Source organism: Lampetra planeri, chromosome 39 (assembly GCF_965212315.1).
Source record: "Lampetra planeri chromosome 39, kcLamPlan1.2.h2, whole genome shotgun sequence".
Lineage (NCBI taxonomy): Eukaryota > Metazoa > Chordata > Hyperoartia > Petromyzontiformes > Petromyzontidae > Lampetra > Lampetra planeri.
Window position 1 is genome coordinate 8,245,998 of NC_136145.1, and position 246,328 is coordinate 8,492,325.

The 246,328-nt window shown below is 46.9% G+C and overlaps 9 protein-coding genes, 1 long non-coding RNA gene and 4 other non-coding genes across 28 annotated transcripts; 5 read left to right on the forward strand and 9 right to left on the reverse strand.

Moving 5' to 3' along the window:
- Positions 1 to 62,225: 62,225 nt before the first annotated feature.
- Positions 62,226 to 85,862, reverse strand: LOC144731584 (SAFB-like transcription modulator). Of its 6 annotated transcripts, none has more exons than XM_078612743.1 (24): positions 85,595 to 85,862; positions 83,444 to 83,531; positions 83,256 to 83,305; positions 82,580 to 82,777; positions 80,696 to 80,767; positions 80,438 to 80,462; positions 78,887 to 79,400; positions 78,254 to 78,294; positions 77,803 to 77,936; positions 76,031 to 76,180; positions 74,947 to 75,062; positions 74,392 to 74,585; positions 74,050 to 74,147; positions 72,697 to 72,854; positions 72,211 to 72,409; positions 71,221 to 71,345; positions 70,128 to 70,304; positions 69,290 to 69,376; positions 68,673 to 68,963; positions 67,595 to 67,766; positions 65,678 to 65,826; positions 64,494 to 64,570; positions 63,537 to 63,600; positions 62,226 to 62,593 (listed from the first exon to the last, which is right to left on the reverse strand). In XM_078612743.1, the coding sequence occupies exons 1-24, from the start codon at positions 85,736 to 85,738 to the stop codon at positions 62,413 to 62,415; spliced, it is 3,504 nt and encodes a 1,167-aa protein (XP_078468869.1). In that variant the 5' UTR covers positions 85,739 to 85,862; the 3' UTR covers positions 62,226 to 62,412. The 6 variants fall into 6 exon arrangements, with proteins under 6 accessions (XP_078468869.1, XP_078468868.1, XP_078468874.1 ...); XM_078612742.1 differs by having other exon boundaries at positions 62,226 to 62,590; positions 72,697 to 72,857; XM_078612748.1 differs by having other exon boundaries at positions 72,697 to 72,857; positions 85,595 to 85,790.
- On the reverse strand, positions 68,022 to 68,155 carry LOC144731664 (small nucleolar RNA SNORA42/SNORA80 family). The gene has a single exon (XR_013588000.1). It is a non-coding gene; the product is annotated as a small nucleolar RNA SNORA42/SNORA80 family (small nucleolar RNA).
- Positions 70,550 to 70,683, reverse strand: LOC144731663 (small nucleolar RNA SNORA42/SNORA80 family). The gene has a single exon (XR_013587999.1). It is a non-coding gene; the product is annotated as a small nucleolar RNA SNORA42/SNORA80 family (small nucleolar RNA).
- A 2,595-nt stretch (positions 85,863 to 88,457) lies between the features above and the next one.
- TTC24 (tetratricopeptide repeat domain 24) lies at positions 88,458 to 112,650 on the reverse strand. 3 transcript variants are annotated; one of them, XM_078612750.1, is made up of 14 exons: positions 112,535 to 112,650; positions 110,518 to 111,108; positions 108,670 to 108,821; positions 107,515 to 107,752; positions 106,451 to 106,663; positions 101,918 to 102,046; positions 100,893 to 101,014; positions 99,682 to 99,801; positions 97,669 to 97,745; positions 95,877 to 96,011; positions 95,284 to 95,466; positions 94,828 to 94,898; positions 92,098 to 92,224; positions 88,458 to 91,372 (listed from the first exon to the last, which is right to left on the reverse strand). In XM_078612750.1, exons 1-14 carry the CDS (start codon positions 112,536 to 112,538, stop codon positions 91,261 to 91,263), a joined length of 2,274 nt encoding a protein of 757 aa, XP_078468876.1. In that variant the 5' UTR covers positions 112,539 to 112,650; the 3' UTR covers positions 88,458 to 91,260. The 3 variants fall into 3 exon arrangements, with proteins under 3 accessions (XP_078468876.1, XP_078468875.1, XP_078468877.1); XM_078612749.1 differs by having other exon boundaries at positions 92,098 to 92,230; XM_078612751.1 differs by lacking the exon at positions 95,877 to 96,011 and having other exon boundaries at positions 92,098 to 92,230.
- A 5,139-nt stretch (positions 112,651 to 117,789) lies between these two features.
- Positions 117,790 to 122,745, forward strand: LOC144731587 (translocon-associated protein subunit beta-like). The gene is made up of 6 exons (XM_078612754.1): positions 117,790 to 117,910; positions 118,929 to 119,092; positions 119,710 to 119,808; positions 120,822 to 120,930; positions 121,608 to 121,685; positions 122,151 to 122,745. The coding sequence occupies exons 1-6, from the start codon at positions 117,830 to 117,832 to the stop codon at positions 122,259 to 122,261; spliced, it is 642 nt and encodes a 213-aa protein (XP_078468880.1). The 5' UTR covers positions 117,790 to 117,829; the 3' UTR covers positions 122,262 to 122,745.
- Positions 122,746 to 122,952: 207 nt separating this feature from the next.
- Positions 122,953 to 137,520, reverse strand: HAUS6 (HAUS augmin like complex subunit 6). Of its 2 annotated transcripts, none has more exons than XM_078612753.1 (17): positions 137,279 to 137,520; positions 136,027 to 136,122; positions 135,648 to 135,726; positions 135,094 to 135,229; positions 134,604 to 134,778; positions 133,311 to 133,418; positions 132,827 to 132,890; positions 132,536 to 132,709; positions 131,743 to 131,936; positions 131,510 to 131,621; positions 130,922 to 131,021; positions 130,560 to 130,644; positions 130,136 to 130,253; positions 128,576 to 128,692; positions 127,044 to 127,182; positions 125,249 to 126,748; positions 122,953 to 123,242 (listed from the first exon to the last, which is right to left on the reverse strand). In XM_078612753.1, exons 1-17 carry the CDS (start codon positions 137,377 to 137,379, stop codon positions 123,232 to 123,234), a joined length of 3,309 nt encoding a protein of 1,102 aa, XP_078468879.1. In that variant the 5' UTR covers positions 137,380 to 137,520; the 3' UTR covers positions 122,953 to 123,231. The 2 variants fall into 2 exon arrangements, with proteins under 2 accessions (XP_078468879.1, XP_078468878.1); XM_078612752.1 differs by having other exon boundaries at positions 133,296 to 133,418.
- Positions 127,267 to 127,401, reverse strand: LOC144731662 (small Cajal body-specific RNA 8). Its single transcript, XR_013587998.1, has one exon.
- On the reverse strand, positions 129,960 to 130,092 carry LOC144731661 (small Cajal body-specific RNA 8). Its single transcript, XR_013587997.1, has one exon.
- Positions 137,521 to 140,234: 2,714 nt separating the features above from the next.
- POLI (DNA polymerase iota) lies at positions 140,235 to 151,023 on the forward strand. Of its 3 annotated transcripts, XM_078612756.1 has the most exons (10): positions 140,235 to 140,529; positions 140,625 to 140,744; positions 142,156 to 142,284; positions 143,830 to 143,994; positions 144,895 to 145,044; positions 145,805 to 146,041; positions 146,572 to 146,750; positions 147,619 to 147,710; positions 147,790 to 147,938; positions 148,373 to 151,023. In XM_078612756.1, the coding sequence occupies exons 2-10, from the start codon at positions 140,642 to 140,644 to the stop codon at positions 149,407 to 149,409; spliced, it is 2,241 nt and encodes a 746-aa protein (XP_078468882.1). In that variant the 5' UTR covers positions 140,235 to 140,529; positions 140,625 to 140,641; the 3' UTR covers positions 149,410 to 151,023. The 3 variants fall into 3 exon arrangements, with proteins under 3 accessions (XP_078468882.1, XP_078468883.1, XP_078468884.1); XM_078612757.1 differs by having other exon boundaries at positions 140,235 to 140,744; positions 147,802 to 147,938; XM_078612758.1 differs by lacking the exon at positions 140,625 to 140,744.
- A 1,088-nt stretch (positions 151,024 to 152,111) lies between these two features.
- On the reverse strand, positions 152,112 to 193,953 carry C39H18orf54 (chromosome 39 C18orf54 homolog). Of its 4 annotated transcripts, none has more exons than XM_078612759.1 (8): positions 191,461 to 193,953; positions 158,996 to 159,415; positions 157,409 to 158,296; positions 156,815 to 156,950; positions 155,154 to 155,244; positions 154,131 to 154,259; positions 153,528 to 153,601; positions 152,112 to 153,216 (listed from the first exon to the last, which is right to left on the reverse strand). In XM_078612759.1, the coding sequence occupies exons 1-8, from the start codon at positions 191,513 to 191,515 to the stop codon at positions 153,150 to 153,152; spliced, it is 1,860 nt and encodes a 619-aa protein (XP_078468885.1). In that variant the 5' UTR covers positions 191,516 to 193,953; the 3' UTR covers positions 152,112 to 153,149. The 4 variants fall into 4 exon arrangements, with proteins under 4 accessions (XP_078468885.1, XP_078468888.1, XP_078468887.1 ...); XM_078612762.1 differs by lacking the exon at positions 191,461 to 193,953 and adding an exon at positions 161,784 to 161,977 and having other exon boundaries at positions 158,996 to 159,412; XM_078612761.1 differs by lacking the exon at positions 191,461 to 193,953 and adding an exon at positions 161,784 to 161,976.
- On the forward strand, positions 162,114 to 169,025 carry LOC144731387 (anoctamin-5-like). The gene is made up of 5 exons (XM_078612404.1): positions 162,114 to 162,220; positions 165,498 to 165,601; positions 166,703 to 166,795; positions 168,306 to 168,374; positions 168,927 to 169,025. Exons 1-5 carry the CDS (start codon positions 162,199 to 162,201, stop codon positions 169,023 to 169,025), a joined length of 387 nt encoding a protein of 128 aa, XP_078468530.1. The 5' UTR covers positions 162,114 to 162,198.
- LOC144731388 (anoctamin-5-like) lies at positions 169,170 to 187,517 on the forward strand. Its single transcript, XM_078612405.1, has 17 exons — positions 169,170 to 169,175; positions 169,690 to 169,896; positions 170,647 to 170,754; positions 171,382 to 171,497; positions 171,941 to 172,075; positions 173,236 to 173,341; positions 174,100 to 174,160; positions 175,172 to 175,317; positions 175,960 to 176,034; positions 177,489 to 177,714; positions 178,906 to 179,072; positions 180,447 to 180,544; positions 182,265 to 182,395; positions 183,360 to 183,565; positions 184,238 to 184,443; positions 185,660 to 185,765; positions 187,023 to 187,517. The coding sequence occupies exons 1-17, from the start codon at positions 169,170 to 169,172 to the stop codon at positions 187,401 to 187,403; spliced, it is 2,481 nt and encodes an 826-aa protein (XP_078468531.1). The 3' UTR covers positions 187,404 to 187,517.
- A 134-nt stretch (positions 193,954 to 194,087) lies between the features above and the next one.
- Positions 194,088 to 218,976, reverse strand: SQOR (sulfide quinone oxidoreductase). The gene is made up of 10 exons (XM_078612764.1): positions 218,836 to 218,976; positions 215,420 to 215,754; positions 214,201 to 214,371; positions 213,787 to 213,840; positions 204,215 to 204,409; positions 202,194 to 202,403; positions 200,061 to 200,244; positions 198,421 to 198,488; positions 196,146 to 196,324; positions 194,088 to 195,317 (listed from the first exon to the last, which is right to left on the reverse strand). The coding sequence occupies exons 2-10, from the start codon at positions 215,681 to 215,683 to the stop codon at positions 195,260 to 195,262; spliced, it is 1,383 nt and encodes a 460-aa protein (XP_078468890.1). The 5' UTR covers positions 215,684 to 215,754; positions 218,836 to 218,976; the 3' UTR covers positions 194,088 to 195,259.
- LOC144731592 (uncharacterized) lies at positions 218,616 to 225,946 on the forward strand. 2 transcript variants are annotated; one of them, XR_013587969.1, is made up of 3 exons: positions 218,616 to 219,037; positions 221,368 to 221,511; positions 222,378 to 225,946. It is a non-coding gene; the product is annotated as an uncharacterized LOC144731592 (long non-coding RNA). The 2 variants fall into 2 exon arrangements; XR_013587968.1 differs by having other exon boundaries at positions 218,617 to 220,114.
- The last annotated feature ends 20,382 nt before the right edge of the window (positions 225,947 to 246,328 follow it).

Below are 246,328 nucleotides of genomic sequence, written 5' to 3' on the forward strand. Positions count from 1 at the left end.
GGGAGGGGCTGGGTGGGGGGTGGGAGGGATGGGGCTGGGTGGGGAGGGGCTGGTCACCCCGTGGTGCCCTTATAAAACTCAACGTTTAACCTACTCACGCCGGCTTGTGCCCGCCCTCACAGTCGGGCATATTCGCGGAATACACCACGCCGCCGTTGACCCTGGCCATTGACCGAGCAACCCAACGTTCCTACCAGCTCCCACCGCAGGAATGTGTTATCAGAATCTTTATTTCGACTGCAGGAGGATTTTTCGATGAGCTATCAATCTCTTTTTCACAGATGTTCAGCTTGGGTCGATCAGAAAGTTACAACAGCAAAACAACACACAAAAAAAACGATACTTGAAACATTGTGTGTGTGTGTTCACTGCTCTAGAAACGAGTACCTGGTGCGATGTGTGAACATCGCCACTGGGGAGACAAAGGCGGCCGAGCGTGGTGCTGGCGATCCCACCCCTCGTGTGCCGTGATGGCCTTCATAGGTGCTCGCTAACCGACACTTGCCCCAACATGCTGGCAAAGGCTATACGGGGGATCGTTGTCTTTGCCTAGGAAGTAATGTACTACATACATGGGAATGAACTCCAGCCAGCATCTCTCCGTTAAAACCCCAAACCACCCCCTCCAGCGCTGCTGCGAGCTGCAACACGGCGGCAGCGGCGGCAGCACACATCACGATGCATCCATTCAGTTATTGATCTCGATTCTTAAGTTTGCCATGCATCTTAAGCACGGGCCTCACACTCGGTGTTGTCGATGATGTGTCCGTCACGTAGGCAATGGGTTCGCCGTCGTCCTTGTAGCCACTAAAGCCTCTAACATTTACCGCGACGTCAAAGCAAAACGAAGAACAAACACTCATCTTGAAACCAGTCGCGACCGTGACTCGTGACGGGTTCATCAAATAGCCGTCGATTAACCATTCCGGCCCTGACGATGGCCGATACACTACAACGATAGCACAAGAAACCGTGAACAGGAAATATGCCGCTGTTGGTTACACGAGCAGCAGCAGCACGAATCCGGCCATAAAAAAAAAACAACAAAGATCCCACATGATATCCCGTGTCACAAGATAGAGCTTCCCCCGAGGCACTCATTGTCCCCAGATAAATGATGATTCCCAGCTGATCGGCTTGCCGTCCGTACTTAGGGGGACATCTAACCCTTACCCTTGGGAGGAAATCTAATCCTCACCTTTTGGAAGGCATCTAACCCTCACCCCTCACCTTTACTTTAATCCTACCCCATTGTTTTGAATGCCCCACAACTGCCACATACAGTAAGACTTTAAATGTTGTTACCGACACACCCTCTTACAATTCCCCCGTTTAATAAGAATACAAACTATTCAGAAAACGTAGTATTTTACTTTCAAGACAATGCCATCTCAAACCTCTCTGGGATCAGAATGGCAATACATGGGATGACAGCTCTGCGATAAATCTGGTGGGTGGAATTTATACCATGCTGGTGGGATTATCTGTGACGTGGTGATTTATCCGAATGACGAATTACTGTACAGTATGTACTGTGAGTGCCTATTAAGACTGGTAAGCACACAAGAGGGCACATCCCTAACTGCCTTCGTTGTTTCCCCATCGCTGACGACACAGGAGGCTTCACTTGTAGACGTACCCATTGTCACAGACGTAAATGGTTCAGAGTTTGAGACCGAGATCCACGTCTGAGATCGCTCTTGAATCGGGTGCAACCGAAACAAACAAAAAACAAAAACATGAACAAGAAAACATCTTAAAGTGACTATGCGTAAACAAAAAAATCCAGGAAAAAACTGCAAAGTCTTCCAGGAAAAAATCACCGTACACCAACGCTGTGCAAAAATCCCAGTGGGATGCAAGTCAAACAACAGCAACAACCACAAGACAACTTAGATTAAAGCCATCATTCTAACTCCGTACTACAACAAACAAACATGGCCAAACCAAAAAACTTTTCGAAATCACCAAAATAAAGCCATAAGCAATGTAACAGTGAGCACAGGAACTGTGACCGAAATTTCACAATAAACGACATAAACAACATGTACCACCAAACCCTGTAGCCATAGCTGGCTGAATGAGTCACTCCACAATCAGCAGGAGCATCAGTAGGAGTATCTAATTTTTTCAAATGCACCTTTAAAGATCAGCCGGAGCTGTCTTGGGCTGATCTCCCGAGTATAGCCACTCCCCCACAAAGGAAATAACACTCAAGAAAAGGGGGGGGGGCGGTGATCGGGCCACCGAGAAAATGTTTCCGTGAGAAATGAAGCCCCGTAGCTAACAGCGGAAACGTGGCCACCACAATTGTGCAACGGTGGTTGGTCCCAGGCGTGCAACAGCCGGGGGCAACAGGCCGCAGCAGCAAACCACCAACCAACCTGTTACAGTAGTAGGTTTTTACCCTTTAAACTGGTACAAAACTGACACCTTTATACAAGGCATCATGTTTGCAATAACCACAACACAAGCAGTCAAAATGCAAACAAAAAGAAACAACTCTGATAATGGTAATGATATGCACTCTCCTTGAAGTTGATTGGTCCACACCCGAGACAGCTTTCCTTAGAGCCTAGTCTCCATTGGTGTTGGACCAGATGACGCCAAAAGGCGTACAACTCAAATACAGTGCACTATCAGAGTATTGAGAGCTCGGGGTAAGCATTTACACTATGAGACCTCCTTTACCAGTGGCAAAATATAGTAGTAGGTTTTTACCCTTTAAACTGGTACAACACTGACACCTTTATACAAGGCATCATGTTTGCAATAACCACAACACAAGCAGTCAAAATGCAAACAAAAAAAACAACTCTGATAATGGTAACAGTCACAGGAACCACACCCAACAGCCAGCGAGCAAACTAGGAAGGAACATTTAAACATCCTCTGGGTTTGAGCAACACCTCGCTTTGATATTCACCAGCCCAACGCCCAACAGAGGAGGCGACTGACCCAGGAGGACCTGTCACGCGTCCATGAGTAACAAGGGGAGGGCTTCTACGAGAGAGAAATCCAAGATTTGGGCACTGAATCGCCCTCTGACCCCCTTCCACCCCCTTGATGTCGCTCGCAACGTGAACACTTTTTTTTATGAGACCTCTGGTTCGCTACTGCGCTTGTCGCTGCACAATATCGACTCGCACGAATGTCAGCTGCTGCTCTCTGGGCCCGCCGCGTCACACTCTAATCAAGTATAATAATTTACGTATTTATACTGGTAGTAACCTCCTGGTCACACCAGCCCACAGAGGATTATTTTGTCCGTCCGTCCATCCAAAAATGGGAGGGGTGGAGCTGGGTGGAGAGGGGAGGGTGGGGAGGGGCTTGGTGGGGAGGGAGGGGCTGGGTGGGGAGGGGAGGGTGGAGAGGGGCTCGGTGGGGAGGGTGGGGCTGGGAGGGGAGGGTGGGGGGGGCTGGGTGGGGAGGGGAGGGTGGGGAGGGGCTGGGTGGAAAGGGGAAGGTGGGGAGGGGCTGGGTGGGGAGGGTGGGGAGGGGCTAGGTGGGAGGGTGGGGCTGGGTGGGGGGTGGGAGGGGTGGGGCTGGGTGGGGAGTGGCTGGTCACCCCGTGGTGCCCTTATAAAACTCAACGTTTAACCTACTCACGCCGGCTTGTGCCCGCCCTCACAGTCGGGCATATTTGCAGAATACACCACGCCGCCGTTGACCCTGGCCATTGACCGAGCAACCCAACGTTACTACCAGCTCCCTCCACAGGAATGTGTATCAGGCTTGCCATATTGAGTCGTAAGACATTTTTCAGAAGGGTACGGCATTGTGATTTCAATCGAAGATGTGTTTAGCGCATTATTGATTATTGTTTATTATACAAGTGGGAGGAAAGCGGAGCGCTCTGATAAAACCCACGCCTTGCGCGAGGGGGCAACACTCAATCTCTGTACAGATGGAAACAGATGGCGATTAGTCCACTTGCTGTACTACCCTTCTCATGGCGAGCCAGGGCATGACACCTCCTCGACGCCCACGGGAAGGGAGTTTCTCAATATTTGTGTGTGTTATCCACAAACCCTCGCTGCCTCCACAGTGCTGGATTGCAGGCCACGTGCTCCACTAAGACCCAACAGAACATATCCCTGGGTTTGATCTTCCACGAAGCTCGTCGTCCACCCTAAACCGCATCCACTGCACAAACCATTCTAGATTTGAAGCTTTCGTGACTGCAAGGATTCATACTCTTAGGTTTTTTTCGGTAAAGTCACGTAGGTAAAAAATAAAATTTAAATTAATAAAAGTAATAATAGAAAAATAATAATAAATCACGACGTTTCGGAGGCAACACAAGTCTCCGTCATCAGGTAGGACCGTCACAGCTAGATTTACTGTATCAAGTGAGGCATGCAAAAACCATGGCAGTAGATGCGGATACCTGATGCACAAATGAAAAATTAATAAATAAAATTCTTCGGTAGTGTGCAACTGTGGTCATCCAAAACAGACCGTACGAGCGTATAACGACGCAATGCCCGATCCACAAATACGAAGGGGACATCACAGCGATGCACTCTCCGCTGCTCCTAACGCGGTTGTCTGGCTTGACCACCTGAATGTGAAAGTGTAGTTGTTGCTCTCCATCTACATCAGCAGCCGTACCCAAGAAAGAAGACGAGAGGAGAGTGATGAATTCGTAACGAAGCAACGTCCACTTCTTGGAACCGCAGCGCTAGTTAATAATGTTTATGTGACTCACCTATACACACACACATGCAAACACACTCACACGCTGCGTCTGGAATAGCTCCTGTTATTTTATCGGCGGGAACAGTTGGCAGAAGGAAAGCCAGAGTGGCTTAATCCCAACCCCGCAACAACCCTCGCTCACACACTACGAGATGGTACCGTCCTAACCATTTAAATCACAACGCTTGTTTGTCAATATCGAACCCCGAAGCTATTGTCTGCAATTCCATAACTAACCGTACTGTGAAATTGCTTACAAAGACCAATATCTCACGTTATAGCCTTAACAGACTGTTGGGGCAAGCGCTGTTAGCGAGTACCTATGAAGGCTGAAACGGCACTCGAGGGGGTGGGTTGCCAGCACCACACCCGACCGCCTTTGTCTCCCTATTGCTGATGTTTAAACATCACACCAGGTACTCATTTGAGGCTGAGTCGACCTAGGGGAGGCCTAGGACCTGATTCAGATAATCGTCACTGATGTTGGGCGTGAGTGGGAATCGAACTTGGGCCGCCGGGTTCACAGCGCAGCGCGCTAACCGCTACACCACCGCTCCCCAGTCCTGTGTGCATGTGTGTGGTACACACAGCACCACACACACACACAGCAAGTGTATGTGCGAAAACATTATCGGTCTTTAATATTATGAATTATGCATGCTTGTGCAGTATATCTGCAATCATGCTAATGCGGATCATGGGAATGTTTATGTGGGCTAATTGTTTCGTGTGTGCGTCTATGTCAGAGTGTGCGCATGTGTACCAGGGCTTAATGGGAAGTAATAATAATACTACACAAGAATATCAGCAGAGTATGATATAATGAATCATGATTGCTTGTGCGGTGTATATAGAATTATGCTAATGCAGATACATTATGGAGTATTCTGTGTGGGTAAATGTGTGTGCGTGCAGCTCAGTGTGCCAGGGTCCAGTGAAATGTAATCATAACAATACACAAGGGTATCAGCAGAGTATAACAGTGTAATCAACGATGTATGCTGATGGATTCTATGTGTGAATATGACAATACACGTGGGCAGTGTTATGTTATGTGGGGGGTGATTGGAGTGTGTGCGTCTGTGTGAGAGTGTGGGGAGCGGTAGTGTAGCAGTTAGCGCGTAGCGCTACAAACCCTGAAACCTGAGTTCGATTCCCGCTCACGGTCAACACCAATGACAATTATCTGAACCGGTCCTGGGCCTCCCCTAGGTAGACTTAGTCTCAAATGAGTACCTGGTGCAGGCCACCCACCCCCTCGTGTGCCGTGCCGCACGGCCCTTTTCAGTTCTCGCACTTGGCACGACAATCTGTCAAGGCCATACGGGAGTGGGGGGGGGGTCTTTGTATGGTGCCATGAAGCAAGCGAGTGTGTGTCATTGCGTCTGCGCGTGTTGTCCCCCGCGAGCATCCAAAAACACGCGACATCCTCTACGACTCGTTCACACCGCGGGATTGGAGGCAGGGAGGGAGGGCCGGTGACATCGTTCACATGCCGTCAGAGAAAGATCCACACCAACGACAGTCATAATATTCACACTTACTGCGTATATAAGTGCCACGTTACGTAAGAATACATTACCGCTAACAGCCTCACAAAGCCACTCGCTGCAGCGAGCATTAAATAATTGTCCTTTCTCCCGAAGGACAGAACCATGGATGTTAACACGTAGGCTTTCGCGACCAAGATCATCCATAATACAGAGTTTTTTGTGTTAGATGACATAAATATACAAAAGTGTCGTTATACCCGCCACCACCCGACACAGTCAATGAGCAAGGTTTTCCAAATAAACAGAACGTGCCAATTCGTCACTAGTACAGCAACACCGGTGTGTTGGAGAGCCAAGCCACAACATTTACAATCTGAGTACGACGTTTCGCCAGTAATTACAACTAGCTTCATCAGGCGACAGCCAGATTAGATCAGGCAATAGCCACAAATCTGGCTGTCGCCTGATGAAGCTAGTTGCAATTACTGGCGAAACGTCGTACTCAGATTGTAAATGTTATGGCTTTGCTCTCCAACACACCGGTGTGCTGTACTAGTGTAGTGACTCAACTCGGAGACCGTAAGACTTGGAGGCACTTCTTTATTTAACAAGCACCATCGGGATAACACACACAACACCCTACGTGGGTGCACACTATTATTAAGACCGTCTGTGATCGGCGGCACTACTTAGTTAGAACTGTTGGTGGGCTGTCTGACTCGCAGCGCCCCGGGACGGTGAAGACGGAGACGACGACGAGAAGAATGGTGACCACAACGAGATGGTGACGACGATGGACTTGAGCAGCACGACAGGGTTCCCACTTCCAGCAACACAGCGACGAGGTCCCCCACAGGGCCCCCCTCTTATACTCTCAGCGTGGCCTCGCTCTGCCCCGCCCAACGCCCCCTTTCTGGAACCTACTAGCGGGTTCCCGAGGCTTGGCGATGGGCCCCTTCTGTGACCTTTGCCCCCTAGATGTCCCCCTCTCGTGTCTATCGTGGCCTGCTGACTTCAGTACTGCCGTACACCGCAGTTTCCATTTTTCGCCTGTAGCCAACGCTATGCCACTACACTAGTAACGAATTGGCATGTTCTGTTAGCGTGATAAGCCTTACTCATTGGCTGTGTCGGGTAGTGGCGGGTTTAACAACACTTTTATATAGTTACGCGATCTAACCCAAAAATAAACTGTATTATGAAGGACCATGAATGTTGGTTCCACGGATAGATCTGTATACCGTACAGAGCTGTCTAGTTAAGCAGCTAATCTATAAGTTATGTATGCTTGTCCTGAGGACTCTTAATTCCTAGTCAAATCTTTAAATGACGAGAAAGGTCATCGTAACAATGACCCCACCTAGCTGCCCTCCATAGGCACACCGCTACACACGGTCTTAATGTATTCCTTGTACGTCTTGTATGAGCTGTGACTAAATGGCCAAGGGTCACAGTGCGGCCACGTATCATTTACCGCACGGCCACACTCAACGGCCGCTGAGAGGTCAGTGAACAAGACAGCCCCATCTGGACACGTCTGCATTGACATGGCCAAAGTTCCATGGCCGCTGATATTATTGCAACACATGGGAGTGTGTTCGCTCTCTCTTTCTCTCGATGTTACTATTGCCTCTTGTTCTCGGTCTGTCTAATGTGAGTGGTAACTTTACCTGTGTATCGATAGTTCAATGTTTACGTGCCATGTTATTGAGGGACTGCTGCTGCTGTGTGTTGTCTTGGTGTGGTCTGGGACTTTTTTCATATTGTTTATGCTCCCTAGCACAAACTTGATCAATCGGACTCATGTAATAAATTAATTAATCACTTTGTGACCCATTTATATTTAGCTACTTGCTTGTAATTTTCTCTATTTTGCAATCCTATCCCGTGTTTCGTATCGTTTTCTGTTGTAACTTGCTGAACCGCCCATACTGGACATCTGTGAAAAAGAGCTTCATTGCTCATCGGATTCCTCCTCTTGCAGTCTAAATAAAGATTATTATTCTGTCTTATTCAGTCGGCGACCCGGAAAATATATCCACACGGGGTACACCACATCCTGTACTCCCTCTCGCTACGGATGTGGCTACTATGAAGGTGACTCTACTGCAGTCTCTACCGGAATCTCCCAGAAAATACCCCGTGCGCAATGAATACCCCACGGCGTTTCGTTGTTTGTGGACCGCCTTCTACCCACTGCTCGTGCAAAGCGCCGCGCAAAATACCCCGAGGAATTCACCCGCGTTATTGTACAGATCATTAGCGAATTCTGCACATACAGACAGCGAACGGGAGGTTTGTCGTGGAAGTGGAATGCTGCTGGGCAGGTCGGTGGAGCGAGCGTTTGCGTGGCAGTGCAGCGTTTAGTGCCCTGCGCTGCGAACCCAGCGAGCCGAGTTCGATTGCCGCTCACGGCCAACGCCAGTGACGATTACCCGAACCTGTCCTGGGCCTCCTCCCCTAGGTTGACTCAGCGTCAAAGGAGTCCCTGGTGCGGTGTATAAACATCGCCACTGGGGAGACAAAGGGGGCCGGGCGTGGTGCTAGCCACCCACCCCCTCGTGTGCCGTGCCGGCCTTCATAGGTGCCCGCTAACAGCACTTGCCCCAACGGTCTGTTTAGGCTACACAGGGGATTTTTGTCTTTCGTTTGCTCATCCATTTACCAAGCGAGTGGGTGTACTCCTTGGCGGAGTGATACGGGTTCAACCACACGCACAGCACACCAATAACGGAATGCTGCCAAAGTTACGTGATGGGTCAGCACACTGGAGTTGCAATCCAGAGGTCACCGGTTCGATTCGATATCTCGGCAATTGAACCGATGGGGAGAGTTGCTTAAATCCCCTTGCCCCCCTATCCCCTCTGTACACCTAACAGTACAGAGCATACATGGGCTAACCACCATGGGTACGGCGAGGTAAAGTGTGGGTACTCCAACATCTTCCAAGACGTACTAGCCAGAGTGGAAGAGTAGGCCAAATACCCAATTGTGGTGAGGAGGGGCGGGGGCTGCCTAGAGCTCTCTCTAGTGGAGACTCTTCCGCCAGCAGCGACCATGAGCAAGCCATTGCACGACTGTATATTTGCCCTTTCTGGCAATAAAACAGGTGTTAAGATGTTGAAACACCATCAAGATACCTATTGCAAGGCGTCAAGTCTGCATTAACCACACGTACTTGTGGCAAAGCATGCAAACAAACACGCTCTGATAATGTTCGATTTAAAGCTTTCGTGACTGCAGGGATTCATCTGCTTGGTTCTTTCGGTAAAGTCACGTAGAAGGGAAATGATAAAATAATAAAACATAATAAAATACAATTCTCACGACGTTTCGGCCACAACGCAAGCAGCCGTCCTCATGAGACATTTTATTCAGACGCTGTCTTTCCGACAGCCCTGTTCTTCACCTGAGGACGGCTGCTTGCGTTGTGGCCGAAACGTCGTGAGAATTGTATTTTATTATGTTTAATTTTTATTATTTTATTATTTCCCTTCTACGTGACTTTACCGAAAGAACCAAGAAGACACTCTAATAATGTACGCGTTGTCTTTGAAGCGGATTTGCCTACACCAGAGCCAGCAGCCTTCGTTACGACCTTGTCCCCAACCAGTGTTAGAGCAGAGAGCGCCAAAAGGCAAACAGTGCAAAGGCATTGCAAGCATGTGTGGTGAATGCAGACTTGATGCCTTGCAGTAGGTAGATCCATTGGGTGTTTGAACATCTTAACACCTTCTGTTTTTTTTGCCAGAAGGGTAAAGTCTCTTCGTATTATTTCATCATTTCAATACTGGCGAAAATGTCCCAAAGATAAGACTAGTGTGTGTTTCATCCTCCTCCTCATCATTATCCATGATCAATCACCTGCTGGATGAGGGCCTCCCCACGCTCCCCCCACCTCTCATGGTCTGGCATTGTAACAATCCACCTGGCACGGCACGCGAAATGGTGCCATCGCTCCATCTCCGTGGTGGACGCTGCTTTCCATCGGGGTCTGTCTCACCACGTCAATGCAACGTATCGACCTTCTTACCTCAGTGGTTCTCAATCGGGGATACGCGGGGCCCTGGGGGTACGTGGCATTGTCCCAAAGGGTACGTGATGTGATTTATAAATGTGAATAATCATGTATGAATCTGACAAAATAAAAAAATGGACAATCGGTTAAAATATTGATGTTCATTAATTCATACATTCATTTCTCATAACCATGGTTGGGGTACTCGCTTGGAACTAAACTCAACAAGGGGGGTAACAGCAGTAGCCAACAAATGGTTGAGACTCACTGCTCTACTTTGCCAGCTTGTGGAATGCTTCTTGTAAACTCCGCTCCCTGTTTGACTTCTCCGCTGTGTGCTGGGGTCGTACCGCGTCTCGTTCTGCGCGATGTCAGACGTTTCGCTCCACATGCTGGGAGCTTCTTCGGGAACTGAATAACAGCTGCGTGTGCGCCGTGCCGCCGTGCGTTTGAGGTTTATTCCTTGACCGGAGTTTGTTTAAAAGCGGCGAAAAACGTGTAAGGTCAAATGCCGTTGCGCAAGATGTGAAACGCAATGCTGCACAGCGGGTCTCCCTTGTGAACGCGTACAGCAATGAATGGCCCTGAGCTGAAACAGAAGACAGTGTATTCTCCACACATACCAATTATTAGGCGCTGCTACTGCTGCGTTGGCAGTGGTGTACAAGCACAGTCGCACACAAAAACACACACACAGACAAAAAGCCAACATTCCTCAACGAGAACGGCCTTGTAAATAAGAAATAAAAAATGAGTAGCTTGACAGACAATGACCCTTCTGTGCTATGATGAAGGACAATTGTCTGGAACGTCCCCTATTGTTTATATTTTCAAGCGTTTTTAATTAGAGCTCTATATTAATAAATACAACTATTCAATACAATTTTCTGCTCCCCGGATCCACCGCTTCAGAGCAGAGCCGGATGCCAGGTTGCTTGGCATGCAAGACGACTCGATATATTGTTCTTCTGCAAGGTGCACAAACACAAATATCCCCCGCATAGCCTTATTTGCTTTTATTATTAAACTATTATTTTACCAGGTAAGGCCCACTGAGCTCGATAGCTCTTATTCAGAAGCGACCTCGCCACAAATGATAGCTCAACCAAGTGGCTTATCATGTGGGAATGTATAGCAGTCAAATACTCTAAGCGCGTGTTACTAAATTTGGGGCAAGTGCTGTAAGCGAGCACATATGAAGGCCGGCACGGCACTACGAGGAGGTGGGCGACCAGCACCACGCCCGGCCGCCTTTGTGTCTCCCCAATGACGATGTTTATACATCACACCAATATACTCATTAAGTCCGCGTCGATCTTGGGGAGGCCCAGAAGCGATTATCTGAATCGTCACTGGTATTGATTATCTGAATCGTCACTGGTATCGATTATCTCAATCGTCACTGGTATCGATTATCTGAATCGTCACTGGTATCGATTATCTGAATCGTCACTGGTATTGATTATCTGAATCGTCACTGGTATCGATTATCTGAATCGTGACTGGTATTGATTATCTGAATCGTCACTGGTATTGGCCGTGAGCGGGAATCGAACTCGGACTGCCGGGTTCGTAGCAGAGCACGCAAACCGCTACTCTATCAAGGTGCACACACACACACACACTTTTGTAACAAATATAGCATGCACTCCCACGCTGCACAATCACTCTACATGCACGCATTCATTATTGCACCATGTGCGTTGCGAAAGTACTGGGGGGGCTCGCGGGATCATTCTCCTGTGAGTGTCCCATCGCCGCGTGTGCGAGTAATTTGTGCCAACAACGCTTGCCGAACAAATCTAGCGGCACGAAACCGCAGCCCACGGAAGAGCCGCTCTGTGGAAATCAATCCGTTTAATTTAATGCGGCCGAATATTCGTGTCGCCCGTCTGTGGCAGCGGCGTCTTGTTCTTTAACCTACTCGGTAAAACGCGCAAGCCCCCATTGCCAGCGTGTGCCGAGATGCAGCGTGGCAAGAGGGACGACGACACGCAAGCAAAGATTCAAATAAAACGGGAGAACGTAAAAGGCGACAATTCGCCCAGAGGGCTTTTCTGAATCGAGATTTGAGTGGCGTGCGTCGAGAGGTGGCGGGGGAGCGCGGCTGCTTGCACGGGGAGCCAACGCCGCGGGGTGGCTTGCGAGGGATGGAAAATAAAATTCACTCGGCAGCTCTTACCGACGAGAATTTAAGCGCCAGCGTGCGTCCCATGATAAATGGGACGATCAAAGTTAACTGCCAATAAGTCGCGCGTAAATCTGCCGGCGTGAAGGCTGCCGCCGCTGCTGCTGCCAATTTCGTTTGGGTCCACCCAGGCCAAGAGGGGGGCGGTGGGGGGGGCATCACCTCGCGTCTCACAGATGGAGAGCGACGCGCTACGCAATCCCCCCCGGGGCTTTTCGGCAGCGATCGATTGAACCGTCCGCGCAGGTCACGTGAATTAGAATGGGGGCGGTGAGGGCACGAGGAGCGGTTGGGGTGGTGGGGGGGCTTCATGCAGTCAGTGGCGACGTGAGCACAGAGCGAGCGCCGTGGCAGAATTCACAGCCGTGCGTGCGCTTTTAGGAGGGACGTTCCTGCCCGCTACCGCTTAGCCAAGATCCCGAGTCATGGCCGTGTTTATGCCGCATGGGCCGGACACGACATGTTTGTCTCAATCTACTGCTGGATGATGCCCCGCCGCTCCCACCGCGAGCGGATCCTGGAGGTTGTTAACCCACGCTTCATCACGCTGCTCGGTGCGGGTTTGGTGCAAGTGGCGTGGAGCAGAGATTCTTCTTTCGTATGGCTGATGTGGATGCAAAGTAACAACTAGAACTTCACATTCAGGTGGTCAAAGCCAGGAGTAGCAGAGTGTGTGGCTGTGATGTCGTTTTCGTATTTGTGGATCGGGCATTGCATCGTTACTAAATACGTCGTGCCTCAACCCCGGGTGTCCAAGAGTCCTCAACGGTATTACACATGTTGTACGGTCTGTTGTGGGTGACCACAGTCGCGCACTTTTAAATGTTCCGTTTGGGCATCAGGTATCCGCATCTGCCACGGTTTGTGCGGATGCGCTTTGGGGCAGAGATGGTGATTTATGACAGGGTATTCTCGTCGCTTGTAGAGAGTAGTATTGAGGCAGTCGCAAATGCATCCGGAAAGAGGAAGTTGACTATTGCCCTGTCCGATTTGCACGGTTAGCTGCGTACCGTGCGAAAGAAGTTCAACATACATGTGTTGTCGAGTTGTACCGCGTGATGTTTGTTGTTCGACGTGATGTATGTTGAACTTCGTTCGCACCGTCCGTAGCCAACCGTGATAATCGGAGGTGCGGGGGAAGGACAACATGTACAGATGTTTCCAGAACACAATTATAGATCCAAAAAGAGGAAGCTATTGACTTGCGCAGGGGACAGCGAGTCAACAACGCTAACGGCTGGGGGAAGTGAGTTGCAGACCACGTGAGTTGCAGACAAGATAAGAAGCGACCGAGCTGCTGAGAAAAGTTTGACTGGGGGGAGGGGGGATTAATAGAGGCCCTGCTTGCTGGAGCAAAGAGATCGTGGTGGAGAGTCGAGTGGGATGAGAGGAGAGAGGTAGGAGAGAAGCAGCGTGATATGAGAGGGGAGAGGCATGGGCAATGGTCCACGAACACAAACCTCTGCTGCAAGTTGCTGCATCACAACACTCCGCTGTTGCTACTCTGCCACCGCACACGCGGAGGACACACGCGTGCGGTGAGTGGCAGGAGAGTTACCCTGCTGCTGCCACAACGAGGAGCGTTCACGCATCCCGCTGATGTATTTCTGTCGTAAATTTTGAGAACGTTTTTTTTATTTACCCTGCTACTTAGCGCTCTCTTTTTTTCGCCGGTGGCAGACCGATTTCGGCCACCAAAGTCGCAGACGGCAGCGAGGGATTTTAGTCAACACGAAATGAGCACGCGGGACCCGGCCAAGAAATCTGCCGCATGAGCCACCAATGATGACGGCTGGCTCGCTGTTATCCACCACCGTGGGGAGGCGAGGGTTGGCGGATCACACAAACTCGTGAAGCTTCCTCCCTAACCCGTGAGCGTCGAGGTGGTCATCTGCTGGCTGACTTGCCAGGCCGTGCAGCAGGTGGATACATTTCCATCTGTAGCGGGTTGAGTGTTAGAACCCCGTGGGGTATCTACGGCTACTGCACTCCGGTTTCCTTCCACGCGTTACAGACACTCGTTAAGAGTGGAATTGGCCGACAATCAAACATCCCAACACAGGACCAAAGAGCTTGGACAATTGTTGGTATCACCGGTTGCGGCTGCCCTCTGCACGCGTCATGAATTCTACAGCGGTATTGAGATGCAATTTCCATGAATGACGCTGTTAAATAAAACAATATATATGTTTAATCGTGTACGTGCAGGGTCTCGGGACGAGAGGGAAACGCTTCTGAAGGATCCCCTTCTAAATGTTGGAGTACAAAGCCAAAAAATGTTGGTACAAAATATAAACAGAGGCGTGGAGACCTCGAGCAAGAATGCCGGACAGGCAAAAGCAAATCTTAATAAGATGATTACTCATTACGTTCAGCGTACGTAGCCAACCGTCCTAATCGGTTGGCTCACAGCGTGAACTGTGCCCTCCCCCCTCCTATGAGTTTGTTTTCAATGCCCCCCCTTCCCCCCCCCCCCGTCTAAACAAGCCGACGCGCTGCAGGGCAATGTCGTTCAAACTGAAACGGGAATCAATGAGAATAATCCAGACTCTACCGGCGAGTGGCGTGGGGGGGGATGAACGTGGCGTGAACCGAGATGGCGGGAGAGGGGGAGGAGGCGGGAGGGAGAGGGGGGAGCGTCACAACGCTGACCTCAATAATTATAAATTCACCAAAGCCTCAACGTATTCGTCAATAACATTACGCGTTAATTCTAGATTTGAAGCTTTCGTGACTGCAAGGAATCATCTTCTTAGGTTTTTTCGGTAAAGTCACGTAGGTCAAAATTAATGAAAATAAAATAAAATAAAAAACAAAAATCACGACGTTTCGGAGGCAACACAAGTCTCCGTCATCAGGTGGGACCGTCACAGCCAGATTAGCTGCATCAAGTGAGGCAATGATTCAAGATGTAATCCCTTAAAAGCGAGTTGAGGGGGGGAGGAGAGGGAGGGGGGAGCTCATCAGACTATGGTAGCCAATGAATGGAACGTATCGGGAGGGAGGGAGGGGGGGTGAGCGACGGCGTGGAAGCGATTGTGCGCAAGCGGCCAATTACTGCCAATTACTGCACAATGGAGCGGTTGTGCGCAAGCGGCCAACTACAGCACACGTCCATTGTGTTGGCGTGTGCTGTAGTTGGCCGCTTAACCAATCTCTGTTAATACGCCACCGTAGATCGATGTTTCACTGATTTTGTTTCATTGGCATCCATTCCGTTGCATGTAATCAATATGTAATTACATCAACGTTGGTAGCTCCCTGACTGGGTCCATGACCGCTTCTTCAGCCACCCGTGTCACAACCTTTGCCTTTGTCATGTGAAGACGGGAGACAGACCTGTCACGTCTCTGACACAAAGCGAGAGTATCACATAATACATTGCAAAGTGCGCTTCCGAAGCGAGCACTTCGCAGCCACGGCCGCATACATTTTTCAACGAGATCTGTTTTAAAAAATCAATAACATCGCATTAACGCCAGCTGGCATGAAATGCAGTCTGTCCAGGATATATATACAGTATATTTTATGCAGTGGTGAATATAGTGTCTACAGTGATTGCTGGGGTCACATTAACCAATTATATTCCGCATATACTGTATCATCATCATACTACTGTATTAAAATAATCGATGCCTTGAGTGTCCTGGCTGGCTTCTGGCTGGGCACCTCTCCACTCCAACAATCATTCAATTGTTCGTGGCTGCTGTCGTTAACTGGCTAACCGGCATTTTCCGTGTAACAAATAAACATTGAGTTGGATTGAATCGGCGGAAGAAGTTCGGAAAACATTTAATAATAATAGATATATAGATAGCGACACCGCAGAGGTGGGAGTAATGAATACAGATGACTGACATGGTTAATTTAGAATTGCTCGAACGTTTGTATTTGTGCTCCTATATGAATACAGTAATTTGACCACTATATTTTTAGAATCCTGGAGAATATATATTTTAAAAACTTCAATACATATGTGTGGTACCGTACGTGGAATAAAGAAGAGTACCCTCTACACGACGTGTCGTGGAAGTCACTCATTCCATATGTGTAGTGACATCGGGGATGCCACTGTGTGGTGTCGGCCCGGGAGGGTCGTGGCTTGCGATGTCCCTACGTCGCGGACAGCACCGTGTGGGTTGCTGTGTGAGGCCGGCTCTAGCACAACGCGGCGTACAATGCACCGTCATCGCGTACACCCCGTTGGTGGGTGTAGTACCAGTCCTAGCGGGGCTTGGTGAGCGCTGGGATCGCGCGGGCACCACGCATGGCGTGCAGTGCGGGCTCCCACAAGGGGGAGTGGGAGAGTGTCAGCCCAGGGACAGGAGTGCCCCAGGCCATGGCACTCTGGATGACCCCTTAGGCACGTGATCTGGAGTGTCCACAGAGAGGCCCCCAGGTGGGGGGGCTAGGGGGTGATCACGTGTCCGGGGAGAGCTCTCGAGAGGGATCCAGAGGGAGCTAGAACGCTCGCGAAGGTGGGCGGGGCTGAGGGCGGAGCCGGCCCCGACCTGGGAGGATATAAGGTGGGTCCCTGAGAGGGACCGGGGTCGCGTGGCTGGGACCCGAGTGAGGGTCCGGTTCATCGTAGCTGTAACTCCTGTGTGTAGTGTAGTTAGCTGGGTGGTCACCACCCTCAGCTGTATCTGGTAAAGGGGCAGTAACCCATTTTGTATATACGTGATGTGAATAAATGTGTTGCCTCTGAATAACAAGCGACTCAGTTGGACTCACGACAACAAAAAAACGTGGAGTAGCCGGTGGATGCGTGCGATACCATCCTGTAAGCGGCGAGGACTTTAGGGATGTGTAAGTCCCAATCGAGTTGTGACTCACTGACCTGGTGGCTTAACATGGAGGTCAGAGTCCTATGTAGCCGTTCGACCATGCCATCTGTCTGCGGGTGGTATGGTGACGTGCGCACCTTCTTCGTCCCCAACAAATCGCAGACCTCACAACAATTTAGAAGATAAATTATTGCCCTGATCGGTCAACAGGCGTTCAGGAGCACCCTTGTCCATAACATAGCCATTGAGGAATGCCTCAGGAATAGTCACAGCCGATTGATTAGGGAGCGACCAGGTGACAGACCATCGTGAAAAAACTCGACCCCCATAAGCAAATATTTGTTCCCCCGAGCGGTAGTGGGGAATGGACCAAGAATGTCCAGAGCAACAAGTTAATTGATGCGTGATACCTGAATTGATTGCAGTGGGGGGTGGTAGGGGTTCGCAACAACCTCACCTTGCAGGGCAGTGGGGACAACAATGGTATAACAGCGCAGTCCTCGTTCCCAATGCATGAGCAAGCCGCCCTGCAGAATGACCGAGGCGACGCCGCGTCGATCCGCGTCCCCATCAGCTTCCCTAATACGACGCCGCAATTTGAGCAGTGATGCGTCCTCCGCCTGAAGTAATCCAACCCAATGACCGCATCTCGTGTGACCGGACCGGCGGCCGCCCGCCCGTCGCCGCCTCGGCAGACGCCGCGAGAGGAGGGAGCGAGGTCACATCGGCCTGTTTACAGCACCCGGAACCCGAAAAACATGCACACTCTCCAGTCGTTGGCAATCGCGGCAGGGCATCGGCGTTTGTATGGCAAAAACCCTTGTGGTACGTAACATGGAACGAGAAGTCCTGCAGGATCTCCAGCCAGCGTGATAATTGGCCTGACGGCTGGTCTACACGGAGCGCATATTGGAGCACTCCCCAAATCGTCTACCGTACAAGTAGGGGCGAAATTGCTGCACAAAAACCACAATGGCCACCAATTCACGGCACGTAACACAGTACCGCTGTTCGGCTGGAGACAATACCCTACTGCCATACGCAACAACGCTCTCCACCCCGTTGATAACCTGCGACAAGACGGCTCCAATCCCGGTATTGCTAGCATCCGTATCATGGATGAACGGCAATGAAAAATCAGGGTAACACAGGGGGGGGGGGACTTTCACCAATCCATCGTGGATGGCACAAAATGCAGCCTCCTCCTCCTTCCCCCAATGAAGCTTATGACCCTTAGCCGTTAATGCGTGGAGAGGTTTTGCAATTGACGCAAATCCGGCGACGAAACGGTGATAGTAGGAAGAAAAGCCGATGAAACTGCGTACCTCACTCACCGAGGTGGGGGTCGGCCAAGTTCAGACGCACACAGTTTTCTCCAGGTCGGTTGCAATACCCGATTCGTTAACTATGTGGCCAAGATACCGAACCGATTTATGGAGAAGGTGACATTTCTGTGGCTTAAATTTCAGGTTAGCCGCATGCATCTTGAGGAAGACAGCACGCAGTCAGACCAAATGGTCATCGAAAGTGCGGCTGAAGATGATTACATCGTCGAGATATATTAAACACGAGTCCCACTGGAGACCCGCAAGGACTAGTTCCATCAAACGTTGGGATGTGGCTGACAGCAGAATGGAGCCCCATAAGAAGCCGATTAAATTCGAACAACCCCTGCGGCGTACAAAAGGCCGTCTTAGGTTTCGAAGCATCGTCAAGTGGCAACTGCCAGAACCCCGATAGGAGATCGAGGGTGGAAAAGAACCGTGCCCCCGCCAACGTGTCAAGCGAGTCATCCATGCGAGGCAAGGGGTACGTATCCGCAACAGAAACCTTATTAAGCTTGCGAAAGTCAACGCAAAATCGTAAGCTACCATTGTGCTTTTTTGTAAGCACAATCGGAGCTCCCCAGAGACTGGTGGATGGTGAGATGATGTCTGTGGCCAACATCTCATCAACCGCCAGCCGAACATGTTCCTTTTCTGCCGGGCACAGCCTGTAGGGGTTCTGCCGGATAAGGGCCACGTCACCCTTATCAACATGGTGACTCATGAGCGACGTGCGTCCAATATCAAATTTCTCCTTGCTAAAAATATCCGTAAACTCACGCAAGAGCTCCCATAGCTTCCCTAACTGGTCCGCAGACAAAGCGCCACTCTATCCAACCTTCAACCATGTCCCGGGGTTGTCGTGTGCAAGACGCAGCACCCACATTCCCAACGATGCCCCCTTCCGGACGCGCCGGCGACGCATAAGCCAATACAGTACCCTCCTGGATGACCGTCGTGTCCAACCTAGTGTTAAGAACCTGAATAAAAGGTTCCTGGTCGTTGGACACTAATGTCTGAGCCACTACCAAAGTTAGTCCGCGACTGACCTTATTCGAAGGTCCCAAAACAATTCCGTCCTTCGTAGCCTCCAAGTCGAGTGGCTTCCGCAAGCGGAGGGGATCTTACATCTGCGCGCTGGGAGAGATTCCCACCGTCCGGTGCGCAAGCGCTTGCACCGTAGCGTTGGCCATGCACAACCGGGTGGGGGAAGACAAAAATGCCATACGACGGCTGGATGGAAATTCCAAGCAGCCACGGTCAATACAGATTTTTAAGGGCATCCTACCCAGGAAATCGGTTCTAAGCAAACATGGAACAGCCAGGAACGCAGAAACAAGAATATGTCCCGACAATTTAACATCAGCGATGTGCACCTCGGCCGTTATCCGACCAATGATACCCAACGAGCCACCATTAGCGGCGAAACACGGTGCATCAACTGGGTCTAGTGCCCGACACTTAGGGGGCAAAATATTGTAGACTAATTCCGAGATGATGGACGCACCCGTGTCGACTAGCATCCTTCTTTCTACACCCTCGATAAACCCAAGCATGGCAGATGAACCCGCGGTCGCTGCCACCACACGATGGGCCAGGTCCGACCACTGATCCGGTCGGAGCGGACGAACATCACGATCACTTATAGGACCCCCCGTACCGACGCACGACCGGGACGTGAATCAAGCCACCTAGATAGGTGAGGTGAAGCCAGGGGTCAAGTGTAGAGTGCGTCGTGACTCACCTTAGGGTGTAGGGAGGAGTACGATGGTGGTGGTGCAGGGAGGCGCCGTCGTGGTACGCGGCAGCCCGATGACACATGCCCCGGTGGGCCGCAATTGAAGCAGATAACCCGACCGCCGCCGGAACGAGATGACGACCTTGGCCGCCGCTACTCGTCCATCCATCGCGCCACATCGTCACGCCGGTCGCCTCCATCCCAAGTCACCGCGCATGCCGGAACGGGCTCTGCTCCATCAGGTGCCCCCGGCGCCATGCAGGACGCGGCACACGTCACCTGCGTCCTGTCCCATTGTAGAAATTGCTGGGCCTGGATGCACTTAGCGATCTTGTGGGACGAAATGTCATCATCTTCGGCTGGAAGAATGGTGTGGAGGACTTTCGCCAAGGCCAGCAGTCTCAGCCGGCCTTACCCTTCACCTTTGGCCTAGATACCTTCCCCTTTGGAGAGTGGATAATGTCTATAATGGTGCCTGTACCCGTGCTACCTTTTACCAACCAGTCGATGTCACTATCTCATTACACATATTATCTTGGCATTTTATGATTACTTAAAAAGAAGATTACTTTTAGTGCTCCGAGTAACAGACGGATTGTGAGAAGGGTATGAAAATTACAGCTGTCTATTATTTTCCGTTCCAGAGCAACGGATTCTCTACTCGTATGAATTTAAAACAACCTCACGTCACACCCATGCTACGATGCATGCGAAATAAGTTGAGGGTCGAGACTGTAGATCAAGGAAGGGCAACCAAAATAACAAGAGGAGCCATATTTTTAGAAATCGGTAAAAAAAATACTCAATGTTTCAAGACCAGCAAGACGGTGGTCTTGAATAAATAATGTCACGAAGCAGTCCTTAAAGAGCTGCATGCGGCTCCGGAGCCGCAGGTTGCCGACCCCTGTTGTCGACTATATATTATTTATTTCAGCCACCATAATATACAGCCACGGGGAGCTTCAGCTATGGGGAGCTCCAGCCACGACCCTTGATTAATTCCCAAATATCGAATCCACCCATCAACTACCTGTAAACCTGTTGCCCATCGTGTATGTGGGTGCAGACTACCCCCAGCCCCCTCGTTACCCAATTATCATTAACATTACATCTCAACACACGTATCATAAGCGTATAATTGTATTTAAATTATTGCCCCAATGCATTGTTACGTGTCTCGTTCTCTGTCTTGATCGGTATTCAGACCTCCTGTCAAGTTGTTTTGTTAATTTGGTATAACACATTGAATGTATTGTCAACTGAAGAGATCGTTTAGCAGAGAATTCCCAGGTGCCTAGTGTTCTGGCCCATGGCAGATATGGGGGTGTTGATTACACAGGAACTTCCTGATATGGTGTTGAGTTTGGTCACGTGACCAGGAAGTTATGATTTAAGATTCTCTAAGCCATGAGCCAGGGTGTCAGCCATTACAAAGAGTACAAAATGGAGGCACAAATAGCGTCTCAGTGACTTTAAGAAGCATTCTCTGTAAGTTCGTTTATGTTCTTATAATACTGGGAATGCTGTTATAATGTTAGGATTGCCGTTATAATGCTGTAAATGCATTTATAATGCCGTTAAATTGTCATGATAAATATGAGGCCTAGTTAACAACGAAGTCTGCCACTTGCATTGTTGTGAATGTTACTTATAGTTGGATAAGTTGAGCCAGACTTGTGCCCATGTAACTATAATGCGATCTTGAGAGCAAGGATGAAGAAGTATCTCATCCACAGTTCAGTGTTATGTGCAGCGCTGTACATTTAGGCTGCAGTATGGTGATTACACGATGTGACCTTATTTAACACATTAGCTCATTATCTTGTGTAGCTGTGCAGTGCTAATGTAGGTGCCTTGTCCATATGTGATGCCGCCGCCACGAAGCCGTTCGGCAGGCGCCCAAACCCCCGACTTCGCCACCACCAAGCAACGGAGCCAACCCCGCGTCCCCCTCACCTCACCTCACACGAACACACCCGCACGCATTTCCCCCCCCCCATAGAGCTCCGAGGGGAGGTCACCTGGCCGACCGGTTTTTATCCGAGAAACCCCTATCGGGGTTAACTCTCACGGTTTCCGGCGATCAGGGAATTGGACGACCTCCCCCGTGCTACGTTGCGCCGCGGCGCTGCGACCAGCCGTAATATGGTGTGGTCGCGGCATGGGGCATTCGGCCACCGCGGTTGAGGTGCATTTTCCCCCCACACACACCCCCACGGGTCGACGGGGCAAGCAGGGGAGGGACGGGACAGCACGAATAGCGGGACCGCAGGAGCTGTTGCGCATAGTCATGGAGGGTTGGGATAATTACGCTTGAGCGCGCAGGCACCATTGTTAGGGGAGTTAAAGGATAAGGCTATTAGTATAAATAATTGGGAGAGGGGAGGCGCGCGAGGAGCCATGCACAGCTTCCCACGACGGGCCTTTGTGATGGACACCGCCGCATGAACCTCGATGAGGGGGGCCTGCGTGAGAAAAGGATTGATTGGAATTTGCGCCGTGCAGGTCGCTCATTGATTAGCGGAACAAAGGCACCGCGGAGCTGCCTGGCCCGGGCGAGGGGGGCGCGTGCCATTGTTTGGAGTTCACGCCGCGCGGACAAAGGATTAATTAGCATAGCGAAGGCGCACGGTGCGTGGGAAGGGGGTAGGGGTCCGGGAATCAGGATAAATGGGAAGCGCAAAGGGGAAATCGGACGGTTCTCTCCAGGCCAGCGGACCCGCAGCAGCTCCAGCCAGCGACCCGGACGTCCGTGCGACGCATCGAGGTGCGCTGTTAGCACCGGGAGCAGCGAACCACCGCGGGCACCAAACAGTGAGTGGGGAGGTGAAGTAGGGTAGCGTAAGCCGATACATAGGGAATAGGTACAGGTTTGGGTGGAATAGGCCAGCCTCGTCGACTCACTGATTCCACATCAATTCGCAGGTAGCATATAATAAATCATTAATAGCGAAGCGTGGTCTCGCGTGATCTTGTTGAGCAGTGTGTCGCGTGGGGAGCTGCGTGTGTGTGCGTGCGACCACCCCGTGTGCGATACAGGTGCGCGATCATAACGCGAGTTGAGTTGGAGTGCGCGGAGCGGCGTGTGTGTGTGTGGGCGTGCGTACGTTCGCTCCGTGTGGGTTGCAGGCGCGCGATTAGGACAGGGAGGTATCGTAGTAGGGAGGGGCAGAATACTACTCGGTAATTAGCCATGCCGGCTACGCGGACCCGCGGGGGAGGGGAATCCTCGGGCGATGGTTCCCACGCCACGGGTGAGGAACCTAGCAGCGGGGGGGCGATTGATGATGCTAGCCCGGCCGTTAGCATTATCGAGCGAGGGATCTCGGGGGCTAGCGACCCCCACACATCCATGACCTATTGTTGATTTTCATGTTATCTAAGACAATGTTATGATGCTCCTTGTGTTCATTAATTGTATCGATATTGCAAGTATTAACAGATGCTGTATTTTGTGCTGTGTTTTCCATCAGATTTACCTCGTTCTATTAATTAAATACGTTTGGCTCTGAAGGTTTATTGAATGTGAGGTTAACTACTCGGATAGTGGTGCAACGCAGTGCACAGCAAGGCTGAGACACCTAGCCTCTGATCATTGTGGACACAACTGGACATCAGTCTGCCACTTATCGACTTAGTTTAATTATTTTCGCGTGAAGATTGGACTTAGAGGCTCCTGGAGGTCAAGTCCGAATTAAAACTATTAAACTTACCAGGTAAAGACCACTGAGCGACCTGGCCAAAAATGATAGCTCAACAAAGTGGATTACCGTCATGTGTAAATATACAGCAAGCAAATACTGTAAATGCGTGTTTATAAATGTGGAGGGGAAAACCTAAGGGCCTGGATAAAAATCAACGCGACAATGGGGATGTTGTATATATTGTGTCTTGAAAAATAATAAAAATAAAATAGAAAAATGTGTCATTTTATGAATTTATGCTAATGTATGTAATTATGCAAATGTGTGCAATGATGTTAGTTATGTTTGGCTTTGTTGTCCAGGGGTGTATTACCAATCGTAATAATACAATGAAAAATGTGCAACTTTGTGAAGTTATGCAATGTTTGCGATTAGGCTTTAACTTTTACTGATTATGTTTTAGTGTATTTATGTCAGGTCTCAAAATTCAGATCTCACCGCAGGATACAGTTGTTATAATTAAGATTATTATGCATGAACTTGGGAAGGAACCACTCAGACTCTTCTGTGTTAAGCTACTTTAATATCTAAAAATACTCTAATATAATTAAGATTATTATGCATGAACTTGGGAAGGAACCACTCAGACTCTTCTGTGTTAAGCTACTTTAATATCTAAAAACATTCTAATATGTGAATACTTATGCTTGGAATTGTCAACAAAGTACTCCTGGAGATGTCCTACTCATTTATCCGTACAATTAACCCTCAATGGTTACGATTGTTAAAACTGAGCAAGAGAACAATCGGCTAATTTCTCAGAGTAGAGCGACCATACACGGCGATAGGAAAAGTCCTGAAAAAAATAATATGACAATATTCATACGAACAATGATAAAGAAACATGTGACTTAAAAGCTTTTGTGACTGCAGGGATTCATATTCTTTGGGTCTTTCGGTAAAGTCACGTAGATAGGTTCGATTGAACAAAGTAGATAAAATTCGTGACCTGATCCCATCTTTGAAGGATGTGATCCCTGACATGCAATCCCCTGGCGTCTACAAACTAAGCTGTATCTGCGGCAGTCGTTACATTGGGGAAACTAAGCGACATGTTTCGGACTGTGTTCGTGAACATAAGGCAGATCTGAAACACTGTAGGACCAATACCTCGGCCATGGCTGATCATTGTTTTAATGCGGTGGGCTCACACGAAATTTATTTCTTTGAGACGAAGGTACTTTGCAAACCCACTGGCTATCAACAAAGATTAGTTCATGAAGCCATCCATATGTAGTGAGTTCCGGAGACACTTGGAGAGGTGACACCTTTATTATAATGCACAACGTGTAACAGACCGTCGTATACAGACTAGGGACTTAATCTATGTCTAGCGTGCCTGACACCGGCTACGCTCTCAGGTCCTCCGGCTACGAATTACCTAGGGGAGGCTAACCCGACCCGGCCCGGCCAAGGTGCGAGTCTAGACCACTGGCTTCCTCGGACCTGGCCCTTACAAGGGCGTCAGGCTGGGAGTCCCAGGGTCCCACCACTGGCCCGCACATAGCCCCGGCCCTTACAAGGACAGCGGGGCTAGGGGGTCCAGGGTCCTAAGCTGGCTGGTCTTCTGGCTTCTGTCTTCGACTGGACCCCGAACCTCTGGAGAGGTTCGCTTATATACACCCCCCCCCCCCCCGTGGAGAGGGGCAGCGGGGGATCCCAGTACACCCCGCAGTCCCTCCTGCCTTTGGCTGGCAATGCAGCAACTCCCTTGCCGGTACCAGTTACCGCCCTTGATGAGCCCTGTCGACCACTGCAGGTAAGTGTGGCCCATCTCAGGCGCTACACATATATACAGACACAGACACAATTTAAAGCGAGAAATTGGGTACAAACTGAGCAATCATTGGAAGGACGTTATCAACAAGTTTAAGTCATAACTGGCTGTGATGTTCCCATCCTACCACCTTCCGATGTTCGTTATTTTCGGTTCTCCGATTTTACATGAACAGGTTAAATTTCTCACACTTACTCAGCCACTTTCACGCGCCGACCTAGAGGTTGCGGCTCTGCAATCTCCCATTAACATGCTAATTTCTCTCATTAACATAGCCACCTCAGCGCGCTTGCCGTGGAGGCCGCTCACCGATCTTACTTTAACATGCTAATTTTTACCTGGCAGCCCTTCAATTGGTGGGAAACCCACCACCGTCGCCGTCCACCACTCACATTAACATTAGCTGCCCCGCCCATGCTACTGACATTTGGGCTACGCCAATTTCAAACCTTAATAAACAGTTTGCCATTAGAAGCTAACCCCTTTTCCTGATGACGACTGCTTGTGTTGCGATTGAAACATCGTAGTTTTTTGTTATTTTCTTTGAACCTATCTACGTGACTTTACCGAAAGACCCAAAGAATAAAGAAACATGTGCCCAAGGCAAAAGTAGACATCAATGGGTTCATTGGTGAGATTATGTAATTAAGGAATGTCCCGAAACAATATTATACTTACGAGTGTGTATGTTCGGCTAACAGATGCTTATCAATTGGCTAATGGGACATCAATGAATTCGCGGGCAAGATTCGGTGATCAAAGAAAAATCTCAATACAATAGTATTCATGTGAGTGTGTAGATTCGTAACATAGATGCTTATAAATATTTAGTGTGTCATCAATTAATTCATTGCTGAGGTTATGCAATTAACGAAAACGAATGACTAAAATATTTCTAAACGACCGTATTCATGTAACTCAAGGGGCAGAACAATGCTTTTCACGATCAGCTAATAGTTAACGCACCACCTTGGAATGGCAACCCTTTTCGAAACACAAAGATACCTTTTTCGAACAATCTTATTAGTCCCGATATGCGCGTTATGGGTGTGTGTGTTTTCTTGCCACTCGTTGAATTAACAGCTTACACGGTACAGCGTTCCTTGTGAAGTATTGGAAAATGACGGCAGGAAACTCCTTGACGGGAACACACTTCTTTTATTAAATCTTGACTTGTAACGATACAACGCGTGGCCTCTCTTCTTCACAATGCGGTCACCATACAACGGTACAACTCGTGACCTCTTCTCTCCGCCTTACGCTTCTCTCGACTCTCGTAGATTCTGTGCTGCTGGCTCTCTGTGCCTCGTGTAGACTCCGCGCCTCGGCTACACTCTTCTCTCGTCTCGTGTAGACTCTGCGCCTCTGCTACACTCTTCACTCGTCGCGTGTAGACCTTACGCCTCTGCTACACTCTTTACTCGTCTCGTGTAGACTTTACATCTCTCTCTGGCTACACCGTATGCATACTCGGCTCGTGTAGACCTTTCTCTCTCTCTGGCTACACCGTATGCATACTCGGCTCGTGTAGACCTTTCTCTCTCTCTGGCTACACACTATACATCGCTCAGCTCGTGTAGACCTTTCTCTCTCTCTGGCTACACACTATACATTACTCAGCTCGTGTAGACCGTTCTCTCTCTCTGGCTACACACTTATACCTTACTCTCCTCTACTCTCCATTACTCTCCTCTCCTCTCCATTACTCTCCTCTCCGGGCTCTATCTCTGCACCTTCGTCTTCATTCTTAGATGGTTCCACTTCTGCCCTCTACTCCTCTGTGCATCATCTTATATATCTCTTCCTCCCGGGAGACGGAGCGGATGCGGACCTCAACGTCGGCACCGCTCCTCAGTTACCCAATCACCACGCGCTATCTCTACGATCCGTTTCCGCCCAGCGCGTGTTTCCACTCCTCGACCAATCACACCGCGCTGCCACCCGATCACTCCCTCTCAGCGCGTCACCGGCACACAGCCAATCAGCAGCACTACCCCCACCCGCGCACTGACGCCTGCTCCTCCCCGTCAGCGCGCGTCACCACACACACACGTACATACGCGCTGGCACATGACGTACACACCCAGCGCGTATCACCACTACATCACCCCCTCCCACATAGCTCGCAGCCGGCCCGGCTGCTAACAACAACCAACCGCTACGATAAGATGACAGCCAACCAAAAAAAACCCCGTAACCCCCCAGTGTGCCCCGTAACATAACAACAAGAACAACTATGTACAAATTGACAACGAACACGAAAAGTCAACAACAACACAATACAAGCAAATTCCAGAAAACGAACGCGCCCCGCGCCCCTGCGACTACACGCAGTGACGAGGCGCACCAACAGCCCCGACTCCTCACGAGGCGGGTCGCGCAAAGTAGCACGACTTGGCGCGAGTCCGTCTGGCTGGTCCGTCGTATGGGGCGGGACACTGACGACCGTCCGACGGTTCCGGCTGCTCCAGACGGCGCGGAACGGGCCTGAAAGGGCCGGCCCCGCCGCGGAGATCCGGCCGCCGGTGGTCGGCAGCTGTCAGATCCGAGACACCTGGGAGCAGATCAGGCGAAAATACGCGTGGATCAGGCAGAGACATTTCCCCCTGTGGGTCGCCGGTCACGTCACACGCTCGGCCATGACGACACAAGGGGAGGCCATATGGAGGCGAGAACGGTTTCAGTCGGGAGGGGTGAACGTACCAACGGCGATTTCCCCACTTTATCTGAACGCACTGGGGTCGTGCAACGCGCACGACCTCCACGGGTCCCCTCCACGGTCTCAACAATTTAGGCGACGTAGCCAAGGGTGCCTGAGGGCAATGCAGCCAGGCCCTGTCACCTGGTTTCCAATCGTGCCCGGACACCTTCCGTGCCCGCAACCGTTCATTAGCAATTTGGCGAGCCCGCGAATTAAGCCGTGCGGCCTCCCTCGCCTCTGTCAGCTTGTGAATATTAACCTTAATATGTTCTGCCAATTTAGAATTCGTTCGTGGAGCGGACAGGCCAAGTTGCGTTTCCATTGGCGGGTCAGCTTCCCGACCGTACATCAAATAGAATGGGGAAAACCCCGTAGCTGCATGGGGGGCCATTCTATACGCGGCAAGGACTCCCGGGACCTGCAGGTCCCAATCTGCATGTGCCTCGCACACCTGCTGGCACAGCATGGAAGTCAAAGTTTTGTGGAGTCTCTCCACCATCCCGTCTGTCTGCGGGTGGTACGGGGAGGTACGCACCTTCTTGGTACCCAACAGATCGCACACCTCTTGCAACAATTTACTCGAAAATTTTTTACCTTGGTCGGTCAGCAGGCGTTCGGGAGCCCCCTTGTCCAGGACATAGCCCTGGACGAAGGCGTCCATCACAGCCGCTGCCGACTGGTTAGCGAGAGGCCACGCCATAGGCCATCGGGTAAAGTATTCGACCCCCACTAACAAATATTTATTCCCTCTCGGCGTGACTGGGAAGGGCCCCAAAATATCGAGTGCAACGAGCTCGTTAGTACGCGAGACCTGAATAAATTGCAGCGGTGGATTAGCTGCCACGGGCGGTGGTTTACGCCTGGCGCACTCAACGCACCCCTTCAGAATATTTACCACATCACTTCCCATTCCCGGCCAGTAATAGTCACGCTGAAGCAGGGCAAGCGTCTTGTTAACTCCCAAGTGCAAGAGGCGTTCGTGTGCCGCCAAGACAACCCTCCCCCTTACAGCGGAAGGCACCACGAGTGCGTTCCGCCGGGACAAACTGTCCCATCTCAATAACATGCCCTGCTCAAGTACATAGGAGCCGGTACGCTCCTGGTCCCCCTCGGGACCCCCAACCTTGCGGCGCAATGCTAGCAGCGAGCTGTCCGCCATCTGGAGACGGCCCCATTCGCTGAGCGACAACGAGAGCAGCGAGTCCCGACCCTGAGAGGCAGTGGAATCATCCACGATCGGTGCGCCCGCTGTCGCAGCCAGTGCCCCCATCTCCCCCGCAAGCGTCGGTTTACAGCGCGCCGATTCCGACAAACACGCGCATTCATCACAAGGCAACAACCGCGACAAGCAATCGGCATTTGTGTGTCGCAACCCCTTACGGTACGTAGTCGTAAACTGATAGTCCTGGAGGACTTCCAACCAACGCGACAACTGGCCCGAGGGTTGGGCGACCCTCAATGAATACTGTAGCGCCGCGTGGTCCGTTCGGACCGTAAAGTGACGACCATAGAGATATGGCCTAAACTGCTGCACAAAAAAGACAATGGCAAGCAGCTCGCGACGGGTGACGCAGTAGCGCTGCTCCGCCGGAGACAACACCCTACTACCGTAGGCGACAACTCTTTCGACACCCCCAACGACTTGGGATAGCACCCCCCCAATGCCCGTGTTGCTAGCATCCGTGTCCAGCAAAAAGGGACTCGCAAAATCGGGATAACACAAGGGTGGGGCACCCACCAAGGCGTCCCGGAGGGAGCGAAACGCGGCCTCCTCCTCCGGTCCCCATTTGAACTTCACTCCCTTCGCCGTTAGAGCGTGCAAGGGTTTTGCAATAGTGGCGAAGTGCTCAACGAACCGCCGATAATAAGAAGCAAACCCGATGAAACTACGCACGTCGGAAACATACGTAGGTGTCGGCCACGAACCGACACAATCCGTCTTCGTGGGATCGGTGGAGATCCCCGAAGAATCGACAATGTGACCCAAGTATCTAACCGACTTCCGAAGGAGGTGACATTTGGCCGGTTTAAATTTCAGCTTAGCCGATCGCATTCGCAAGAACACCCCTCTCAATCGCTGGAGGTGTTCTTCAAACGTTTTACTGAAAACAATGACATCGTCCATATAAATCAAGCATGTATCCCACTGCAAGCCCGACAAAACCAACTCCATAAGTCGCTGAAACGTCGCTGGAGAGGAGTGAAGTCCCATGGGTAACCGGTTAAACTGGAACAGCCCCCCTGGAGTCTGAAATGCTGTCTTAGGTTTCGACTCTTCGTCGAGCGGCAACTGCCAAAACCCCGATAACAAATCAAGAGTCGAAAAATATCGCGCACCAGACAATGCATCGAGGGACTCATCCATCCTGAGGAGCGGATACGCGTCAGCCACAGAGATCTTATTCAGGCGACGGAAATCAACGCAGAATCGCAGGGACCCGTCCTGCTTCTTAACCAGCACAATAGGCGCTCCCCACGGGCTAGAGGAGGGCGAAATAATATCGGCTTCTAGCATTTCGTTAACAGCCGACTGAACATGTTCCTTCTCCACGGGACTCAGTCGGAAGGGATTTAGCTTGACCGGCGCCGCATCGCCCGTTTCAATATGGTGGTGCAACAAATCCGTGCACCCAATGTCATACTCATGTTTACTGAACACATCAGAGAATTCTATGAGCAACTCGCGCAGCGCACCCAACTGCGCCGCCGACAAATCGTCCGAGGCGGCGCATAGCGAATGGACCCACTCAAGGTCTTCCCTTGGCTCAACGTTCCGCGCGGGGCTCGAGCCCACTTGCGCAACCAACCCATCATCCACAGGGACCCGCGCCGCGTGAGCCAGCACGGTGCCCTGTGGAATGACAGCTGGCCGCGACCCCGCGTTCAAAACCATCACAAACGGATCCCTGTCAGCCCGCACCAAAGTGTGAGCCACCGATAAATCAAGACCCCCGACAGCCTTGTTAGAAGGACCCAAAAGCATACTTTGTTCCGAAGCCTCCCTCACCCATGGTTTCCGCAACCGGAGGGGAATCAACATCTGTGAACCCGGGGGCACATGCACGGTCTGTGTCGCCACCGCTTGTATCGTAGCGCACGCCGTCCGAATGTCAGTAGGGCTCGTCAAAAATGCAATCCGGCGACCCGATGGCAGTTCAATGCATCGTTGATCGATAAGAATTTTAATGGGCATTTTAGCCAAAAAATCAGTGCCCAAAAGACACGGAACCGCCAAAGAAGACGAAACGAAAACGGGTCCCGACAATTTGATATTTCCAATGCAAATGGACGCCCTAATCTGACCGATAATGCCCAACGATCCCCCATTAGCGGCGTAAAATGGCACATCCACTGGAAGCAGCGGACGACATTGGACTGGGAGAATATCATAAATGAGGTCCGATATAATAGTTGCCGATGCCCCCGTGTCCACTAACACCCTAATCTCGACCCCATCAATAGATCCCGTAACAACGGACGAACCCGCCGAAGCAGCCACAATTCTATGCCCCAATTCCGCCCATTCAATGTCTCCCTGGTCCCGGCCGAACCCCCCTCGCCGAACCGAATCCCTTAACCGGCCCTCCTCCGCCGCAACGCGGCGTCCCATGTGTGCCGAATAAACAGGCCGAGCATGTGAGGTGCCGCGACTTGCCGGGGATTGTAGAGATGACTTGGGATCTCGGTCGTCGTCCAGCCAAGCACCCATGGCGCGCTGACGCGGAGCGCGGCACCCGGACGCCACGTGGCCCCGGAGGCCGCAGTTATAGCACGTGACGAGGGTCGGAGTAGATCTTGGTTGCTCCGACTTTCGGCCCGATCGCAGAGGCGACCGAGCCCCCGGCCTCCAGTCCCCTGGTCGTCCCGTGGCGAACGCCTCCTCTCGTGGGCTGACGACTTGGGGTTCGGTGACCACCGAACCCGGAGCTGCGACGACAGCAGTGTTGCAACCAACTCCTTGTTTCCGTTGTAGGGCCTCGTGCGCTTGAATACTCGTGGCGACTCTCAAAGAAGAAATATCAATCTCGTCAGCTGTGTTGATAGGGACCCCCAGGTCCTGCGCCAACTTAAGCAGCTGCTCCAAAACCATCGCGTCTTGGCCCTCCTCGTCCATCCGAGGAAACGCAGCATCAGCAAGAGCCAGCAACGCCGTGCGATAGGCCAGCGCGGTCTCCGTGGCCGCTTTCCGTCTTGCGTAGAAATGATGGCGGCACGCCGAGGGAGGTCCGTAGACCCTGGCCAACAAACCCAGCGCATCCTTCAGCGTGGAGCGGTCCGACTTCCGTGCAGACCTGAAGGCCGCGAGCGCGTCGTCGTCCAGCAGGGCAGACAACGCCCGCAGCGCCGTAGCATCGGACCACGCTGACATCTCTTGATGCGCCAAAAACCTTCGCTGAAATTTGCCCCAGTCTCCGCCTTCCGCCTTGAAGGCTGACAACGTGGGCAGACGCTGCTGAAAAATGAAGTCATCCGCCTCGTGGTTCCTCTCCGCCTCTCCGTCGGTGTGTAAGATGGCGGCTCCAGTGGCAGACGTAAAATGGCGGACCCCCTCGCGCGCTGATGACGTCGATGCGCGCGCTTGGGAACCCACCACCACGTGGCGCTCGCCGTTCCCGCCAAAAGTAGGCCCAGGCGCAATGGCGGGAATCCCCCATTCGTTTTGGCGGGAATCTGCGGGGCGACCTTGTAAAATGTCCCCCACCGTCCCCGCTCCTCCCGACGAGCTGATCTCCGCCAAGATGGACGCGGCGGCGAGCAGCAGCTCCGCCAGTCGGGAGTGCGCCTCACGAAGCACGGCCTCGGTCCCCGGTCGCTCGGCCGGCGCCGTCGACGGATCCTGTAGCGTGGGCAAGTCTTCCTCCTCGCCCCCCGCCACCAGCGGCCCCGAGTCGTCCAGGTTTTCCTCGCGGTCAATCCCTTGGGTCCTACGGGTCTTCCTTGTCTCCATGCTTGGAAGCCCGTTTCACTTCTGACGCCAGATGAAGTATTGGAAAATGACGGCAGGAAACTCCTTGACGGGAACACACTTCTTTTATTAAATCTTGACTTGTAACGATACAACGCGTGGCCTCTCTTCTTCACAATGCGGTCACCATACAACGGTACAACTCGTGACCTCTTCTCTCCACCTTACGCTTCTCTCGACTCTCGTAGATTCTGTGCTGCTGGCTCTCTGTGCCTCGTGTAGACTCCGCGCCTCGGCTACACTCTTCTCTCGTCTCGTGTAGACTCTGCGCCTCTGCTACACTCTTCACTCGTCGCGTGTAGACCTTACGCCTCTGCTACACTCTTTACTCGTCTCGTGTAGACTTTACATCTCTCTCTGGCTACACCGTATGCATACTCGGCTCGTGTAGACCTTTCTCTCTCTCTGGCTACACCGTATGCATACTCGGCTCGTGTAGACCTTTCTCTCTCTCTGGCTACACACTATACATCGCTCAGCTCGTGTAGACCTTTCTCTCTCTCTGGCTACACACTATACATTACTCAGCTCGTGTAGACCGTTCTCTCTCTCTGGCTACACACTTATACCTTACTCTCCTCTACTCTCCATTACTCTCCTCTCCTCTCCATTACTCTCCTCTCCGGGCTCTATCTCTGCACCTTCGTCTTCATTCTTAGATGGTTCCACTTCTGCCCTCTACTCCTCTGTGCATCATCTTATATATCTCTTCCTCCCGGGAGACGGAGCGGATGCGGACCTCAACGTCGGCACCGCTCCTCAGTTACCCAATCACCACGCGCTATCTCTACGATCCGTTTCCGCCCAGCGCGTGTTTCCACTCCTCGACCAATCACACCGCGCTGCCACCCGATCACTCCCTCTCAGCGCGTCACCGGCACACAGCCAATCAGCAGCACTACCCCCACCCGCGCACTGACGCCTGCTCCTCCCCGTCAGCGCGCGTCACCACACACACACGTACATACGCGCTGGCACATGACGTACACACCCAGCGCGTATCACCACTACACTTGTACCGAAAAAACTTCAAGTTCCCAGCAGGGCCGCTGGGACGGCGTGTGTGTGTGTTGAACACACGGTGCTCTCGCCGTCGCCGACATTCTTTCTCTTGGCTGCGCCTGCTCTCTCCACTGCTGGGTGATTGTTGAGTCGGCACAATGCTCGCCGTCGGCGGTGCCCATGCGCGATGATGCCGTCGTCAGATTGCGCTCGCAGCTCGTCCGCTGGTTGCCGCTCCTCACACTTGTCTCAGTTCCGTCTGCGTCGATGTGTGTGTGTCGAACACCCGGCGCTCTCGCCAGCGCCGACACTCTTTCTCTTGGCTGCGCTGGTCATGCTCTCTCCACTGCTTTGTGCTCTCTCCCTTGGCTGCAGCTGCCAGCTTCGTGCGGGCACCCTGGTGTGCGTCTCCCGCAATTCCTCCAGGAGGGCTCCTGCTTGAGCTGCTGCTGGGAGCTGACACTCAATGTAGAATAACTTTCAGCGATACTTCGTCTGTCAGCGCCGAACTCACACTCGTCAACACATCGCTCCTCGCCTGGGTGCTCTCACTATCCATGGTTGATCTTCTTGGTTCTTTCGGTAAAGTCACGTAGAAGGGAAATAATAAAATAATACAAATAAAACATTATCAAATAATTCTCACGACGTTTCGGCCACAACGCAAGCAGCCGTCCTCAGGTGAAGAACAGGTCTGTCGGAAAGACAGCGTCTGAATGAACACCACCAGGCTTGGAAGCGTATATTTATGTAGTGGTGATACGCGCTGGGGTAGCGATCAGGTGCCAGCGCGTTGTGATTGGATATGTGTGTGGTGACGCGCGCTGACGGTGAGGGATCAGGGGTCAGCGCGGGATCGTGGGTTGTGTGATGTTGATTGGCTGGGTGCCGGTGACGTGCTGGTGTGGGAATGATCGAGTGGCAGCGCGGCGTGATTGGTTGGTGAGTGAAAACACGCGTTGGGGAAAAAGGATCGTAGAGATAGCGCGTTGTGATTGGTTCACTAACAAGCGATGCTCGCATCGAGGTCCGCATCCGCTCCGTCTCCCGGGTGGAACGACTATATAAGGGGATGCGCACAGGCGCACGGGGAGAGTGTAACCAGCGAAGACTGAAGACGGGAGGAAGAGCCAGGGCCCTGCGGTACCTAGTCCCGCTGTCCTGCGAGGACCGGGACTCTGTGTAACCCAGAGGCGGGGGTAGTGTGAGCATGCAGTGTCAGCATGCCGAGTGTGTAGCCGGGGCCTAGAGTCTACACGAGACGAGGGATATGGGTGTAGCCAGAGGCGTAGGGTCTACACGAGACGAGTCTACACGAGAAGAGTCTACACGAGACGAGTGATGTGTGTGTAGCCAGAGGCATAGGGTCTACACGAGAAGAGTCTACACGAGAAGAGTCTACATGAGACGAGTGATGTGTGTGTAGCCAGAGGCATAGGGTCTACACGAGAAGAGTCTACACGAGACGAGTGATGTGTGTGTAGCCAGAGGCATAGGGTCTACACGAGGCGAGTCTACACGAGACGAGTGAGGCGTGTGTAGCCAGAGGCTTGGAGTCTACACGAGTTCAGTACGGTGTGTTATAAGATGAAAAGAGGTTACGAGTTGTACCGGTGTCTGGTGACCGTACGCGGAAGAATAGAGACTACACGTTGTATCGAGATAAGCGAAGATTTAATAAAAGAAGTGTGTTACCCGTCAAGGAGTTTCCCGCCGTCATTTCCAATACTTCAACTGGCGTCAGAAGTGAAACTGTCTTCCAAGCATGGATACGAGGAAGACCGTTCGGACCCACGGGAGTGACCGCGAGGACAACCTTGACGACCCGGGCCAGCTGCCGTCGGGGGGTGAGGACGAAGAATGGCCCACGCTGCAGGATCCGCCGGCGGCGCCGGAGGAGCGGCGGGGGACCGAGGCCGTGCTCCGGGAGGCGCACTCTCGTCTGGCGGAGCTGCTGCTCGCCGCCGCGTCCATCCTGGCGGAGATCAGCTCGTCGGCAGGAGCGGAGACGGCAGCGGACATTCTACAGGGTCGCCCTGCAGATTCCCGCCAAAATGACTTGGCGATTCCCGCCATTTCATCGGCGGCGACTTTTGGCGGGAACGGCGACCGCCACGTGGTTGCGGGTCTCCAAGCGCGCCATCTTACGTCATCGATGCGCGCTGCGGACCGCCATCAGGCGTCCGCCATTGGAGCCGCCATCTTACACACCGACGGCGCGGCGGGAAGGAACGACGACGCAGAGGACGACTTCATCTTTCAACAGCGCCTCCCCGCATTGTCAGCCTTCAAGGCGGAAGGCGGGGACTGGGGCCAGTTTCAGCGCAGGTTTTTGGCGCATCAGGAGATGTCGGCCTGGTCCGATGCTACGGCGCTGCGGGCATTGCCTGCCATGTTGGACGACAACGCGCTCGCGGCCTTCATGTCGGCTCGGAGGTCGGACCGATCCACGCTTAAGGCAGCGCTGGGTCTCATGGCCAGGGTCTACGGACCTCCCTTGGCGTGCCGCCATCATTTTTATGCGAGGCGGAAGGCGGACACGGAGACCGCGCTCGCCTATCGCACGGCGTTGCTGGCTCTCGCCGATGCTGCATTCCCTCGGATGGACGAGGAGGGCCAGGATGCGATGGTTTTGGAGCAGCTGCTTAAGTTGGCACAGGACCTGGGGGTCCCCATCAACACGGCCGACGAGATCGACATTTCTTCCTTACGGGTCGCTACGAGTATACAAGCGCACGAGGCCCTTCAACGCAACCAGTCGCTGCTGTGGCCTCAACTCCGGGTCCGGTGATCACCGAACTACAAGTCGTCAGTCCGCGAGAGGAGGCGTTCACCGCGGGACGACCGGGGGACTGGAGGTCGGGGGGTCGGTCGCCTCTGCGATCGACCCGCAAGCTGGAGCAACCGAGATCACCGACGACCCTCATCACGTGCTACAACTGCGGCCTCCGGGGCCACGTGGCGTCCGGTTGCCGCGCTCCCCGTCAGCGCGCCATAGGATCTCGGCTGGACGACGACCAAGGCCCCAAGGCATCCCTACAAACCCCGGCAAGTCGCGGCACCTCACATGCTCGGCCCACACACTCGACACGCATGGGCCGTCGCGGAGCGACGGAAGAGGGCCGGTTAAGGTTCGGGGATTCGGTACGGCGAGGGGGTTTCGGCCGGGACCGGAGAGACATTGAGTGGTCGGAGTTGGGACATAGAATTGTGGCTGCTTCAGCGGGTTCATCCGTCGTTGCGGGTTCTATTGATGGGGTAGAGGTCAGGGTATTGGTGGACACGGGGCGTCGGCGACTATTATATCTGACCTCATTTATAACATTCTTCCCGTCCAGTGCCGTCCACTGCTCCCAGTGGATGTGCCGTTTTTCGCCGCAAATGGGGGATCGTTGGGCATTATCGGTCAGATTAGGGCGTCCATTTGCATTGGTGATATCAAATTGTCGGGACCCGTTTTTGTTTCGTCTTCTTTGGCGGTTCCTTGTCTATTGGGCACTGATTTTTTGGCTAAGATGCCCATTAAAATTCTAATCGATCAGCGTTGCATTGAACTACCTTCGGGTCGCCGCATTTCATTTTTGACTAGCCCTACTGAGATTCGGACGGCGTGCGCCACGATACAAGCATTGGCGACGCAGACCATGCACGTGCCCCCGGGTTCATAGATGTTAATTCCCCTCCGGTTAAGGAAACCATGGGTGGAGGGGACTTCGGAACAAGGCATGCTTTTGGGTCCTTCTAACAGGGCTGTAGGAGGGGTCGATTTGTCGGTGGCTCACACTTTGGTTCGGGCGGACAAGGATCCGTTTGTGATGGTTTTAAACGCTGGATCGCGGCCAGCCGTCATTCAGCAGGGTACCGTGCTGGCTCACGCGGCGCGGGTTCCTGCGGAGGAGCGGCTGGTTGCGCATGTTGATCCGAGCCCCACGCAGAATATTGAACCAAGCTAGGACCTTGAATGGGTCCATTTGCTGTGCGCGGGCTCGGACGATTTGTCAGGGGTGCAGTTGGGTGCGCTGCGCGAGTTACTAATGGAATTTTCTGATGTGTTCAGTAAACATAAATATGACATTGGGTGTACGGATTTGGTACGCCACCACATTGACACGGGCGATGCGGCACCGGTCAGGTTAAATCCCTTCCGGCTGAGTCCTGCTGAAAAGGAACATGTTCAGTCGGCCGTTAACGATATGCTTGAAGCCGACATTATTTCGCCTTCCTCCAGTCCGTGGGGAGCACCCATTGTGCTGGTTAAGAAGCAAGACGGCTCCTTGCGATTTTGCGTAGATTTCCGTCGCCTGAATAAGATCTCTGTGGGTGACGCGTATCCGCTCCCCAGGATGGACGAGTCCCTCGATGCATTGTCTGGTGCGCGATATTTTTCGACTCTTGATTTGTTATCGGGATTCTGGCAGTTGCCACTCGACGAAGAGTCTAAACCTAAGACAGCATTTCGGACTCCAGGGGGCCTGTTCCAGTTTAACCGGTTACCCATGGGACTTCACTCCTCTCCAGCGACGTTTCAGCGCCTTATGGAGTTGGTTTTGTCAGGCTTGCAATGGGAGACGTGCTTGATTTACCTTGACGATGTCATTGTTTTCAGTAAAACATTTGAGGAACACCTCCAGCGATTGAGAGGGGTGTTCTTGCGAATGCGATCGGCTAAATTGAAATTTAAACCGGCCAAATGCCACCTTTTTCGTAAGTCCGTTAGATACTTGGGTCACATTGTCGACTCTTCGGGGATCTCTACCGATCCCGCAAAGACGGACTGTGTCAGTTCATGGCCGACACCCACGTCGGTTGCAGACGTGCGCAGTTTCATTGGGTTTGCTTCATATTATCGCCGATTCGTTGAGCACTTCGCCACTATTGCAAAACCCTTGCACGCTCTCACGGCGAAGGGTGTGAAGTTCAAATGGGGACCGGAAGAGGAGGCCGCGTTCTGCGCCCTCCGGGACGCCTTGGTGGGTGCCCCACCCTTGCGTTATCCGGATTTTGCGAGTCCCTTCTTGCTAGACACGGATGCTAGCAACACGGGCATTGGGTGGGTACTGTCCCAGGTCGTTGGGGGAGTCGAAAGGGTGGTCGCTTATGGTAGCAGGGTGTTGTCTCCGGCTGAGCAGCGCTACTGCGTCACCCGTCGTGAACTGCTCGCCATTGTTTTTTTTGTACAACAGTTCAGACCGTATCTCTATGGGCGTCACTTTACGGTCCGGACGGACCACGCGGCGCTACAGTATTCATTGAGGGTCGCCCAACCCTCGGGCCAATTGTCACGGTGGTTGGAAGTCCTCCAAGACTATCAGTTCACGACCACATACCGTAAAGGGTTGCGACACACAAATGCCGATGCCCTGTCGCGATTGTTGCCGTGTCAGAAATGTGCGTGTCTATCGGGATCGGCGCGCTGTAAACCGCCGGTTGTGGAAGATAAGGGGACATTGGCTGCGACTGCGGGCGCGCCAATGTCCCCGCTACCTATCAGGATCGGGACTCGCTGCTCTCATTGTCGCTGGGGGAGTGGGGCCGCCTCCAAATGGCGGACAGCTCCCTGCTAGCATTGCGCCGCAGGGTGGGTGGTCCTAAAGAGGACCAGGAGCGAACTGGCTCCTACGTACTTAAACAGGGCATGTTGATGAGATGGGACAGTTTGTCCCGGCGGCACGCGCTGGTGGTGCCTTCTGTTGTAAGGGGGAAAGTTGTTTTGGCCGCACACGAACGCCTCTTGCATTTGGGAGTAAACAAAACGCTTGCCCTGCTTCAGCGTGACTATTATTGGCCGGGAATGGGGAGTGACGTGGTAAATATTCTGAAGGGGTGCGTTGAGTGCGCCAGACGGAAACCACCGCCCGTGCTAACTAATCCACCGCTGCAATCGATTCAGGTCTCGCGCACTAACGAGCTCGTTGCACTCGATATTTTGGGGCCTTTTCCAGTCACGCCTAGAGGGAATAAATACCTGTTGGTGGGGGTCGAATATTTCACCCGGTGGCCTATGGCGTGGCCTCTCGCCAACCAGTCGGCAGCGGCTGTGACGGACGCCTTTGTCCAGGGCTATGTCCTGGACAAGGGGGCTCCCGAACGCTTGCTGACCGACCAAGGTAAAAAATTTTCGAGTAAATTGTTGCAAGAGGTGTGCGATTTATTGGGTACTAAAAAGGTGCGTACCTCCCCGTACCACCCGCAGACAGACGGGATGGTGGAAAGACTTCACAAGACTTTGACTTCTATGCTGTGCCAGCAGGTGTGTGAGGCACATGTAGATTGGGACCTGCAGGTCCCGGGGGTCCTTGCCGCGTACAGAATGGCCCCCCATGCAGCGACAGGGTTTTCCCTATTCTATTTGATGTACGGTCGGGAAGCCGACCCGCCCATGGAAACGCAGCTTGGCCTGTCCGCTCCACGAACCAATTCTAAATTGGCGGAACATATTAAATTCAATATTCACAAGCTAACAGAAGCAAGGGAGGCCGCACGGCTTAATTCGCGGGCTCGCCAAATTGCTAACGAACGACTGCGGGCACGGAAGGTGTCCGTGCACGAATGGAAACCGGGTGACAGGGCCTGGCTGCATTGCCCTCAGGCGCCCTTGGCTACGTCGCCTAAATTGTTGAGGCCATGGCGGGGGCCCGTGGAGATCGTGCGCGTTGCACGGCCCCAGTGCGTTCAGATAAAATGGGGGAAAACGACGGTGGTACGTCCACCCCTCCCGACTGAAACCGTTCTCGCCTCCATATGGCCTCCCATTGTGTCGTGAGGGCCGAGCATGTGACGTGACCGACGACCCAAAGGGGGAAATGTCTCTGCCTGATCCTCACATGTCTCCGCCTGATCTGCTCCCAGGTGTCTCGGAACTGACAGCTGCCGACCACCGGCGGCCGGATCTTCGCGGCGGGGCCGGGCCTTTCAGGCCCGTTCCACGCCGTCTAGAGCAGCCGGAGCCGCCTGACGGTCGTCAGTGTCCCGTCCCGTATGACGGACCGGCCAGACGGACTCGCGCCAGGTCGCGCTACTTTGTTTGACCTGCCACGTGAGGAGTCGAGGCAGTGGGAGCGCCTCGTCACTTCGTTAGTTGCAGAGACGCGGGGCGCGTTCGTTTTCTAGAAATCGCTTTTATTATGTTGTTCGTCGGGCTGTATATAGTTTTTTATATAAGGTGTTGTGTGTGGTATTGTTAACTTTTCTTGCGGTTATTGTCAAATTGTACATAGGTTGCTGTTGTGTTGTTGTTGTGTTACGGGGCACACTGGGGGGGGGGGGGGGTTTGTTGTGTTAACGATGTGGGAGGTTGTTGGTTAGCAGCCGGGACGGCTGCGAGCTATGTGGGGGGGGGTGATGTAGTGGTGATACGCGCTGGGGTAGCGATCAGGTGCCAGTGCGTTGTGATTGGATGTGTGTGTGGTGACGCGCGCTGACAGTGAGGGATCAGGGGTCAGCGCGGGATCGTGGGTTGTGTGATGTTGATTGGCTGGGTGCCGGTGACGTGCTGGTGTGGGAGTGATCGAGTGGCAGCGCGGCGTGATTGGTTGGTGAGTGAAAACACGCGTTGGGGAAAAAGGATCATAGAGATAGCGCGTTGTGATTGGTTCACTAACAAGCGATGCTCGCATCGAGGTCCGCATCCGCTCTGTCTCCCGGGAGGAACGACTATATAAGGGGATGCGCACAGGCGCACGGGGAGAGTGTAACCAGCGAAGACTGAAGACGGGAGGAAGAGCCAGGGCCCTGCGGTACCTAGTCTCGCTGTCCTGCGAGGACCGGGACTCTGTGTAACCCAGAGGCGGGGGTAGTGTGAGCATGCAGTGTCAGCATGCCGAGTGTGTAGCCGGGGCCTAGAGTCTACACGAGACGAGGGATATGGGTGTAGCCAGAGGCGTAGGGTCTACACGAGACGAGTCTACACGAGAAGAGTCTACACGAGACGAGTGATGTGTGTGTAGCCAGAGGCATAGGGTCTACACGAGAAGAGTCTACACGAGAAGAGTCTACACGAGACGAGTGATGTGTGTGTAGCCAGAGGCATAGGGTCTACACGAGAAGAGTCTACACGAGACGAGTGATGTGTGTGTAGCCAGAGGCATAGGGTCTACACGAGGTGAGTCTACACGAAACGAGTGAGGCGTGTGTAGCCAGAGGCTTGGAGTCTACACGAGTTCAGTACGGTGTGTTATAAGAAGAAAAGAGGTTACGAGTTGTACCGGTGTCTGGTGACCGTACGCGGAAGAATAGAGACTACACGTTGTATCGAGATAAGCGAAGATTTAATAAAAGAAGTGTGTTACCCGTCAAGGAGTTTCCCGCCGTCATTTCCAATACTTCATTTAAGCTGGGTTTTATTTTTATTATTTTATTATTTCCCTTCTACGTGACTTTACCGAAAGAACCAAGAAGATGAATCCCTGCAGTCACGAAAGCTTTAAATCGAAATTTATCCATGGTTGATTGCGAGTTCCACCCCCGGAGCTTGCCACTGCAAGACTCAATTTCCATTGATCCTCGTAGACTCGACCTTGCCGGTGTGCGGCGCCGTCCGTCTCTTCGTGCTCTCCGTCCTTCTTCCAAGAGGGCACCTACTTGAAGGTTGCGTGTAGGCTGGATCACTCACTCCCAAAACTCATCAATTGTATTAGCATACCTCTTAACTTCTCACAACTCGTATAGCTTAGCATAATACAACTTATCGCAGTCCTCAACTCTGCAAGCGACTCAAAACATAAAGGTAGATGTAGAATTAAATTTAAGCGATACTCTGTCGGTCAGTGCTGAACTCAGCACTTAACAATACATCGCCCCTCTACTCTGCGAGATACGACACCCATGGTTGATTTCGAGGCCATACCCCGGATCCTGCCACTCGCAGTCCTGACTTGCATGTTTCGGCTCCTTCATTATATTCGAAAATCTCCCACCTCGGCTCGCCTTCTCACAAGGACCGAAATTCCTTTTTGATTTCGCTCTCAGCCTATGGGTACAGCTGTTTGTCCGGTGTGCATGTGTGTGTGTGTCTGTTCTAATTTATTGAAGTAATTGTTAAGTCACATCAAGGCCTGGTTCCTGTCTCCTCCCTACAGCCATCTCGTCATCTGTGGAAGCAGATGCTTTTAATTGCCCCTAATTTATTCCAGTTTTACAATTTTATTTTCTGCAGCAATTAACCTGCAAAGGGGGGGGGGTCCTATTGGTCTTTTCTTGGAGTCAGTTTGGAATTTCCCGCAGAATCTCATTAGCCCCCTCCCCCTTGCACCGGCGTTTTTTTTATTACATTTATTACCTTCTCCAGCTGTCCCTTGTGTAATATGAGCCTATATCCGGCTCACTGACATATCACAACTCGTCATGGTGATTGGCTCTGCCGGTCCTGGTTTACAGCCAATGGGGGGAAGCCTGGGGGCATGGCCCTGACGTGATGGAGAGGTGACAGCTAGGGAGATTGGTTCTGCTGGCTTTGGCCTCAGCCAATGGGGAGATGAGTCAGGGGCGTGGTCCCGGGAGCTGACGAGGGAGCCTGGAAGATTCGATACAGGCTAACGAGGATTGGCTGAAGCATACCACGTGACCCGGGTATTAAATAGGGGTAGAGAGGAACGACACGTGGTCAGAACAGGAACGAACGGAGGAAGGGGCCACGCGGGAGCGGGGCTCCGAGTTGCCCCGTGGCCGTGCGTCTCTCTCGGTCTATCTGTCCACTTCACGTTGCCTATCAGCAGCGAGAAGTAATTGTACCCTAAGTGAATAAAAGACGGATTCCAGAAGTCTCCAAGAGTGTTATTACACTTGTGTGGCGAGGCAAGAGGCAGCGGGGTGTGAGGGGTGAGGTGACAACCCCCTCCGTGCTCCAGCGCTACACCCAGATCAAACTTGTTACAACAACAAAAAATATGCAGACTCACTCTTAATATACATTTTTGGAAAAGGCATATATACAACAGGGAGAACATGCAAACTCCAAATATACAAAAAGGGTTTTAAAAGACCAGTGTAAAATTTACATTGGCACTGCAATATATATGTATGCGTATGTATGCATGTGTATGTATGTGTATGAGTCCGGCAAAAACAACCGCCTACCACCTCGTGGTGTCGGATGGCAACGCTGTGGTGGGCAGTGCCATGGGGGGATTGCCAATTTAGATTGGCCTTTCCCTTCATTGCGTTTGTAACCATCACAGTGGCCAAATGGGGGCTCTGGACGGGTGCGAGGGGCTGGTAATCCCTCCACCTTCAATTAACTACCACTAAACTACGATGTAAAAAATGTATTAAGCTTGTGCCAGGGGCCCCGGGGGGGAACAGGCGTCTATGACGTCTCCTGGCCAAACCCAATTTGGCGGAGCCAGGAGACTGAATCCTTACCCTCGGGGCTCCTCCAGAAACAACAAAAAGCCACTTCGGATGGCCACGTGGAATGTTCGAACACTCACTGCGGAGGAGCGGCTGCCACTCCTCTGTCGGGAGTTGGACTGGTACCGCCTGGATCTCTGTGGTATTCAGGAGGTCCGGTGGACCGGCTTTGGCTCCTGCCACCATGAGGGGTGGACAGTCCTCTCCTCGAGGCAAGAGACTGCAAAATAATAGGGGGTGGCTTTTCTTCTGTAAGCCCCAGGCTACTTTGGGCTCACCTTCCCATCACGCAGAGGCGAGGAGTGGTGGTCATGGGTACTTGTGCCCCCATCGATGACGAACATCCATGGAGAGATACAGGCAAGGCCGATGAGTCTGATGCCTTCTATAACTTCCTGTCACAGGTGCTGGCTAAAGTGGCCCCTCGGGATAAAGTCATCTTGTTGGGTGACTTCAATGCCCGAGTTGATCATGATGCTAACACCTGGTCTGGAGTGATTGGAAGACATGGGCCAGATCAGCTCAATAACAACAGTAGGAAGCTGCTCGATTTTTGTGCAGCCCATGGGCTTGTAATGATCAATACGCTCTTCCAGCATCGGCACATCCACACAACATCATACATGCCAGGTCCAAGCAAGAACATCTGCTGGACTACATAGTGACGGAACAACGGATGCGGGCCCATGTCCTTGACACCAGGACCTACAGTGGAGCTGGTCTGCCCACTGACCATCTTCCACTCCGGTGGTGGGCGTACACCCGGGACCCCATTCAAACCGATAGTGGCATGGTCTCAGCTAGCTGATGAAAGTTACAAGCGAGAATTTAATCATCGCTTGCGGCAGGGGTTGGCATCGTCCCCCACTTCTCCTGATGTCGAGGGGAAATGGGCGAGGTTTAGGACTGTGGCTCATGCAGCTGCAATGGCTGCTTTGGGTACATGGTCCAGACCTCCTCAGAGACGCTGGCTGACAGAGGAGGTGTTCAGGCTGGCTCTCATCGTCTACAGCATCCCACGTCGGAGAATGAGGCTTACCGCAGTCTTCGCTCGGAGGTTTGGAGAGCCGTGAGGCGCTGCAAGGCTAGTTAGTGGTCGCGGGTTGCCGAGGAGATTAAGTCTGCCTCAATGGCCCACGATAACAAATCGCTCTTTAATTACATAAAAAAAGTAACATGCAGTGCTACAACTATTACCATCATTAAGGGAAAGAACGGTGATCCAATCTCCGACCCCCAGGAACAGGTTTGCAGATTTGCTGAGCATTTCTGTGAGGTCCTGGGGGAGGGGAAATCCCTCAGCCGAGCTTGCAAATGAATGGTGGTGCTGGGCATGAATCAAAGAGACACGGAAACCCAACAGCTCATTGGGCAGCGACGCCCCTTGACGCCTGAGACTAACACATGCGCCTTGTGCACTTGAGCTCCTTGTGCCTTGTGAAATGGGAGCGACTGCTGACGCTGTGGGTATGGGTAGAGAACCCGAGTCTCTGGCACGAATGTTCCCTTAGGTTTGTATCCAATCATTGGTTCGATATGTGTCCAATCACGATAAATTGTTGGGCTGCACTTACCCAGTTGCGGCCCTTCCCAATTTCCACTTCCAGCTCTCAGTTGATAAAATACTGTAACATTACACCCCTGCTTATGTCAGGGATGCGCTTCTGAAAGGTGCCACAACGAATATCGAAAAGACGCCAATCGAAGCATTACCAGGGCAGGTGGAGGCAAAGGCTGAGGCGACAGATACGAGAAAGGACGAATGATGCTGTCAGCGACGTAAGTGTGGGTTGAGGCGATGCTAATGAGGTAGTCGCGGGATCAATCAAGTGGCGACATATTTGCGAAACGACGTAAAGGGGAGACGAAATTGCTCTATGTAGGGATGACGCTTCTTAAAGTGTTCGTGTTGGGATCTATGTATGTGTAATGTAGCTCTCAGAGACACTGTCTTGTTCAGTTATATGTATATTTATTATGAATAAAGTCCGCCGACTCACTGATAACTTAACGAGTAACCGCGAGTGACTATATACACTTGGGTAACTTAGATAACTTTATTCTGAAACAACATAACTCTAAGCCTTCCAAGACTACAAGATGCCCACTCCAGGATGATGAAGACGACCCACTCCAAGGTGACGACGGCGACGGCAGTTCCCTCACAACAGCAGCCCAGAGCCCCGGTTCGCGCCGGCTCTTATCCCCCTCCCGACCCGGCCACGCCCCTATTCCCGAACTCTCTCTCACCGCACCTGGCCCTGTCTTGTCTCTGCCCTTATTACAATTTACGACCGTTAGGTCCCGTGCTTCCCCTTACACCAGGGATGTCCAAACCTTTTGCAAAGAGGGCCACATTTGATAAAGTGAAGATGCCCGGGGGCCAATAGTTCCTTTTGACATTTTTTTTACCACAAAAGTTATGTGGAGATACACACTGTTATAAAACAATTTTCATTGTCACAATTACCTTTATTTGTCAAATGACAATGTAAGCAAATATAAGCCACTCAGGCAGACGTGAACAACTCTAAAAACACAATTCTGCCTTTCATTCAGTCAGATAACATTGAACAAACTGTATAGAATACCTTAAATTTCCATGAGTTAAATATCTTTGCTTCATGAACATTTTAAACAGGAGTTATACGTAATGCAACGTGGTCTGCTATCATTAAACTTTAAATCAAGTGAATTTTGCCCTTGTCTTTTACAAGATCTTTCAGAAAGCAATAGTTTGTGTCACATCTACAGGTACATAACATCAACAGTTTTAACCAAATATTATTCAAGAGTTTAATTAAACAAGTGCCATAGGTCCAAGTGCATTAGTGTGCTTTAGGCTTTTCACTGTTAATAGTGACAGATGTTACCGTTCAAAACACTCAATTTCAGATTGATCAAGGAACAGATAACTTGCTGACACTAATGAGAAGGGTGATACTGAGATCTAGATTTCAGTAAAGAGACCATGTCTGGCTTGAGGGCAGTGGTTGAGATGCGTAAAATGCCACGCAAGTGGGAGTCACTCATCCTTGACCTCAATCGGTTCTTGTTTAAGTTCATGACTGAGAATGTTTGCTCACACAAATATGTGGAGCTGAATAAGCTCAGCGTTTTCTTAGCGAATGACCGCATTTCATTTTTTGCAGTCGCCATGGCAGAAATGACTCAAGAAGGGTTTGCGGCACGGATGCAGAACCAGATAGAATTAGAATAGTGCTGCCACCGTGTGGTGAAAGGAGAAATGACATCTTTAAAGTTTTATGATTTATAAGACCGAAGCTGCGGGCCGTATGAAATCTGACCGCGGGCCGTGATTGGCCCGCGGGCCGGACTTTCGACATGCCTGCCTTACACTATCCTGTCAAAGCTTGTAGCATCAATCATTATTAGCAACCACTTCGGTCCAACATTACCCTAACGTGACCCAATCTGTTCCCGCTACATTAATAAGTAACCATGGCCACGGGGAGCCGTACTGTCCTTACATCACCCCGTACTATCCTTACATATGTGTAATAAATCCGTTCCGGACGATATCGTGTCTTTTGTCTTTTCTTTATTCGTTCTTCATTTCACAGCTCCCTCACACGCTGGGTTACTTTTTCCCCGTTACTCCCATTCCTTGAGCGTGGCGTTCGCTCGCTTCCTCGCTCCCTCACACCGCTGGCTGACGGCGTGTGAGAGACAGCCTCCGGCCTGCCACGTGGCCGCTGGCGTGCCGGAGGCACAGACGTGGTCTCTCTTCAGCCCCTCTCCACACTGACCCCGAGCTGTCTCTCTCCACCCCTTATAACACCTGGCCCACGTGATACCACGCAGCCAATCATCAGCCTCACCCCCTGGAACCTTCCAGATGTTGCTATGCAGCCACAGGGCTATGCCCCTGGCTCGACGTCCCATTGGCTGCGAGCTGAGGCCGGCAGAGCCTATCACCATCGCCCAGTTACCCCCCGGGTGCATCCTCATATTACATATGTATGTTGGACTTATTTCGCACGGCACGTAGCCAGCCGTGCTAATCAGAGGTGCAGACATAGTTGTTAGGGTTTGGGGTAAGTCGAGGCTTTAGGGATTAGGAATAGGGGTTAGGGGTTACGTTTAGGGACTGTAATACCCAAGACTGATAGTTTCGGTGTCATGAAATATCCGTGTCATGGCTGGAGTCACGAGCGATTGATGGGTCACCAGAAAAAACAAATCAACACATCATCACACAGACATGCAAATATCCCAAGAGACTGTTGGGATAAGTGCATTAAGTGAGCACTTATTAAGGGCGATACGGCACACGAGAGGTTGGGTGGCCAGCACCGCATCCGGAAAATTTATGTTCCCAGTGCTGATGTTTACACACCGCACCGGGTACTCATTTTAGGCTGAGTTGACCTAGTGGAGGCCCAAGACCAGTTCAGATATTTATCATTGGTCTTAGCTGTGAACGGGAATTGAACTTAGGTCACCGGGTTCGTAGCGCAGGGCGCTAATCACTGCGCCACCGCTCCCCACAAAGACAAAGATAATCCATATCACCAGCCTGTTGAATCGAATGTTGATAACTAGCAGCTGTGAAGGCCAACCCCAGTAGCAAGATATTATATTCTTCCAACTTTCATAAACTAGCCAAGACCAGGGCACGCTGAGTTTGAATGGGGTCCTACATAGGACCAGTCCACTGGACCTCGTGTATTCCAGAGGTCCAGGTGGTACCGGTCCAGCTTCCGATAGAGGAATGGCGGCCACTCCTCCAGTGATCGTTTGTACATCCAACGTGGCCAGCCTGTAATGGTTCTTTTGCTGTATCTGGAGGGAACCCCGAGAGAGTGTTTGGCCAGAAGACGTCATGAATGCCTTTCCCCTGGGGATTCCAGCTGAAGCACAAGCTTGTTTCATTCGCTTTATTTGGAATAAAGTGGAAGGGGTTGCCAGTCCATCGAACACAATGATCTTATTACATGTAAATACAGAGGCTTACACCCTCTACTCACCCTTACTCACACTCACTGCAGCCTCACCACAAGCTCACCGCGTTTCCCATTACACTACACTATACCTCACATACTCCACTTTACTCTACACCACCATTCGCCACTAAGTGGTGGTAACATCCCTACGGCGCTTGTCAAGCTAGGTGCACTTTTAGGCCACATCAAGTGTCGAAGGCTTGCTACTGGCAGGTTACGGGACGAACCCACATGCCATGGGTTTACTGAGAATACTGCCAGATGCACCAGCTGTGTATGCTACCTCCTGTGCCACCTCGCTGTATTTTAGCCACCTGGCGCCTTGCTCGTTGTTGTGAGCGTCACTCCCCTGCCCTCCGTTATTTATTTGAGGCGACTGCCTCCAACTGCCCAGTAGCGTCCTGTTTAGCCCCCACTATCCGGCCAAACAGAAGCCACTTGGGCATGCGGTGGCTGGGAATGTGGGCTATAGACACAAAGACACGCAATCCGCGACTCCATTAATCCAACATCCTTAGTCATGGCCAGATGCCAGCGATTGGCGAAGTCTTCTCGCTCACACTTGCGCCTGGAGATCTGCAACAACAGAATGTGCGTAGCAGCAGTAGCCTTCACTCATCGTGAATGGCAGCGTGGTGTAGATGCAAATGTTGGATGAGAAATGGTTGTTAAAAAAAATTCGGCTGTTTTACCACACTGCACTTGATAAGGGACACTATAAATCGAAATTATTAATAATTAATTATATTACTTTTTTTCACGATGCCATTTACCATGTAAAAGCCCACTGAGCAATTGTCTTTTTCAGAGGCGACCTGGTCACAAATGATAGCGGCATAGTTAGCCAAATGATCGAAACGCGTTTTTTTTCTAAATGCTGAAGGGGGGGTGGCGAGCAAATCGAGAAGACCCAGAGAAAAATCCACGCCACCATAGGGAGAGAGAACACGCAGACTCCAAATATACAGCAGGCATCGTCAGAGTCCGGGATCGAACCCACGGCCTCCTGCTGACCAAATTTAGATTTAACACTTTCTGTACTGCAGGAATTCATATTCTTTGGTTCTTTCGGTAAAGTCACGTAGATATAAAAAAAAATTATAAAGTGAATAAAAATATCACGACATTTTGATCGCAACACAAGCGTTCGTCATCAGGAAAACGGGTTAGCCTCTAAAGGCAAACTGTTTATTAAGGCTTGGAGATGGGCGTAGCCCAAGTGTATCAGCAGCATCAACAACATGGGCGGGGCAGCAATGTCAATGCAGCAACAATGCCAATGCAGCAACAATGCCAATGCAGCAAAGGGCCGCCAATAAATCCCTGCACCCCGCTCCACACACCACACTGCTGACGGTGGAGGTTGATTGACAAGAAAACACAAGTCAAGTCATGGCCCAAAGTGGTTGATGACATCTTTCCAAGGATTTCTGAGTCGATAACCTTCCTCTCTGTTGAAATTTTGTCTGTGTCTGTATATATGTGTAATGAGCGACTTCCGCGACACGTCATGCAGAGGGTACTTCTTCTTTTATTACTCACATTGGGCACAACACAGTCCAACACTTATTGTTCCTCACACTGAGTACAACACTCGATATTAACGTCCCTACTGGCTACACACAGCCCATCACTTGGCGGTGGTCTCCTCGCCCTCACTCGGCTACGCCGCTGGCTGGCGGCGTGACAATGACGGCGATGGAAACCACGCAGGAGATCTTCGACGTGGCCGGACGACAGAAAGAGATGTCGGTGAACAGCGACACGCCAGGACCCAGGACCCCGCACACGAGCCCCAAGCTCCGGTTCCGCTCCCCCTTATATCCCCCAGGCGTGGCTAGGCCCCGCCTCCAGCCACGCCCTCTCGTGGAACCTTCGAGCAGGTTCCCGGAGTATCTCGGCTAACCCCACCTGCTACCTTTGCCCCAGATACACCACCTTCCCTGATTGGTTGTTACTTATGTGCCCGTACTTGTGAATCCCTTCCCAGGCCAGCAAGTGTCACCCTGTCATGCCTGTCACCCTGTCATTACAAGGTGACACTTGGGTGGCTTCATGAACGAATATTTGTTGATAGCCAGTAGGCTTGCAAAGTACCATTGTCTTAGAGAAATCAATTTCGTGTGAGCTAACAGCATTAAAATAATGATCAGCCACGGCAGAAGTATTGGTCCTGTGTTTCAAATCTGCCTTATGTTCACGAACACGGTCCGAGACATGTCGCTTAGTTTCCCCAATGTAACTGCTGCCACAGATACAGTTAGTTTGTAGATACCGGGATATTGCATGTCAAAAATCTTGTCCTTCACAGATGGGATCAGATCACGAATTTTACGTACTGTGTTAAATCGGACCTGGATCTTGTGTTTGTTCATGATTTTGGAAATCTTTTTGGTTACCCCTGCTATGTATGGCAGGGTGATGGTTTGATTTGATCCTCAGATGGCTCCTTCCTAACGGTTGGAGTGTTGGCTTTGCGGATTGTGTAGTCAGAATATTCATTCACCTTGAGAGTTTGGTCTACGTCTCTGAGTTCAATGGTTTGGTGTTCATGGTCAGAGATACATTGAGCTCTATGGTGTAGCGTTTTGATGAGGGAATTCTTCTGGGATGGATGGTGATGGGAATCAGTTTTAGGTAGGCGTCAGTATGGGTTATTTTCCTTTGAAACATCTGGTCTCTTTTTGATTAGGACATCCAAGAAAGGTAGCATGCTATCCTTTTCTACCTCCATGGTGAATTTGATGCCTGGGTGTATGAAATTGATGTGGTTGAGGAATTGGTTTAGAGCCGGTCGGCCATGTGGCCAGATGACAAACGTGTCATCCACGTACCTCTTCCACAAGGACGGGCATAGAGTGGATGCCTGGATGGCGTCCGCCTCAAATCTTTCCATACAAATATTGGCGACAACCGGACACAGTACATACATTAACAAGAACAACAAATGCAACTCTCATCGTGTCCTGGATACTGCTCCACCATCGATTTGCTGTGTAACCGCAACCCCATTAGATGCACGGCGTGGGAGCGGGCTGAGTGTGGCGGATGACGCGTGGATTCCAGACAACAATGCACACGTTGTTTATGATGATGATGAGGCGGCTGCAGCCGAGGCTGCGTAGCGAGGCCCGTGCCTTCTTCAATGACTTGAAGTACAACTCGCGTTGATGCTGACCAGCCCCTACTGGACATTGGTAAAAAAGAGCTTCACAACTCATCAAATTCCTCCAGAATAAATGAAGATTCTGATTCTGTTAGAACGGCGAAGGGTTGTTTTTTTCGTGTTCAAATAATTTGAAAAAAATTCTGCAAACGCATTGAGATGAACAAGAGTTAAAACAACAGAATTCATAAACAGCCGTGATCAACCCACTGACGATGCCCTCTCTGATGCGTTCTATCCCTGAGCACCATAAACAACTCTCCCTCTCCGCCCGCACTATTGAACTTCGCTTGCAGCGAGCATCATCGTGAGACGAGCTGTCCATAACAGAGACGAGCCGTGTTCATGCGACAGCAAGAATGGAACGGCACCCACTCCAACTCGCGTGCCCGTGCAAGCCTCCGCACGTCACCCACAGCATCTCTTGAATTCCAAAGCGCCATCGTCTCAAGGCATTTTTTCCCCCTTCAAATAAAACAAACACAGCCTCAGTGCCATTCCCTTGACCACTGCCGCGTAACAACCTCCGGCCGTTTAAACCCTAAGGGAGCAGAGACATCGTGCACAATGTGCAGCCCTCTTTGTCGAACCACCGCTGGATGATTGAACGAGACATCGCCACGCTGTTGGGTGAGGGTTGGGTGAAGGCGGGGAGCATAGATGAGAGCTGGGAAGTGCAGTACAACAGTGGATTGTTGCTGCTGCTGCACTGCCCTCTGCTGCTCGCCTCGTAGCAACGCAGCGGCCTACATCACCTGGTATGTACGTTAGTCACCAGTTAAAGCAATTAAAATTTAGAGAATGCTTGGCTTCAGAGATCTGACGAGACCGTACACATTACGGCTTAATTGTTCAATTTTTTCCTCCATTATATATGCTGTGTAATCATCATAGGCGGTGACCAGTTTATACTGCAACAATTTACACAATCCTAACGAACATTCTAATCGTATGTACGCATTGCGTACACGAGGGGTGTGTGTGTGTCGGTGTTGGCAGTGGTCGTCTCGCGGTGACCGCGCTGCGCTATGGACACGGCCACCCGGGTTCGATTCCCGTTCACGGGCGACACCGGTGACGATGATCTGAACCGGTCCTGGGCCTCCCCTAGGTCGACTCAGCCTCAAATGAGTATCTGGTGGGGTGTGTAAACATCGCAACTGGGGAGATGAAGGCGGTCGGGCGTGGTGCTGCGTCGGCCTTAATTGTTGCTCTCGAACAGCACTTGCCCCAACAGTCTGTTTAGGCTACACGGGGGATCTTTGTCTTTTTATCGCAACACCAGTGTGAAGCTTCGTGTACGGAGAAAAAAAATTCTTTAAAATCTTTGCGAGGCAATTTATAACAGTGCTCAATTTACGACACCGTATCGATGCCATGGTGGGATGTGCCAATAAAATACAATGTCATGTACTCCACGGTACTGGAGAGGCGTCTAAGACGCTGCTGCACAGAAACAATGGGCACATTTATTTATTTATTAGAGAGGCGGTCAGCGACGGGCACCAGGAAAAGGACTCGAGTCGAGACTTGAAGAGGGGTAAGGCAGCGACATCGCAGTGGCGCTACTCGAATTGTTCGCATGAAGCTCCATGAGCACGATTGACTACGTACGGTGCGAAAGAAGTTCAACATACATACTGTACTTTCAAGTGCATTAAAAAAATAAGAATTATATTGAAAGGTGAAGTCAATCCAGGAATGCATCACGTAATGGATAATGTAAACACTATTAATAGGGAAATATATGTAAATATATTTTTTAAAATCAAACTTCAAAGTAGATAAAGTGCTGTCTCCAACTATCCACGATTTCTACCTGGCTTCTCTATGTACTGTGAATCAGGGCCATTGCTCGAAACGTCGCCTATTATACACTTGTTCTCAAGGCAGTGCTAGATAAAGATGTTAAATACAGATTCTGAGTGTTATTGACGAACGTGTTGAGGTGTTTTTTGCTATCTGTGCTTGTGTACCACTGCCAATGTAGCAGCAGCATCACCAAATAATTAGCACGAGGGCATATTGGCCTTTGGGTTGAGCTTTAATTTAAATAAACAACACAATGTAGCTCTCATGTGCGGGGAGGCTTCTGCAGCAATTACGGAAAACCCATCACGTGCAGCGAAACGTCGGGCACCGAGCTGAGCACCACGTGGTACAACCCAAAGTCGCATCGGAGAGCTAAACCACGAGACCACCGCGTGTGGAAAACGATCTTGAACTTGGGGGTGCGGGGCATAGGAAGTCGCCAAGGGCCACGTGAAACGATATCGTGCGGGCTTCACAGCAGCATATGGTGGCTTGCCCTCGACCATGACAAATTCACGGGTACCACCATGGGCCCGCCCCGTACATTTCCACACCCAGGTGTCTTTCACCGCACCCCGCGTCGGGTGCGCTGCGGTCATTTACCTACGCAACGAAGTTGGCGCTAGAACAAACACAAAAATGCTCCACCTAATTACGAAGCACCGTAATCACATTACACGCAGCAATAAATGTCCAAAAGGCATACATCACTTACACACGACCATAAAGCAAAGCCAAACTGAGAATTCTCACCCACACACACAATAAACCTTTATTTTCTTTGCCAAAACGGAAATCGGGAATTTAATGAGAACCCTTTGCCTGAAGGGAGCTCTGAAAAACGGTAGCGATTTTCACTTATAGCCACACGAGGTCCCATTCAGATTATAGAATGGGCCAGATTCACTGAAATTATTGGTGATTGGCAAATCGGCATGCTATTGTATGCAAGGTCGGGTAAAGGTACGGGACTATATGTTTGTATCCCTGGGCACCACAGCAGAAAAATAAAGCAACCCCCCTCTCCAAAAATACAAAGATCTTCCGTGTAGCCGTAAAGGACTGTTGGGGTAAGTGCTGTTCGCGAGCACCTATTAAGGCCGGCACGGAGCAGGAGGAGGTGGGTGGCCAACACCACGCCCGACCACCGTCGTTGTGGGGGTCGGCGCAGCCAATCATACGCCTACCTGTGATTTTCAAACATTTTTTTGAACTTACATGGAGCATTATGTTACGTAATCTTTCGGCCCATTGTCTCTGCGCCCGTATCCTTTAATCCCTGACTCAGCCGGTTTCATCTGGGAGGGCATCCGGGTGGCGAATACACGCCCGGTGTGTGGACTTGGTCAGTGGCGCCAGGTTCCCTCCCGCCCTCATTGTCTGCACTTCTCACTTAATATTTCACCTCAGCCCTTTTCCCGATGTCGTGCGTGACTCATTGCGGCTGGCCTGGTGAACCTTGGTGCGCCCATACAATTTAAGCCAATTTAGGGGCGCCGCAATGTGATTTGTCCTTGGAGTGTCAGCCAATCTCCTGGCACCGGGAAACCGCGGGACATCCCACCTAGGGGCCCTTCGGATGAAAGCCCATTGTGCCAGGCGATCCCCCCAGCCGGGACACTTCATGTGTGTGTGTGCTGCGTGTGTGTGCTCGGGGGGGGGGGGGTAGGGGGGAATCGCGGCGCTTGCGGAGTTGCTCCGCGGTCGTGGCACCACATTGTCTCCCGAGTGGCGATGTTGAACCCACCGCACAAGGCACTCGTTTGAGGCTGAGTCCACCTAGCGGAGACCTAAGGCCGGTTCTGAAAATCGGCACCCCCCCCCCCCCCAACCTCCACACTCCCTGCCCTGATCGCAAACACCTAAATCACCAACCAGGTTCTTTTTGCAATGGAAGATTGGGGAACTGTGGTCAAGAAGGGTCAGTGGAGTAACTCGGGATGCCACTTTTTCCACAGACAAATCCCGGACAGTCTTAGTCTGTCAAAAACCACTGTGCAGTATCCTACAACCAAGTTGAGCACAATACCTGTAACAAATCTCAGAACATGTCAATTCCTGCCACCTGCACATGGGTACGAATTTCCAAACTGTCCGGGTCAAACCCAGACAGATGGCAATCCTGGGAGTCCCCATTTGACGAGGTGCCATTTTCACTTGTTCATTTGTGAAGGCCAGTTTTCCCCAGCGGCCCACGGTACAGATTAGATGCAGTTGCTCTGTCTCAGCGAGCAGGTGAGCCAGGAGGACTTCACAGCAGTCTCCGAGCACTCGCCGACCGGAGGAGAAGCCAACACCTCAACACCTCCTGCGACAAAACGTATCACTGCCTCAGTGCTAAAACTCGGAGGCCGTCGGACTGCGAGAAGGGCTGCGTGCAGAACGAGAGAGAGAGAGAGCGAAAGAGTGAGTGAGCGAGAGAGTGACCGAGAGAGTGAGCGAGAGGTGGGGGTTTACATAAAGCAAAGTTTAAAAATGTAAAAAAAAATGATGAACGAAGCAAAGTGCCGACTACACCGAGCATCTTCTTGTTTCCACTGATCGTAAAAAAAAAAGAAACAAGTGCAGTGCCCCCAGGAGACTAGGTGACCGTGGAATTCAGGACGATCGTGTGGCCTCCGTGGTTGATTACTGCAGGGGAGCGAATCAATATTAACCTTCATAATTTAGAAAAATGGGGTCAATTAGGGCTACATACAATGCAAATGAGTTAGTTTGTTACTATACCCTTTGGTTCTTTCGGTAAAGTCACGAAGGTATAAAGTAAAATAGATCACGACGTTTTGGGCGGAACACAAGCGTCCGTCATCAGGTGAGAAAGCATGGTCTGCTGCTGATACAGACTGTTTTAAAAGGTTTGAAATGGTTGTAGCCCAAGGGTCATAAAGAAGTGGCTGGGTCTAGTGATGTTAATGTGAGAAATTCGCATGTTAGTTTGTTACTGTTTAGCTCCCATTAAACAGGGTTCTCCAATAACACTGCCACAGATATTTTTTTTTATCGTTTTAGATTGTAATAGAACATGCAAATGCTTTTAACATAGATGAAAAGATCTGTACAAGTCACCGAGTAAGCGAATGCGATTTTATGCGGCTGAAGACTTGGCAGTTAAAAACAAATTCAATGCATTTGAATGAATGCAGACTGATTAGTGGCACTGGGCTGGTGGTTTACGCTTACCCGCAATACAAATCAAGTTCTCAAATGTCGTTTTATCTCAACCCCATGAAACAATGAACACAAAAACACCACTACGTACGGACTTGCCAAAGCTACACGTGGTAGATTGCCACTTTAGTTATTTTAAACCCTCTTAGCGCTTACCGCTTTTCGACGCTAAAATTGAACAAAACTATCTATAACTAATTCTAGATATCTAAAACTAGCCTTTTGTCCGTTTAAGGACGGGTGTATTGCAGCAAATCTGAAACTTACAAGCGAAAAGCAGACCGCGACGTGATATTCATTGCATCAATGCGTGTGCACTTTGTAAGGGTGCGGTGACACAGCCCTATTTCATTTTAAGGTTATAATCCCTTGTTCATCATGACGTTCTTTTTACTTTGATGTCTCAATAGCGTTACAGAGATCGCGTGACGTGAGGGTTGTAAGTTGACGCCGAGGAGGGGGGAGGAGGCACCTCGGCCCCCATGTGGAGTGACGTCAGCCACTACTTATGAATGGGGGGGGGTGTCCATTTGGAGGATGTCACCTTATTATTGAGGGAGGCTGTTTGATGTGGAATGACGTCACCTGCTCATGATTATTAATGAGGGGGGGGGGGTCCATGTGGAGGGCGTAACCTTGACTTAAAGCTTTTGTGACTGCAGGAATTCATATTCCTTGGGTCTTTCGGTAAAGTCACGTAGATAGGTTTAAAGCAAATAACAAAAAACCACGTTTCGATCGCAACACAAGCGGTCGTCATCAGAACGACCGCTTGTGTTGCGATCGGGGGGCTGCTCGATGTGGAGTGACGTCACGAGCATTAAAGACAGACATTCCAGCAGCCTCTTGTTAAAACTGTAGGATTGGCAAGTTTACTTACACAATGTTATTCATCCCAAAATTAGTTTCACAATTTAAGATGGCTTGGTCAACAAAACTTTCGAGCACCGCTGTAACTTGTACAGCTGATGCATAATTGCACCTTTGTGGTGGTGTCGGATAAGCTCTTTATTGAAGGCCTAAAACATGACTTGGGTTGTTCTACGATTGCGCTAATTGCTTTCAAGACCACCAATGAGACACTTCTCTGCAGTTTCCACAGAAGTCGGAGGGCTCGAATGTAATGCAGCCCTTAATTATCAACATCACCCACCAGCGTTGCTATCAAGTTGGCGGGGGGGGGGGGGCTATTCTGGTACAAACAGTTCTAATTAAGGCTTTGTAACATTTGACACCATCAGCTCGTGTTAAGTAGAAGTACGCTATCTCTCCACGTCAATCATTAATTGGACACATCGGGCATCTAAAAAAAGTAATTAGTGGAAGAACGGCGCATGTCTCTGGCTTACTTTAGTAAAACTGACCATCTCACCAAATACAGATCTCATCGACTTTGCTTCTCAGGGGTGTGCCGAGTCGTTGCTGTCGAAATTTCCGAATTTGAATCCAGGCAGCCAGCCGTCCGTGATTAAATTGGGTTCTCAAGAGTCGCGAGTGATGCTCAGCATGGTCACCAATTAGCACTTGAAAGCCCAATCATATCCGATTTGCTTTTGTACTTAAGAGATTTTTGTTCAGGATTTTGGCTTCAAATACATAATACACACACGCTGTGATTTTTCTTTGGGTTTAACACGTAGACTTTCGCAACCAATATCCATGAGGTTTTTTTTACATGATCTAACCCAAAAAACATTATGGGTGATTTTTCTTTTATGTAGATTACTTTTGAAGCAACCTCAACGTTCTGCGCTATCATCTCCTAGAGATGCTCTACAACACAAGGTGGTGCACATTACTTCCTGCAAGTTCTGGGCCGAGCCATCAAAAGCACAATTGGAATTGGAAAAGATAAACCATCGAGTCTACTGATATGGGTCTCACAATTCAATTTTATTGGCCCGACAGAAAAATTGGCAACAAATGCCATCACGTGCTACCAATATCAACTCCGGCCAAATGAAATTAAGTGCAACTCAAATATTCTTTAAAATCAAACCATACAATACTCTATGGTGTTGGGCATGCACACTACCTACTGGTACAATCATGCCTGACATGGGAAAACACAATGGCCATGCCTCTCAACGACTACAACAAGATTAAGGTTTCCACTCCATATCTTTTTAAACCAACACGTTGGTCACAGATAAGTTGTGGCAGAAAGCTTGCAGTCCTGGTGGAAAAATCGCTCAAAACAAATTCTCCACACTGGATAAAGTCGCATGTCAATGTTCCTCTTGTTCTTCATTTAGCTGGGTACAACCATCACGACTTGCATCCACGTCACATAGCTCAACCCCATCATGCAATGAGAATACAAAGCTGGAATAAAAAAACCCCAACGGCTGAACATTCAGTAAAAAAAAACCACGGCACCTTTTATTCCATCTCGCTGTCCGTATCGGCAATTGTTCATTCGCTGAGATGCACGATGTACAATTACTACGCTCTTCGACCTTGTGCACGGTTGCACTTTGGTCTTGTCAAATACCTTTTCCTTTCAGACTTGCAAGGTGTTCGCTGAGATTTTTGCCCACTCTCATGCCCTCTCAAAAACCAAAGCTTCATTTCATAATTTTGGTACCTTGCTCACCCTTGTAATAAGTCTGGTTAAGTTATAAGCAGAATATTGAAAAAATGGTAGGACAGTATTCCCTTGTTATTCATTAATTTGCTAACCGCGATTTTGGCTATCCGCGAATCGCATCTGTAACTCTACACAACTGCATCAAGAGAAAGTGATGACAGTGATGAGAGCTAAAGATGAAGTAAATTTATTTATAAACTATTTTAAACTTGGTTTTTTATTGTATTAATTTCTATGTATTCAATAGCTTATTTATGCATTTATGGTAAGTGATTAAAAAAGGTTTTCATAGGCCAATATTTTATCCGCTAAATTTGCCGGTCACGAGAATGTCCGAAACGTAACGAATCCCTCGCGAATAAACGAGGGAATAGTGTAGATTGATAAATCTGTCCATTTCACAAACCATCACCTATCACTGTACTCTCTTTGGTGGCTACTGTTCTACTATAAAAGCGAAACAGAATTTGCAAATTGAAACAAATCCTAGTCTGTTCTGCTGGTGAGAAATACGAGACGAGATGCCGGGTTTCAACAAGTTATGAATGCCGAATAAGCGCTGGCGATAAAATGGGCCTGTGCCTGGCTCGGGCATTAACACCGCCTGCTGGCAAGGCATCAGCAATGTCTGTGATTTTGTTCCGCCTAAATTTCTCTAAGCCATCCAACAGCTGGGAACAGCAACTGATTCAGGAAAGCAATTGAAAACACATTTCCCCTTTAAGCGAAATATTTTAAAGTAAGCTATTTAATTTTGTTTGAATAAACAGACAATGTAGTACAACAACGTAAACAAAAGTCTCAATGTTTATTTGAATGATTGTACAACTAGCAACGTTACATGTGTATGCTAGAATGAAGGAAAAAAGCTTGGTTTAATTGTGGTTAATGAGTTGTGTATGGCTGTACAATTTAAGTGTAATGATCAAGCCAATGCAATTACAGAAAGTTAATTTAAGGAACACCTGAATTACATTGCACTCAAACTGAATTACAAAGTCTTGACTTAAAGCTTGCGTGACTGCAGAAATTAATATTCTTTGGGTCTTTCGGTAAAGCCACGTAGATAGAAAAATAACTAAGCGACACGTCTCGGACCGTGTTCGTGAACATAAGGCAAATCTCAAACACGGTAGGACCAATACCTCGGCCATGGCTGATCATTGTTTTAACGCTGTGGCACACGAAATATATTTTTCCAAGACGAAGGTGCTCTGCCATACCACTGGCAATCAACTAAATATTCGTTCATGAAGCCATTCAGATATATAAACACAGACAATTTAAACCGAGAAGATGGGTACAAACTGAGCAATCATTGCAAGAACGTTAGTCACCAGTTTAAGTCATAACTGGATGTGATGTTTCCATCCTACCTGCCGATGTTAGCAGTTATTTCGACTCACTAGTTACATTACCAGGTTAAATGTCTTTACATTAACAGGCTAAATGTCTCACTAACACAGCCACCGTTGCGGTGGTTCTCTTACATTGACATGCTAATCTCTCAATACAATGGCCACCTCCACAGCTTAGTCGTCGTGGAGATATCAGCTCTCCGATCTTACATTTACACGCAAATTTAATATCTAGCCCCACCCACTTAGCCTTGGGCTACACCCATCTCAAACCTATATAACATCCTGCCTCAACAGATATCCCGCTATATGTTTTCACTTGATGACGATTGCTTGTGTTGCGATCGAAACGTAGTGATATTTATATATTTTTCTATCTACGTGGCTTCACCGAAAGACCCAAAGAATATGAATTACAAAGCTTTGTGCCAAAACTTAAAATGCATAAGCAGCAAATATTAAAAGCACTATCTCTAGGGAAAGGAAGCCAACGCACAATTGGCATGTCCACACTGCAAATAACAACTGAAAAATGTCCAAATTCTCATCAATGAATGTACAAATTAGTAGGATCTAGCAATACAGTACAACGTCAGCTGGTCTGTCAGTAGCGCCTGACAGTCCCGCTCTTGTACGGATCAAAGCGCAAGTCCCCACTGGGCCGGTGCAACCTGTCGGTGCTACTGAAGCCACCCCCTGCCGCTGCCAGGCTGGTGGCCAACTGCACCGTCCGGCCAAGGAGGTTGGCCGAGCCCTGCTGGCCGCTGCTCGTCAAGTAGCTCCTGCTGACACAAAGACGCGGCGAGATGTGCGTGCAGGTTAACATTGAAAACAATCAACAACGCTGTGTAACGCTCACCGATAACACATTGCCTGTAGATTTAAATTACTTCGCCTCGTTACATTAAAATTCCACGTAGAAAATTGACCTCCAACGGGGCCACTGGCTTGACATGAACATGTACTGGATAGCGGGCACCCATCGTAGTCAAGTATGGTCAAAGAACACTCATGCCCGACACGCCTCAGCCGTGGCCCCAAGGCACCAGCAGCTCTAAATCCCCTATCCACGACACCGGCTGAGATGTGTATCGTTTGATAGTGCTGCCCCTCCCCATTGCAGGCCTCGTTGCTTGCACTTATGCTTAATGTGTGCATTATGGTGAACTCTCATTCACAAAATCCGTTGTCCACCATTGAACGCAGAATCTGTACCTACGCGTTTAAATGGAGATACACAACTAAAATTTGAACACAGTGCATGCATCAAATAGTCAATTATAAATCAATCTATGAATGCATTCATGTATCTATTCAAGTACTCAGCCAACGCAACATTTTGCTCAAAAACAATATCCATCCTAATATCCGTAACAGACCATTGGGGCAAGTGCTGTTAGCGACCACCTATGAATGCCAACATGGCACCCGAGGGGATGGGTGCCCAGCACCACGGCCACTTTGATCCGCCCAGTGCTGATGTTTACACACCATGCTGGGTACTAAATTATGGCCGAGTTGCCTTTGGCAAGGCCCGGGACCAGTGGCACCGATGTTGGCCATTAGTGGGAATCGAACGCAGGTCACCGGGTTCATAGCGCAGCAAAGCACAAACAGTGCCTCTGCCCATTGTGTTGTCTAAAGAAAAGCTGTGCATGCATGCACACACAGCTCATGCATCCAGGATGCTGGGAGATTCGCCGTTTGCATTATCAGAGGTATTCTTACCCGCTCGAAGGTCCTCGGGGCATGACGTGCGTTTGAATCGACTGTCCAAGGGTCCTGCCATCTCCTGGATGGCACAACGCAGACACAAAATGTCTCAATTCGTGGTTCCGAGTGTACAACGGATGCACTGATTCAAAACTAATTCAGATGAAAAAAAATTAAGAAATCTGTTTAGAGCTTTATGAATTAAAACATTTAAAGATGTAATTACAGTTGTACGTTAATTCAATTTGTTAAACTTGTGGTACATCCATCTATAAAGTGCAATACAGCATGAATAAAAAAAATCTGCGATACAATATCAGTTGGCTTCTGTAATCCGCAGTAGACTGAGAATGCTTAGCGGAGTTGCAAACCGGATAAATGGAGCTGTAGAGAGTGGTGGTAGGATTTTTATTGTGCCAATTTTTGGGCTTTATGTGAACACAGGTGAGTGGATTTGTTTAGTAAAAAGGGATATTTTCATGTATTAGACTTGGATGTCAAGTAAAAAATGCAAAGAAAAACCTTAACATAAACCCATACGGCAGATTTGCATCATTTGGGTCTTGAACCAAATGTATCCTCAATCTGAGAATTTACCGCAGATTAATGGAGCGCTAGTCACGTGCCGCATTTTTCTTGCACAGGAAATTGCACCTCTGATAAGCACAGCTGGCTACACAGTATGAAAGTTCAACATACATACATCACCTAATTCATGGCACACTGTGCTGGCATATTTTATTGAGAATTTGTATAACCTCCGCAGTGCGCCATGGATTATAGGAACCCTATATCAACGTGGATGATGGAATTTCTGCTGCACTTGGATAATAAACACCATAGACTACTTTATTTAAACAACTACGCACTTTAAAATGAAGCTACTGCCTCTCTAATTAAACATGTTTATTGAAGAAATCAATTTGTAGTGCTGTACAATGCAATAAATGTGTGCAAAAGAAAGTTATTTACCTTTAACTTGCCATGTCCTGTCCGAGTGGCTGTCCATCTTACGGCCGTGGTCCCCCACGCCCCAGTCTCGACTGTCCCTGCAGCAAAGACAGTGGGTGCATCAGTCCTGCCGAGTGCCCTGTGAGCCACAGCCCAGTGCTTCAAAGCACCTCTTAGTGTTTTTCAGCAGCAACAATGACAAAAGAGAATGTTGGCGATGAGGAAACACTGGACATGGTACGGTTAAACAAACCAGAAGGATTAAAAAAAAAACCCATAACAAATGAGGCTTCACACGTTGCACAAGCCTTATTCTTGTCTCAATTCTTTTCATATTAGCAAGAATTATCAGTCTGGATAGATAACAATATATAGACCACGAATTATTATACAAGTCTGAAATCTATTACTTGAAATAACTCCAAACAATTAAGATAAGTTGCCGCAGAAACCACTGCCATGTGGCAAGCCACAGACTTTTTTTTACTTCTACAAAACTGCAGTCGTTTTTAAGTTGGGTGTGGCCTCTCGTGTTTTGTATGTTTTAACCCAACAGCTGTGAGCACCAAGACAACCACTGACAAACCTCTATTCAAGAACACTGCCGAGTGACACTGCTCTCTTTGTGAGCAAGTCACAAGGATGCATGCACCACGAGACCATTAGGGGATTATTATGTATCAGAGTTAAGCCCCGTGCATTAGTGCTAATGGGAGAAACCTCTCCATGAGAAAACAGATGTTATATCAAGCATTTTGAACACAAGTGGTCTTTGGTAGGTACCCATATTGGTAATACAAGTCGAGACCTTCCTGTTCTCTCAATTAGAGAACAGGAAGGTCATAAGACATTTATATTTATAATTAACCAATTAATTAAATTTCACTGGAGTAGAATCTTCAAACTTGATAATCATCCCCTTGCCTGGTTCGACAGATTCGTGACATTTAGCCAACGTAGAAAAAAAACTGTTAATGCATGCTAGATCCGTTTTACGCCCTAGAAACATTGTAAAAACGCACAGCCCCTTGTCAGTGTCTCGTCCGTCATGAGAATTGTTTGATCGTATATCACCATGCTGTTTATCGCGGGCTGATGATGCACCCAGCTATCAGAGTTCGATTCAGAAATTTTACTGCACCAATAACATATCGACGGCAGTCACGCAGATTCAGGCTCTCGTATTCCTATTTTGCGTCAAATACCTGGTCTGCTGCGACAGGAATCCTGTGGAACGCGAGTCACTCCCCAGGCGCTGGATGTCCTGCCCGTAGCCGCTGGGCTGGGAGAGGCTGGAGGTCCAAGTGTCGCGGCTCGTGCGCTCCAACACGTTGCGCCGGTCCTCTCCAAAGTGCTGCACGGAAGGAACACCACAGCTCACTTTCAGCCAAAAATACTATATAGGGCTTTTAAAATATATAAAAAAATCACCCTAATACTTTTACCCATTGTGCTACCAGTGTCATGTAATGAGATGACGTATCCATTCAGATCTCTCCCAAGAAGCAGATATCAGAGTTAGCTCCGAGATCCCTTCACGTCACCTGTTAACACAGTAGATGACAGCACTTTCCCACCTGCTCTGCCACTGACAGGCATATTTGTCACAAGGTATAATTTACCCAAATGAGTTGAAGAACTACATTAGATGTAATGTTTCTCTTGTCATTTGACCGAGACCACCAATTGATTACAATACAGTAAACATCCGTGATTTGATCCCACCTGTGAAGGATGTCATTCCTGACATGCAATACCCTGGTGTCCACAAACTAAGTTGTGCCTGTGGTAGCAGTTACATTAGGGAAACGAAACGACATGTCTCGGACCGTGTTCGCGAACACAAGGCAGATTTGAAACACGGCAGAACCAATATCTCTGCCATGGCTGATCATTGTTATAACAGTGGGCTCGCACAATATTGTTTTTTCCGAGACCAAGATATTCCGCAAACCTTCGGGCTACCATCAAAGATTTGTCCATGAACCCCATCCAGATATATAAACAGAGACAATTTCAACCGAGAAGATGGGTATAAGCGGAGCAATCATTGGAAGGACGTTATTAACCAAGCAAAGTCGTATTTTTTATTTTTCTACCTACGTGACTTTACCAAAATAACCAAAGAGTATGGATTCCTGCAATAACGAAAGCTTCAAATCAAAATTGATGACAATGGTTTCATCACAGGCGGGTTTGCCTGGTTTTCGAATCAAGGACCTGAGCAGTGTCAGCTCAGCGCTCTGACCTCGGAGTCACTAGAAGGTTCAATCTTGATTTGAAGCTTTCGTGACTGCAGGAATCCACACTCTGGTTCTTTCGGTCAAGTCACATAGGTAGAAAAAAAACTAGAAGGTTAGTGTGTATTAGGGGTGGCAGCTGTGAATGTATGCAGCACATTTCTTGAGTGCTCATTGTTCACTTCTGCATTACTCTTTTTGGAAAAAAGCTCATTTTACTATTCCAGTGGAATTCATTATTTTAAGCGGAAATCTTAGAGGCAACATTAACGAGTACAATAAAATAATGAACTAATTTTAGTTAAAACACACTTGGTAAACCAGTGCAACTGCAGCTCACCATACAAACTTATGTTCACTAAATATTCCTGGGCAAGACCATCAGTCAGCCCATCAATAAAAATACAAACTAATTGTTTAGTTCTGCAAGTGTCCCACCTACATCAATAGCCCTCTGTTGTGAATAGCATTATCAAATGGCTTGCTTAACTAGCATCAGTCTATTTTGTTAAAGGTTCAAAGTTGCATTGAACAGCCCCCTGACACTTGGCCTAGGTACTTCACTACAATGATTTATTTCACGTGTTGCACATCCACAATGCCCATTATAAAATGACCAATTTCACCATCAACAGTGCCTTATAACATTGTCCCACCTACTTCAGTGAACAAGCCTATGGTTAGGAGGCCCGACAATGGTTCGAGGTGGTTAATTGCTCTTGCATGGAGTACACTATGGAAGGACCACAGTAGATCCCCCGTAAATCTGACCATGCTTTAACACGACACTGAAGCACTTGGGTTGCACAGCACCAAGCGAGGATGACACAGCAGGCTCCTCGTGAAATTGCACCGCTACGCGCACGTGCCAGACAGACGCACCGGCAGGTTCCCTCGTTCGCCGATGACGCCGCCACCGCTGCGCATGGGCTCGCGGCCCCCATAGGAAGAGCTGCCGGCTCCACTGGGGAGAAGGCTGCGCACGTGTCCATCTGGCTCGCGACCGCGATCCAGCCGTACCCGGTCAGTGTCGCGCGTGTCACGCATGACGTCCCTGCCGTACGCACAACGACGAGAGAAACACTGAGTGAGCATGCCCACCTGCGGAGGTTGCACAGGATTTACAACAGGTATGTGTAGCTGCCCTCTTCACTGAGCACAGCATATAATGTGAAATATATAACACAGTGTACAACTTGATATGTATCCCTGCTTAATCTTAGTGGTGACATTTTATGGTATTTATATTTTACATTAGATTACATTTTCCCTGCCTACGATTTTTGAATCAAGGCCTCAAGTTGACTAATTTTGTCCCACCTACATCAGTGAACCAAGCCTATGGTTAAGAAGGCTTGTCAATGGTTCGAGGTGGTTGGCTGATCTGGCATGGAGTACACTATGAAAGGACCATAGAGGGTGCCCCCATAAATCTGGCCATGCAAAAGATACAGAAATAAATCAGGCGTCTGTGTCGAACTTTTCTTCTCCATACACCTGACATGAAGAAACCACAGCTAAGCCAAATGTAAAAATGCCATCGAATTCTGATCTTTTAATCCCACTCCATTCTGCACTTGCATCAAAACACCCAAAATAGTGAGCTTCAACTCCACAACTTCTCAAAATCTCAGTGACAAGCATAATGAGCCTCGTAAAATTATAGAACATTTTCTGGTTAATGACCCCAACCACCTGTCAAACAGGTTTCGAATTGCAGCCTCACCGTTCATGGGCTCCATTGATCCCTTTCCCACAAGGTCATGTCGTGGCCAACGAGGCTATATGGAGCATCCCGGGTTCACTAAATCTGTGCATGCGGACAGGTGTAGACCGATGCATATTGCGAAGGAGGAATTCCCTCAGGAGAGTGGATGGAGAACCGAGCCCACTGAACACTGCACACTCCGACGCTGCGGTCTGGCTCGGCCAAGTACACGCAAGCTAGATGAACACGGACCTGCGGTCAGCTATGACCGTGCGCTCGGACTTCCAGTCGTCGCGGGTGGTCCCACGGCGGGGGGAGTCGCGCCGAGGGCTGTGGCCACGTGCCGCAACGTCACGGGGTTTTCCCAGCGTCGGCCGATCCCGTGGTATGTCCATACGGCGATCGTCGCGGTCGCGCGTCTCCCGAACGTCATCACGCCGCCCCGCCTGGGGCCCGTTCAGACGGCTCGGCGTGAATATGGCACCATCGTCGCGGCTGCGGCCAGACTGATAGTCGGGCCGGCGGTCGTACGGCTCCAGGCGCCTGAATTCAAAAAGAGTGCATCAAAACGTCATTGTTTGCTTTCATCAGTTTTACATAAAAAAGATAATTCATTACTTGGAATTGCACACCACACAAACTTAGAACAAGTGACATTGTTAATGAGCACAATTGAACAGCACTGAATGTAAGTAGTACACATGAACTTAAGATACCGTTTCTATGGTGGAATGTACAGCCAAACAAAAGATAATGATCAGGGGCCTGGGTATCGAACGGCTTAAGCAATTCTATAAATTGCGTGCACCAAGATATGTACCATTTCCGATTCCTTATGGGATGTATGCAAGGAGAATGCGTAAATTTACATCATATCGTAGGGGCGGTAAAGAGCAGCCTTGAGTCCATCATGCCTCATGTCTACACACCCATGGAGAAAGTGCTGTTCGCGAGCACTTATGAAGGCCGACACGGCAGACAAGTGCACACAAGACATACACTATCACACACATACAGACACATCATCACAAATACACATGGAGAGACACATGCACCACAGACAGCTCTCATATAGCCTTTCAATACCGTAAGGCCAATACCGCACATGATACACACACAAAAACGCTCTTTCACTCGAAAAATGACACACATGCAAACACATTTGCATAAATACACACAAAATCCCACTAAAATAAAACAAATTACATAAATATACTTCAGTCCGGCTGAAGTGCACGGAGTGATGACATCACGGCAGCCAAGTTGCAGGGGCTTAATGCAACGAAGACAGCCGCGTTGCATCGACATTGTTTTCCTGGCAGCTTACTGGCTGGGGTAGTGATTAGGTAATCCATAGCAACCACCGATGCGTGTAAATGTTTGCGAAGTGGTACTTTCAGTGCTGACGCAAATCGTACTCGGGCAGACTTAAATGTTAGGCTTGCAATGTGCACAACCATCAAATCACTCTGAAGACAATTAAAATATTTCAAGTGAGATTGTGCAATTTACTTTAAAAAAGGATTATCACACCTCTCATCTCAAGTTGTTTTGCTCTTGCTCAACACATGACCAACAAAATCCTCACATAAGATTTTAACATAAAATTCCAACCAAAACAATGTTGGTTTCCAGCCTTTAGGCCACCATTATTTTGAAAATTACCTTAAATATTATATATAGCGCATGAGCAGAAGCGACCCTCACCTTTCTATCCCGATGGCAGGCAAGAGCCGCTGGTCGGGGAACTTTCCGCGCTCGCGGTGGTCGTAGTCGTTGAAGCGGTTGGCCGTCGTGTCCCCGCGTTGCAAGAGGCTCTGCCCGTAGCGCGCGTCGCTGTCCAAAGCCAGGCGCTTGGGTTCACCCCAGTAAGAATCGTCACGCCTGCATCCACCCGCAGCGGCGACAACATGCACCCGCGTTACGCCGGTTGGAAGGATATGGCAAAAGGCCAAGGGCAGAGCAAATATAAATTATGTAAAAAAATATACCATTGGCACACAGATGGCTTTGCCAATGATGTCTGACTGAGGAATATAACACGTTAAGCAGGATTTGTTTTGTGTTGCTTTTCCTGAAGGTCACAATGCCAATTGCATTTTCCCCCCAATTTGATCAGTCTATTATAACATTGTCTCACCTACTTCAGTGAACAAGCCTATGGTTACGAGGCATGACAATGGTTCGAGGTGATTGGTTTCTCTAGCATGGAGTACACTACAGAAGGACCACATAGAAGATCCCCCTATAAATCTAACCATGCTCTAACCCCACGCTAATGCATCGAGCGGCAGCACACACCAAGGGAGGCTGACAGGTCCAGCTCCTAAGTCAAATAACAAACCCAAGTGTGCACTGGACATCCACCACCATAATTATTCGGTCTTATTGTGTGCACAAGTACAACCCACCTTCCCACACATCTGTAAAGTAGTTTGGGGAACCAAGCTTTAAGTTATAAGACAATGCCCATGATAACTGTGGCTAGGTATTTACGGTCTGCAATTGTAAACACACCACTGCCAACAGTCAAATGAGTTTTACTTGAAATTTAATGCAATACACATGGGTAACATTCATCCAGGAGCTTAATGTGGGTAAATAGAGTCAGACATTTGATTGCATGTATTGAACAGCACTGTGTAGTTTAAGTAAGATGTGACGGTAACGTCACCACAACGCTTGGGCCAGGCTGGGTACACTTTTGAGGCGACGTGAAACAGAGACCCACCGCCCTGGCAGATCGTCACAAAACAGATCCATATGTTATGGGCAGGAATACACATGCACACACGCGCACCTGTTATCGACGTCGTACGTGCGCTTGAGCGATGCGCGCCGCTCCTGCTCCAAGCGCAATTTCTCTTGCTGGCGCCGGAGCTCCTCACGCATTCGAGCAATGCGCTCCTGCTCCTTGCAGCGCTCCTATCAAAGACAGCAGGAAGCACACACATCATCAGTCACTCCCCAATAGAGCTGGGGTGATTTGTCCATCAAGTCATATGTTTGACTGAAAGTTGTAATCAACCAAGTTACTCAGACGTCTACATACTGCCTCCCGAAGGCAGCAAACCATAAACTACGCCCATCACCTGTTCGCACATGTCCAGCAACAAATAAGTAGAGGTGAGACTTTTCATCCTGCAATTCTTTCATGTTATTCAATTAGCTGAGTAATCAAACTGATCGTTGGGGCGTAATCGATTACTTAGTCGGAGAGCCCAGATGCACCGCCCAACGCTGCCTCCATGCAATCCAGTCATCAGTTTTAACATTAACAACTCTTCTTTTACCCAGCAAAGCCTCAGCCAGTCTCAAGGTTCAGTTTGTACTATGGTTTTTAAATCAGTGTTTTGCACATGGCAAAAAATTGCAGTGCCTGGGGAAAACCTACACAAGAGGTGAGAATACTCAAACATTGCTGCACAAATATACATACATGCAGCCTTGGGAAAACCCACTTCCGGTGAAATAACACATCTTGGAGAATGATCGGAGACACAGAGTGCGCAGTGGGAATAAATAGAACAGAGTATTGTCTTGAGCTTGGACTTAAAGAGGTAGTGAGTGAACAGTGCAGACTATCAGGAGGTAGTTCCAGACACGGACAAGTAACAATAATCCACCAAAATGAAGTGGTGGTTTTGTCAGGTTGGGGAAATTGATACACAAGTAGGAGAGTAGGGGGATGAGAGTGGGCACCTGCTTGAAACGCGCGTGTGTGCGTGCATGTAGGGGGATGGCTATACGGGGGATCTGTCTTTGTAGAAGGGATGAGGGGAGCGGTCACCTGCTCGATGCGCACGCGCTGTCGCTCGAGGCGCTCGCGCTCCTGGCGCTCCTTCTCCAACCGGAGGCGCTCCATCTGTAGGCGCTCACGCTCGCGCTGCAGCTGCTCCCGTTCCTCGCGCTCCCGCAGCACGCGAATGCGTTTCATCTCCTGACGTTCCTTCAGCTCTTTGAGCTCCTTCAGTTCCTTCTGTCGCTCCCTGAATGCAGTGGTGACAACAGTAGGCTATGGTTTTATTCCTCACCTCCATCGGACGAAATAAAAACCCGCATGAACTTGCTTCCATGAAGTAAGGAGTTAAATAAAAAAAGTTGAACATAACCAAAACAATAGGAAATAAAAGCCCATTTCCTACAACCAGCCACATACCCCTGGACAGGCATCTGAGACCCCTTGCCAACGAGCCCACATGTACTGCCATAAGGACACATGCACTGCTTAACGCTACATACAGCGGTGCGTTCATTGACAGTGCGCTGTGCTGACCTGATTTTCTCCCGGGCATCCCTCTCGTTCTGTCGTTTCCGTTCACGCTCCCTCTCCTCGCGGATTTTCTCGAAGGACAGCACGTCCGACTTGGTGGAGCTCTTGGGGTCGGCCTTTACATTGCTGCTGCTCTTCTTGTCATCAGACTTGGTTGTGGACTTCTGGGCACAAGCGTTTTTAACATCCTGTTTAAACAAACTTCCACCAAACTTGGTATATTACTGTTAAACAGCAAGTTCACAGTGCTCCTAAGGCATGTACATAATTACAGGTGACTTCGTCGGATTTACGACAATCCACATTCACCACGTTGCTGATAAAAGGGAAAAAATCATTGGCAAGTGATGTTTCTACTGTTTCTGTCTACGGGAAAAGAGGGTCCCATTTGCAACAATCCGATTTCTGACGGGGTTTCCAGGAATGCACCGTGTTGTACAAGCGGGGGACGACACTGGTATTTTTGGAGATTTTACTGAAAGATTTTCAAACACAAATTTCAAGTGGCTCGACAGATCAGTGATCAGAGCGGTGGGTTTCCATCCATGCAGCTGCCCATGATTAAACTGAAATCTTAAGTGGAGTGATTATGACTGCACAAGAAACATTAATATTTGGTTTTACACTTGATTTGGCGAATGATAATAAAAAATATTGGTTTGCCTGTAGTACAACAGTCTCTTGGCAGCGTATATGAGAAAGAATAAAATGGCCACGGGGATGATTTTTGGGAGAAATGCTGTGAAAAATATCTACATCAATCAGGCCAACGTCTGACAATCGATTGCTTTGAGATTTCCAAATGTATTGTTTATCTAATGACATGTCAAAAGCACAATTGTAATTTGTCAGTAAGAGCAAACAACCCAATTAATGTATTAATCGGTGACTATTTCGTAAATTCTGTAATTAAACTAAATGTTTTATTTTTATTTTACCAGGTAAGGCCCACGAAGCTACATAGCTCTTTTTCAGAAGCAATAATAGTTCAATGAAGTGGCTTATCACGTGGAAATTTATCGCAGCCAAATACTCTAAAACATGTGTCTAAATGTGGAGGAAAAATCCGGGGGACCTGGAAAAAAAAATCCAAACGACCACGGGGAGAAGACGCAAACTACAAATATACAGGCGTCAGGGTTGAGTTTGAACCCATGACCTCCTGTATACCAGGCGCGGTCGTTAACATCTCGTCACCATGGTGGCGAGTGCTACACTGCGTTTCAGGCGACATTAAACATTCGCTTTCAAATGTCAGTCTTTACTACAAGTGCAATACATGTCTATTTTTATCCCTTTTATTGGAAGTGTTTATTGCTTTGTGAAATGATACGGAACCAATTTGAGTTACTTTACCTTGTCCTTTTCCTTGTCCTTGCTTGTGGTCTTCACGCACACCACAGGCTCGCCTTTTGATTTATCCATGACCACAGTTCGGTCGGCGATCTTTCCACCTGTAAAAACAAACAAAAATTAGAAAACACCCATTAGAAACCTTGACTCAAACAGCAACGTGAACCTGAAGATTAATTCAATTACTTTCTCTTATGATTAGTGTCAGCACAACCACACACTGGAATACGTTTAATATATTTCAAAAGTTTTCAATTTGAACGAGTGTCCGTTCCGTGACTAGCACACAACGCAATATGGATGCTCGTCTAGCTGGCCAGTCTAATAAGAGAACATCCCACTCACCTTTTTTGTCGTCTGGCTTTTTGGTGCCGCTGCTGGATTTTTGATCTTCCTTTTCCTCCTTCTTGCCATCCTTGTCATCTTTCTTCTCCTCTGGTTTCTTGGCCGAAGAGCTCGAGCTGCTCTCCTTGGTGTCTTTCTTCTCAACAACTTTCTTGTCATCCTTCTTTTCCTCCTTCTTGCCCGTGCTGGAAGACCTAGTCAAGAGGGGTCTCTGGATTATGAACCGCATTTATATTGTTACAAATAATGCTTACCCAATTAATGTCAACAGCTGTTCAGTCTACTTTTACAACAAAAACTGTGCGCATTATTCAAGTCAATAGACATGGAAAAAAGTGCACCTGGCAATGAACAATATCTCTGACTTAGAATAACACACATACAAGTCGAAGGGACAAGTATTCATTTAAAAACTGCCCTAGGCGTATCAATATTATATACATGGCTATGCCTACTCTAGAATCAATGAAAAAAAACCCTTGAAAATGAAGGGTCCATTTTAAGGATTGGATAAGAGTTGCTGGCTGCACGGATGTGTGCCGACTTCATGCTTACTGGTGGGGTTTGGTCTCAGTAGATTTTCGATCGCCAGAAGAACTTGCTTTTCCATCCTTCTTTATCTCAACCTCTTTCTTGTCACTCGCTTTCTTGCTGGCCGGATCATTCTTTGCCTTTTGTAAAGAAAAAAAATACTGCAGTTTACAGCTGAAATGTTGTAATATTAGTATTACTGCAAGTCAGATTACTTGTAGCGGACTACAAAACTTAACAGAATGTGGGGGGAAATTATTAAGTTTTTCTAGATCGTTATTCAACTGCACAAAGCCTCCTTCAAGTGTAAAATGTCTACCACATTTATGAGATCTAATCTAACATCAATTATGGTCAAAGTTATGGTTTAAAATCTTAAGGTCACCCAAAACATATTGTGATTTACATGGCATGTGGCCAGTCAGGTGCACTCCTCTCACTTGACCTGGTATTATGAGTGCCTTGGTATTTATTCAGCGTAGAGTACATTGTGTGCAACTAAAGTATTATTTAAAGGCTACAGTTAATAAGCGCCAAAAGCAGAGGTGGGAGAACATATTGACAGTAGGTTGGACAGGGCACTAGACTTAATTACTTATGGCCCATGGTGATATGACTACCACTTATAAAAAGGTCTGAATTATATTTTTGCATCACTGCAAATATCCGAGCCACACTAATCGAGTAAGAGAAATGTTCAAGCAGTTGACACTTTTCTTTTTTTTGCACATTGCTCAAATCTTCCTGTTGTCTTTCAAGCAGTTATGCGCAACGTAGTCCTCCCATGAGCAAAGTTTCACGTGAACTAATTTGCATCCCTATTTCGTGACTGCAGGAATTCATATTCTCGGGTCTTTCGGTAAAGTCAGAGAGAGGTTAAAAAAAACTACGACGTTTTGATCGCAACATAAGGTCATTCTTCAGGAAAAAAAAATTAAAACGACCATGTGTTGCGATTGAAACGTCGTAGTTTGTTATTTTCTTTGAACCTATCTACGTGACTTTACCGAAAGACCCAAGACTATGAATCCTATTTGGCCCTGCGTAAGAACAGGGTTCCCCACCACTGCCATAAATGTGATAGTTGGACAAGAACCCATGCACACACCCGCTCCACAGAAATCATGCGCCCGTGCAGCTCTGTGCGATGGAGGTGGCTGATGCACTTGGTGGCTTCCTCCACGGTGGCCATCGTGACAAACCCGTAGCAACGGGCGCCCGGACTGCGTGCATTCGTCACAATCTTGGCGCCAATAACCTGTGTGCGTGCGACAAGCATAACTCGTTAGTGCACTCACAACAGAGCCAAAATCAGATGACCAAGGACTTTTCTGTACCGAAACTAAAACTTGGACACGAGCAAGTAATTTCTGGGTTAACACCAATACGCAGGAAAGATTGACGTAGTTTATTGCTCGTGCTAAAAACCTGCCTGTGTCCTCTCTTTGGAATGTTCACACTTAAATTCTAACTTAGCAATCTTTGAAATACGTAATCAACCAGGCTATGCGTTAATTGTGTGTTGACCGACCCTCTGTGTTGTATTACATTACATTTCGATATTTTACTAGGTTATTTAATTTTAGTGTGTCCTTCTCCTGATTTTCAGGCTTGCTTGCCGTGTCATCGCACTTGCAGCACCACGTTTTATTGTCCACTCATTGATATGCTAATTTTTTCTCTAACCCCCCTCCCTCTCTCTGCGTCCGCCCTCCTCTGTCTATTTAAGGCCACCCCACAGAGACGACCACCTCTCTCTGTTACCTGTGTTGCTCTCTCTATGTATCTTGGTGATATCTGTCTGCTAATGTCTGTCTATAGTTTTCTGGTTAGATTTTATGTCGCTATTTCATTATACCTGATGATGATTGCTTGTGTTGCAATCGAAACGTCGTATTCTATTATTTAATTTAATTTATTATTTTATCTTTAGACGTGACTTAACCGAAAGAAACAAATAATAATTCCTGCAGTCACGAAAGTTCTAAAAATTAAGATTGAACCACTTCTACGGGGAAGTTTTAAACTTATCTTCTTTTTTCTCTCTCTGACTACTTGCTCTCTCTGCCTGTGTCCTCTCTTTGGAATGTTCACACTTAAATTCTAACTTAGCAATCTTTGAAATACGTAATCAACCAGGCTATGCGTTAATTGTGTGTTGACCGACCCTCTGTGTTGTATTACATTACATTTCGATATTTTACTAGGTTATTTAATTTTAGTGTGTCCTTCTCCTGATTTTCAGGCTTGCTTGCCGTGTCATCGCACTTGCAGCACCACGTTTTGTTGTCCACTCATTGATATGCTAATTTTTTCTCTAACCCCCCTCCCTCTCTCTGCGTCCGCCCTCCTCTGTCTATTTAAGGCCACCCCACAGAGACGACCACCTCTCTCTGTTACCTGTGTTGCTCTATGTATCTTGGTGATATCTGTCTGCTAATATGTCTGTCTATAGTTTTCTGGTTAGATTTTATGTCGCTATTTCATATTACCTGATGATGATTGCTTGTGTTGCAATCGAAACGTCGTATTCTATTATTTAATTTAATTTATTATTTTATCTTTAGACATGACTTAACCGAAAGAAACAAATAATAATCATACCAGAAGGGCTAAAGCAGCGGTGCACCGGTTAGCACACCTCACTGTGAACCCAATGACCCGAGTTCGATATACTACCATGGCTAACATCAGTGGCAAGCAATATCTGGACCAGCCCCCGTGCTCTCTTCACGAAACCGCAATGACCGGCATGGTAATATATGATCAAAGAACCCCCACGACTGGACACATGGGGAGGCCTTTACCCAGCAGTTGAGTTACAAAGTGTTGTGAAACAAACCAGGAAGCAGTTAACCAAGTCGCATCAGGTGGGCTCACCTTGCCATACTTGCTGAAGGCATTCTTGAGATCCGTGGCCTTGGTCGATGAAGACAGGCTGCTCACCCACAGGTTCTTGCCGGAGACACTACCACTGTTGCCACCACCACTGCCTCCTGACGCACCGCTTCGGCCTAAGTACACGACGACCACCGCCAATTCCCGTGAGACGTCGAAACAGCTGCAGCAATGTCGTTTGTTTTTACTCCCAGAGGTTAGACGCGATGGAACAAGGAGTTGCCGACATGCCCTTGTAAACCCCGATGATTAATTTGGAAAGCACGTCACACAATTTGGTTATCTCATGTGTGCCACATTTTTTGTGAGGTGTGCATTTTACTAAATACCATGTTGACATTTTCTTGGTGCCAGGGGGTAGAAAATTACATTTTCAAATGTGAACAATTGCCCAAAACCCAACTGCAGAAAAAAACTTTCCCACACAACCCACCTTTGTCATCTTTGCTTGCTCCCTTGCCATCCTTGGAAGAGCTGATGCAAACAGATAAGGTAATAAATCATGGATTGCAAAAGCAGCAACACCTTCACAGCACTTAATACCAAAAGGACAAAATACAAGACAGGTGATGAGAGACGCTTTGACTTTTCACTCAAACTGCTAGAGGCTAGTTATCTTCAGGTGACGATCACACCAGCCACGTGCCACCATCCCGTACTCTCGTGACGGCCATCTTCCCAGCGCACCCGGACTCCCGACTGCCGTTTCTTTACCGCTACTCCCTTGACGAACATCTTCCCACAGGCACCCGGATTCCTGACTGCTGTTTCTGTACCGCGTGGTCCGCCCCCGCAGCCTCCACTTAGGGACAGATGAAGCAGCAGCAGCACCAGCAGCAGCACTGCAGCTCACCAGCTTCAATCGGCCGATTCCCAACGCGTAACGCATCCGATGATAATCAACGACGGGGGAGCTGATTGTTACCAGATGAAAAAAAATTAAAAGAGGGGAAAAAATAAGAGGTTCAAACGAAAGTGACGGACGTTTTACCGTGGCCCACACGTACTTGGGATTTACATAAATTAAAGACATAAGACAAGAGCAAGGCATGTGTAGGAAACAAACCTCTTGGCTTGATCACTAGTGCCTGATGAGGAAGCACCCTTCTTTGCTGCCTCCTTTGATTTGTCAGGAGTGCTGCCAGGCTTCTTGCCGTCCTCCTTGCCGTCCGACTTGCTGGCGTCGGAGGACGCTCCCTCCTCCTTCTTCCCGTTAGCGGCAGCTCCCTCCTTGGACGCCTTCTCCACCGACTCGTGCCCCTCCTGCTTTGAGGTCGCACCGTCGGTAGCTTTGGTGGAGCCACTGGAACTTCCGCTGTTGGTGCTTTTTGTAGAGGCTGCCCCTCTCCCTGATGAGCCGTGGGCACCCACAGAATCCTTTTTCGGTGCTTCGAGCAGCAGGTCCCCGTCTACGTCAAGCGTGAGGGCGTCTTCGGCCTGCACCGTGACCGAGATGTTGTCCTCTTCCGCTTCGGGGCGAGGGGCGTTCATATCCAGGACGTCTTGCGCAGAGACCTCACCTTCCCCAGCCGGAAGGGAGCTTAACCCTCCCTCACACAACCCCTCTACATTCTCCTTGTCTGAGAGATTAAATACAACAAAGTTTAATTCATACAAAACACAAGGTCTGGCATCAAGTCTACAGTAACAACAGTGCATGAGAACACCTTTTAACAGTGACTAGTCTGAAATGAAGATTGGAGAAAGCTTCTGATCTTTCATTAAAAGGACAGTTACCCAGTGTAACACAACAAAACTAACTGGAGTAAATGTGCTGGAAGAAATTCTATACTTGGGAATTCAAGAGTGAAGTCCCATTTCTTTTTTTAAAACAAGAACAGAGGTGGGGGAAAATGCAGTTAAAAATGTGGTTAGAAACACAATCGATCATAATATCTTAGACTCGATGGAAGTTTTCGTTTTATCTGGATGGACTTCACCCACAGCCAAGTATCAAAGTCGGTCGATGGGATGGTCCAAAGTGTCCACTCCGCATCAGTCCCTCGACAATGTTCTCAGTTGCTTGCCACTCTCCACGCCTCGCACAGCAGGGCAATCTTCTTGTAAAACTCTGGCTTGGTCCGTTACAATCTTGTGTGGAGTCGTTTCCCTCCGTTTCAGGTGGGATTTTCTGTAACGAAGCGCCGCCCCGTCTCGTCCAACATCGCCCCCGTTTTGTTGCCGTGGCAGAGGAGACGATGGTGGCGAGAGATAGTTGCTCCGTGGTTCTTGCTCGAGGTTCTTGGCGTTTTCTCCAATGGCCGGCAGACGAAGTCACGTATGCTTGGGCTCCTCCATTTCATAACGGTGGTGGTGACGATGCCATTGAACCATTTAACCATAATCAGCCTTTAATACCCTATTATCAGGTTACCAAAGCATGTCATAGTGATAAATTACTGCTTTATCGGGCCAAATGTTTAAAAGGGCATATACCGGGCCATCGGCTTAAAAAGGGGCATATACCGGGCCATAGGCTTAAAAGGGCATATCTTTTTTATATATATAAATCTGCTTTGGTAACCTCAGGAAGCTTTCCAATCTTCATTTTCAATAACCACTTTACAGTTATTTGGGCCAGACACTACATTTAGAAAGGAACCGGAAATTACTTTACCTGATGTAGCATCAGTCAGCGTCATCTGTGTGATAGAGAATTCATAATTTAAAATCAAACTATTCACTTTTCCATAAAATGTAAACTGAAGGGCTTACAAATTTCTCTCCAAAATATGTTGAGATAGCATAACATCTGACAGCTCTGAACATAAAATTTTGAAGCAGATGTTTCTCCACACTGCACAAGGAATGTCTAACAGCAGTTGATGCAAATCCGATTAACTAAATTCAACAGCAGTGAAATATTAACACTTACATCTCCATCAGTGACTTCATCTTTATCTTCAAGGGCCGAATTTTCAGCTGACACCTCCACATCTAAGGAGTCCTGCAGAAGAGAAACAAAGCACACAAAAAATATAGAGCCAGTTCTAATACACTTGAAACCACTCCCAAAATATTATAATGTACTGCATCTGCCCCAACAACTGACACAGAAAATAATTATTGAATAGGCAGTGATTAATCTTCCCCATACCTTCGTGATTAAAAGCATTTCCACAATTTGGGCTCACAATTCCATTCAAGAATCTGTTGTGTCCCTCTTACTGTCTCATTCATATTGTTTATCAGTGAAATCTCATATATGCTGTCTCATTCATTCAATTGGCCTAAAGATGCATGACATAAAAGGTCTATAAATCGTAAGATATGTAAGCTATAATCAGCCTCATCATTATATACGGTCTCGCACTCAAGTGCAAGAGAGTAATTAATCCATTAAAAATCTACATGGAGTAATATTGCCCTTTTGTCAACCCTTTTCTGGATGTAGGTCTCCCCACACCATACTTATTAGGATGCTGGTCAGTGCAAATAGGAGTGTACATATGGAACTGCTTTTTGTGTTAAGTTCGTTGTCCTTCACCTGCACCTCCGATTAGCACGGTTGGTTACGTATGGTGGGAAAAAAGTTCAAAATACATATAGCAGTATATTACATGTCTTTTATGCACTGCCAACCACATGATCCTGCAGTCCTATGGAAACTTGATTATGTACAGTGGTTACCCATCAGAGCACCATGTAGGCTCAACCCTCCCTCAGCCTAAATTTCGATTTAAAGCTTTCGTGACTGCAGGGATTCATCTTCTTGGTTCTTTCGGTAAAGTCACGTAGAATGCCATTCAGACTCTGTCTTCTCGACACACCTGTTCTCCACCTGAGGACGGCTGCTTGCGTTGTGGCCGAAACGTCGTGAGAATTATTTTATTAAGTTTTCATTTTTTTATTATATTATTATTTCCTCCTCAGCCTCTTGAAATTTTATGTACAGTATTTTCCCGCATATAACCCACGGGGTAAACCACTTTTTATAAACAAAACAAGACCCTGCGGGGTATTTGGAGGTGCGGGCTATCTCAAAAATATTTTACACGTGTGACATGTCATAACTCGTTTCATGTTTTCATGATAGGACTATCCACTATGCAACACTTACCTTTGACTAAAGCACTGCTGAATAAACCACTCGCACTAAAATAGCACAGGTTATCACGTTTTAAATGAATTGTTTGTACAATTAAACGACAATGTTTGAAGTGCGCACACTGTTTACCGACGACGGACGAGCTGGGGGAGAGAGAGGTGGGGGGATGAGGGGTGGGGCAGCTGGGGGAAAGGGAGGTGGGGGGGTGAGGGCGAGGCAACGGAGTTACTGTAATTCTGCTATTGACTGGGCAGTGCGCAATCTACCAGTGCTAAAACTGTACTTACTTATCTACCAGTTGTTACTTATTTATTGGATATTTACTTTTGTTACTTATTTTCGGTTTAAGTTCACTCGTTTCCGGTTAGTTTGTTGTCTTTGTGCACGTTATGATTTTAATGTTAACAATTGATAGTGGAATGTATTACAAATGTAAACTTCGTATTAATGATGGAATTAAGCTGCGGTAACGACGTTAAAGATATTAATGCATGCGGGGTATATGGAGGTGCGGGCTATCTGAATTTTTTTTACACAAAGCGCTATTTTTGCGGGGTATATGCGTCTGCGGGTTATATGCATATGCGGGCTATATGCGGGAAAATACGGTCATCGGGCACATTCCAGGTGACTTGATTGGAGGAAAAACCTATAGAGGCACGTTCAAACCAGAGATGGGGCAAGGGAAGGGTAAATGGTTCAACATCTTACCTCCACCATCGCCTCTGCCCTCTCACTATTAGCTGCTTGCTCTGCAGCATTCTCCATTTCCATCATTTCGACTTCGTCAGCGCTAATGACCTTGTCCTCGCTGTCAGTCATGTTGGTTTCAACTTTGCCTGCCTCCTCGTCGCCTTCCTCCTGTGCATCCCAGTCGGTGCTGTTGTCGGCCGCCATCTCTGTATCCTCCTGGGACAGAGCACAGAATAAAATAATTATCATCGAATACCAAAATCAATTGTAATCATTTTATTGCCCACAAAGTGTGACAAAGTACCACACAGGTTATTTTAAAAGGGGACCATGTGGCATTGACATACAAAGTGCACACTCTGTCTTGTTCATTATGCGTTAAGACCACCACACTGGAAGCCAACATACTACATGAAGGTTCCACTAGTGTTCAAATTGTATGCCAAAGCATGCCTGTGCAGTAGAGTAGCCTTCAGCATTAATACCAAGGTCAACTCTTAAAAGTTCCAGTGAACAACTAATACAACTCGAACAGAACAGCAGATCTGAATCAATTAAGGCTCTCATTAATTCAGCTCGTGTAATAATAGATTTTTATCATAGGATCGTAATACATTGATGAACAGAAAGACTTTGTTAAAAATAAGTATGGACTACAGAGTTTAGACTTGATGGTTAAATCATATACACTTACATTTGTGTCATTGGCATCTTCGACAGACCCTTCTTCGTCAGACTTTTTGTCTGTGAATATTAAAAACATGTTATTTTAAAAACACAAGACCATATATTATCAAATTATCTGCCAAGGGCTGTCCACAACAAAACAGAATGAAATACCACTGCCTGCTGCACTGGAGGTGTGTTATTGAAAGCCCTCACTTTTAGGAGTCCTCTTATGTGGCTTTTTCAGCGACACCTCCACAGGGATTTGCAGCGCCTCAGGGTTTCCACCCTCCTCCTCCACCGCCTAGAAAAAAAAGCCATCAGATGATAGCATAGTCACTGTCACAAATAACTTTATATTCCACACCTCTGATTATCACGGTTGCAAAATAAGTTCCACATAAATATCCATGCTCATATTCATACACAATGAAGCTCACATCCCTGGACACTGGTGTTGGTTGATAAAGGTAATATGTAAGCACAGTAACGTACAATGTATTTTAATGCACTGCACTATGATGCCCACAACGTAACCCCACAGAAGCTTATAACACCTGTTTCATGCATGGTGGCTGACGATCCAACCACTATCCAGACTTAACCCAAAGCCTCCTAGATCTGACCAGATGGAGTGTATTTTGGGTAGGTTGGCAATCGGCAACCATTACTAGTTTTTATTTCACTTCCTATACAGCAGCGTAGTATCAGTTGATGGTGCTAATTTCACCAACTCGCGGAAGGTAACGATGAGGTTATCTTGTTGGGCGACTGCGACTATGCTTGTGATTTAAATAAACCAATTTAGAAAAAAGAGGGTCTATTCCAGTTGGTGACTGTAAATAAGTTGTACCATGTTGCTTTATTACACTCAATTACGCCACTGCGTTTGTGCAATGCTCCTGCTTGAAATATAATCCAGGTGAATTCATTTAACATGCCACTATCTGCTGAGTCTCAGCTGATAGTGGCCTGTTAAATGCAGATAGATGGAAAACATGAGCTCAGAAGGGCCATATGTCAATGGCCTAAACTATTAAATGTTTTTACGCGGTAAAACGGACCATATCGGCAGCCAAGCTGGTCTGTACGAACCAAGCTGTGAAATACGGGACATCTGTGGAAGAGTTGTATGGTTCATGAGATTCCTCCAGTCTAAAATAAGATCGTGATTCTGAAGTTCGACATAGCAGAGGTAGTGCAGATTTTTTACCGTATATCGTAAGTACATATACAATTTACAACCGTGTGAATCCACTGTTGGATTAAGACATCCCAGCGCCACGTCAATTTCTCCAGGCTGATGAAAAAAAACTCATTCGTCAATTAAACTGCATTAAAAATATACTAGGTGACGTTTCAGGAGACTAACCTTTTTCACAGCAACATGTGCTTTGGGCAATGGCCCTTCAGAGTGCGTACTTTCGGGCAGCACACGTGCTGTGATGAAAGGTCATATAGCCCGCAACATTCCCTTTTCAAGGCCAGTGTTCTTGACAAATCTGTTTAGTTTGTTGTTTGTGCTCGCGCTCAACTGCCAACGCAGTTGCGCCACCAAATAATATTTAACCTTGCTGATCAGTGCGGGTTGGTAAAAAGGGGTTAAGAGGGTAGAGACTGGTTCTGACCCACACTCGCTACTGATGTTAACTGTGGCTAGAAATCGAACCCATGTATCTTGGTTTATTAACTCGGTGCGCTAAACACCGCGTCCCCATATTCTTTGGGTTTTCGGTAAAGTCACGGTATTTTTGTATTATGTAATTGTTTTATCTACGTGACTTTACCGAAAACCCCAAATATTAATTCCTGCAGTCACGAAAGCTGCAAGTCAAGATACTGCGTCCCCATTATAAATTAGCACTTTTGTACTTAAGCATATTTTCCATGAACTCGGCATGATCAATAGATATTTAGGACTCGTGTATGACTGGCGTTTGGTTTTAGTTGAAGTTGGCATAGTCCGGGCCTTTCCCGCCAACACGTGCAGAATTGCGACCGCCTCAATGCAAATCGACTGCTCATCGGCGTAATAATGCAGTCCAACACACACGTCAACAATACGAGTTAAATAGTAAAATAATATAAACCGTTTATTGAAAACAAGTCTACTTCCTCAACGTGAACCTTCACTCAACAGCGTGGACTCCACCTCAAAGCTATAATCCAGGACAAAGGCATCAAAAATACCACAGCCACGCAGACAAATAAAGCAACATTTATATTTGTAGTAAGTGTAATCACAATTGTACAAGTTAGTGGTCACACACGACACGCGCGTTAATTGGGCCTTCGGTTGAAGCCCGTTCGTCTAGGCCTCAACATCCTCCCGCGTCCGCCATCATCGCCAAAACCGGGACTGCGCACCTTCCTGAGCCGGTCCACCAGCACGCTCTTCACGCCGCTTACGTCCAAGTTCCTCTTCTTTAACTCGGACTTGAGGTCCACGACGCGAAGGTCGCCGATTCGCTTCGTCTCACTCACCGCCACCGCGACCTCCTCGCTCGCCATTACCGCCGTCTCGCGAAATGGCGGGTGCACGATGGAATCGATTCGGGTTTCACACTTAACGATTCTTGCTTCGTCGATTCGCGTGGCCGAATCGAAGCTCCCCCTTGTGGGTGGTGTCGATCTCCATCTATTAGAATAACGTGGGCGTTGTCGACTCTGAATCGTCGAACAAAACCGCCGCTATCGATTCTGCGCGTGGGGATTTCTGTTCGTGCCACATTGCATCGTGGGCCCTGTTTTTACAATGAAACCCACCCCCACTCTCAAGACAATGCAATTGATTGGTCAAAGCATTGAACAACTTCGTCAATAACAAAGTTTACAATCATTGTATATTATTTGCGAGCCTGCGGCTATTTCAGGACTGCCTCGTGACATGAAGGATTCACGTGCCAATATTGCGGCTCTTGAAATGTTGAGTTTGTTTTAAGGAATTCGAAAACAACGGCTCTTCCGTTTTATTTTGGTTGTGCTAGGACCAAGGCCGTAATTATAATATGTATTGGGGTGGGCACATCCACCCCAATATTCAAGTATGCTCAAAATGTCCCCAATATATTGCTATAAAAATATTTTTAAAATAATAATTGCGATGCTATGTAAATAAAAACAATTTGCTAAACTTTTGTTTTTTTCGGTAAAGTCAGGAAGAAGGACGTTTGTGTTGCGCCCGAAACCTACGTGACTTTACCGAAAAAAACAAGAGTATGAATCCTTGCAGTCATGAAAACTTCACATCTAGAATTTGCTAAACCTTGGCCACAATGTCTGGACTTGTCTTCATATAACAATGCATAGATTTATGTTCATATGATTGTGGTTATGGTTGTACTTTATGAATCCCTAAACTCTGCCATTACATACAATGAAACAAGAAAATGTAAAAAAGTAAAAACAGCAATGTAATAAAATACACTCTTAGACATTGTAGAAAATAAATAAAAAGTTCATGCCATGTGTTAGTGATTTTTTTATATTTTAGGCAGAAAAAGAGTTTTCAAATTGAGATTATTTTTTTTTGTGGGGGGACCCCCAGACACCCTGGAAGATTTGGTCCCCCCCAATGTTGACGCCATGGCTACGGCCTTGACTAGGACGTATGGATCAAAAAACCTGAATGCTGAAAAAATTTAATGTAACCAAAGATGGAAAGTGCTTAAACAAGCCCACTGAGATTAATTTAAGAGCGATGTTTCCTGATATTGTGAGAGTTATCTCCAGGCACTCAGGTTTCCTTCAAGTTGCAGAAATACACGAAAGGGGGATTGCCCAAATATCCTTGGGCATGTTATGAAGTATGCTTGAGACTCTGTGAAGCTGTTGTCAGGAAATAGAGAACACTTTATTGATACAACATGAATAGTGGAACGTTGTGATAAATGTATCGATATTCTGGACACCATGTAAAATGTAAAACCCATGTCTGGTCAGAGTAGGGGTCGGCAACCTTTCAAAGAAGAAGGGCCATGTGTTTTTTACACGCTTTCTATTAACTCACTTGTTGTCGTATCCTCAAATCTTGTAACTCAATTTTAACCCACTTACCAATGTGGTATCGACTGCAAACTTGGTATACTTATGGCATACTGATGACAATACTATATTCTATCATTAAAAAATATATATTTTTAAACAATCTTTTTTATATGTTATGTTTCGGCTTGGGTCTAATTGTCCACGGTAAACTGACGTTGGCTGTAATTGGCCACGGTCCCGTACGTTATGGCAAGCTTCAGGGACACTTCCTGGAGTCGTAGAGTTCTTCCATTACTAGTAGGGTACATTTCATTAAAGCGTGTTTAAAAATAAGTATTTTAAAATATTACTACGAAAATAGTTATATAGCCCTGTCACACGCAGAGCTGCTTGTACACAAACACAACAGCTGGTATAAAGCAGATCACTAACAAATTCTGAATGAAACATCGGTGATGGAATAAACTGCGTCTATTTAGTTCCCCCCCCCCCCTCTCTAGTTATTCTTTAACAATACATTTTGTCGCCAAGACATTCCATAGTGACCCATTCCCCGCCATATTGAACACATTTTTACATTCAATTATGCTTTGATATTTAAGGTTCTTTCGGTAAAGTCACGTAGAAGGGAAATAATACAATAATATAAATATAAAACAATAAAAATTATCACGATGTTTCGACTGCAACACACGCAATCATCATCAGGTGTGAAATCCACAGCAAGAAAATTTTCTTGCTGTGGATTTCACACCTGATGATGATTGATTTCTCAGCAAGAAATTTTTATTGCTGTGTATTTCACACCTGATGATTGATTTCTTGCTGTGGATTTCACACCTGATGATGATTGCTTGTGTTGCAGTCGAAACGTCGTGAGAATTTTTATTGTTTTATATTTATATTATTGTATTAATTCCCTTCTACGTGACTTTACCGAAAGAACCAAGAATATGAATCCCTGCAGTCACGAAAGCTTTAAATCAAAATTTATTCTTTGATATTTAAGGTTTTTATTTTCAACGGCTGCCCGCGAAGGGACAGCCAAAGAGCCGCATGCGGCTCCGGAGCTACAGGTTGCCGACCCCTGCTCTGGAAGGGACCCTCCAGATCTACTTTCAGTGGAGGCCCCTTCTGCCAGCCGTGGCGTGAGCGAGCAATTGCAGGACTACGCCTTTACCTTCGACATGCAAATTAGACAAATTGCTCTGGTTGATCTAACAATAGTAATACTTACTCAAAATGAACAAGCGACAAATCAAACTTTAATTATTGACTTCCAATGCATTTAAAAATAGGCACAAAATTCATTTTAATAAAACAGTTTATGCATTTACATAAGCTTATTCAGGTCACGTACATTCCAGAGACAAAATTACATTCTTCCCTCTATTGAGCCACATGATAGGGAGTTGTCAAGGGGTTTCTTGTGGCTTTTGGACCACAGCGAATTTAATATAAGTAATCAGATAATGCAGCTTTTTACATAATACAAACGTATGCTAATGTACTGCCAAGAAATATGAAAGGCCTATCTGTTTTAAGTCCTCCAATTGGCATTGTTTTAAATGGAACTTAACACCTCAGCACAGAGCCTCAACTAACCTGACTGCAGTATAAACTATACACATTGCATGCCTTTCTGATTTAATCAGAATCTGTCATCTTGTGCACTGCATATCACAGTCGTTTCTTAGAAATATTACACTTTACAGATTAAATTCTAAAAAAATTGTAACATTATTTGAACCTAGATTTGAAGTTTTCGTGACTGCATGGACCCATACTCTTTGGTTCTTTTGGCAAGTCACGTAGGCATAAAATAAAATAAATCACAACGTTTCAGGCGCAACACAAGCGTCCGTCATCAGGTGACTTCAGCAATTGTGTTGCGCCCGAAACGTCGTGATTTAATTTATTTTATTTTATACCTACGTGACTTTACCAAAAGAACCAAAGACTATTATTTGAACCTTATAGTGATGGTCTGCTGGTCGGCGATGCGACAATCGACTCATCTCGACGAGCTATACACGATGCACCACTACGGCGCAATCGTCCTCGCTGCGTTTCGACATCGTGGAGTGGCACTGATTTCGGATTGATTGGTACCCCAGTCGCGGAGTGAAGTACACCCCTGGAAAAAAATAGTGTCCCTGAAATAAAATATTTAATTGCCTCGGCCATTTTGTATTATTTGGGACCCCGGGGTACTGCCATAAGGATCACTTATACACACCACTTGAATAAAGTAATTGATGTCTATAGGTACATGTTTAAAATGGATTTTGAAAAAAAAATTGTGCAGTTTAACTTGGTCATTCTCCTTGTTAGCCCCCATTGTTGGAAACTCCTTTCCTCCAGTCACCTGGTCTGTCAACTCCCTGCCCCTTTTCAAGTCCAGGCTCCAGACCTTCCGTTTTTCCTCTACCTACGACTGACTGCCCCTCTATATAAAATAAATATGTCCAGTTTCTGTACATCGTCCAAAGATGCAGTCGCATTTAGATGCTGTACAACTTCGAATGGAAGTGTATTGTATTGGTGAACACTCCACGCATCCAAGCTCAATGGAAGACATTTGACACACATTGGTGTAAATATTTACAATTGCAGCTGTTGATTATGTTTGATATTTAGGTGCCGGGGTCAGCACCATCGCTGTGTAATCGCTGGCAAAGAGCGGCAAATTGCCAGCTCAGTTCAAACTGAGATACCAGCACTGTGCTTGCAAGTGTAGGGCTGTTACAGAGAGCCCGTTATGCATGGCAGCCTATGGTAAACAAGCACAGTGGGCGGGGCTACGTCAGTGCACGGGCAGGTGCCCTCTACGACGTCCGCGCTTCGGACGTTACGATCCCCCGGGGCCCCACCCCTCAGGGAGGGGGGTGTATAAAAGGGGAATGTATCGGGAGGCTCGGGAGTGATGTTTAGCTAAAGAAGAGGAGGAGGAAGACGTCTGAGATAGAGCCCTGGACTCCCCCTGGTACGCCGTCCTTATCAGGACCGCGCAGGCTCGAGCCAGTGGCGTGGTACCAGAGCCAGAGCCAGTGCTGGTCTGGACTCTGGGTACCGGGCCCGACTGACCAGTGTCGGGCCAAGATAGCCTCCCCTAGCCCATGAGTGGAGGACTCAGAGGCAGGCTAAGGTTAGCCTAGAGGTGTGTCCTCAGATAGACGGGTGAGGGGGCCGATACCCCCTCAATTGTGTATGTCACAAAGTTGGTATTCAAATAAACAAGTGTGCCTCCAACTCCGGTGTCAACGAGTCGTAAGCGTTACTACACAAGCACAGTCAAGACTTTATTCAATAACTAGCCTTTTGCCCGTCCAAGGACGGGTGTATTTCAGTAAATCTGAAACTTGCAAGCAAAAATTAGACCGCGACGTGATATTCATTGCATCAATTCGTGTGCAATTTGTGAGGCCGCGGTGACACAGACTTATTTCATTTAAAGTTATAATCGCTTGTTCATCATGGCGTCCTTTTTACTTCTATGTCTCAATAGTGTTACGGAGATCGCGTGATGTGAGGGTTCTGCCTTTGTAGTGAGGATTGTAAGTTGACGCTGAGGAGGGGGGAGGAGGCGCCTCGCCCCCCCATGTGGAGTGACGTCACCCACTCATGATTATTAATGAGGGGGTGGGGTCCATGTGGAGGACGTCACCTGTTCATGAGTATTAATGAGGGGGGCTGGCCGACGTGGAGTGACGTCATGCGCGGGACACACAAACATTCTTGGCTCATTACAGTAGTACATTTCGGAAACAAGGACTAACTTACATTCGCTTTGAGGCAAAATTAAGTGGGCTGCAGGCAACTCCCTTCGCTCATAAGTGGCCTCCAAGTTGAATGACTCCCATTACCAGATCACCCGCTGCGATCTGGTTCCAGTGAAAATACATTGGCTCAGGGCAGCACGATGTGTTTATGATGAGTCGAACCATTCTTGGCCACATGCCCTCTTGTCATCGGCGCATCAGGCTGCTGCATCACTGTCCTCGTGAGCTTCCTGCAACCAGGGGAGCCAGCGCTGCTGCAGGGCTTCACATGAGGAGGCACATGCGGGAACGGCGGCGGCGGCTGGTGTGGAGTTCTCCGCCCGACATCCGGCCCGAGCTGCCAGAATGTCCGCTACTCCCGGACGGCCTTCTGTCGCTATGCACAGACGTGACGGCAGCGGTGATCAATTCAGTGAACCTTTATTTTTTAAATGGCACTTCACGTGAAAGAAGCGATTCAGAACGCTTCATATACAAGTACATTTAAATTAATGCCCAACACTAAGAAATATAAAATACAAAAACGAAATAATTTCCCCAAGGCAAAATAATTGAAATACAATAATTTTTAAATAATAACAGTTATGTTAATCATAGAGATATTTTGAGTTAGATCACGTAAATATATAAAAGTGTCGTTGAAACCCGCCAACACCCAACACAGCCAACTAGTAAGGATTGTCACGTAAACAGAACGTGCCAAGTCGTCACTAGTACAACACACTGGTGTGTTGGAGAGCCAAGTCACAACATTTACAATCTGAGTATGACATTTCGCCAGTAATTACAACTAGCTTCATCAGGCGACAGCCAGATTTGTGGAGAAGTATAACTGTTTTGTTGGATGATATTGGTCGCGAAAGCCTACGTGTTAAACAGTTATGTTATATGTGGAGCAGTAAAGTGCAATGGTTGGCACTGGAGCAATGTAAAGCATGGGTTTTTAACATACCAGGTAGCATGATTTTGTAATAATTTTTAAACATTTCCAGGCAGCTGATTGGGAATCGACCCAATCGTGAATTTGTGGAATCTTTGGCTTGGTAGGTGAGCGTGCCACCCAGTCCAGTCAGCCACCACAGTGGACACTATCCCACTCACCGATCCTCACGGTTGATGGGGTCCTCGGTCAAGCCTCTCTCTGGCCCCGGTGGCCTCTCTGTTGGCCCTGCCATCTGCTGGGACCGGATGGTGGAGTAGGGGTGCTGTTCCGTACCCCATGACGACCCTGTTGCTGGGCCCAACCATCACACACACGACGGGACACGTAGCATTGCTGCTCATCACCCAAGAAAGATGTCTGCTTGTGCATTTTGTGGTGAAGAATGGGGTTGCCTTATTTTACTCTGGCGATCGTCTTTTTTGTACGATCAGTCTCAACAACAGACAAGAAGCATCCAATCCATCTGTAGTGGAAATTGTGTTAAAGTTCCCATGAATTACAATAACAATGAAATGTGATGGGCATATAAACCTTATGGCGGTACCCCGGAGTACCATAGTGTAACGGGTTCCGGAGACACTTGTAGAGGTAACTTCTTTATTACAACACAACACTCCAACAGTCGTGATACTCTGTTACAGCCTAGGTACACAGCCTAGGTACACAGCCTAGATACTCTACTCTGGCTACGCTCTGGAACTCGCCCTCACAAGGTCGTAGAGTCGGGAGTTCCAGAGTCCCACCACTCGCTCTCACAACATCCCAGGGTCTTCAGATGGCTGGTCGTGGGTCTTGGGTCTTGAGTTACAACTGGCCCCGATCGTCTATGGAGCTCCCCTTTTTATGCCTAGTCCAACGAGGGGTGGGGCCGTGTGCGCTACCAGACATGCCACAGAGCACACACAGCGCCCCCCCCCCCCCCCCGTTGGCGGCGCCAAAAGGCTTAAGCGCCTGTGAACCCAACGCCTGGCGTCCAGAGGCTTAAGAGTCTGGACCCCCTGGGAACCCAACGGCTGGCGCCCAGAGGCTTAAGCGTCTGGACCCACCCGGGAACCAAGAGCCCCCAGCAGCTCCTCCCTTCTTATGTCACTACAATAGTACCCCGGCTCTCGCATAATGTCCGTGACGCAGTCATTTTTAGTCAGTTGATGGTCGGCGATGCGGCAATCGATTAATCTCGACGAGCTGTACACGATGCACTATGGTGCATACGAGCATTCAGGGTTTCAGCGCAATCGTCCTCGCTGCGTTTTGACATCACGGAGTAGCACTGATTTCGGATTGATTGGTACCCCAGTGGCGAGTTAAGTACACCCCTGGAAAAAATAGTGTCCCTGAAATAAAATATTTAATCGCCTCGGCAATTTTGTATTATTTGGTACAACGGGGTACCGCCATAAGGATCATATTGTGTACCAGGGACGTGCGGTCAGGGGAGGCAGGAGAGGCAGAGCCTCACCTGTCATACTTGAATGAAAATAGCTGTTACGAAAAGTTAAAAAAGATATAAAATAAAATAAATATTTAGATTTATTTTTTGTCCACTGATCTGTGTTTTCAATGTAATTTCTGTATGATTTCCATCATTACAGAGAGATAGTAACAGGCACGTGCTTATTGCCCGCACTCCAACCAGTTTCTGAGGGGTTGCGCAATCAGAGGGGAGGCTGAGCTCGTCGCTGCCTCACCTCTCGTTTCCCTGTATTTGCAGCGGAGCTCCGCAAATTTGGCAATTTTGACTATAAAATGATTGGAATCATACAGAATTGACAAAACACAGATCAGTGGAAAATCTAAATTTTTATTTTATTATTTTTTGCTTTTCGTAACTGTTGTGTACATAGAGACAGTTTGTATTAAGCAGAGGAAAAAAGTAAGGTCTTGAGCATGGACTTGAACAGGGGTAGGGAGTCAATAATTTGGGCAGCTGGAGGAAGATCCAGACTGTGGGGGCAGGAGAGGAGAATGAGTTATTCCATTTTCAAACGTGTAAATGCTTGCACAGGGGCATCACTGGAGGGTTTAAGAGAATAGCTGAAACTGATTGAATTATCTTCTTGGTTCTTTCGGTAAAGTCACGTAGAAGGGAAGTAATAAAATAATAAAAATAAAACATAATAAAACAATTCTCACGACGTTTCGGCCACAACGCAAGCAGCCATCCTCAGGCGAAGAATGAAACACCCCAAGCTTGGAGCGTATATTTAAGCTGGGTTAGAGGGGGGGGAGGTGGGAAGAAGAGCGCCTAAACAAAATAATTTGCATATCAAGAGGAATTCAGCATATGGAAAATGCGTAGGAGGTGGGCGGGGGGGGTTCCAAATCAATACTATGCCCGTGCATTATGCAGGGGCATAGTATTGATTTGGAACCCCCCCCGCCCACCTCCTACGCATTTTCCATATGCTGAATTCCTCTTGATATGCAAATTATTTTGTTTAGGCGCTCTTCTTCCCACCTCCCCCCCCTCTAACCCAGCTTAAATATACGCTCCAAGCTTGGGGTGTTTCATTCTTCGCCTGAGGATGGCTGCTTGCGTTGTGGCCGAAACGTCGTGAGAATTGTTTTATTATGTTTTATTTTTATTATTTTATTACTTCCCTTCTACGTGACTTTACCGAAAGAACCAAGAAGATGAATCCCTGCAGTCACGAAAGCTTTAAATCGAAACTGATTGAATTAACCAATGATTCTTTAACTTGAGTTTACCACGTCAAGTATAACCAAATTCTAGTTGCAGAAAACAGAAGGAGCTAAGGATGTCCCAGCCATTCAACTGATGACACCGCTAATGAAACACAAATCAACCTCTTCGAGTCAATACTGGCCATTATGGTCGATTGGTGAAGGTGGCATGAAACGTACTGCTGGTGGAGACATAGACTCACCTGCCTGCGGCCTGGATGTCTGATGAAACAGTGTGGCAGGGTCAGGGACCAGGTAGGTGTCATTTAAGGAGCTGTGGAGACAAGATTAAAATAAAATGGATGAATGATGTATAGTATTTGTCATTTAAATTGAGAATACTGCCCAGCCATGGGGCATCGTGTTTTAAATTATACTATTTTCCATTTTACAAAATCCCGATAAGATAAACAAGCAATGGTACTCAGGCTCAGTTTCACAATGCAGGCCTCAGGGAAACATCGTGGCCAGGGCTTAACTTCATCTGGGTGTGTGTCCTTGTCGGCCAGCACATCACATCCATTATATCTATTGCCATGGCTGTAGCTAATAGTCACATGCCACCTCCAGGTCTACCAGCAAATCGGAAAATATTCAGTGAGAAATTAAGCCCTGATGGTGGCAGGAGCAGGAGACATGGGGCATGTGGAGACAGTGACCTGGAAAGTAGGTGGGAGGTGGTGGCTGGGCGGGCGTGATGTCCATTCTCAGGAGCAGCCCTCGGGAGCTGCCTCTGCAGGCCACTGTGGGGTGACTGATGCATGAGGGGCCTCTGGACTGGCCCTGCCGGGCCGTACCGTGGGCCCTGGTGGAGTTCACCCCCCACACCAACAGCGCCTCTGCTGTAATCAGTCGGTCATATGACAAGTACATTCATATTTGTTTGAATTGCAAATGAAAACGTCTGTGTGCAATAATAGCAATTTGTAATGCGTCAATCCATTGTTGGATGAAGGCCTCTCCATTGTGTGTCGATCATGGGAGCTGTTTAACTATACTTCTCCACATTCATCAGTGCCGGTTGGTGAAGGGGCCACCAAAAACTCGTTCAGATATCACTCGCCACAGGTGTTAGCCGTGGCTGAGGATCAAATACAGATTACCGAGTTTATAGTACTGTACAGTGTGCTGCACTGTGCCACCAATCCACCCCAATAATACTATGCTTTAGCACATGGTGGATAGTTGCAGTATCATAATTTGTTCATGAGTAACTTAGACATATTAGGCTTGATGACTGGGCATTGCTCACTGTGTGCCAGGGAAGACTCGGGTAGGGGCCGTCCTGTTTGTGGGATCATCCTCAGGGCCCTGAGGGTGTCTGCCCGCCGACCCCACGGCTCGCAGCTGATCCACACGCACCACACCATGCCCGCCTCCTTCATTGCTGGCGAGGGAGAGGTTGAGGCACAATGGGAATTAATCTAACAAGTTCAGAAAAATCATGCATATGCACGAAATTTGTAATGTGTTCCAATATCCAATATGCATATGTGTAGAGGAGCACAATGGCGGAGCCAGGATTTTCAGGTAGGGGGGGCAACCCCTCCAGCAATGAAAAATGATAAGAGTTGTTAGTAAGTAAGGACTTGTCCCTTGCTTTTTATTCGACGCGCGTGCGTCGATGGCACAGCCATCGATCGAGGGTCGAATTTGAACTGTGTGTGATCGGCATCGCGCTCGCTGAAGGTATGCCTTCAGGGAAGTCGTGTCCTGTATACGCAACTGCGCACAATTCTGAGTCACTTATAAATGCTTTGCCGTTACTTATTGCCAATTATTGTCCTATCATCTCATAGAGTCCCTGGCACATAATGATATGCTACACAGTGGCAGTGGGGGTCGCAAAATGCCGATTTATTACTAATACACCCCAATTGGGGGGGCACATGCCACACCACCCACCCTGGCTCCGCCAGTGGAGGAGCACTGCGAGAGACAAGCGCGAGAAAGTGTGAGTTTGTGGAAAGGTCGTGCAAGGGAATGCATGATGCAACCTTACGAAAGTATCTCTGTGAGTGGGGGCAATTGGGGGCGAACAGGTGTGCGCGTGGGAACACGGGGTTGACGCCGTGGAGATGGGAGATGGGGGTGATGATAAGGATTAGTTAGTGCGAGGGGCGCCATGGAGACGGCAGCTTAAGTGGGGGCACGTGATGCGAGGGGCGCCATGCAGACGGAGGCTTAAGCGGGAGCACGTGCGGACTCAGAATGATGAGGGATATATAAGCAGGAGTGTGCGTGAGCTCTGGGTCGCCGTTGGGAGAGTGAGGTTGCCGTCGTTGGGAGAGAGAGAGGAACGCGAGCCTGCGTGGACGACATCCCAGCCACCACCGAAGAGGGCTCGAGATGTAAAGGTCTCACCTCATCGCCGGGCGGTGTTGGGTGATCCCCTGCCCGGGGCAGATGAGGAGGGAGACAAAGGGGAGCCGTACCGGGCGTAGATAATGAAGGGATGTCCACGTAAAGGACAGAGTTCTGACGTGCGCCATAACGGGTGTAAGTGTCGAGTGCAGAGAGTGTAAACAAGCAGTGAGAGTACAGTGGACAGATTGTGTATAAGTGAATAAACGGCAAGCAGCCTTAAGTAAGAATCCTCCTCTTCGTCTGGTTCTACAATCTTCCTTGGTGTCAAGAAGTACTATTCTACATATGTACAGCTTAAGGACATATTTTGCTGCTCTGTCCTCTATTACCCCACACACAGCACGCAACCTCTATGACAACCTGTTTGCACGTGGTCACCCGAACCAAACAGGCTCAAACCTGCTTAGCTTCCGTTATATAACGAGATTGGGTACATTCCAGGTCATACCATACTTAACATACATTTTAACAGTGAGCTTATTCTATGCAAAATATGCATGTAGTGTGGAAGTAGGTGGCGGCTGTTGGTGAAGCACAGATTGACCACAGCACAAAATGGGCATCGCAAAGGGGGCTCTGAGCATTGACATTTGAACCCTTATGTAACCCCTCAACGGACGAAACATGAGCGATGCCGCCAAGAAGCTTCATCATAACCGTCAACGCGGTGTCCGTACCTTATTGGCTGCGCCCGTTGGAGGTGGTATCCGTAAGGCATGAGGTAGGTGTGCGACTGGGTCATCTCCTGTCTCACCTGCGCGACCCAAAATACGAGCAGCATTTTGATATCTGCAAGCGTTAGCGTTAGAACAGCAACATTTATCACCCCTGCTTGTTTATCGTTATATATCTCTGCCCCTGGCATGGCTATAATCCGATCAAACTTGTAAGGATTTTTTTTTTGGAAGGCGACCGAACAGCAGAAGTAGGGAACCAATCTTTATTTGAAGCTTTCGTGACTGCAGGAATCCATACTCTTTGGTGCTTCCGGCAAAGTCACATAGGTAGAAATAAAATAAAACAAATTACGACATTTCGATCGCAACACAAGCGATCCTCATCAGGTGGAACACCCACAGCAAGAAAATGATGAGGTAGGCGAGAGATCTGCCGTGGCAAGAGGTTATATAGGTAAGAAAAGGGGGAGGAGCAAGGGGGGAGAGAGAGAGGGGGCGTGAGCACAAGGGGAAGAGGACGTGAGGCGGGGTGGGAAGTGGGCGGGGCTAGAAGTGGGAAGCTGAGTGTGGACACGGATAGGGGGGGGGGGACAGAAAAAAAAGGTGCTAGTAGACCAGCAGGCACGATGGAAACAACCACACCAGTTAAGGCATTACCTGTTTAATAACATCCTTCCAATGATTGTTCAATTTGTATCCATCTTCTCGGTTGAAGTTATGTCTGTTTATATATCTGGATGGCTTCATGAACAAACCTTTGATAGTAGCCCGAAGGTTTGCAGAGTACCTTGGTCTCAGAAAAAACAATATCATGCGAGCCCACAGCGTTATAACAATGGTCAGCTACGGCAGAGGTATTGGTTCGGCTGTGTTTCAGATATGCCTTGTGTTCGCGGACACGGTCCGAGACATGTCGTTTCGTTTCCCCAATGTAACTGCTACCGCAGGTACAACTCAGTTTGTAGACTCCAAGGTATTGCATGTCAGGAATGACCTCCTTCACAGATGCAAGGTTAACCTGATTGCTAAATTCAACAACTTCTGCTGTTCGGTCACCTTCCAAAAAAAAATCCTTACAAATTTGATCGGATTATAGCCAATGTTTATTAACTTTCTTAATACAGTTCATGGTCACGTGAGACCTACATCTTCGAAATGGCCCATAAAGTGTAGATATTCATAACTGCAAATGCGATAGCCGCACTAATCAGGTACTAGAGGGGGAACATTTTTGACCTGGAATTACTGTCTATAATTTTAGTGCGCTCCTGTCACTGTCAGGGCTTCTTGCAGTGACAGAAGGGAATTGGGTTTGTGTTAATGTATGACCCTCCAAAGGCACAGCATTTGAGAAATAAAAACATATATTTGTATTGGGTGTGATGCATAAGTAGGGAAAATAAAGACTCAACAAATGCAGAATTAACATTGCCCTAAAATTAAAAAATACATGTACAGTTTATACAACAGGCAACATTTTGGAAATTGTACCTTCTTAATATGAAGAAGGGTAAATGTTATTGACGAAAGTATTGAGTATTTCAGAGTCCTATTTGACCATCAATAACTTAATGTATCCCACCTCTGATGTACAACCACGCTATTGCATGGTACAACTCTCTCAGTTTTTACAATCCAACACTCTTTATCAACGATGAAAACACCCATCACAACAGGGAACTGCGTGATGGCAGGAAACAAATATATTTAACAGCACGCAAAGGTGTGCTGCTCACAAAGAGCAGAGAGGTACCACATTGCGTGTATATATGTGGCAGTGAACTTTACGTGGCATCAAAGTTCACCGAGCATGGCACGAGCGCCGTCGTGATGTCACCGCCATTTAGCGGCAAACGGCGGTTGTTGTCGTAAACGGTATTTTTGGTCACATGTTTGGCTTTCCCGAGCTGATGGATCAGGCGAGGTTGACAGCATTGTTAAAACTAGGTTCCAGTTCGTAAAACATTCCGGAGGCTTCTGCGGCGTGAGCGAGGGTGCATGTGGTGTACGCACCGCGGAGGGGGATAGCACGTATCCCATCTGCTGTCCCATGGCTTTCGAGATGCTCACTCTGTACTGAATGGCATCCGTAAGTTTACCCACAATCCTCTCCTGGGCATCCCCAGCCGCTACCTGGAGAGGCAAGGAGGCATTTGTCAGGTTCCATCAAGAACTGTTCAGAAAAAAAGCAGAGCTGGAGTTGTTTTGTATAAGATATGTGCAGTGTGTTCAAAGATTACTCACATCGACACGTTGTAACAAGTCACCTGCTTACACTTTATTCACCTATTCTTGCACCAGTTGTAGGCACTCCTATAACTATCTGCATGGTCACTTAGGTTTAACTTCTCCCCCTCACTTATCCTGCACTCGGCAGCTCTGCTCTCAGCGGCTCCGCACCCAGCGTCGTCGCACACAGCATATCCGCACACAGCGTCTTCGCACACAGCGTCTCCGCACACAGCGTCTCCGCACACAGCAGCTTCGCACACAGTAACTATACATCTCCACAGCTGTCCCTGGAGTGGCAGCGGCGAGATGTCTTCACTCTTGGTTCCTGGCAACAACCCCCTCTCCGCTCATGCACACAACTTTATATCACTCTGCTAATTATCCGAGACCTAACGTGCGTCTCTTTAGCTCTCACCAGGCTGACGCCTGTTGGCCCATCAATCAACCTCTTTGAAAGCAACCTCCGGTCGCAGCACGTGCACTTGCTCGACTTCGGTTGCTCCCCTTATTTACTGGCAGTTTGTCGGTGCAAACCTAACGTTGCACACGCACACCTGTTGCCCTCAGTTGCCCTCGGTTAACTGTGCACACCGCATATTTCACTCCTCTACACATGGATCGTTCAATCAAGACAATGACTGTTTATCTACTTTTTTCCTCCTAAAATAATTTGTACTCTGTCTAATAATCTTTCTCCCCCACACATTTTCTCCAGCCCCCCTTTAAAACCACTCGTTTAGTGGCTTGTCATGTAAATCTTAAGCCATTTGTCAATCCACTGAGGGCTTTGAGTTAATATTCTGGCTTACAGTTACGATACTACCTACTGCACGACACCTTTACAATAGTTTAATAACGGGACACTTTCGTAACGTGTACAATTTGAAATCGTATATTTTTTTACACCCCATTTATAACAGAAGAAGATTTCCCCAAGGAGCTGTGCTCTTGTGCTCACAGCTCGACAAAGGGGCCTGGCTGCCTGGACGCACCTTGTCCTGGCTGAGCAGCGCCAGTGCTTGCTTGTAGCAGGAGACGGCCTTCTCCGGGTCCCCAAGCCGGAACTTGGCCGCCCCGAGGCCCTCGTTGGCCTGCCACTGGCCGTGCACGTCCCCTGCGAAGGGCAGCAGTGTCATTGTCGTCAGAATCCAGCACAGGGTGTGTGTATTTATAGCAGCTTTAAGTTTGTTGATTAAATTTTGTGATGAAAATCAGGCCAGACCACCTGAATGTGAAATAGTAGTTGTGTCTCTGCATCTACATCGGGCATACAAAAGAAGAAGAAGAAGTGATGAAAATATAATTTGTTCGTTCGTCTTTCAATCCGCTTGTGCTGGTGAGGGTCGCGGCTGTAGCATGTTGAGCAGGGCGGCCCCGACCTCCCTTTCCCTGGCGACAGACTCTAGCTCTATTCCTGGGGAATATAATCGTTCACAATATTTGACCTTGAGTGGACGAAAATTGCCAAGCGCGATGGTGGCTACAACTACTGCTCCACCAAAGGCCTAGGCGCGACTGGCTATGATGGAATGGAACGAGCGAGTGAATAAAGACGAGGATTAAGATAATTTAGTGATATGAATATAGACAGCCGTGCACTGAGCGAGCGAGACCAGACATGGTAATTTGTACTAAAAATTTCTACAAAAAATATTTCCTGAGTGGACGAAACGAGCAGAATAACTCCATGAAATCCACAGACTGAGACTCGACTAATATTTCACAGGTTGTCGTCGATGAGACTAAGACTAAAATAAATCATTCGGACTGATGGTGGAGGTGATGTCACGGCACTGTGTGGGGGGATGGCACAGATATGCTGTGTGGGATGACCCATGGATGCTGTGTGGGATGTCATGGACATTCTATGCGGAATGACGCAGCATTGCGTAGAATGGCACGAGGATGCAGTGTGGGATGGCGCAGCTTCACGTGGGCTGGCACAAGGCAGCTGTGTGGGATGACAAGGGGGGTGCAGAGTGGCGGTGGCGCGGTGGTCACTGTGGGCTGGGTTTACCTGTGTCGCGGAACGCCTGCAGAGCGTGGAGGTAGTTCTCTGCCGCGGCCTCGTGGTCCCCGAGTTGGCTGCACGCGAACGCCAGGTTACAGAAGCACTGGCCCTGAGCGTTGCGGTTCTGAAGCTCACCTGCATCGTCCAACATGCACAAGGCAAAGATCCCCCCCTCCCATATAGCCTCAACAGACTTTTGGGGACAAGTGCATGCGCTCGCATACAATGACATAGCCCCCCATACTGACTGACAGTACAGACTGTTGCACGAGTGCTGTAATCGAGTACTGATGATTAAGTCTGGCTGGAGGAGGTGAAGTATGAACAAATAACCCCCATGACATGCACGTCGTGGGGAGACCCTCATCCAGCAGTGGAATTACAAAAGGGCTGTATGTATACATTACGTTTGGCAGGGTGCACAAGGGGTGTGGAGAGTGGGGTGTGTGCCAAGAAGCATTAAGTTTGTTGATTAAACTTTGTCTTCCCAGTGCTGATGTTTACAAAGTGCACAAGGCACTCATTTAAAGCTGCGTCCATATAGGGGAGACCCAGGACAAGTTCCGTTTTCAACTTGCCACTCTTGTTAAATTGTGGACATGACATGTGACACCGCTAGTGGGCAGAATTTCTTATGGACAAGGTAACTTGACACTCACTTGACCTTCAACAGCACTGCCCACCCACTCACCTACCCAATGCCTAATGCCGATCCATTATATGATTTTGAATTGGGGTACTGGTCTCACGTTATGCACCAGGCTAATGCAAATGGTAAAGTGGATAAGCAGGGCAAGGGCCCAATATGCCAAGGAATTTGGATAAACTTACATTTGTTTGTCATGTCGAATCCGTTTGCATAAACTTTGAAACAAAAGCTTTCAAATTACTACTCATTCATTTAATTTAATGGAGTGGTCTAGAATGATTTATCTGGATATTCGTACATACATAGAAACATATATATTAGCAAATGATTTATATCAATACTTAAAAAATACATTTTGTGCTGCAGCAATTTATGAACTACAATGCATGTATCATAAGCTTATGAATCAAAATCAAAACACCTTATATTTAAGAATTACGATTTGCCATATTTTTTCATTAGGCTTACAGTTTAATGTTACTTTAACCATGTGACTGCTCCCTCATCGCGAGTGCGAATCCAACCCGTTCAGCGAAATCGCAGGGCACATTACTGTTATTGCGCGGTCATTTTACATAGTGTTAAACGCCCATGTATGCAGCTTATACTGGTAGGAACGAAGTGAACCAGCCTACAATAGATTATATCGTCCGTCCGTCCGATGTCCGATTAGGTGTAGCAACATCGCCCCCTACTGCAAACACTTGGCAGGACCCTACAAAAACCTTTAGACTCAGTGAGGCTTTCCTGGCTAAACAAGTGTAACATTCCCTTATAATTCCCTGAGATAGTTTTTTAATTCCCTGAGATAGTTTTTAATTAAAACATTTAAATTAATAATTAACTCATTCCCTGAGATAGTTTTTAATTAAAACATTTAAATTAAAAATTAACTCACAGCGGCCTAAAGCCTACAGCTAGGCCTAAAGCCTAGAACTAGGGCTCAAACTCTCCCTTCGTATCGTATTTGTTCGTTCCTACCAGCCCACCCCGCAGGGACCTGTTTTTATGAGGGCGGTGATGTGGCCCAGCAGTATCGCGTTTGCCGCTAGTTGCAGCAGTTCGCTGTTTAAATAAAAAAAGCTGCCCTGGTTAATATTGCACGAGCATTCGACGTAAGATACACGCCGTGTGCTTCAAAGTGGCCGTTAAAGATCCCGCGATGTCATTCTATATGAATAAGCCATTCTGCGCGGGCATCATGTTCCAAATTTGCCAATTAAAAAATGTAACTGCAAATTACTCAATTGGGATTGCGCATTACATCGCCCTTGACTGTGACACTACTGCAATATTACCTCTGCGATACAGCACCTTCGTGAGAGCGTTACACTATCTTATATATTTATATAGTGCTTTTATCCAAGGCGCTTTTCAAGGGTTATAGTTGGTACAATGAGGGTAGCTAAAAGTGATACAGTGAATAGGGATGAGAAATGGGGAGGGAGGTCAGTGGGTATGAGAATTACAGGGTACCTAGGGATGGAGGGAAGGATGGGCCAGGGAGAAAAGGTGGGTCTTGAGGGAGGAGCGGAAACTGGACAGGGAGGGTGCTTGCTTCATGTGGAGGGGAAGTTTGTTCCAGTAGGGAAAAGGAGCCGAAACGGGATTGTTCACAAGGAGAGAATGTAATGGTTAGGAGTCGGAGAGATTGAGAGCGGAGTGGGCAGGAGGGGACATAAAACGGGACAAGGGAAGTGAGGTACGGTGGGGCTAGGCCAGGGGTCGGCAACCTGCGGCTCCGGAGCCGCATGCGGCTCTTTTGAACCTTGACCGCGGCTCCGGGGCGGATGCTAGCGAGGGGAGGAGGCGCACTGTGACACCTGCTCTGGCGTTGCCGCTGCTGACAGGTCGCCGCTCCGCTCCACACTGCCCGCCCGGTGACAGGCAATAACGTTGCCGTTGCTTTGTCACATGTTTGGAAGAAGTAAAAACCTTCCTGGGCAGCAAAGAGCTCACCTTTGCTGAGCTGGAACAGCCAGAGTGGCTGGAAAAATTACATTTTATGGTAGACATGACAGCACATCTAAACACGCTAAATACAACCCTTCAGGGGAAAGGAGGCACAGCCCTGCACATGCTGGAGGAGGTTTTGGCATTCGAGCGCAAGTTGACAGTGTTTGTCAAAGATTTACAGAGAGGTACACTGTCTCACTTTCCCTCTTTGAGAGAGTTCAAACAAAGTCATGATACGATAAATTTGGAATATTTCAAGTCTGCAATCACCACAATGCAAAGTTCGTTTGGGAAACGATTCTGTGAGTTCAGAGAGGAAAAAACGACATTATCCTTCCCTGTCACTCCCCTGGCGATCGATCCATCCCTATTGAATATGACTGCATTTGCAGGTGTAAGTCAACCTGATCTTGAGATGGAACTGGCCGATATAGCCGACAAAGATATATGGGTGTCCAAGTTCAAATGCTTGACCGCTACTCTTGAGGATGTTGCCCGTCAGAAGGCCATTCTGGCTCAGAATCATAAATGGAGTGATATTGAAAACCTTCCCAAACAGGACAAACTTGTATTCGAAACATGGAATGCCATCCCCAACACTTATATAAACATGAAAAAGTATGCATTTGGAGTCCTGTCGATCTTCGGCTCCACATATGTATGTGAGCAGGTCTTCTCCAACATGAACTATATTAAAAACAAACATCGATCACGCCTCACAGATGACAGCTTGCAAGCCTGTGTGAAAATGAAGGTGACGTCTTACAGCCCTGATGTGCAGACACTGTGCACTGAGGTTCAGGAGCAAAAATCCCATTAACCAGGTAATTTAGCTATTAATTTGCAAAAATATATTTTACATTGTTAAGTGAAAAAGTCCTTTTTTTATTCAGATTGACAGCTGACTGCACGATCCTGTATATAGCAATAAGGTAAGAAACAATATATGCAGTGTTATATTTGTTTTAAATGTTGCAATGGTTTTGCGGCTCCCAGTTTATTTTTTCCTTCGGAAACGGGTCCAAGTGGCTCTTTATGTCTTAAAGGTTGCAGACCCCTGGGCTAGGCCATGAAGAGATGTATATGCCAGCGTAAGGAGCTTTAACAGACACCGGTAGCAGATGGGGAGCCAGTGCATTTCTATAAGAAGGGCGGAGGTGCGGGAGCAGTGTGGTAGGTTGTAAATGAAACGTGCTGACGCATTTTCATCTTTTGTCGTGGAATGAACGCATAGGCTGGGAGACCAAGTAGGAGAGAGTTACAGTAGTCTAACCGAGGGAAGATGAGTAAGTGTATTAGTAGTTTGGCGTTGGACTGAGTGATGAGAAGACTATTTTGCGAATGCTTACAAGGTGGAAACGACAGGTGCGGGTAATGGCGGAGATGTGAGAGGTGAGGGAAAGGGAAGAGTCGAAGAGGTCACCAAGGTTGCGAGAAGAGGACAGGGATGAGTGAGAAGGGTGGGAAGGTGATGGTGCGGGTGGGTGGAGGGAAAGAGCAGCGAGGAAAAGGAGAACCTGGGTTTTAGAAGGTTTGATGGCAAGCAAGTGAAACGACATCCAAGACTGAGGGGCGGTTTGGTAGGCTGAAATGCGAGAAGAGAGGTCCGGAGTGGAGAAAAATAAGAATATTTGGATGTCGTCAGCGAAGAAAGTGCGGGAGAAGTTAAAGGAGGAGACAAGTGTTTCGAGAGGGGAGCTGTAGAGAGAGAAGAGAAGGGGGCCCAAGACAGGGCCTTGGGGAACACCTACTGTGACGGGTGAAGGAGGGGTGCAGGAGTGATTAAAGGAGACCGAGGATGAGCGTGAAGAGAGGCATAATTAGAGCCAGGATAAAGCAGTGCCGGAAATGCCCAGATTAGAAAGAATGATAACGGTGAAAAAATACCAGGACGCGTAAAATCAAACGTCATCTGGTGCCACCGCAGCGTGTACCGTGCAGCGAAGCGGCGTGCCGGTGAAAGGCGAGCGCCAGCTGGAACTGCCCCTGGGAGTTGCGTACGGCCCCCATGTTCTGCAGCACGGCCGCCCGGCGGGCAGCGTCCGCGACGCCCTCGCTCAGTGGCAGCGCCCGCTCAAAGCAGTCGACGGCGGCCGGGAAGAGCTGCAGCTGCGAGAAGCTGAGGCCCAGCTCGTTGTAGAGACGAGCTGGCGGAGGGAATTGAGATACCGGAGGGTTGGTGGCGGTGAGGGGGGGCAGGCTAGAGATGTGTTAATTTAGTCAGAATATTTTGTTCTAGTCACAGTCTTGGTCTAGTTGGTGACAACCTATGGAATATTAGTGGAGTAATTCTCTAAGTTTAATTGACCAAAGTAATCAAACGTTTAGTCAAATGTTCTTAGTTATTACATTTTGCTGTGGGGTGGGGAATTCCCCCAATATTATCAGGGCAGGCAATCAGTAAACTGAGTAAATCCGTATATAATTGTAGCCAATAATTATTGTAGTCTTCTAAAGTGCACTGCAGTCTAATAACGTTCCTAAATTATTTCAGTCTGCATCTTCATTTAGGCTCATTAATTTAACCTCATAATAGTAGCGCCTCGGTCTCTGGAGGGTAGTAATCGTAGCTATCATCAGGTTTGCTGATTTCCATCCACTTATCGTCATGGTTGACTGAAATAAAAAAAAATATCAATTGTGGACAGCAATATTTTTCGGTAAGCAGCCGATATATTTTTTTCTCGACACCACCAGGGAGACGCCAATCGCAGCCGTTACGGCATCGTGGCCAGAGGTCGCAATCGGGTACCCGATACCCGTACCCTACCCGATACCCGTACCCTACCCGATACCCGGCTACCCGACCCTGGTGCGGCCGGGTACGGGTAGGCCGTGAGTCACTGGTGAGTAACCGTTTGTCACTCATTTCGGGTAGGGTACGGGTAGGGAACGAGTACCCGTACCCGACCGGGTATGGATACCCATTTGCGACCCTGGTGCGGCCGGGTACGGGTAAGGAATCAAAACCCGTTTGCGACCTCTGATCATGGCTCACCCAACAGCGCGTCGTTGTCACGGACGTGAGTACAGGCGGAGCGGCACTCCTCCAGCACGGACACCACGGCGGTGCCAGCGGTGGCGGGTGAGCGCAGGAGGGCCGCGCCGGCCTCGCACAGCGCCTCGGCCGCCTGGTCGGCCCGGCTCGCGCAGCGGTAACTCCGTCCCGCCGCCAGGAACCAGTCGGCCGCCCGTGCCTCCTCGCCCTGCTGCATGCAGCACTGGCCCAGCTTCACCTGCAGTAGACAACGGTGCCCGAGTGCCTGAGTACCAGAGGTGAATATGAGAACTTCCCAAGGAGGGGAGGTTGTGAGGGTGGGGGGCTCCACAACATTTAAATATTTTAAACCGGGTTCCAGCCTAAAAATAGATTTAATTAACCCAGCGCATTTTCTGTGGTTAATATCGATAAAATACCAATGTTGTGGGTCTTAATGGGGCAGCGGTGAAGCCCCCTCATTGGATCAACCACTGCCGTGTACATAGATTACGACGGTGACACTTTTAGCCGATTCTCACTCGTGTATGTTTACTTGTCTTGTCACTTTGTGACCGACTCGCACTGGTGAAGTATGGTCAAATAACCCACCCAGAATCTGCACGGCATGGGGAGGACCAAATCCATCGGTGGATTGACAAAAAAACTGTACATATGGTGTTGCTAAACTAAACAATTGTTTGATTTTACCAGATGTTGCTCAGTGACCTATGTAGCTCTTTTTCAGAAGGGATCTGACCACCAATGATAGCTCAATGAAGTGGTTTATCATGTGGAAATTTATAGCAGCCAAATAATCTCGACTTTGCCTGGGTCTTCGTATGGAGATGACTGAGGGTTTGATAGTCCCCGCGAGCATGAGGGTTGCCATCTCTGCACTACAAAAACCTGGGACGTATCATGCAGGGCAGAATATCTTGCAATTCCGGCAGAGCGAAGTACAGCACGTCAATGCATCGTCTTGAGTGGTGTGTTATCACCATTGGAACCTCAATTGTCAGTAGCAAAATATGATCATTGTTTTTTTACCCTTTTATCTGGCAACAAAACTGACGCATTCTTTTTTTCTTAATGCCCCTGAGAAGACAGATCTCAGAAGAGGACGATCCTGGAAAAACCAGGACAGATGGCAAACCCTCGTGAGCGGGCACGTACCTGAGCGTCGGCCTGGCCTCCCATTTGGTCGGCTCGGTACTGGGCCAGCGCGTCCTCGTAGCAGCGCGCGGCGCTGGCGGGGTCGTGCAGCGCCTCGTACGCGACGCCCAGGTTGAAGAGTAGGTCCCCACGCTGGTCGCGGTCCTGGGACCCTTCCGCAGGACACGAGGGGCGCATGCACAGGGAGGAACGCGGCAACCATCGACTGAGATCCACGAGGGGTGGTGCACGCCCATTATCCGGTGCTTTTGGAGGCGAGGGTTTTGGAGGATCACAAAGGTTTGTGAAACTCCCCAGCGAATTAAACTAAAAACGAAACTATGTTTTATTTTACCCGGTAAAGCGCACTGAGCTATATAGCTCTTTTTCAGAAGCAACATGACCACAAATGATAGCTTATCATGTGGAAATTTATAGCAGCCAAATAGTCTAAAGGCACGTTTCTCAATGTGGAGGGAAAAACCAGGGGAACCCGGAGAAAAATCCACGGGACCACAGGGAGAACATGCAAATACGAAATATACAGGCGTCAGGGTTGGGATCGCACCCACGACCTCCTGCATACCAAGTGAGGTAGTTAACATCTCGCCACAGTGGAACCCCAAATTAAGCTGAGGTGCCAAGATGTTATTGTATTGTAGATAGCAGTACAGCAAGTGGGTATTTGAGCCCGTCTTCGTAAACTTTTTTTGTGTTATTGTCTTGTATGTGTGGGTTTTGTCTGGTTGCTCTGATTTCCTCCCACACACAAGCCACTTCGTAAAGGAATTGGCAGAATATCTCAAAGCCAGGCCTTTCTGAAAAAGATTCTTATAACACAATGTGGTTTCTGGGAAAAGAATACCATTCAAATTTGGTCACTGACTTGTCAGAGTGAGTTCTTCATAATAAAGGTTTTTGGGTTAGACCGCGTCAATATAAATGTGTTGTTAACCCACTTCCATCTGACACAGCGAATTAGTAAGGTTTGTCACGTGAACAAAACATGCCAATTAGTTACTACTGCAGCACGCCAGTGTTTTGGAGAGTCAACCCACAACATTTACAATTTGAGTACGAGGTTTTGATGGTGATTACAACCAGCTTCATCAGGAAAATTGCCAGAATTGTGAACACATTGATAATTACGAGATCTAACCCAAAAACATTTCTGAACAATATTGCTTGCAAAAGCCTACGTGTGAGAGTGAAATTTGCCATGAAGTGTTGGGAAGGCCCAACACTTTACATTTGTTTCTGGTCTTCATTTCAGAAATTGACAAATCATTCTCTCGATAATGTTCCAATTATGCCATCGGTGTATCATGTCAAAAAACAAATACAGAATTGTCACAGTGAGCAGTGAACCTACCTTGTTCAACTCAAATTGAATATTAGGCCTTTTTGTGCTGTCTACAAATGTTTTAATTGGTTAAGACCTTCAACTCATTATACTTGAGGTGGCTCCAACCCAAATTCGATCAAAGTATCTCTGCAGTGTCAGCCAAGTGCTCTGAATGTGGTATCAGCCCCTGAGACACCTGGCCACCTAAATCAATAAATTATGAATATACAGCCAGATGAACTTCAGCTCAAGTACTAAACTTTATGGACATGATTCCCGCATACTGGTGAAAACAGCCTTTATACCCACACATACATCAGGCACTAACTCTTTTACTAGACCATTCAGTCGATGGCTGCCTTCTCAACGGTGGAGACATTGCCAGTTACGGATGGAAAGGATAGACATAACAAACACATAAAAAACACTCTCAAACTTGGTTGGAAAGCGTTAAAGCAAATACACCGAAGTGGTCACAGAGGGTCGTGAATTCCATCAGCGGTCTCCGGCGTTGCGAGCCTCACCTGCTGCCTGCGCCTCCAGCAGGTACTGCAGGCCCTTGTCAGCCTGGTCTGCGGCCACGTGCGCTGCGCCCAGGTTGAAGGCGCACGCAGCCCTCGCTGCCGGTTCGGCGAGCTGCCCTGAGCGCTCGTACGCCTTGCGGAAGGAGGCCAGGGCGCGCTCGGGTTTGCCGTCTGCCATCTCTGAGCTGGCCCGCTGCGTCAGCCGGTTGACCGCTCTTTGCGCCTCGCCGTCCCCTCCTCCGCCCGTGCCGTTGCCGTGCTGCGGAGGGGCCGGAAGTTTGGGAGTGTCATCGCCACAGGCGTTCTTCTTGCGTCGCACGCGGCCGTTCTGTACGGACTCGGCGTCGAACTTGACGTGCTTCTTGCTACTGGTGCTCTGAGCCGGATTTAAAGCACCGTTGAGCTGCGTCTCTCTGCTGTGCATAGAGATGCCCTCTGTGATCTCCTCTCCGTATAAAGAGGTTTCACGTTGGTCTGGAGAGGGGCTATGGTGTGGCCGCTTTGGGGAGGAGGTGCTGGCAGTTTGCGGTGTCGTGTCTGAGTGCGAGGTCCGATCCGTCGGCTCCACCGAGTCCCTGACTTCGTGGGAGTCTGTTTGGGACATGTCAACAGATGACCATTACCGTATGAATAGCCCACAGTGCGACCACAGTCACCAATTTCAAATCATGGACTGCACAGCACAGTACACTAAAGCCAACTTCGAATATTCGCCAGCAACATTTAAAATATTAACTAAGCTACTCCTGAAGTCATCCACCGGATCACCAACCTCGACATGAACACACGATAATAAACGTTACTGATAAACTCCCCGTCATATAAAAGAAGAAGCAGACCAAAGTAATCTTGAGTATTGCCATCAACAGCACTAATATTACTACTGTTGAAATTCACTTTAATATGATTGCCATCAACACCATCATCATGAGCAAGCAGCAGCAGCAGCAGCCACAGCGTCGTCATTTCATAATAATATCACAAATGCCACCATCGCCAGTCTAAGAATGTTTCCCAATGTTGACAGCTGTGCTACATTAAGAGCTTTTAGCTATGTAATTTGCTTTCAATAAAGGTAATTTTTATTCAGTGTTGTGTAAAAACAAAGTGTGCATGATTTACAATGGCCCACGCAGTCCATGGAATTGTTTTTCATTTAGTTTTGACTTATCCGCCTTCCACTCGTGCTCATAACCTGCAATCATGAGTTAGGATCACACCCACACACCCGCAGACAAATAAACGCAAATCCCATTTACACTGTGAAAGTTAAATAAAAAATAATTGCCGAGTGCCTGACTGACATGGGTGCCCCTATCCAGTACCACTGATCAAGCCTACAAGGCAATCAAGGCATCTTTGCCCTGGAAAAAACATTGCCCCATACAAGAGGAAATACAAATATATAACACGAAAAACTCAAGTAGGGGAACCTGAGAAGACAATGACACTGACTTCAACTTAGCGACACATGGCGCGCATCTAAGATTACGTGTACCTGAGTGAGCCAGTTGCATTATTATCAGGTAACGGGAGTGAAGTTTTTCTTTCTAATGATTTCCTAGTTCAGGAAACAAACACAAATCGGAGGCATGATACGAACAACCGAGAAGAGTAAATAGGCTTGGGTAGGTAACATCGCTAGGCAGAATGGTGGTCGATTGACGAGGCAGATGACGAAATGGCAGCCAAAAGAGAGAATGCGACCACAGTGGAGAGTGAGTAATGAGATCAGTTAATTTGCGGGAGTGATATGGAGGGTAGCAGCACTGGACCGTGAGAGATGGAAGGCCTTTATCTAACAGTGGATAGAAAATGGCTGATGATGATTATGAGAGTTTGGTGAGTCTACATATAGAGCAACAAAAGTGACATTTTACCCGTGAGTGGCAGGATTTAGCAAGGCCACGCAAAATACTCTACAGAAAATAACACGGATGAAGTATTCATCTCACGAACGGTGGAATTGAGCAAAACCCACGCATAACGCGACACTGAGCATCAACTACGAACTCACCCATGGTGTGGCTGGGCAGGCGGGCGAGCAGACGTCTCGGGGGCTATGGATGGAGCGCACACGCACGCACCTGCCCTCTCAATGCCATTGTCCACTCTGCAGATGGTGCTCCCACGGGCGCGCCTTCCAGAGTAATGTTTTGTCTCCAAGCGTCCCCGTGGTTAGGGGACCATGGGGGGCCGTCATTGCTAGGGAATATCGAAACACAACACTCTGTGGGGCCGGGCGTGTCAGCGTAACGGGAGACATCAACAGGCACACGCATGGACCAGGCAGCTTAGAACATTCGTGTCACCTGCGATGAGGCACAAAGCGGGTGCCAGTGTCACGCTCTGGCACGCGCCCGACCAGACGCTGGGTTGTTGTTTTTTGGGTTTAGTAAAAGTACCGGAGGAATTGCACGAAGTAAGATGATGTGTGTCATGTTCTTTCTTGCTTTCTTTCTTTATTTCCACTACCCCGTGAATTATTTACGCAAGCTTTGGTTTTCAGAGAGGAATGCCCCGGCGGGTTAGACGGCGTACATTATTGATAACGTGGCAACGGGCGCGGGGAGCGTGCGTGCTTTGTGAAGTGGCATTTTGACCGACCACCAGTGAACAAGCCACCCAAGCCTTGCCACAAGGACGTGCGATATTGGGCACTTCACCTGAAGAAAGGACCTGTACACATTCAGGCCTCTTGAGGCTAATGTACAAGACCTTGCTAGCTGTATAACACACCTTGAGTAGATGTACTTACTTTACATTGACTTAGACAGGACATGAAGGGATATTCAAACTTTAGTTGTATTGTACAAGTGACCAGTGATGGTTACAGGCACTCACTCACACAATTACTCTTCATCACTTACTTAAATGGTGGCAGGAGGGGATCCAAAAAAACCCTCAGGGCGAAGGGGGCATGACCCAGCCAATGGTAAACCTGAACCAAGTACAAACGCGAGACAGAACGAGTAACAATATGATCTGTATAGCACAGTATGCGCTAATTCTCACCCTCTATGCAAATGAGGTTTGGCCCATATATACAAAATAGTGCAGTACCACCATTTTTTTCACTTGACTATAAACATTGGATGGCAGTCTGAACCTTAAGCAACGGGGGGGGGGGGGCGCTCATCCCACTCCTGTCCCCCCCAATGATGATAATCATCAAGAAACACTGCCTCTTCGGTTATAACTGAACGAGAATATTCGTGTTTCTTTCGGTAAAGTCACGTAGAAGGGAAATAATAAAATAAGAAAAATAAAACATCATTATTTCCCTTCTACGTGACTTTACAGAAAGAAACAAGAATATGAATTCCTGCAGTCACGAAAGCTTTAAATCGAAAATTGAACGAGAATAAGCTAACATTCCTGACCATTACCCTTTTTACAGTAGAAGAGCCATTGCTAAAACGTGGTTGTTCTTACAGTAATTACAGCAACGTTTCTACAGCACTACCAAAACGGTAGTTGGAATGTATTGGTGAGGAGTCATGTTCGCCCCACTGCTGGATGAGTAGTGAGTCTCTGCGCCGTTGCCACAGACTCCTTGTGAAAGCACGATGCCTCACTCCTTCCCTCCATCGTTCCTTGGGTAGTGCTACTTTTCCGCTGCAACTTCATCCCTGATATCACCTATCTCCTCTTCCTCCTCATCCCGCAACCTTCCAAAATTATAAATGCGGTACGGTCATTGCATATAAACAAGTGAATAGAGCAGTGCTGATATTTTCGATAATTTATTCAAATTACCTCGTTCTATGCTGTGAAGGGCCATTGCCTGAACCCTCGCCTATCATATCACGTTTCTTTTGAAGGCAACCACAGTGTTATTGTCGAACTTGTTGAGTTTGAGTTGTTGTCAATCATGGCTGTGCGCCACTGCCAACGCAGCAGCGTCACCAAATTGCTCAGTTCAACTGAAAGCAATACGCTGAGGTTAATTCATTGCCTAGGCTAAAGTAACACGTTACGACACATGAAGTAGGAAAAAGTATAACACGGTTAGGTCAAGAATGTACAGAGGATGTCATATTTACATCGATTCATCATCGCCAGTTTCAATGACTAGTAGTATACGTTCAACATTCCTATGACAGGAGTAAGCCTATCTATATGAAAAATCTTTACACTTAATTCGATTTTCCAATTACACCGAGGTAAAGTGTTGCATGCAAGTGAACCATCGCCCATGGGTTTTATGAATCTGCCTGCAGTGCACTTTATCAAATCAGCCTCTGAATTTAAGATAACTTGATGATTCTCTTAAAATAAAAACTAATTGAACATATGATCCTCATGGCGATACCCCCAGGGTACCAAATAATACTAAATGGCCGAGGAAATTAAATATTTTATTTCTGGGACACTATTTTTTTTCCAGGGGTGTACTTAACTCCACGACTGGGGTATCAATACATCCGAAATCGGTGCTACTTCGCGATGTCGAAACGCCAAACATTAGCTATCGAAAAATTCAACTTTGAATAGTGCATCGTGTACAGCTCGTCGAGAGGAGTCGATTGACGCATCACCGACCATCAGCAGACTAAAAATGACTGCTATCTTGAACAATGCTTTCTTTTAAAAAAACGAATGTTTTTATATTTGCATTTGTGGGGAAATAAATCCAGTCGCAATTAATGCTGATAATTATTTCACAAATCAATCTACCCCAGTGTCTCTGTGCAGATGGGAATGGTATCATCCAGAGATAAAAATCATCAAGGACATCATTATTTTATGTTCATCTTTGTGTCTTGAAAGATACAATACAGAATACAGACCGCTCTATTCCAACAGCTATACAGCTGATAATTAGAGAGAAAAACATAACTATTTAGAGTAACATTTTGGGGTCATTCGGGTGAATTCCCAGAGGTATGGCTTCACACTTTTTACTGGTAGGAACCTCCTGATTACACCAGCCCACAGGGCATTATTGTATCCGTCGTGCAGGGAGGGGCAGGGTGGGGAGGGAGGGGCTGAGTGGGGAAGGGCTGGGTGGGGGGTGGGAGGGGTGGGGCTGGGTGGGGATGGGCTGGTCACCTACTCACGCCGGCTTGTGTTAATTCTCCACTTCAGGGACGCCGTTGTGGAGTCACTTTAAAGCATTTATTCGAACTTCCCATCAACAAAGATCCCCCGTGTAGCCTGAACAGACTGTTGGAGCAAGTGCTGTTAGCGAGCACCTGTGAAGGTCGGCACGGCAGCACCACGCCCGGCCGCCTTTGTCTTCCCCAGTGGCGATGTTTACACACCACACCAGGTCCTCATTTGCGGCTGAGTCGACCTAGGGGAGGCACAGCACCGGCTTCGGTAATCGTCACCGGTGTTGGCCGTGAGCGGGATCCCCGTGATTGCAGCGCAGCTCCGCTAAATCTTAAATGTTGTACTGTACTCCTTTGATTTTACATCCCACTCGGATTTTTGCACACCGCGTTGGTGTACGGTACTTATTCTGCAATATTTTGCTGTCTTTTCTTGGATTTTCTGTTTGCACATAGTCACTTTAAGATGTTTTCTTGTTCATGTTTTTTGTTTGTTTGTTGCGGTTGCACCCAATTCAAGAACCGAATGGCTCACAGGGCTATACCTAATAAATGAAACTGAAAACTAAAATGAAATGAAGGTTGTTAATGGACGTAGACAGGCAAAGTTGCAGCCTTGAAATCTCTCACTGCTGGGGACAGGAGCCTCAACTTGCGGCAGCCCTAGACAGGATTTAGTCTCCTCTTCCACGTGTTGTCCACACGTGTGGGAGTACCCACACTTTACCCCACCACACGCCAAAGATTGACCGTCGCGAACCTCTTTAGACAGCAGGGCGTCCAGCCACGAGAGGTGGGTGGGTGGACGGAGGGACTTATGACCGTCGTTTCAACTCAGTTTTCAGTTTTATTTATTTGCTTTTTCTGCAATATTTTGCTGTCTTTTCTTGGATTTTCTGTTTGCACATAGTCACATATTCACTTTAAGATGTTTTCTTGTTCATGTTTTTGTTTTTTGTTTGTTGCGGTTGCACCCGATTCAAGAGCCGAATGGCTCACATGGCTACATCTAATAAATGCACTTGAACTTCAGGTGTTTATACGAATTGGATTTACAGGACTCTATTATGATCTTTGTGCACCACCAGTCAACACGGAAGGCCGTGTGGCTGATTGATGTGTAAACAAAAATATACGCGGAGGCACGAGTTGTGAAGGAGACGAATTGTCTGCCTGTGTAATTTGTGTACACGATATTCTCCACGACACTTAATTCACATATACAGCTAGTCCCCAACTTACGGTGATCCGACTTACGATATTTCGATCTTACGATGGCGATATGACAAAATTGTTAAATATTTTACATTTCGCGCGGCAGGCAAACGCAGCAGCGTACGAGGTACGACGCTGCACGTTGGGACGCTGCCGGGATGTTACTGAACGCATCTCCAGCCTTGCGTGGTGATGCCTCTCACTCTCACCAGCGGTGGACGGAGTTAAGTGGTCTCGGTGTTCAATGCATGTTAAAAGTTTTTTTTTATAGCAGATAGGATTGTTTCCTGCAAAAAAACGTTCTATGAAATTGCAGTTCATATAGGCAGGCTAAGAATGCACCTTGTTTTTTACTTTAAATTTTACTGTGCAATACAGTATTGTAATTTCGATTTAAAGCTTTCGTGACTGCAGGGATTCATCTTCTTGGTTCTTTCGGTAAAATCACGTAGAAGGGAAGTAATAAAATAATAAAAATAAAACAATAAAATTATTCTCACGACGTTTCGGCCACAACTCAAGCAGCCGTCCTCAGGTGAGGACGGCTGCTTAAATATACGCCCCAAGCTTGGTGGTGTTTCATTATTCACCTGAGGACGGATGCTTGCGTTGTGGCCGAAGCGTCGTGAGAATTATTTTATTATGTTTTATTTGTATTATTTTATTACTTCCCTTCTACGTGACTTTACCGAAAGAACCAAGAAGAAGTATTGTACTTTTTAATGTTTTACCTACGTGACTTTACCGAAAAAACCTCAGAATATGAATCATTGCAGTCACGAAAGCTTCAAATCTAGAATACGGTATATAGTTTATATAGTTTATACATTACGGTACTGTAAATTGCTCTGTTTTGCTAAATTATCACCATTCTTTAAGACTCTTGGGTAGGCGAGGCCATTTTCGACTTACGATGGGGTCGTCGTAACGCATCTCCGTCGTAAGTCGGGGGACTGCCTCTATTTAAAATCCATTTAAAACCCGTGGTTTAAATACATGACGTCATGCCGACGCGTGACGTCATTTATCCAGTCTAGCCGATGACGTCACGACCAGAGCGGCCCCTCTTCCTCCCCGGTTGCCACTTCCCGTTCACAGCGAGGCGACGGCTGCTCAACAACGTGAGTTCGTCTCCGCCGCCAAGCAGATCACAAATAAACATTCCACCATTCAGCTGCTCAAAGCCAATTACACCACGTTTGACTTTCACACAAACAATGCGTACCGGTAATAGGCGGCCCGCGTCTTCAGGAAAGTTAATTTCCCCATTGTCCGCCTATGAGGGCCTGACTAGTCGAGAGTTTGAATGGAGAATGTTTGGTGCATCGACTGCCGTACTAATCGAGTTGAATGTTAATTGATTCGTTGTTGAAAGTCGTTTGTGCTTCATGAATTCGTTCACGCTGCGACGCCGCGAGTTGGAGATTGACATCTGTGCAAGTGACCTCCATAAGAGTCGATTGCACTGTGGTGTGATCGTATCCTGAGTCGGGTCACGGTATGAATTGATGAATAATGCTGCGTTCTGTATTAAATAGGTGGCATTTCGGGCAATGACCCCCATAGTAGAGCTGTCATGGGGTCCCTGGATATAAGTAGCAGACGGGTGTCTAATGGAGTCTAGACAATAGAAGTAGATTGGTTTCTGATGAGGTGTCTGGGCGGTAATAGAATGGCATAATAGCCGCTGATGGGGTCTTTACACAACCAAAAACTGGTCTCCACGGATGTCAAGACCAGTGGTTCCAAACGTTTCTGGATCCGCGGAAAACTACCAACAATAAAAAAAATCGCAGACTAACATGCATCAGTAATTTAGAAAATGTACCTATCTAAATAGTAACATCTGCAGTTCCACGATCTTCCAGACCACCAATGGTCCTCAGACTGCAGGTAGGAACCGTTGCTGTACATTCGAATTACATCCTGGTGTCTGATGGTCTCTGCATGAACAAACAGATCAGTTTAATTTATATGTTGATACAATTTTAGAATAGCCTGTGGACTCGGAAGGACTTTCACCGGTTCATAAATGAACCGATTTCATTGTAACCGAACAGACTAATCTCACCTTAGAAATATTGCCTTTTAAAATCCTTTCAGTCGCTTTCAGCAATGATGTTGTGCATGTGCCCGCAGATGGCGCGATTAGCTCTGCTGCTGCTGGTGGCCCTGGCGGTGTGTGGTACGGTGCGCACTGACGAGGGGGCGAGGCTACTCGCCTCCAAGAGCCTCCTCAACAAGTACGCGGTGGAGGGGCAGGATCTTACGGTGCAATACAACATCTACAATGTGGGCTCCAGGTGAGGTCTTGGACCACCCTTGTGGAAACCCAGAGCCCGTTTGCAGCCCTCGCCTGCCCTCTCGGTCAAACTAGTAACTCAATTGCCCTTGTTGCGTTGGAGTATTGGCATGCACATGTGAGACTATTTTAAAAGGATGCAACCCAAAAAACCGTAGATATAGGTTACATTCTGGGCTGTCCACCACAAGCTCAAATACTTTTATATGAAAAAGTATCGTAAAATGAAACACGTGCTCCATTATAGCGCTCGTTTTGTGGATGCATTGATTTATTAGGGGGATAATAAAATTAGAATACTCCATTGTCACTCTTGACCATAACTTTCAAGCAGTTTCTCATTAATGAAGCTTCAAATTACCATTGGATAGCCTGAGACACTTCCTAAATAGGTTGCCACAACAGCTGTTTTAAGTTGTCTTCTGTTTAACCATAAGTGGGGAATCTGAGAGATCTGTCTTTGCCACTAATCGGATACTAGAGGAATATTTTTGGCCTAATAAAAATGTATAATTTTAGTGCACTGTCAAAAGGTATTTGCAAGTGCTATTCAGCACTCGTGAATGTTTTCCCTCCCCTGCTTTATACGGTTCGCTGTTGTCAATGTCACCATTCTAGTGCCGCCCTGGATGTGGAGCTGAATGATGACGCCTTCCACCCCGAGCAGTTCGGTATCGTCTCAGGGATGCTCAACGTCAAGTGGGAGAGGATCGCCCCGTATCCTCCGCTCACGCACACTGCAGTCCGTGTTTAAAAAAAAAATAATTTCAGGATGAAATGTTCAGTCATGGAAGTTATTTGAACATATTTTAGTATGCTAGACAGTGCTGGTTGGTGAATTGAAGTGGGCCCAGGAACAGTTTCAGATATCTCACCACTGATGTTAGCTGTGGCTGGGAATCAAACTGATCACTGGGCATGGAGTGTCTTGCATGAACTGCTTCCTAAATTATTCCCTAAATTAACTTGGACTCAGCACAAAAGAGCTTATCGTGCATATATAAAGACATAGGCTGCGTGTCAAAGCTGCCCATAGAGAGTCTAAGGCTTTGTTAAGCAGTGAAAAGAGACTTATATCTTCCTGGCATGCCACTATCACATTCTTGTAGCATCCACATCATAGGTCATAAACACTATAATTAGCACCGATTATAATCGTCGTTTTCTGAAACTGGTCTGACAGCCTAGGACATGCAGCCTGCGTGCTTATCTGCAAAAATAAATGTCATTTGTGACATGAATTGTCCTTTAAATGCAGCAATGCGAGTGAGCAGCATGCCTTGTTTCCATAACCCAATTAGACTTGAGTTTGCCCAAGTTGGCTTCATAAACCCAAAATTTACCAAGTTGAATTTCCATGAAAAATACTTTAGAACACCTTCCCAAAAATTAAATGAAAGGTCAAGATAGGGTTGCTGACAATTGTTGCATGCAAAATTAAATTATCCTGCCACCCACATCAGTAATTGAGATTGTTTTGCAAAATACACAAGTCAGGCCAGACAGTGATGCAAGATCGGCTTGTAAAAAAAAAAAATCAGGCTACAGCCTGAATTTGCAGGCAACTTAAAAAATATATAAACACGGAAACGTGCTGCTTTGATTGCAACTTGAGTTGAAACTGGTTATGTCCCATAAAAACATGGTATAAAGTTGATAATGGATTCAACTTGCACTGTGGTCACCAACGTTAAGCAGGAAAAGGGAGCTTCCTTAACAACTGCCTGCAGGGGGAGTAACGTGTCGCACTCCGTCGTGCTGCGGCCGCTTGTGCCGGGCCTCTTCAACTTCTCATCCGCCACGCTTTCTTACCTGCCACAGGAGGGCGCTGAGGTGGTGGTGAGTGGCTCAATAGTTTACTCTCTTGAAGCCGTGGGCATATCCGGATTGCATGCTTGCAAAAAAGCAAAACATGTTCATGGGCTTGCTAGTTTATTTTGTGCTCTTCACTTGTTGGGGGCACGTGACTTGGTGCCGACAAGAGTACAAACGTCCACAAGGAAACAGATTTCTTGAAACAGACGAGATCCTACCTTAAATTTATATTCAATAGGTAAGCAATATTTTTAGCATAAATTACAGATCGTTTGCATTTTCCGTTTGTTTGATCAGCCCCCCCCCACCACCATTACCCACGGATAATCGAGTTGGTTGCAGTAGAATTACAATTTACAAAGCATTTAAGTGCATCAAGATGTATTACATGACAGCTTAAAATAGGAAGTGGGTGAGGGGAGAGCAAAACTGCCCTCCCAGCACAGGGCCAACAAGGCCAAGTACAATGGGATGACGCAACGAAGGACCAACAAGTCTCGGGTCAGTTAGCGCAGCACCACACGTTAAATGTTTTAATGTAATTCAATGCATGGATGTATTGTACACCACTTGCGAACGCTTGTTATAAATTGCAACTGGGCTTTCATGATTAAGGTGTCATTTATATGCCTAAAGTATTGTGTTTCTCAGCGATGGCTGTTTGTCGTGCTATGAAAATACAAACCATGTCTGTGTTGCAGATCGGCCATACAAGTGCACCTGGCGAGGGAGGAATTTTGGCTCAGAAGGAATACGATCGCAAGTTCTCTCCTCACTATGTACGTTTGCACTGCAACAGATCCCCTCCACCTCATTTTGTAAAATGGGAATCTCGTTACTTAATAATTTTGGAAATACCGACAGCTCTTTTGTCAGTCTACTGGATCAGCAACACCCGATGCGGTGTGGTGGTTGTTGAACCTTACTTCACCCTATTGGTCAATGTTGGTTGCAGGCAGGGAATGGACAAGAAAAACGCAACAATTAATTGCACTGCCCTCTTTCCCCACCACCTATAAGACCTGTAACGCATAATGGTTGCACATCCAAGGACTTGAGATTGACAAATTCACCAGGAATGTGCCCAGGAGGCATGAACATGTGCAGTTAAATATTTAAACATGCTTTAGTAAGACTTAGTGTCAATTGGGGCGTACTTTCGTTTGACACATTTTAGGCTACACCACTTGGTCATAATTACCTGGTTCTACAGAGTTGGTGGTGACTTTAAATCTCTCCCCCAGCTGGACTGGGCAGCATTTGGAGTGATGACGCTGCCCTCCATCGGCATTCCACTGCTGCTGTGGTACTCCAGCAAGAGGAAATATGATGCCCTCAAGTCGAAGAAAAACTAGTACAGCCTTACTCAAACTTTGGTCAGACATCAAACTATGGAAGGGTGTTGGGATTTTCTAACTATGCAGTAATTTTTTTTAATGTGATGTTCCAGGCAGTAAACACTGGATTGTTTATTTCCAACGATTAATTTTTATGAGAACCAATTGAGAAGTCAAAATACTCCTTGTGATAGTTACCCAAAAATAAAAGTTTGCAATGACTATTGTGTTTTCAAGAATTCAGTTATTTAACATAGCACATTTGTATCAATTTAGCATAAAGTTTACATGCTAAAATACATTACCCTTTATATTTTTACTGGGCTTACAGGCTCAAGGTGAAACCCACATTAGGGCACAACTTTCTGAAATAGTCGAAATGCCACCATAATTGTGATTTGCACCTGTATCATGTTGTAAATTTGTTTGTGATGTAACGCAAGTCACTGAAAAGCAGTACTGTCATTGCATTCGATTCAAATAAAAAAACTTCCTCATTGAATACAACCTGTGTGCTTTTTGCTTTAAATGTACAAATTATAAAAAACAATGCTTGCTAGAAACAAATAGATTTACTAAGTATACACGATATTTATACACTTGTGGGTTTAACAAATATATTCTAAGGGCCGACTTAACATGCCATAAAGTCAGTTATTTTGAATGCGTATGCGATGTGACAGCATTTGGAAGGAGCCACCACTCAAAATTAGTTCATAAGTTTATTTTCAAAAAAATATTAAACATTGAAAGTGTGAATTGTATTTAACATTCTAAAAATTTCGGACAATTGCAAAAAAAATATTACATAAAACCACACACACTAAGTACAGCTAATAAATACTATGTTAGCTTTGTTCTAACACGGTCAACATGTAAATCTGCACGTTGTACTCACACAGTGAGCAATACAATTATGTACTATTGGCTACCCATTAGTTGCTTGGTACAAAGTTGAATGTTTCACTTCCCAAAAAGGCTTGATTGCTTAATCACCCTCTGAAAAGACAAAAAAGAACAAAGCAGTCTATAAAAAAAGGTAAAATAATGGTAATGTCCAAACACATTAAATTTAATTATTAATGGTCACACATTTGTCTCAAATAGGATTATGTAAATGCACTGCACTATATTTTACCGTGTTAGTGTGGGACAGTGCTGGTCCTTCTACAAAGCAACTAGAAAAGCTTTCTGGACCTATAAACGGTCGAGAGGATGATCGGTATTTCATGGAAGTATCAGCAAACTCGTGAGAGTGTGGAAGAGACTAAAGAGTTTTTTTTATGCGATGAGGAAAACGCTGATGGGTGGGGCACGTGCAGGATGGAGGGCAAGTTATCAAGACATTGTAGTTGCACGCAAAAGTTAACCAATGGGGTAACCTAAAACAAGAGGAGACCGAGGACATGTCAAGTGTGAAAAATGTTGGGCATAAACATTGTAACAATGAAACCTAGCGCAAGGAAGTAAATTAAATGTGGCAGGCAGAATTACTTTTAAAAGTTAAATCTTCATGTTAAATGTGCTACACACAGCCGCATGTCTTTAGAGGCTCAAATAGATGCAAAATCCCAAAAGTATGGAAGGAAGCCAAAGTCATCGCCATCCTGAAAACGTGGAAATCCGCAGCTACAGGGGCAAATTATCCCTCGTCCTCCACTTCCAAGCTGATGGAATGGGCCATGCTTGTCAGACTTTACGACATTATCGATGTCCAACTGCCTCCCCAACAAGCCAGATTTCTAACTGGCCATAGCTGATGCGAACAGATCGGTGCCTTCCCCACCTTCATTAGAAGCTGGTTTCCAGCATCAACAGAAAATTGTCACAGCAACGATTGAACTCTGCTGCCTACGACTCCGTTTAGCGTCATGGGACTGCTATTGAAGTTGGCAAAAATCAGATGGCGTTCTACTGTGCACCTAAATCGACACGATGCTCAAAACCATATGTTCAGGCTACGGCAAGTCCTCGCGTGTTCAAACAATGCGTTTATGCTATAACACGGTTCTTCCATTGGGGAACATTTTCCACAACGTGGAACACACGCTAAGGCGCAGAGAACACACCCATTATTAACAGTTTGAGCAGTCGACAACGAACTACTTTTCAGAGCTGTGTAGCTGAACGGTATGTTATGCGGAATGATACAGTAACGCAGCGGTACACAATTATTTATCCCGTCATCTGTGTGTATACATCGTATCTCGCCAAACTTTATCGTAACATTATTTATGGGGAAATTGTTTTCACTATAATGCATTTTTGCTTAACATGGCACTACTGCGTTAAGAGGACACTCTATATCGCTGGTAAACAGCTGCAATTGAATTATGAACAATGGTCTCCCTCAAAGCTCAGTACTGGCACGTGATTATTTAACATACATAAGGTGACCTGCCATGTACACCTCACAAATTCATATATGCTGACGACAGCCCTTGCTGCAGAGCCAACACCCTCGATAACATTTTCATCTCCCATGCAAACTGCATGGGAGATTACAAGTTCTTGCCAACGACATCGAGCAAGACATCAAAAATGTACTTGAACATCGACTCAAGTGCCCATCTCCCCCTTCTGGGATTCACTGTCAAAATCCTAGAATCTCATCCAGATCCAGAATAACGCTGGCGACTAATGGATCAATGACGGCCATAATAAACACCTAATTCGAGACCCAAACATCGCACCTTCTGGCTTTGACATTCTTTTAAAACACCGGTGTACTATCAACCACATTAAAACATCAACAGGCTGCTGCACACATCCTTCAATGGAAAATTAAATAAAAGCCACAGTGCAACTTTGGACCACATAACAAGTTGTCAGTACTCCTTCAAATGGAGGAAGAGCAAAATTAGTCCCCTGAAGCCCACTTGTGGCTAGCAGACCATGGAATTGGCAATTAGTTGAACAGTCATGCAAGAAAAGAATAGGGAGCGGCTCCTGACAGATGTGTTCTCGTCACAACCATTCAAGTTGGGATTATGGGCAGAGCTTACCGGGCGCGACTTTTCTTCCTGCAAAGCGGTCCAAGTAAATTTGTGGGAGTGGGAAGTCCAGGTCCAGCTGGTCTAAAAGGTTGGGTGTTATTGCCAGCTCCACGGACAGCCGATCTCCGTGCACCATCTCTTGGTTATCCAGTGCAAAAGAATTGAGGAAGTCGTCGTCCAGACAAAAGGCCTTCTTACTTGATTTTTCGTCAAGCTCAGACTCTCTCGGCTCCTCATTTACAGCCTCCATTTCATCAGCGATTGCCTTTTTATTACCGATTGCTGGCACCTGTTTGGAAGTGAAATCTTTCAAGAGCCATCGCGTGTCATCTTGCCACCTATCTTGACCACCATTGTCTGGACACCACGGATGCTCTGCCGCTGCCACCATTGCACTGTTGTCCTCCATGCTGTCCTCGGCACACAGCGAACCTGGGGAGCTGTGGCTGTCTCCCAGCTCAGGCATCGTCTCGTTGAGGATTCCAAACTGGGCAGCATCATCAATTTCGTACTTCTCTTTCCTCAGATGCGACCATCGATTTGGCAAATTATCGGAGGACTTAAACGAGGCCGTGGAGGCTTTAGTACAGCCATCAGCCTCTGGCTGGTTTGAAACTTTGGGTAAAACTTGCCTGTCTATCTCTGGCTTCATCAAGTCTAAGCTTAAGTCCAGTAAGTTGTTTTTCAGAGTTGATTCTTGCCTTTCAAGAGGCAATTTGGCCAGTGTAATTGTATCACTAAACTTCATTAAATGTGGAGAAAAACTGGCGTTGTTGCCAGCAGACTCTGAAAACAAATCTAGGAATGGGGTTTGGGACATTAACAGCGGTGACCGAATTGGTGAATAGTCCACACTCTTATCAGCTGGCTTTTGAAACAATCTCTTTAAACGATCTGTCGTAGTGGTAAATGGGCTCATAAAATACATTTCATTTGAATCATTGCAATCCTTTTTCTCCGAGGGGCAAGATTTGATCACCAGGTCCTCCTGTGCTGCATGCTCGCCGAAATATTCTGCATTTTTTGTTGAAGCCTGGTTTCCCACAGAATTTACCGGCAGGTTGCGTTCCCAGTCTAAACTTGACTCTTCCTGCAAAGAATGTACGCATTCCAACACGCTCTGGTAATCTCTTAACGATACAATGCCATCATCCATCTTATGCAAGGGAATATTAAGAGGCTGCTCCTTCTTAGGCTGCATTGATAAATCTCCTCTTGGTAAGAAGCTGCCATCCCCATTTACTTCAGCGACCCTATCCGAGGCACTGATCCTTTTTGATTCCGTTGTATTTGCCCTGTAGGCGTTCAGAGGTTGTGGACTCCAAACACCAGACACAGGAAAATCTGTGTGTTGGTCGCCTTCTTGTCCTAACTCAAATAAGGTATTGTCGGATTTCTTGTCCGAGATTTGTACCAGTGTGTTTTCATCAGCATCCGTAAAACTATCTGGTTTCTCATCCAAGAGCTGTCCATCAGTGTCTTCCCTCCATGTAGCCCTCACATCTGAAACTAAAGTAAAAGACTGGTGAATAAAAACACATCTCCAAAAAAGAACACTTCTTGCACTTTCATTTTGAACATATCAGGTCACAACTAGAACTATGAATTCCAAACAATTGTCCACACAGCATTTAAATAAGACAAATTAACTGTAATCAATACAGAGATGCTGTTCACTTAGAAACTGCACGTGATTTACCTTTTCTATAAACTGTGGAAAATCAAAACACAAGGGTAAATCATTCAATTAGCTTTCGAAGATTAACTTAAGCCAGATTAATCTCTGCGGGCATCCAACTCATACCCATCTGGACAGGTGTCCTCTGCAGCTCCGACTTGATGGTGAATGGATTGCTGAGCATAGCAGTGGCTGGATCCTCCGCCCCCTCTAATGCAAAGCACGCACCCTCTCCGACCACCCCGAGTGTCACTGCTTCTGCAATCTAAAATTCAAACCAATACACAAGACAATTTTAGGTAAGATCTCAAAAGGCTACCACACAGAAACAAAGGGAGTGTCCACTTTGCTATGTCTGCCCCGTATCTGTACGTGCCAATTTCTCTCCATTTGGTTCGCTCATCAGAAGGCAGGTTTTATATAGGGAGGCCAAGTGACATCCAGGCACTGACTGGCTGACTGGACATATATATCATGCTTCCCAAAGTATTTTTACTTGATCAATTTTCACAGCTGTTATCAACGATGTCAATTACCGTATTTTTTCGCATATAACCCGCGGGGTATGCCACTTTTTACGAACAAAACAAGACCCTGCGGGGTATATGGAGGTGCGGGCTATCCCAAAAATATTTTACACGTGCGACATAATTTTTTCATGGTAGGACTATCCACTATGCACACTTACCTTTGACTAAAGCACTGTTGAATAAACCACTCACACTAAAATTGCACGTTAAATCACGTTTTAAATTATTCAAATTGTTTGTACAATGAAACGACCGTTTGATGTGGGTGCATTTTGTTTACCGGCGACGGGAGAGCTGGGCGAAGAGAGAGGTTGGGGGGCGAGGCAACGGCGTACCGCAGTGCCGCTAATTATCTGCGCAATCTACAAGTGCTAAAACTGTACTTATCTACCAGTTGTTACTTATGTATTGGATATTTAATTTTGGTACTTATTTACCGTTTTAAGTTCACTCGTTTCCGGTTAGTTTGTTTTCTTTGTGCACGCTATGATTTAAAATGTTAACAATTGATAGTGGAATGTATTACAAATATAAACTTCTTATTAATATGATGGAATTAAGCTGCGGGAACGACGTTAAATATATGAATGCATGCGGGGTATCTGAAATTTGTTTTACACAAAACGCTATTTTATGCGTCTGCGGGTTTTATGCGTATGCGGGAAAATACGGTAATGATGTACACCAATTCCCTCCCCCAGACAACCTTTTGTCAATCCCAGCAGACCAGACAACGTTCTAAAATCTCATCTTTTAAGTATAACCATAATGACTAACAAATAAATATGTAACCACTAATTTGTTTATGGATCACACAAATTGATACATATTTACTCATGTTCACTATCTGACCGGGTGGCTCAAATGGTAGTGTGAGTGGCTCACAAATTGCAAGTTGTGAGTAAAAAAAACGTTGGTTGGGGGCTGATTCAGGCCATCATCCCTCCAGGCTCAATAACAGTAATACCACTGTGGGGAAGTTAAGTCATTGTCCAACAGATAGAATCATTCTTGCCATAGGAATGTGGAATTTCCACCACTGGCTCAGGGCTTTAAAACAGGAGATGATTAGTGTTTGCTGCTGGATGACAAGAATGTCAATGGATGATTTTCCACCAATATCCACACCTGCTCTGCCAGTTTGTCATGCGCCCGCTCCATAGCACTTTTTGCTTTGAGGTTAAAGTCCTTCGCTTGCGACTTCCATGCTGGCCTCCTCAACCTGGTTTCTCCCTTCAGAGTCCTCTGTATTCAAAAACACAGCTGTTATTCATAATAAAAGGTTTTTGGGTTAGATTGCACAAGTATAAGTGTCATAAGCCTCTACCACCCAACACAGCCAGTAAGTCATATTCTTAGGTTGTCGGTAAAGTCACGTAGGTAAATGTCGTGAGAATTATTTTATGATGTTGATTTTTATTATTTTAATATTTCCATTCTATGCGACTTTACCAAAAGAACCAAGAAGATGAATCCCTGCAATCACGAAAGCTTTAAATTGAAAAATAAATAATTAAAATTAATAAAAGTCAACTAAAAATCACGACGTTTCGGAGGCAACACAAGCTTCCGTCTTCAGGTGGAACGTCGTGATTTTTATTTTATTTTTATTAATTTTAAATTTTTACCTACGTGACTTTACCGAAAACCTAAGAATATGAATCCTTGCAGTCACGAAAGCTTCAAATCTAGAATTAACAGCCAGTAAGGTTTGTCACGTAAACAAAGTGCCATTTAGTTACTACTTCAGCCCACCAGCGTGTTGGAGAGTAAATAATCCACAACATTTACTATTTGAATAGGACGTTTCGCTGGTAATTGACATCATCACTGAACCCATCAGGTGCAGAGATCGAGGCAGAGGAGGGGGGGTTATTATAATTATATAACAGACAAGCTTTACCACCCGGCTTCACCACACCCGGCCACCTTTGTCTCCCCAGTGGCGATGTTCACACACCGCACCAGTTACTCATTTGAGGCCGAGTCGACCTCGGGGAGGCCCAGGACCAGTTCAAATAAAGGTCACCGGTGGTGGCCGTGAGCGGGAATCGAACTCGGATTGCCGGGTTTGTAGCGCAGCGCGCTTACCACTACACTACCTCTCCCCCCCACACACACACACGCGCTTGCTGCAGACACACAACTTTGAGAGTCCGTACGGCAGTTAATGACTCAAATAATAAACCAATGCTGCGCGAAGAACGTCTTAGACCTGCAACACATTTGTATTTCACGTCCTCAGGTGAAGAACAGGTCTGTCGGAAAGACAGCGTCCTGTTCTTCACCTGAGGACGGCTGCTTGCGTTGTGGCCAAATCGTCGTGAGAATTGTATTTTATTATTATGTTTTATTATTTCCCTTCTACGTGACTTTACCGAAAGAACCAAGAAGATGAATCCCTGCAGTCACGAAAGCTTTAAATCGAAAAAGGTCTGCTTTTCGTTTGCAAGTTTCAGATTTACTGAAATACACCCGTCCTTGGACGGGCAAAAGGCGAGTTACTAATATTCATTGTCTGCCCCGTATCTGTACGTGCCAATTTCTCTCCATTCGGTTCGCTCATCAGAAGGCAGGTTTTATATAGGGAGGCAAAGTGACATCCAGGCACTGACTGGCCGACTGGACATGTATCATGCCTCCCAAAGTTTTGGTGTGTAGGATAACAAATAATTCTCCAAAACTGACCTTCTCTGCCGGTGCAGTCATTGTAGCATAAGGTTTATGACGTAGGCCACGTTGAGAAGTCCGTGAACCATCTCCTTCAGAACTCTCCGTTTGGTTGAGATGGCTTGGATAGTGAGCCCTAATAAGAAAAATTACAAAACTAAGGAATGCAAATACAGTCCAAGAGTCTAAAAAGAGATTTATTAAAAAAAAATGTTTATTAGAATAAATGCAGTCAGTGGGTTAAAATCTTGATCTGAAGCTTTCGCGACTGCAGGAATCCATATTCTTTGTTTTTTTTCGGTAAAGTCACGTAGGTATAAAATACATTTTATACCTTTTTTTATACCTACGTGACTTTACAGAAAGAACCAAAGGAGTAGTGGGTTAAAAGTTGGAACTACTTAACGATATTACAACTATGTCAATTATTTAATATTCTTACCTGGGGGTTTTCAAGCCTGATGACATAGGTAAATCGACCTCTGCCTGAAGCGATCCAGCCCTGGCAGATACATCAATTTGTTTTTCTAGAAAACATGTGTCAATGTGTTAAGTACTTCAGTAGCAAGTTAACGTTGAAATCACAGAAAAGGTTTTAGGTTTATTAACAAAATGTCTTGATTTGTCCAATGGTTTTCATGTGAGATGCCTCATCGCTATACAACCAAATTCATTGAAAACAAACTTAACGGAGCTATGAAAATCAGTACAGTAAATTTTAGGCTGCTAACGATTGTCAAAAGGCAATCTTGAGCAAGACATTGAACAGGAGTGATAATGGAAGTTAACCCCACCCCCTCTCACCCATCCGTGGGTACGGGAAGAGGGAAGGCACATTCTCATCAGAGTCTTCTTCCAGCAGCTCAAGCGACAAAGGTGGAAATGCCGGAAGCGATGTAAACGCCTGTGGAGAATCTAAGGTTAACAAGATATCTCTTGGCAATATGAACAGGGCAGTATATGAGAAAACTATCTTTGCATTTTACCACGAACAAAATGGGAGTTACAGCCCTTGTATTATCAGCGACAGTGGTCCCTACAAAAAACACGGCAGAATGTATTTCTCATCCAAAATGCTGTGCAGCATTGGAAATTAAACAGATCTGATATTTTGAAATAGAATGGCAGCACAGTATTTATGTACGCATGTTGAACTTATTTCGAACCGTACATAGCCAATGAGCTAAAATTGGAGTATTGATGACAAGGCAAAGTAGCTTGTGTCGAGTGAAAGATGAGTTACTGGATTGTGTGCATGATCATTGCTTGTCATACAGATTGTATACGGTTTCCACAACTAGAATACATTTTTTTTTTTAAATGTTAAAATTTTTCAATTAGGAGATGGTAATTTAAATAAAATGGCATTGAGGTTTTACCAACTGATCCTACCGGTTGTATGACGAGGGGGTTAAACCCTTTGTTTTTCTTTTCTTGCCAACGAGTGTCCAGTTCCGCCACGGCCTTATTCAAGTCTGGGAGAACCCCTCCGGCTATCGTAATTCTGTGTGAGCATGAGAACACAGTTCCTTCACAACCATGCTCTCAAACAGCCTTTCCATGATCCCCGCTCTGCGTGAACAAACTCAACTCAAATCACATTAGCCCCATGCTCGTTCACTCACCGTAGTGTCTGCATCTCCGCCAGGCAAGTAGACAGGGAGGCGGCCTGGCTGTAAAGGTCACGGGCAGCAATTGTTAGGTCAGGAAGCCCCGTATTGTGCAGCTCATCCATGTAGTGGCGCAGCGCCAGCCTGTGCAGCTGTAGGAAGCTCAGTATGTCGAGCCGCCCAGCCACAAACACGTTGAGCACACGCTGCTGCAAAAAGGAGCACCGCACCATGGCAAAGTCAGGCACTCAACCAATATGGACAAAATATCTGTTATGCCGCTAGACCCAATGCACTGGCTATACTGGAGGTAGCATGCACCTGTAAATCTGGTTTGGGAGGCAAAAGTTGGAGGATTACAGATTTGTTAAATTCCTAAATCAGCTGGACCATAAGGTGACCAAGCTGGCTATAGAGAGTGGGATTTTTGAATACATCTGTGTAGACCTTGCTAGTTAATCCCTTAAATGTGTTTTGTGCTTGGGTTTCATCCCTTAATGGAATTAGAAAAACATCTCAATGTATGTCTTGAGACTCAGTGAGGCTTACTTTTATAAATCAAGGGCATTATACAGCTAACATTCAAAATGCTGCACTTGGAAAAAGTGCATTGCTCACCTCAGATTTTTCATGTTTTAAAGTCAACTTATTATTTCACTTTCCAACAACAAATCATGAATTTAAGCCATAAATAGAATAAGCAAACCACTATATCAATGACCGCCCAACAGACTAGACCGTATTTTTACATGGAAGTGTACTCCTGGCTAAGGAAACTGAACAGTCAACATCACTGCCACCGTCATACCCGCTTTATCTCCTTCTCACACAGTGTGAGCAGCATTCGTGGAATCTTCACGTCAACCGCGGCTCCGTCCAGCCGGTAGCGATCAGCCTCTCCACTCAACACGGCGCCCACTGCCTCCACACTGGGCTCAAGTGCCTTTAATGTCCCCTCCAATGTAGCCCACATGGCGCGTACCTACATTTCAGATTATGGGTGGTATATAATTATCAATGGTGCATCGTTATCAGTTAATATCAGCAGAAAATTGGTAACACACAAACTTATGCTGGTGAACAAATGCTTGTTTCCAACCTCTTTCAACATCATCTTGTTCTCTTCGGTTTTACGATCCAAGCACTCTTCCACTGCAGCATCCCTAACGAGAGCATGCAACAGTCAACGTTAAAAAAAAGTTTTGCTTGTTTACAAGTCTGAAATTATGTATACAAACCTCATCTATATAGCACATTTGTGAACAGTAGAAACGCAACCTCTTTTTGTAAAGTAAAATATTGATTTGCAACACTACACCACAATATAAGTGTACTTTGTTTTGTTACCAAATACAATAAAATGTAATTTGAAAATATGAGCGTAAACCAACACATTTTTATACCACTCAACAATATGCATAGAGTCCTTCACAAATATAATCACTCCCAATCTGGCTACCGTCTTTACCAAGAAAAAAGGCTTGCTACGTGTCGGTATCACGTTGCAAAAGACTGCATATATACGGCTGCAGTGAATAAACAAAATACTTTAAATTGTAAATAGTTACGTGAAATTTGCGCACCCTTCTTCATTCACCAATGCGTAGCCACAATCCTTCACTATACGGTCCATATGCTTCTCCTCTTTTTGTATTTGGACTGTGAGCTCCTTGTACTCTTTGTCCTGTGATCTGGAGAACATTCAAGGACAATATTAATCAGAGCTATTCTTTACACTCAATTATAAATCACTCATGAGGACAGTAGCCGTTCAACAATACAATTCTTTTTAAAGGCTTACGCTCAGACTAGTCACATAAATTGGTTCCTTCAATGAAAGTCCCAAACTAGAGACTATGAAGGTAATAAATTATTCCAAAATGGTTCTGGGAGATGGCAACTGATTATATTTAACAATAGTCAGTGTTATTAGAGTGTACCTCACAATCATAAGTTTTGCATGTTCAAATATTTATGGGGGCCAACTCCTAACCATAATCCTCAGGTTTGCTAAAACATCTGTGTGGGAAATCAAAGGTTATCCTACAGACTTCTGCTCACCATAGACATGGGGATTACTACGGATGGATTAGGGAATGGCAAGCACCACATATATATTTTTAGCAGCTCTGTTATCCGGCATCCATGGAGAATGGAGGGTGCCAGTTAAATCAAATATTCCGGTTATACTTGTGGTTCACCAAATTTTGCAAGTACAAACTTTTCAAGTAAGAAAAAAACAAAATTTTAATCATGATACAAGATAGAAGATACTCTTTTACAGAGATACTCGCCAGTCAGTTGTAGAGCATTCCAAGTTGATTGTAGAGAAGCAGTGGGGCCGTTTAGAGTACAGTATACAAAGTACAGTGCTGTATGTACGCAAGTGCCACCAATTGGTTGCGTCCTGAAGCTCCATAACGAACAGGTCTATTATACTGGTAGGAACCTCCTGGATACACCAGTCCACAGGGGATTATTGTATCTGTCCGTCCGTTGTGCAGGGAGGGGCGAGGGGCTGGTTACCCCATGGTGCCCTTATAAAACTCAACGTTTAACCTACTCACGCCGGCTTGTGCCCGCCCTCACGGTCGGGCATATTTGCGGAATACACCACGCCGCCGTTGACTCTGGCCATTGACCGAGCAACCCAACGTTCCTACCAGCTTCCTCCGCAGGAATGTGTTAAGCGCACGGCAAGATGCCAGATGGCTATCGGAATTTTTCCAGACATGTGAAGGAAGATTGTATTGCAGTTTGACAAACACCAGTTAAGTGCATTCCGGAGAACAGAGTTTTTGCAAAACTTTGGCTTTTTTTCCCTCCCTCAGTCAAGGCGACGAGACTCAAAGCCACTTAGAGGCAGCAGTGCTCACCTGCTATTGTTCCACGACTCCTCTATGTCCACCTGCATGTGGTGCACGCGCTGAAACGTCTTTTTCCGCAGCAGTGCCGTGTCGGCAATCAGTCTCTCGGCCACCACATCCTCCATGCCATTCAGCCTGGGCTTTATTGACGCCGGTGGGACCATGCGCGACCGATACTCGCCCACTGCACGCCGCAAACATCAAGTACCATGCAACTGTCGGCATGTGCATTCTTCTTGCTATTCCTAATCGACAATTTTACAATTTTTGCTTAAGAATTTTTACTAAAAAAATTGGTAAGTTATGCAGATTTGTGGAACTCTAAAAAAAAAACTCACTGTGCTTTAAGGTGGCCAGGAAATAGCAGACCAGCAAGTGAGTTTGAGAGACCATCCATGGAGACCTTATTAAGAAGTGTTATGCCTTTTCTCCACATTGTGCTTTTTTTTTTAAACACTCAGGTCAAAAAATAATGTTTTACAAACTTTATCATGCTTACCATTTTTTGCTTTCAAAATCTGTTTCTCCAAGACGTAAATGCAGAAATTGTACATGACGTTTATAAACAAGTTTCCCCCAGGAGAAATAAACAAGGAGTGCTGAATCTGCGGAAATCCACAACTCTGCTTTTCTTCCTGTCGGAGAACAGACAAGCAGATTCCAAAGAACACAGGATGAGATGTTACTATCCTTTGTGCAAGCACTTCCAAGAGTTCATGAATAGTGAGCCTGGTGAAATTTGGGGAGCGCATCGTCAGTAGTGAACCTGTGGTTCCTAGGGTGTTTCGGCCTTTCATACTATACACCCTCCCCAAAGGCAGCCAGCGACAGGGTGATTAATCCTACGCTTGCGTCCCATTCCCAATTAGTCATAGGAGTTGCCTTGTTGTTGATAGCCAACACACTGTAAAACTTTGCTGGAAAAAATACAATTACAATCCGTTGTATTAAGAGTCATTTTAGTAATTAAGACTATTACATAAAAGTAGACTCGTCATTCACTTTATGCAGCAAATGTTACTTCAGTGAGACTGGTAGACAGTAAAGACTTACCGATATATCTCGAAGCCATGAGCTGCATGTTTTGCGAAACATTTGCTCCATTTTTTTGTCGACAATAGGCATGCACAGTCTGAATGAAATATAAAAAAGGGAAATAAAAAATGAAAAATCTGACTAAAATAAAGGTTATCCATTTAAGTTAATTACAGAAGGCTAGGCACTGAGAAACAGGTATTTTACCTGCATCTGATATAACAATCATTAAATTAATTCATTGTTGAATTTAAAAACTCATACATCAACATTGTGGCCTTAAAATAAAACATAGGTGATGTGCCAGGCAATGGTTCTTCTTCATCGCACATAACTGTGATATACAATACGACGAGGATTTCAATTAAGCGTGGGCACAGAAAAAAAACGACCTCACCTGAATCGCTCCTTGGCGAGCACTGGATTCAGCTTACAAAATAGAAAATATGTAATGTTCTCAAAGGCACATTTGTTCGGCTTCACAAACATGTCCCTGGTTGAAGACAAAAGCATGCACAAGTGAGTAAACCTTGACAGCCTGATAAATGCTCACACTGTACTGTAAATAGAGCCGTGTAAACCTACATCAATTACACATTACTGTACATTCTAGATTTGATGTGATCGAATTATTATTTTATACCTACGTGACTTTACCGAAAGAACCAAAGAGTACATTACTGTACAGTTTTTTTTTACAAAACAAAAATTACTGATAATGTCTTTACAATAGGGTGGAGATAACACAACATAGAACGGAATACACCATCGACTTATAAAACATCCTTCAGGTCACTCGAATATTTGTCCAGTCGTGCCAAGTCAACATCACACATAACATCATCACCTTGCCGTATGAGACTCCTTCCCAAACCATTATATTTGACCAGCCTCTATCCCCCAAACTTGTCTATTCTACCGACACAAGCCACCATGCACTTCAGATAGACCCGTATTCTGACGCTTGACAATTGGTACTCTATGTTAAGAAGTAATTCTTATGTTAAAATATAGAAACCGTTGTTTAGTCATAGAAAGTGAGGCGCATTTGCATAACATCCAGCTCAATAAGAAACATTCTCAGTGGATAACTTGTAAAACAATACCCACTTTATGGTAGAGACCCACGTAACAATCTTGAGTACAACATTTTGATGTAAAGCTTTCGTGACTGCAGGAACTCATATTCTTGGTTCTTTCGGTAAAGTCACGTAGAAGGGAAATAATAAAAATAAAAAATGTGTTTTATATTTTTATATATATATTTTTGTTATTATTTCCTTTCTACGTGACTTTACCGAAAGAACCAAGAATATAATCTTGAGTACTGTATAGAGTATATACGGCGCTGGGCAATTGGCATTGTTCTTTAATAAATACGCATGAAATAAGTTCATGGCATATTCTTTTTAAACGCGAGCCTAACTCAATTATCTTACCGCAGCATCTAAAGACGCCAATATTTGTGAACTCGTCAAGTACGATACTCTAACGTATTTAGCGGTCACACTTCCCCGATAAACTCTCAACAACTCAAACAGAACGGCGATCATTTAGTCATGAAATAATTCACATTAATCAATAGCGCAACTTATAACAACAACAGTGATCATTATCATTGAAAAATAAAAGTAGCGGCCTCCACTCACGGCCCCATTGAGACGCGTAGGCCGGGCGGCGCCTTCCATCCCAGCAGCAACAGCATCGACCAAATGCGGGTGCCTTTCCCCTCCAGGTCGCACTCCGCCATCGCTAAGGTTCTCTCGTAACACTCGCACGAGGGGCTTGTCGCGAAACGTCGACTTCTTACGATGACTTTTACCGGCCCTCTCCTTCTTCTTCTTCTTGCCCCAAGAGTTTAAGTTCCACAAAAAAAGGCGCCAACTCCGCGCGGGTGAAGCTTCTCAGCCAATCACGTCGCGCCTCACAGCAGCCACGCCCTTTTATGACGGTAGCGGGGGCGTTCCGGTTTGTAACGGCGTCTTCCATTGGACGAGCGTGGTGACGTCACCAGTCGAGGGCGTTGCCTCTCCCTCGCCGTGTTGCTTCCAGAAGTAGGGGGGCAGATCTTCCGGAAGAGAGCTAGCGTCCGTTTTGTTGTCATCTTCCGGAATTGGTAGACAATTAAACAACACAAGCGTCCGTCATCAGGTGGGAAAGCATGGCCGACTGCTGATGCAGATTGTTAAAACAAAATAAATGAAAGCAACTAAATTAAAACAGTCTGCCCCCCGAAACGTCGTGATTTAATTTAGTTTTCATTTATTAAATTTTTTACCTACGTGGCTTTACCGAAAACCCCAAAGAGTATGAATCTTTGCTGTCACGAAAGCTTCAAATCTAGAATAAATTACACAATGTAACACAATTTTTGTTCCTGGGTACGAAGTGTTATTTTTTAATTGCTTATGCCTAAAAAGTATAGAAAATTACTAATGTTCCCCGAAAACGTTGCTTTGTGACCAGGACTTTATGTGAACAAAAGACACAAATGTACACCACATTTTCTCATTAAAAATAGGTACATTTCAAAATATCACTGTCCTGGTCACAAAAGCAAAATTTGTGAGGAATAATAGCCATTTTATGTACTTTTGAGGCATAAGCAATGAGGAAATAACACTTTCTACCCAGGAACAATTTTAGTTGTTACACTGTTATTTATTTTGATTTAAAGCTTTCGTGACTGCAGGAATTCATACTCTTTGGGCCTTTCGGTCAAGTCACGTAGATAGAAAATAATAGATCACGACGTTTCGATCACAACACAAGCAATCGTCTTCAGGTGAGAGAGAGAAAGCTGCTGAGACAAGGTCTTATGTAGGCCTGAGATGGGTGCACCAAGGTAGGTGGGTGGAGCTAGAGATGGTCCAACCACAGAGGCTGGGGGCCTTTGTATTGTGAGAGATTAGCCTCTCACCCACTACATTGATATTGTTGCTACATTGGCATTGCTGCTATATTGGCATTGCTGCTGCATTGGCATTGCTGCTGTATTGGCATTGCTGCTACATTGGCATTGTTGCTGCATTGCTGCTGCATTGTCATTGTTGCTACATTGGCATTGCTGCTGCATTGGCATTGCTGCTGCATTGGCATTGCTGCTACATTGGCATTGCTGCTACATTGGCATTGTTGCTACATTGGCATTGTTACTGCATTGGCATTGTTGCTGCATTGGCATTGCTGCTGCATTGGCATTGCTGCTACATTGGCATTGTTGCTGCATTGGCATTGCTGCTGCATTGGCATTGCTGCTACATTGGCATTGTTTCTGCATTGGCATTGTTGCTGCATTGGTGTTGTTGCTACATTGGCATTGTTTCTGCATTGGCATTGTTGCTGCATTGGTGTTGTTGCTACATTGGCATTGTTGCTGCATTGGCATTGTTGCTGCATTGCTGCTGCATTGTCATTGTTGCTGCATTTGCATTGCTGCTGCATTGGCATTGTTGCTACATTGGCATTGTTGCTGCATTGGCATTGTTGCTGCATTGCTGCTGCATTGTCATTGTTGCTGCATTTGCATTGCTGCTGCATTGGCATTGCTGCTGCATTGGGATTGCTGCTGCATTGGCATTGCTGCTACATTGGCATTGTTGCTACATTGGCATTGTTGCTGCATTGGCATTGTTGCTGCATTGGCATTGCTGCTGCATTGGCATTGCTGCTACATTGGCATTGTTGGTGCATTGGCATTGCTGCTGCATTGGCATTGCTGCTACATTGGCATTACTGCTGCATTGCCATTGTTGCTGCATTGGCATTGCTGCTGCATTGGCATTGTTGCTGCATTGGCATTGTTTCTGCATTGGCGTTGTTGCTACATTGGCATTGTTGCTGCATTGGCATTGTTGCTGCATTGCTGCTGCATTGTCATTGTTGCTGCATTTGCATTGCTGCTGCATTGGCATTGCTGCTGCATTGGGATTGCTGCTGCATTGGCATTGCTGCTACATTGGCATTGTTGCTACATTGGCATTGTTGCTGCATTGGCATTGTTGCTGCATTGGCATTGCTGCTGCATTGGCATTGCTGCTACATTGGCATTGTTGGTGCATTGGCATTGCTGCTGCATTGGCATTGCTGCTACATTGGCATTACTGCTGCATTGCCATTGTTGCTGCATTGGCATTGCTGCTGCATTGGCATTGTTGCTGTATTGGCATTGTTGCCGTATTGGCATTGCTGATACATTGACACTCCGCCCATGCTTCTGGTGTTGTTCCACTTGAGCTACCCCCATCCCCAAACCTTTAGAGGCTTACTCCTTTGCATGATGACGACCGCTTGTGTTGCGATCGAAACGTCGTGATTTGTTTTAATTGATTTCTAACTACGTGACTTTACCAAAAGAACCAAAGAGATTACAACCTCGTGTTATCTTCTTGGTTCTTTCGGTAAAGTCACGTAGAAGGGAAATAATAAAATACGTTTATTTTATTTCATTATTTCCCTTCTACGTGATTTTACCGAAAGAACCAAGAAGATGAATCTCTGCAGTCACGAAAGCTTTAAATCGAAACCTCGTGTTGTTTATTAAAATATTCCGGAAGATTCTACCATCTTCCAGAATACATCTACCGTCTGTCTCTCTGACGTCTTCCGAAATTGGTAGATTGTCTTGTTGGTGAAAATCCACGCTTACGGAGTTCGGGAAGATGTGCCATCGTTTGTTTTGTGCTATTGTTGTCTTTAAGCAAATGGCTCAAGCCGCCCAGCTCGGTGACACGGGTTCGATCCCCGATACGGGCAACTAGCAATGACTGTTCCTGTTATTGTTGCTTTTCAAAGCGTCTAAAGTGGGATTCTTAAATACCTGCTTACGTCTGCAAAAGACTACGACTCTGCGTCTGTATCAGAGCGAACACCCACTTTGTATCAATAATCCGAACTAAACGTGAGTAATATCCATGCACTGATGTTATAACACTGTATAATATAACGCATTGCATTGCTCGCTGGAGAAGTGAAGGACAACTTTAAAACACGCAGAGTGGCAGTCGTTGGCCATGATGAGCCACTGCGGGCAGCTCGAGGTGCCGTGTGATGGGCAGGAGGGGGCCACCTCGGAGGACGAGACGGAGTGGAGAGAAAACATCGCCAACGACTCACGTACGGTGCCTTCCACGTTCCCACGACGAGCACCGGTCATCCATAGGAACCAACTTTTTTTGAAAAAAAAAAACTTGGATTTTCTGTTTAAGATGTTTTTGTTTTCTGTTTGTTGCAGTTGCACCCGACTCAAGAGCCGAATGGCTCACAGGGCTATACCCAGAGGTGGGACAAAGTCATTGTTATGCAAGTCCAAGTCGAGTCGCAAGTCATCAAATTCATGACTCGAGTCCAAGTCACATGACTCGAGTCCACACCTCTGGCTATACCTAATAAATGAACTTGAACTACTGTTAAACTTTCCCACAAAGTAGTGCTCGTTTTAGCGGCCATGTAGATGCGATGGGTTGAGTCGAGCTGAATGTAATTCAAATGCATTGCCGCCCTACTGGGTAAATACAAATTGCAGTACAGTTTTGAGCGGCCTGGAGTACGGCTGTATGTACAGTATGTTGAACTTCTTTCGCACCGTACATAACCGACCATGCTGTCATTGCATGCGTTATATGTGGGCACATAAATAGGTTGCATCTTAATCTATCTCCATAGACTTCCTACCTGCATACCTCCCTGCTTGCCTACCTTGTCTATGTTTTTGACACTGTCAATTCTTGCAGTGTCTTGTGATCACAATTTTTAAGCAGGTTACATAAATCACCTGCCGTGAAAAGTTGCCCTGCACTCCGAATTAGTTATTTATGTCACCTTTACAATTGTTTGGCGATACTGCGTTAGAATTGGTGCGCAAGCACAACTAACAAAGTAAAACTCGACACATTTGTCAAGAACACTGCTTAACAAAAGAATATAAGTAATGGTATGGCCAGTTGCCCTTCTATAATTAGACATCAGAATCTTTATTTAGACTGGAGGTTTCCGAGGAGCTATGAAGCCCTTTTTCACAGATGTCCAGTAGGAGCGGGTCAGCAAGTTACAGCACTTAACAATACAAAAAACGAGTACAAAATAAAGAAAAGGTAAGTAAGTGACTAAAAATAGATACATTTATAAAAACAAAGTAAATACAGTAAGTACAAATTGCATAAGTAAACATTATTTTATGATGAAGCGTCGGCAGTGGTTTTCAAGCACAATAACTGGGCTTAAAGGAAAACATGATGTGCATCGTTTATCGGGTAATGGCCCTTCATAGTACACATAGCATCTTCTGTCATGTGTATTTGTGCATACGGGCAGCGCGTTTGAATAATTCAGAAGGTCCACTCTACTCGTGATCTTTATATGGCCAATAAATTGAGTACCGTTCTGTGAAAAGTCAACGGTATCACGTAAATGTGTGATGATGAATTCCAATTGCCCAAAGCGTTGCCTATTATATACTTTTCATCTTAAGGCAGTGAAATTGATAAATGTGTTTGATTTGCTTGCCTGTGTCATTCTCTGCTCACAGGTGCAAAGTCTCTCCCGAGATCCGTGGCCACCAACTTAGGAAGTAGAGTCATCATCCACGTGGACATGGATTGCTTTTATGCCCAAGTGGAAATGATCCGGAATCCAGAACTAAGAGACAAACCAATCGGTGGGTTTTTCACCCATATAGAGAATAGGGATGAGTTTTGGATTAAACAGACGATTCAGATTTTCTGATCATTCAGGACAATTTGGGATCATTTCAGGATTTATTCTAAATCATTGAAATCACTAATGTAAGATGTCTACATGCTCATAATGGTGACGTCACCCCATGCCATGGGACATCACTTCGTGGTAAAAGTGTAATGGATTCAACTGAGTCGCAGACGTACTTCTTGGAGGAAACATATTTATTTACACCAACACATTAACACAAAGGGGTAATTGCCCCTTCACCAGATAACCTATGGTGGGGGACCACCAGGCTAACTACGCTAGCTACAGGGAGTAGCTAGAACGGACAGGACCCTGGCTTGGTTCCTCGTCCACGTGTTGGTGACTTTTTCTCTTGGACGTAGATCGTAGATCTTCAGATGATGACGGCAACGCAGCACCCCGGTCCCTGTGGGGACCTGGTTTATATGCTCCCAGGTCGTGGCTGACCCCGCCCTTGGCCACGACTACCTTCGAGAAACCTCTTGTCATTTCTCGACCCTTCCCGTAGGATCTCTCCCCCGACACGTGACCACCCCCTTGCCCCCGCCTGGGCCCCTTGTGTAGATCTTACCCGTCACGTGCCTTCCAGGGTCAACCAGAGAGCCATGGCCCAGGGTAACCTCATCCCATGGCTGACACTCTCACACTCCCTCCTGTAGGAGTCAGCACTGCATGCCACGCGTGGTGTCACCGCTATCCCAGCGCTCACCGAGCCCCCTCTAAGGCTGGTACTACACCCACCTACGGGGTGTCCGTGATGACAATGCACCGCACGCCGTGCCTCGCTAGAGACGGCATTAATCAGTGACATTCACGATGTCGCTACACACGTGATGTCCGCGATGCGAGTACATCGCACGCCGTGCCCCTCTAGGGCTGGCACCACGCAGTGACATCTGGGATGTCACTACACAAGCACATAAATTATGTAATATTACGCCTGATTTTCACATTTTCTGGATTAATCCTAAAATCGGTAGCACATCTCTATTGCGGAATGGAATTGCCAACAACTGTCCGACACGCGTTACATCAGTCTGCTACACCATATACACGAGTGCTGGGGAATGCGGGGAGATGGGCTGTATTCAAATCCACAGGAACTCAAGTTGTCTGCCATTGCTGCATCCAACATGTTAGCATGCTTAATGTAAGGTGCAGCCCAAAAGCCATAGCTGTTGTCTTGTATGCCCTCAGGTGTCTGACATGAACAGTAAGTATTATTGATAAAAACAGATTTTTGAAAATGACGGTCATGCACATCATTACACACACAGTGACATTACTGTGTGTCTAATGACAGCACTGATTTCATGCCCTGCATTTAAAAAACGCTAATCGAGTGACATGACTACAGCACCCTGTGGCAGCACACCTGACTGAAGTATTTTTTCCACATTTAAGGATCAATTAAACTCATAGTCATAATACCCCGGGATATACAGGCTAAGTACATAAATACAACATAATAAATATCTTGTTCCTTGCTCATCAGGGATCCAGCAGAAGTACCTGCTGGTGACGTGTAACTATGTGGCGCGGGCGATGGGTGTCTGCAAGATGATGAGCGTGAAGGCGGCACAGGTGAAGTGCCCCGGGCTGGTGCTGGTGAGCGGAGAGGACCTCACGCACTACCGTGAGATGTCCTACCAGGTGACGGGTGAGCGTCATCACCAGCAAGGAGATGCAGCACTGCCCTCCTCTGTGTATATTCTCTCCCTGTTGCTCATTACTCAGTGCAGAGTATATGTGACCTCAATGACGAAGCTAATCCACTCACCATGAGTTCGGTCCACTGTCTTCCCCTCTCACCGCAGTGGCGAGAGTCGCACTGCGCTGGTGAGATGTTAACTTCCTCGCCAAGTATACAGGAGGTCGTGGGTTAGATCCCGACCGTGATGCCTGGAAATTTGGAGTTTGCATGTTCTCGCCATGGTCGCGTGGATTTTTCTCCGGATTCTCCGGTTTTTCCCTCCACATTTAGAAACATGCGTTTTTTTGGCTGTTATAAATTTCCACATGATAAGCCACTTGATTGGGCCATCATTTGTTGCCAGGTAGCTTTTGAAAAAGAGCTATATAGATCAGTGGGCCTTACCTAGTCAAATAAAAATAGTTTCGTTTACATTTTCAATGCTATCTGTCCACCTAAATGTGAGTGATGTGTTCCCGTTGTCAGGCGAGCTCCACAAACCCGCACTGACCAGCGTGGTGAAGTATAGTCACATCTAGTCCCCGAATAGTAATGCAGCCTGAAACTCATCCTCAGGCACTTAGAAGTCTGATTTCATCATCCATGATAGATGGAGCGATGAAATTAGCTCATGTGCAGGTGCTAGATGGATTATTATATTGCAGGGTCATGAGAGATGGTGGCAGATTGGGGAGTCCTTCATCCATCAGTGGATTGACCATGGCTGATGCTAATTATCTATCCATATTAGTCCGTGTGTATTCGGTACTTGTTTTCATCTCTCCCAATCTTCAGGCACTTTGTAAACAGACCTTGGACAATCGAAGAGTTACTAACCATGTGACCATACCCGTCGGAACTCCCCAGAGCTGCTGGAGCGGTTCAGCCCGCTGGTGGAAAGGCTGGGATTCGATGAGAATTACGTGGACGTCACTGAGCTGGTGCACAGGCGGCTGGGACGAGGGGCGACCTGCCAGGAGCCCCCCCGAGTGGAGGGACACGTCTACGATGACTTGAGTGAGCCACCCTCCCCCTCTTCTACCAGCAATGATGCCACTACTTTATTCAACCTAACTTGTAATGGATGAAAGCGAATCGTGACATTTGTTTACCTAGCCATACCTTTAAAATGAAAATTTTGAGTGATAACACAAGGCTAACTGATGCATTCTACAAAGGGAAAAGGGAATCTAGCTCACATATCAGATGCCAGATGGGCAATATTAACAATAGAACGGAAGCCAAATTGAAGGCAGGAGAAAGGGAGCTGTGCACTGGATATCGAATTAGAATCAGAATCTTTATTTACCATGGACATATCCGATGAGTTAGGAAGCTCTTTTTCTCAGATGTCCAGTAGGGGCCGGTCAGAAAGTTACAACAACAAACAATACAAAACACGATAGGAGTGCAAAGTATCGGAACGGTAGGAAAATAACTAAATATAAATACATAAAATAGATCAATTATATAAGTTAAAGTATATATAAAGTGGTGGTAAGGGAGGATGAAGAGTGGTCGGCATTGGGTGAGGCCTTTGTTGAGTAGTTGGATGGTAAAATATATATTTTTAGCTCTGATTTCCATTTGCTTCGATGCTGTTCATTATTTTGTTTTGCTTTTTTTTATTTTGGTGACCCAGATCACTCTTGCACGTGAGACTGGCCTGGTCTCTTGCAGTCGCACCTGGTTAAACAATATTAAAACTTAACGTTGAACAGCTAAGACAGCAAGAAGTGAATGACTTTCTCTCTGGCTCGATTCCCGACTGACCCAGGCCTGGACGCGAGCATTCCCCACCACGTGCAGCTGGCCATGGGCTCAGTGCTGGCAGCCGAGATACGGGGTTGCCTCTTGTCCGGGCTGGGCCTGACGAGCTGTGCAGGGATCGCCCACAACAAGCTGGCGGCCAAGTTGGTAGGGTCGGCACACAAGCCGAACCAGCAGACCGTTCTGCTGCCCGAGGGCATGGCAAGCCTCCTCGGGCACCTCACCCACCCCAAGCAGCTGACAGGTTGGGGAACGCACCATCGGTCGAAAGAAGAGAGAGCCGGGTTTGCTTTGTGTAATGAAGTAAATGCTTTGTTATCCTTTACATTGATCACAAATTGGAGAGACACCGCCATCACAGTTTAAAGGGCTTTGGAATGACATGATACAATGTGGCTTAGCTGGTTGATTATCGGACGTTGTGGTAAAGCTGTGTTGCCCAATGTCCTGTACAGCATGGAAAGTACAAATTCATACGTCACAAATATTTCGAACCGTTAAACCTTGTGACTTTTTGGAACACCTGACATTGTTTTTACACCGACAGAATACTTTTCTTTGTATTTCATCTCTATTCGTAAATGCACACTTGAAAACTGAAAATAATCATATACCAGTGGATGTGAATGTGGACAAATGTGAAGAGAATGCACTGTGCCACGGTGTTTTGAATTTTATATCGCTTATCACTTCACAAGTATCTGACTCTTCCATAATGATGGTGATAACGTGCCAGCTGCTATATGCACGCGACGTGTGCGGGATCCCCGACAGGCATTGGCTACAGGACCAGTCAGAGGCTGGAAGCTATGGGTGTCGGCAGCATGGAGGAGCTACGCTCATGTCCCCTCGAGGTGCTGGAGAAAGCGCTGGGCTCCTCCACGGCCACCTTTGTGAAGAATCTCAGCTGTGGGGAGGACAACTCTCCCGTGCTGCCCTCTGGTCCCCCACAGGTTCACTATGAAATCATCAGCAGCAGCAGCATTCAAGGTGCCAAGCCATATGCCAAGCATATGGCTTGGCACCTTTTTTAATCCTTTATATTAAGTTTGCTTGCTTGCTTACGACCATGCAAATCTTTCGGTCGTTTTTTAACCCACTTCCCGTGATCCAATAGAGCTGACATTTTCCACACAGACTCGTTGTGCGTGACAATTAATGTTCGTGAAAAAATTTTTCTAAAATTTTACACTTATTAGGATAAAAATATTATATTTAATTACCAATTGCTTAATGGTGCAATGCAATCATCTGACCCATAGGTGGCAGCCATCTCAAGCCAGAGGATGAGAGGACTCTAGCCGCCACGCATATAAAGGATTTATAGTGAAAAACTTTGTTTTTACGGGTTATACTTGTTACCATTAATGTAGCATGGGTGATATGGGTGCTGGTGCAAGGAATGCAACAGGGCATCTCTCTGCCTTCCCTTATTAGTAGTCCGAGCACATGGGCTTCAAACCCATGGGCTGAGGTGCAGTTGCTGCACTTGTACAATTGACAACTATGCCACTGGTTTTTCCAATATTTAAGTTGGCATTGTGCAGTCGGGCATTGCATATACCATTTCCCAAACCTTCGATTAGCACGGTTGGCAACGTACATATGGTGCGAAAGAAGTTCAATATACGTACATAATAATTTGCGCCTTTATATTTGGGCCTCTAAATGAGTTTCACAACTAGAGCATCCACCATGAGCTTAGACATAAGTACTTAAACCTATCTGTCCTCTTGTTAGTGTTACATTTATTTAAATAACTGTTCATTCGTCACTGTCAACAACCTGTTGGTCATTGCCAATGTTCTTGCTTCGTTCCAGTCTTTGAGCGATGAGGACTCCTTCCAAAAGGCCTCAACAAAGGAGGAGGTTGTGGAAAAGATGAGAGAGCTTCTAGGCAACCTGCTGCCAAGGTCACTGTAATAAAATTGTAAAATCGTAGTACATTTACAAATTGGTACATGGTGCCACTTGGCAAACACTGATGGGTAGTTGTCTTTCCAGGCTGCGGAAGGACGGGCGCGTTCCTGGGACGGTCAGGCTCAGCCTCCGCCGCTTCACACCGGGGATTGAGCGCTACTTCAGCCGAGAGAGCCGCCAGTGTCCCGTACCGGCCCACCTATTCCTCCGCTTCCACGCAGGTGACAAACTTCATATCATTATCATCATCAGAGTTGTTTCTTTTTGTTTGCATTTTGACTGCTTGTGTTGTGGTTATTGCAAACATGATGCCTTGTATAAAGGTGTCAGTTTTTGTACCAGTTGAAAGGGTAAAAACCTATTACTCCAGGTGACAAACTGTTTCTGCTCACCACTAAAACCCATTTGCATGAGTTCACTTGCTCACCCATGGGGTGCTGCTTCTTGAGCACACCTCAAATTCTAAAATTGTCCAAAATAGAAAAAATAATAAAAATGTTTCCCCATATAGTTTGTACCCAGACCCTGCTTGCAAAAGGGATATCATATCTTCATGGGAACTAACATGGTTCTTCATTCTGGAAAGTAAAAAGTAAAGTTTAAGAGAAACAAACACTAAAATATGCAATGTTTTCCCTTGATGTTCTTCAATTAGGAGATGTCTTGGAAGTTATAGAGCCCCTTCTGGAAGTGGTGATTAAGCTTTTCCACAAGATGATTGATGTGGCAAAGCCATTCCACCTGACTCTCTTGAACATCTGCTTCTCCAAGCTGGGTGCGGCAGCAATCAAGTCCGTTTGTAGTAAATCCATCGGAGATTTCTTCACCTCAGGAGTAAACAGCCTCAGTCAGGCTGCATCTACTAGTGATGTAAAGCTCCGTGTTCCTGTGGTTAGTCTTGCACAAAAAGACGACGAACCTCGGGTGAAGAGAACTCATAATCGCGTGCCGAAAACCTCTGGTCACGGTCGACCCAACAAAAGGCAAAAGACTCTACGTGATATCTTTCAAGAGAGCTCTGCGAGTAGAGTGGCAGGAGCAGCTTGGACTTCTTCATCCACCCCAACAAAGTCCAGCACTGCAGCGAACACCCAGGTCAGTGAGCCGGACCTCCCTCCCGAGATAGACGCAAGCGTCTTCCACGCCCTGCCGCCCAACATACGGAGAGAAGTCCTCGCCGACTTCCAGCGTTCTGTCTCAGAAAGCAGCACAAACGAAGCACAAACAGCACAGCAGTTGGACGTGACTGCCAAAAGAGTAATTTTACCTAACATGGCAGCAAGCACAGCTGAAATAAATTTCGAAAGCGAGAATCTGGGCTCAGATGAAGACTTTTCAATTGCAGAAACTACATTTGGAGTCGCGATGAGTACCCACAGTGTTTTGACAGTTTCATCCACTACCGATCAGCACACTGGGGCATCTCATGAACCGTCTGATAGTGGAGCACGCAGTCCGTCTGAGCGGTCACGTGCAGTGGAACTCCCGGAGTTGAGGTCGCTGCCTGCAGACGTGGACCCGCAGGTGTTCACCCAGCTGCCCGCCGAGCTGCAGGAGGAGCTGTTTGCATCATGGAGGGGTCCGGCTATTTCCACGCAACCCGGTTGTCAAAAGAGTGGTGAGACAGGAGCGGCGATATTGGGCGGCTCGCTGAGCCCGCAGGGCATTCTGAAATATTTCAAAAGGGCATGAGTTGTCCGTGTTAAACCCGGCACGTGTTATGGCTAGGTCTGTGCATGCTTGGCTTGTAAATACTACACTGTGACTGTAGAGTTTATGTGTGCGTATCAAGTTAATCGCATTGTCGAGCACTGGAATGGATATCAAGAGGTAGGCAACCATAGAGAAAACCTGAAGCCAGATAATAGGATACTTTAAGAATGGACCATAAATATAGGGGATATATTGTACAAAACTTGAGGTATCTGGCAAAAGAGAGTAATTGCAAAATTTGGTGTTGTCAAAAACACTGGCTATGATGATCTCATGACATTGACCATTCAGCCACGTCCTCTTTACGTTTTGCAAATTCAGTGACGTTTCAGAGAAAATATTGCAAATATTGAAGGCTTAGTTTAAATTATGGCAAGAGAAACACACAAAAACTTCCCAGGGATGTCTTGCCAACCAAGGTAGTCGATACCAGGACTGATTACAGCCATAAAGTGGATTTCCAATGCCTACTTGAATGTGGCGTTAGCAGATGGCACCGCAGCAAAATCCATTATACTGTACTATGGTTCAACAGCCATGCTCCCGACATTTACTAACAACTGAAATCGCCATTCGCCACTAAGTGGCAGTGGCATCACCATGACGCTTTTGCCAGGCGAGGTGCACCTTCATGCCACGTGATGTCGAAGGCTCGCTGGCAGGTCACGGGACAGCCCCAGGTTCCATGGGTTGACAGATGCACCACCCGTGCTGATCCAGCTGCCCAGGAGCACCTTTCACGAGCCTCCTCCACAGACGTCGATCTTGACACCTTTACGTTTAGCTGCCTCAATTCAGCCAAACAAAAGCTGCTTGGGCATGCGGTGGCTGGGCATGCAGACGACATGATACAGCCATCGCACTAACCAGCATGAAGTCAGGTCAAATAACCCTCATGACACACATGGTGTGGGGAGGCCCTCATCCAGCAGTGGATTGACAAAAGGGCTGTACATGCACATGGGTTCTTTACTTCTAAAAGCGCTATATAAAGCTCATTAATCTTGATTTTAAGCTTTTGTGACTGCAGGAATCCATACTCTTTGGTTCTTTCGGTAAAATCACGGAGGTAGAAAAATAAAATAAAACAAAAAATAATATATCACGACGTTTCGATCGCAACACAAGCGGTCGTCATCAGGCGGAAAAATAATTCAGGTTCAGTAGTTCCACTGCTGAATATTTTTTCCACCTGAGGACGACCACTTGTATTGCGATCGAAACGGTTCAGCAGTTCCACTGCCGAATTATTTTTTCCGCCTGAGGACGACCGCTTGTATTGCGATCGAAACGCCATATATTTTTATTTTTATACCTACGTGACTTAACCGAAAGAACCAAAGAGTAAAGGTCATTAAGATAAGAAACCCATTGACAGTGACTGAACAGTATGATCGTGCAGTTGTATGTACTTGTCACTGCTCTGTCTTGCCTGTAATTACCAGTTGCCATTAGTCGTTTGTGAAAATAATCAAGTTTAAGTGCCTTCGGTACTTTATATGTTATACTTAATACTGTCTTTTTGCTATTTGATGCCTTTGTCATGTTACTTGCTTGATAATAAATCTGACAATGCTTGCTGCACATAACCAATATTAAGTGCAATCGTTCTTCATACAACTGCTCTTGTATAATTGTAAATGTGATTATGTAATTGTGTTGATACAAGTGTAATGACACAGCGCCGACTGCTGTCCAGCAGCAGCAACTAAGGTGGACAGTTTGCGCACACGCCGTTGAGCATATATACGCGTGTGCCGACCGGGCAGAGGAATTGGGGCAAGGGTCACGGAAGACCTCATAAGGAGGCCTCTGGAACGCTCTGGTGGGTTCGAGAAGGGAGGCGCGCCGAGTCAGAATAAAAGCAGCGGAGAGCGAGAGCTCTGGGCTGCCAGTTCTGGGAGTGGATTCTTCTCGTCGTCGCTGTCGTCGCTGCCACCGCCTTCACCCAATCATTGCGTGGCCACAGTAGTTGGTCGTCTCGGTTGACGCCATCGGTGCAACGCGGACAGGGTCGTGTTGAGGCCTGGCTCTACGGCAGCATGGTCGAGAGGCGGCCGGATTGGGGTGAACAAGATAATAAAGAGAGACGATGCCTCCCGCAACTACCTCGTCTCCGACTGTGTGCGATGCACACCAAAGATCCCCCATATAGCCTTAACAGACTGTAGGGGCAAGTGCTGTTAGCGAGCACCCATGAAGGCTGGAAGGGTACACGAGGGGGTGGGTGGCCAGCACCATGCCCGACCGCCTTTGTCTCCCTAGTGGCGATGTTTACACACCGCACCAGGTACTCATTTGAGGCCAAGTCGACCGAGGGGAGGCCCAGGACCGGTTCAGATAATCGTCACTCGTGTTGGCTATGAGCTGGAATCGAACTCGGGTCGCCAGGTTCATAGCACAGCGCGCCATCCCTCCCCACATGCACCCACACACGCCAGAAGGACACTACACAAGTATAAATGCTGCCTGTCAGTCGACTCACATTTGCTCTAATTTATTTTGACGGTGACCTAAGACAGGAGAAGCAAAATGCACTTCTTCAGGAAGTGATATTTTTTTCATAATGCAGAAGCTGTACCTGATAAACATATTTCATGTGTTGTTTGGCAAGCCTTGTGCCCAGTAAACGCCATATGGCCAGATCTTTGCATTGCATTCCAAGTATTAATTCTCCATGCTTGTGCACAGTTGAGTTTTTATTCCATTCCCTTCATGAGCAACCATGTTTTTGAACTTTACATCATCGTAAGATAGTACATGCCAATGAAATATTAATATATTCTTGAAAACATCTATCCCCAACCATCTGCCTGTGTTTGGCCTAAAACCCAATCACCCAGAATACCCAATTTCACCATACATATTATAGGAATATAAGCAGGTTAGTGCTGGATATCCATCGCAATCATCACCCCCAAATGTGAAGACGTCACGAGACTCGCTGACTTTCCTTGAAATACTTGAGAAATACAAATCATAGCTGAATATTTTCATTTCCATGTGTATAAGCCTTTGTCTGAGATTTATTGTAAAATACATTTCCATGTACCGTATAAAACATTCAAATATCAGAAAATATTTAATGTATATTGAATTTCTTTCGCACCGTACATAGCCAACCATGCTAAACAAGACGTGATAAAAACAATCCAAGTCATGAGTTACATACAATATACAAATACAACTTTGGTTTATTGATAAAAAATTACGTAAAAGGTTCAAAAATGTTGCAATACAGGTATAGTGCAATCTAAATAAGCAAATGTACTTTTACATCGATTTCCCAAATGTTTATAACTACACAAATACTAGCATGTATGTTCCCAATAAAGTAGGCTCCTTCCAAAATGGCTAACACCACAATTGGTTTAGTTGTGCTCACAATATTGTTCACATATCCATGCTCTTTCAAGTGACGTTTGAGTCTGTATGGCGTTGCTGTGCAAAATACTGCTGCAACCATTCACCAACTCCAACCCTGAACGAACTTCACATTTTTCCAATACTTGGTTGTGGCACTTCCATTAACAGGGCAATTACTGTGCCCCATGGGTCCCACAAGTTCACAAGTAATTGCGATTCACACCACAGCTCCTGAGGTACCGTTGACGTTTAACAACCATGAATTAGCAGGAGGACCAAGCGAACGTATCCTTCTGAAGACAAACCTCGACCACCGCCATAAAATGCTTTTGGGCTTTCTACATCACGGGTAGTCAACCATCCTTGTTCTTCTTGATGGTGTCAACCAGCTCTTTCAGACGTGACAGGTGGTACAGGGCCCTGAGAAGAGACACGATTATTGAGAGAAAATTACTTAGTTCGCCAGCCAGAATACATGTTTGCTGCTAATATATGGGCTGGGTGGATCATAAGATGCACAGAGGATGTCTGACAAAAGGAAGTCTAGCAGTGGTGTTAGAATATTTGACAATAACCGACTTGCCAGTAAGAAACATTTTATCTGTGGAACAGGTCATAATTCAACAAATGCAATCACAATAGCCAATATAGTATCTACTTTTCAATAATGATTTAAGAAAATTAAGCTGCAAGTCAAATGTATGGCTTAAAGTGAAACGTGAACACAATACCTTTGCAGAGACATTCCACCTGGTACCGACTCAAACTCAGGCAAGTCAACTTGAGATGCTGCCTCATCCATAATCTGGGAAAGCAAAACGGGAATGTAAAAAGGTTCAGAGCGATCTGCACAACACTCATCAGCATGGGCTACGTGTGCAATACATTACTTTCTGCCCCGTACTGTATTGTCATAGACCCACAACTAAGTCACCCAGAATTAGCCTGATCTTGTACAATTTCGGAAGCTAAGCTCTGCTGGGTGACCACCATGCAAAGTAGGTAGTTATAGACTGCCACTGTGCTATGTGGTGGGCAGAAGAGGGCAGTACAGAAAAATATATTGTTTTACTGTACTTTGATACTCCTGCATCAATGCTCCCTGCCTTCCCCAAGCCACATTGGCCAGCATGGTGAGGTGTGGTTAAATAACTTTCACAACCTGCACGGTGTGGGAAGGCCCTTATCCGACAATGAATGACAAAAGGGCTGCCATGAGTTTACCGCAATATGGATAGGATAGATTTTGTGTGGTTGTGGGAACTCTTCAATAGCGGTGGAGAACATTTGAACTCGCCAGGCTCATACACCTTCGACAGTGCGTCTTCTCTTACCTGCGCGCCAGCACTGCCAGTGTCCTCTGCAGGTGTCCCCAGCTGCACGCTCTGCAGCCTGAACAGCATTTGCTTTAATGCCTCCACAGGGCCCGGGTGGAGCCTCCCAGTCAGGCCAGTGGTTTCAACCTGTCTCGGCATGCATCAAAAGCACAACCAAATAAACATCTCGTTTATTGGGGGAGGTGGCTGGGTGGCTCAGAGCTCTGAACTGGCACTGCGGAGACCCTGGGTTCAAATCCAAACAGTCACCTCTGATTAGTGGGTTTTAAAGTGTAATAAGTTGGCGGTATTTCCCGGTCACCAATGACTGCACAAAAAAATCTATCAAGTAAAATATGTTCAGCATATATTTGGATAAAACAGCAATATGTTTAGGAGCTAAATGCCAATGTCGAGGTTTGTTAGCCACAAGGCTTTAAGAGTTTGTGTAGTTTTACTAAATGGACCTCGTTAATTCGAATCCAGATATGAATAATAGAGCTCTGCGACTGACAATATTAGTTTGACTATCTTGCAATGAAAATTACTCTTATGTGGCAGAGTGGATGACTAAAGGACTGCCATGAAAGTGCTACCCTCTACTGTGCAGACCAGGTAATTTGAAGGGTTATCCATTCACTTCCATGTGCCGTTCTCTAGCACGACAGGTTGCAATGCCCTCAAGCTATCTTAAAGGATACTTCATTTCAAGACAGGATGCCTACAGCACAACTGGGATAATACTGTGAAAAAGTGAGAAATATAAAACCTCACTTTGTAGACCTGGCCTATTCAGGCACCCTTTGATACCAGAGCATTGAGTTCAGAGTGAAATTTACATAAGTAATTTCACTGGAATGCTACAATGGCATGAGGCACACGATTGTTACTTGAACTTTTTTTCTCAATAATAAAGCTTCGGACGCACATCAGACAGCCCCAAGCACACCGCTTAGGTACGTAACTGCTAAATAAAACCCTCTTTCGGTTTTTTTCTTGATTCATTTCCTAAAATCACCAATAATTGCTGTTGTTCTCTACCTTCAGGCTCTTGGAGTCAAAGCTGGTAGCTGCCGATGCTAATCCCTCCTCGCTGGGGTCGTCAGCGTAATGGACGTGGACCGGTAATTTACTGCCGAGAGAACACACTGGCAAAGCATGAGCTCACGAACCATTCATTCGTCCATAGCCACTGTTCCACATCTGGCAATTCTCTTCAATAAAAAACAACTTAGGTGAATACATATTATATGCATTGGACGAACGGTAAATAGGTAAACACATGCATAACACAATGGATCAATTAATTTAATAAAATCGATTATCATGTTCACGACAATTGTATCGAGTTGTGTAATGGATTATTTTGTATTCGTATGTGTTATATACAGTAAAACCTTGGATTGCGAGTAACTTGGTCTGCGAGTGTTTTGCAAGACGAGCAAATTTTTTAAATAAATATTAATTTGATAAACGAGCGAGGTCTTGCAATACGAGTAGTACGTGTATACGCTTCGTCTGCCGAGCGTCACGTGATCACAACTGATATACGAGTGCTTTGGATTACAAACACATTTCCGGAACGAATTATGCTCGCAATCCAAGGTTTTACTGAATAACGGGTTCATATAACCCTTGCAGTGACTGCATTCACCACAAAGTAACACAAATCTTCTTATGGATGAATCGCAACCTCGAATTGTGACAAATCAATGGGGCAGGTGGATTGATACACGTCTCGCAGCAGTCGGTAGCAGTTTGGGGATTCTTGGCTTAGAGCATATCAAATGTTAATGTTTTGTTTATTCTGTGATTTAACAGTGTTGCAATTATTGTGTAATTGTATCTGTTACAGCCGCTTTCTCTGTCAAATGCTCCAAAATACCTGTGAAAACAAGATGTTTAATCTCACAGGAGTTTTTCCTAGTTGAACATTTTCCATGGATGAGGCCAATTAAAGTGGATCCCTGCTCGAATGAGCATAGGGGCTGGGCTCATCTCCATCGGCAGCCCTCAACTGAGGGTGGAAATTACTTATTATCATGGTGGAAGCCAGAAAAATATCACCAAGTTTCAGGAGGGTTTGGCAGTGATATTTAGCAAATTTCATCAGCGAGTGATATGCGAGAGGAAACCGGAGAACCCGGTGTAAACAGAGGGAGTAAAATGCAAAACTCCGCAAATAGATTCAAGATTCCATTGCTGTATTACTAAGTCCTGGTTACCTAGCAACCAAAATCGATCATATATGGTATTATAATAATTGTTTTTTTACCCTTCTATCTGGCAACAAAACTGACACCTTTTTTTTATAAGGAGTCATGTTTGAATAGACCACAATACCTGCAGTCATAATGAAAACAAAAAACATAACTCTGATAATGTATGCACTGTCCTTGAAGTTGATTGGTCCACACCCGAGACAGCTTTCCTTAGAGCCTAGTCTCAACATGGGTTGGACCAGATGACGGCAAAAGGCGCACAACTCAAAGACAATGCACCATCAGAGTATGAGAGCTCGGGGTAAGCATTTACACCATTGGTGAGGTTCCAATGGTGGAATATATGGTATTCCCAAATAGTCTCCCATCCAAGTAATAACCAGGCTTACCTGCTTAGCTTATAACATTCAAAATCTGACATACTTAGAGGCGGTGCAGCCTCTATGCTGTGCGTGAGTGTGAATATAAAGAGGAATTCACAAGGGCGTGGGGGGGTTTTCCCAGGGACGATCAGCCCCTAGGAAGATGTCCGTGTTGAGGCTGCCCGGGGAGGGGGTCTCCAAGCCGGGGGAGTCCAACGCCATGCGCGCCCTGCTCAGCAGCTCCTCCAATGAGGCTGTGCATCAAGAATCACGCATCGCACGTCACAACCACATGGGTGGCCGCTCAGCCGCCTCTGTGAGAAAAGACTGAATGTGTACCTGAAAAGATATGAAATGTCATCTGCTATATACAGACTATATAAAAACACACACATGCATGCTTGGTTTCTACTTTGTTTAAAATGTATGTGTATATCGGTGGAAGCAGTGGCATGGTGATATATGCATTGTGCTAAGGACCTGGTAATCTGAGATTGATTTCAGGTCACCTTCACCAACCCACGCTGACCAGCATGGTGAAACAACATAGCATAGGTAGGCCTTCATCCAGCAGTGGATTAACAAAGGGATGTAAATTGTTAATTTTTACCATTCATATTGATTACCAAGTAAAATAATGATAAGTTTATATTGTAAACATTTATTGTGCTAATGGTATAACACAGTAAATACCATCTTCCTTTGCGCTCACCCGTTTCCGTGAGTGGTTTAGTGTTTTGTGCCGAGTTGGCCTGGAACAGCTCCAGCAGCGCTGGGTTCTCCCTGACGCTCCGCACTGTGAGCTCTCCCTCATCATCGATGACAGTCGATGCGTCTTCCGCCAAACCAAATGCTTCCGCGACAGCATCGCTCACGAGGGCCTTGATTTGTCGCTCGTGATTACGAGCCAGGGATCTAAGGTTCTCTGACACGGGCTCCTCGTTGGCTACATTCGTCAGGCCGGAGATGTCCAAATCCTTGAGCCACTCTGGGTACTTTGGTCTGCTTTGCGGGCTCTTAGCAGCACCTGCTCTCTTTGTTCTGGTATCCGTCTCGTGACTGCTGGTCTGGGAGTCTACGTCGCAGTCACGCAGCCAGGCCGGGTACCTGAGCTCAGGGATGCTCGTGATCCCCGACACATCCAGCTCATCCTTTTGGCTTGTCAACCACCTAGGATAGGTACTTGTCGCACAGCCGCCGCCGCTCGGCAAGCGCTCACGCCTCGTTGCTTCACTGCTCCGTACGTATGACAAAACGTTCTTCTGGTTAGAAAATAAAGTCTTTTTGGGCGTCAGAGCCTTGTTGCTTCTCGCTGTTGAGGTCAACCGTTCAGTTGGCTTATTGCCCCTCACCAATGATGCGCCGAGGCTGTGCGCGGTGACCCCGAGAGATGACCGCTTGCTTCTGTGCGATACCGTGAGCCCTCGGTGGGCGCCAGGCGAGCGAAGCAAGGACATGGACGAACCGTCAGCTGGCGCCGCTAGGAGCTGGTCCGTGGTTAGACTCTGACCGTCGGGCTCTGAGCCACGCCCGCTGCAGCGCAGCGTGGCAGTGAGGTTGCACGTGCCCGAAATGAGGTCCTCCACAAGCAGCGTGCCACCTGCAATGTAAGACCCACAGACATTTTACTGGTACAGAATGAATTTGCTCTCCCCTAGATTTCTTGACCCCTGAAAGGCAATCCTGCAATGTTGCCTTACTTTGCGCCATCAGTAGCTATTGATGTTATCCGTTTGTGGAGTTTGTGAAAAAAGTCAAGAATATAGGATAAATCAGTGCATGAGCTGTTACTGTTTAAACTTCAGATGTGTGCAGTCTAGGATCTGCAAATTTTTACACAAAGGTTGGAGGATCACTTAGATTTCACAAACTTTCAAGTTGCTGGAAGATGACAGGAGAAAAAAATGCATGCAAGGACCTATCTGTTCAGACCTATGCTATCCTCTCATATGCGTGTGCTTACTGTGGATAGTTTTCTCTGACATAAAATTAACTCATTAATGGCATTTGCTAAGCATCCCAGTGTGGGACTCTCACGAAAATGTCTCTTTAGACCTCATTAAGGGTTCTTTTCTAGAGGAATTACATTAAATTCATGATAGCATAGCATACTTGGCAAGCACCCAGTACAAGCAAAGAAATGACGCTCTCCTCTCCAATTATCCCCCTCTTCGTAGTTCGGTGCCTTAACCCCTCCAGTCAACTAGCTTCGATACCATTGCACCGCCTGCACACTCGATAGCCACTCGAACGCAAGCACCACGGAGCGATTCCTCGCGTGGCGAGAGGCACAACCCACCCTCATCCACACTGCGCATCCTCCTGTCCTCCACGCGTCTCCGCTCCGCCATGCTGCGTGGCGCTGTGCTCTGCACGTACAGCTTCCTGGGTGGCGGTGACGCACAGATTCCGCTCTGCTCAAAGTCCTCGATGTAGGCGTCCAGCGCATCGCTCGCCGACGAGTAGCAGCGCTCTCCGTACACCACTGGGCTGCGGTAGCCCCCGCTTCCGGTCCGGAGCAGCGAGCTGCCCAGGCTGCCGCGGGGGCTTGTGAAGAGGTCCGTCACCGTGCTGTCGCCCGAAGGGCTGCTTGTCTCACCACCGTTGCTGTACATTTTGTACGATTTGGGATGCCCGTACCGGATGGGGCCAGGGAGAGGAATGGCTGTGGCTACCAGGGCACCGCTGGTCCTGGTATGGGGGGCACCATGACGAGCTGCTGTGTGCGGAAAGTGGGTCCGACGTCACAACGTGATCGCATCGGTCAGTGTCGGCCACTTCGCGTTAGCAGCATCAGCGTTAGGTCTCTTAAGCTACTGTGGCTGTTGGCCTTTTTTCAACAAAAAATCCTGCCTTTCCCATGGTTTCCATCATCACACCTGCAAGCTCTATGTACAATTGAAATGTCACAAATGCACTACCTGCCTACTACTACTTTATGAATGATATACATTTAAGAATTAGCTGGAGACAACTCCATATTTAAAACACTATGTATTAAAAAGAGAAGGCTTAACATTTAACATTGGTTAACGTTTGGCATGCATACCTACATATCAACAAATTACCATACTACTAATACTACAATGAATCGTAGTATGACTACTTATATTAAAACCGTGCTATTCGCACCTCCGTATAGCACGGTTGGCTTTGTACGGTGCGAAAGAGTAGTACAGCTCCTTTGTCAATCCATTGCTGGCTGAGAGCTGTCCCATGCAATGCAGCTCCCAGGGGGAGAGGTTATTAACCATACTTCACCACGCTGGTCAGTGTGAGTTTGGTGATGGCAGAGGGGTATAGAAGAGCATTACAACCACGAACTGAATATTGCTGCACTGATGGCAAGGGGGCAATAGAAGTACATTACAACCACGAACTGAATATTGCTGCACTGATGGCAAGGGGGCAATAGAAGTACATTACAACCACGAACTGAATATTGCTGCACTGATGGCAGGGGGCCATGGAAGTACATTACAACCACGAACTGAATATTGCTGCACTGATGGCAAGGGGGCAATAGAAGTACATTACAACCACGAACTGAATATTGCTGCACTGATGGCAGGGGACAATAGAAGTACATTACAACCACGAACTGAATATTGCTGCACTGATGGCAGGGGGCAATAGAAGTACATTACAACCACGAACTGAATATTGCTGCACTGATGGCAGGGGGCAATAGAAGAACATTACAACCACGAACTGAATATTGCTGCACTGATGGCAGGGGGCAATAGAAGTACATTACAACCACGAAGTGAATATTGCTGCACTGATGGCAGGGGGCAATAGAAGTACATTACAACCACGAACTGAATATTGCTGCATTGATGGCAGGGGGCAATAGAAGTACATTACAACCACGAACTGAATATTGCTGCACTGATGGCAGGGGGCAATAGAAGTACATTACAACCACGAACTGAATATTGCTGCACTGATGGCAGGGGGCAATAGAAGTACATTACAACCACGAACTGAATATTGCTGCACTGATGGCAGGGGGCAATAGAAGTACATTACAACCACGAACTGAATATTGCTGCACTGATGGCAGGCAGGGGGCAATATAAGTACATTACAACCACGAACTGAATATTGCTGCACTGATGGCAGGGGGCAATATAAGTACATTACAACCACGAACTGAATATTGCTGCACTGATGGCAGGGGGCAATAGAAGTACATTACAACCACGAACTGAATATTGCTGCACTGATGGCAAGGGGCTATAGAAGTACATTACAACCACGAACTGAATATTGCTGCACTGATGGCAGGGGGCAATAGAAGTACATTACAACCACGAACTGAATATTTCTGCACTAATGGCAGGGGGCAATAGAAGTACATTACAACCACGAACTGAATATTTCTGCACTAATGGCAGGGGGGTATAGAAGTACATTACAACCACGAACTGAACATTGCTGCACTGATGGTAAAGGGCAATAGAAGTACATTACAACCACGAACTGAATATTGCTGCACTGATGGTAAGGGGCAATAGAAGTACATTACAACCACGAACTGAATATTGCTGCACTGATGGTAAGGGGCAATAGAAGTACATTACAACCAGGAACTGAATATTGCTGCACTGATGGTAAGGGGCAATAGAAGTACATTACAACCACGAATTGAATATTGCTGCACGGATGCTCACCACGTTAGAGCCACACAGCATGACAATGCTATACTGTACAATATTGAAAGTAATGATTCACTTACAAACACTAAACATTATTGTCTAACAACCAATACTACTTTTAACATGAACAATAACTAATAACCGCCGTGCTAACCCTTAGCGTGCAATGTGAGCAGAACTTGTAGTATTGAAAGTCGTACCCAGTCCATTCCCGTGCCACACACTCCCATGAACAAACCGACGACATTTACTGAATGTCCTCCTCCTTTACACGGCACAACAAGACGACACTTTGCACGCCGAAGTGTCCAAGCCGCGTGTTGAGTGAAGCAAACCCCATTCACTCTGCGCTCAACAAGTTCAACCTGGCTCGCCCTTTAACCCGCGGCGTCCTCACGCCTGCCCACATCTCTCTCCGTCTCTCACCGGAGATTATTCCATTGGTCTTCTTCGCCTCGCCGTCCAGAGGATCCGTGTGGAGTATCAGTGAGGGTAGTTAAAGGTCGCGGTTAATCGGAGAAGCTTTTAAAAGTAATTTTGCCGCCACAATCCCCGCGTCGCTAACGGCAGCTGAAGACGATGTCCGTGACGCGTGGCCCGCGCATGCGCACTGAGGGTTGAGTGAAACCTGCGGGGAGGGGCCGCGGGTGGGCGGGGAAGCGGCCGCTGTTGGCCACACCCACATTCAGGCCACGCCCATTTTTGGCTTACGTCACGGTGACGTCAGGATAAAATTTCTATGACATCACTCTGGGACGGAGCTTATCGTTGGCTGGCTGTGCACGCGAAGAGCTCCTCCTGACTTCTGACTCTGAATTCGAGAAAAGATCAAAGATTCACGATGTCTTCCTTCGTCGAGATAGGTAAAGTTGAACGTTAGTGTTATGGACGTGTGTTTGTGTTAAATTTTGAGCCTATGGACAAAACTGCTGTGGGGATGTGCCAGATTTCTCCATCTAACGTTAAGCAGGTTTGAGCCTGGATAGTGCATACCAGGTGTTACAGGCTACATGATGGGAAGCAGAATGAATTCTAGTAAAGTACGTTTTTGTTTGTACGTTAATGGTCCTTCTTTTCCTTTACCAACCCATGCTCACCGGCATGGTGAAGTATTTGCAAATAACCAACACGATTCGTGCGATCGTCAAGACGCTCTCCAGCAGAGTATTGGCAAAAGGCCGTACAGGAGCAGTTTTGTTAAAAAATCATTTATCCTTCCATAATGAACATCTGTGATTTTTTTTGTGTGTTATTGTTGCTGTGGGTAGCCTCGGAGAGGGGGGGAGCAAGGTCGGGAGGAGCGGGGGGAGGGGACGCTTTTGACCACGCCCATATTTAGGTGACGTCACGCTCGTTTGCTGTGACGTCACTAGCCCGAGTTCGAACTCACAAAACCTGAGATTCGACCAAAGATTCATGATGTCTAGATTTGAAGCTTTCGTGGCTGCAAGGATTCATATTCTTAGGTTTTTTCGGTAAAGTCACGTAGGTAAAAATTTAAAATTAATAAAAGTAAAATAAAATAAAAATCATGACGTTTCGGAGGCAACACAAGCTTCCGTCTTCAGGTGGAACCGTCACAGCACGATAGCTGTATCACTTGATGCAGCTGAAGACGGAAGCTTGTGTTGCCTCCGAAACGTCGTGATTTTTATTTTATTTTTATTTTACTTTTATTAATTTTAATTTTTTACCTACGTGACTTTACCGAAAAAACCTAAGAATATTCATGATGTCCACCTTTGTCGATATAGGTAAAGTGTAATGTTCGTGTTATGACGGGGCTTTGGGCCAGTTTTAAATATTGAAATCTCGTCAGTGTTTTAATCGGACGTTCAGCAGGGTTTGAACCAGGATAGGGGGTCTTATAGTGTGGTGTCGGGCTACATGGTGGGCAGCAAAGGGCAGTCCATCAAAATTGGTTGTACTATACATACTATACGTCTTCACCAACCCACATTAACCAGTGGTGAAATGTAGTCAAATAACCACCATGATCTGTATAGTCACGGGGAAGCTCTCGCAGTGGATTGACAAAGAGCTGTATTCGATTTAAAGCTTTCGTGACTGCAGGGATTCATCTTCTTGGTTCTTTCGGTAAAGTCACGTAGAATGGAAATAATAAAATAATAAAAATAAAACATTATAAAATATTTTATTATATTTTATTATGTTCTTTCGGTAAAGTCACGTAGAATGGAAATAATAAAATAAAATAAAATTTACATAAATTATTTTTTTTATTTTATTATTTTCATTCTACGTGACTTTACCGAAAGAACCAAGAGGCTGTATTCGAGTTAAAGTTTGGGGGTTAATGTTGGTGTTAGCGTTAAAGTGTTTTGGGTATGGGCAGAGATCTTAAAGGAGCTCTACGGCTGTATAGATCTCCCTTGTAGTCGTAAAGACTGCTGCTAGCGAGCACCTATTAAGACCTCTGAGGTTTGTAGTGTGGCAGCAACACGTCCGGCCGCCTTTGTCTCCCCAATGGTGATATTTACGCATTACACCAGGTACTTATTTAAGACTTAATTTTGAGCTTTCGTGAGTGCAGGAATTACTATTTGGTTCTTTCGGTAAAGTCACGTATAAAGAGAAAATAATAAATTAAATAATAGCATACGACGTTTCGATTGCAACACAAGCAATCATCAGGTATAAATTAAATATAAAAAACCTAGTCTATTCTTGGTTCTTTCGGTAAAGTCACGTAGAAGGGAAATAATAAAATAATATAAATATAAAACAATACAAATTCTCACGATGTTTCGACTGCAACACAAGCAATCATCATCAGCAATCATCATCAGGTGATGATGATGATTGCTTGTGTTGCAGTCGAAACGTCGTGAGAATTTTTATTGTTTTATATTTATATTATTTTATTATTTCCCTTCTACGTGACTTTACCGAAAGAACCAAGAATATGAATCCCTGCAGTCACGAAAGCTTTAAATCAAAATTTAAACCTAGTATACTTAGAAATATAATGCAATACAACACAGAGAGTCGGCTAACATAAGAGTCAACACCCTACCTGGTTGATTACGTTCTTCCAGAGAATGCTAAATTTGAGAGAGAGATAAAACATAAAGCCAGAGACATAGACAGACATATAAGCAGAGAGAGATAACACAGAGATACATAGAGAGAGACACATATATAGGCACACAGAGAAACCACGCCTCTGTGTCGAGGCCTTAAATAGAGAGGGGGGGGGGTAGAGAAATTAGCATGTCAATGAGGCACGGAGCCTGCGCAAAAAACGACTGCTGCAATTTCTAAGTATACTAGGTTTGTTTTCTATTTCATTTATACCTGATGATGATTGCATGTGTTGCAATCGAAACGTCGTATGCTATTATTTAATTTATTATTTTCTTTTTATACGTGACTTTACCGAAAGAACCAAAGAGTACTTATTTAAGGCTGAGCCGACCTAGGGGAAAGCAGTGATGTTAGCCGTGGATGGGAATCCAACTCGCGTTGCAGGCTTTTGTTGCAGCCTATAGCAACCTGTTTTATGTATATGTAGCCTTAAAAATAAACATCACAGGCGACATTTTGGGCAATGACCCTACTTCACAAAACTTAGACATACCCATCCTGTAATGTGCATTGGCCAAACATCCCAATGCTGATAAATTACTTAAATTATTAAATATGCAACGTCACCCCCGACTGATAAAAGTTGGCAAGAACGTCCTGAATAAGTTGGGTTATTTGCTGAAAGGTACACCGAAGGTATTTTCAGACTGAAATTAAATGAGGCATTATGTATCACTCTCCAATGTGCTGAATTTGGAAGTATTTAATTAGCAGAATGGAAGCTGACAAGCTGTCAGGGCAAAAATGACTTTGCATATTCCAACTAATATTTTTTGCCCTGGTTTGTGTCTGACCATGCTGGGTACGGCTTTGCTTAAAGTGTACGATATTCAATGGGTTAAAAGTCGCCTAATAGTAACACAACTTTATACCACAGGTGTACGCATACTGACTGGATCAGCGTCTACATTTATGAGAAAGCGTTTTGCATGAGTACCATGTGCGGTTCTTTACCGACATTCCCATCCCTGCACCTCCCTCTCCCCTGTCCCCAATACAACGAACCCTCTACCCCCCACATTACCTATGCAGAGCTCGTGGAGAGAATGAATGAGCGAGCGGTGAGGCAGGAGGCTCAACCTTCGACGGTACCGCAAGACTTTTCGACATCATCATCTCAATATACCCTGGCCCAGGTACGATGCAGCACAACGTGTATTTTCACAGCCTACTATAACTTAGCTTGGCTAATGTCAAAGATGGGAGATTCCTGGTATTTACAGATTGAGTTCTTTGCATTCGCCAACTAATGGGCCCCAAAGTGTAGACATAGCTGCTCCTCATTTATAGATGTCCAGCCTTTGCAGCAGTGCCCTTTGGTGACTATACTGTGCTGATGAGTCCGAATGAGGATGACACCGGTTCACAGTTGCATATCACTGCATTACTGCTGCTGTTAGTCTGTCACATTTGCTCAACTTTATTTTGATGGTGGTTTAAGATAACATTACCACAATGCACTTAAGAAAATACTGATGGTTTTTGAATAATGCACAGGGGCTGGATGCTTTGTGTACACATTTCTCCAGGTCTCTGGTTTCCTCCCATAGCTAAATGACACATTGTAACTGGTATTGGCCAAACATACCAATGCTGAAAAAATGTATGCAAATTATTCAATTGGAATTAAACTGAGCAACTTCGTTCTCGACTGCAAAACAAGTAATATTCTAAACAACTTTTTTTAAAACACGCTTTTATGAAATGTACTAGTAATGGAAGAATACCATGACTCCAGGAAGTGGCCCCGAAGCTTGCCATAACATAAGGGACCGTGGCCAATTACAGCCAACGTCAGTTGACCGTGGACAATTACACCCAAGCCAAAACATAACATATAAAAAAGAATGTTACATTTTTTATTTTTATGATACAATATAGTATTGTCATCAGTATGACATAAGTATACCAAGTTTGCAGTCGATAACATATTGGGAAGTGGGTTAAAATTGAGTTACAAGATTTGAGGATACAACAACAACAACAGACAGTGAGTTAAATGAGAGCATGTAATAAAAACAGAACTTGGTAGGACCCTCCTTGAAAATAGAAATGTAAACTCATTGAGGTTTTCCTGGGTAAACAAGCACATCATCATAGCAATAAACAACTTGCATACAAATAGCAGATTAACTTATGTCCTGATACATGTATCATGAGCTTATGAATAAATATACATTTCATGCGTAAGCTATTACATCTCTCATATTCATGTGTGTGCTTGCGTTTGCGCGCAGGACACTGCCTCCTTTTGCGATGGAGTCCGTCGGATCGATTTCATCCTCGCGTTCGATGATGAGGTCAATTCTGAGGACGCCATCAACAATCAGGTGAGAACGAGGAGCCTACAAATAATGCTCCACCTTTCTGCACCCAGCATTATCACCCCTCCCAACGTGCAACACCACACGCCTCTAAACCCAGGTTTGACGCAGTGGTGCCAGCTCAGCTCTCTGACCGCTGAGTCACCCTGCCACCTCCATACTCGTCTTTAAATCCAGTATACATCCTTTATCAAATTGTATCGTCAACTGCAGACCACACTATTCAATGAACGCTAGACTCCCATCACTCAACTCGCACATCCACACCCTGAACCATACGCCTCACTGCTTTGGCGAACAACAACCTATTATCTTTACGTATCACACTCCATCCCCAACTCCTCAATAAATACACCACTTTCATATTGCACACACCGACACCCAGACAGATAACTTACAGGATATATGTAATATCCACATTCTAACTGCCAAATGGAAAACTATTATAACAGTGCTAATTATTTAATCAGGATAAAAATCGGCGAGCCTCAAGATTCTCTTATAGAAGGGCCCTGCATTGAGATATTTTACCAATACCATGAATGGGAGTTTAGCACGCTGTGGGAGGATGCCGGAATAAGGGTGATGTCCAGCACTACCATCTCTCAGCCACATCTCACATCACAATGCCGATTAACACCTTGTAAGGTCTGGTGGCCACCCATCCAATTATTAACCAGGCTCCATCCTGCTTAATTTCTGAGTTCCGATCAATGTTATTGTGATTTTGCCTTAAAGCAGCACTGTTAAGTCCTGTGTGAGGCCTCGATGGAGGAGTGCTGGTTCACTGGTTAGCGCACTGCACTATGAACTCTGCAATGTAGCTTTACTTCACTTCAAGGCTAAGCAGTGGCATGGCATATCTTACTCCTATTAAACATCCCATTTGTTAAAACTTTATTTGGTAAAAAAATATTTCTGCATTGCTGCTCAACGTTTCTGAAATACAATTGCCAGTCATCTGCAGCTGGGTTCCCTCCCTTCACCACCCAATTTGTGTCCCTATTCAACAAAAACACTGAGCTTAGTTGCACCTGTACCTAACATTTTCTGCCACTTCTTGCTCATATTGTTTGAACTTTTTTCAGATTCACGTGTGTGACCATTAAGGCCTTTTTTAGTTGTGCAATATTCCTGAAGTACCCAGTACGCATTCTCTGCAATATTGATGTTTTTTGTGTTTATTTTGTTGCTACTGTGCCCACGCACAATGGATCTCCCTTGTAAAATAGCAAAGCAAATAGCCAAGTGGCACCATCCCTGTAACAAATAAGATGAACTCAAACAGTTGATTGACAAAGAGCTGTGTACATTTTTATATTATTAAGGTCTTCTGAAGTGACACCGACTGAAGCGGTTCAGTGATGCTACTTTGCAGAGCCGTTCTCTGATTGATTCCAACGTGAGGCTCTGCTCACTATAAGAGTTCAAGAAGTTTCCTCACCTCTTGACTTGACTCCCACAGTGACACAACTGAGAACAATGTATAACATCGATGGTCAATTTTGTTCGACAGAAGAAGAGGACCGAATATCAGGCAAGCCTGATGAAGATGGGGCTACATCTCGAGATTGAACCCAAGGAGGTAAGTTTCCTGCGTGTCTCTCTGCTATAGATGACAGACACTGTATACAAATAAAAAGGTGTAAGACTGTAATTGCTTCATAATATCACTGCTGGCATTAATTCCTTGAGTAGGAGCGCTAAAGATCCCCACTGGAGGGTATCTGGCCTACTCTTCTATGCTTGCCAGACGTCTTGAAAGAGATAGCGAATACCCATACTTTACCCCACCATGCACAATCTTAAGATCGATTAATTGTGGCTTACCCATTTACACTGGAGGGTATAAACCGCCTCCACCTTAATGTGGCATGCCAGCTATTTATACTGTAGTAATAAGTGTTCGTTAACTGCACGTACATTATGCAATTTGCTTTTGGGTTGTCCCACACGTTGATCGGCACGAGGTCCGAACAACACGCGACGCAAGCACGAAAATCCACGCGGCCGTGGACACTTTTGCAATTGAGACCATCCTGTTCCCTTGAGCTCTCACCTCGTCAAACAAAGTCTAACAAATACAACTAAACGCACTCATCTAGAGTCTGACGATGAACTTCATGCCATCCACTAGGAGTCGGTGAACGGACGCACCAGCTTTGTGAAAGTACATGCGCCATGGAACCCACTAACCACCTATGCCGAGATGCTCCACATCCAGGCAAGATTCTGATGATCATCGTAATGATGATGATGATGCTGATGATTGTGATGATGATTGTGGTGATGATTGTGATTATGATGGTGATGATAATGTTTGTGAGGATTCATAATGGTTGTGATGATATTTGCGATGATCATGCATGTGATACAGAGTATGATGGTGAGGGTGATGATTATAATTTATGACGTTCAAAGATAATAATTGTAGCACTGGCATTATGAGATATCGAGAGACGTAAATATACAAACGGATTAGAAAAACGTACATTTGATAAAATATGCATATTAGCAACATTATATTGACTATTTTTAGAAAATTGAATGGGCTCGGGAAGGCCACGTTGCTTGAAGGGATGATGTCTGCTGGCCGATAATGACATTAAGGTGGCAGCCAAAGGAGAAAACGTTCCTAAGAGGATGTATATCATAGAGATGGCGAGATAAGATTGGCTCATGTGCGTGTGCTCATGATTAGGGCAATTGGTGGGACAACTTGAAGAGTGGGTGGGGTATGCAGTTGAGGCTTTTGGCACGTTAATTGTTGTATTATAGGACTTTGAGAGATGGCAACAACTTGGGGAGACCTTCATCCATTAGTGGACTGATTTTTGCTGTTGATGATGATGATTCCATGTGCTCGAGGCTAAGCATTTAATACGTTTTAAATCAAACAGGTGCCACTCAAGGAGAGCGACCTCCCCCAGGCATCAGGCTCAAACCGTGGGCCTCTTCACTACCTGGGAAATATTCATCACCTGAACCCGGGAGCCGTGCCCAAACAACCGGACTATTTCACGGCACCCTTCCGGCGTTCGCAGCAGGACATCTATCCTATAAAGGATCATGACGTCCTCATCCCACCGGCTGTACGCAGCCAAATCGTACGTTTGTATCACGAATGCTGCATCAATAGTAATGCCAGAATGGGGTGTTTTTTTAGCAATAACATCTTTGAATTTAATCGGGTTTTGTTGTGTTTTTTATCATTTAAATTAACATTTTTAGCTCTGTATCGCAACTCGTGATCTCTGAGTGACATGTGATTAGAGGTGTAAATCATTATGGTTTATTAAGAATGCCTGGATTTATGGTTTAGGGGTTGTGGTAATATGCCCCCCTGTTGAGAAAGCTACCAAATTTCTGGGATGCTTAACCAGCAGACATGGTGAGCTAGCAGCCCCTCCCTTTGTAAGTCCTGCCCACATTTATATAACCACACCCACTCAATCACTCTCCCCGGCACAACAAAAGAATAACAGACTACCGGTGATATGGTTCCTGGATCCTGGTGAGCAGGTATTGTCGAGCCATTATTGTGGTCATTTGGGGTTTTGATAGTATTGTACTTTGAATAAATTGCCTTTGTGAATGGGAAGCATAGAGAAAATGTCTCCTTGAAATATGGATTCTGTACTTGCTGAAATGGGTCCATATCTACTTCAGTTTTTGGGCGTTCTGGGACCATTCCGAGTAGGGACCCAATAAGAGTTGGGAGCCCATTATAACTGTGTAGGCTGGTGGTGGTTGGAGAGGGGGAAACATTTCAGAGTGGAGTGAGTAAATAATAGCTCACCCGGCCCTATGTGTCATGTATGTGATGTTTGTCATGCGTGTCATGTGTGCTCACACAGGTCTACTACATGCTGCAAAACCCCATGACACAAGACAGCAATAACATATTAAACATCAACCAAATGATTGAAAATGGCTGCTATACTGCGGCCTATCCACTGCATGACGTAAGTTGTTTGGGGGGAAGGCGGTGGAGGTCACACTGACACCCTACGGGAGGCCCATGTACGACAACTGAATTGCACACCTGTGTATAGGACGCTACAGCATAGTCTAAAGCTTACCACATACTTAACATTAGTGTCCCACAGAGATGCGCCGCATAGGTGTCCAAGTTCCCCAGCTCACTAAAGACACCTCTGATTTGCATGGTTGGCTAGATACGGTGCAAAAGAAGTTCAATATACATGCATATGAAGGGACTCCACGAGCACTCTAGAGAGCCATTCTAAAGGGTATTTGGCCGACTATTTCACGTGGGACAGAAGTCTTTGGGAGAATTAGAAGAACCCACACTTCATCCTACAACACGTGACCAACCAATAGACTAACTGTGGGCGCACCCATTTATACTGCTTGGTGGGCAGAAGCAGCGCGATTAAGAAACGTGGTCATTCTTTTAACTGTCGTTCCCATGAAATCAAAATGGACGGCCTCTAGGCTTGCAAGTCCAGTGCAGTGTTCCTCCACCAATACACCACAGCAGCACCACGGCAGAGTTTTGGGGGGTGGAGTTGGTTATTTGTGAATGTCCATGCAGTGTTTGTGACTAACAACTGCGTTCCCCATGTCAGAGTGAGTGTGTTCATCCCACCAAGAACCCGAACACGCTGGGCGACCGCAACACGCTGCGACGGGAGTGGGCGAGAGCCGGGCGCTCTTTCAAGGAGCAGCCTCTTGACCTTGTGCGGTAAGTTCATGCCCTATCCACTGCTGGATGAAGACTTCCCTAAGCCTTCACCATCTCTCCCAGTCTCCTGATGCAACGATCCATACAGCTCCTGCACACATGCTGATTTCATTACTAAAATCTCTGTGGTGCACATCCTCTCAGACGCATTCCTTCTCTTGACTGCCACACCATTCTTAGTTCCGACCACAGGCCATCGTCCCTCTTAGGGACGTGCCCTGTCCAGGAAGGTCCTAAGGCTGGACTTGAATGCTTGCTGGGAGTTGATAGCACGGACAGCTGGGGAAATAGAGTTCCAGAATAGCATTTGCCCATGCCTTCCCTCCTCTTCACATTCCCCTCCAGCCCATGGTCCTTGCTTACATATTCGATAGCTACACCGCTGGTGCCATGTGCGGTTGGTGATGTTTGCGCTGTGTGTGCGAGTGATTTTGTCGGCACAGGTCATACTTCGGGGAGCAAGTGGGGCTTTATTTTGCATGGCTCGGCTTCTACACAAAGATGCTGATCTTCGCTGCAATCGTCGGCCTGATCTCCTTTTTATTTGGAGTATTCAGCAAGGACCGTGACATCACTAGGTACTGGCCCGACATGCATACAGACAAATGCATACAAACACACACACACACATACACGCATGTGTCAGATGTAGAACTCACACAGATCTCCTGCATGGCAATACAGACTGGACAATGAGTATCAGCAAGCACCTACTAAGGCTACACACAAGTACATATACACGTACAGTACACAGAGACATACGTATACACATATACAATCCCATGGGATGCTGCCATGGTGTAATAGTTATATCACTGGAATTGCAGTTTAGAGATTTCCAGTGCGATCGCCTGGCATGGCAGCTGAAATAATGGCTAGGTTTCTTCAATTCTCCCACGTATGCTCAGCAGTATAAATGGAGACACCGCAGTTAGGTGATTGGCAGTTCACATGTGGTGGGGTAAAATGTGGGTATTCCTACCGTGTCCAAGACGTCTGGCCAGCATGGACGAGTAGGCCAAATACCCTCTCGAGGGGCAATCTAGAGCATCCTTAGTGGAGGACTTTCCACCAGCAGTGGCATGAGCAAGCAATTGCAGGGCCACATCTTTTAACATTTCACCACTAAATGTACATATGCACAGATATACAATCTCATTACACAGTTTATATACATATGCAGTACAAATACATTCAATATATTGTATATGTATATATGTTCCAAATGCCTCTGTTTATATAAAAGTAAATCCAAAAAATCGAGCCTAGATACAATATTTCGGACAATCCGGGGAAAATTAAACATTGTTTTGGATTGCTCAGAAAACATGACATCTCCCAATGTGACGTCACTCTCACGACGACACGTATCACGTGGCATCGGGTTACGTCACTCTTGTTAACATTAATATATTGTACATCCTTACAAATTGTAAATAATCCGAAAATCAAAAGCAAAAAAAAATCTTCAAACCCAAAATGTTTAAATGTGAAATGTATCCTTATAATCCACTTACACACATAGACTCTGCAGGGCTGCATGACGGACAGCGGGGAGGAAGTGGGTGCTAAGGTCGAAAAAATGCTTGACGTTAGCACCCATCATTTAGTCTGACTTTGTTTAAAGGGAGGGTAAGACACATTCAAAGGCGGCATGACCTTTAGGCAAATTATATTTCTCATCCAAGTGTACTATGCCCATTAGTGTGTTTATGTTCGTGCGTGTCTATGTGTGCAGTGGAGAAATATGCAACAACACCATCGGAGGATCCCTGGTCATGTGTCCTCAATGTGACCAAAAATGCACCTTTTGGAGGCTAAATGAAACCTGCGAGACTGTGAAGGTATCACACAAATGCACCATCCATGTTCTCTCTAAATAAGGATACTTATTGGTTATTGGTGCTGTGCATCATTATCACAAAACGAACTCACGTTGCTGAGATTGGATCATTAACATCAACCATGATCATTAGATTGTAGCATATCATGCTAAACACTATGCTGCCATTCGTGTGGGTGTTAAAAATTTTTATTATACTAATAATACACGTGTGATTGTTTTGAAGGTAGTTAGTTGTAGTTTTAGCAAATAGGGCATTTTAATGGACTAAGTCGATGGTTTGACAAATACATGAAAATGAATGCACCGTCACATCCCAGCGGGAATACAAAAGTTACCTTGTCTGAGTAAATCCGACACGATGTCTTTCATGAGTATTTCTCCACGATCAATACAAGTGGACAAAGTATTTTTTAAATCTGAATTTCAGTGCTAATTAGTTGACATGTCATGCCCAAATAATGATTATTCACTTTAAAGTGTCTGAAATGTTTGTCCACAATCAGGGAACTGCCCATTGCCTAGTTTGCTGTTTGTCACATTTATGCAGATTTGTTTGCTACATTAATAGAGCTATAATCAGGCATTGTAGAACATTCTCACCTCCACAATTTAATGGATGTTTCATGAGTGGTTAATCTATTTTAACTGAGAAATCAATCGATGCATCGTTACTTTTCTGCTGTCGATATTGAAAAGACGCGGATGCTAAGATTTAAGGTTTATTTGTGACTAACACCTCTGATTGTGCCGTTGCAGACTTCACACATATATGAAAATCCGGTTACCATATTCTTCGCAATTTTCATGGGACTTTGGGGTAAGTGATGCGAAGCATTGGAACACATTGTCCAGACACAATGACAAGTATCAACATGTATGCAATGATGATGAGCACATTTGGCCACGTCCGGTGTGAAAGAAGTTCAACATACACACGTACAACAATAAACCATCATGTCTTGCAATGTTCGTATGCTGTGATCCTGACAGTCCTATTATGAACCCACTGCTCAATGAGGGCAAATTTGGACCATGACAGGCACACATTGTCCTACTCTTACGAATGATAACCGAGAATATTTAATGTCCACTGTGAAGCAGATGGTGTGTATTTTTTGTATAATTAATACACCGGCAATATTAATCGGGGCAGCCACAGAATTTGAACCACGAACCTCTGCAACAAGCAACGAATTGCGCTACCCCAAGGCGATTCCATGAAAAATACAAAGTGGCCAGGTGGCTCAGATATCAGAGTGCTGCGTTGCTACCGCTGAGATTCTGTGTTGGAATGAAAGTGGCCACCTGCGATCAAACCAGTTTCTCAATTACAGTGAGATGATGGTCTCAACTCAGTCACCGATATCTGCACAACAAATAAAAAATAAATCCATAATGTTACATTTGGTTCTGTACTTAATTAGGCTACATTCCAGCTTGACTATCACGTAACAAACCGCTACTCTCCGTGGCAAAGCAGTTGGGAAAAAAACTACCCCTACTGTGTGGATCAGAGATCACAGAAGTAGCTCTGTGACATTCGCTTTTGTGTAACGATTTGTAACACGAAGAGCAGCACTGCTCTGTTAGAGATCCAAAAGAAAACTCAATCTCATGCCATTTCACTCATAGTGCAAGTGGGATAAAAATGTGTAAATGTACCAAAAAAATCCAATAAAGGTATTTATGAAAGAAGAAAAAAAGTACTAATGAAGTTACTTTGAAAATGACATTTAACAGACTACATTAGGTAACTTTTGAACCCTTGAGCAATCGATAGTCAAATTACTTTTCAAAGTAATCCTCCCCGTGTGGTGTGTGACAATAGCCACGGTGTTCCTGGAATTTTGGAAGCGACGCCAGGCGTCGCTCGCGTACCGCTGGGACCTGACGGCAGCGGCGGAGGAGGGAGACCCCATCCGACCGGAGTACCTGGCTCGCTGCACGACTACGAAATGTAACATCATCACCATGGTAATGCTTTCTGCCGTCACCACGGCGACTACCTCATTGCACACACACACTTCTGTTTTGTACTTGTTGCATGTGTAACTGTTCACTGCTTTCCTCGTTTTTCTTCTACATATTTGTTGGCCTTTGCACAATTGTGTTTTCCTCCCAATATTATCCCGATTGTCCTATCGGCATCATTATGAAATAATGTCCATTGGGAACTCTATGTTATGGAAAGGTCTGCTGAAGCAGATGTTACAGAATTACTTCTAAGATCCCTTCAAGTGAACACATCATTCCTGCTACAAAAAATGTTCATGATGGTCAAACTGATCTTTTTTAATTCTGAAAGGTGAAATTTGGCCAAATTAAAAAAATAAACAAATGTAATATTGGTGACCAGGCTGATCGGCGTACTACTTCGTTTATTTGGAGGCAGTTTCCTGGATTCAAATCAAGGAATCTCAGCGCTGCCAGCTCAACTCTCAGACATCAGAGCCACCAAATCCATCACTTTATATCATCCCATGCTTAACTAGTAGTGGGGAAAACAAACAATGGTTCATCAGTGAACCTTAACGGCTCACACTAACATTGGTCACTCCGACAGACTAATCTATATACAAATGCATTTCCGTCTGTGTCCGTGCATTGTGAGTGCAGGAGGAGGAGCCTCATATGCCTAAGAGGACACTGAGGTTCCGTTACTGCCTCTCCGGGATCGTGGTGTTGTTCTGGGTGAGTCCGCCAACTCAACAGCAACATTGAACCCCTTCTCCTGATCCAGTGAGCTCTGGCCAAGTCACCTGCTATGTGCCTCATCTTGGAGGCCAAGCAGGTTTTGAGCCTGGGTACTGCACGAATGGGTAATCATCATGCACAAAATGGACTGTAGGCTGCTGCAGAGCTACCTTGTGGCCAACAGAGAATTGCATTCCTATGCTTCCATCCTTTACCAACTTGTACTGGTGTGCATGGTGAAGTATGGGAAAATAACCCTGGCAACCTGCACAGGTTTGGGGAGGCCATCATCCAGCGGTGGATTCATATACGGGTTATACACATATATCTTTACTTGACCCAATCCCAAACTCCACACTGGGCTCCACCAGTCAGCATCGCTCTCAAACTCTGCTCTTCCTCCTGTGTGATCCATTGAGTGATTACAATTGAGGGTATAGATGCATGCATAATTATATAACTTACAGCCCTTTGTCAATCCAATCACCTGAAATATCTACAGGTAGCCCAAGGCAATGAATATATCATGAGCCGTATCATGTAATCCACCTGCTCCTGAAAACCTCATTTTGGGTTTCTCGAGACCAGTCCTCGGCCTTAAGGCCAGATGAAAAACATGTCCTCAGCTCCATGGCCTTGAGAGTGTGGCCTCAGTCCGAGGAGTTTGCTTAGAGGTACCGACTTTGACACTGGCCTCATACTAGAGCACCCAACCTTGAGTGGCCTTGACACTGATTGTGACCTAAAAATCTGCTAGCCTTGGCGTCAGCTTGGCCTTGTGGCTTTTGGTCTCAGCCTTAGCATCATGAATCCCGGCCCTGAATCCAATACTCCTTTTTCCAACTGGCACATTCGAGCTCAGCCAGCATGGTGTTTTCATGGTTAGGGTGTTTTCCACTGGCTATTAGCTGTGCTGAACGAGAACCAAACAGAAAAGCTCTGACCTCACAAGACATCTGAACCTGGCTCGAGGTCCAGCAGGGCCAGGGATAGTAGTTTATTTCATAATCTTGCATCATTCTCTACAATTGACCAAGTGACGTTACCATTACACGTTCATTGTGTGTGATGTTAGCGAAACGGCTCAGGTTCTGTTTAACACGTAGGCTTTTCACAACCAATATCATCAATAATATAGGTTTTTTGGGTTAGATCGCATAAAAATATAAATGTGTCATTAAACCCGCCACCACCCGACACAGCCAATTAGTAAAGTTGTTCACGTAAACAGAACTTGCCAATTCGTTACTAGTACAGCAAATCCACAATATTTGCAATCTGAGTACGACGTTTTGCCAGTCATTTGGTTCTGCAGTCGACAAACGAACTGGCACCTCCCGAGCCACACCAGGTTAGCTCGGCACAGCTAACTCACGGCTCGGTTATTCAGTGGAAAAGAGCTACAAGACTGTCAATCTCACCCACCTCTGTGTTTCTTGTGTTACTGGCAGATCCTCCTGATTCTTGCTGCAATTTTGGGTGTGGTAGTTTACCGCCTGTCCATCTTCGGCATACTCTCCTCGAGTATCCCCAATCATCTGACCGAGATCAAGGTGATCGGTGTCCTACTCACGCCTGATATGGTTACCACCATCACGGCCTCCATCCTCAACATCATAATCATATTACTACTCAACAAAGGTTACGACAAGCTGGCCCTCGTCCTCACTGATCTGGGTAGGTGTCATCACCATCTCGGTTTGCATATGTTTATTTTATGATACGCCGCCAGAGAACACATGTAAATTTGAAGCTTGGATAAATGTTGTGCATGGTAAATAATGTCGCTGTAAAAATGTCATCATGATTTTAACCTTGCACCATGGGGCCATGAATAGCAGCATCAGTGCATCATCCAGTCACATGTTCAACTACTTCCTGTTTTTGTCAGAACTTTGTAAAATGTTCCTCCAGTTTCATTCCGATTGGGCTATCAGAATCGTGTCTTGAGATGAAGTATCCAATGGGATCTCTCGTAGACCAGGGCAACCCTTAATGTTATGAAATGGCCCTAGAAGTGAATATCACTGAGCTACCTCTGAGACCCTTCATTCAAGTGAACTCTGGTTCACACATTCCAGGGAAGCACTTTTCAATCCACCCTGCCACGGAATATAATGTTCATCTCGTAACAGTCAAACTGCCCAATCTCACAACTAGAATTTCACCAATTTAAGTGAGGAACCAAATGTATTATGTTACAGATGTATATGCCATCATTAGTAATCGTCATGAAGCCATAAATTCACTGCACTTGAGAACACATGTTACTAGAGGCCGCTGCCTGGATTTGAACCCAGGATCTCAATGGTGCCAACTTAGCACTCTGATTTCACCTCTCGATGCATTTAATCACTGAATGTAAATGTGGGCTGACCCTCACTGCTGCATTGCTACCTTCTAGCCAGATGTTAGATATCTGCTTGTGTTGCTCAAGTTGCCCTCTATTGAGCCCTTTAATAGTCATTTATCCTGCACGGTATCCATGTTGAAGCCTGCACCTCTGAAAGATGACCCATGAGAATGACTAATATACACCTTAAAGACATTTGAAAATCATCATACGGACAGTGTAAATCGCTTAATTTCAAATGGAGACTGAAGGACACTCCACAGGGCGAATGTGGTGAACACCTGGTAAACTGTCACTCATTCTCCAGAAATATCTTTGAAATTCACTTTTCAGCTTCAAATGCATTTTAATGGATATCAAAGCACGTCACATTGTGAGATGTTGCTATTCCTCAATGCGGCATCATTATCAGTGGCTTTTTCTAGCCTGTGTGCCGGAAACTATATAAGTAACATCAAAACCGATTGCCCTGTTTGATGTTTGTGTCCATGTGTGCCTTTGTGTCACACCCACAGAGATGCCCAAGACGCAAGGAGAATATGAGTATCGGCTGACGCTCAAGAAATTCTTATTTCAGTTCGTCAACTTCTACTCGGCGTCTTTCTACATTGCATTTTTCAAAGGGAAATTCATCGGTTTCCCCGGAAGCTACACTTACTTTGGAAATTGGAGAATCGAGGAGGTGTGTAGATCCGAGGGGCTGGCCCTGTCTTTTCTAGGCTGTTTGTACAACATTTTTACGTTTTATTTTTATAGTTGATATTTTCTCCAACAATTGTCTTCACACCGTGCTGTTGGTGAAATGTCGAAATAAAGACTCTTTTTTTTGGAACTCTAATAGGCCTTATTGTCTTCACATCCCAGTCACCAACTCTAGCATTAACACAGTCTCCGAAGTAAAAAAGTTTACAAAACCAGACTTGAGAGCGCACGAGGTCACCATGAGCAGAACACGTGTTAGATTGATGCAATTGGTAACCCAGTTACCTAGGAGGTGTTCGTTTATCACATACTTTGCAAGTAGTACCCTTGTGGTCTCTCATTGGACATTTTCATTTCTATATCGTAGTTATCAAACAACGCCATTTATTTAAAATAATATATTTGATCATCCTAAAAAATGTACAGTATTTCAGCCCCCTAAAGGATATGTTTAGCCACTACCTATGAATCACTGTGGTGCAGTGGAGCACGTTGTGTTAGAGAATGGCCCTGGAATATGATATCAAGAACGAATTCTGGAGTAAGGAATTAAGCATCATTGCGTTGTGCACACGTGAAATCAATGTCATTAAGACAGTGTTAATGACACGTAGTTTAACATTTACATAATTGCCATTCAGTCACCCTGAGTATTTGCAGTCACTCTATGCGCGGAAGAAAGTCCATTGCCCAAAATGTGCACCTGTTGCTCATGTTTCTGTTTGAAGGCAGAGTTGCTGACACATGAGATAATTACAATGAGTATATTTGGTGTTAGATTAAGGTGCCTACTTCTCCTGCTGCAGATTTGCAGAAAATCGTCACGAGGGCGATCCATTTATTGATATCCTCTCAAAAACAATACAGATACAGGATCGAGAATACAGCTCATTATTTAAGTGCCTCTGTGTTTTCTACCAACTTAATTTCATGTTTTACGATACTTTTTCAATTAGAAGATGCTCTGGAATTAAACTGACCTGATGCTAAACACCAACTGCAGTATGCATGTTGTGTGTTGAACTTCTTTTGCACCGTACACAGCCAATCGTGCGCATCGGATGTGTGGGGGAAGGACAACAAACGAAAAATTATCAGATGCGCCACCATTTTCTTTATTTAAAATAAATGGGGGGAGGGGGAAAAGTGTTTCTTATAATCTGGAGAATATTGATATTCTTCATCACTGTCCACTAACATATTGAGCCGTCACTTTTGCAGTATGCAATTGCCTGAAGAAGAGAAAGTGAGAGGATCATTAGAAATGATGTGTGGTATCCATATATGTATTACCCAATATTTAATATCTTCAGTGTTTAACCTGAATCTATTCTCCACCCCATTCCCCCTCCAGTGTCCCCCAGAAGGCTGTCTCTTTGAACTGACTTCTCAACTCACTGTCATCATGGTAGTGAAGCAGATGGTTGGCAATTTTCAGGAGGTCATCATCCCGTAAGTATCACATGAACACACGAAAGCTGTGAAGTCTGATTAGAGCGTTTCCTCGTTTAACGCGGTAGATGCGTTCCTGAAAATTTCTGCGTGAAGCAAAAACGCGCAAACCAAGGAATTACTGAGTTAATCACATTTGCACAGTAAAATCAACCTGAAGTCATCCCATGGTGGGATAAATAACTCAGGGAAGGCTGCCGTGTTACTGTATCACTCGGCATACTTTATCATACTGCTCAGCCACGCAGCTCAAGAAAGTAGTTCATCGTCGACTGCTCAGGAACGCATGATAATGGCCGCGTTCGGCGTTATAACAGTGTGCGTTCCGCATTATAATGGATACGTTCCGCGTTGTGTGAAAAGTTTTCCCCAAATAGAAGAACCGTGTTACAGTGAAAATGTGTTGTGTGAAAACGCATTCAGTGAGGACAGGCCAGATTTATGATTATACCTGACAGATTAATTATCGGTTCAATGACTCACATTATTGGAAAACATGGCAAAGGTTGTAAAAAAGAAGTATAATCTCTGTTCCCACGTATGCCAATGGATGGTAGGTAATGGGTGGGGCTAGCTGACATCACCATCTATGTCACGCTGGGCAGGGCTGTCAGGGGGTTTCCCCACCTCCTTGAAGGAAAATGTTTTGGCGATTGTCAATTGTAAAGGGGCTTGTGTAATCAATCATGAAATAAGTAGTCGATTACAATTTTTAGTTGAACAATAAATCATCTAATCGTCCCAGTTCTATAACACATGAGATAAAGATCCCTGATATAGCCTACACAGACTGTTGGAGCAAGTGTTGTTATTACACAAGGGGTGCTCACTAACAGCATGGCACAGCACCATGGCCGGCCATCTTGTTTCCCCAGTGTTGATGTTCTTCAACGCACCAAGAACTCATTAAGGCTGATTTGACTTAGGGGAGGCTCAGGACTGGCTCAGATAATCACCATTAATCTTAACCGTGGCCAGGCATCAAACTGTAAAACACAAAGATGTGTGGTATCCAAATCTGCAGCAGGAGAAGTAGGCACCTTAATCTTATTATAATCATCTCGTGTGTCAGCAACTTTGCCTTGCATACCTTGTTAGAACCATTTGGGCACAGTACGTACATGTACAGTGCTATCAATCCAATGAGGGGTGCCTCATGCCAGTTGGATCTTGGGGCTTATCTGACCATACATCACCACTGTGTTGAGTTCGGGTTGGTGAAGCTAGTGCGCAGGGCTGATTCAGATACTACTCCCCATTGAGGTTAGCCACGGCTGGGAATAAAACTCGGGTCGACAGCTTGTTAGCAGTATGCACCAGCTAAGCCGTGAACACCAGTCAACTGGACAAAGTTCACCTCGTGAGTATCATGCGTTATTCCGATCAGACGCTTGCTACTTAGTTTCATAATATTAGACAAGCAACTCCCATGACTGACAGAGTGTAGTGGATTGACAACGGGCTAAATGAAAAACAGCTACTACTTAGGTTTTCGCAGTTATTCTGTACAGTTCTCTGACACGTTTTGTGTCATATTGCATATTGTTTGGCATGTCTTGACGTTTCGCTCCACGTGCTTGGGATGTTCACATGGTACAACCTGAAAACGCAGTGTAAAGCTATGAAATAGCCAACCTAGAGTTAATGAACGAATGAATATGCGCGTGTGTAAGGGCGTCTTTGTGTCTGCACATGCGTACCTCCCTCCACAATTCCCCAGATGGTTCAACAATTGGTGGGTCCAGCGTCAGGCAAAGCAAAAGCCTGAGGCTGTCTACACACGCTGGGAGCAAGACATGGACCTACAGCCCCAGAGCCCACTTGGACTTTTTGATGAATACCTCGAGATGGGTACGATGAGCTCAGAGGATCACACTACGGAGTCAATGCGTTTTACTTTATTACAAAAAAAACAATTGGGTATAATTTGACTATATAGGCACGTGTGTACGGCCCCTTGTGTATCTGTCGCACAAGTTGTGGGAGGTATATTGCCCATACTTCGGGTTGTTGAAGGCAGGGAGCACAGACGTGAGAGCTTAAATGTACAATCCAACAATGTAATTTGCTGCACCGTTCTCTGCTGCTCACAACCCCCGCAGCCCACAACAACTGTCGCATGGTCACCCATCCAACCAATTTCCAGGATCAGCTTTCCTTAACTTCTGTGATCTGATTAAATCTGACGCATACTTGGTTATTTGGCCATAGGCATCAATCTATGTATATACTGCAACATGAGCATGCGCGTATGTGCATATGTACAGAGTTAAGTTTTAGAAACAATAGGAGCACATATTTGCTCCTCTTGTCCGCTAACCAATGCAGCTACGTTGGTCAGCTTGGGTTTCGCTTTCTCCCAATACTATTTATTTAAAACTCTTGTGCATCATGTCCACTGTGGTTAACTGCTGTGATTTGTTGGAATTTCAGCCACAGTGCATATGCCTAAAAATGTGTGGTACAGTTAATGGAGTCCTCAATACAGGATGTGATCTAGTCATTATAGCCATCTAGTGGTGGAAAATGCTGCAAAATAAACCCGGGTGAATCAGAGCTTAGCATTAAAGATGGTAGTGGCTGGTCGCATCTCAGTGGCCATTGTAATGGACACGAGAATTTTGTGAACAAATGATATGAAAATGTGATCATATTTTGGGGGCTTCTTTGACTAAAAACACATTCAATGCATTGAAAACGTGTTTTATTTGCTTAAAGTAATTACAGCATAAGAGCGCTAAGAGTGTATGTCTATATCCTGTTTCACTCATCATCCTATCTTTGCCCCCCTACCCCTTCTCAAAATATACCCCAGTTATCCAATTCGGTTTTGTCACTCTCTTCGTGGCATCATTTCCACTTGCGCCATTGCTCGCACTGCTCAACAACATCATTGAAGTGCGGGTAGACGCGTGGAAGCTCGTAACAAAGATGAGGAGGCCTGTGGTTTCGCGAGCAAGTGGAATTGGAGCCTGGGCCGACATTCTGAGTATCGTGGCCACCCTCTCCGTCGTCACCAATGTAAGTCGCCAGATTGTCTGCTTGCTTTCTCGCTCAATATCCCATCCTGTGAGTGACGTAACATGTCATGTTAGCCGTGTGGGTTCTTTTTACCATACTTCACTATTCTGGTCATAGCAGGTTTGAAAAGAGGTGGAGTGGGGGGCCATGAGTGGTTCGGGTATCACTCGTCACTGATGCTAGCTGTAGCTTGAAGTCAATTGCATGTGTGCTGAATTCAAAGTGCAGTGCACGAATCACTGCACCACCACTCCCATCCACTCTCTCCCAAAATCCCACTGCCACTGCTGGCAGAAGGGCCTCAACTAAAGGTAGCTCTAGAGAACTCCTGTACACGGTATTTGGCCTACTCTTCCATGATGACCAGACATGTTGTAAGATGTGGAACTACCTGCGCTAAAACAGTGATGAACCCATTTATATTGCTAATTGGACAGAGGTGGGGGAGATTTAAGAAAATGATCCATTGCTTCAACTGTTGTGTCAGGAGACTGAGCTGATGACTGCCAGATTGCAAGTCCTTATGCCAACCATTACACTCTGGCAGCAACCCCCCAAATTGTATTTGTGAAAATTAATTTAATTGCCAAGGTGAGATGTTCAGAAGCCTTGGTAAAATCATTGCATGCTAAGTGACCGCTATCGCTGTGTCTCCGTATGCTAATTCCACAGTCATGCATCTTGGCGTTCACAACGGACATTATCCCACGCCTGGTGTATTATTATGGATACTCAGCAGAGTATGGCTCAGGTTCGTCTACAATGCATGGGTACACGGAGGACAGCCTTTCAATTTTCAAGATCAGTGACTTCAAGGAGCAAAATCATCCCAACATCCTGCCAGCCTGGTTTGATCCAGCAATCCACACAACCTGCAGGTTTGTGCTATTCAGTGTCATGTCCAGCTTTCAGGGGGTGCCGTACCTGCGAATGTGATGCACCGATCTCTGGATGTTGTCCAGGTGGATGCGACATCCTTCTGGGTGCGGTGTCCTCCTGGCTCCGCCCCTTCCTGATTAGGCTCGTTCTCTTCCTCTTTTCACTCCGTGACTTTCCTTTTTAAGACCCACACCTCCCCTAAGCCCCACCTTTGTTTAGGCCCTGTCCCTTACCCTGCACACAGGATTTGGCTTTGTTGGGTAGTAAGGGGTTGTGGTAGGGTTGGGGGAGGAGTGTGCGTGGTGGGCGGGGACAGTAAAGATTGGGGGGGGGGGGGCATTGGAGGGGGGAGCAGTGGGTTGGGGTGGGATGGCTTCACAACCAAAGTCCCACTTAGAGAAATATAATAATAGATTGATATAAATTATAGCTCATTGTTACCTTGCTAAAGAGTAATGTCATTTATCTATCTATCTATCCAAGACTGCTTAATTGAGTCTCAAGATCCCTTTTCAGGAAGACCGTACATGGGGATTCCAGTTTAAGGTGGTTTTATGCATGTGGGATGCAATAAGAGGTCCTGGAGAACCCATGATAATGAGAAGAAGCTTAAAGATCCACACAGACAAGTTTATGAAACAACTTGCTCTACAGCCATCTTCTGGTCACCTCACAGCACAGTTAGTTAGGAAATTGATGCGATCTGCCAACCCTTTCCTCTAACGTTTTTGAATTGCTGGCATACACAACTATAAGCAATATAACCATATTGATCGATATTTAATATAACCTTACTTGACTATGACCAAATCACCACGAATACAGCTGATCTTAGACTCCGGAAGTCAAGCAGGCTTGAGCCTCGTTCGTGCTCAGATTGATGATCACCATGCACAATGCAGGTGCTGTAGTCTAGGTTGTCAGCAGTGGGTAGTTCAGCAGCAAAATTAACAGTTGTGCTATATTACTCTCCATTATCTGTGCTCCCTGCCTTCACCAACCTGGCACGGACCACCGCGAACCATGGTCAAAATAGCCCCCACAAGTGCACGTTGTGGGAAAGCTCTCTTTCAGAAGCAGATTTTTAAAAGGGCTTTGAACGCATATACTGTTTGTGCACAACCATACTTGTTCCATTTAGCGCTAACTCTACTCTCGAGGCACTTTGCTCAATATAGTCCATGCGTGCTTGTGGTTGTGATTGCACGTGTGTAGGTATCCAGGTTATCGCTACCCGCCGGATCATCCCCACGCCTACTCCGTCACCAAGAAGTACTGGCAAGTACTGATGGCAAAGCTGGCCTTCGTCATTGCCATGCAGGTACACATCAACATGCACACACATACACACATTCATAGACCCATTGAAAGATAAAGGTACAGCCCTCCAATTACTTGCTCATGTCATTGATGGCAGAAGGGCCCCTGCTATTGGGAGCTCAAGAGGGACCCTTAAGATATATTTGAACCTCTCTTCCACACTGGTCAGACGTCTTGGGAAGAGGTGGGAGTTGCCACACTGGACAGCACCAAACTCAGCCTACCAATTGACTGTATGTACCCCATTTACGCTGCTAGGTGGACAGAGGCAGTGGAATGTAAAAAACTTTCACCATTGTTTACACTGCCACGATCAAAGATCAATTCACACCCGCGACCTCTGGATTGCGAGTCTAAGTGTGCAAAGCCTTACACTACGGCACCATCATATTGACTCCTCTGTGAGCAGTTGTTAAGGTCAGCAGAGCAAACCGTGATCATTGTCCATGGGTCATTACAGATAATGCCAGTAATGCTATTACACCTCACAATTGCACAGCATTTCAAATAATAGTGGTAATACAATACGCACTGTCATGCAGCAAACGATTTATGTTGTTGATGACATTTGTCACACGTAAGCATGTGTGCGTGTGGGAAGGGGAGCGGCTGCGTAGTTGTTCGTGAACTGCGCAACCAATCCTGTGTGGCCAGATTACTATTCCTGGCCACAGCCAACATCAGTGGAAAATATTAGAAACAGTGTTGGGCTTCCCTTAAGTTGCTTCGGTCTTAAAATGAGTACTTGATGAAGTGTGTGAAAATCATCACTGGCGAGATAAAGGTGCACACCACCCCCACAGGCACTGTGCCACCCTTCATAGATGCACTTGTCTCAGTCTGTGAAAGGCTACACAGGGAATCTTTGTAGTGGCGACATGGCCGAGTGTAAGTGTTTGCTAATTGTTGCGGTAATTTGCGGCTGCCCAGGTGAATACGGTGGTTGCATTAACTGTACATCATAAATGTTGCCTGCTGCATAGTGAACGTAAAAAAAACCATTAAATAATTCAAAAAAGTGGCCTTTGTGGGTCAGTGCCTCGGTATAATTTGCCAAATTTTCTAAAAATCACTCAAATTACTTAATTTAATTGGGAAAAACGACGTAACAATATCGTATCCCTAGGCTGCAGGTCATCGGAATAGTTGACCTGAGATGTGAAGCACTTTGAGATGCTGCCATATTTGATTTAGTAAGCACCCTTTACATGCAAATCCTGAAACTGAAAATCCTTTTCCTGTGTGTGGACGTGTGCAGCACGTGGTATTACTCACGAAGGCCTGCATTGCATACATCATCCCGGACACGCCATCCCATGTGCGCGCCTGCATGCGCCGCGAGCGCTTCGTCGTGCAGACGATTCTGCAGAAGGCAGTGCTGGGCCGTCTCCGCAACTCCCTTCTCACCGATGCCCCCAGCTCACCGCCATCGCCTCAATTCCACGTTGAGGATGAGCAGGCAGAGATGGGCCTGCTTCACTGCTCGCTGCATGCGGAGTCTCCTGGCGCATCGCACCCACCCCAGCGGTGCCACATGAAGAATGAGCAGGCAGAGAAGACTGGTGACAACTCACTGCTGAAGAGATCCGAGGAGGAATCAAGCAGCGAGGATTCGTCAACGGTCTTCTACAGCGTATAAATCTACTCTGACTGTTAAAGGAGGCTGCTATCCTAACCCTGTTTGCACGTGGACACGGACATTGCAGTCAAGGACTATCTGTATATATATATTAATAAATACGTTTATAATTTTGTATGTCTCAATCATCTCATGTCTTTTCATACGAATCACGATGTGAATGAGGAAAACTAGAAATTATTAGTTGTTTTGTATATCTTTTTATTTTGGTTTAACACGTAGGCTTTCGTGACCAATATCATCCATAGAGGTTTTTTGGGTTAGATCGCGTAAATATATAAACATGTCGTTAAAACCCGCCACTACCCGACACAGCCAACTAGTAAGGGTTGTCACGTAAACAGAACGTGCCAATTCGTCACTAGTACAGCACACCGGTATGTTGGAGAGCCAAGCCACAACATTTACAATCAGAGTACGACGTTTCACCAGTAATTACAACTAGCTTCCTCAGGCGACAGCCAGATTTGTGGCGCTCTCGCGCAAAGTGGGGGGGGGGATTACAGAGTCAACGTACATTATGCATGTGCATTATGAGAGCCCTTTGATCTTGTCCTTCCTCTCTGTTGCGTATTAAAATAGCCGTACCAACGGTAATCCCTATTGAAGTATGCTGCCCTTTATAGGCATACATTTAAATAATGTATTCTTTGTTGGCACCCGTGTTCAGCAGTAGCAGAACACACGTGCCAACAAGGACACTCAATGGATTTTGATGTTGAAGTTGTGTGCAAAACTAGCTACTACTGGCCAAGAATAATTCGAGAATCTATCGAAATTGAAAGAAATAAAAATAATTTTTACAGTTCGGATAGCTGCTGCCTTTGTGCTGCATGGAAGCGACTCATCTAATAATACATTAGATAAAACTCCGAGTACCCACTCAGGAGGTATAGTGGTAAAGCAGTGGAGAAAAAAAGGCACATTTTAAAATTTGCCCTAGTTGAATGATAGAGTCGATACACACAGCAAGTGAGATTAAGAAAGCGCATCGGAAGAAATACCGGAGGAGAGAGAGAAGACAATTGCCTGCTGGAGAAGGAAAGGCATTCCTACTGAGGGAGACAAGTTGACAAAGATTTTAATATTGGGAACCAGTGGCGTGGCTCGATCTTCCCTATGTGCGCAACACGCTATCGAAGGAAAACCGAAAATCCTAGTAAAAAGGCTAAAATGAGCTCCATTTTTGTAAAAGAGCCCGATAAACAATAATCCCATCCATAGACTGAGGAAGGAAGGCAACAGCCTGAACAAAGGGGAGGAGATTACGACGGAGATGGGTTGGAGGTGGAGAGAAGGGGTTGAAGGGAGGCTGTGAGAGCGGCTGCACATTCAAGGAAAGCGGCGTAGAAAGAGTTGAACGGGGGACATGGAGACAGCAGAGACAAGGGTGGATATAGAGGAAGGGAGGAGCTTTCAGTGCTCCTTACAGGAAACCCACAAAACTGAATTTCCTAAACTCGTGTCACCTCCGTGACAGCAGCACCACCAACGCCACAGACTCACGCTCCCCTATTCGACAACACCAACTCCATTGCCGACCAGCCACGAGATGGCTGCTCTAAACACCTCGGTTGTGGTGTATGCAGCAAAAGACTTCCGGCTGGTGAGCAACCGGCCATAGCGAGGGTTGGAAAGAAACTGAAGCACGGGGCGACTCCCACAACCTTCGGGTATTTCCCAACTGGATGACATCTTGGGATGAAGCCAGAAGCAAGCCAAATCCGCACTCAATAAATGGGACTTAACAAAGATCCCAGACAAGCCTCCAGACATGTCACGGGAGGCTCGGGTGTGAGAAACCAGACTCCATGTGGGGTCCTCCAGACCCTTGCACTCCAGTTCATCTATCAACATTTGTAAAAGGAGGACGTCTAAAAGCAACGTAGCATGGCTGAGGTACGATGGTGAGAACCACGTTCCGAGATTAGGCGCCTAGACAGGTTGGGGTCCGAGTTAACGTTTAATGGAGCTCACCCCAGGACATTACGGATAGAAGGGCAGTGTGTCGGCACAATCCGGACACCCTGCTACACCTAACCACTCTGCTGCACCGAATTCCCTGGTACAGCTAAACACCGGCGCGATTGCGCTCAAATACACACAAACTCTCGCTTGGCCAGTTGGTACACAGGTTGTCAGTCACCAACCCATGTAGCAACTGAATGAGATAGGAGTCGCACCACACTGGTGCCCACCTGATATTATTGTAGGTTGATCAATGCAAACACTGGTAGCCTGGTGTTAACATTACCTACATTTAGGGCCAAATTAACCACGTAAGACTAGGGAAGCCCCTGGACAATGAGCTGTGGCTTACTTCGGAGCAACAGATAGAAGTCCTGCTTACACACTCGCTCATCCTAAATTAGTTATAGGCACATTGTTCCACATCGTTCTGTACAACAATCACCATGTGCCCTCAGTTACCTCTCCTGTGTTCATCTCTCAGTGAAACACCCACGGTTCAGAACACGCACGCTCAATACCCAGAAGCAGAGGTGTGGACTCGAGTCATGTGACTTGGACTCGAGTCAGACTCGAGTCATGAATTTGATGACTTGCGACTCGACTTGGACTTGCATAACAATGACTTTGTCCCACCTATGAGATGTGGACTCGAGTCATGTGACTTGGACTCGAGTCAGACTCGAGTCATGAATTTGATGACTTGCGACTCGACTTGGACTTGCATAACAATGACTTTGTCCCACCTCTGGTTATAGGCACATTGTTCCACATCGTTCTGTACAACAATCACCATGTGCCCTCAGTTACCTCTCCTGTGTTCATCTCTCAGTGAAACGCCCACGGTTCAGAACACGCACGCTCAATACCCAGAAGTACGGCTCTAAGAGTACTTCCACAAAACGATACGTCGCTCAAAACTGGTGCCCGGTGTGCTCCCAGAAAACTCCGTAGCAGGACATCTAAGGCAGGAATTCGGCAACTCTGGGTTACGCCAGTCAACTCCTGTACTTGCTCACCTGTTTCTCAGGTTGGCACCCCCACCAAGGTTCCTGAAAACAGAGGGGGAACTACTCTTTGGTTCTTTCGGTAAAGTCACGTATAAAGATAAAAGAATAAATGAAATAATAATAATAATCTTTAATTTATTATTTTATCTTTATACGTGATAAAATAATATTTATGATTTATTATTTTATCTTTATACGTGACTTTACCGAAAGAACCAAAGAGTAATTCCTGCAGTCACGAAAGCTACAAATTAAGATTGAACCACTTCTACGGGGAAGTTTCAAGTTTATCTTTTTCTCTCTCTCTGGGTTTTTTGTTTTCTCTCTCTGCCTGTGTATTTAGTGTACTTTTTTCTGTCTCCACTCGTTTTTTGTGGTTCTTATGTTCTGCTCTGTCTGTGTGTCTCCGTTCCTCTTGTTTTAGGTTTCGTCTCTCTTTGGAATTTTCACACTTAAATTCTAACTTAGCAATCTTTGAAATACGTAATCGACCAGGCTATGCGTTAATTATGTGTTGACCGACTCTCTGTGTTGTATTACATAACATTTCGATATTTTGCTAGGTTATTTAATTTAGTGTGTTCTTTCTCCCTCTCTCCTAATGTTCAAGCTTACGTACTTTACCACGCGTCGCCGTACTCATTGACATGTTACTTTTTTCTCTAACCCCTCCCTCTCTCCACCCCCGCCCCCCCTCTGTCTATTTAAGGCTTCGCCACAGAGACGATCTCCCTCTCTGTGCCTATGTGTTACTCTCTCTATGCATCTTGGTGATATCGGTCTGCTTATATGTCTGTCTATAGTTTTCTGGTTAGATTTTTGTTGCTATTTCATTTATACCTGATGATGATTGCTTGTGTTGCAATCGAAACGTCGTATGCTATTAGTTAATTTATTATTTTATCTTTATACGTGACTTTACCGAAATAACCAAAGAGTAATTCCTGCAGTCACGAAAGCTCCAAATTAAGAGGGGGAACTATTATAGGATCTCCCTCTACCCAGACACCCTCAACTTTCATAGTGGGTGTAAAGGATTATTTACATTCTCCCTGACTGGCTCTTCCTATAACGCTTACACCTCTCTGCTGGTCGTCGTCTCTGGCTGGCCACGTGGTGTCCCCCCTGCTCCATAATGTTGTCATGTTTGGGTTGCTTCCCGCACTATCCGAGTGCTGCCTCCTTTATATATTTCCCCTGGCTATTCACTGCTCCCAGTCCATTGGTTGATTAGACCCATCACGTGTGAAGTTCAATCACCCACACCTGTGGAGAATATGATGAGCTCTCTGCATGCAGAGCCAATCTGGCCCGTTAAGTTATCCAGCCATTGCATGGCCAATCAACTTACTATTGGAAAATTCGACTGCAAAAATGGGTTTTTCTAATTATTTAGCGCAGACACTCTGCTACCATTCCATTGCTGCACGTGCATAGATTGTAAGCCTTACCATTATTTAAATAAGGCTTAAGGATTGAATATCGCAGTTTTAGCTGAATTTGCATCACTTTCCAAGAACGTAACCCCCACGAAATTGAAGGGTCTTCTCTACACAGGCATCTCACCCAAACGTCGCTGATACTGCGGTGGGTGTCACCAGCAGACTCGGCCCAACATCCAACATGCAGAAGGGAATGTCGATTGTTCAACTTTCCGGTTGAAGCTACTTGAGTTCCACACCCACGGTGCGACGATCTGCTGTGGAAATACTGACCTCTACCCGACTGTGTTCGTCACGTGTTGCAATGCCTCGCACATGGTTGTGCTGTAGATGTGGTCAGTTCTTCTTCTGCTCTACATCCACAACGATCACGGAAGAGCGCCTTCATCGCCATACTACTGATGTTGGGTATCGAGCCAAACCCGGGACCAGGGCTCCTCAACTTTCGATGGGTCAATGTGTAGTGCTGAACTTTATTTTACCAAAATCATGACATTCCACAACCAAGACTTCAGCGCATTCTCTGCTCGCTCGCCGTGCTCCGCTGGCCTCACTCCCCGACTCTCCTCTCTGCTTCGCCTGTCTTGGCTTCGACTGTCTCGCTCTCTCTCGGTCTCTCCGTCTCACTCTGACTGTCTCTCCCTCTCGTCTCCGTCTCACTCCAACTGTCGCTTTCTCTCGGCTTCTATGTCTCACTCCGACTGTCTCTCCCTCTCGTCTCCGTTTCACTCCCACGCTCCCGTATTTATCTCCGTTTCACTCCCACGCTCCCGTATTTATCTCCGTCCTCATTAATTTACAATTAATTAACCGGCGCCCCCCCGCCGCCACCTTCTCCCATCCCAAGACTTGCTGGCGCCACCTTGTCCCTGACAACAACCGGCCAATCACTGCCCTGCATCCCATAATTACCTAACGAGCCGTCTCTCTCTGGCCGTTATCCCCCAGCAACACCTGCTTGTCCTGATGCGACCCCACTGTCCATAATCCACACTACAATTTCCCCCCTTGGCGCGCATTAATCCACTACAAATGTACGCTCCATAGTCAACAAGACGGCACTGATCTAGCACCTGAGCAACAATAGTGGACGCGACATATTGGCCGTTACCGAAAACTGGGTAATTAAGTTTGAGGCTGCACTTAACGAATATGCTATTGTACATCATCACCGTCGTGGAAAGCCTGGCACCGGCAGCCCACTTGGTAGAGGGATTGCAATTATTCACCGTGAAAATATCTGCGTGAAAATCACGAATTTTGCTGCTTGTGAAAATAACAGCATGCGGGGATTTACTATGGCTGTCATCTATGCACTGCCATCCTTAACGCTGTTGGAATTATTTTTTGAGATTTCCAGTCTGCTAGACTGTGGGTCACTTGACTCTCGCTATGTCATCCGTAGTGACTTGAACTGTCCCGGACCAACCAGTTCTTATGGTAAAAACAGCAGTGATCTCGCCAATATTATCGACAGTCACAGTTTAACCCAATACGTCAAGTGTCGTAACATGTCACTCGGCAATATACTGGATCACATCTTCACATCCGCAGATGCTGTAACTGTGACCAACATTATTATCAAAGAGGTTGGTACGGTATTTCATATCATAGTCTCGTGACGTGCAAAGTGGTATTACTGATTATTTGTCCATCCGTCACAATGCTGTCATCCAGGGACTGGAAACAATTGGACCACGATGCTTTCCGTCAGAGCATCCATCCGGTCGTCATCGGCATGTCTAAATCCTGCATTGATGGTCAATTCATTTGCAGCTCAATTACAAAACGACATCACTGCTGTTCTTGATTAACTCGGGCCCATCTCAACAAGCACAAAGACTGGCGTATGCACCCCTGCCAACACAGCAAAAGCTTCAAATAATTTGTGACACAAATGTGTGTAACACGGCTCGCACTGCCCTGCATCAGAATGGATTTTCAGTTCCATAGTTTTAGTCGTGGCTCGTCTCAGGCTTGGCTGTGGCTCAATTGAGCCCTGGCTCTTGAGCAGGGTCCCAGAGCCGTGCTCAGGAATTCTACAAGCCAAACGACGATGGCTATGAGCCACTAACTCGTGCGTCTTTTGGGAGCAACCGAACTGACTCAAGCGTGAGCTGGGTCCGAGTGTTAACCTGGGAGCCGAGCCGCGGCTGGGTACAGGATCCCTGGTCTCAGGAGATGACACCGATCACACAATTGGGAACACAACTTAGAGAAAAATACCAAACAAGATGGAAATAAAAGTAGAGAATGTATCACAGTTAAAGTCACTCCACAAGCAAATTTTATTGTGTTACTTCCCAAAGACAGCTGTCGTCGTTATTACCATTGCCATCAGTAACATCACGGTGGCGGCAGTGGCGGCAGCTGTCGACGATTCAAACGCGCACAAACGTAACCGTCTATGCATTTTCATTTTAAACAACAACAAAAAGAAACATTATTACAAATTTCTCCCTTAATGCAAAAATATAGTGTCTATGCGAGATGTGTTTGCAGTGCAGTGAGTCCCAATAACGGTGCTGAAGATCAGCGTTAACTCCGGGAGATGGGGAGGAGGACATTTACCTATCTAAAAACAGGTGACAACTAAAGCCCTCCGATAACATCTGAGGAAGTTATGTTGCATTTGTTTAACTAGAGTGAGAATTCACAGAGACCAGGACGAGTCTCATATGCAGGAGTGACTTGGGGCGTTAAGTGGGCCAGTAGTCGGGCTGATTTGTATAATCCCACACGAAAGCAGAAGCTGCTCTCCTTCCTTATCTTCTCACTCCCTAAAAGCATTTCCTTTTCATAGGTGTGGATAATTGTAAGTTCCATCATTATTCGAGGATGATTAATGTCTGATTTGGCAAGTATTACTCATGGTCCAATACTTGACATGTAAGCAATGCAAAGAAACCACATTGAACAGCTGTTGAAATTAACTTTTGTTATATGGCCACACGCAATCGTTGATGCGTCCGGAAAAGGCGAGCTGGCATCCCCATGCCTGGCTTCCTGTAACAAGCGACAATTGTCACGTGAGAACATAAAAAGCCAGGTTTCAAGTCGAGGTGAATTCACTTCCGATTTAAATGCTCGAAATTTGTTCAACGTGATCAGCTGCACTCGGGAGCCGTGTACAAATGAAGCCTGCCATTCTAGGCAAAGACTGTCACATACGTGACCATACCGAACAACCCATCTGTGCGAACCTCAAAACGTTTGTGCGGCGTCAACGCGACAAGACAAGAAACAAAGTTCACTCACGTGGAAAACGCAAAAGGGGAGACAACGCGAGATCTGGCAATAAAACTAAAAACTCACTCTCATGAGAGGAAGGACCACAACAAGTGGCCATTTTAACTCGCTCAAGTAGTGACGTGATTTGACAGAGGGAAGGGGTCGAAGAGGGGGTTGGTGACGCAGTGTATCATGGGTAAGATATTCACTTGAAGCCCAGGTGCATAATTTTGCGGTAAATTCCTGGTCCACCCCACAAACCCCTGAAAAAACACACAGACACAGCCAGAGACAAAGAATCACACGTTAGTCTGGTTGCCATGTCAGGAGACGTGTTATCTGGGTTCAGCTATTACGGTTGGCACAATAGCACACGGCAGGGGGTGATAGGAAGGCCAGCACTGCACACTCCCGGCCACCCAAGTGCCGATGCTGACAAACAAAACAGAACAATGGTGAATTGGATGACACATGCACAGCACCTTGCCGATTTTGCGTGAGTGTTGTGGATTAAATTTTTGCCAGGTTTACTCCAAAAGCCACAATATTTGCAACTGCACAACTGCTCGGGTCCCACGTGCTCATTGACTGTCAGTGTTCACTGCTGCAGGAAATAACTTTTGACCTTAAATTTTACAGGCAAGACAGACGAAGGAAATGCATTGACGCTTGCGGCATTGCTCGGAGAGCTAAATAAAAACTAAGCTAAACTATTTTATTTACCAGGTAAGGCCCACTAAATTTTTTGCTTTTATTGTAGAAGTTACCAGGCCACAAATGATAGCTCTACGACGTGACTTATCATGTGGAAATTTATAGTAGCAGCCAAATAACCTAAACGCATGTTTTTAAATGTGGAGGGAGACACTAAAGGACCCACAGAAAAATCCACGCGAGCACGGGGAGAACATGCAAACTTCATATATACAGGCATCGTCATGGTCGGAATAGAACCCACGATCTCCTGCATACCAGCCGAGGGAGATAACACCTCGCTACTGTAGTGCCCTGAATAGCAAGGTTCGGCCGGCCGAGCGCTGGGAATGCGCTGGGACACGCTGTCGTGTGGTGGGGTGCGGTGGAGCACGTACTTAAGCAGGCCGTGCCAGTAGAGTGGTGGCATGACGTCGGCCTTGAGGTGGTACATGGTCCGCCGCTCCTTGCCCTGGTCGAAGGGGAACGTTTCGAGGGGCTGCCCGTTGAAGTCGAACTCGGCGAGGACACACGTCTTGTAGCTTGTGACAAGCGGGCACGACGTGTAGCCATCGTACTGCACCGTGACGCGCGCGGACGGGCAGGTACGTGGGCGTGACCATGCAGCAATGGACGGACACACAAACACACAAGTGAACATAAACATGGGCACACATACACGGTCTTACAAAGACAAAGATTCCCCGATATAGCCTGAACAGACTGTTGCGGCAAGTGCTGTTAGCAAGTAGCACCTATGAAGGCGAGCACGGTACACGAGGGGGTGGGTGGCCAGCAGCATGCCCGGCCGCCATTGTCTCCCTAGTGGCTATGTTCACACATCGCACGAGGTACTAATTTGAGGCTAAGTCGACCTAGGGGAGGCCCAGGACCATTTCAGATAATCGTCACTGGTGTTGGCCATGAGTGGGAATCGAACTCGGGTCGCCAGGGTTATAGGACAGTGTGCTAACCACTGCGCCACCTGCTCCCCACAGAGGCACACAAGTAACAACAACAACTGCCATTCACCACTAAGTGGTGGTGATGTCACCACGGTGCTTGTGCTATGCTAGGTGCACTTTGAGGCGACGTGAAGTGTCGAAGGCCTGCTGGCAGGAGGTCACAGAACAGACCCAGGTGTCATGGGTTTACTGACTGAGATGACTGGCAGATGCACCAACTGTGCTCCCCAGTGTGCCAACTTTCTGCGATTTAGCCACCCGGCAATCCGCTCATTGCTGTGAGCGTCACTCCTCTGCCCTTCATTTTTGTAGGAGGGTGACTGCCTCCAAAACACTGACACACGCATGGGCACGCACGCTTATGGTCACAAAGGAATGGACAAATATAAAATGTAATGCCCGCAATCGTCCATTCAATATTACGGCATTGCAAAACACGTGCCTAAGATACCAGATATGAAAATTATCTACAGTTAATTTTCTATATGGCCATGTGGTGCTGAGTTAGCAGGGGAACATCATAAACCGAACAAGCAGGGTTTTCTGCCAATGTTAGAATTCAAAAAGACAAGCTATGAATCATTAAAAAGAATTTTTAAAACAAGTTTCAAATGATTTTGTTTAACGAGGTCAGGACGCAAGAGACCAGGATGGAGTCTCATTTGCAAGAGTATCCGGGGTAGTTTGTCTTCCAGTAGGGGGCGATGATTATCGCATAAGATCCCAAAAGAGTAACTTGCGGCCTCATTTTCGAATTTGCCGAATTAAGGACCCTGATGCCGGCCTACTCTTGCGAATGATGTCAGACTAGGACACTGAATCAGTGAACCGTCCGTATGATTCGCATGGTTGGCTAGGTACGGTGCAAAAGAAGTTCAACATTAATACATACTGTAGATATTGCATGAGATGTTGTGCTTTAGTGCAATGCTGAGAATCTGATAGACAAGAAAAACTATGAACAAAAAAGTGACAAAGGAAACCATTCGAAGGAGAGAAATGTTTCAGGAAGCATGACGAAAATATGAAGGACAAGAAAATAATTTTTAAAAAGCATTGTGAATACGGGCATGTATAACTGTAATAAATACTGGATAGTAAATAAAACATAAAATTAAGTAACATAAGCAAAAATATCCTTTATATTTTCACAGTCCTTGCATCCTGATGCTAGCTGGCTCGTCAGAGGGGCGTGCATCACACGGTTTGGTTTTGTAAGTACAACCGGTTGTTCGCAAGTCATATGGTAAAAAATGATAACATCTTAAGTGCAGATGTTCATAAATCGGACATTCGTATCTCGGGGACTGCCTGTAATTGGATGTTGCCAAACAAATGTCGGATTTATTCAGACAGAGAAAGATGGACATGTAGTGATGAGGCTCATATTCCTTCTTTTTGGGAAAAGCATAAGGGCAAGTGGAAGATGAAGACGTACTCGACCAAGGGGTGGAAGGGTTGACGTAAATCAGTGTTCCGCGCTAAGCATGGGAAACTACGTCGTGGGAACATGGGCCAAGGGGGAGCGCGCTGGCTCACGTCGAACTGCGAACCCCCGGACCGAGGCAGAGTCGACCTAGGGGAGTCCCAGGACCGGTTTCGATATTCATCACTGATGTTGGGTGTGAGTGGGAATCAAACTTGGGTAACCGGGCTCGCAATCCATTGCGCTAACCTCTGCCCTACCCATGAGTGAAACATAGCTTACCGCGTGCAAGATGGCCTTGCCCTTCATCACCCTCGAGATTGTTTTGTCCAGAACGGCCGATTGGGCAGCTGCATACATGGGGATACACACGCACGCACACACACAAAGACAAAAGGTCCCTCATTTAGCCAATAATATATGTCAGCGAGCACCTATTAAGGCCGGCAAGGTACACAGTGAGGTGGTTTGGCCAGCACCACGTTTGAGACTGCCGGTGTCTCTCCCCAGTGCCGATGTTTACACGCCATGCCACGCACTCATTTAAGGCCGAATTTAGCTCGAGGTCCTCGACCGGTTCAGATAATCGTCACTGATGTTGATCGTGAGCGAAAACCAAAGTCAGGTCGTCGGGTTTATAGCTACCGCTCCTCGAACGCACACAAATACAAAGATCCCTGTATAGCCATATAGACTCTGTAGGGGGTAACTGCAGTTAGAGAGCACCAATGAAGACCAACATGGCACAAGAAGGGGTGGTGTGGCTCATACCACGTCCAGCCGCCTTTGTCTCCCCAATAACGATGTTTACACACCAAACCAGGTACTCATTTGAGGCAAAGTCGACCTAGGGGAGTCCAAGGACCGGTTCCGATATTCATCACTGATGTTGGGTGCGAGTGGGAATCGAACTTGGGTAGCCGGGCTCGTAATCCATTGGGCTAACCTCTGCCCTATCCATGAGTGAAACATAGCGCCTTTGAAAATGGCGCAAATACCAAATATACCAGATTATTATTGTTGTTGTTGTTGTCACTACAATGGGACCCCTGTGTTTACATGTTTGGGACTCGAACCGGTCTAATGGTTGCCTTGCCAAGCTTACATCTAGTGTTGAAAAATCAGCAGAAAAGTATTTACTTTTACTATTTGTACTTATAAACTTGTGTAAATAAAGAGGAAGTCCATCGCTTCCTCTGGACGGCCTGCAGATGTCAGCACAGAGTCAAGCTGACTGGGACCTCTCTCAACAGCTGCATAACTTCAATATCATACGATATGTAAACAAAATGTGGCTGGCTGGCAGGACTTCACGTCCAGAGGAAGCGATGGACGGACGCATGGACAGTCAATTCCAAAGGACGTCTGCGTTGTTAGTAATCAACAAAACATGAACAGATGTCTCCTCTAGCTCAACAGCTTGGCTTGTCGTCTACAGCCACTAGAGGGAGCGAGTGGGCAAGCAAGCGAGAGTGCGGGAGTAAGAGAGGGAGACTGCGAGTGAGCTAGGATGCAAATAAAGGAGTGAGCGAGCGTGCTAACGAGTGAACGAGTGTGCTAATGAGTGAGAGCTCATAAGTATGCGAGGTGTTTTTTAAATAAGTGAGCGCGTTAGTTTGCGAGCAAGCATGCGAACGAATGTGCTGAGTAAGCCAACGGTTGATCAAGCATGTGTGCTAACCTGCTAACAAGCGAGCAAGTAAGCCAACAAGTGAGCGAGCGTGCTAACGAGCGTGCTAACGGGCATGCTAACGGGCAAGTGTGCTAATAGCCGTGCTAATAGGCGGGTGAGCTAGAGAGCATGCCAACTGGCGAGCGGGCTAATCGGCGTGCTAACGAGAGGGCATGCTAACGCATGTTGCTAACGAGCAGGTGTACTAACGGGCATGCCAACACGCGGGCGTGCTAACGGGCGTGCTCACCGATGGCAGCGGCCGTCTTGGAGGTGGGGATGTTGGTGCAGTCTCCGATGCCGAACACGTTGGGGTAGCGCTTGTGCTGCAGCGTGCCCTTGTCGACGTCCACCCAGCCGGCGGCGTCCGCCACCGCGCTGCCCTTGAGCACGTTCACGGGGCCCATGGGCGGCGTCACGTGCAGCAGGTTGTACTGCACGCGCACAGAGGCAAAGATCCCCAGTGTGGTGGCCTTTAACGGACTGTTGGGGCGAGTGCTGCCAGTGAGCAACCTACGAACGCCGGGGTGGTGGCCCAGCACCGCGACCGGCTGCCATTGTCTTCCCAGAACTGATGTATACACAGCACACAATGTACTCATATAAGGCTGAGTAAACCTATGGGAAACCGTCGACCCGTTCAAATATTTGCCACTGTTATCGGCCGTGAGCGGGAATCAAACTTGGGTTGTCGGGTTTGGAGTGCAGCATGCTAACTACTGACCCACTGCTGCTCAGAAGGGTTGAACTAAAAGGCTTGTGCATTTCACGCCGATTTTATGTCGCCATGTTTTGCGCAACCATTTTATCAATGAGGCTGATTTGATCTAGGGTTGGTCCCTTATACAGGTATCCCTCGATTTATGAAACGTTCGATTAACGAAATTTCGCGTCAAAGTAATTGGCAAATTCTAGACACTTTTTGATTCACGAAATATAATATCCACGTAAACGAAATTTCATTCGGCATGCACCACGATATCAAACAAGAGCCACCCGGGAGACGACGTCATCCATCCACGACAGCGTCACGGTGTCCCTACAGTTGAACAGTGACGCCTCCACATCACCTTTCCAGTTATTCCAACATGCAGATGTTTTGGTGAGCTCCATGAAAAGGTTATAAAACATTTTTTTTATTCATTATTATTCAATCGTTTTAATATTTATGTTCTTTATTTTTGTATTTTTAAAAGTGATATAGGTGTATATGTTTAGGTTGTGAGTAGAGTTGGAATGATCTAGTTCCCTGTGCCGAAACACATTCCTAATTTTTTTATATTAAGTTTATGGGAAAGGCCATTCCAATTTATGGAACTTCGTTCTACGTGTTTTTTTAAGAACCCATTCCTTTCGTAAATTAAGGGACACCTGTACTCAAGTTTAACTCATATTGGGCCATCTCTAGGTGCCACAGTGGCGAAATGTTATCTCCTTCGTCTGGAATGCAGGATTTCATGGGTTCGGTCCTGGCCCTGATGACTGTATATTTGGAGTTTGCATGTTCTCCCCTTGGTCGTGTAGATTTTTGTCCAGGTCCTCTGAATTTTCCTCCACATTTAGAAACATCTATTTAGATTATTTGGCTGCTATAAAATTACACGTGATAAGCCACTTCATTCAGCTATCATTTGTATGTATGTATGTTGAACTTCTTTCGCACCGTATATAGCCAACCGTGCTAATCGGAGGTGAGGGGGAAGGACAACAAACTAAACACAAAAATCAGTTCTAAAGAAATTAGGTTTCAATTTAGATTTAAAAGTGCATATCTCCAGTGGCTTCCTAATATCTGAAGGAACATCATTCCAGATGGTCGCAGAAGCGCAACTTGCTGTTTTTGGCAGACGTCCCATAGAGTAGTGAGTTGCAATAATTGAGCTTTGTCGATAATATGCTACATGCCACTGTGTTGGCTATGTCACGACTCAATAGTGGCCAAATGTGTTGGAGAGCTCTGATATGAAAATTGTGGGACCCGACTAAAAAAAAAGACGTAAAAGTTCAGTCTGCTTAACCTGATAAAGTAGAAATAGTTAATTGGTGTAAATGCTTACCCCGAGCTCTCATACTCTGATGGTGCATTGTCTTTGAGTCGTGCGCCTTTTGGCGTCATCTGGTCCAACCCATGTGAGACTAGGCTCTAAGGAAAGCTGTCTCGGGTGTGGACCAATCAACTTCAAGGACAGTGCATACATTATCAGAGCTATGTTTTTTGTTTGCATTATGACTGCAGGTATTGTGGTGTATGTAAACATGATGTCAGTTTTGTTGCCAGATAGAAGAGTAAAAAAACAATTATTAGAAATAGTTAAGTTTATAGTTGTAATAGTTTCAAACAGATGGATGGACAGAGGCCATACAGTCAACGCTTCTGCCGAACCTCGAGTGTGACGGTCTCGCCCGGCTGGTCGAGCTTCTCGAAGACGGCCTCCCGCCGGTCGGCGCGAACCTCCACCAGGTTGTGGCGGAAGTTCACGGCGATGTTGCGCTTGGCGGCGATCTTGGTGAGCACATCCGCGTACTTCTTCACGCCGAACATCACGGCCAGAGATGTGCAGAAATGGAAGTTCGCCTTGTCTCGCTTGCCCGTCTGAAAAAAATGAAATTTAAGAATTAGAATAAAATACGGGAGTTGTCCGTACGCATTATCCGTTATCCACCATCATCAATTAGCTTTATCTACCATGGTCAATCTACTATTGAATGAAGGCCGCCCCAAGTCACCACCACCTTCCATGATCCTGAATTTTTATAATACACCCAAGCAACTGCACATGATCCGATATTACTCTATTTCTTCTTGGACGTCCTCTTGGACACGTTCCAGTCCTCGGTTGCCACTCCGTTATTATTCTTGACCATCATCCATTATCCCCTTGTTTTAACACATCATCATCAATCACCATTGTCATCAATACACGAGGTATCCATTGTCTATCCATCATCTCTCACGGTCTTGCAGTGCAACACACAAGCTCTATTTCCAACATTATTAAACAATTATAATGAGAGAGCAAGTTTGAACTGTGTGGTGGAATGCTGAGGATAAGCAAAATGTTAAGTGTCTAATTAAAAATCCCTTGGGGTGAGCTAGATGGCACATTCTGGTCACACTCAAAAAGCTATCACAGCTGAGAAGGTGGCAAACGCCTGGGGCCCTCTCGACTCTCGATGTGATGTGGTGGACATGCACAGGGTTAGGGCGATGAGCCTTATCAGGTAAACAAAAAATATTCACACGACCAAATGCTCGTGTAATTTTTTCCAACCATGCTCAAACCTGTGTGTAATTTATAAGCCAGGAAAGTGAGGCTGAGGCCGACCACAGAAGAGCTCGGGATTACGACGCTGTTGCTGATTGGACAGGGCTCAGTATGGGGACAATTCGACACAAAGACTTCCATAGACAGGGCCCTGTGATGTAGAATAGAGGAGAGTCCATCTCGCGCTTAGACCTCGGATCGAGGAAGGTTAGAATCGAACAATGTTCAAACTTATGCTTAAGTTACTAATCCTTCAATAACGGACGATAGCTTTATAGGCAGCCTGTAACTATATGTATGTTTCTAATGGCCCCTTTCATGGAACGAAGAATCATCATGATTGACACCACGATTTGACATCACGATCGATCTGTAATGTTTTTTATTTACAATGTGGATTCAGGCTTACGAGCCAGATTGGCACAGACTGGGAGGCTGGGCCTTGAAAGTCAACTTCACGACAACTGCAGGATCTAGCATGTGGAGAAAAGCGATGGCAAGCAGGCGCTGCCATCACAGTGGCATCAACCAAAATTAACTCTTGACCTTGACGTGCCCTGCTCAAGAAACCGTCACCTCACTTTAACCCCTTCACTGGGAATCTAACGTCCGCCTGGCTCACGTCCGGTTTGTGCCGGCATGTGTTGGATACAATGTCCAGCGTTGCGTGTTGTCTTAGTGTGGGCTGGGGACTGTTTTTGTTGTTGTTTTGCTGCTTTGCCCAAGCTTGCATTTAGTGTTGAAATACTGGAAGGAATGTATGTACTTACGCACTTTTTACTTATAAATATTTCTATATATTTGCACTCCTATTTTTTTGTGTATAATTTGCTGTTAGAACTTGCTGACCTGCCTCTACTGGACATCTGTCAAAAAAAGCTTCATAGCTCATCGGATTTCTCCTTCAATCTACATAAATTTTCAGATTCTGGTGTCGCTGCATGTGACGGGAATCTTGTTAACTTCCAGTTCCAGAAGAAGCTGGCTGGCACGCAGAAGGAAACGCTGGACAACGCGTGAGTGGCAACAGCCCGAAAACCACCAGTGGTGGTACGGTAACCCACAGTAACCCATGGTAATCCATGGTAACCCATGGTAACCCGTGCCGCTGGTTGCCGAGTTCCGGTGCTCGGCGCACCTTGCGCATGTAGTCGTCGGCCAGGTACATGATTTTCTGGGGGGCGCCGGCGCACTTGATGGGGGTGCTGGGCAGTGTGAAGATCGCGTTTCCCTCGCGAAAGTCCTGCAGCGCGCGCCACGTCTTGTCCACGTAGTGGCGCGAGTAGTTGGAGCCGACTCCCACCTCCTCGAACGCTTCGGGGAGCCCTCGCACCTAGACGTAGAAAGAGGTGGTGATGGCGAAGGGGGGGGGGGGGTCATGGAAGATGGTGAGATAAACTAAAACTTTTATTTTACCAGGTAAGGCCCACTGAGCTATGTATCTCATTTTGAGAACCCACCTAGCCATAAATGATATCTCAACAAATTTATAGCAGCAAAAATAATCTAAACGCACGTTGGTTCTAAATGTGGATGTAAAAACTGACGCCTGTATAAAAAAATCTATGTAGACGTCAGGGTCGAGATCGAACCCAAGACCTGCATACCAGGGGAGGGAGATAACATCTCACCACCGCAGCACGGTGGGGGATGGGGGATGCTGGGCGGTTGTAATGGGAGTGGTAGAGAATGATGGGAGCAGCAGCTGTGAAAGGAGGAGACCGAAAAGGGACGGCAGTGAAATCAACAGCAAGAGTCAAAAGAAGCTGGCAGTGCTATGGGTGGGGGGGAACAGCGAATTAGGGGAGCAGTAGTATTCACGGTGACAATGAATTGTGAAGTAGGAGGTGGCAGTGAACTTAAGAGGGGGAAAGCAGTGAATTGGAAGCGACGGCAGTGAATTTGGGGGAGGGGGGGCAGGATTGCTGCCACCTGATAGTGATATAGGACACAGCAATCAATGGGGATGTGCGGCAATAGAATCACGCAACACAACGGGGCAACAGTGGTGAAGGCAGCGGCTCTCTGACAAAAGTTCCCACGAGGTCATCTCAGCATCGCAGACTGACCGACACCGACAGTGGCTGCACCTTTCTACGCCATTATGGGAAAAAAACCCTCAAGAAGGCCCGGTCGGTGAGTGGGACGAGGGTTCAGACCACCTAGTTCCTGCGGCCCCCCTACCGGCCGCTCGCGATCTCGCCGATCGACACCGGATTATGGTTGTGAGCGCACACTCGATCCTTCCCAGCAGAGTGCCCCCGGCACCCTCCTCTCCATCCCACGTCCCAGGGTAACGAGGAGAGTCTGGGAAGTAACGTGACCGCGGCGCTCACTAACCGGGGCTTTGCACGCAGCGGCTGTACCGTTGTCAGATCCAATATTTTTGTGTTTTTCTTTTGTTTGGCACGATGTCTGACATATTGCTCCACGTGCTGCCTGGGGAGCTTCTTGCAATGCTGTATAATCGAGGGACAAGGTGAACGGCTCATTTCAGTTGCTGAAGAAGCTCCCTACACATGGCACTGAAACGTCAGATATCGTGCCGATACAAGGCACGGCACAATTCGTCTCTCTCTCCAGCAGTATGCACGCCGTCGTCCGTTTCTGGAGCATGACGGCGCGAGGTAGTGTGTAACTGAGATCCCAGGAGGGCCCAGTCCCTGAAACCCATAACCCAAACCAGAACCAAACTGGGAACTAAACCTGTAACCAAATCTGTACCTCAACCCCTACCCAAACCTGTTACCAAACCCAGAAACTCAGCAGTGCAGGCTGAGCGTCTCCTCCGATCCGTAATGAGCCCTCCCCAACCCCGTGCCACGTGGGAACCAAGTGACTTAACCAGAGCTTGGTCATCGTTAGTTTGAGGATTGCAGGCCACACGGGCAGTTTGTAGCATGCTTTCCACGGTGGGGGAGGCGGTGATGCCCTGCTATGTTAACAGCTGTTCAAGATAAAAAAATTCAAATACGATTTTCCACCTTATGCGAAAAAGGCGTGAAGCTGAAAACCGTAAAACGGCGCGTTTCCACATTGTGCCACGCGCCATGCGGAGTGACGTCCGACGTTTCGCTCCGCATGCCGAGTCGGGAGCTACATTCGGCTGCGCTGCGCCGTCCGACGCCGAACAACACGCGGCTGCTGTGCGAGCCTAACACGAGTGGAGTGCCACTCACATAGGAATGACCGCCAAAACCTACGCCGTCACATTTACTTGTGTTAACTTTCATGGTCACCAAAGACAAGAGGACCACAGTGCAAATCACGTGCTGCTGCTACTGCTGTATTTGGCAGTGGTGCACAAACACAATGAACAACAACACACTGCACGTCAATAACAACACTGTGTGTGGCCTGACAAAAAATATATAATAGGTGACGTTATGAGCAATGGCCCTGCTTCGTCACTTAAATAAGAGAGGCCAGAGAACTAGAGTGGATAATGAAAGTTGGAGACAGCACTTCAGGAACTGTTGATACTTTTGGCATGACGCATAAAAGTCCTGGTGCTATTTGTACGCGTTTATGATTGTGTGTCTTTTAGAGACGTGTGCAGGTTCCCTGTCTGAACTGTTTGTTCTTCTATGATGACTTCCCTTGCTACTTACAAATTTGAGAACTTGCACGTGTGCGTAACGTGTATGTAACGTGTGCGTGACGTGTGCCCACACGCGTGTTCGTGTGTGTGTGCGCACGCATTGGGAGCGGTGCCAGTGGTTTAGGCATTGCATTACGAACTCGGCCGCCTGAGTTCGAATATCTGAACCAGTTCTGGGCCCTCCCCTAGGTTGACTCAGCCTTAAATCAGTACCTGGTGCGGTGTGTAAATATCGCCACTAGGGAAACAATGTAAGCTGGGCATGGTGTTTGACACGCACCCCCTCGTGTGCCGTGCTTGCCTTCAAGTTCAAGTTAATTAATTAGGTATAGCCCTGTGAGCCATTCGGCTCTTGAATCGAGTGCAACCGCAAAAAATAAAAACATGAACAAGAAAACATCTTAAAGTGAATATGTGACTAAGTGCAAACAGAAAATCCAAGAAAAGACAGCAAAATATTGCAGAAAAAACACCGTACACCAACGCTGTGTGCAAAAATCCCAGTGGGATGCAAGTCAAACAACAACAACAACCACAAGACAACTTAGATTAAGGCCATCAGTCTTACTCCGTACTACAACAAACATGACTAAACCAATAAACTTTTCGAAATCACCAAAATAAAGCCATGAAAGCAATGAAACAGTGATTATAGGAACTGTGACGGAATTTTCACAATAAATGACATAAACAACATGTACTACCAAAACCCTGCAGCCATAGCTGGCTGCATGAGTCACTCCACAACAGCAGGAGTATCAGTCAGAGTATCATAATTTTTCAATGCACCTTTAAGATCAGCACACTAAATCAGAACACAGGTCATACTTTGCAGCCATCATCCGGAGCGAAACATTTTATTTTAGGCCACTGAATAGCACTGGCAGCTATGGGTGTACAACTCCTCTAGAGCAGTTTTGAGTTCATAGGTGCCCGCCAACAGCACTGTCTGTTCAAGGCTATACAGGGGAACTGTATCTTTGTTGTGTTGTAATCCCCATTCACTGGGTGCATTGCATCTGCAGTTGAAAACTGAAGCTTCTGTCTCCAGTCAGACGGGGACACGGATGCATTTCACAACAACGTAGAAAAACGCTCTTGTGCTTACACACACACTTATCATTCACACACACGCAGACTACCACTCACATTATCACTCATGCACACTCCACACTGTCATACTTTTACTGTCACCCGCATACACATTGTCACACGTACACGCGGACTGTCACCCGCAATGCACACGTTGTCACTCACGCTCTCACTGCCACTCACATTGCCATGGCTGAAACCTCGGATTAAACCCGCAGGACATTTTAATCCCTAAATAATAACCGCTGGGTTTAAACCTTGAGGCGGTGCCCCCTTAGAATCTCCAACATCTGAGCCACTGGCATGGCGTCATCTTCATTAGTGATTACGTCACCGCTAATGCAACACCGCAACTGTAAACACATCAGCAAGAATGGGCTCCGCTAAATTATAATATTACAACACCCAGAAAAAAATCTGGTCATAAAATAATATGTTCTGCGTGTTTTATTTAAAAATCTCCATTGCTCCACCCGTAATTGGAGAATCATGGGTGAATACATACATTGACAATGTCTGTACCTACGTTTACAATGTAATCTTTGCTTTTAGTCCCTTAGCCTCTTGTCCTTCCAAGCTTACGTTTTCCAGCAACATTTTGTTCATGGTGACAAAAATCTACACCGGTTTTGACTTTCTGGGTCTTGCCAGCAGGCAGGGTGATTAAAAGCAATCACTACTGGAAAAGATTGGCTCTGAGGGCCCCATAGGCTGATGGACGAAGTGAAACAGTTGCATCGTGTTTCTAGACATAATCCATGATGTTGACAGTGTTGCATTTGACCTCGCAAAACATTTTTTTACGCATACAGTGAGGAAAATGTAGGGTGGAATTACTCAAATGGTCAAAGCCTCACCTAAAGCACATAAACATGTTTCATGAAGAAACGGATACGCAATTATGCATTGACAAATGTATTATGATTGACTCACACATAGCCAACACGGAATGCCATGTACAAGACTAAGATCCCCCATATAGCCCCAACATAATGTTGGGGCAAGTGCTGTTAGCAAGTAGCACCGACGCAGACCAGCACGGCACACGAGGAGGTGGGTGACCGGCACCTTTGTTTGCCAGTGCTGATGTTTGCATGCCACATCAGGTATTTATGTCTGGCTGAGGCTGATTCGATCTAGGGAAGGCCCAGCACTTAGTTAGATTAAAATCCGTCACTGGTGTTGGCTTAGAATTAGGTTTGTAGCACAGTGCGCTACTGCTCCGCACTCGCACACATACATACAATCACATGCACTCACATGCCAAACGCCCAATGACACGTACACATATGCAAATACAAAGACAAACATCCCACGTTTAGCTTTCACATACACTTAGGGAAAGTGCTGTGAGCGAGCTTATATCTATGAATGCCGGAATGGCACATGAGGGGATGGGTGGCCAGCATCACGCCAGGCCGCCTTTGTATCCCGAGTGACTATGTTTACACACCGCACGAGGTACTCATTTTAGGCTGAGTCGACCTAAGGGAGGCCCAAGACCAGTTAATGTAATCAATGGTGTTGACCATGAGTGGGAATCGAACTCGGGTAACTGGATTCATAGCGTGGTGCACTAACCGCTGCACTAAGAATACAGACTTGCATACACACACATAGCTATCACACAATGACATGCATACACATTTAAAAATGTTAAATAAACAATAATTTATATGCACTTGCTGCTGCGAACTTTGCTAATTATTCGCTGCTTATATTGACAGATAAGTTTTTGTATTTTTATCATCACCAGGTTCGTTTACCCAGAAAAGCTTCACCGAGTCTCAAGGCTCTTTTTCAGGAGGGTCCTTGCAAGTTTCTGTAGGAGGGGGCGATGGTGTTACTTTGCGTGGTCCTAATTCAGTAATTTTCAATGTATTTTTCAGCATTGGGATGGTTTTGGCCGATATCGATAACATTTGTACGTGTGTGCGTTTAGCTATGGGAGGAATCATCCAGAGAACCCAAAGGAAACCCACGCACAACAGGCGGAGAGAATACAAAGTTCACACGCAGAAAGGCGCCCCAATCGGGAATCAAACCCAGGCACTTCTTGCTGTTGAGACTCGAGTGTTACCGCTTCGCTGTCGGGGGTAAAAGTGTGAGGATTGACGTGAGGCCAGTGAGAGGTTTAACTCAACACAGAAACAAATCATATCTGGAACCAGTTTGTATCTGGATGCGCCTGCCTGTGGGTGTGTGTGGGTGCACACGCGTGTACGTGTGTGCGTGTGTTCCTGTGTCTGCAGACTGTCCCCGTGTCCTTGAGCAAGTGTCCCCGTGTCCTTGAGCGAGTATTTCCTCGTGTCCCTGCATGTGCGTTTACATTTCTCAGCGTCAGTCTCCGAGGCCATTGGTGTTGTTGTGTCCCTGTGTGCATATGTGTCCCAACTGTGGGATTTCCCAACGGTGTTATCTAAACTCCAGCACTCACCCGACCATTACACTAAATCCAATGCATGCCCGGACACGAACCTTAACCCCAAGACTAATCATAACCCCAAAGCCTCACAGCAATACTAAATCTAGAAATAGAATGCAAACGCTTGCTCGAACCCTAACACCGACTCAGAAACTTACTCTCCACCTACCCAATGCTAATCATAATCCCAAGCCGAACAATAACCGTGTCACTTTTCTCTAACCCTCACAATTACAACGCTATCCCTACCACTGCAACCCTCACCACCCAACACTCTTATCCCTCGCCACAACCCTAGCAGCACATGGCACCACGCCTGCTCCTGACACGAGGAGGGAAATCGAGGGGACACGGCGAGGAGGGGTGGGAACGGGGATTTGACGAGGAGGGGCGCTAACGAAGAAGAGGAGCCCAAGCCTCGCCGGGAGCTGAGCGCTGGCCGTGGCAGTCACCGTGACTCGGCAAAGTCGGTGTTGTTGCTTTGCGTGCAGCGAGGAGAAGGGCGACTGGGGTGTGGGGGTCAGCGGAGGTAGGCGGAGTAAGGGGGGCCCATGGCAGGGGTGCGGGAGGAAGGCAGCCCGGGGGTGGGAATGCAGGAGGGGGTGGAGGGGCCGGGCAAGTGATCTTGACCGTAGTCGGGTGGTTGTGGCATTTGTGGTGGTGTCGATTGTGGGGAGCGGTGGCTTATCGGTCAGCGCGCCACACTATGAACCCGGTAAACCCGGGTTTAATTCCCGCCCACAGCTAACACCATTGACGATTATCTGAACTGGTCCTGCGCCTCCCCTATGTCGACTTAGCCGGTGTGTAAATATCGCCACTAGAGAGATAAAAGCGGCTGGGTGTGGTGCTGGTCACTCAGCCCCTCGTGTGCCTTGCCGGTCTTCATAGGTGCTTGCTAACAGCACTTGATCCGACAGTTTAAGGCTACAAGGGGATATTTGCCTTTATTTTTGGTTGTGATTGTGGTGGTTTTGGTGGTAGTTGTGATGGTGGTTGTGACTGTAGTGGTTGCTGTGGTGCTTTGGTAGTTGTGATTGTGGAGATTATTGCTGCGGTGATTGTGGTTATGATGGTTGGAAGTGGTTAAAATTACAGCAACTAAATCATTAAAAACATATTTAGACCACAACCCGGAATCGTGACAATTGATCAATTTGATCAGTGGTGGGTCAGTGGGACGGTAGATGGGTGACTGGGTAGGTTTGTCGGTGAATTTACAAATGGCAACAGCCTTCGTACATGACATAATAGAACACATGCTCCCTGCTGCTGCTGTCCCTGAACCACTGTTCACAGAACAGATCCCTTACTTTCCCTGGTGTAGTACAAACAGCTGAGCTCAAATAATTACAATGCAGCAGAAAATCACTTTTAGAGGATCACAAAGCACTGCTTCAAGGAATGTTGATCGTTTCTTTTTGCACAATTGTGCTCTTTGCACACATTTTTTTTTCCACCCCGAGTCTCGTGACTAGTTTCAGGAGGGTCCTGCCCTCCTGCGAGTGTATCAGTCGGAGCTCGTTGAGAATCTTTAAAGGGTGGCGATATAGTGTTATTGCCTCTACCCGGAGGAGTAAAAGACAAAGATCCACCGTATAGTCTTAACATGCTCTTGGGGTAAGTGCTTTTACTGAGCACCTACGAAGGCCGGCACGACACATTGACATACTGTCGATTCCTCAGCTCACGAGCTATGCACCACATTTCAAGTGTAAGAAAATATTTTCTATATTATTATTAAAGTACTTATATTTTATGCAATCCACCGCACTGATCAGCGTGGTGGAGTATGATCAAACAACCCCCATGGCTGACACGCCTGTCTCTTTTGTACTGTCACACTCTTTCATTGTCTCACTTATATTGTCTCATTTGTACCGTCTGTCTAATTCATTATGCCTCCTTTGTACTGCCAGTTTCGTGGCTATGTACGTATGTGGAACTTCTTTTGCACTGTACGTAGCCAACCGTGCTAATCGGAGGTGCAAGGGAAGGACAACAAACTAAACACACAATGGCCGCGGATCCGCGTCAGCTGCGAATGCCTCCGAGCTGGGCCCGAAGAGCCCCGGCTGCTACGCCTGTCCTCGACGACTCGGGGACGCCGAACAGGTTCAACCACCCGGAGTGGTTTCACACGCACGTCAAAATGCCCAGGACAAAAAAAAAACCTACGGACATCGCCAGCCCTTCGGCGACATGGCGGAACATCCACAGATCACGATGATCCAACCGTCACAGTGCCCACGAGTGTCAGGGGAGACGAGGAAGGAAGAGGGATGGCCCAAATAAAGTGAAACTCCAGATAAATCCGCACACGCTTATTTTTGAGTTGACTCTCAATAATATAATCATTGTATTTACACAGCGCTTGCTTAAATGCTTCAGAAACTCTAAGTGACGTGCATTGCATCTCATCTCAGCACACGTAAAAGGGCACCCCCAGTGGCAGCTGTCCCTGTGCGGCACAGTGTCGGTACCTGGCATTAGTTTGCCAGAAGTGGGCCATGGTGCCTCGTGTAATTCTACTCGAGTAATTTTCAGTGTAATTCTTTTCAAATTGGATTTTTGTCTGTTCTTTTCAATGATGTCACGTGATCTTTAACGTCCACTGCGAAGCAGACAGCATATATATTTTATGACTAATACGCCTGCAACGTTAACCAGGGAAGCCTGCTGGATTTGAACTACTAACCTCTACAACAAGCGGCAAAAACGCTACTGCTCAGCCGTATCACCACTTAAATACCAAAAAGTTCCTTCAACATACCAGGTATCCCAGCATCATGTGCATGTCAAGATAAGATCCCCCATCCTTCCACTTATTGTATTCTATTTACAAAAAAATTAAGTAATTTCCTGCTAAACTGAGCATTGAGGAATTGGCGCTCATCTCCTCTTTACAGCCCTGAAATTCCATATTGATATGGTGTGGGCGAGTCTGTCCATAAGACAGCCACTGTTGCCTCAATTCATTGGCCTTGGAGGGAGCAATGATGGGCAGAGTCAACCCCCAAGCAGGAGTTCAACTCGCGACCTTCCAATTGCGAGCCGCTCGCTGTACCGCTGAGCCGCCCACCTGGTTATTCTGCACGTGGCCTGTGATAACACTGGGTACCACAACTGCAACAACAGCTGCCATTCGCCTCTAAGTGGTAGTGACATCGCCAATGTACTTGTGCCATGCTAGGTGCACTTTGAGGCCATGTGAAGTGTCAAAGGCCCGATGGCAGGAGGTCACAGAACAGACTCAGGTGCCATGGGTTGACCGACTGAGATGACTGGCAGATGCACCAACTATGATCCCCAAACTGCCAAATTTCTGCATTTTAGCGGCCCGGTGCTCTGCTCGTTGTTGTGAGCAGTGTTCCCCTGCTCTCCGATATTGCTGGAGGGCAACTGCCTCCAACTGCACAGTAACGTCCTTCACGAACCTACACAGAGGCTGATCTTGACACTGCTTGTGCCAGTCATCAACAAGTCCAATCAGCTCCACATCCTTTTGTACCACATCAGTCCATCTCCCTTGCCAGTTTGTCACACACACACGCACATACAAGTACACGAATATAGATGCTCAGCCTCTCACCTGCTCATAGTTGAGTTGAATACCCATTGCCACGATCAGATACTTGTAGTTGATCTGCGGAGACAAGAACGGAGAGTTTTGTTGTTTTTGCCAGTTTCAACATGAGCGGTGGCATCGGCATTACGGCGGCTCACATCTCGCTCATTCACCCACCCACAAGCATACCCACTCGCTCACTCACCCACCCACCCAAACCCATCCACCCATTCACTTACTCGCCCACCCACAAACCTGCCCACTAGCTCACTCACCCACCCACAAACCTGCCCACTTGCTCACTCACTGATCCACCCATCCACAAACTTTCCCACTCATTCACTTGCTCGCTCACTCACCTACCCACAAATTTGCCCACTCACTCACTCACACGCTCACCAATACCCAATCTCGCCTATCCACACTCGCCCCACTCACCTGCGCCCCGCTGACAGTGCGCACACGGTTTTGCTCGGGCTCAAAGGTGCCGACGTGCTCCTGCAGCCAGCTCACTCCACTGGGCATCACCGAGGCTGTAGAGCGGCCCGACTGCCCGAAGCGTTTCGCACCGGCACCCACCAGCGTCCACATGGGCTGGTAGTAGTGCATCTGCCATGGTGGGGGGGGGGGAGCAGGATGGGTAGAATGGTGGGGGGGGCGGAAGCAACAAATCCTAGGATGAGACGGAGGATTGCGGGTGGGTACCGTGGTGATGATGGTGGTGGTAGGGAGCGGTGGTGTGTGGTTAGCGCGCTGCACTATGAACCCAGCGACCCAAGTTCAATTGCTGCTCGTGGTCAACACTGGTGATGATGATCTGAACTGGTCCTAGATCAAGTCATCCTGACTCCATGCCCCGACTGGACAAGTATGAAAAAGAGCTTCATAGCTCATCGGATTCCTCTAGTCTAAATAAAGATTCTGATGCTTATAAAGATTAAGATTTTGTACCGGGTTTTGCTAGAAGCTGGCGTTACCCGTCCTAGAGTTAGATATTATTATTTACTTGTATATATATACATATGGCCAAACATCACAATATAGGACCACAGAGCTTGGGCAATTGTTGGTAGCATTGGTTCCGGCTGCCTTCCCTCTCCCATTTGTCTGTAAATTGTTCGCTCGTTCCCCTCCGTGTGAAAACTATGCACGTTATAAATCCTCCACCAATGATTGTGAGATGCAATTTGCATGAATTACACTGGTAAATTAAAATAATAGTTATTATCATGTTTGTGGAGTGGTGGCGCAGCGGTTCACGCACTTTTTGTATAAAAACTAAACTAAAATACTGCCTTAATAGGTACTCGCTAACAACAAATGCTGTTAGCGAGCACCTATAAATGGTCGGCCGGGTGCTCAACAATGGTGGCTGTGTCCAGCACCACGCCCGGCCACCTTTATTGACTGGACATAATTTCACACTCTGCACCAGGTACTCATTATGTTAGGCCAAGTCGACCCAGGCAAGTACCCATCCGGGTTCAGACACCACCGCCTGCCACTGGGACTGCGGCACTCATTTCGTGTCCATCACGCCAACGCAATCGTGCCGATACCGGCCACGTGTGGGCGCACGGGGATCCTCGCTCGCACCGCAGCCACGAATCGAACCGGGGTGCGCGAGGCAGTCGCGGCGCATCCGTGAATCGGGCACCTCGCTCGGCTCCATGACGGCCACCTTGCCCGAGGACCCCAGCTTGCGCCGCATGCGGGCGGCCATCGTGATGCCGCCCGTGCCTCCGCCGATCACCAGCACGTCGTAGTAGTCTCCGGCGCTCGCCGACGATGACGCGGACGAGGAGGGGGAGGAGGAGACGCCGGCTTGGCCGCCATGGCGGGACGAGGCCGGCCCGTGCAGAGGGGCGGCTCCCAGGGCCCCAGCCGCGCGGCGGAGGGCGAGCGTGCGCAGCGCAGCCATCGCTGGGGGGAGTGACGGTGGCAGCGAGGGGGTCCACTCGGTGGTGCGAGTGTGTAGTGAGCTGATGCTCTCTGCTCAGCCACAAATGAATGCAAACAAACACAGTCATATTAAAGTTGGCTTTTCAATTAATTGGGTTGAAATCCAGCTCTGAGAATTAAATATTCAGGTTTGATTGACATGCGACGAACAATAAAAAAGTGAGGCCCTAGTGTGAATAGAGAGGCCTAGAGAAGCGACTTCAGTGGTAGCTCTGCGTTGTCATGTTCTCGGGCCGTTCACTGACGCAAGGTGATGCACTGCTCACCTGCAGAGTTGCAAAAAATAAATGTTCTTTGTCACATGACAATGCCAACAGCACAAGTTGGAATACAAGTGTGGATATCAGAATATACGATGTAAAACTGGAGGGATAAATTCTAGCATTTGTTCTGTGTCCAGTTAAGCTGGGGTTAAAACATCTAAACAATTCTAGGCGAGGAAAGAACTCACCAGGAAGATGCTTGTATGTATATTGACCTTCTTTCACACCATACACAGCCAACTATGCTCATCGGTGGTGTGGGAGAAGGACAATATCTGTGTTTAGGCTGGGATTCCAAGCTAGAACCACAGAGGTGCTGGCTTGTTGTTCAAGGTAATGAGAGTTTACGATCGCTCACCGCCATGCGGAGTGGCGCTGTGAACCTTATAACGATCGATTTTAGTGCGAGTGTTGGAGAGTCGGCACGTTCACAATGGACGACATCCTGCTCACTAGAGACCCATCGATCCAAAGTCCAGCGAGCAAATGTGACACACATGCAAGCACGCACGCACAGACGCACCAACACAAGTGCACACACAAAGACAAAGATCTCCAGTATAGCCTGAACAGACTGAAGCAGCAAGTGCTGTTAGCGAGCACCTATGAAGGCCGGCATGACACACGGGGAGCGATGTGGCCAGCGCCACGCCTGCCCACCCGCCTTTGTCTTCCTCATGGCGATGTTGACAATTCGCACCAGGTACTAATCTGGATTTTCTGGAAAATAATCCCATAAAATATTTCTTCTGCGGCCGTAATTGAGTTCACTCAAGGAGCACTGAGCCGGGTTGTCTTACACAAGCCAAGTACTGTAATGTCACCGTACACTAAACGAGTCAACTGAACAAATTAGCACATATGTACTGAGCGAGCTGATACAGATACAGATATCTATAGGGCGCCACAGTGTCGAATTGTAATCTTCCTTGGCTGATATGAGAAGGAGGTTGTGGGTTCGATCCCCACCCTGTTATAAATTTGGAGTTTGCATGTTATCTCTTCCCGTGGTTGCGTGGATTTTTCTCCGGGCCCTCCGGTTTTCCCCTCCACCATGTGTTTAGATTATTTGGCTGCTATACATTTCCAAATGATAAACTACTTTGTTGTGTTATCATTTGTGGCCAGGTCACTTCTGAAAGAGCTTTAAAAGAAAATGTCACTGTACCCTGAACGAGTCAACTGAACTAATTTAATGTACCCGGTGCACTCACTTTGCATATATGTGTAGTGACATAGAATTGGTCACTACGTAGCATAGCGCTGGCTGCTGGCAGGGAAGGGGATCTGCAGCCTGAAGCAGCCCTGATTGATAGCAGACCACGCGATAGACCCGAGAGGGATCTAGGGTAAAGGTTATGGAAGGGATACGTCGAGAGTCTGCTTGTAGGTTCCAGAAGGGGAGAGTGGCCAGGGCAGTGCGAGGCCACGCTAGCAGGATAAAAGGGGACCCCGAGCGGGAGATCAGGCCGTCGTTTGGAGTGGGATCCCCGTCGTCGTTGCTGTTGAAGATCGTTGCCTTCGCCGCTGTCGTCTCGTGCCTTCGTCACTGTCATTGTCCACTTGATAATTGCGCAGCTATCAGTAGTTGGCTGTCTTAGTTCAGCGCCGTCAGTATCAGATGGCTCGCGTTGTGTTGTAGGCTAGCAATCAGTGTAAAGTTGCGTTTAAGCGAGAGACAGAGCATTGTGTAACAGCAGAGAGTGTGTAACAGTGTGCTCGGTGTTTAATTAAAGAATTGCCTCCAAGAAGTTACGTCTCCAAGTCAGTCACTACATATGTACAGTACTTAACGAGCTGATACAGATGTCTTTAGGTAACAAAGTCCACATTAACAAATGTCTTGGCGAGATTTGCCCCAGCACTGAGCACACACATGCAGCGCACACACGTAGTGTCCTGGTGGGGGATTGCTTGGCACAATGGGTTTTAATCCGAAGGGTACCTATGAAGAAAGTCCCAGGGTTTCCGGTGCCAGGGTATTGGCCGACCCTCACAAGACAGTTTACATTGCGGTGCCCTGAGTAGGCTTAATAGTGTATGGGCGCAAAAAGGTTTACCGCAATGAGTCATTCACGACATCGGGAGAGGCTGGGGTGGAATAAGCGAGAAGGGCAGACCATGAGATTATGGGATCGCAGCGCCACAACCTCCACGGGTGTGTGGTCCAACTCCGTGTGGCCCAACTCCGTGTGGCCACAAGCCAGCAGCACGAGTGTGTCACTCAGAGAGGGTGCTAGCGGGGGGGGGCATCATTCAGTCGGCCGCACAACCCTCCTGAAAAGGAGTCTTGAGCCTCGGTAATGCTTCACGGGTTAAGAAAGGTAATTGCAGTATTGGAAATAAAGTACAGTACTGGCAAACCTCAACATTACACCAATCCTCAAACTTTGTAACGGATTGTACTTTCTTCATAACAGGCGGCAGAGGTTTGAGATAGAGATAACACCACTGCGAGCGAGATAGAAACAGAAATACAGGAAATGTAAATTAAACCAAAGTCAAGAAGCACAGGAGAATTTACTGAAGAACTCAAGTAAACAACAAAATGAGGCAGTGTGGTGTCCTCACGCACCCCCCCCCCCCCAGCGACTCACCCACCAACTCACTCAAGCACCCAGCTACCTAGCTAGCCACTAACGCACTCACTCAAGCACACGGATACTCAGCTCACCAGCGAACCATTCACATCGCAACACACTCATCCAGCGTATCAGTCAACCACCCACGCCGCGACACATTCACTTACCCAACCAACCACTCACCCGAGCAACCAAACTACACCCAGGCTAGCCACTCACCCAGCCAACCACTCAATGATGTCCTTCCCACAAGACACGCGGCTCACCTGCTGAGCAGCAGCAGCAGGAGGAGGGAGGATGAGGTGGTGGTGGCGGTGGCAATGCAGGGCTGGTGGCCAGTGTGTCACGCACGCATCACTTAAACCGCAGCCCCCACACGGGGCCCCTCCCTCGGCCCCCTCCAGCGGCCTCCCTGCGGAAACGCGTCAAGCAGGGGGCTGTGGGTGGCGGTGGAGAGGACAAACCGAGGTTAAGTGACAGGGTGGGGAGGGGTAATGGGCGAGTGTGTTGGTGAGTGAGCGAGTGTGTTGGTGAGTGGGACGGTGCTGGCAGTGAGTGGTATTAGGGTTGTGTGTGTGGATGAGTGGGTTGGTAGGTGAGTGTGAGAGAAGGGTAGGTGAGTGGGATGATGGGGTAGGTGAGTGGGTAGTTGGGGGTGGCGAAAGTGAGTAGGGTATATGGTGGAATTGGTGAGTACGAGAGTGGAGTAGGCGAGTTGAGCGACTGGTTAGATGAACGAGGAGGTGGGTGGATTAGTCGGAGGGTAGGTGAGAGGGTAGGGTAGGTGAGCGGGTGTGTCGTTTCGTGCTTGGGTGAGCGGGTGCTAGGTGGTGATCGAGTGTGCGTGCGATAGGGGGCATGTACTCATTTGAGGCTGAGTCGACCTAGGGGAGGTTCAGGACCGGTTCAGATAATCGTCACTGGTGTTGGTGACCGTGAACCTACTACACTACCGCTCCGCACACGAGACTACACCAAAGAGCAATGGACGAGGCCACAGGTTGTGTGTGTGCACAGGTGCAGGAAGTCCTTCCCAATCTCCCTTGGGCCCCCTCTGCTGCCAGATTTTCATACCGCAGGCAACTGCTACCCGGTAAATATTGAACGTTGGGCGAACGTTAGCCCAACGATGGGCGAACGTTAGCCCAACGATGGCCCAACGTTCGATGTTTACTGGATACATAACGTCCAGTTACATCAGACAGCAAGGCCTACATCATTGGCTAAGTCAACCTTTTGCCTCAACCCGCGGACCACTCACTCTCAGTCAACCCTCAAGTTTTGCAGACCACTTTACCCCAATAACGCCGTTCTAAAAGTATTCCTCCTAAATCCCCAGTAAACACGCCAATGTCCATCCGGATTTCTCACATTTCTATAATTACACAGAAAATTATTAACTTATTTTAAAAAAAACGTGTTTTACAAACTCCCTAAAACTCCTGGAACGCCGTACCCTCCCTCGTCCAGCTCAAGGCCCACATCGCCTCCTCTCCCAACATCGACTGCTGCAAGTTCACACCTTCTGTTACACCGACTCCACTGGTACTGCACTCACAAAACTCATCGATGACAAATCTCTCCGTTGTGGACTCATCATCGCACTCGTTAGCCTCAATGTCTCTGCAGCCATCGGCAGCGTTAACCACTCTCTCCTTATTGGCCTCCTGGAATTTGACGTTGGTATCAGGGGCACCAGGGTGGCGAGATGTTATCTCCCTCGCCTAGTATGTAGGAGGTTATGGGTTCGGTCCCAAACCTGCATATTCTCACACCCCGTGGTCGCGTGGATTTTTCTCCACATTAAGAATCAAGATGCGTTTAAATTATGTGGATGCTATAAACATTTCCACATGATAAGCCACCTCGTTGAGCTATCATTTGTGGCCAGGTTGCTGCTGCAAAATAGCTAATATCTCAGTCTGCTTTACCTGATAAATAAAATCGTAAAATAAAAATTAAGTAACCTCAAGAAACTCCATTCGTTGCAAAACCATATCGCTTGCTAGGTCCTCGGCCCCTCTGTCATCCTCATCTGGATTCCCACCTCACCTACACTCCCTCCGCTGGCTTATCACCACCACCAGGGCCAGCTACAAGATCAGTTGCCTGCGCCATCGCATCTCTACTTTCGTTCTGTCTACCGTATCTCTCTCTTCACGCCCATCATCTTGCACTACAGCTCACAACCTCCTGTCCATACCAAGCAGCATGACCGGCACGGCCGGGTGACGTTTCTTTGTGGCAGCTCCATCCATCTGGAACGTGGCCATTCTCACCATCATCTTCCCGCTGCTGCTCATTCGCAGCAGCAGCGTTCAATCTTTGCCTGACTTTTTAGAGGCTCCACTTCTCTCTTGTGTGGCTTTAGAGCGACGCTGAGCTCAGCTTGGCGCCTCAGTCACAGTTATTTACGTCGGGAAAATATTGTGTGCATTACAAATTACATTATTATCTTGAGGCTTACTGAACCTTTCCTGGGAAAACCAGTGGACTCCGTCTTAAATGGGGAATCTTATTTTTTTAATGTTTTGTTGTTTGTGGCTCCCTATGCAGCGTTGGGCCCTGCACAAATATCCCGTTTGCCCCCCGCCTTGTCCCGCAGCCACTAAATCTGACTCTGGTTTCACCCGGCCCAGCCCCACGTAGCTCCAGGCACAGAGTGATTCCAGAGCCTCCTTCGAGCCGATGTTTTACTTCGTATGTCATCGTGACTCGGCACCTTACTTGTGTGCGGGTGGAATGCGCCAACCTGCTCACCTGGATGAGTGATGTGCCTGGTGTCTCTGCTCACACAGGGCTTCCCATGGTGGTGGGAGCGTGTCGGGGGTGTAAAAGGGGCGATTTGCCCCGGTCTACACACAAAAGAAGGCCCCACAACAGGCCTCTACTTTTGTCGCTAATGACTAAGGGATGGCACGTGGAGTTCTCCCCTGAGCCTGGTGAGGATGGCTTCCTTCAGGAGCCTCTGAGTCGACCAGGTGTCGCAACTCCACACACCAGCGGTGCAGACACACGTGGCAAGTTGGGGGTGGCCTACACGTTTCAAGTTTATTTTGATTAACAAGGTGGGAGCTCAAGCGAGTAGCACGAGTGTCATATGCACAGTGAATGAGTGAGTGGATCAGTGAGATGGCGAGGTGATGGGTGAGAGAATGCCTAGGTGGAAACTCAAGAGACTAGGATAGTCTCATTTGCAAAAGTTTACCTAGGTCACCAAAATGACAAAATCTATTTCAAATAATAAAGTACAGCAAACAAAGCAAATAGAAACAACTGCGTCACATGAGAAATGTAAAATATCACACAAACATAAAGCAATGTTAACATCCTAATTCCCTGTTGCATAAGTCAGCTCGGATCGAGATTCATTTATACTGATCTTAGCGCAATTACAAGTTAAGTTACTTAAGTATTAAACAGATACAGGATGACTTGTACGTATGTGTAAACAGACAAGGATATAGGAGTCAAATGCAAGGCACACGACAGGGTTGGTGGCCAACACTATGCCTGGTCCCCTTTGTTTCCTCAGTGACGATGTTTACACACTGCTGCAGCGACTCATTTAAGGCTGATTCAGATAATCGTCACTGGTGTTTGCCACTAGCGGGAATAGAACTTGAGTCGCCGGTATTGTAACGCAGCGCGCTAACCCGCTACACTACCGCTCCCAATCGGAATGGTACCCCTCCCCTGCATATAGGACACCCCACGACACCCACAGTGCCGTGTTTCCAGCCACAGCCACCATCACCGCCACAGCCATTGCCCCCTCAACTCTCCGTCCCTCTTTGTCTCTCCCCAGACACGGTGAATTGACAGAAATGAGATCTGCCGCTGACAGCCCTCGGTGGAAACGGCCGTCGCTCTGCGGCGGCTTTCTCCTGTACCGGCGACGCCACGGAGCGTGACGGTGTGGCTTTGACCTCGTGACGCCCGCTCGTTCACAAAGACAAGACCAACGCTGACTCGGCAACATCGACAATGTTGGCTTTTAACAAAGAAATGTCTTTCCTTTCTAAACTGAATTTGGAAGAACCGGTTTGTCAGTTTATTTTGGGTGAAGCCCATTGAGCTAGGAAGTTGTCTTTCAATAGTGACCCAAACATAGCATGGCTGGTGCAACATTAGCCACCATATTACATGGGAAGGGAGAGTTTACAGGGGCTGCAGAGAACAAAAGCCAGGACAATGTTATATACATGGTGAATGACTACTACAGTAAACCCCCTCTATTCGCGAGAGTTACATTCTTGACAACGCTCGCGAATTTAGAATTCGCGAATTCAGAAACCTTGTTCAACGGGAAAAATAGGGTTACGTTCCTGGTACGAGTGAGCATAGGGAGGAAATGGTAAATGTTTAATAACAATGACTACGATAAATAATACATATAAAAAAGTATGTTTTCTGTGTTTTTTGGAAGTGGTGGTGATGGTGAGAAATTCAGAAGGATGACTTCTCGGGAGATGCAATGAGAGAGGATGTGGGCACCGACGTCCAACCCCACCGCCCTCGCTAAGCAGGTGGGGCGTGACGTCCGCCCGTTCCACTCCCTCCTCCAACGCGTCGGTTGGCTCCCGCAAGGACCCCTGCTGACTGAATGACGGCGCCCCCTGCGCTAGCGCCCTCTCTGAGGGACATACTCGTGCTACTGGCTTTAGAGCCACACGGAGTTAGACTACACGCCCGTGCACAACGCAACTATTGCAAAGGGGGCCGTGAACGCGCTCACACATGCGAGCGATTACCTCTTAACGCGCACGCACGCCGCGGCCCCGCATTCACTTTCGCCGCGCGTTCCCCTACCGCTACCCCGGGACTCGGCTTGCACACGCAGTCGCTCCACACAGAAATCACAGACACCACACCTATGCTCTGTGCTAACTTTTATTCTCCGCGCAAACCGCACTCCCTTAAATTAAGCTGCCCAGTCGCCACTACTTTGGGGGAATATCTTGTGAGAAGAGCCTAGCTTACTGCCGTCTAGACTCCTGCTGACTCAAGCGTCGTACCACGTACCTAGTAGCGGCACTCGCTGGTGTCACACAGACCCTGCGAGCGGCTGGAGAAGGCAGGATGCGCTGGAGGGGTCTTGACTGCCAAGATATTGAAGAACAACCATTCCAACTGCCCCCAGGCTCCCCTTTTATCCCCCTGACTTCAAAAGCCCAGGGTCACGTACCGCGTGGCCAATCGTGTGCCTACCTGTGGTTACAGCTCAGCTTTCTCCCATTTTTGTCCTTACATGTGTAGTGAGCGACTTCCGAGACACGTCGTGTCGGCTTCTTATTTATTCTCACACTTTAAGCACAACACTGGCCGATACATCTATGTAACGTTCTACGTAGCTACACATAGCCGACCCGCTACGGGGAGGATTTCAACATAACTCTCTCATTGACATGCTAATTTTGCGAGGGTCACTAGCCCCCGAGATCTCTCCCTGCTGTGTTCTGACTGCAGGGGTCCCGTCGCTTCCCGACCCCTCGCTGTTGTGCGAGCAGCCGCTGCCGCCGCTGGGCTCATCGCTCGCGGGGCAGGGACTGTCGCCTGACGATTCCCCTCCCTGGGTCGCCCCACCTCGGGTTCGCGAGAGAGGCATGGCTTGTCGCCGGCTCCCGTATGCCTGTTAACACTGCGTTGCCTCTCCTTCAATCAAACGCGACACCTCCCCTCACACAGCCCCGCGCAGCACTCACATGCTGTGAGCGTACGTACACACAGCACCGCGCGCTTTCACACTCTCATCGAAACCACACGAGGCTACGATTAGTTATTAATGATTTATTACCGGCTGACTGCGATTCGCTGTTAAGTCAGTAAGGATCGACAAGGCAGGCCTACACTATCGCCCGAGGGTCTGTACCCGATTTATCTAGTTTGATGGACTCTAAGCGGTGTTGGTTTCCCTAGACTCAATCCCAACACTCTCTCTCCTCTTACTCACAGTTAGACGCTCCTGTCGGCTTGTCCTCGCAGCACGTCGACACGTCGCACGAACGTTCGAGTGGCTGGACTAGGGAGTTGACGGCCCCGGGAGCTGACTTGAGAAGACTCTCTCTATCCTCCTTCACCCCTCTCTTTATCCCCCTCACCTCATAGGCGGTCCCGCTCCGCTGGCCAATCAGAGCGCTTCACCTGTCCTCTGGCTGGTTTCGGGCGGTTCGAATCCGGTTAGCGCGACGGATTGCGTCGTCTCATCGAACCGTGGCGGGGCCCCGTTTTCCCGCCGTTCGTTTGTGGATTGCGTCGTCTAGTCGAACAGTGGGCGGGGCCCCGTTTTCCCGCCGTTCGTTTGTGGATTGCGGACCCCTGCCTGCCTTGTCGATACGTGTGTGTGGGGGGGTGCGTTTCGACCGTCGTGGCTGAACAGCCCCGCCGTGACCATGCAATCTCAACCCAGGTCACAGCACCGTGGTGCGAATTAGCATCAGGGGAGGTCGCCCAATTTTCTGGCCGCAGGAAACCGTGAAGATTATCCCTATGAGGGCTTTCTGGTAAAAACCTGCCGGCCAGGAGACCTCCCCTCGGAGCTCTATGGGGGAAAATGTGTGAGGGTGTGTTTATGTGGGGGGCGGTGAGGGGGAAGCGGGGTCGTAGATGGGGCGCCCGCCGAGCGGCTTCGCGGCGGCGGCATCACAATTTCTCTACCCCCCCTCTCTCTGCCCCCCCCCCCCTCTATAACAGAGACGTTGTTTCTCTGTGTGCCTCTGTGTCTCTCTCTGCTTGTGTGTCTGTCTATGTGTCTCTACCTACCTGGTAATCAACCAGGTAGGGTGTTGACTGTTGTGTTAACCAACTCTCTGTGTTGTATTGCAGTATATTTCTAAGTTTACTAGGTTTGTTTTCTCATTTATTCTTACCTGATGATGGTCGCTTGTGTTGCAATCGAAACATCGTATTCTACTATTTAAGTTATTTTCTTTCTACGTGCCTCAGCAGCTTTCCCCCTCTTTTTTCACCTAATGACGATTGCTTGTGTTGCGATCGAAACGTCATGATATTGTTATTTTATTATTTTTTCTATCTATGTGGCTTTAACGAAAGACCTAAAGAATATTAAGGATTGTGTTTGCCGTACCTATACACACTGTGCCTCTAACGAGAGGACGTCCTGGTATATGGAAGGAAGGTGGCTCTGTGGCCACAGCTGCGGACAATAGAGTTATGGTTGGGGGGGAGTGGAGCCCAGTCAGAAGGCAGCCGGGAAGCTCTAGGCATAGATTATATTTGTAATAGGAGCACGACTGTCGATAGGAGGGTGCGGGGCCCAGGGTAAATCTCACTGTGCCGGACCCCCGACGCCTTCAAATTAAACCGGAAGTATTACATCTGTAGTGTTGTAATAACAGATGAATAAACTTCTTTAAGGCACACACTGGTTTATTGTCTTTCTTGCGACACAGTCCCTATACACACACAGAGGGATATCCCGTTCCCTCACCCGTAGCCTGAGGAGGTACAGCCTCCGTACCTAGCGGGACCTTTACACGGCTCTGACTGCTAGCTTAGGGAGGTACAGCCTCCGAACTGGCGGGAGCTATTCCCAGTCTACCCGCTACCCTAGCGTCCTCCGGCTGTGACCTAGGGGAGGCTAGCTTGACCCACCGCTGGCTCGGTGGGTCCCCTGACCACTGGTCGCGCCGAGCCTTAGCTCTTACAAGAGCTGGAAGGCTGGGGAGCCAGGGTCCTGCCTGCCAGGACCTATTCTCCCCTTGACCACTGGAACACTGAGCCTTAGCTCTTACAAGAGCTGGAAGGCTTGGTCCAGGATTCTAGCTTCTTCAGCCGGGCTTCTGTCTTCGTGTGAGGAGAACTCCCGCGCGCTCCCCGCGCTCGCCCTTTTATACCCGTTTGTAATGGTCCTTATCCAATCCCACGCTCCCTCGTGGGACCCTCTGATTGTTTCTTTACAATCTGCGTTTTTGATCCTCTTTTATCTCATCTGACCCCTGGCCGTTGGTCTGGTGGGAATCCGTGTTTATGATCCGCTCTCACCTCTCCCTGACCCCGGCCGTTGGTCCCAGAGCGGTAACTCTGCATTGCCCCTCTAATACATAGTGGCCCCGCAGGTTACCGAATAGAGTGTGTCTAGCACCTCTACACATCTGACACCGTGACATCGAAGCTCAACCCGTACCCTCGAGAGGGTTCTGAATACGAACGTTATGGTTGACAAACGCGAGCACATAATTGTTTTTTTACCCTTCTATCTGGCAACAAAACTGACACCTTTTTTACAAGGAGTCATGTTTGCATAGACCAAAAGGCGCCTTTTGGCGTTATCTGGTCCAGCCCATGTGAGACTAGGCTCTAAGGAAAGCTGTCTCGGGTGTGGACCAATCAACTTCAAGGACAGTGCATACATTATCAGAGTTGTGTTTTTCGTTTGCATTATGACTGCAGGTATTGTGGTCTGTGCAAACATTACTCCTTGTAAAAAAGGTGTCAGTTTTGTTGCCAGATAGAAGGGTAAAAAAACAATTCTATTTTTTACTGGCAAATGAGGTTCCAATGGTGTAAAAAAACGCGAGTACAGTTTAATCACCGGGTCGCGGGCCGCCCTCTGGTGGCCAGATCAGCGCTACTCCAGGCCCCGCAGTGTGCGGCTGCGCGGCGCCCTCTGGCGGACACTCGCCGTGACGGCACCGCGCTCAGGGGTCGCGTCAAACAATCGTTACATTTAAAGAGAAAATAGTCGGACAGGTGTGTGTGTGTCTTTGTTGAGGTGCCCCTGGGGAGCGGTGGTTAGCGTACTGCGCTACGAACCGGTTGACCCGAGTTCGATTCCCGCTCACGAACAACACCAGTGGCGATTATCTGAACCGGTCCTGGGCCTCCCCTAGGTTGACTTAGTCTCAAAATGAGTACCTGGAGCGGTGTGTAAACATCGTCACTCGGGAGACAAAAGCGGTCGGGCGCGGTTGCTGGTGATCCACCCCCCCCCTCGTGTGCCGTACCTGCCTTCATAGGTGTTTTTCTGTGTACGCGTGTACGATTATGCTGATGGTGGAGATTATGTTAATACAGTGGTATACGTCGTTAATTCGTTCCAGAAGGTAGGACTTATACCGAAAATGACGTATACCAAAATAATTTTTCCAATAAGAAATAAAGGGAAAGAAAATAATCCGTTCCAGAGTATAAGAAATGATATTTTATATGGTATATTATACATTAATGGGGTTGTATAAAATAATTTAGACACTTATTACTAAAATGCATACATAAATTAAAATGACAAAAAACACGTGAAAATTCACAGAGAGTTATAGCAAGGGTTGTGCACTGAACGAGATCTACAGGCAGACTGAGGAGCGGCGCTTTGTCTCAGTCGTGAACGGGGTCTACGCGGGTACGCGGTGACTCATCCCGACCCATACAAGTTCTAGCAAGCGTGTCGTATCCCAAGATATTTTCTTCTCGTCAGAACACGTCGTATACCAAATTCGACGTATTCCAAAGCGGTCGTATACCGAGGTACGACTGTAATTGCCATTATGCTAATTCTGCTGGTTATGCTGATTATTCTGATGCTAATAATGAGGTAGAACCCATGGAGACCGTGTCTCGGGGTCTCGTCACCCAGGCAGACCAGGACCCAGGGATACAGCGACTCAGGATCTTGGGATGCATGGTATGGGATCTGAGGAGACCGGTACCCAGGGTCTTGGAGGTTTGGGGTCTCAAGTCGTCTTGGTACCAGGGAGACCGCTTCTCTGGGTCTTAGGGTATCGGTGTCTCGGGTCTCTGGGTCTTGGTACCAGGTAGACTGGGTCTCATCGGGCTTTGGGGTGTTGGAGTCTCGAGGTCCGAGGACCAGACCGGGACACAGGGTCTCGTGGTCTTGGGACTCTGGGATGTTGGGGCCAAGGGACCAGGAAGACCAGGTATCGGGTCTTGAGGTGTCGGTGTCTCGGGTTCTTGGTCCCACGGAGACCAGGATCTAGGGTCTCGGGACCCAAGGCCTCGGGACCCAGGGTCTAATCGTGTGTTCTTTCTCCATCTCTCCATCATCATCGTCTCTTTCCATCAAATATAAATGTACGTGTCTGTATTCATTACAGTATTCATTACAATACAAATGCACGTTTGTTTATTCTAATTGAAGGTGTATTAACTTCGTTTATTGAGTTTTATTGAGTTTAAATGTGATTAAGGCCTAGTCCGTTAGCGCCTCGCCTAAAGCCCATGGCTTTTTGTAAATTATTTTAAAGAGTTTGTTAATTTGTGTAAATTTATGCACTTTCAGATATAAATGTACATGTCTGTATTTATTACAAATACATCGAACTCTGGTGACCGGGTTCCTAATGCAACAAGATACAAATACACGTATTTTATTCTAATTTAAGATTGATTCACTTTGTTTATTGAGTTTAAATGTGATAAAGGCCTAGTCCGCACTTTCAAATATAAATGTACGTGTCTATATTTATTATAATACAAATGCACGGATATTTTTTTCAAATGTAAGGTTTACTTACTTTGTTTATTGAGTTAAAAATGATCAAGGCCTAGTTCGCCAGCGCCTCATCTAAAGCCCTAGGCTTCAGGCTTCTCATATTGTGTTTATGAATGAATGAGGAAGCCACTCGGGCAGATTGAAAACTACTTTCTTTAGAACAGTGTTTTTTGCGTGTTCAGTTTGTTATCCTTCCCCCGCACCTCCGGTTATCGCGGTCAGCTGTGTAGGTGAATCACATTTACAGTAGCCTTGATAAAAGCAGTACTGCGCCAGTCTTTTTCTTGACTTGTCCAAAGCCTTTGATACAGTCGACCACAACACCCTGCTTAGTAAACTAAGTTGCCTCCGTTTCTCCAAACACGCAGTAGAATGGTTAAAACATTACCTATTTTCTCGCACCCATAGATGGTTGGAGGTCAAACAGTGTTAAGATAACAAAAGGGGTTCAACAGCGCTCCATCCTCGGCCCCCTCTTGTTCTCTCTTCATGCCAATGACTTTGGCACTGACCTGGACCATTCCAGGGTAAATCTGTTTGCAGATGACACGATACTGATTACTGCTGGCCGCTCTCCAGATGACGTGATTGCTAAGCTAGTTGCTCTTAAACTAGTCCTGAATACCTCCAAAATCAAGGTGCTATGCTTCTCACCAGGACTAAAGCAGGAAGTTATTTTCCCCCAATTATATTCCTTAAATAATCATCAAATAGAGCAAGTCAAGATCTATAAGTATCTTGGGGTCATCTTTGATTCAAAACAGAATTTTCAAGATCACATTGATTATATTGGTAAAAAGACTAAATAAAAAATTGGTTTTCTGTATCGACACAAACACTGCTTCCCCCTATGTTCCGCTTGGAATTGATAAAAGCTACCATACTGCCTCTACTTGACTACTGTGACATCGTATATAAATCAACCCCCAGTACTATACTGAAGAAGCTTGACTCAATTTATCACTCGGCCTTCAGATTTGCATTCAACTGCCCATATAGGACCCACCACTGCGATCTCTACATTGGGTCAAACTTAACTTATCTTAATGATCGACGGCTTGTGCATCAGATTTATTCACGATGTACTTCCAAAATAATCCGCAGACTACCTGCTGGATCTCTTCACTGTTTCGAAGAACAAATGTGACCTAAGGTCTTCGCTCATTTATCAGCTTCACATTCCTTATTGCCGTACAAATACTGTAGGAAGGGCCTTTGCTATTGATGCCCCCAGGGTCTGGAATGCTATTGCCAATAAACTGCAACTTGGATCACTACCTGTGAGATCTTCACTCAAAACTGCTCTAGAGGAGTTGTACACCCTAGCTGCCACTTCTATTCAGTGGCCTGAAATCAAATGTATCGTTCCGGATGACCGCTGCAAAGTATGATCTTGAGTTTTGATTAGAGTGTGCTGATCTTTAAAGGTGTATTGAATTTTTTTAATACTGATACTCGTACTGTTATGGAGTGACTCATGCAGCCAGCTATGGCTGCAAAGTTTGGTCGTACATGTTATGTATATTGTATATTGTTAAATTTGAATCAGAGTTCCTATGATCACTGTTACATTGTTCTTATCGCTTTATTTTGGTGATTTTGAAAACGTTTTGGTTTAGCCATGTTTGTTTGTTGTAGTACAGAGTTAGCCTGATAACTTTAATCCAAATTGTCTTATGGTTGTTAATGTTTGACTTGCATCCTACTGGGATTTTTGCACACAGCGTTGATATACGGTGTTTTTTTCTGGAAGACTTTGCTGTTTTTTCCTCGATTTTTCTGTTGCGTGTAGTCACTTTTAAATGTTTCTTGTTCATGTTTGTTGTTTGTTGTGGTTGCACCCGAGTCAAGAGCCGCATGGCTCACAGGGTTATACCTAATAAATTAAAACTAAACTGAACTGGTTTTAGGACACTGGGAGACTGGGTCTTGGGACCAGGCAGACTAGAGGCATAAGGACTCACAGGCTGCAGCAAAGTCAGCAGCTCCACAGTTGTCAGTCTCACCAGGCAGGTCTCCCTGGCTCCCCAGATAGCTCTGGGATTCCAGGTCACTGCTCATCCATGGGGGAAGCTCGGAGCAACTCATCCCAACATTTTTCTGGGACCTCACTCCGAGATGGCGACTCTTCTAGGAATCGCCCCTTCCTCCCCCTCGGGGGTTTAAACACCCGGGCACCGCTGTTTCGCGAGCGAGCCGCTACAGGACTACACGAGGACAGGGAAACGTGGGTTCCTGTGTACGTGGATTACCTTGTAAAGGACTAGACACGAACAGGCAGTGATTTATAGCACGTTCACGAAAATTGAATTCCAATTAAAATAGTTTGAAGGAATAAAAGGCCTTTAAAAATCTATTCAAATAAACATTCGCTAGCGAGACGATGGTGGTGGTATGACATGGCCCCAGGGTCGCAGCTTCCTGTTTCAACTTGGGGGTGGTGGCTATGCAAGATCCGACTGTGGGCCCCCCTCCTTTCTCCCGACTCACTTTTACTGAAATAGCTACAGATGTTCTTAACCCGTATAAATAATGTTGTCTATAACTATATATTATTTTAGTTGCACCGTGTATTGGGTTTAGAGGAAGATAGTTTCACAGTGACAGTAAGATGTAAAGGTAAAATACTCACAATTAGGTTATCATGCGTCGTGTTGAAAGACCTCTCTGCCTCTCTGCGGCTGCCACTGGAACTGGCATGGTAAGGAAGACTCTTAACGTAACTGCCACGTTTGGGAAAACTGACTGAAGATTTTTCTTCAATATGAAATTCAGTTTATCGAGGGCATTTCTGCATTCATTCAGAAGACGGCTTCAAGGGTAGATTTCCTGAATGATATATTGGGATACATCCCGTGATGTGGTGGCATATCGTGCCAACGATTCCTCCAAATCCTCCTTTGATATTTTATTCATCTCAATGATGAAGCGACATTTCTCTGAAATCTGGTTTAGATTTTGAAATCTGTCATCAAATTCACCGCGAACTGTATCAACAATGACTTAAAACATGCCCTGTTTAAAGCAGAGTTGGGGGTCTTGGCCCTCCGAGTGGTCAGTGTTTTCAGTGCCCAATTAATCGTGAAAATGTTGCGTTTTATTTTGCGTCTCTCGGGAAACTGTGCGCGCATCAAATCTCATTGCTAGCATGTAAGCAGTGGACATGGCATCCTTAAATCCATCCTCTCTATACTTGACCAGCATAACAGCTGTGTCCCGCGATATCTCGGTGGACTGCATTGCAATACTAAAGCGTGTGATTTTCATCAACATATCGTGCCAGATAACCACACAAGTAAAACATTCCATACCCTGTATTTCATTTGACAATTTATTGCCTCTGAACAATTGTTTCCATCTTTTGATTCGAGCTCAAGCTTTTCTAAAGCGTCAAGGATATATCCGAGCTGGTATCGCAGAGCTTTAACTTAGTCTAATTTTCTCCCCATCTCGTATAACTCAGTGGTTTCAATGTAATGTCAACACATTCTTTCAAAATGTCCCAGCGCTCGACCGACAAGGAAAACATTGTGTACAGCCTCTGTACGGTTCCAAAAAAATGTAAACGCACTCTGTTTGAGGAGGCAACATCACATAAAGAGCAAGTTAAAGCTATGGCTCGTGCAAGACATACATAAGGGCTATGGATTCTTTTCGAGTATTAATGATTCTACACCACGGTGAATTTATATCGTGTTTGAGCCATTATCATAACTCTGGCTGCAACTATTCGCTAGCTAAATGCCTAGGTTATCAAAAGTGTTCCCACAAAGTCTCTGCAAGCCTGTTGTGTCAGTAACAGATGTGAATCCAACAATTTCTCAATCTTTGCCACTTTGTTTTTATTTATATCTACATGTCAGATTATTACAGACGGTTGTTTCTGCTTTGAAATGTCGGGGGCGCAATATAATTCTACAGAATGATATTTAACTGCTCTGACTTGTTCACTAATTTAACAGGTTAAATGTCTCAAACTTACACAGCCACCTTCACACGCCGACCTAGAGGTTGCAGCTCTGCGATCTTCCATTAACCTGCTAATCTCTCACATTAACATAGCCACATCAGCCTGCTCGCCGTAGAGGCCGCTCACGGATCTTACATTAACATGCTGATTTTTACCTGGCAGCCCTTTAATTAGTGGAAAACCCACCACCGTCACGGTCGCCGCCCACCACTTACATTAACATTAGTTGTCCCGCCCATGCTGCTGACATTTGGGCTATGCCCATTTCAAACCTTGATAAACAGTTTGCCTTTAGAAGCTAACCCCCTTTTTCTGATGACGACCACTTGTGTTTTTATCGAAACGTCGTAGTTTAATGTTATTTTCTTTGAACCTATCTACGTGACTTTATCGAAAGACCCAAAGAATATGAATTCCTGCAGTCACGAAAGCTTTCAGTCAAGATTTAATTTAACGAATGACACAATCTGAGATGGACTTCAAAATACATTTTGCATGCACCAACTCAAATAGGATGGAGCACCCTTTGTTACCCTAACACTTTGAAAATGTTCAGCCGTCGCAATGTCATAACGAGCTAAAAGTCCAATCAGTCCAAGGAAATTGGCATTTCTTGGGTTTCCCAATTCAGCCTTCTTACCTCTCAATGGTAAATTTCTCTCTGCAAGGAACAGAAATACGTTCAACACGCGATTCAGGATTGCTCTCCATCTCGCCCTCCACTTCAATAGTGTTTTGCAGTTGACTGTCAATGCACTTTCCCAGTCGTAAACGTGTCTCCATTTGTTTCCAGGCAAGGTATCTATACGATTATTCCCTATTTCTTGCTGTTGTCGTATACTTGCAAAAAGTTTACACGAGAAGCAATATACTATTAATTTTCTTTAAAAATATCAGCCAATCATGCTCAACTCGTTCCCGCTAACTGACTAGATAGCTGGCTGAATATTTAGCAGCGGCGACGTCGAGCGATGACAAAGACGGCAGCAATGATGAGACGATCCCGACTCCCACGGACAGCCCAGAGCTCCCGCCCCCTTTTATGCTTCCAGCGGGACCCGGCCCTGCCCTGGCCACTCCCCCCTTCTCGAACCTTCTAACTGGTTCTGGGGGCTTCCAGATGGATCCCTTCCGTGACCCTTGGCCCAGTTCTTATCCCTCCATGACCATTGCTTCAGTGCTTCCCCCTTGTGGACTCTCCCGTGTATAGTCTCCCCTTGGGTGGTGGGTTCACCGGCAAATGCTACTTCTGGCCGACAGTCGGCGCTGCGATACCCTCGCTGACATCATTGGTGGTTGTCGTAACTGCTTGTCTGCTCGCCTCACTGCTTTGCCCCTCACTGTCACTGGTAGAAGGAGGATCGATATTTTTCTTTGATGGCTGTTGGGTAATTCAATTTGAAATGCATGTGCTAATTTTTTTCTCCATCCTCTACTTCTTTTCGTTTTTGGGAGAATGACCAAGTGTTTTCTCATGCCTAATTTTGCGGTTCACTTTATCGCGCCGTTTTTAATGCTCTGACTGGAAATGACGTTACTGATGTAGCTAGACTGCTAGAGCTAAGGATGCGCATGTCACTTAGCAGAACAGCCTGGTGTTCAGTAATAAACACCAGCAGTAGCGCTACTATATTTTACGATGTGTTTTTTGGAAATATATATATTTTTAATTTGTAACAATGTTTTTTGGCATTTATGGTTCATAATTGGATATTTTGGAGGGATATTTGTTCTTAACATGTTGTTACTTGTTTATTTGTTGGTTCGGGACCCCCTTGTGGCCGACTGGGTCTCTATATGTCGCATAACGCTGCCACATACCCCCCATAGTTGCGCCCCTGCATGGCCCAGTACGATTGAGGTATGCAAATGGTTCAGTACAATGGTGGTATGCACATTGCCCAGCACGTATATTGAAAATAAATTAGTTTTCAATCTAGATGATTTAAAAGTGAAGGGCTCCAGTGGCTTCCTAATGTCAGAACAAAAAGCGTTCCAGATGGCCGCAGAAGCACACCTAAAAGTGCGCAATGCAGTGACCATCTTAGTTCGATGGCTAGCCAAAAGCTGCTGCTAGGGTGACTGGAGTTTATATGATGGTTTATCCTCTTTGGCAAGATCAGGAAGGTATCGTGGTTCATTTGTGGCAAGCATTTTGTGTGCAATGAATGCGACCTTATAATGTATTCGTTCGGCAACCGGAATTCCAGCGCTGTGGTGGTATACACTCGTGGTGATATTCACTTTGAGGCTCGTGGTTCGAATCCCGCAGGCCACCCTGGTTAATACTGCGGGTAATATCCTACTAACCATACCATAACTGCCATCTTCTATACAGTTAATGTTCAATATCACATGACGTCATTTGAAAAGATTAGGCCATTGTGTGCCGGCGTTATGGTCAAAATAAAAAAAATTGACACCGCAAATTACTTCATTGGGATCACGCATGGCAACATCGCCCCATACGGTGAAATTACTGCAGACTGTATCTGTGACAGCACCTAGTCAAGAATCGCTCCTTTGTTCAAAATCACAGTCAATTGCAGTGGCTCTAGTGGCTGTATGTGTGGCCTGAACACATTGCAAACAACATGCGTGAATAAAAAAAAGCACGAATGCTTAGGCTATTCAATGCGAGTAGGAGCGGTGGAACTCTGGTTAGCGCACTTCACTGTGAATCCAATATCTCGAGCTTCATTCCCCGCCACGGCTAACATCAATGCACTTGCTGAGCACAGGTTAAAATGCCCAAAACATCAAACTGCCAGCAACACACTGCACTTATCTAAGTGGTAATATATAAATAGTTAAGTGGACCAGTCCTGGGCTCCCCCTTTCACGAACTGTCCAATGTGAAGTACGATCCAACAATACCCACCGCTACACGACGTGAGGAGGACTTCATCCAGCAGTAGATTGACCATGGCTGATGATGATGATGATGTTAGTCTTCATATTGAAGTTACATTTTGACTTAAAACTTTCGTTTGAAGCCCATATCTTATATTGAAGCCCATATCTTGGCATCGAAGCAGCAGTGGCTATGCCCTACTCTAGCCCCATTTTCTCCACAGACACGTCTGCCCGGCACTGATAACCCCACTGCGCGTGAGTGATTAAGGTATCACGACTCTGCACACGCTGTGGTTTCAGCGCAGTGGTTAGCGCACTGCGCTGTGAACTCCATTCGTGCTCACACACGGCTCATGTCAGTGGCGAGTGACCTCTGAACCGGTCTTGGGCCACGTCCCACTTAACTGATCCGCACTGACCAGTGTGGTGAATTATGGTCAAACAACCACCACAATAGACACATCGTGGAGATGCCTTCATCGAACAGCGAATGACCCAGCTTGTTCATCAGTTTATTTGTCTGTCTCTGTTTGCCAACTTGTCTGTTTTTTCGTCCGTGAGCTTGTTTATATGTCTGGCTGTCTGTCTGTGTGCCAGCTTCTATTTCTGTCTGCGTCTTTATCTTTCTGCTTGCCTCTCTGTCTATCTCCCTGCCTGCCTCTCTCCATGTATGCCTCTGTTTGTCCCCCTGCCTATGCGCCCGCCTGTCTCTTTGACTATGCCTTGCGTTGTGCTTTACTAGCCTTGTTGTCTCTGGCCAACGTCAGTCGTTATAAAGATAATGTCCAGACATGGAGTTAAAGATCGCAATTCGCTGATGACTGCCCTGCCACTAAGGTCAAAAGTTCGGAGGTTGATGTCTGTATGGGTATGGTGACCACATGCTTCTGTGTCAGGACTAGGGTTGCCACCTGCCCAGGTTTGACCCGGACAGTACGGGAATGGGCATCTGTGTTTGGGTGACGATAATTAATTTGTACCGACATCTGGTACCGGTATTATTGTTGAACTTTATTCCAGTATACTGCACAGTGTTGATATGTCTCGGCTAACTGAGGAATGTGATCGGGTTAGGTCTATGTGGAAAACTGCAATTAGCCGCGTGCAACCTTTACCAGGGCTGCATTCACCAACGACTTTACCCGTTATCGTTACCTAGGGACGTAATGCTGCCCCCCTTCACTCAATTAAGAGGCATGACTCGTATAACAATCCTCGAGCTACAAAGATGACATTTTAGGGACTGGAAATAAAATGTTATGTAACATTTTACGTACCGCAGCCCACGCCCAGGATATTCAAGTTAAAAGTGTGTTGTTCATAGTTTTCTGGGTCGGATGTATTGTAGTCGGAACGTGTCAACAGCGACTGCCGTATGAGGAAACATTTTTTTTTGTTTTGTTGCGACAGTATGTATTATCGAGCAAACACTGTAGCGATGTGATATTTCTTCTCAAGATGTTGTTATATTTTTCCCGTAGCAGAGGTTTACGGTTCGAGCCCAGCAGTTGCCCCAAGTCAATACAGCAAGTGTCACAATAATGAAAAGAATATGCATTGTCTGCATCAAAGTAGACCTTAAATATCCCATTAAATTATTACAAAAAAGAGTAGGCTACATGTTTCAACGTCACAATCCAACATATTCCATAATGTGTGAAATTACTCAAAGTATTTAACTACATTAACCAATAGCAACACTGACCCGCTACTGGCAGACCACTGCCCACTGGCAGAGTGGTGTGTTCAACTCGTGCTGCATAGGGACAAGCTGCCATTCCCTAAAAAAACGATGCTCTGAGACATTCATCTCTTCGTAGCTTGGTGGCTCAGCAGTAGGGCGAGCGGATATCAATCTGAAGGTTTGGAGATTGTTTGGAGATTGACTCGGCTTATCATCACTGTGATGTGGCTTGTGTTGTTGCTCCGGAGACTGGGAGATCGAATATCGATGTTCGGTCGCCACGTTGATGGCATTCCGGAAGAAATCCAAGACCGGCGCAGACTTTGTGGACTTGTCGTCTGCCTACAACAAAATCTAAATTAAGGGCTTGATGTTGAAGATCGCAAGGACCATTCCCTGCCTAAAAATAATACGCCTGATATGGACGATGTTGACTAATAGGCGACTGCCACATGAAGCTCATGGTCCACCTTAAACCGCATCTGCAAAAACCATGGCAGATGCGGATACCTGATGCACAAATTGAAACTTATAAACTCTCCAGTAATTTGCGACTGTGGTCACCCAGAACAGACCATACAACATATAACGACGCAATGCCCGATCCACAAATATAAAGCAGACATCACAGCGATGCACTCTCTGCTGCTCCTGACGTGGTTATCTGGCTTAACCACCTGAATGTGAAATTGTAGTTGTTGCTTTGTATCTACATCAGCCATATGAAAGAATATTGTGGGGTCAAGAAAATGAGTACTACTTTGTCGGAAGTCAATAGTGGTTGTCCAATTGATACATTCGTCCTCGCTATATGAATGTGACATTTCCACATTCCTGTAAACCCATACGGTGTACCCGTATTCTTGTACAGGGAAATTGAGTTTTCAGGTCCATACAGCGTACAGCCGTTTCAATACTAGCAAAAAACTATTTGTCTATTTAAATCTTGACTTAAAGCTTTCGTGACTGCAGGAATTCGTGTTATTTGGGTCTTTCGGTAAAGTCACGTAGATAGGTTGAAAGAAAATAACAAGAACCTATCTACGTGACTTTACCGAAAGACCCTAAGAATATAATTTGTCTATTTGTTTGTGTTCTCCATTGTGATGGGACTTTGTAGGATGAACGTTGATATTTATAAGGGCACGGGGTGACCAATAAGGTCTGAATTGGTCTGTAATAAGGTAGGCACTGATAAGGGGTTGACAGGTATGTTTCCACCACTGGCTCAGGGCTGTAAACAGGAGATGAGCACCAATGCCTCAACGCCTATTTGAGGAAGAAATCATTCGACTGAGAAATTCCTCTACTTTAGTACAGTACGGTATATGTATTACTAGCTTTACTACCCGGCTTCGCCCGGGACTTGGATTCACCACGCCCGGCCGTTTTTGTCTCTCCAGTGGCGATGTTCACACACCACACCAATTACTCGTTTGAGGCTGAGTCGATCTAGGGAAGGCCCAGGACCGGTTTAAATAATCGTCACCGGTGGTGGCTGTGAGCGGGAATCAAACTCGGCGCGCTAACCACGACACTACAATGCATTACGCTTCCACATGCGCGGGTCATATGACAGATTTGACGTCACAGCTTACTTGCCGTGCAAAAAAAGAAATGCATTATTGAGCTCCCCCCCCCCAAAAAAACACAAAAAAGTATTTTAATAATTTTTGCATGGTGTACAGTCTGGAAACTACCCACATGGCAAATTTCCAGTTTGTTGCATGACGGGAAGTACGCTAAACATTTTGAACAGACACACATATTCACAACTTTGCCTTTTATATACAGTATATGGAGATTATTCGTATTGTGGGCAGAGCCATGCCACGGTGACGCAATAGCTGACACGACGCCACTTCCCTGTAGGTCGCCTGTCGCTGTCACCCCGGCAATATTGGATCCTGGCGCCTTTGGCTAAAAAATCCTTATAGCTACCACCAAGGGTGACCCAAGCTACCAATGATTTTCAAGAGGAATTTTATCTCTAGATCACGATGATGTCGGACAGCAAGGGCATCGGAGTAGCTTTGAGACATTTTTTTATGCCAAAGGTACCGTGGGACATTTGATAGAGAACGTCGTTTTGTTAAAAGATGTCTGCTCAAGGTGGATACCGTCCATTGTGGACACAATCCATTGTGGTCACTGCCCGTGGTAGACATCACCCATGGTGTGCACTACCCACTGTGAGCACTGCTCATGGTGAATACTGCTGGCAATTGCCACTGCCCGTGGTGTACACGAGTTGCAATTTCCACCCCAGCTGGTACCGACCAAACCCCTTGGCTCAGGCTATGAGGGCAGGCAGGTGAGGGCTTGTCAGCCCAAGCCAGAGGTAGCTGCCACGCCTGCACCGAGTTCTTTACCTTTTAAGGAACTTACGCTCGCTCCTCAAGTTAAATAAATAAATATGAGCGGCGCTAAGAGGATATACATAGAGGCACATGCCTGTGCACTGTGGCGTTACTTCGGATGCGTTATTCATCGGCGTTAGTGGGGTTCGCCAGGTGCTCTTGTCACCTTGGCTTGTGCGTGTAAACGGCTGTTCCTTGATTTTCCCTGGGGACAGACTCGGCCCCGCCATAGGAACATGGCATTTCCACTGCTACTTGGGGCAGTGGTGAATCCACAGAGGTGGTGATGGGGACGATCGTTCGAAACCTTCCTTCCTCAGCCCCTTCCTCTCTAAGACCCAGAAAATTGGTGTTTTATTGATATTTAACAGAGAAAATACATTAGGGTTTTCTTTTTAAATAAGGAAAGTTTATAGACTTGCCTCTTAACCAGTGGCGGCTCCTGCAAAATCTCTCAGGGGGGGGCAAATGTCTGGATGATTGATAAGGATAAGGTCCACCCATGCAATGGATAAATTAACAGCTTAAGCATGTAAAGACAACTTCACTTCTTTAATATTAATGAAAAATAAAGTGACTCTTACAATACATCTTGTTTGTTTATATACTCACTATTATTACAATCCACTCAGTTTCTTTTCTTAAAGATTCCACTAGGTGGCGACAAATAATATTGTTGGATGAAACGTGCTTACGTATGATGACGTAAGCACGTTAGTGCGAGCCCTCCCGGAAGCCATAGAGAATGCATTGCAGCGCCCGCCGTTCGAAAAATAACATCTTTGAATGTAAGTCTATAGGAACACTCTGGGCGATTCTCAGCCGGAGTGAAATCGCCCAAAAAGAGGCGGTACTCCACAGAACGTGACATGACGCTGATTGGACTATATGCAGAGGCACAATAACGCCTAGCGTAACTGTGGTTGAATGAGATTGGTGGTGCGTCGCCCAATCGCCCTAATGAAGAAACCGCCCCTGCTCTTAACAGTCATCATCTGGGCTGTGAACAGGATATGAGAATTCTAGATTTGAAGCTTTCGTGACTGCAAGGATTCATACTCTTAGGTTTTTTCGGTAAAGTCACGTAGGTAAAAATTAATAATAATAAAAAATATTAAAATAATGCAAATAATAATATAAATAAAATAATAAATCAAATGCCCACTTCAGCATTTGTTTCTTGCTGTGCATGTGTTTCTTGCTGTGGTTGTCCCACCTGATGACGGACGCTTGTGTTGCGCCCGAAACGTCATGATTTATTATTTTATTTCAATTATAATGTCTATTATTTTATTATTTATTTTTACCTACGTGACTTTACCGAAAAAACCTAAGAGTAGGATATGAGAACCAATACCCCAAAGCTCCTTTGAGCAGCAACCAACTCTGACTCGATGCAGTGCGGATGGGTGGGTGAGCAGTTCGAGGTTTAGACAGTCAGACTCGGCAGATCTCTGTGTGATTATTGAAACAGACGGCTCTCCGCGGTGTTTTTGGGTTTCTGCTGCGCGTTGCTCGGCGTTGTGTCCGATGTTTCACTCCCAAGTTGTGGGCACTACTTAAGGATGAATGGAAGAAGCTCCTAACACGTGGAGGGAAACGTCGGACATTGTGTGCAGCTGCAACTACGTCGGGAGGCCTTCATATAGCAGTGGATAGAACATGGCTGTTGCTGATTTTGAGGTGCCAAAATGTGGAAGACTTCATCCAGCTGTTGCTTTGAGAGTGGCCACTTACAATAGGATTGTAGAATGTGATGTGGCTACAGTCTTTCATTCCACTGCTAGAAGAAGGCCTCCCCATACTATGTCAGTCATGGGGATTGTTTGACCAAACACCCATCATAGCAGAATAATAGTGCCGGCCCAAAAACCATGAGTTTCAAACAACAATAACAAGACAGAAACGTGTAAGTATGTATATGCAGTGTGCTTTTTGCATGCGTGCGTCTCATCCAGCACTTGTGAGGCTGCGGCACCGTGGCACTGTGGTGGGATAGCTGGGTGAGTTCTCAGTAGAGGTGTAGTTGTGGTGGAAAGGAATGTGTTTCTAAATTTGGGCCAAGCAGTTCCCTAAAGCCCTCAAACTATTTCGTTCAGAACAAAATATTTATAGGGAGGGTGGATGGGCCCTAACAATGACCTCTGTTACTCAGGCACTATAATAATTCAGTACATTTGGTATTCATGCCATTCCTATCACTACGCAAGGATATCACGACGCAGGACCATCACTGAAGCAAGGTGCTGCTGGCACACAGAGTCTGAAGTAGTGTCACAGTAGAGGGCGATGCTACTGCTGCAGTGTGTGTTCCCAATTGAGTCATTTGCAGGTGATTTTCCAGCATAGGGATGTTTTGCCAATACCAGTTATTACATTGTCTTCTTATTTTAGCTTAAGACAGTCTAAAGTGAAATCTTGGAAATGTTCATTGGTGGGGGTGGAGGGGCTGGAGACACACGGTAGGTTTTAAAACGAAAGGTATCCCTCGCTTTATGCGGTAGTAGATGCACTCCATAACTACAGGTATCCCTCGCTTAATGCGGTATAGTATATGCATTCCAAAAGGGCGTACAAAACGAAACCGCACAAGACAGCTGCCTGCCGAGAAGCGCGCACAGTACGCACGACTATGTTGTTCCACATATGACTGAATAGCCGCATACGAGTGAATTCAAACCGCATGAAGAGAATTTTGGGTAGAATAGGTTAACTGCATAAATGCTAAATCGCACAAATCGAACCCGCATAGAGTATGAGAAACCTGTGTTTCATCTGGGTAATCCCTCGACACGATCTCGTTTACAATGGTGTCAAGGGTGTCGGTTGACATGATACATAGCAAACGGCACGAATACAAACATGCTATACGAATGATCAGTATAATTACTATTCGTGCCATTATTAACACACCCTGCTATCATGAAGGTGCTATGTTTCACAAACAGATATACTCTGCAGCAGTCCCGTAGGACAGAAGGATGTTGGTTTATATAACTTCCAAATCCACTTAATCGTGACGTTTCAGTGTATTTACTTTAAGCAGGTGAGAGCTCAACGTACCAGGATAGAGTTTCATTTACAAATTGAACCTGGGTTACCAAAATAACCAGCCAGATGGCAGCTAATCATGGCCGCCACCAATCCAGCTTTGACCTGGGCAGTTTGGGAATTGGCGTCTGTGTTTGGGAGGCAGGAATCGATTTGTATCGATATCTGGTACCGGTATTGTGTTTAACATTATTGTGCAGTAGACTGCAATAGAATGCACGGTATAGATAGACCTGGGCTGAGTGCGAAATGTGCACGCGTTTGGTTTGTGAAAAAGGGTGGCGACCCTACAAACAGTTCACATGGCAAGTGGCTTTCTGGGCCCATCCGTGAGCCCCATGTGATTGTTGCCAATGCTGTGTTTGCATCATCAAACACCGCCACGCAATTAACTTCCCTTTGGTTTTTTTTGTCACTGGCCGAGATTGTGCAATGCCCTGCGATGCAGTACTCCTGCAGCCACCTCTGCATAGTGTATTCCTGTCTCGGTGCATTCCAAGGGACTGGGCCAGTGCTTTAATGTGGCCAAAAATTACAGCGACGCGAGAGCATCGCAAGAGTATTTCTGTCTTTCCCATTGACTCACGCAGCTGTGGCCAAGAGATTGAGGCCAGTGGCGTGCGTAGCTTGGCTTCAGCCTCTGCTAAGTTAGCTCAGCCATAAATAGAGAACCGTTTTCACTGTCATCATGACCACTGTCATCATGCCAGCCTAAATAGGTGCTCCTCAACAGAAGCTGCCCTCGTGGCGTAGCTATCGAGCTGTGCTTTGTGGAGTAACTGTACCAGGGCCAAGACTCCAGGATATGTAGAGGAGGGTTAAATCGGACTGGGGCCCTATTTACTTCCACACACCAGGGTCCATCCCAACCATGCGATGTCACTGAGACAATGAAATTGCAGTGTAAAGTTTACAACGGTATGATCCCATGTACAGCTCTTTTGTCACTCCACTACTGGATGACTGCCTCTCCACGCCTTGTCAGGCATACTTCACCACTCTGGTCAGTGTAGGTGTGTGAAGGGGGCGCTCGGTATTGGTCTGGTTATCACTAGCCACTAATGCAAGCCCTGGCCGCCTGACTGGGTTTGAGCCAGACAGTCCAGGAATTTTCATCTGTGCTCGGGTCACAGAAATTTATACTGGTAGGAACCCACTGGTTCCACAAGCCCAAAGGGGATTATTGTGTCCGTCCGTCGTGCAGGGAGGGGCTGGGTGGGGAGGGGAGGGTGGGGAGAGGCTGGGTGGGGAGGGTGGGGAGGGGCTGGGTGGGGAGGGTGGGGAGGGGCTGGTCACCCCGTGGTGCCCTTATCAATCTCAATGTTTAACCTACTCACGCCGGCTTGTGCCCGCCTTCACAGTCGGGCATATTTGCGGAATACACCACGCCGCCGTTGACCCTGGCCATTGACCGAGCAACCCAACGTTCCTACCAGCTCCCTCCGCAGGAATGTGTTTTGCATCGAGATTTGGGACTATCACTCTTGTGTTGAAATTCATTTCTGGGCATAGCAGTGTTGATAGGCCTAGGCTGAGTGAGGAATCTGTCCGGGTTCGGTGTGTGGAAGAGGTAGCGACCCTTACTCAGGACACTGGGTTCAGAGTTCAGGGCGCCAACCACTGTGCCACCGCTCCGCCTGCAGCGCATTTTACATATGTAGAGGAGTAAAATGGGGACGTGACGTCATGTATGCCGTTCAGTGCGATGACGTCACATCTCCTAGAGTACTTAACGGAGACCCCGTGACGAAAGCGGGGTCACTGTGGGAACGGGTAGAGTAAGAAGGGCGAAGAGTGAACCAGGGGTAGAGAGGGATCGAGTAGTGAGTCGATGGAGAAGCCGGTGGTAGCCGATAGAGGTGCTCTCTCTCCGGTCGGTGGAGTCGGCAGAGTCTCCGAGAGATCGGAGCTAGCCGGGCAGGGACCAAGACTCAGTGTCGGACCCCTAGCCCCTGGGAGTTGTGTATCCTTGTGTGTATTTGTGAAGTCGTTAATAAACTCTTGGTGGAAGCCCATAACTTACCTCCGTCTCCGAGTGCGTCCGTGGGAACTCCTCAACACATATAACAAGACACACGTGACTTTCATTGCTGATGAAAATAAGCCGTAATTTTATGAGCACTCAGTTCTTACATCACTGAACTTTGCATAATTCTAGGTTTTGCAGTCAGGGTGGTTGATGATCAAGCACTCACAAAGTCACTCACTCACCTGTGGTTAGTTGCCTCCTTATCACTCATCTATCGCTACTACCATGATTAATGGTCCCGTGCACTTCATTCATGATTCCTCCACTCGTGTTGAAGACTTGGTCTACAAGGCTCTGTTTCACCTCATCCATACTGTGTTCATCCACCACACTGCACCTCGTTCCAACAAAGATCTCTCGTATAGCCTTAACAGACCTTTCGGGAAAAGTGCTGTTAGCGAGCATCTATGAAGGCCGACACAGCACGCGAGGGGGTGGTGCCGATGTTTACACATCGCACCAGATACTAATTTTAAGCCGAGTCGACTTAGGGGAGGCCCAGGACCGGTTCAGAGTGGGTGGGTGTGTAGGTCGACTACACACCCACCCACTCAACCACAATACTGCAGATCACAACATCATTCACCCACCCACTGCAGGTCATCTCACTTCTCTCCCTGTTTCTCCCCTTGCTCTGCTCCACTCTGGTATTCTCTCTGCCATCATCACCATCGTATCCTTCCCCCCCCCCCCCCCCCAAGATCTTATACTAATCTCGCTCAACTCAAGAAACACGTTACACTCTCACATTTCAGAACTTTGATCAGAGTGTAGGACCCATACAAGGGTTGTCTTTCCTCTTTATTTTCCTCTTAGAGTCCACCTTCGCCGCGCCACCGCTCCGCGTCTCGACGTGGCCTCGCTCCGCTCCGCGTCTCTTTGCTGCGCCACCGCTCCACGTCTCTCCGTGCCCTCTACCTCACTATCGCTACGCTTGTCGTCTCTACGGTTTCTCCTACTCTGCATCCTTCCGATGCATGGCCACCCTGGTTGCTCACTGCGTTCTCGCTACCACTGTCTCTCCGTGCTTTACTCTACTAACACTGTCTCTATGCTGTACTCTACTATCACTTGCTCTGCGACTCTCTGGGCACCGTTACTGCAGCTCCATCCACGACGCCGACTCATACAGGACTCCCTTCTCTCCGTTGCGCTCTGGCTTATATCCCCACACCAATTAATCTCCCTAATTATCTCTACCCCCCCGCTTATTGCTCGCCTCCTGGCCCCCCCCCCCCCCCCCCGTGTCACGTGGCCTTGTTTTCGCCGCCGGAGCGACGCCAGCTAATGCCCAATTACCTTTCCAGCCAATCACTGGCCTGTGTCCTCCCGGCTACC

Bases quoted from the DNA above. Each gene is read 5' to 3' on its own strand.
- LOC144731584 (XM_078612748.1), bottom strand. From the start codon at position 85,738: ATGGCGAGCGAGGAGGTCGCGGTGGCGGTGAGTGAGACGAAGCGAATC. The intron at 72,858-74,049 runs GTAAAGTAACTC...GCTTGTGCCCAG, and splicing joins AGGACAAGGAAAAGGACAAG to AAGTCCACAACCAAGTCTGA. The intron at 71,346-72,210 runs GTGACCGCTCCC...TGTCTTTGATAG, and splicing joins AGCGCGTGCGCATCGAGCAG to GAGCGCTGCAAGGAGCAGGA.
- TTC24 (XM_078612749.1), bottom strand. The intron at 97,746-99,681 runs GTGCGTACACCA...TGGGTCGCGCAG, and splicing joins ACGTGCTATCCCCCTCCGCG to GTGAGACAGGAGATGACCCA. The intron at 95,467-95,876 runs GTGAGCAATGCC...GACTGATTACAG, and splicing joins CGAGTCTTCCCTGGCACACA to CAGAGGCGCTGTTGGTGTGG.
- LOC144731587 (XM_078612754.1), top strand. From the start codon at position 117,830: ATGACGTCACGACCAGAGCGGCCCCTCTTCCTCCCCGGTTGCCACTTC. The intron at 119,809-120,821 runs GTATCCTCCGCT...AACTGCCTGCAG, and splicing joins AAGTGGGAGAGGATCGCCCC to GGGGAGTAACGTGTCGCACT. The intron at 120,931-121,607 runs GTGAGTGGCTCA...TCTGTGTTGCAG, and splicing joins AGGAGGGCGCTGAGGTGGTG to ATCGGCCATACAAGTGCACC.
- HAUS6 (XM_078612752.1), bottom strand. From the start codon at position 137,379: ATGGCGGAGTGCGACCTGGAGGGGAAAGGCACCCGCATTTGGTCGATG. The intron at 132,891-133,295 runs GTAACTATTTAC...TGCTCTCGTTAG, and splicing joins GAAGGGTGCGCAAATTTCAC to GGATGCTGCAGTGGAAGAGT. The intron at 126,749-127,043 runs GTATGAGTTGGA...CTTTTACTTTAG, and splicing joins GAGGACACCTGTCCAGATGG to TTTCAGATGTGAGGGCTACA.
- POLI (XM_078612756.1), top strand. From the start codon at position 140,642: ATGATGAGCCACTGCGGGCAGCTCGAGGTGCCGTGTGATGGGCAGGAG. The intron at 140,745-142,155 runs GTACGGTGCCTT...CTCTGCTCACAG, and splicing joins AAACATCGCCAACGACTCAC to GTGCAAAGTCTCTCCCGAGA. The intron at 145,045-145,804 runs GTGAGCCACCCT...CGACTGACCCAG, and splicing joins ACACGTCTACGATGACTTGA to GCCTGGACGCGAGCATTCCC.
- LOC144731387 (XM_078612404.1), top strand. From the start codon at position 162,199: ATGTCTTCCTTCGTCGAGATAG. The intron at 162,221-165,497 runs GTAAAGTTGAAC...TTACCTATGCAG, and splicing joins GTCTTCCTTCGTCGAGATAG to AGCTCGTGGAGAGAATGAAT. The intron at 166,796-168,305 runs GTGAGAACGAGG...TTTGTTCGACAG, and splicing joins AGGACGCCATCAACAATCAG to AAGAAGAGGACCGAATATCA.
- LOC144731388 (XM_078612405.1), top strand. The intron at 174,161-175,171 runs GTAAGTGATGCG...GTGTGACAATAG, and splicing joins AATTTTCATGGGACTTTGGG to CCACGGTGTTCCTGGAATTT. The intron at 179,073-180,446 runs GTGTGTAGATCC...TTCCCCCTCCAG, and splicing joins GAAATTGGAGAATCGAGGAG to TGTCCCCCAGAAGGCTGTCT.
- C39H18orf54 (XM_078612759.1), bottom strand. From the start codon at position 191,515: ATGGAGCAGGGGGGACACCACGTGGCCAGCCAGAGACGACGACCAGCA. The intron at 156,951-157,408 runs GTGAGCGCAAAG...CTTGATGCACAG, and splicing joins TAAACCACTCACGGAAACGG to CCTCATTGGAGGAGCTGCTG. The intron at 153,217-153,527 runs GTATTGTGTTCA...GTCTCTTCTCAG, and splicing joins GGTGGAATGTCTCTGCAAAG to GGCCCTGTACCACCTGTCAC.
- SQOR (XM_078612764.1), bottom strand. From the start codon at position 215,683: ATGGCTGCGCTGCGCACGCTCGCCCTCCGCCGCGCGGCTGGGGCCCTG. The intron at 213,841-214,200 runs GTGAGTGGGGCG...TTGTCTCCGCAG, and splicing joins GCACTGTCAGCGGGGCGCAG to ATCAACTACAAGTATCTGAT. The intron at 195,318-196,145 runs GTACGTGCTCCA...GTGTTTTTTCAG, and splicing joins TACTGGCACGGCCTGCTTAA to GGGTTTGTGGGGTGGACCAG.